At 59.7% G+C, this 224,066-nt stretch overlaps 3 protein-coding genes and 9 long non-coding RNA genes across 20 annotated transcripts; 7 read left to right on the forward strand and 5 right to left on the reverse strand.

Moving 5' to 3' along the window:
• Positions 1-2,484: 2,484 nt before the first annotated feature.
• LOC123382111 lies at positions 2,485-4,226 on the forward strand. The gene is made up of 2 exons (XR_006590011.1): positions 2,485-3,035; positions 3,924-4,226. It is a non-coding gene; the product is annotated as an uncharacterized LOC123382111 (long non-coding RNA).
• An 8,192-nt stretch (positions 4,227-12,418) lies between these two features.
• On the reverse strand, positions 12,419-20,199 carry LOC111557775. Its single transcript, XR_002738072.2, has 3 exons — positions 20,027-20,199; positions 19,345-19,393; positions 12,419-12,719 (listed from the first exon to the last, which is right to left on the reverse strand). It is a non-coding gene; the product is annotated as an uncharacterized LOC111557775 (long non-coding RNA).
• A 14,576-nt stretch (positions 20,200-34,775) lies between these two features.
• LOC111557829 lies at positions 34,776-38,660 on the forward strand. The gene is made up of 2 exons (XR_002738196.2): positions 34,776-35,370; positions 36,600-38,660. It is a non-coding gene; the product is annotated as an uncharacterized LOC111557829 (long non-coding RNA).
• A 7,363-nt stretch (positions 38,661-46,023) lies between these two features.
• SOCS3 (suppressor of cytokine signaling 3) lies at positions 46,024-49,448 on the reverse strand. The gene is made up of 3 exons (XM_045045300.1): positions 49,155-49,448; positions 47,173-48,495; positions 46,024-46,197 (listed from the first exon to the last, which is right to left on the reverse strand). The coding sequence occupies exon 2, from the start codon at positions 48,396-48,398 to the stop codon at positions 47,721-47,723; it is 678 nt and encodes a 225-aa protein (XP_044901235.1). The 5' UTR covers positions 48,399-48,495; positions 49,155-49,448; the 3' UTR covers positions 46,024-46,197; positions 47,173-47,720.
• An 11,065-nt stretch (positions 49,449-60,513) lies between these two features.
• LOC123382108 lies at positions 60,514-62,262 on the reverse strand. The gene is made up of 2 exons (XR_006590008.1): positions 62,060-62,262; positions 60,514-61,248 (listed from the first exon to the last, which is right to left on the reverse strand). It is a non-coding gene; the product is annotated as an uncharacterized LOC123382108 (long non-coding RNA).
• Positions 61,717-96,557, forward strand: PGS1 (phosphatidylglycerophosphate synthase 1). 2 transcript variants are annotated; one of them, XM_023244152.2, is made up of 10 exons: positions 61,717-61,881; positions 70,716-70,905; positions 73,548-73,625; positions 75,110-75,209; positions 75,960-76,149; positions 76,790-76,968; positions 78,857-79,378; positions 87,510-87,658; positions 92,277-92,406; positions 96,422-96,557. In XM_023244152.2, exons 1-9 carry the CDS (start codon positions 61,739-61,741, stop codon positions 92,394-92,396), a joined length of 1,671 nt encoding a protein of 556 aa, XP_023099920.1. In that variant the 5' UTR covers positions 61,717-61,738; the 3' UTR covers positions 92,397-92,406; positions 96,422-96,557. The 2 variants fall into 2 exon arrangements, with proteins under 2 accessions (XP_023099920.1, XP_023099921.1); XM_023244153.2 differs by lacking the exon at positions 96,422-96,557 and having other exon boundaries at positions 87,583-87,658.
• Positions 96,017-198,042, reverse strand: DNAH17 (dynein axonemal heavy chain 17). 4 transcript variants are annotated; one of them, XM_023244151.2, is made up of 81 exons: positions 197,887-198,042; positions 196,518-196,972; positions 195,253-195,446; positions 194,185-194,377; positions 193,891-193,990; positions 193,666-193,751; positions 193,360-193,485; positions 192,545-192,697; positions 192,347-192,433; positions 190,558-190,725; positions 190,219-190,335; positions 185,594-185,859; positions 184,650-184,845; positions 182,627-182,773; positions 177,375-177,483; positions 176,303-176,406; positions 172,686-172,826; positions 169,940-170,083; positions 167,107-167,289; positions 163,896-164,150; positions 162,716-162,885; positions 161,915-162,137; positions 160,220-160,336; positions 160,053-160,139; positions 158,878-159,030; positions 156,753-157,001; positions 154,817-154,939; positions 153,197-153,544; positions 152,999-153,090; positions 152,536-152,662; positions 151,741-151,893; positions 150,386-150,511; positions 150,131-150,238; positions 148,811-148,942; positions 148,366-148,526; positions 147,578-147,734; positions 146,387-146,491; positions 144,049-144,206; positions 143,481-143,619; positions 143,129-143,356; positions 142,638-142,775; positions 141,325-141,457; positions 140,440-140,567; positions 139,673-139,821; positions 137,066-137,348; positions 136,798-136,971; positions 136,383-136,590; positions 134,328-134,493; positions 133,449-133,551; positions 132,436-132,583; positions 131,958-132,049; positions 131,166-131,327; positions 130,509-130,673; positions 130,097-130,288; positions 125,385-125,651; positions 124,223-124,384; positions 122,543-122,776; positions 122,013-122,177; positions 120,455-120,550; positions 120,083-120,300; positions 118,590-118,797; positions 118,179-118,294; positions 116,526-116,718; positions 115,777-116,012; positions 114,974-115,096; positions 113,042-113,246; positions 112,422-112,586; positions 112,078-112,218; positions 111,648-111,818; positions 110,003-110,125; positions 109,285-109,478; positions 106,324-106,472; positions 105,453-105,580; positions 104,531-104,758; positions 103,281-103,472; positions 100,272-100,451; positions 99,760-99,942; positions 98,690-98,872; positions 98,217-98,360; positions 97,510-97,735; positions 96,017-96,514 (listed from the first exon to the last, which is right to left on the reverse strand). In XM_023244151.2, the coding sequence occupies exons 2-81, from the start codon at positions 196,860-196,862 to the stop codon at positions 96,267-96,269; spliced, it is 13,389 nt and encodes a 4,462-aa protein (XP_023099919.2). In that variant the 5' UTR covers positions 196,863-196,972; positions 197,887-198,042; the 3' UTR covers positions 96,017-96,266. The 4 variants fall into 4 exon arrangements, with proteins under 4 accessions (XP_023099919.2, XP_044901197.1, XP_044901198.1 ...); XM_045045262.1 differs by having other exon boundaries at positions 196,518-196,977; positions 197,887-198,038; XM_045045263.1 differs by lacking the exons at positions 162,716-162,885; positions 163,896-164,150; positions 167,107-167,289; ... (16 more) ...; positions 196,518-196,972; positions 197,887-198,042 and having other exon boundaries at positions 160,220-160,391; positions 161,915-162,076.
• Positions 109,478-114,717, forward strand: LOC123382112. The gene is made up of 2 exons (XR_006590012.1): positions 109,478-110,727; positions 111,033-114,717. It is a non-coding gene; the product is annotated as an uncharacterized LOC123382112 (long non-coding RNA).
• On the forward strand, positions 116,598-123,472 carry LOC109494482. 4 transcript variants are annotated; one of them, XR_006589991.1, is made up of 5 exons: positions 116,598-116,735; positions 117,748-117,844; positions 118,617-122,203; positions 122,449-122,629; positions 122,742-123,472. It is a non-coding gene; the product is annotated as an uncharacterized LOC109494482 (long non-coding RNA). The 4 variants fall into 4 exon arrangements; XR_006589989.1 differs by having other exon boundaries at positions 118,617-121,198; positions 121,711-122,203; positions 122,449-123,472; XR_002149413.3 differs by having other exon boundaries at positions 122,449-123,472.
• On the forward strand, positions 171,849-182,625 carry LOC109494485. The gene is made up of 2 exons (XR_002738131.2): positions 171,849-172,223; positions 179,186-182,625. It is a non-coding gene; the product is annotated as an uncharacterized LOC109494485 (long non-coding RNA).
• Positions 198,043-200,544: 2,502 nt separating the features above from the next.
• LOC123382105 lies at positions 200,545-203,353 on the reverse strand. Its single transcript, XR_006590004.1, has 2 exons — positions 202,704-203,353; positions 200,545-202,508 (listed from the first exon to the last, which is right to left on the reverse strand). It is a non-coding gene; the product is annotated as an uncharacterized LOC123382105 (long non-coding RNA).
• Positions 203,354-203,357: 4 nt separating this feature from the next.
• LOC123382104 lies at positions 203,358-211,281 on the forward strand. 2 transcript variants are annotated; one of them, XR_006590003.1, is made up of 5 exons: positions 203,358-203,627; positions 207,021-207,114; positions 207,874-209,463; positions 209,585-209,818; positions 210,727-211,281. It is a non-coding gene; the product is annotated as an uncharacterized LOC123382104 (long non-coding RNA). The 2 variants fall into 2 exon arrangements; XR_006590002.1 differs by having other exon boundaries at positions 207,874-209,818.
• Positions 211,282-224,066: the final 12,785 nt, after the last annotated feature.

Consider the following 224,066-nt stretch of genomic DNA (forward strand, 5'->3'; position numbering starts at 1 on the left):
AGACACAGCTGGGAATGTGGGACACTGGAGCCTCGGAAGCATAAAGGTCCCCTGGGGCACAGGGTCTCCAGGGAGTGAAGTGTGTGTTAATCTAGGCTGCAAGCCCACAGGAAGGGGTCTGCTCATTAAATGGGGAGAATGTCCCAGAAATAAGGCCACTTGTGGATCCTGGCCAGGCTCCCAGCCCAACACCGCCAACACATAATCTTAGGTGTTAGCTCTCCCGGGCGGTGATGCTCACCCTGGGCTGAGTAAATAGCTTGTAAGAAACCCAAGAAAGCCCGGCAGTGTGGACCCATGCCCACACGCCGTACTTTGCCACCATTTACAGAGAGAATGCTGCTTCCTGACTCTACCCCTGCTGTCATGGTGTTTGAAACGGAGAGGAGAGGGGCGCCTGGGGGACTCAGTCGGTTAAGCGTCCGATTCGGCTCAGGTCGCGATATCGCGGTTCGTGGGTTCGAGCCCCGCGTCGGGCTCTGTGCGACAGCTTGGAGTCTGGAGCCTGTTTCAGATTCTGTGTCTCCCTCTCTCTCTGCCCCTGCCCCGTTCATGCTCTGTTTCTGTCTCAAAAATAAATAAACATTAAAAATGTTTTTTTGGGGGCGCCTGGGTGGCTCAGTCGGTTAAGCGTCTGACTTCAGCTCAGGTCACGATCTCGCGGTCCATGAGTTCGAGCCCCGCGTCAGGCTCTGGGCTGACCGCTCAGAGCCTGGAGCCTGCTTCCGATTCTGTGTCTCCCTCTCTCTCTGCCCCTGCCCCGTTCATGCTCTGTCTCTCTCTGTCTCAAAAATAAATAAAACGTTAAAAAATTTTTTTTTAAATAAAAAAAAATAAAAATGTTTTTTTAATGAAATGGAGAGGAGAGGCCCATGTAAAGAAATAGAAAAATGTGTGTTGGTCTGTGCCCCCGGTTCCTGCCTCAGAGCCCCCAAAACCCTTGTAATTTCCTAAGCGATCAGAGTTCTAGGAACCTATTTTGTTCTAGGGTTTGGTCTCTGCTCCCTTGGAATCTCCCGGGTGATAGGAATGTCTTTTGTCCCAGGGTGGGTGACTCTGGGTGGGGGGTGGGCTCCAGGATGGGGACCAGTCGCCTGAAAGACCCGAGCCGTGGTAGGGGTTTGGAAACTTCGGTCCCAGCCCCCTTCCTCCCGGGAGAGAGGAGGGGCTGGAAACGGACTGACGACTGATGGTGCCTACGGGAGGAAGCCTCCGTGAAAATCCCCCGAAGTACAGGGTTTGGGTGAACACATCTACGTGCCAGGAGACTGAAACGGCCCAGCTCCACGGGGACCGAAGCTCTTGGGCTTGGGAGCCTCCCAGACCTCACCCTATGTGTCTCCTCCCCCGGGCCGGCCGTCTGTGTCCTTGAGCGGTTCCTCTAGGGTACAATAAACTGCTTCTCCAACAGGTACTTGAATCCGAGGAGGGCATCACGGGAGTCTCTGATGTGTAGCCAAGTCAGACAGAAGCGGTGGGTTCCCTGGGGACCCCCTCCTTGCCTCTGAAGGGAGGGGCAGTCTCGCGGGACCGAGCCCTTCCCCTGTGGGATCTGCCTCCAGGTGGCCGGTTGTCAGAGTTCAACTGCAGGGCGCCCCGCTCGTGTCACTGAGGACCGCGCCGTCTGGGGCAAGCCCTGGGAGAGCGGGGCCGGGCCCGAGAGGAGGGGTGAGCGCGCCGAGACCCCCATGGGACTCAGACAGACGGCGCAGACCACAGGTGGGGCGGTGGGCCTTTGGCTGCGTGAACCGAGGACGGGCCGAGGGGCGCGTCTGAGACGGGAGATGGCCCCGCAGGGGAGAGGGGAGAAGGGGCTGATGCAGGGCAGGCTGCGGAGGGGTCAGCTCAGGGGGAGACGGGTTCGGGTTTTTGTTCCGCTGTGAATGAAGAGAGCAGGGAGGTCTTGACGTTGAAGTGGTGGGTTGGGGGCACGGGCTGAGCTGACGGCAGGAAGAGAGCAGGATCATGGGGGGCGGGGGCTTGCCCTACAGACCCTCAGATCTCTGGCCGTACATCCAGTGGGGTATTTGAGGCAGCCAGGTCGAGCCGCTCAGGTGCAGGGGGAGCGGGAGAGGGGCTGGCCGCTCCCCTCGGTCCAGGAGCAGGTGGGCGCCCTACGGCGCCCCTGAGCCTTGCCATGGCTGCTGGGGCTGGTGGGGCGGACCGTGCCACTGGTTGTCTGTCTAGGAGTGGGGACCATAGGCCGTCCCCGGAGTCACCCCCACATCTCTTCACAAGAGCGAAGCGCACTGGGGACGGGCAGCCGGTCACCTCGGGGCCGTCAGCACCCGCCTGCTGGCCAGCGGCGCCCCGTGCCCGGTCCAGGCCCCAGCTCCTGGAGGCTGCCGGTCTTTGGCCCCGCTGTGCTTGGCTCCCGCTGCGTCCCGCTGCTTCCGGAAGCGGGGCTTCTTCCAGGTTCTGGCTAGGTTCTAGGTTCTGACGGTGATAGTTCCAGAATTTCTATAAAGTTTCTACAAAGGGACCTATACAGCGGCGCCCCAGGGAGGGCCGGGGCTCTGGGACCTGACTTTACCCTGCTGGCCTGGTAACGCCCTGGGTTACTCGGATGGAATATTCTTTGGGGAGGCCTGGTGGCCATTTGGGAGCGGTGCTAAGGTCCCCTGTGCCTGAGCTGGAGGACGGAGACCTGAGAGGCCTGCAAACGCAACCAAGAGTCTGGCAAATTAAATCCTCAGCGTAAAGGTCCGGGCAGTCTCGCGCATCGCTGGTGGGGGCACGCGGGGATGTGGCCACTTTGTACCCGCATCAGCGTGTCTGCCCGAGCTGAGCGGACTCCCGGCCCAGGACCCAGCAATGCCACGGGACCCCTTCGTGTGCTCATCGGAGGACGTGGGCTAGGACGTTCGCTGCTACGCCGTCCGTAACCTCCGAAAGCGGAAAAGGCCCCAACGTCCGGCAGAACTTCGGAAGGGTTGCTTGAGGCCTTGCGGAGGCTGGGAACGTTCTGCGTCCTGACCCCGGGCCCCCAGGATTTCTGCATCTGCCTGGATGGATGTTACATCTCAGCCTAAAAGGTTTGCAAACCCCTCCCCCCCCCACCCCTGCAATCTGCTTCTCTTGCTGGGTGTGAGCCCAGGGGGCTGACCCAGATGTGAGGGCGAAAGCAGCCGCACACAGCCCTTCGGTCGGTCCGTCCGTCCGTCCGCATCCAGCCTGATGCCCGGATCTATCCCACGCCCTCACCCTCCTCCCATAGTCTTCTGGGCTCAGGAACTGGCAAACCAGGCCACCAGCTACCCAGGCCCCCAACGGGGCCTTTGTCCTGCCCCCCCTCCTTCCTCCTGCACCCTGAGATCGGTCCAGACACAAAGCTCTGCCTTCAGAGCAGATCCAGAGGCGGCCCCTCCTCACGCCTCTGCCTCTCCCCTGCAGGAGGCACCTCCACCTGGGGCTCCTCCCTTCACTCCCTGGGGTCTTGGCCCCACAGAGGCAGGAGCTGGGAAATAACCCAAACTCCTTCCCACGGCTTCCCGGGCCCTGGAGGGACTGAGCCTCTGCCCCTCTTCCCAGCCCCCTCCCTGGGCTCCAGCCTCCCAGGCCTCCTGGGCACACGCTCAGCTCAGAATGCCCCCTGTTTCTTCTGCTGGCATCCTCCCCCCTTTCCAGGCCCCCCACGGCCCTCACTTTCTGCCATCGAGGCCTCACTGAAGCCCCACGCTGGCCCTCAGCTCTAAGGGAACACCTGTGCCCCTGCTTTGCCCGGGGACCCCAGGGTCCCCAGGGGATGAATGGTGGTGGGTCTAAACCAGTCATCCCAACCCCCTACGCTTTTGCCAGTGATTGGTCTGGGGTGGCCATGCGACCCAGGCCTATCAGTGAAACAGGAGGGGAGGGTCTCTGAGGGCTTCTGGGAGGCTCAGAGAGAAATCTGTTTTGTTTGCACCCCGTTTCCTCTTGCTTAGTGCCCTGTCTTGTAAGGGTGTGATGCTTGGAGCTGCGGCAGCCGTTTTGTGCCCACGAGGAGCACCATCTCCAGTGCCGGGGTGACCACAAGTCTGGATGTGACTCCCGGGATGCAGGATTTCCAGCACTAAAATTGGAAAAGTCCTGGGCAACAGGATAATTAGTCGCCCTAACCTGGTGACATGAAAGGGCAGAAGGAACTGGCCCTTTGCCAACATCCTTGAAGGGCCAACCAGCTCTGGAAACCCCTAACCGCTGGATTTTTCTGTTATATATAAACAACGAATATCGTCATGGTTTAAGTCTCCGTGTCGTTACTTGTTTGTCGTCTTGCCTGCCCTCTCCGCCTTCTCCCCTGACCCAAACCCTGAGCCCCTGGGGGCAGACAGACAGCAGACTTTTCCAGTCTTCCCCTCCCCCCCACCCAGTCTCGGTTGAACAGTCCATGCTGAGTGTCTTCGTGTCCAGGAAATGAGATCAGGCCCGACCTGACCGCTTTCATTCCTGGGTCAGGGGCTCACTGCCCTCTCACCCAGTTCCCAAGGCCCCGGGGCCACCCTGCAGCTTGAGATCCTGCCAGCCCTCTCCTGGCCCGTTGCTGACTCAGTGTCTTATCACCTGTCCTGTCCCCGGCCCTCCTCCTGGGAGAGGCCCCACAGGTGGGTGCTGTTTCTCATCTGGCCTTTTTCTCCCCTCTGGGCACTCAAGCCCCCTCTCCTCCGGCTGCTCCCAGCGGCCCTACTGCCTTTCAGTTTCCTGGACTCCAGCTCTTCCCAAAACCGTTGCCACGGCTTTGCCCGTCCCTGCACCCCGGAAGTCGTGCGATCGAGGAGTCCCCCACCCGGGTCATTTCGTGATTCGCAGCCTGGTGCCGGGAAAACACGCTGGTGTGTCGGCAACAGCCGCGGGTCTTGTCCTGCCCTGGTTGCCACCCTCTCTGGGACCCCATGCCACTGCCCTCTTCTCTCTGGACCTCGGTCTCCTCCTCTGGCAAGGGACTCGCCTGGACGTTATCGAAGGTCCTCTGACTCGAGCGTGGGTGAGGTGTGTTTGGGCCAACACCCCCGAGCGAGCAGGGTTCAGGAGGGGACCCAGGAGGCCTGGCTGGGCCGTTCAAGCTGGGCATGGGGTCCTAACCCCGGGGACGGACTGGCCAGGCAGGCCTTTCTCCAGTGGCTGCTCCTCTCCTTGGGAGCTAGTGCTGGAGGGGGAGGTGGCCTGGGCTTGGAGGCGAGGCTGCTGGGCCACGTGGGACTGGAGCCAGTGGGCTTCCAGGAAGGGAAACTAAAGATACCCCCTTCCCGGCACGGCTGGAGCCCTGAGAGGCCAGGGACGCCGTTCCAGTCGTGCTGTCGCCGGGGGCAAGGGGTGGTGACCAGGAGGGCCCTCCAGCAGCTGTGTTGGGCCTGGCGCTGCTGGGGGCTGGAGCCCAGGACCGGGCATCTATTGGCTGAGTCCCTGAGCCGGTGGGCGAGGTCAGGGCAGGGCCAGCGTGTTACTGGAAGCCCGGTGGCTCCGTCTGTCCCTCTGCCAAGCTGCCCACTGCATTCTTTGGCCTCCTATTTCCAGGCAGGCTCTGCAGAGGTCCCAGCCGTGGCCTGCCTTGAGCCTGGGTGCCGTCATGCCCATGTTTGGGGCACTTGAGCTGTTGTTGGGGACAGCAGTTGAGATGGGCGGCAGGGGGGTGGGGTGGGCAGGATGCCGTGAAGGTAGCTGGGCTCTCGGGGAGCAAGGATCACCTTTCCCTGTGCGGTTCTGAGAGGTCAGGTGACCTGGGTGCGGGAACTCGTGTGTGTGTGTGTGTGTGTGTGTGTGTGTGTGCGTGCGCACAGACTGCAGAGACCAGGGGTCGTAGACTTGAGCTTGCCCAAGTATCCCAGGATATGCAGGCCGGTGTGAAGGGCCTGGGGGCGCACAGAGGGGTGCACCGTGCCCCTGTCCCCCCGATGTCAACGTACAGATGGGATTTTGGATCTGCAACCCCTGGGTCCAGGGAGTGAAGTGGAAAAGTGGCCCCACCTGTCACTGCTGGTAAGCGAGGAGTGGGGATAAGGCCCCTCACCGGGCCATGGCGAGGACACATAGGTGGCACCCGGGGGGGGGCAGCGAGCTTGGCGTAATGGCAGGAGCAGCCCCCCCGGGCTTTGCAGGGGATCCCTCAGCTTTTTCTGACCTCTGCACCTCCCCCCATCTGCCCTTCCAGAATCCTCTCATGGGGCACATTCAGTCCACCTGATCTGCCTGACCCAGGGCTTATCTTGTGCTTCCTGTCGGAGTTCTAGGTCCACAGGGTTTCTTGCCTGCTCAAAGCTGGCCCTGCCATTCCCACCAGACCACAAGGACCTTCTCCAGGACTCAGAGCCCAGGGCCTTTCATCGGACAGAGGAGATCTGAGCACCTGGCTGGCTTTAGGGGTGCCTCCTTCTCCCATCGTGGGGGCCTCCCGACCGCAGCCAGGTTGGGCTAGCCCCAAAGGAGACAGCAGGATGGTTCCAGGAAGCCTGTGCAGCCAGTGATGTGAGCCTGAACTCCCCAGATCAATGGGGGGAGGGCTGGCAGCCAGCGAGCCGGCCGGTGGTGTCAGAGCTGGGGTCTCAGATGGCTTGAGCAGGGTTTCCAGCCCTCTTCCAGGCTCAGCCCTCCCCCCAGCCACAGCCCTACACTCCCTGCCAGGCACTGACCTCCCGGATCATTTCCTTCCCTCTTTCCTCCCCTGGCTCCCTGCTCAGCCAGGGTAGGAGGCCCTGGGTGCAGGAGCCTTGACGCGACCCCCTGAGGCATCAGAAGGCTTCTTCCCCACTTGCCATGGGACCTCCGAGCCTCAGTTTCCTCATCTGGTTGACGTGGGTGGATGTCACCCCGTGCGAGAGTCATTCAAGGTTTCGGTGGGAGAATGCTGTAAAGGGCCTGGTCGACAGCTGCATGCAGTCTCTATCTGGCCTCCCCGGGCCTCTAAAATTATTTTAATGTTTATTTTTGAGAGAGAGAGAGAGAGAGAGAGAGACGCCCAGAGGGTGAGTGGGGAGGGGTAGAGAGAGGGGGAGACACAGAATCCCAAGCAGGCTCCAGGCTCCGAGCTGTCAGCCACAGAGCCCGACGCGGGGCTCGAACTCACGAACCTCGAGATCGTGACCTGAGCTGAAGTAGGCGCTTAACCGACTGAGCCACCCTGGCGCCCCAAAGGCCCCCAAGGCAGAAGCTCAGAGAGGGGAGCACGCAGCTGGGGCCTGGCCCTTCCTGCAGGGCCCCGGCTCCCCTGGGGTCCGGGGCCCGGTTTGGAGAAGCGAGATTCATTTTCTTGTCCCAGCGCATTCCCTGAGCCACGTAAGGAGGGGGGCTGGGGGTAGCCCCACACCCGGGGGCCTTGGGAGTATGCTCAGGGAACTTCCTCGCTTTCCAACTGTCCCACTCTCCCTTCCGTAGTCCTCTCCAAGCCGCCACCAGCCTCTGTCCTCACTGCCATCCGTGTGTGGCGGCCGGTCTCCAAGATGGCCCCAGCGATCCTACACTGAACCACGTCAGGGGCGAGTCGTCACTCAGCTGGAGTTACCAACGGGCCCCGGAAAGTGCACCCCCAACTCAGTGAGAAGAGGGTCTTGGCCTTTTGTCCCTGCTGGTGCCTCTTCCTTCCGACGCCTCAGACCCCAGCAGGACGCAGCACCTGTTTTTCCACGCCGTGTGACCGATTCCCGCACGTACAGTGGCTTAAACCACGCGCGCGTCTGTCACCGTGCAGGTGCGTGAGGTCAGAGGTCTGGGGACCGCGCAGCCGGGTCCTCTGCTTACTCACAGGGCTGCAGTTGGGCGGCGGCTGGGCTGTGTCCTCCCCTGAAGCCTCAGCCGAGGAAGGCCTGCTTCCGCACTCTTTGCAGTTATTGGTAGGATTCATTGCTTTGCAGCCGTGTGACCGAGGGCCTGGGGGTTTTGCTGGCTGGAGGCTGGAGGCCACCTTCGAGTTTAGAGGCCCCAGTCCCTGACCCCCACCCTGGCGCTCCCTTCATCAAGCTAGTAGGGGGACCTTCTCCTTCCAGTCTGCCAAGAGGGAGCCTCACATGACGTACTGTAACCATGGAGTAGCATCCTGTCCCCTTCGCCACGGTCTGTGCCTGAGACCCCAGTCCCAGCTCCGGACTGCACCCACCAAGAGGGAATCACAGAGGGTGGGACACCCTGGGGTCACCTTAGGATGTGTCCACAGATGCTGCTGAGCTGTGCTGGCCCCGGAGAGGGAGAGGGTCTCTGCCCCCCATGACATGGGCGTTCTGGTCTCAGTCCAGCTAAGGCTGGTTGTTCAGCCCTTAGGGTTTTCCTGGTGAGTCGGAGCAGTCTCGTGCCTATTCCTGGGGTTAAGGCGACTCCGAGCCACCTGCTACCAAGCTGTTACTTTGTAGCTTCCTGCGCGCTTAACTAGGTACTTCGGTTCAGTATCTTTTATAGACAGCAGCAAGACAACCCTAAGCAGGTGGTGTTGCTGCCATTGACTCTAGTTTCTTTTTTTTTTAAGGTTATTTATTTTGAGAGAGAGAGAGGGAGCAAGCAGGCCCTGCACCATCAGCACTGAGCCTAATGTGGGGTTCGAACCCACGAACTGGGAGATCATGACCTGAGCCCAAACCGAGCCGGCCGCTTAACCACCTGAGTCCCGTGCGCCCCGTTAACTGAACCCCCAAGGAAAATGGCCCCGTGCCCTCAGCTAATAACTGCTAGTCAGGACCGTGGAAAGCCAAGGTAAGCGGCCCAAGGCCATGGGACAGAGGTTGGCTCGTGTGATGAGAACACGCAGGAGGAGAGCAAGGCCTCAGGCACAGTTGGATCCAGATTCACAGGCAGCGTCACCTGGAAACGTCTCTGCTTTCTGCTTCCCCTGCTGGCTTCACCCTCCAGCAGGCTCTCCCTAGCCTGCTTGGGTCTTGTCCCCGCGCCTGGAGCATGTCCTGATTGGAACGTCCTGGGTCATGTCCCCCCCCAGCAGGGTGGGGGAGATCAGTCCCATCGATGAGCCACAAAGACCAAGAACGGAGAAGGGATGAAAACCGGGGTGCTTTTACTGGAGGGAGGGACAGTGGGTGCTGGCTGGCAGGGCAAGGCATGGCCAGTGTGGGGACAGAACTGGATTCCGAGCCCGTTCCGCTGGACGCCAGGATCAGGCTGCCGGTCCTGGGGACCCTCTCGTGCCGCCCCCACGACAGGAAGCAGAGGTGAGATTCCAGGTGTGGCCGGGATGCGGCCCCGGGGCGCTGCCTCCCAGGCTGGCAGGAGGCTTCTGTTTTCTGGGTTACCGTTTGGGGAGCATTTGGGTGTGTTCAGTGCTTGAATCTCGAAACGGTGGCAGGAGGAAAGGCTGTATCTCACCGTCCCCGTCAGACAGGGCGCAGGCTGGGGCTCTGGGCGTTCACCTGGGTGGTTCGCAGTCCTGCAGGCCTGGATCCGTGCTGCCTGACTCCCTCAGTCAGAGGAGACACCGAGGCCCAGGGAGGGGTCAGCCCCAGCTTCCTCGGCCCTGTCCCCCTGTCCTGGGCACCCCTGGACTCCTCTCAGCTCGCCTCTGTTTGGGTAACACTGTATCTTTGAACAGGTAATACGTCCACAGGTTTCAAAATTCAGATGTGAGAAGTAGCCGCTGAGAAATGTTACCCTTCTTAAAAGAATTTTTTAACATTTTTATTTATTTTTGAGAGACAGAGAGCATGATCAGGGGAGGGGCAGAGAGAGGGAGACACAGAATCCGAAGCGGGCTCCAGGCTCCGAGCCGGTGGCACGGAGCCCGACGCGGGGCTCGAACTCACGGACCGTGAGATCACGACCTGAGCCGAGGTCAGACGCTCAATGGACTGAGCCACCCGGGCGCCCCGGTGATAGAATTATAGAAACCAAATATACAAGCAAGACTCGGAATAAGGTTGTACGAAGACCAGTGCGTGGGCTGCGACAGTGCCCTACAGTTCTGAAAAATGTCACCCTCCCGGGAAGCTGAGGCAAAGCCTACAGGAGATCTCTCTGTATTATTTCCTACAACTCGCGTGAATCTAAAATTAATTCAAATTTCAACCAAAAGAATTGATTTCTGGTGCCAAAGTCCAACTCGAGGGCTTCTCCCCTGTGCTCATGGGTGCCCGGGGCGGGGAGGGGCTCCCCTCCGCCACCCCACAGCCCCTTCAAGGTGTCTCCAGGTTTAGCAGGAGACCGTCCCTGCTGGGGACTCAGCAAAGCCAGTCAGGAGGCTGCCTGAGCGCAGGAATGGACACACGGCAGGTGGGGCGCGGAGGGCAGGGGAGGCTCCTGCCGGAGAATCACCCTCCTCGGACCTTGGAGCAGGACAGCCCTTCAGAAAGCTAGACCACGCGCCGGGCCTGAGACCCGGGCCTCCCTCAATCCAACGCTGTCCAGCCACCAACAAGGTCAAGGGGCTCCGACGCCCTCTCTGCTCTGTCCAGACACCCTGAGGTGAATTCGTGGTCCGCACCAACATTCACCATCCCATCCCAGACACCCCCAAACTCCCCAGCCCCAGCCTCCCCCCCATTCCTCCCTGCCATCCTGGGGTAAACTGGACACTGAGCCAGGAAGTCTGAGGCGGCTCCGGGGGAGGGAGCTGGTGGCCGAAGCTCAGACCCCCGTTTCCTCCAGAACTGTCTGTCTCTTCCGCATCCTGGGGAACAGCACACCCCCCCCCCACCCCCTGCCCCACCCCCGGGGAAGGAGAGGGGAGGAGCAGAGGGAAGGAAACCCTGCTTCTGCAAGCAGCCCCCTTAGGGCTCCTATTCTGACGCTGGTGCTCCGCCCCCCCCCCCATTGGAACCCCTCTTTGCAGCTTCCCTGGAAGAGGCAGAAACTGGGGGCCGACACAGGCCACCTAGTGAGACCCAGAGGTCTTTCTGGCGTTAGGTTCCCAGGAAGGGGCTGCTCCCTCCATCAGACCCCTCCCCACGTGGTGGGTGCTATGCCTGCACCGGCCCAAAGGCTCAGTCGCCCTGTCTCCCACCTGGCCTTTCTCCTCTCCCTCCGTCCCTCTCCCCCCCACCCCCAGCCTCCCAAATCAGGAGCAGGTGGCTGGTGAGCCGAGAGGTCCGGGGGCCTCCTCTCCCCCAGCCCCCTCACTCCCAGCCTGTGCAGGGGGGAGGCACATGGTGGGGGGCAGCCCTGGGTTTGGGAAAGCCCCTGCCGCGGCTTCTTTCGGGAGTTCCTTCCCAGGAATATCCACTGAACCCCCTTTTTAAAAAGCGGAGGCGGGGCGGGCCCCGCAGAGCGCTGGAGGAGCTGGCTGGTCCAACCTCGGGTCGGCGGGCCTGCCGGCTGGGCCTGGGACCCGCTGGCTGCCGAGGGGTCCGCGGGCGGGGTCCCGGGCGCCTGGCACCGGCCAGGGCGCCTCACAGCCCTGGTGGGGGTGGGGGCGGCGACTGTCGCTCCCAGTCGCAGATAGGCAGGCCGGCCAAGTGACCTGTCCACCAAGCGAGGGAGGAAGGGAGCCCAGGACCCTGTGCGGCCGAGGGGCGGGCACGGTGTCCTGCGCGCCCTGGCGCTGCGCTGGGCGGAGGGGAGCCCGCGCGCATTGATCGCTGGTGTAGACGCAGCCTTGGCGGCGGCCGGGCAGCAGCTCTCCGCGCCCGGCCGGCTGTCGGGAAGTCGGGCCGGCTCGACTCCCCGCTTCCTGGAAACGCGCTGGGGCAGGAGAGGCTGGGGACCCAGCCGGCGGCCTCGCCGCGGGCGGCAGCGCGGAGCTGGCCACCCGCCCTGGGCGCGGCGCGGGGCGCACGGGGCCTCCCGGGGGGACCCGCGGGGAAGTCGTGGGGCGGGATGTCGGCGGCTGCCACGCGAACCCGCCGCCCCTTCCCCGTCCCTCGCGGCCTCCCGCCCCGACACCCCCAGGCCCGGGGCGCCTTCGCTTCGGACACCTGAAGGTTTCCTCGGCACCTGCCCTGCGGGAGTCCCTGCATGCAGCCGACCGGGGTGGGGGGCGGTGTTCTCGCGTGTTCCAGAGCCTGGCGGTTTAGTTATTTATAAACCACAGTTGCTTTGTTAATAGGTGTGTATTTTATGTAACCACAAAAGTTGACATTTTAAAAGCATGAGACGGGGCGCCTGGGGGGGGGGGTGGGGCTCGGTCGGTTAAGCGTCCGACTTCGGCTCAGTCATAATCTCACGGTCGGTGAGTTCGAGGCCCGCGTCGGGCTCTGGGCTGACGGCTCCGAGCATGGAGCCTGCTTGGGATTCTGTGTCTTCCTCTCTCTCTGCCCCTCCCCCACTCGGTGTCCCTCCCTCCCTCCCTCTCTCTCTGTCTCAAAAATAAAGAAGGAGAAATGCAAAAATTTCTTCAATGTGCCGCTGGCTTGTCTTGCACTGGCCCCTCTTTGGAGACCTGGGTTGAGTGGGGGCAACCGGTCTGGGCCTGGAGCTGGGTGAAACACCTCCCCCTTCCCCCTCCCCCTTCCCTTCTGGTCCATCTTCCCTCCCCACCCCCACCAGGCCCACAGCTGCCCTCCCGCCCCCCCGGGTTCCCACTTCTCTGAGCCTCGGTTCTGGTCTGGAAAATCGAGGGGCTGACATCTCCCTCCTGCCTGGTCGACCGGGTCGAGTGCCTGGTTTGCAGCCCGCTTCCCGACCTGGCTGTGCTCCCGGATGGGCACACGACCCAAGCCACCCTAATGGCAGCGCGGTGAGTATCACCCCCTCCCCCCAGGCAGGGTCCCGTGATGGTCATGCAGATTCAGAGAGGTCCATTCATCAGTGGGTCTGGCTTCGGATGTGGTCCTGGTGAAGGTAACTGCTAGGAGAGCATGTGTCACAGAACTGCAGGGCTGTGGGATGGGAAGGGTTCCAGCAGGGGTGAGTGGGAGAGAAGAGGGAGGGACAGCCATCAGTCAGTCAGTCAACGAACGTTCGTTGAGCACTGGCGGGCTGCCAGGCACTGTTCGAGGCAGCAGAGGCTCAGGGAGCTCACTCGGCAGCCAGGGGTCCCTCAGCTCAGGGACCCCAGCCTCCCTGAGGAGCATCGGAGCCACCTTGGGGCCAGGGCAGAGGGTGGGGCCCCCAGGAGCTGGAGGGGAGGCCCGGGCCCACAGCTGAGGTGTGGTCCCCCTGGGCGGGGAGAGTGACTCAGGCCCCGCCTAGCCTCCCTACCGCCTGGGTTTGGTTTGTTTAAGAACAAATTAGTCACGGAGCAGGCCGCTTTCCCGAAAATAAAATGAGAATCCCCAGGAAACAGGGAAAATTGAAGGCAGGAGGGTGAGTCAGCACGTGCTGCCCCCAGGGCTCCACTTTCCAAAAGCCTAGGTCCTCCTCCTCCTCCCCCCCTTCCCCCTGCTGGGCCTCCCACGTCCTCCTCCTCCTCCTCCTCCTGGGCCTCCCTCCTCCTCCTCCTCTTTCTCCTTCTGAGCCTCCCTCCTCCTCCTCCTCCTCCTCCTGAGCCTCCCTCCTCCTCCTCCTCCTAGGCTTCCCTCCTCCTCCTCCTCCTCCTCTTGAGTCTCCCTCCTCCTCCTCCTCCTCCTCCTGGGCCTCCCTCCTCCTCCTCCTCCTGGGCCTCCCTCCTCCTCCTCCTCCTGGGCTTCCCTCCTCCTCCTCCTCTTTCTCCTCCTGGGCCTCCCTCCTCCTCCTCCTCCTCCTCCTCCTGGGCCTCCCTCCTCCTCCTCCTCCTCCTCCTGAGCCTCCCTCCTCCTCCTCCTCCTAGGCTTCCCTCCTCCTCCTCCACCTCCTCCTGGGCCTCCCTCCTCCTCCTCCTCCTCCTCCTGGGCCTCCCTCCTCCTCCTCCTCCTCCTCCTGGGCCTCCCTCCTCCTCCTCCTCCTCTTCCTCCTTCTGAGCCTCCCTCCTCCTCCTCCTCCTCCTCCTCCTCCTGAGCCTCCCTCCTCCTCCTCCTCCTCCTAGGCTTCCCTCCTCCTCCTCCTCCTCCTCTTGAGCCTCCCTCCTCCTCCTCCTCCTCCTGGGCCTCCCTCCTCCTCCTCCTCTTCCTCCTCCTGAGCCTCCCTCCTCCTCCTCCTCCTCCTCCTGGGCCTCCCTCCTCCTCCTCCTCCTCCTCCTGGGCCTCCATCCTCCTCTTCCTCCTCCTGAGCCTCCCTCCTCCTCCTCCTCCTCCTGGGCCTCCCTCCTCCTCCTCCTCCTCCTCCTCCTCCTGGGCCTCCCTCCTCCTCCTCCTCTTTCTCCTTCTGAGCCTCCCTCCTCCTCCTCCTCCTCCTCCTGAGCCTCCCTCCTCCTCCTCCTCCTAGGCTTCCCTCCTCCTCCTCCTCCTCCTCTTGAGCCTCCCTCCTCCTCCTCCTCCTCCTCCTGGGCCTCCCTCCTCCTCCTCCTCCTGGGCCTCCCTCCTCCTCCTCCTCCTGGGCCTCCCTCCTCCTCCTCCTCTTTCTCCTCCTGGGCCTCCCTCCTCCTCCTCCTCCTCCTCCTCCTGGGCCTCCCTCCTCCTCCTCCTCCTCCTCCTGGGCCTCCCTCCTCCTCCTCCTCCTCCTCCTGAGCCTCCCTCCTCCTCCTCCTCCTCCTAGGCTTCCCTCCTCCTCCTCCTCCTCCTCCTGGGCCTCCCTCCTCCTCCTCCTCCTGGGCCTCCCTCCTCCTCCTCCTCTTCCTCCTTCTGAGCCTCCCTCCTCCTCCTCCTCCTCCTCCTGGGCCTCCCTCCTCCTCCTCCTCCTCCTCTTGAGCCTCCCTCCTCCTCCTCCTCCTCCTCCTGGGCCTCCCTCCTCCTCCTCCTCTTCCTCCTTCTGAGCCTCCCTCCTCCTCCTCCTCCTCCTCCTGGGCCTCCCTCCTCCTCCTCCTCCTCCTCTTGAGCCTCCCTCCTCCTCCTCCTCCACCTCCTGGGCCTCCCTCCTCCTCCTCCTCTTTCTCCTTCTGAGCCTCCCTCCTCCTCCTCCTCCTCCTCCTGGGCCTCCCTCCTCCTCCTCCTCCTCCTCTTGAGCCTCCCTCCTCCTCCTCCTCCTGGGCCTCCCTCGTCCTCCTCCTCCTCCTGGGCCTCCCTCCTCCTCCTCCTCCTGGGCCTCCCTCCTCCTCCTCCTCCTCCTCCTGGGCCTCCCTCCTCCTCCTGGGCCTCCCTCCTCCTCCTCCTCTTTCTCCTTCTGAGCCTCCCTCCTCCTCCTCCTCCTCCTCCTGAGCCTCCCTCCTCCTCCTCCTCCTGGGCCTCCCTCCTCCTCCTCCTCCTCCTGGGCCTCCCTCCTCCTCCTCCTCCTCCTGGGCCTCCCTCCTCCTCCTCCTCCTGGGCCTCCCTCCTCCTCCTCCTCCTCCTGGGCCTCCCTCCTCCTCCTCCTCCTCCTGGGCCTCCCTCCTCCTCCTCCTCTTTCTCCTTCTGAGCCTCCCTCCTCCTCCTCCTCCTGGGCCTCCCTCCTCCTCCTCCTCCTCCTGGGCCTCCCTCCTCCTCCTCCTCCTGGGCCTCCCTCCTCCTCCTCCTCTTTCTCCTTCTGAGCCTCCCTCCTCCTCCTCCTCCTCCTGGGCCTCCCTCCTCCTCCTCCTCTTCCTCCTTCTGAGCCTCCCTCCTCCTCCTCCTCCTCCTCCTGAGCCTCCCTCCTCCTCCTCCTCCTAGGCTTCCCTCCTCCTCCTCCTCCTCCTCCTGGGCCTCCCTCCTCCTCCTCCTCCTCCTGGGCCTCCCTCCTCCTCCTCCTCCTCTTCCTCCTTCTGAGCCTCCCTCCTCCTCCTCCTCCTCCTCCTCCTGAGCCTCCCTCCTCCTCCTCCTCCTCCTAGGCTTCCCTCCTCCTCCTCCTCCTCCTCCTCCTCTTGAGCCTCCCTCCTCCTCCTCCTCCTCCTGGGCCTCCCTCCTCCTCCTCCTCTTCCTCCTTCTGAGCCTCCCTCCTCCTCCTCCTCCTCCTCCTGAGCCTCCCTCCTCCTCCTCCTCCTAGGCTTCCCTCCTCCTCCTCCTCCTCCTCCTGGGCCTCCCTCCTCCTCCTCCTCCTCCTGGGCCTCCCTCCTCCTCCTCCTCCTCTTCCTCCTTCTGAGCCTCCCTCCTCCTCCTCCTCCTCCTCCTCCTGAGCCTCCCTCCTCCTCCTCCTCCTCCTAGGCTTCCCTCCTCCTCCTCCTCCTCCTCCTCCTCTTGAGCCTCCCTCCTCCTCCTCCTCCTCCTGGGCCTCCCTCCTCCTCCTCCTCTTCCTCCTTCTGAGCCTCCCTCCTCCTCCTCCTCCTCCTCCTGAGCCTCCCTCCTCCTCCTCCTCCTAGGCTTCCCTCCTCCTCCTCCTCCTCCTCCTGAGCCTCCCTCCTCCTCCTCCTCCTGGGCCTCCCTCCTCCTCCTCCTCCTCCTGGGCCTCCCTCCTCCTCCTCCTCCTCCTGGGCCTCCCTCCTCCTCCTCCTCCTGGGCCTCCCTCCTCCTCCTCCTCCTCTTGAGCCTCCCTCCTCCTCCTCCTCCTCCTGGGCCTCCCTCCTCCTCCTCCTCTTCCTCCTCCTGAGCCTCCCTCCTCCTCCTCCTCCTAGGCTTCCCTCCTCCTCCTCCTCCTCCTCCTCTTGAGCCTCCCTCCTCCTCCTCCTCCTCCTGGGCCTCCCTCCTCCTCCTCCTCTTCCTCCTCCCGAGCCTCCTTCCTCCTTCTCCTCCTCCTCTTCCTGGGCCTCCCTCCTCCTCCTCTTCCTCCTCCTGAGCCTCCCTCCTCCTCCTCCTGGGCCTCCCTCCTCCTCCTCCTCCTCCTGGGCCTCCCTCCTCCTCCTCCTCTTTCTCCTTCTGAGCCTCCCTCCTCCTCCTCCTCCTCCTGGGCCTCCCTCCTCCTCCTCCTCCTCCTGGGCCTCCCTCCTCCTCCTCCTCCTAGGCTTCCCTCCTCCTCCTCCTCCTAGGCTTCCCTCCTCCTCCTCCTCCTCCTCCTCCTCCTGGGCCTCCCTCCTCCTCCTCCTCTTCCTCCTTCTGAGCCTCCCTCCTCCTCCTCCTCCTCCTAGGCTTCCCTCCTCCTCCTCCTCCTCCTCCTGGGCCTCCCTCCTCCTCCTCCTCCTCTTCCTCCTCCTGGGCCTCCCTCCTCCTCCTCCTCCTCCTCCTGGGCCTCCCTCCTCCTCCTCCTCCTCTTCCTCCTTCTGAGCCTCCCTCCTCCTCCTCCTCCTCCTCCTCCTGAGCCTCCCTCCTCCTCCTCCTCCTCCTAGGCTTCCCTCCTCCTCCTCCTCCTCCTCCTCCTCCTCTTGAGCCTCCCTCCTCCTCCTCCTCCTCCTGGGCCTCCCTCCTCCTCCTCCTCTTCCTCCTCCTGAGCCTCCCTCCTCCTCCTCCTCCTAGGCTTCCCTCCTCCTCCTCCTCCTCCTCCTCTTGAGCCTCCCTCCTCCTCCTCCTCCTCCTGGGCCTCCCTCCTCCTCCTCCTCTTCCTCCTCCCGAGCCTCCTTCCTCCTTCTCCTCCTCCTCTTCCTGGGCCTCCCTCCTCCTCCTCTTCCTCCTCCTGAGCCTCCCTCCTCCTCCTCCTGGGCCTCCCTCCTCCTCCTCCTCCTCCTGGGCCTCCCTCCTCCTCCTCCTCTTTCTCCTTCTGAGCCTCCCTCCTCCTCCTCCTCCTCCTGGGCCTCCCTCCTCCTCCTCCTCCTCCTGGGCCTCCCTCCTCCTCCTCCTCCTAGGCTTCCCTCCTCCTCCTCCTCCTAGGCTTCCCTCCTCCTCCTCCTCCTCCTCCTCCTCCTGGGCCTCCCTCCTCCTCCTCCTCTTCCTCCTTCTGAGCCTCCCTCCTCCTCCTCCTCCTCCTCCTCCTCCTGAGCCTCCCTCCTCCTCCTCCTCCTAGGCTTCCCTCCTCCTCCTCCTCCTCCTCCTGGGCCTCCCTCCTCCTCCTCCTCCTCTTCCTCCTCCTGAGCCTCCCTCCTCCTCCTCCTCCTCCTCCTCCTCCTCCTGGGCCTCCCTCCTCCTCCTCCTCCTCCTCCTCCTCCTGGGCCTCCCTCCTCCTCCTCCTCTTCCTCCTCCTGAGCCTCCCTCCTCCTCCTCCTCCTAGGCTTCCCTCCTCCTCCTCCTCCTCCTCTTGAGCCTCCCTCCTCCTCCTCCTCCTCCTGGGCCTCCCTCCTCCTCCTCCTCTTCCTCCTCCTGAGCCTCCCTCCTCCTTCTCCTCCTCCTCCTCCTGGGCCTCCCTCCTCCTCCTCTTCCTCCTCCTGAGCCTCCCTCCTCCTCCTCCTCCTCCTCCTCCTGGGCCTCCCTCCTCCTCCTCCTCCTCCCCCTCCCAAACCTACTTCTCACCCCCATCTCAGCAAGTTCTCTGCCACTAGACGCCCCCCTCGGTTTTACTTTTTCTCTTACTTTTCCTCTGGCCCCTCCTGACTTCTCCCTCCCTTTCTCCTCACTTGTCCTGTCTCAGTCCTCACCCACACTCCAGGTCCCTCCCTCGTTCCCTCCCCCGCTTCGTTCCCTCCCCCTCCCCCTCCCCCTCCCCCCCTCCCCCCCCCCCCCCCCCCGCCATGTCCACCATCCATCCATCATTTGCCTTCCTTCATATCCAAGGAGCACCTACCGGGTCCAGGTGCCGTGGGCGGGAGGAAGAGAAAACCTTCCCTCTCCCCCCAGAAGGCTTCCTTGTAGGGCAAGGAGACTCCTGCGTGGGAGATGTTGCCCAACAACCACAACCGGGCACTGGGCTCATCCCCACCTCCCCCTGCTCCTCTGGCCACTCTCTCCCCCGGGACCCACAGAGCTGGAAGGAAGAAAGGACAATGCCTGACGACTTCATTCTGAGCTCTCTGGGGCGCCCTCTGGGTCAGAGCACAGGGCCTGGGCTGAGGGGGCTGACCAGGCAGGGCAGGAGAGCCGGGGCGAGATTTCTCACCACACATCCCTTCCTGTGCCCAGAGTGGAGGTGAAGGGACACGGAGCTGGACTGTGATTTGCATTTGAGGAGTGAGCTCGCGTGTCACATGTGCACCTGTTCCCTGCCTCCCCACCCTGAGCCTCCTGGAGGAGCAGGGAGGCCAGGTCTGAACTGCGGGTGGGACTCTGGCCAGGCCCCTTCCCACCCCAACCGCCTGAGGTCAGCGGGGAAGGTTCTAGGCTGCATAGGGGAGCCAGGCACCTTGAACCCTGGTCTTTCAGGACAGTGCCAGCCTGCTGTGGCCTGGGGTCCACCTGGCTGGAGCAGGTGAGTCCCTGAGGACTCAAGACAAGTCCCTGAGGGCCAGAGACACCCCCCCCCCAACTTACTACAGTTCCCCACATGGCCAGAACGCCCTGATGCAGTGCCCCCCCCCCCAGCCGGGATGAGGCTCTTCCAGCTCTGCGGGGACCCCCAGGGCAACTCTCTCCCCAGGCCCCTCTGACCCAGCCTGGCCCCTCAGGAGCAGGGGGAGCCGGTCCCCCACGCCTGGGTCACCGACTGGGCTGGGGCCTCCTGTCTCTCGGTCACTGTCCAATCTCTGCCTGCTGTTCCTGATGAATAATTTAGCTGCTCGAATTACAGTAAAGAGCTCTTCAGTTTCCCTTCCCAAATCGTTAAGAGCTGATACAAGACGCCTCGGTTCCTTCTAAGGAAAGTCCCTTTCCCAGCGACGCCGAGCCCCCACGGGTGGGGATCTCCCCCTCCCCGCCGATCACTCACCAATTTCGGACAGTAGTGGGGGACTGCTTTTGTTTTGCTTTACTCTTGACTGTGAAACAAAAAACAAACAACAAACAAACAAAAAAAAAAAACAAAACAAAAAAAGGGACTGAAGCATCAGACGCCAGTTCTGGGCAGCAGGAAGGTATCACCACCGTCCTAAGAGGGGGGGTAGGTTGCTACTCTGGGAAGAAGCCTCGGGAGCTAACAAGTCCCAAGTCGCAGGGACGAGCCCCTGTGGGTACTGGAGAGGCAGGAAGGAGCCTGTGAGGAAGGAGCACGGGGCGTGACGCCAGCTCAAGGGTGCAAGACGGCATGTGCGTGTGGGTGTGCAGGCGCACGCGTGATTGCACACACGTGTGCACACGTATGCGTACACGCGAGTGCCTGCCGCACATGAGTGTGCCGTGCGCGTGTTTCTATGAGCTGGGTGCCTGAGGGGCGGCCCGCCTGTGTGGCTGGGACTGGGTGGGGATTTGCGGCGCAGGGGCAGCTCTGAGCTGTCAAAGACCTCGGTCTCCTCCAGCATTTTCAGGGCGGGGGGGGGGGGGGGGGGCCGGTGAGGAATCCGGGTGGGGCTGGGCTCCGGCGCCCAGTCAGGTGACTAGAGCAGGCAGGGGAGGGGCTCTAGGAAGTAGGGGGGGAGGGGAGGGGAGGAGTGGGAAGGGGCTGGGGTGGGGACCTTGGCTGGAAGAGCCGCTGAGGAGTAAAGGCAACATCCAGAGGCTTGAGCATCCGGGTTCCAGAGCCAAGGACGGCGGGGGGTGGGGCTCTGGGTGATGGAGCCTGAGGCTGTGGGCCCAGAGGAGCCGGGCCGAGACCAGAGACCCCAGGCCTGGAGCCTCGGGCCGCGGCTGGAGGGCTCCCGGGGCCTGGGGGGGGGGGGGGGGGGGGGGAGGCGGGGCCCCGGTGCCTGCGAGGGTGGGGGCAGGGGAGGAGGCCCGAGGGCGCAGGTCCTGCGTCCCTGCAGCTGTGCAGAGGAGGAGGAAGGGGGCGGGCGGGAGCCTGTGAAGTCACGCTTGGCGGCAGGCTGAGTCCGTGGCAGGAACCTCCGCCTCCAGCCCCCCCACCGCCCCCCACCCTCGGCCGCCCGCCCGGAGGCGTCGGTTCTCCGCAGCCCGGGTGCAGGGACAGACCTGAATTTCCCTCCACGCGCCCATACCCACGCTCACTTCGCCTGCAGCCTACACCCGATTCGCTTCGTACCTGGACAAGCCACCAGAAAGTTCCATTCTCTCCACGTCTGTCTGTCTGTCCTGGGACGCCCAACACAAAAAGCGGGCTGCTCGCATTGGGGGGGGGGGGTGGAGACCCCCCCACGCTCTCACCATACTCCTCAACTTTGGGGGGATCCAGACATGACCAGGATGGGAGGTTCTAGGGTCCCTCTAACTTGGTCCCACACATGCCAAGGCCGGGACCGTAGTGGGCTGGTCCTTAGGGAGGGAACCTCGCAAAGACGAAAGTGCAGAGGTGGCTTCTTGGGGAGAGACGGGACCGGGGTTTGCAGACCTGGGAGGGTCCCACAGGGGTCCACCACTCCTCAGTGTACCAGCGGAGGCCGGGTCCCAGCCCCCTCCTGGTGGGGCAGCCCTGAAACGCACTGGGACCTCAGCGGGCACCTCCTTCCTCCAACTAGATGGCATGGTTTGCCCGGTGAATTGCACAGGGGTCCCCCCGGAAGGCGGTCCCAGCCTCTTGGTAGTTGTGACCACGCTTTCCTGCCTCCTGCCTCGTCGGACTCAGCCTCCTCTCCCTCCCAGAAGGCCTTGGGGCCCAGCTGTGACCTCAGCAACCCCCCCCCCACCAGATGTGTGCCTGCCCCAGGCCCCCTGGGATGGCCTCAATCCGCTGTATTGCTCACGCTTTGGCTGAGCAGGAGCTGGAGAGAGGAGGGAGCACCCCACAGGCCTTACCGGGTGCCTCTAGAATCAGGACAACAGCCCCTGGTAACCTCCCGGGCTTGGTTCCTTGGGGGAAAGGGAGGCGTGGTTGAGCCCCGCAGAAGGGAGGGGAGAGTTCTGTCAGTTTCCTTGGAAAGGATCAAGAACGTTCTGATTTCCAGGCCTCTCCCCTCCCTGGGAGGCCTTGCAAGGTGGCATCTGGCCGGTGGCAGCTGATCAGAGCCCCCTCGCCCCCAGCTCCCGTCCTCTCCTGGATGGATGGGGACCACAGGGCTTGTGAATGGGTCACCTCTGCCGCTTCCCTCCCACCCCCCCGCTAGCCTGTTAGCTATCCGTGTCTCTGCCCCCAGCCACAGTGGGCTTCTTCCACGGCCCAGAAAGTTCCATTCTCTCTCTCTCATCCCCTTGGCCTTTGAACCTGCTTCCCCTCAGCTAGGAATGAGCAAACTTTTTTTTCTGAAAAGGGCCAGATAGGAAGTGTTTGCGTCTCTGCCTTTGTGGCATGGAAGCAGCCACGGACGGGCGTGCAGTTTGCAAACCAATGCGTGCGGCTATGTTCTCATAGAACTTTAAGTATTTTTTTTTTACATTTTATTTATTTTTCGAGAGACAGAGAGAGACAGAGCACAAGCGGGGGAGGGGCAGAGAGAGAGGGAGACACAGAATCCGAAGCAGGCTCCAGGCTCTGAGCTGTCAGCGCAGAGCCGGATGCGGGGCCCGAACTCACAGACCGCGAGCGGGGCAGCACAGCAAGCACCCAGTTCCAGGTCTCTGTCGGGGGGCGAGGCTTCCAGGAGACGTGGCTAGGCCGCGCTGGGGGGGTCAGGGAGCCCACCTGGCCTTCATCCCTGGTATCCTGGGAGCTGACGGAGGCTCTCATCACCCTCTGTCCTCCCAAAGGTTCCCACTCTAACAAGGGGTGGTGTTCTTTGTCCTTCAGTTGCGGGCTCCAATTCTGCCTCCTCAGGGCTGGACCACTGGGTCCCCTCAGGGGACCCAGTGACTCTGGACCCCTGGTTCTGTAGTCACCGCCTGCCCCTCCCCAGCCTTCCAGCTGATGAGTCTCTGCTTCACATAACACGGGCCAGTAACAGCTGTACTCCTGGCCCCCAGCTGTGGACACCCCCCTCCCTGGCCCCAGCCTCCAAAGCAGTCCTTCCTGCCAAGTGTTAATCTCCCCAAATGTCAGAGGAGGACAGTTACCCTGACACCTTTGCGCTCCCAGCGTCAGCCTGGGAATTGGGGTGCGCTCCTGGGCGGGCCAGGCTGGAAAAACATGTGGTGCAGCTGTGGCCTCCCTTCCCATCATGGGGCATCCCGGGGTGGGGGTGGGGGGTTCTGAGGGCGGAGGTGGGAAGGTGCCGGCCCCCTCCGCTGGACTTGCAGGCATGACCCCAGAGCCGCTGCAACTCTTTCCCACAGAACATCCTGGCTGCAGGAATTTTCATCGTCTGGGCCAGAGTTCATCGGAAGTTCTCCCATCCACCCCCTCTCCCATCCCCTGGAGGGAAGCAAGGAGAGAGAGGGCCCTGCAGCCCAGCTGGGAGAGAAGAAAGTTCGTTTCCACTGATGGGAGAGGTGGCGGGGCTTGGGGCAGGTCAGCGCAGGTGGCCGCAGGGTCGATCCCACACTGGACGTCACGGCTACAGGGGAAGGGCAAAGACAACATCACCACCAGAGCCCAGAAGCTCGAAGAAGCAGGGCCCAGCCCCGGGACACAGGCTGGCCCTTCCCGGGAGGGAGCGCACACCAAGGGGCTGGGAGCCAGGCAGAGAGATTCCAAGGAAGCAGATGTGGTCCCTGAAAAGAGGCCCCAAAGCTCTCTCCGTTTCTCCTCCCTTCTTCCCTGTAACCACTGCCAGAAACGCCCAGGGTCTCCAGCCCGAGAGAGAGTGACAATATGGCCATGCTGGGCCCCCTGGGGGCCTCGCTCCATGCAAAAGCAGCCCTCTGGTATCAGTCATGCCAAGAGCTCTCTGCCACCTGCCACCAAGAAGATGGGGACACGGTTCCGGGCCGGGGGCGTGGGCAAGATCGGACACCTAGGAAATAAGGAAGGGTGGGAGGGGAAGATGGAGAGAAGGAAGAAAATAGAGAGGAGTGGAAGAAGGAGAAGGGGAGGGGAGGGGAGGGGAGGGGAGGGGAGGGGCGGGAGGAGTCGGCCGCGAACAACCTCCCCCCCCCCCTTTGCGGGGATCCCCGGGAGGTCCCCGGGCTGAGAGGCCCTTAGGTATGTCTGCGCTCGCTGATTTGCGCCGCCAGCGCATTCGCCGCCCTGCCGCCCGCGCGCACGGATTTATCCGCTGGCTCCGGCCCCTGGTCGCGCCGGGATCCGCAGCCCTGTGCCCGCAGGCCCGGTTGCCTCGGCAACATCCCTTTGTTAGGCACCAGCATCTGAAAATGTCAAACCGTTTTCAGCGGGTCAGATCTGGTTCCCTCCCTTCTTCCCCCTTCTCCTTTTTCAATTCCAGTGGCCTCTGCCCAAGTTGCAAACTTCCTCAGTCTCCATGGGGGTGGAGGAGGGCTGTCTCTCTTTTTCCGTCCCAAACATCTGTCTCTATAAACAGTTGTGCGCGCACTACCTCCTCCTTCTGGGCCCGGGCTTCGGGGAGGAAGTGCTTTGTTTATCCGGAGGGGGGTCGGTTTCCTTGCTCCTCCGGGGCTGGTTGGTCCGCGGGGAATGGCCGCAGCCCTGGGCTCCGGGAGTCCCGGGCTGGGGGGCCGGTGGCTAGGCCGCGCTGGGGGTCACGGAGGCCACCTGACCTTCATCCCTGGTGGGGAGGGTGGCCGCTCTGCCCGGTCGCCCTGGCAGACTAGACGTCAGCTATGCTTGGCTCGCTGGGGTTGCCCTAGACAGGTGATTTGACCTCTCTGAGCCTGTTTCCTCCTCTGGAAAGTGGGGGATGCTAATAATACCGAACTGACTTGCTGAGGGGAGGAGGTGATCTTCCCTGCGCGTGCGTGGGGTGCATTGGTGGAGGTCCCTCCCAGAAGCCTCTTCTGCTGAGTTACTATCATCACCAGCCCCATTCAGGAGAAGGCTGAGCCTCAGAGAGGACACAAACCCACGCCTCCCGCCCCGTCAGGACCCCCACCCAAACCCCACGTCCTCCGTTGGCAGATCGAAGGGCTGGAGTCCAGTGGCCTCCTCCCCAGCTCGAACCTTTGATTTATTTCAGGGAAGAGGGTGGGGCGAGCTAAGAAGTCAGCGGGGCTTTGCCAAGAGCCAGGGACTGGAATGCCTGGTGTATGGGCGAAGAGTCAGGGACAGGGACTCCGGTGACTCAGGCCTGCTTTCCCTGGCTGGTGGAAACGACAATTGGACCACAGGCAAGAAGGCAGGCCTGGCCCAGGCCCAGGCCCAGCCCTGGCTCGGCCACCTTGGAGAGCCTGTCCTGGGCCCACATGGCCTGAGCATCAACATCGCTCCCATAAGGTCACCGACCTAAATCCCAGCTCCAGGCACGGCAGCTTTTTCTGTGTGCACAGTTCCGCTGGGGTGCACAGAATGAGATCAATTACCCGGGGGTCAATTACCCTGTGTCCGGATGATCAAAAGACAGACCCCATAAACAACCACATCAGCGGCCAAGAGTGACGGCTTGGGTTTCAGTGCGGGAAGAAGGGGCTCTGAGTCCAGCTCAGTTAAGTACCGGCTAATCTCCGGGTGAGCTAACCTCTCTGAGACTTGGCTTTCTCATCTGTAGAATGGGGAGCGCAGCCTATCCACCGGAGGGAATGCTGACTAAAGGCTCAGGGCTTGGCATGGGGAGTGGGTCCGGAAACAAAGAGGACATCACAACTGTGCTCATTCGGTTGGCTCATGAGGGCAGGGGGCTGTGCTCCCCAGGGCCGAGGTGGCCTGTGCCCTATAGACTGGTAAGGCCTGGAGGTGGGGTAGGGGTGTGGGGGGCAGAGTCGTGACCAGGGACCTACCCTTGGAAGGACGGACCGGACCACACGGGAGCTAGGCTCCACTGTCCCATTGGACTTGACTTAGAAAACACAAATGAAGAAACACAACCATTAAGAATGTCAAGGTGACTGCAGGGCTAGGACCCCAAGCACGGGGCGCAGGACCCTGGGTGACAGCCTGTCCCCGAGTCTGTGATGTGCCTGATTGCTGTCTCCCGGGCTATCTTCCAAGAGCCCAACTACACTGGATATGAGGACAGATGCAGGGAGGTAGGGAGAACTTATACAGGGGTAGCTCCCTGTGCCTCATAGCTTCACCCCTGCGGTGAATTTCAGTCTCAGATCTCACAGATGCAGAGTGCTCCTTTGGCGCCCCAGTCCCGGCACGAGGGAAGAACTTGGGGTGCTGACCCTTGGCTCTTGGCCAGGTTTGGCCAGGTGAATGTCCCCCGGTTGCCCCAGGCCGGCCCTACCCCCAGGAGATGGGGAGGCCTCCGTGCAGTGATTCTGTAAGAAAGCCCTTTTTTGGGGGGGACGCACACCCAGGAGTGTTTCAGGGGGGAAAGAGGCATGGTGTCTGCAACTTAGCCTCGGATGGCCTAGGAAAAAAGTGGGGAGTGAAGTAGGAACAGAAATGGCAACACAGACCGTTTCCTTTGGGGGGTGTCCGGGTGAAGGGTCTACGGGAATTGTCTGGAGCACTTTTGCAACTTTTCTACCACCCTGAAATTATTTCAAAACAAAAAGTTGGGGTTTCTTGTTTTGTTTTTGTTTGGAAGGGTACGGGGGAGGGGGGGGGGAATACCAGACAGTCAGTCCTGCTGGCGGTGGCTTGGTGCTGCTTGGAGGAGACTCCGGGCTGTGGCCACGGGAGACAGCGGCGGTGGCCCCGCGGGCCCGGCACCCTCTACTCCTGCCACCATCGGGCTCCAGCTTTCCGGCCTTGTGGCCAGTCTTTCCCTTTGGGGGGCCGGTGACTCAGCCAAGGGTTCTATGTGGCAGGAAGTGGGCACAGTGAGTCACGGGGTGGCTCTGTACCCTCCCTCCCGGAGGCTGGGATAGCAGCTGGGGCCCCAGGCCGGAGACGGCCCCCAAAGAGGGGGCTCTGCCCCCCACGGTAATAATTCCGGGGAGGGCTGCTGCGCAGGACTCGGGCCGGAACGCTGGGCTGGAGAGGGCCCTGCCTCGCCCTCTGGAGACTGGCTGGATGTACCCTGTGCCAGCTCTGCCCACAGCCTCCGGAGTCTTCCAGCCACTTGTGGACACATGCACAATGCCGGACGCTCCTTCAGAATTCCCCACCGTCTGCAAAGGCAGGAGCCGTGCCAAGGCCCCTGACCCTGCCGGCTGCCCCCAGCTGTGCGCACTCACAGGGGGCCTTGTCGGTGCTCAGCGCTCACGCAGACGGCCCCTGGTGCCCGGGTCCCTGGGGGCCTGGCCGCTTCCAGCCTACACACAGGGGTCAAGCTCCACGGCTCCCCCAAGGTCGACCAAGGCCCAGGCTGAGTCGTCCCTCCAGGGCTCGCTGACCTCTCCACCTTTTCTCCTCCACCCTTTCTTCTCACCCAGGGCAGAGTTGCTTCCTTCAACGTCAGGGTGTGCTCACGTTATGGCAGGGAGGGGACCCATATGCATCCATGGTCTCATTTATCCTCATAGCAGAGAAAGGAACCGACGCTCAGAGAGGTTAAGGACCTTGCCTGAGGCCACACAGCACCAAGTCTGGATTCAAACTCGAGTCTTCGTGACTCCCCAGTCCACCCTGCCTTATCCTGCCCTGTGACAGGCCGCGCTTTCTCCTTTACTGTTCATGCACTTGTGCTTTGTCGCCCCAGCTCCGGGGTGAACCTGGGAGGGTTGGCAGGGGTCACGGCTTCTTCGTTCTCTGAAGGCCACTAGCACCGACACTGAGGCACTCAGGCATGACACACAGGTGGACCGGTGTCTGTGGGACAGCGGGTGATACCGGGCACAGCACCAGCCCTCTGCAGCAAACCCCGTCCCCCTACCCCCACCCCCACTGGGTCTCTGCCCACCCTGCCCTCCCTTCCCACCTCCAGGGCTGACCAGCCTCTCCACATCTCTTCCCCACTTTCCCTCTCCCACACTTCTCTTTGTTCCTCTCTCTTTTGAGTTTGTTTTCTGTTCCCTCTTTGCCTCCTTCCCTTGACCCCTCCTCTCCTCTGTGTTGTCATCCGGCTGTTGTCAACCCTCCAACGGGCAGTCAGCCAGTGCTGGCTTCCCCAGGGCCACAGGGCCACCCCCACCCAAGGGCCCTGTGTGTCGGGGTCACTTTGCACTCCCTGGGTGCAAACACAGTGCTGGGGGAGACGCCGCCAGTGAGTTGGAAGGGGACCCTGAGGTCCTCTGGTCCAGCCTCCCCGGTGGTCAGCCCCCCCTGTGCTGGAGCAGACTCACAGCCTCCCTCCCTGCCCTGCGTGGCCAATGGCTTGGGCTCCTGGGAGGCTTGGATAGCTGGCGGGGTCTGAGGATCTGGCATTTTCCCCTTTCATTGTATTGAGTTGAAATCAGCCTCCTGGAAACTTGCCTTGTTCTTTGATCTGGGGGCGGCATCATCTCCCTGTGATCGTCCACACGCTTTCTTCTCTCTCGGGCCACAGAGGACTGAAGACCACTTCGTCCTGACAAGGACCAGGGGTGTGGCAGCTTTCTGGTGTCTCAGGGCACCCGAGCAGGAACTCGTGTGCGGTCAACCTGCGCCTCTGTGTCTCTCCTCCTAGGCTCTCCAGTTCTGGGGCCCCCGGGGCATCTCATTGAGGACTCTATGCCTAGTCCTGATCTTTCCACCTACGGTCCTAGCCTGTCATCATTTTGCATCCAGATGAGCTGGATGACCCCCCTGGGGTTTGTTTTATGTGCCTCAGGCTCCCTACTCGAGTCATTGATGGAAATGTTGAACAGGACTTGGCCGGGGCCAGAGACTTACCTCCCAGTGGGCGTTGCGTATTCATCATTGCGTTTTACCCTTGAAAAAGGGTAGTATTCATTTTATGAAATTTCCAAAATAGAGATCAATGAAAAAGAATTTTAGAGCATTCTGGATCCCACTCTGCAAGGACAAGTGAGCACTTCAAACACTTTGGTATGTATTTCTACAAGTTTCTTTTCTTTTTTTAATCTTTTTTTAAAATGTTTTATTTATTCTAGAGAGAGAGAGACAGAGAGACAGAGCATGAGTGGGAGAAGGCCAGAGCGAGAGAGGGACACAGAATCAGAAGTAGGCTCCAGGCTCTGAGCTGTCAGCACAGAGCCCGACGTGGGGCTCGAACTCACAATCCGTGAGATCATGACCTGAGCCGAAGTCGGACGCTCAACCAACTGAGCCACCCAGGCGCCCCTCTACAAGTTTCTAAAAACATCTAGAAGTACATAGGCCAAAAAAACTCAAAAATGCAGTCAGACCTACATAGTCTTTTGTGGTCTGTTTTCACTCGTATTTTGTGTACATCTGTACGGCTACATAAACAATTTTTGTTGGCTGTGTAGTGTTGTGCTGTGAGGACATATTCCGTTCAACAGACCCCATGTGAATAGATTCCAATTTTTCCTTGCCTTTTTGAACACTGGCATATATAGGCCTATTATGAACATGTCTGGCTCCTTCCCTGCATTGAATTCAGCTACCACGATCTGCCTTTTCGAAGTGCGATTTGGGTCCCCATCGTGTTTTATCCGTATGTCTCCGCTGAAAGTATTTCCCGTTACGATAATTGTATGTTGTCATCTCCTTGCTTCTAGCTGCGAAGTCCTTTCGGGAACAGTCCACACCAATTTAAGAGTTCACCCCCAGTGTCTAACACAGTAGCTTGCACTTAGAGACACTCCATAAATATTTGTCGACTAAGGGCATGAATAAATGAATTTGTTTAATGATTCATTCCAGAGTTTAGCTGGTGATTACCATCATCCTCGCTGGTTTCCAGTTTCTGGAATCTGCTTCCTGTTCCACAGGGGCCTGGTTTGCCCATCTTCCTGTCCCCCTCCCAATCTCGGGGATGACAGAAAAGGCACCACTCCGCAGCCAGGGGCGCAAGCTCCCTCCTGTCCCACAATGGCAGCCCCCCGGGGGCTGACGCTTGAGTTGATTCAGAGCCTCCCTCCCCCTCTTGCTGTCCCCTCCCCTATGGGATTTCAGTTCCCCTCAATCCCGCCCTGCCCTTTCTTTCTGAGTGTGACGGAGTAGCTGAGAGTAGTCTTTGTGGCCTGGGGAGCCTTTTGGAGGAGGCAAGTGCATGGCCATCTTGAGTCTTGAGTGGCTCTCTGGTAGAAAGAGTGTGACAGCACCTGCTCTGTGGGGCTCTGGCGGACTTGACGGACTTGGGGGGGGGTGGACCAGTATACAACAGATACTCAATAAAGGCAGTTCGTTGTCCTTCCTCTTGGACACCATTTAGTCTCCTTACCTAAGTAAGAGCTGTCCGTCCTGGTTGAGAGCACCCCCTCCCTCCCTCCCCTTTCTCTGCTCCTTCTGAAATCAGACCTCCGCTCCCTAGAAGGTTCCCCAGGGCTTTACCTCCTGCACCCACCCAACTGCTCTTGTCACTGAGACCTTCTGTGCCTGGATTGTCCCAGCCCTGACTTTCTCCCCTAGTCGATCATTTTTCCTCGACCCATTCTCTCTCTTAGAACCTATAGCTCTTTGGGGCCAGGATTCCCTGAACTTTTTGAAAAAATATCCCCTAAAATCTAGAGTACCTGACATTCCCCACTGTCTCTTTCCTCAGCCGTGCTAAGCCCACAGAGAGTTGCCCTGGGTGGACAGTGAGCCCACAGTGACATTCCTTTCCTGGAGATCAAACGTCCCCCTCTTCACCTCCTTGAGGGGCTGGGAAAGGCCGTGGAATCCCCAATCACAAAACCCATGGAGCTTCAACCCAGGGACTGGGGGAAAGAGAGGGGAGTGAGACTCGGCTTCCCCCACAAAGTGCTTCACTCTCAGGACTGAGTTTAGGGTTTGGAACGGAAAGGGAGGAGACGATAAAAATGAAGGGGGTAACACTCAGGATGGATTTTTTTTTTTAAAGAATTTTATTTTATTTTATTTTATTTATTTTATTTTATTTTTTATTTATTTTATTTATTTTATTTTTGGGACAGAGAGAGACAGAGCATGAACGGGGGAGGGGCAGAGAGAGAGGGAGACACAGAATCGAAAACAGGCTCCAGGCTCCGAGCCATCAGCCCAGAGCCCGACGCGGGGCTCGAACTCACAGACCGCGAGATCGTGACCTGGCTGAAGTCGGACGCTCAACCGACTGCGCCACCCAGGCGCCCCTTTAAAGAATTTTAAAACTGTCTTGCCTTCCGGTTTCTTCATCAGGGGTAAGTGATCTCCAGTCATCCCATCCATGAAACAAATATGCATTAAGGAAGAAAAACCCGCCCCAGAGCCTGCTGTGTGCCCAGCTGGACGTACCAAGCATCCATCCCCGGAGACTTGAGCTCGGGGGCCCCTTGAGAACTGGAGAAATGGGGGCATCAAGGTCAGAGGGCAGATGCCCAGCCCTTGTGGTGGGAGAGCGGGAGTCATCGTGGGTTCCACTCGAGGGGCTCAGGGCTGGGTCATCGGGAGAGTGGAAATCTCTGGAAAAACCCTCATACCCCTGTTGCAACATTCTAGGAAAATGGCCCATCTCTTGGAAGAAGAGTGAATCAGCCAGGGGAAGGTTCGGGGCAGTCGCTGCAGTCCCACGGCCACTTGTCCCCACCCTTTGGTTCCCCAGTGGTGCTCCAGCCACCCCCTGGAGGGCCGAGCTGGGGGAGGAGAGGGTGGCGCTCCTATCCAGAATTTCAAGGAGACCTATGCAAATGGCCAGTGGGCACTTCAGGGGAAGTTACGAGGTGAGAGAGGTTCTGCAAAGCAGAAGTGGGCACGGTGAGATTTCCCAGTCCCCTCCCCTGTCCCTCTGCCCCTCCCCCACGCCCCGCGTGGGCCCTGTTCCTTCCCTCTCGGAGACCTGTGGTTTTTCCCCAGTTTCCCCAGTCTGAGAAAATGTCCATCTTGAAAGGCAGCTAACTTGTTGGCCTCATTTCAGCCCCAGAACTCAGGAATAGAGGTGGGGCACCCGGTGGGGCCACGGGGAGCAGGAGGGAGAAGGAGGAAAGAAACACAGCCCCCCTCGGGCACCGCATGCCACTTAACGCCTCACTTAACGGCTCCGTCAGTGGGGCAGTGGGGCCAGGACCCCACCCAGTGGCCCGGGTTCCCAGGCGTTCTGGCCCCAGCGCCTCCCCCCACCCATCCCCGCCGCCCCCGCCTGCAAGCCCCCCAGGATTGGCCAGATGCCATTCGGGAAACCAGGACAGCGTTTCATTTCGCGCCCCGGGGCCTGCCCGTAGAGGCACCTCTGAAAAACACCGCCTTCCCCGCTGAGTTCTGATGGAGCGAATCCGCATTCCTTCCGCTTTTAATTAATTGCCAATTGATTACCCTTCCGTCAACACAGGATGGTGGAGGCTCAGGCCTCCCCGACAGGAAGTAAACTACCTATAGACGAGTGAATCAGAGCACCGGGTGGCTGTTAGTTATTCAGGAGCCAGGGTGTTGGCGGACCTGGGTTTCCCTCACCTGTTCCAGCTTGCCCCGATAGATGCAAGGAGAGGGCTCTGGGTAGAAAGTGGTTTCCTGCCTCTTCCTGGGCCCATATTTGAACCACACTTTCTTCTCTCTCTCTCTCTCTTTCACCAGATTGCCATCCCTGGTTTGGTGGCTTCTTGCCTGACCTTTTACCCATATCCTACAGCGTTAACCAGAGCTGACCCAACTATAGGGCCTCAATTAACCAGTAGCAAATTGGAGATTGTATTTCCCTTTTTTTTTTTTTAAGGTTTATTTATTTTTGAGAGACACAGAGAGGGTGGGGTAGGGGCAGAAAGAGAGAGGGAGATGCAGAGTCTGAAGCAGGCTCCAGGCTCTAGGTTGTCAGCGCAGAGCCCGACGCGGGCTCGAACCCGCCAACTGTGAGATCATGACCTGAAGTCAGACGCCCAACCGGCTGAGCCACCCAGGCACCCCCGGAGATCCTATTTCTTTCTCTGGGGGTGGGGGGCGGTGAGCTGAGGGGAGTTGGGTAGGGGGGCAAGTTTCATTTTTTGTCCACATAGAACTTACTGTTTTCATTGGGGATAAGAGTACATATAGCACATTTCACCACTCACAGGTATTAGTGTGACCCTTTAATTTTTTTTATTTTAAACATTTTTAAAAATACTTATTTTGGGGGCGCCTGGGTGGCGCAGTCGGTTAAGCGTCCGACTTCAGCTCAGGTCACGATCTCGCGGTCCGTGAGTTCGAGCCCCGCGTCGGGCTCTGGGCTGATGGCTCAGAGCCTGGAGCCTGCTTCCGATTCTGTGTCTCCCTCTCTCTCTGCCCCTCCCCCGTTCATGCTCTGTCTCTGTCTCCGAAATAAATAAACGTTAAAAAAAATTAAAAAAAAAAATACTTATTTTTGAGAGGGAGAGAGCCAGAGTGTGAGCGGGGGAGGGGCAGAGAGAGAGGGCGACACAGAATCCAGAGCAGGTTCCAGGCTGTCCGCACAGAGTCCGACGCGGGGCTCGAACTCAAGAACGGTGAGATCATGGCCTGAGCTGAAGGCAGTCTCTTAACTGCCTAACGGACGGAGCCACCCAGGCGCCCCTGGCGCGATCCTTTAAAAGAAAAAGAAAGCAAGCTGAGGGGTGAGAGTTGTAGTGGGGGAGGGAGTTGGGGGGGCCAAGGGCGGAGGATCTGGAGGACCCCAGCAGCGGAGGCCCAAGGGGAAGGGGAGATTCTGTGGCCCGCTGGGCCCAAGTGCTGGCCTGGCGTTTGCATTAAGCAAGCAATTTAATCTCCTTAAACCTCAGCTTTGTCATCGGAACACTAGGGGGGGCTAGTCCGGGAGGTCCCCCCTCCCTCCCGGTGCCGTGGGGGCTGGCGGGAGGGACACCACCTGGGGCTGGCTGGAAATGCAACATCTCACTCCCCGCCAGAGGCCTGAAGCATTGGAGTCTGCTTTTTAACAAGATCCGAGTGGCTCGTGCTGACATTAAAGTTTGGAGGCTCTGGGCCGCATGAGGTGGAGCGTGGAAACATCTAGTGAGCAGAGGGACAAATGTCAGCTTCTCCCTTCTCTCCTCCCCCAAGCCGGCTCGCGCGCGTGCTTCGGGAAACCTTATGGTCAGGAGAGAGGGATTTGGGGTGGATGACGCAGTGGCTTGCGTTCTGATGGTTACATATACTTTGTCTCCTTGTGACCATGACGTGGGATAGACCACAGAGATTTTTATCCTGGTTTTTATCCCAGAGGGAAGAGCGTGGCCCTGAGGAATCTAGCAATTGGTCCTAAGGTCAGAGGGAGCCCAAAGGGATCCGGGTCACATGTGCAGATGCCTGAGGCTTCGACCACCAAGCCAAGGCCACCGGTGGAAATGGCCACTCCCTCTGGTGGGGGAAGGGGCCCAGGGGGCAGCTAGGTGGTCATCAGAAGGTTTTGTTGGGCAAAATGTGAGAAGACCCTCAAGGGACTGGAGTCTGGTGTCCTGACCGTGACACCAAACGCGACCCTGTAAGAACTTTCATTTAATGACCATTTGGGGGGATCCATCCCTTATTGGGCACTGGGGTTTTGACGCTGAACCACATGGACGCGTGGGTGAGGGGCTATGGCCAAGAAGGGTAGGCAAATGGGACACATGGGGACAGAGGCCATGTCGTACAAGCACAAGGTGCTAGGAAGATCACCCCGACCGAGAGGTGGGTGCAGAGACCGGAGAGGCGTAGGTGGTGGCGGCAGCAGCATGGGGTGCTGGAAGAGGGTGCGCCGTGGCCACAGGCCCTGGACACTCTGTCGGTGACCTGGCACCAGAGAATGTTCCTGGCCTAGGAGAGGACCCGGGTCTGGCCAAAAAGGGGAGGGAGCTGGGCGCGGCCTGGGAGGAAGGTGGGGAGGGAGGAGAGCCCTGCCCTAGCGTGCCCTCTGTCCCGGGCGCGCACCCTGCCGGGAAGCCCTGGGGCCACAGCTGCTCGGCTGGCCCGGCCCAGAATAGCCTCCCTTCCGGGCAGGGCTGCCTGGGCCCGCAGCGCCAGCGCCCGAAATAGGGCTCGGCCCGGAGGCCCGCGGGCAGCGGGCAGCGGCCGGAGGGCGCGAGGGGCCGCCCAGCTCCGGGACGCGCCGGACCTGGGGGACGGCGGAGACCCGGGGAGGGGCGCAGGCCGGGATCCCGGGCGCGGACATCCGGGTGGGGCAGGGGCGCAGGCGCCGGGACCAGGGGAGGTGGGGCAGGGCCAGGATCCCAGACGCGGGGCCCGGGGAGGTGCGGCAGGGGCGTGGGCGGAGGGCGCAGACCCGGGAGGGGGCCGGGATCCCCGCGCGGGGACCTGCGTCCGGGGAGGGGGCCGGCCCCGCGGCGGCGGGGTGGGGCGCTGACCTCACAGCCTGCGGGGAAGCCCGTCGGGGGCCGGCCGCGCTGATGGAAGGGCGGAGGAATGCGCGGCGGGCGGCAGCGCGGGCTGAGCGCCCGTGAGGTCACTCCCCCTGCACACGGCGCCTGGAGGAGGGGTTGCCGTGGGCGCGGACCTGGGGGCCGGCGGGGGGCGGGGAGCAGGGCAGGGGGAGCGCGGGAGGGAGGGTTAGGGAAGGGGAGGGGCGGCAGGGCCGGTCTCCGGGGACACCCCCCACCCGGGTCTGCGCCGTCCTCCCGCCAGGCCTGCGAAATGCGCGCCTCGCCGTCAGATGCAGCCCTGGGGTCAGGTAGCCCTGGCGGAGCTCTGTGCGCGCGTCCCTTCCTGTTCCAGCAGGCGCCACCCCTCACCCAGCCTCCTCTCGCGGGCTCCCAGCCTCAGTTTCCTCATCTGTTAAGCAGCGATTACTCCTATCTACATTACAGGGTTGTTACGATTAAAATAGAATAATCATGTAATGTGCCCTTGCTCTATAAATGGGGTCCTCTGTCCTCCCCGCCCCCTGCCTCCTCAGTCAGGCCTGGGATCAGCGAGGCCTTCCCGTGTCCCTGTCCTGTCCCCCTCGGCCTGGAACTGGAGCTGCGGGTGCATCAGCACCCTTGCCAGGGCCCTTTCCTCTCCTCCCTCCCCCTCAGGGTTACCTTGGAACGTGCCTCCTCCAAGAGGATGGTCCAACTTGTTGTCCGAACCTGCGGGAATCCCAGGCTGAGGTCCAACAGTATTCACGGAGGGCGCAGCCTGGCTGGAGTGAGTCAGCCTCTTTCTGAACATCATTTGCTGTTTCAGCTGCCCTTTGCAGCTTGGGCCTGGTGGTTGCCAGGACAAGGCAGCCCCTGGAAATCACTGGGAAAGACCAGCAGCATGTTCTGGGGGTGGGGGTTAACAGCGCACCTGGCAAGGAAGGGCCTCTCCATCCCCCCCCTTCCCCTCCTCTATGGGAAGCCAGAGGCTCTGGCCCCAGGCTTGGTGGGTACCCCATGTGAGGAAGGGCGGGCCTGACTTACTGTAACTGCCTGGCCGAAAGCCTGATTGTCCTGTGGTTGGGCAGACCAGCCAGAGAGGGGCCCTGGCGGAGGGAGAGCTCACCCAGTGTAACAAGTGGAGGCAGGGTGTCACTGGTGTCCCAGGGAGACTCAGCAGACCAGGTGGGGCTGCCTGCAAGGTCACCCTCTCTCCCCTAAGCAGGTCAGGCCGCTACTGCAATGCCAGATTATTTGTAAGAAATCAAGTCTGTCCAGGGGCTGGCTCGGCCCCTGGTCCGGAGCATCAGAGCACCCGGTGTTGAGAGAGCACTCCCTGTGTACTAAGCAATGTGGGTGTTCACTTACTGAGCTATCACAACGACCGAAGGAAGCGGGGAACGTTAATATCCCCATCGTACAGACGGGAAGCAGGTTTATTGACGCGCCCAGGTCTCCTGGCTGGGAGGAGGCAAAGTCAATTGGGATGAAAATTTAGGCTTCTTTTTTTTGTTTTTATTTAAAATTTTTAAAAATGTTTATTTACTTATTTATTTGAGAAAGAGACAGAGCGAGAGTGGGGGAGGGGCAGAGAGAGAGGGAGACCCAGAATCCGAAGCAGGCTCCAGGCTCTGAGCCATCAGCACAGAGCCCGACGCGGGGCTCAAACTCACGAACCGTGAGCTCACGGCCTGAGCCGAAGTCAGACGCTCAACAGACTGAGCCACCCAGGCGCCCTGAAAATTTAGGCTCCTAATCCCTACTCTGTCTGGCCTCCGGGGTGTGGGAACCAGCGCAGCCCAGGAGGGCAGATGGCCCAGCTGACCGCCCAGGTGCCTGAGCCCCTCCCCCCTCCCCCCCCCCCCCCCTTGCTAGCAGCTTGCTCGGCACTCGGCTGACTTCCTGTCCCTGGGAGAGCAGCTGTGGGTGCGCTGAGGCAGGGCGGTCCCCTTCCTGTGGTTCAGGTAGGAGCACAGCCTCGTGCCTTCTTGGCATCCTCCCTCTTTCCTTCCCCAGGTTCTAGAAGTCAGCCCTGGGTACTCCAGAGAGCCTGGCAGAGCCAGAGGTCGGCCCGGAGTCCTTAGCTGCGGGTGAAGGGCGTGTGGGCAGAGAGAACAGGCTTCGGGCCCTGGTGGAGGAGGGCTTCGCGGGACCTGAGGACCTGGCCTTCAACTCTCAGGGAGCACCTGGAGGCTTCCCCCGTCCCGCCTCCTCTCTGACGGTGGCAAAAATGCAGAGGAAAGCCCACGTCCCGTCCCCAGCTGCCCCAGCCTGGTGGTTGGGATTCAACGTAGACATCCAAGGGACGGAGGTTGCTGTGTGCCCGTGTCCCCCTCGCTGTCAGGAACCCCGGGCTTTGCAAAGAGCTGGCTGCCGGGCATCCCCTGACTTTTCCCTGGGTAACATTGCCAAGGAACTGTGGTGCTGGCCAGACTTCCCACGCCCGGCCCTGTGGCTCTACCCCCCTCCGTCTCTTGCCCATGGAGGCTCGGAATAAGCTTTCTAGAGGATGCTCTTTCTTGTGTGAGGGGTCATCTGAGGTCGCCGAGACGGAGCTCTTCACCAGAGAAATGCAGGAACATCTCTGCAGCTAAATGAGGCAATGTCTGTGGGGGACTCGGCCTTGCCAGGCAGGCTCCAGACGCATGCTCCCTCCCTGAGAGACGTCGCCCTTGGCCCTGCAGCCCTTGGCCAGGCCAACCACTGGGCTCTATCCCTGGGTGCCTTTCCAGGCTGTCCTTTGCTCAAGGTGTCCTTAACAGAGCCTAAAGGGACATTCAGCTTCTCCCTATGCCCAAGAGCAGAGAAGGACACATTTCTCAGGCTCTTCCTGAAAGATTCAAGGAAAGAAAAAAACGTTCTTGATCTGAGATCCTGCAGAACCAACCCCCCAGAACTGGCTTGAGTGGCGTCTCCAAAATTCATGTCCACGTGGACCTTGTGCATGTGACCTAATTCGGAAATCGGGTCTTTGCAGATGTAATTAGTTACGATGAGGTCATACTGGATGAGTTTGGGCCCCAATCCAATGGCTGGTGTCCTTATAAGAAGAGAGTTGGACACAGACACAGAGAAGAAGGCCGCGTGAAGACAGAGGCAGGGACTGGAATGACGCATCCGCCGGCCAAGGATTGGCAAGGACCTGCTGGCGGCCACCGAGGCTGAGAAGCGCAAGGAAGAATCCCCCCCCCCCTGGAGACTTCAGAGGGAGTGCAGTCCCATGGACACCTTGATTTTGGACTTGTGACCTCCAGAACCGCAAGGAAGTCTGTAAGTGTTGTTTTAAACCTCCCAGTGCGTGGTCCTTTGATATGGCGACTCCAGGAAAGTTGGACAACCACCGAATGTCAAACAGAGGGCAGCTGAGGAAAACAAGAAGGAAACAGAGCAGGGGCACAAAGCAGAAGCTGGGAGAGACCAAGGAGGAGACGGGAAGAAGTGCTCCCTCCGTGTCTTCCTCTCTGCGGGGACAGGAAACCACCACGGAACCGGTGGCCCTGCGAGCAGGAGTGTGTGGGGCTGGATGTTGGGTGAACGGGAGGCGGTCGAGATCTTGCTGGTCCCAGGGAGCCCCTGCTAGTAATAATGAAGCTTTGACTTGGTCCTGTATCAACCTTAGGACTCCCAGAGCAGGCTTTGTTGAGATCCCCCACGGAGAGATGAGGAACCCAGGCAAGGCCATTAGGTGCTGGCCCAAGGTCGTTTTCCAGGAAGCAGTGAAGGGGCACACACCCAGCTTCCCTGCCCGACAGCCAGCGCTCTGCCCTCTACCAGTCCGGGAGTGGGGGGTGGGGCAGCTCCCATGCCAGTATCCAGTGCCTCAGTGGCGTCGGCAGGTGCTGGCCCTGGTCAGGGACCCCAGCTCTGTTCCTGGCGAGCTGCGTGATTTGGGACAAGTCACGGCACCCCCTATTTGGCCGTTCCCTCCACGGGAAAACGGGGGACAATAATAGGGCCTAAGCCATGAGAGTTCCTGGAGAATTAAATGTTCATATAGTTCAAGTGCTTAGACCAGAGCTCGGCGCACTGGAAACTTGAAGGTGTTTGTGAAATGAATAAAAGACGCTGATGGGAGTACTCTTTTTTTTTTCAACGTTTTTTTTTTATTTATTTTTGGGACAGAGAGAAACAGAGCATGAACGGGGGAAGGGCAGAGAGAGAGGGAGACACAGCATCGGAAAGAGGCTCCAGGCTCCGAGCCATCAGCCCAGAGCCCGACGCGGGGCTCGAACTCACGGACCGTGAGATCGTGACCTGGCTGAAGTCGGACGCTTAACCGACTGCGCCACCCAGGCGCCCCGGGAGTACTCTTTGTCCAAGGAGAGCGCCGTGGGACCGCGAACCTGTCTTATTCTCACTCCACAGGCCACGGGGAGGCCAAGGCCAACAACATTCTCATGCGGTCCTGGTCTGTTCCCCACAGAACCCTCCAGAGACTAGCCAGAAGGGCCCTTGAGACCCGGGAGCAGAGCTCCGCCCACGTCCTGGGCAGGCCGATTCAGTTGCTTGAATCCTGCCTTCTTGCAGGCTGAGGACACCTTTGGATCCTGGGCCAGGCCAGCGGCTTTCTCCTCCCAGAGGAGAGCTCAGACCCCCGCCAGCAATTCCGCCCGGAGTCCTGGTCAGTCGCCTCCCGGTTAGCTGTCTCGGGGGGACCAGGACTGGGGTGACGACTCGCTGTCAGGCATCAGCCCATGGAAAGAGAATTGCACAGTGCACAACAGAGGGGTGGTCCCATGTGCTGCATTTGCAGACGGAGGGAGCCGCGTGTGTGTGCCACCTTCCCCACCTGTCCCCTGGGGGGTCTGCAGCCTCTACTGGCCCTTTCCGTTGGCTCCTGTCCAGATGTCTCTCCTCCCGGCCACAGAGCCCAGCCGGGTGACCCCAGGGCTTGTGGACTCTGCCTGGGTCGAAGCCCCTCCCCTTCGGCGCTCGAGACTGACCCACTCAGTCCTCGGCCTGCTGTGGGCACAAGGTCTCTCGCTGCAGCTGGGCCCCTTGGCTGACCTTCTCAGCTCCTTCTCTTAGACGGGAGAGGTCTGGCAGCACGCCTGCGGGCGGGCCGGGCTTTTCTCCTGGGCTCCTCCCTCCACTCCAGGGCTCTGGCCATAGCCTGGTCAGGGTCCTTGCTGAGTTCCTGGCCAAACCCCGGAGTGATGGCCTGAGGAGTCCAGCGGGGAAGCCCCAGGGTGTAGGGAAACATGCCACAGCCACTGACTGCCCCGCCCCCCACTGGGCAAGGCCCGTGGGTCTCCAAGTGTCTTCTGGGTCGCCTTCCGGCCAGACCCCCTTGCCCACTTTCTCCGGGAGCCAAGGAGCAACAGATAGAGTGACGGCCTCAGGACCTTGTCCCAGGGCTGAGCTGGCCAGTGTGGACTCAGCTGCCATTTGAGTCCCCTGGGGGGCCTTCGCAGCCGCTGCTAGATGGAGGTCCTGGACAGTGGGGGTTCTCACACGCGATGCTAGCAGTCGTGGAAAGGGCACTGGACGTGAAGTCCAGTGATCGATGTCCTAAGGGAGGCTGCTTCTATCACCAGTTATGTGTGTGATCTGAGGCAGGTCTGAATCCCCTCTACACCCCAATTTGTTCATCTGGAAAATGCAACAGATGTCACTTTACCTGCCTCACTTGCATCCGAGGCGCGGAGGGAACGTGGAAGGATATCACGTATTAGGACGCATTGAGAAGAGCAGAAATGCCACTTATGCAAACATCAGGTGCTGAAAATAAAAGATGCCTGTTTGTGTCCCAAAGTAAAAGTTGTGGGTGACTTACTATCGTAACGACTTCTGAAACCTCGTTATTTAAAGACATTTCTTCTTTTGGGGCACCTGGGTGGCTCCGTGGGTTGAGCATCCGACTCTTGATTTCGGCTCAGGTCACGATCTCACGGTTTGTGAGTCTGAACCCCTCGCCCGGCTCTGTGCTGACAGCTCGGAGCAGACCGGGCATAGGGCCGGATAACCCCAACACGACATGACACGGGCTCACAGGTTGGGGGGGGGGGGAGTGTGGGGTAGGCAGATGAGGAGACCACCAAAAGGGAAGGAAGTGTGTGCCAGTGTGGGGTGCAGGGTGTGGGGGGCTTACCAGGCTAGGCCTTCCATTCCATTTAGAAGAAAATGACAAATGAACCAATGTGGATCCTACTGGGATGAACCATGGACCGTGAGTGCGTGCGTGCGTGCGTGCACGTGTGTGTGTGTGCGTGCGTAATAAAAGCAGTATTTTTAGAAGATGAATCTGGTGTGGATGTGCCCGATGGGGACATACCAAACCTCTCGAAGTTCCCCAAAAGTTTGTTTCCCTTTTCCGGGCCATTTCCCTGTTTCAGGTCATTAGAATGCCCCTCTGTCCCACGCCTGCCTGCCCGGGGAACACCTGCTGTTTTGCCTTAGCTCACGAGTGTCACCTCTTCTGGGAAACCACTGTAGGTCATTTCCTCCTAGGGCTGCCAGCTGTCTGCTGTATAACACTTTATTTTTACCCCCATTCCTTTTTAGGATACTTCTTGGTTTTCACCTCTGGTTCCCCTGTCAGACTGTAAGCCTCTTGATGTCTGAATGCTTCTTAGCACTGATCTCCAGCATCGGTCATGGTGCCCCGAAGAGGGTTCCTACCTGCACCGGGATCACCTGGAGTGTTGTTAAGGCAAGGGTACCCTAACCTTCAGAAACACCGCAGCCCCCCCCCATCACACAACTTCAGGGGACACCATCCACAAAGATCCTATTGTGAACAGCGCCCCTGCAGTTGTGAGGCACAGTGACCTCCTGGAGGACCAGCTTTACATTTCATGCCTTTACCTTGCAACATCCGCACATTGCAAATACCAGATAAGGTTTTTTATAGGAAAGGAAGATTGGAGATTTGGGGGGGAGGGAGGCGAAACAGAGGAAATACATTTTCTTGTGTAATGTGCCTAACAAGCTAGTCTCCTGGTTGTTATCTTTTTCTCTAAGCCTAGCTTTTCAAGCCTTCTCCTAAGGCTGGGCCTGATTATTGCAATGAATGGCAGCAGTGACGGTTTCACGAGGATTACGTGAAGTTTTAGCATCCAGAACCCTAGCTTCAGAAGACGGCCTGTAGCCGCTGCTGATTGACTGCCATGCAGCCTTCCAGGCCGCTGCTGTTGCTTAAGGCTGTGCTGTAATGCAGAACACTCAGGAGTGGGAAGTCCAGAGTTCTCCCCGCTTCTGGGAACAGCCCCCCATCCCCCTCCCTGCACCAGCTTCCACAGGCCGTCCTCATGACAGTGGGTCAGGCTCACCCAAGGATTTCACAAATGCCTGGCCTGTTCCCAGCACAGTACAGCTGGGAGGGCTCAGCCCTGGGTGGGGTGGGGGGGTGGGGGGAGGAACACCGTACTCTTTCCCTGTGGGGGCCGGCCCCCTGTTCTCAGGCCCAGGGCTGGGAGCTGGAGCCCAGGAGAGGGAAGGGCTGCACTTGCCTGCGCTTGCCGGGGCGCGGGCCGTGAACCCAGGCTTTCCCTCCCTGCTGATTTCCCAGATCGGCTTAGTCAAGGTTCAAGAAGGAAATTCCCTGTCCCCGGAAGAGAGGAGGATCCGGGCTTGTCTTCCCGGAAGGCAGCAACGAAAGTGGTCAGAGAGTCACCTGGGGAGATGTTGAGGATTCAGATTCCGGGACTCCCCTCAGGCCTTCTGATTCAGAAGAGCTGGGGTTGGAATCTGGGAGCTAGCAATTTCGTCTGCTCCCTGGGGGGCTGGCCGCAGGCGCTTCCGCACTTTTGGGGGAGGTGTGTGTGAAGAGTGTTTGGCTGCAAGAGCCCGGGATTCTCAGCCGGAGGGCCTCTGGCTCTTGCGCTCTCTACCTGACCCCGTGACCCTGGAAGAGCTGCCCTTGTGTTTCAGGCCTCAGTTTCCCCATCTCTGAAATGGGCGTGTTCCGACCCGAGGGTAGGGTGATCAATTGGCCTGGTTTGCTGGACTTTTTCAGAGCTGAACTGGAACCGTGCTGGGCAAATCAGGACTAGCTAGCTGGTCACCCTACCAGAGGGAGAAACAGGACGGGGGATGTGCCACCTACTGGAAATGTGACTGGAAGATGCATCTTTGCACTACTAGTAGCCGGCTACATTTATGTACATATTTACTAGTTCGTTGTCTGTCACTCCCACTAAGTCTCTGGAGAGCAGGACAATCAGGGCCTTGTCCTGTTCTACGCTCAGTCCCCGGACACACAGGATGTGTTCAACAGATACTTGGGGAGTGAAAGAATGAATGAGTGAGTGAGGGACCGGGGCAGAGGCTGGGGGGCTCCAAGGACGGGATCCCTGGACAGAAAAAGTGTGCGTTGGGGGGCACAGGGAGGGCACTCGCCAGCCGGAAGGGGAGATTCGGCTCCCCTGGGAGGAGAGAACTTGGCCGAGGTGGGGGGGGAGCCAGCGCTTTCTGAGCAGCTCCCCTCGGAGGGGTCAGTGATCCCCTCCCCCCCCCCCCCCCCCAGTGACGAAGGACTCCTTGCCTCCCGCAGGAGCCCCGGGCGCGCCGGTCCACCCTCTCTCCTCCCCCTCCCGCCCCCCACCCCAGGGAGGTGCGCCTGGCAGCCTCCCCGTCGAATTTCCTGGCACTCGGCTGAGAATAAACAGCGCTGCGCGCCCGTAATCCCGTTGTCACGGCGACCGCGCTCCGCGGGGCGGGGGCGTGGCGGGGGCGTGGCCTGCCCACCGCGCGCGAGCTCGGCTGGGCGCGGCGGCGGCGGCGGCGGCGCGGGCCCGGGAGGTGCCACCCGCCGGGCTGAGCGCGGACATTCTTCGCATAGCTCCGCCAGGGCTCCCGCGGCGTCCGGGAAGTGACTCTTCCTGGCAGAGGCCGGCCTGGGAGCGACGCGCGCGCCCGCCCGCACGGGAGGGGGCGGGACGCGGCGCTGGAAGGTGCGCCCCGGGGCCCGGCTCTTCCCAGCCTCGGCCTGGGTCTTCCCGATCCGCCCCTGGGCACGTCGACCCCCACCCCGCAGACTTCTGTCTCTGCTCAGACTCCCTCGGTGACTCCCACCCACCCCCCACCCCCTGCCCCGTCTCTCTGCCTGGTACCCCGGCGGTGCCCCCTCCCAAGCCTCCTTCCTCGTTCCTTAGACTAGGACCCAACGTGCAGGCTTATGCTCCAGCTCCCCTGTCTGTGGCCTCCCTCGCTCCCTCCCCCCAGAGCAGGCCTTAGATTTCCCATTCCTGGCTCTGGCTCATCCGGAGGACTGCCCAAAAAAAAAAAAAAAAAAAAAAAACAGCACCACCGGAGAGAGGATAGGGCCTCTTGGGGGGTGGATTCTTACAACGCCCGAAGCAGCGTAATAGGGCACAGGGCCTGGAGGCAGCAACCTCTCCCCTTTCTGTCGGCCAGGGACCCCCAGCTTTGCTCGTCTTAACCTCACTGAGGCATGGGTGTCTGCTCAAGCTTCTTAGCAAATCTGGGAACCGGGCGGATTCCTCCTCTGGCAGTCAGGACAGAGCCCCCCACCCCCACTCCTTAAGTCCTGGGTGTGTGTGTGTGGGGGGGGGTCTGTCCCCAAAAGGACTGTGAAGTACAGAAAGATTTATGCAACAGAGGGTAGGATGAGGAGGGAAAACAGCAAGGAGCGCTGGGGAGCTGAGTGATGGAAGGGAGAGATTCTCTCTGTTGCCACTCATTTGCTGTGTGAATTTAAGTAAATTGCTTTCCAGGGGCGCCTGGGTGGCTCAGTGGGTTAAGCGGCCTACTTGGGCTCAGGTTCATGGGTTCCAGCCCCGCGTCGGGCTCTGTGCTGACAGCTCAGAGCCTGGAGCCTGCTCTGGATTCTGTGTCTTCCTCTCTCTCTGTTCTTCCCCTGCTCACGCTCTGTCTCTGTCTCTGTCTCTCAAAAATAAATACAGATTAAAACAAATGTTTAAGTAAATTGCTTTCCTTCTCTGGGACTCAGTTCGCTTGTCTGCAAAAGCAGGAGGTTGGTCCAGTCTGTGGTCTGATAATGGGGAGACAGAAAAAAGTGTGGGAGGAACGATGTGGGGGGAGGGGGCATCAAAGGAAAAGGGTGGGGGGGGGGCTTCCTGCCTCTGAGTTCAACCTCCCAAGGAGGGCGGAGAGAGGAGCTTCCCCTTGGGCCAGAGGAGATCAAGCCCTTGGGTTAGTGCCCCCGTCAACACTGGACACCCTGGCAAAACAGTGCCTGAACAGGGAAGAGCCTGCCAGGAGTTTCCCAGGCTCCCCTCCTCCTGGGATGAGCCAGGCCTCACTGGGTCCCCTCGCCTGACCTCGTGCTCTGGGAAGGTGACCTTACCTGGGTCTGCATTCTCTGTTCTGGGAAACGGTGGTCTCTCTGGACTGGTTCCTACATGCTCTCTCCACTCAGGAGTCTCAAGCCTGGCCCTTTCTTGTCACTTTATTACATTATTTTCCCCCAAAAGTCTAGGAGATGGGAAAGAAAAATGACTTTGTTTATTTACTCTCAGTTGCCTTTTGAACGCTGATTCCCGGAGCAGCTTATAGAGGGCCCGGGGAGGGGGCCAACCCTAATGCTGACACCCCAGAGCCAGGGTCCTCACGGCTTGGCTTTGCAGGGAGATGCACTGAGGGGCAGCCCTGGGCACACTCTTAGTGCTTCGGGAGGCGGAGAGAGTTCACGCTTCCAACCCTGTGTCTTTCCCACATTCCCAAGTGGTGTGTCCTTGGGCACGTTGCTTAACCTCCGTGAACCCGAGTGACTGCCCCACTCAGTCAACAAATATTGACTGAGCCCTGTTCTGGGCCTCAGAAGTGACCAGCGCAAGCCCCCAGCTCCCATGGAACCCGCGGTTGTGTCTGAGAATACAGGGGTGATAACGCCTGCGCTGTGAGGCTGGGAAGGTTAACCCAGATAGCCTCTAAGTACCCAGAGGGTGGGAGTGACTAAAAATAGGCAAATAGACGGGTACTGTCATTGGGAGGCACGTGTGGGTGCGCCCTCGCAGGCCCCGGGTCTCCCAGGAGTGGAGGGCCCACCCTCCCCCCACCTCCCACGAACCTGGCTGTGCTGAGGTCGCGGGTCACCGCCAGGACCCCCGGTGACCCCGGGAGTCTGGGCTTTCTCGGAACACCTCCCAGCCAAGGAGCAGAGCGCTTCTAATAGCCTGGAGCCTCTAAAAGCTTTGACCACAGCTCAGTTTACTCCCTGCAAACCCTTTGAAGTTCTTCCTTCGAACTTGCTTTGCATATTCTGGTCAGATCTGAATCAGACTAGCAGGAATTACCCCTCTCGGTACAGTCTAGGTGGCTGCCTTAGCTTGTCAGTGACGTGAAATTGATTCCAGAGCGAGCGAGGAGCGCCCAGGGAAGCAAGGGGGCAGAGCGCGCACCCCAGCGGCTCTCTCTCCTCTGCCCTCCCCTCCCCTCCCCTCCCCTCGGACGCCGCGTGGGTGTGGGTGAAAGAGAGAGCAAGCCAGAGCAGGGGCGGGGAAAAGGCTCCAGTCGGTTTTCATTAAAAAATAGTGCTCTTTATTATAAATTACTGAAATGTTTCTTTTTTGAATATAAATATAAATATGTGCAAAGTTTGAGTTGGGTTGGTATTTTGTTGAGTTCTTCAAGCATCTCCTAACAGCCTCGAAGGCCTGGGTGGGGGAAGGGAGAGGACTGGAGGTGGAATCTTTATAAAAGACAGAGTGATTGAGGCAGATTGTAAACATTATTAAAAAACAAAAACAAAATAACAGGAAAAAAAAAAACACCCCAACACACAGCTGCCCCATCCAGCCCCATACCTGACACAGAAAACTTTTGTGTTTTAGTTTTCCCCAAAAAGAACAGTTCCAGATAATTCCATCGCTGCTACATTCCTGTTAAGTTTTCACTGATCAGTGCTATTGCAGAGAGGGAGCAGCTGGCAGCTGGGGTGGCAGGGGCCCCAGTCTCTCAATGACTTCCTGCCTGTGCCCTCCCCCCACCCCACCCCCAGGTGAGGGCTGTGCAGGGCCTGGTGGGGGGTGGGGGGTCTGTGGGACCTGGTGGCTCAGCTCTGCCGAAGCCCAGGCACCCTGAGGCACCTGGGACTGGCCAATACCAACTGGGCTCGCCTTCTTCCAGGACTCGGCTGGAAGGCGTGGATCTCCGCCCCCCTCCGTCTCCGCCTGCCGCTCCCCGCCCCCCCCCCCCCCCCCCAACGCTGAGTGGCCAGCAGTTTGCCCTCCGAGGATCCCTTGGCCTCTGCCTGGATAGGCTGAGTGTGTGGCTTCTTGTGTGCCAGTCCCTATCCATGGGACAGGGAGCATTTAAGGCAAATCTCCCAGCCAGACAGGAGGCCCAAAGTAGAACCCCTCGTCTCATTTGTCGGAGATCTGGGGTCAAAGATGGCTATCTTTTCCACCCTCCTCCCAACCCCCGGGTACAGAACAACTGACCAGCCCATGCCTCCCCCCCACCCCCTCCGAAGGCCACTCCCCCCTTAAAACGAGGGAAGGGCCCAGGGCTCTCGGGCACCCGATGGACTCTGGGACCTGTGTTCCTGGTGGCTGTCCCAGAGAGGGAGACAGAACAGCTCCCTTCAGGTCACCCCTTGACCTTAACCCCCAGAGCCGGGGCGGGGGGGGGGGGGGGGGGAGGAGCATGCAGCCGCCCTCCTCACCTGGGGCGGACGGTGGGAGGAGCCATTTCCGAGGCCAGCCTGCAGCCCTGAGGCCCCTGGGGGCGCCCTCTCCTCCACCCTCTTCCAGGCCGGAGACCTGTTCAGGTTTAAAGCTACGATTTAAACCAAATCAAAGAGCAAACAAGTTCCGTTGGAAAGTTTGAAGACTCCCCGGCAGTTCTCACGAGTTCAACGCTCCTGCAGTGTCCCCTGTTTGGAAATGCAGGGGGAGTTGAGGAAGCGGAGAGGAGGAGAAGAGACCACTGCTGTCGTCGTCGCTGTCCCTACCGGGCCAGCGGGCTCCTCCGGAGACGCTGGCGTGGGGGCGGGGCGCTCAGGTGGCCGCCCCCCCTTCCCTCAGACACATTCCAGGTCCCGCCGTCCCCATTCTGCAGGGGGGGGGGGGAGGCGGAAGGGAGGGGCCTGTCCACCCCCCCTGGCTCCCCCCAGAGCTGCAGGACTCTCACGGCTGGATTCTTGTGCTTGTGTCATGTGCCACGGGGGAGAGGGGACCCAGGCTCCTCGCCCCGACCCCTGCCCTTTGCGCTTTAAAGAGGGGCATCGTACTGGTCCAGGAATTCCCGAATGGGCCCAGGCAGCTGGGTGACTTTCTCATAGGAGTCCAGGTGGCCGTTGACGGTCTTCCGACAGAGATGTTGGAGAGTGGCCACGTTGGAGGAGAGGGGCCGGCTCAACACCAGAGGGATCTTCTCGCCCCCGGAGTAGATGTAATAGGCTCTCCTGGGGGGACTCCCCGCCAGCGGCTGGGCCGGCGGCTGCTCCGGCACCTCGGAGGAGGGTTCGGCGGGTGGAGGGGGCAAGGCGGGGGCGCCGGGGGGCGGCATGTAGTGGTGCACCAGCTTGAGCACGCAGTCGAAGCGGGGCACCGGCTGCGTGCTCCGGGGGTCGCTCTGCAGCGAAAAGCTGCCCCCCTCGCACTGGATGCGCAGGTTCTTGGTCCCCGACTGGGTCTTGACGCTGAGCGTGAAGAAGTGGCGCTGGTCCGAGCTGTCGCGGATGAGGAAGGTGCCGGCGGGCTCGGCGCTGAGCAGCAGGTTCGCCTCGCCGCCCGTCACGGCGCTCCAGTAGAAGCCGCTCTCCTGCAGCTTGCGCACTGCGTTCACCACCAGCTGGTACTCGCTCTTGGAACTGAAGGTCTTGAGGCGCAGGCTGGTGTCCAGGGGGCGGCTCATCCCGGCGGCGGGAAACTTGCTGTGGGTGACCATGGCGCACGGAGCCAGCGTGGATCTGCGCGGCGGCGGCGGCGGCGGCTGCAGCTGCTCGGCGGCCTCCGCACAGCGGCCGCTACCGCATCCCGGGGGGCTGCGGGGAGGAAGGGGCGCGCCGCGTGAGTGCCTGGAACCGTCCGGCGCGCCCGGCCCGCCCCGGCCCCCCAGCCTCCTCCCGGCGGCCCCGGGCACCCGCCCCCTGCCCGGAGGCCCCCGCCGGAGCCCTTCTCCCACCCACCGCACCCTCCCCCCCCGCCCCCCCCCCCGCGCCCAGGCACCCCGCGGAGCCCGCCCAGCCCCCGCCCCCGCCCGCGGGGTGGCCCCAGGCAGCCCCCTTCCCCGGCACGCGCCGGGAGAACGCCGAGTGGGGAAACTCGGGCGCGGAAGTTGGGTCTCCGGGAGCATGGCCGGGGTGGGGAGCGGGAGAAGGGCCCCCGGGACGCTCTGGGCGCCGCTCAGTCCGGTGGCCCCGAGCGGCGGGGACGGAGAGAGAAATCCGAGGCACGGGGGGGAGGGAGGGGGCTCGAGAAGCCCGAGGGCCCAGCCTGGGTCTTCCGGGAACCTGGGATCTCCGGCTTCCATCCGCTCTGCCCCCTACCTCGTCCCCTCCCTGCCGGGAATGACCCGGGAAGGGGAGGGGAAACCGGGAAAAAGCTCCCGGGACTAGCGAGTCGCCACCACCACCACCAACCCCCCCACCACCCCGCCCCGCCAACCTCCCGCCCGGCTCCACGCCGCGCCCCTCCTTCCTACCTGGTCCCGAAACGAAGTCTCCGGCCTCGGGGCTGCGCCTCCTACGGTCCCCAAGGCGAGGCGGCCGCGCGGCGACCAGCGGTGGCCCGCGCTGCGCCCAGATGTTGGCGGCCGTGGAGTCCACCGAGGGCCCCGCGCGCGCGTCTCTCGGGCTTCGCTGGGGCGCCCGCCCTGCCCCCTGCGCGTCCCCGGGCCGGCCGGCAGGGACGAGGCGAGGGGCCGCGGCGGGAGCTGGGCCGGAGTGGCGGCGCTGGCGGCGGCGGCGGCGCGGGAGTGCGAGTCGGAGCCGCCGCCGAGGCCGCGCTCGCGGGTATATACGCGGCCGCCGCGCCCCGCCCCCCGATTCCTGGAACTGCGCGGCCGGCCTTCTTGTAATGTTTAGTCACTACTCGCAGCAATGAAAGGCTGCGCGGAGGGCGAAGGAGGGGCCGCGGGCGGCCGAGGGCGGGCCGCGAGCGGGGACGGGACCGGCCGAGACGCGCGCACAGACAAAGCGCGGCGCGAGGCGGCCCGGGCGGCCGGCGGGCGCGGCGCCAGCCCCGGCGGCGCGTTCCTGGCAGCGGCCCCTCCCCCCACCCTCCGCGCGCGCTCCGCCCCCAACTTCTCATTCACACTTTCCCCCTCCCTTCTAAGAAGGCAGGTTTCTGGCAGAGGCGGGGGCCCCCGCTCCGGGAGCGCGGGCAGTTCCAGGAGGCCGAGCGGGAGAGGCTCCCGGCTCCCCTTCCCCTTTTCTCAGACCTCGCGGGGACACCCCCCTCGCCCCCACCCGGGCCCGCCCGAGGTCTCGATCGCGGCCCCAGGAGGCCCGGGCCGGCCGCGAGGGGACTGGGGACACCCCAAAGCCGGGCGGCGAAACTGGGGCCGCACCTGGGAGCTGAAGTGGGGGAGGTGTGGGGGCGGGGGGACGTGCGGGCACGTCCCGGAGGAGAAGCCCGGAGCCCCGGGGATGGAGGGGACGCAGCCTGCGTGGCAGCTGTCGGGCCTCAGTCCCTGGGCCCACTGCCAGGTTCCCTGCCGACGCCGACATGAGCGCCGCCTCCCGCCACCAGAAAACCAGACACAAACAAACAAGAACCGCTTTCACACATCTGGGTCTCCCAACTTTCGGGGTGCGGTGTGGGCCCTGCCAGGTGCTCTCCCTCGGCGGGACGGGCCCCGGGGCGAGCAATGGCCCCACCCCGCGCCGGTGTCCGCTAGAGGGCGCCCTGGGGTCTCGTAGAGGGAGTGGAGTTTGGAGCTGCAAGGAAACCCGGAGGGGGCGGGCTGTGTGTGTGTGTATGTGTGTGTATGGAGGGGGTGCTGGCTCAGGAGCCAGGGCGAGGCACCTTCCCGGGGTACCGAGGAGAAGTCTCATCGCAGTCTGGAATTAGAGCTGGGAATAAAAGTCCAGTAGGGGAGGGTTTCCAGAAAACAGTTTTCAGGAGTTCAGCCCACTTCCAGATGGCCCAGCACCGCCAAGAATGTGTCCCCCTCCCCCCACCCCCCCCACCCCCGCCTGTACCTCTGGGTGCGAGGGTCTGATGTCTCTTCAGGGGTGCAGAGGTGATTGGGGTGAACCGTGGATTTGCTCTTGGTCACGCTGGCATGAATGTGGGTGGTTTGGGCTAACCAGGGCCAGCTCTATGAAGGTTGGAAAAGTTTGCAATCTGTCCCCAAAAGGGCAGTGGGATGCTGGAGACACCTGAGAGTGCACGAGCAGAGGAGGGGCAGAGACAGAGGGAGACACAGAATCTGAACTAGGCTCCAGGCTCCAAGCTGTCAGCACAGAGCCCCATGCGGGGCTCGAACTCCCAAACGGTGAGATCGTGACTTGAGCCCAAGTCGTTTGCTTAACCGACTGAGCCACCCAGGCGCCCCTTGAGAACCTCACCTCGCAGGACATGCGGGCTTTGGGCCATGCCCTCTTCCCAGATGCCACCCTACCGAAGATGATGAGTCAGAAAGGGAAGGACAGATGCTAATGGCAGGCATCTTGGGAGTCTAGGACACAAAGGCCTGGTTCGTTTGCTTCTCCAGGAGCGGACAGGCACCTCACTGCCTTTGCCATTCTGTCTTCAGTCTGTGCCATCACCTCTTCCCCTCACAGATGTGGGGGGACCGAGTGAGATTTGGGCAGGACACCCGGCCTCCCTGAGATTCAGTTTCCACGCACAAAGTAAGAACAGTAACCTTTTCCCCATCAGAGAGCTGAGATTCACAAGAGATTCTGCACATCAAAGTGTGCTAGAAATGGGTGTATCTCAGTCTCGTTCTTCCTCAGCTTCTAGGAGCAGACAGTAGTAAGGAGGAAGTCTTTTATTTATTTTTTTCAAGTTCCATTTTTTTTTTCAACGTTTATTTATTTTTGGGACAGAGAGAGACAGAGCATGAACAGGGGAGGGGCAGAGAGAGAGGGAGACACAGAATCAGAAACAGGCTCCAGGCTCTGAGCCATCAGCCCAGAGCCCGACGCGGGGCTCGAACTCCTGGACCGCGAGATCGTGACCTGGCTGAAGTCGGACGCTTAACCGACTGCGCCACCCAGGCGCCCCTCAAGTTCCATTTTTACTTAAGTAATCTCTACACCCAAGGCGGGACTCGAACTCACAACCCTGAGATCAAGAGTCACGTGCGCCTTTGACTGAGCCAGCCAGGCGCCCCAAGGAGGAAGTCTTGTTGTTTCTGGTCGCTTCTGCAGAGGGGGGATATTGATTTATCCAACACATTTCACAAATATTGGGCTCTGTGTACCAGGCATTGTGCTAAGTATTGAAATATAGTGATGAATAAAACTGGGTCTTTGCCCTCGAGATGCTTGTGGGCTAATGAAATGGATTCTCGTCCTCTCTATAATCAGTTCATTCTTTTTCTCGTCCAGGAAAAGGACAAGAGGAGGCTGCACCATGACCATACACTTCTGTGCTGAGCCCGTGAAGGGCGAGGAAGACTCACAAGGAATAACCCTGGAGTTAATGGATGAGAAAGTGCTTTGTAAATTACAACGGTCTGACACAAGTCAGGTCCATTCATCCAGTCCACAAACCTTCATTGAGTGCCTGCTTTTGCCAGGCACGGAGCAGAGTGCTGGGAAGAGAGAGTGCTGGGTAAATCCTGCAGGGAGACAGGCGAGGCAGAGACATGCCCCCCTCCCCCCCCCCAAGTGAGGGGTGCCAGGAGAAAGGGGTGATTACGACCCTAGGATACTGTGATAGTTCATTTTTTAGGTGAGGGGAGATGTCGAAGGGGGAAGATAAGGAGGACGAAACAGCCCTGGAATAAACAACAGCATGGTCCCCAAATGAGCCTGGGCTCTGCAGAGACTGCCTATCTGCTGGGAATGTGCCCTGGAGCACAGGGCGGATTGGAAGAGAAGAGAGGGGGGGCGGCGTGCTCAGGGGGGTCCTGAAAGGGGCTCTCAGGGCTGGAGAAGGTCAGGGCTTGCAGTGGGAAGGTGGGCTGCGTTCCTTACGTACTGACTCTGGAGATTGAACTGCTGTCTAGGCTCCCCCATCGAGTACCTGTATGACTTCTGGCAACTTACTTCGCCAGCCGTGCCTCAGTGTCCTTATTGGGTTTTGTTTTGATGTTTATTTATTTTTGAGAGACAGACAGAGTGTGAGTGGGGGAGGGCAGAGAGAGAGAGAGGGTCACACAGATTTCAAAGCAGGCTCCAGGCTCTGAGCTGTCAGCACAGAGCCCAATGCGACGCAGGGCTCAAACTCACAAACTGTGAGATCATGACCTGAGCCGAAGTCGGACGCTTAACTGACTGAGCCACCCAGGCGCCCCTCAGTTTCCTTATTTGTAAAGTGGGCTCATAACAGTACCTACTCTGTCCGGTTGATGGGAGAACTTATATATGACCCAATGCTTACAATGGTGCCTTGCACATAGTTAATGCTCAGTGCATGTTGGCTATAATTCTTTTTTTTTTTTTTTAAATGTTGATTTATTTTTGAGACAGAATGCGAGAGGGTTAGGGGCAGAGAGAGAGGGAGACACAGAATCCAAAGCAGGCTCCGGGCTCCGAGCCGTCAGCACAGAGCCCGACGCGGGGCTCGAAGTCAGGAGCTGTGAGAACATGACCTGAGCCCAAGTCAGACGCTCAACCGACTGAGCCACCCAGGCGCCCCGGCTATAATTCTTCTGAAAGCACTGGGGTGTCTGGGGAAGGGAGGCACTGCCGAAGCTTGGGTGGCAGGGGGTGGACGTGACCACGAGGCTTTATGCTTTGGAGAGCTATGTATCTCCCATGCAAGATGCAGTCTGCAAAGTTGCCTGTCTTCAAAGAGTTGAGCCAACTACCAAGGTGCCCCTTAGCTTTCTGGCATCTCCAGGGTCTGCAATGCCTTGGGAGGCGCCAAAACTTCTCAGTGGGTGTGTGTCGAAGGCTCTGTGCTCCAGAACGTTCCTCAGGCCTGGGTCTTTGCATGTTCACTTCCTTCCGGGTGGAACTGCCTTCCACACCTTGGCTGGTTTCTACTTTTCCTTTAAGACTTGGCAGAAACTCGGGTGAAACTTCCAGGATAGCTCTTTCCACGTTGACCAACGTGCCCTGACTGCTCATCCAGTGAGAACCTGGAGGAAACAGACTGGTTTTTTCAAACCTGGTACGTAGAAAGTGCTCAATGAATCCTCTTTTTTTTTTTTTAAAGTTTATTTATTTTGAGAGAGAGAGCGCAGGGGAGGAACAGAGAGAAGAGAGAGCAAGAACCCCAAGCAGGCTCTGCACGTCAGCGCACAGCCCAATGCGGGGCTCAAACTCCCGAACCGTGAGATCATGACCTGAGCTGAGATCGAGAGTCAGACGCTTAATCGACTGAGCCGCCCAGGCGCCCCTGAATCTTTTTTTTTTTTTTAAGTTTATTTATTTTGAGAGGGGGAGGGGAGGGGCAGAGAGAGAGAGGATCTCAAGTAGACTGTGCACTGTCAGCACAGAGCCCAACGCAGGGCTCAACCTCGTGAACAGGGAGATCATGACCCGAGCGGAAAAAAGAGTCTGATGCTTGACCCACTGAGCCACCCCAGGCGCCCCTCGGTGAATTTTTAATGAGAGATTGTGTTGACTTCTGCTTTCCATTATTTTTAGGAACCACCTACTCTGCTTACTTCTAGAGTAGCTAGTGGTTTCTTCCTGCAGGGCTCAGGGGCACCTATGGGATAGACGGTGTGGAAACCCCATGTGCATGGAGATTACCAGGCTTGCTAATCTAAAGGTAGATGGAGTGATTACCCAAACTCTGCTGGGAAACGGGGAAGGAGGCACTGGGCCGATACAGGGCACACCCCCAGGGACCCTCTTCCAGGCAAGAGAGCCACCCAAGCCAGAGCCCATCCAGGGCGACCCAGGGGACCCAGGGCAGTGCTGATCTCACTTTCCCTGCCTGCGGAGGGTGGGGGGAGCGGTGGGGGGGGGGAGGGGAGGGGGGTTGGGCTCTGGGAGGAAAGCTCATCTAAGTCCCGCCCCTCGGCCCCACCCACTATCTTCCTGGCCGGAGGGATTTAGGAGACTCCTGCCTGCTAATCTCTCCCTTTGCAGAATTTCTACGAAGTCAGAATCCCATTTCCAGGCAAAGGTGCTTGGTCATAAAGATAATACAGATTTATTCATGATGGAGGGGAAGTACACAGCGGTTTCAGCTGCCTGCGGGGCTCCACTTACTCATGGGGGAGTGACAGAGGATGAGCTTTGGCCCAAACCTCGCCGATAGGAACCCTGGCGCCTGTGGGGTGGTCGTGGGAAGCTATGGCCTGGTCTGGGGAACACGAGGTCCCGTACTTGCATGGATGATCTTCCTGTCTTCGGGCCAGCCTGGGGGCAGGCTCTGAGGTTGCCATTGTTTGGAGGCAACATTGGCCACCAGATGGGTTAGGAGACTGGCCTCAGACCACAGAGTTGCTCAACACCAGGCCTCCCTCTGTCTCTAAGACTGGTGGGCTTTCTGTGGCACAAGAAGGCAGCTGGGGTTGACGGCCCAGTGGCTTTATATTACTTATTCTGCATTGATTGTGCCTTTATTGCATGCCCGTTAGTTGACCAGGCCTGGGGTTACAGTGGTGGGGAAAAGGATCTGGGTCCCTGCCTCTGGAGATTCTAGTCTGGTGCTGGCAGTTCAGAGAGCGGGGCAGGAAGCAATGAGGCCTCTCCTCTCTCACCCCCCTCCCCCATTTTCTCCAGCCAATTTGGAGATGATGCGGGGGGGGGGGGGGACCTGTGTCTCCCCGGACCTCTTGGAAGCTGTGCCCCCTGCTGCCCCAGTGTGGTTCTGCCAGGGCCCGGCTCCGCTGGGCAGTCCAGCCCTGATGCCTCTTGTGTCTTGTGCCCTCTTGGAGGCAGCCCCTGCCTGTGCGGGCGGACGGCCTTGCTTGGTGGCAGGGCTATGACGCCCGTGACCTTCCAGTGCGGTGAGAGGGGGGAGGCGGCGGAGTGGGGGGTGGGCGGGGGGAAGGTGCAGGGACCTCACCACAGGTGGACCCTGATCTCTGTCTTTGCTGCTTTCGACCATCCTGCAGAGGCCGGGCGGGGAGGCCGGCTGGGACAATGGGACAATGGTTTGTGGCTTTTGTTCCTGCAGGGAGGGGCAAGGGAGCTGATGAAAAGGTTTGTGGCTCTGATGTCTGGAGGAGTTCTTTCAAGCCTGACATTCCAGACCCAGCTGGCCTCTGGCATTTCCCAGAAAAAGTGCGGAGGGAGGGGAAGGAAAACACTTCACCAACCCACCCACCCTGCTTTCTCACATTCCTTGTTCCCTCTGGGGCTTGGGCCGGGCCAGAGTCCTGGGGCAGAGGCCCATCCTTCCACCCACCGAAGGGTGGTGGGAGGGTAGGGGGTGGGGTGGGAAGGTAGGGGGTGGGGTGGGGGGGACTTTAGGAGGGCACAGAGGGTATGAAGCGTGTGGGGCGCCTGTTGGGGAGAAGGGAAGTTTCTTCCCACCACTTCATGAGGAATCTACATCTGTTCCAAGTTCTGAGTTGGGGCTAGAGAATGGGACAGTTAGCTTCCAGCCAGCTGTCTCTCCTGACCCCAAATCAACAAACCCTGCTCTGTCCGGGGCTGGGATGGGAAGAGTCTCCATTCGCCCTGGAGCAGCCGCTGTGCCCGCGCCCGCGCTCAGGAACAGACACCAGGGCAGCGGGCAGTTCTGGGAAGAGGCCGTGGTGAACCATCTGGGCTGTAACACAAGTGAGGCCTGGCCCGGTGCCCAGAGCTAAAGTGGCAGTGCCCAGGAGAAGGAGAGCCTGGCGACAGGGAGTGGGGAGTGAGGCTGGCACCCAGGAGTTTTTGCCTGGGCTCAAGATGGCCTTGGAGAGCCAAGGGTTGGTGGAGAACCACCGGCTGGAATAGCTTGCCTGCAGATGGCTGGCTCCTGGAGCGAGGCAGCTGGGAGCCCCTAACCCATTGGGTTCCTGGGTTTGGGACTGCTCACCACCTCACCTGGGTGTGCGTGTAGCATCTGAACTGAGCCCCCCCCCCACACCCTGCATTAAGCTTCCCGCAGTGGTGAGATCTTCACGGCGACCCCTTGAGTCCCCTAACCAGGTGTGTGACACCACTAGCAAGGTCCTTGGGTCCCCGCATTGTGAAGCACACACTGGCATGCACTTTGTTAGGCACCAATTCGTGGGCAAGTTCAAAGGGGAAACGATACACCCTCTCTCTGGCTCCCAAGGTCTAGAACCAGCCATGGGGGCAGAGAAGTGTGTCCGAAGGAGTGGGAGGTGGGGGTCTCTATCAGGGACAGAGGTGAGGCTCTAAAGCATGACGTTGAGGTGGGTCTCCTAAGCCCCTCCTTCCCACTTCTCCCTTGGCTCTCATCTGGCCCCATGCTGTGTCACTCAGAGTTTCTTAACCGGGGTACAGGTACTGCCCCCTCCCCAGGATTTCATAAGCCCCCTGTATTTGTAAACAAAATGCCAGTGGCGGTCCAGATTTCTGGGGTAGATAAACCTACCTGGAGTCACTTCCCGCTTCTGCAAGATTTATTTCACAAAGTCATTCATTCATTCATTCATTCATTCATTCATTCATTCATTCATAAGAGATCATTGTTGAGTGCGTTCTGCGCATCAGAGATTGAGCGGCGTGCCCAGAAGTTATCAGTTTGGGACCTCAGGAAATTTAGATTCTTTCCAGGAGGTCAAGATTCTCCCACAGTTGATGTCATGACTAGTCAATTTTGAATGCACCATGAGTCCTGTAAAGGAAGAGTCCTGGGGGGCTGTGTGAGCATATTATGGGGAGACTGAATCTATTGGGGGGAACAGCCGAGGGGATTCCCTGAGGAAGTGACACACGCAGGCTGTTGGGAAGCTGAGGTCTGGAGGGGTCACCTGACCTCCCCACGTTTCCCAGCCTGTAGGTGCCCGGGGACCGGCGCACCTCCAGTGCCAGGGTGTCTGGGATCCACGGCCCCCCCGCTGAGTTTACAGCTCACTCTGCCTCTCTCTCCCTCCCACCTACTAACGTGACGGCCTTGGCCTTCGATCCCTGCTTTCAGGCTCAACCTGAGGCAGCTACAAACTGGTAAGATGAGAATGTTGTTCCCCCTTCAACCCCTGAGAGGTGGGTCAGACACATTCTCTGATTTTTGGAACTTTGAGACTCAAAATGTGTTTCACAAACAGGCAATACAGTCCCAGGGTTCGACATTCAAACATTACAAACAGATGAACTGTGGTCTTTTACCATCTTCAACTCTTACCTTGTTCTCCCGTGGTGCTTGGGACATTGTTTTGCAGACCGGAAGATGTGAGTGGAGTAGTGAACTAGGGCTGAGCATGACCCGTAGAGGCACTGGTTAGACTGCAGGGAATTAAAAACATATATACATATATGTTTGAGACGACATTTAAAAATCTGGAAATCTCACATTCACATCTGACTTTGGGGCTTTCTTTGGAAAAAATGGGTCGTCTGGCAGCAGAGGGTCTACACTTGGCAGGTCTCCACTGGCCCCTTAGATGGGACATGGGCTCTCCAGCTCAGCATAGGCCCACCCCCAGGATTGGCCTCTCCTCCTCCCTCCGCTCCCCGCCAGGAGCCCCAGGCACTGAGGCAGCAACCCCACCTGGCCTCCGTCTTCCCACCTCCCCTTTCTAGGCTAAAGGGCAAGAAGGACGACATTCTTTGAGTCTCTTCCCTAAATTCCAAGAGACTGGAAATAAATCCAGCCTGGTCCTGGGAGTCCCACCTGCTCGGTGGATGTGGCCCCATCTTAGGCAAGACTCATCCTGAGCTGGGGTTCTCGAGCGAGGCCCAGGGCACGCTTAGCCTCTTGCTTCAATTAACCGTGGGGGCCAGGTGGGGAGAAAAGCAGGGTACGGCCATGTCAGGACCGGCTTCTGCCAAGGAGCCCCCAGCAGCTCGCCTCGGCTCCCCAAGCAGGACCCAGAGAGCCAGGGATTCCCTGGGACAGAACTGGCCACGGGCCGCAGTGTTTCCCCACGTGCTGGACTGCTACATCGGGAGGAGGCCGGCAGGTCCTTGCTGGGGTGGCGCTGGCTGCCTGCCACGCCACAAGAGGCTGAGATTCCCCTGAAACCGAGAGCTGCATTTATCTCTCACCAGCGACACAGAGAAACAAACCGGCACGCTCTGCCCAGGAGGCATGTCCAGAAATTTGGGCCCCAGGCTTCTTGGTGATGAAATGCCAGATTATCCTGGGCCTCTCTGCGGCAGGGAGGCATGGATCACGTCGAGGGACAGGTGGGGTTTTGTTTTGCCGATGACAAGATTTTTCGACGCCGAAAAGTTTAAATGATAAGTGCAAGAACTTTGACCCGCTCCCCGCGCCCCCCCCCCCCGCCCCGGCCACCTGAGGCCCCTGGTGCTAGAAAGACCTCATCTCAAGCACTTTTAGGGCCACGCAGGCCTGGGAGGGCTCAATGCCTGGTACCTCGGCTACGGCCATGGGAAAAGACCTGGTCTGAAGTAGAAGTTGGCAGACCGTGGCACACAGGCCGGCAGACTGTTTTTGTAAATAAAGTTTTATCGGAAATACGGCTGCACGGGTTCGTATTGGTTGCGGCTGCTTTTGTACCCGGTTGGGCAGTTGCCCGTGAGGCCACCCGGCTCCAAGAGGGTACAGGGCCCTTGAGGGAAACGTTGGCCGACCCCTGCTCTGGGGGAACAGAAGCCCGGAGGGCTGGAGTCAGGTCTCAGTTTGGAAGGGGGTGGGAATGGGAGGAGCTGGGAGGACGTGCTCATGAGTGGACAGAACAGCTAAGCAAAGATCCTGAGGTGGCAGCGTGGGGGTGGGGTGGGGGGAGGGAGGGTGTTGAGGGATTGAGAAGAGACGGGCCGGTGAGGCCGGGGCACGACGGAATGAAAGAATGCAGTGGTCCCCAGCTGGCTTCATCCCCCCAGCACCTAAGCTCCATTCCCCGGGAACCAAGCGTGCACTCCTCAGAAGCAGCTGATAGCCCCCTGCCTACGGGACAAACCGGACAAACCGATGGGAGAGTTTCTCCTCGCCGGAGGGAGGTGGGCTGGACCACCTCTTCCTCCTTCTGGAATTTGCTAAGTGCCCCGTGGCTGAAAGAGACCCTTGCGCCCGAAGTAGTCTGGGGAGGAGGGGCCTTCCGCTTGCGTTGGCCTGATTTTCGGTTCGTGTGTGAATCACAGACAGTGAGGCATGGGCCCTTGGCTCAGGATTTCCTGATGTTTCCTGCCCGGGACAGCAGCCTGGCTATCAGGGGCCGCAGCCCACCCCTCCCTGACGTCAACTCTCCTTCCAGTGAATGCGTTTCCTTTTCCGTTTGGGAAGACCTGATATCTGTCAGCGGTCTCATCAGCTCTTGTCATTGTAACCCTGGCACCTCCTGTTCGGGAAGGAGCCGGTGCGACTGGCCAGAAAGCAGTGGGTGAGGGCAGGAGGGTGAGGGGGGCCTCAGCAGATGGGCTTCCGAGCCATCAGGGGTCTCAGAGGGCACATGCCTTCTGGCCCAGGGTCATCAAGGTGTGAGTGGAGAGCCCTGCCGCAGCCTAGCCTGCTGGCCCTCCAAGCAGCTTGGGGTACTCCCAGGCCTCTTCTCTGGGCCACCTGTGTCACCTGAGAGTGACTTATCTCCTTTACCTGTGCTCGCTAACCAGCCGACGTCTCTCCTGGTGGAAAGTGTTTGTCTTGTCATCGCGTAAATGCAACCACTAAAAAAAATCGCTCAATCCCTGAAAACCACTATTTAAAATTTTTGCAACTTCTAAATGTGCACGTCCTAGGGCAAAGTCGTGGTTGCCTCATTCTGGTAGCAGCTCTGACAGTTTCAAACTAGCCATGAAGGACAGAGGCTCTAGGTGGGTGGCTTCAGAAGGCACTGGGTCATTGCCTGCTGTTTATACGTAAATGCTGACTGGTGTAACTTACCGTGCTGTAATACGAGACCGTATTAACTGCAATTTATTTTAGATGGGAAATTGCCAACGGGACAGTACTATGGTTGTCTGTCCCCCTCAGTACCTCACCCGGCAAAGCACCACCGCCCCATGCAAAAAGAAGCTGCCAGCTCTCTTCTGGATGGGTAGAATGCTCCTGTGGTCACCATTGAACATCACGGTGCAGGCATTCAGCCACTTGACCCTACAACTACGCCTTGTCCTAGGCCCCGTGCAAAAGTGGAATCAGGCAATGGATGGTCTCATCCTAGTTACTGGAAATTAGGAAATTTGATGATTCACCCCTTCTAACTCGGAAGAGGTGAATCAGAGTCCACCTTGTATTTGTAAAGGTCTCTAAACGTAAAGGAAAGCTTGCAACAATCTGAAACGCTCGTTGGTCGTAAACAAGTTGGAAACTCTTGAATAGCCCCACGTAACCAAGGTTAGCGGTTTTGTGTATTTACTTTCAGTCTGGCTGCACACGATGCTGTCTCCCAATTTTTAATTTTCCCAACGAGATAAGCTCTAGACTACTAAAATCTGGATTTTTCCACTTGTGTCACTCAAGATTCTTCTAGGACGTAATTCTTCATGGCCGCGCGCGGTCTTCCCACGCAGCGATGCCCCATTATTTATTTCACCAACTCTCCCACTGTTGATTGCCTCCACATTTTTGGTATCATGCACAATGCCGAGACGAACATTCTTGCAGGGAACGCGTAACTGACTTCCGTGGGATACCTGGGTGGAAGCGGAGTTCGGAATGTTTTGCATCCCGTGTGTCCACAACACCCCCACCCCGGGACAAGGACGATGTGGCCACCTCCTACGGCTCTTCCGGTTCCCGAGTCCCAGTCCACGTGGGTCGGCCGAGGAACCCCATGTTTCGGGTCAGAGCCATCTCCCCTGCCCCTCAGGACATTGCCACATCTTCTTTTCGAAGATCGGCTAGCGAAGGTGCTCCCGGTTCCACGGACGCGGCCCTCGGCTCGCAGGACCGCACGTTCCCCGGGCCTGCCCGCTGCACCTGCTCGGGAGCCCCGGCGTCGGGCACGGCCGGGACTCCGCGAGGCCAGGCGACTCGGGCGCGCGGGACGCTCCCGCGGCGTCTGCGCCTGCGCCCCGCGCGCCGCCTGCACACCTGCGCCCGCCCCGCCCCCGCCGCCACTTGTCCGCGAGCGCCGCTGTCAATAAAGTTCTTGCGCGCCGGAAGCGGAAGCGCCGAGTCTCCATGGCGGCGGCGGCAGCGGCGGCGGCGGGGCCGGTGCTCTGGAGGCGACTGCTGGGCCTGCTGCCCGGCCGCCCCGGGCTGGCCGCGCTCCTGGGGCGCCTGTCCGACCGCCTGGGCAGGAACCGGGACCGCCGGCGCAGGAGGTGAGAGGCGGCCGGGCCGGCCGTGGCGGGGTCGCGGCCGCAGCCCTGCCTCCCTCCGCACCGGGAGTGCGCGCTCACGCGGGGGGCCGAGCTCGGGCGCCCCGGGCCCCGGCGGCTGGCGTGGCGGGGTCTGGTGGCGAGAGACGCCGCTTGGGTGCGGAGGGGGTCTTTTCCTTACGTGGTCCTGGCCGCGGGGTGGCTCGGCCGGAGTGAATCAGCTCAGCCGGGATTGTGTTCGTGCAGCGCTTCTCACATCCTGCCCGAGAAGGCTGTGAAGCAATCCTGAGTCAGTGACTCTAAGGCCAGGGAAGAGGAACCACTCGACCCCCCCACCCCCCTTCACACTTTTCAAAGGGCCCGTGTTCTGGAAAAGTACTGAAGTGACTTATGTAAATGGCGAGGGAGGCTTTGAAGCGGTTTGTTCAGGCAGTGGGCTTTCAGAGTCAACAATTGCCTAGAACATGCTGACCCAAGAGGCCTGCTGTTAGTGCTAATGTAAAAAGAAAAAAAAAAAAGATTTCTTGTGTGCAAATGGTTTTCTTATCAGAGACACTCAAGTCTTACCCTTGATCCTTAAAAAATTTTTTTTTAATGTTTATTTATTTTTGACAGAGAGACAGAGCATGAGCTGGGGAGGGGCAGAGAGAGAGGGAGACACAGGATCCGAAGCAGGCTCCAGGCTCCGAGCTGTCAACACAGAGCCCGACGTGGGGCTCAAACTCGCGAACCACAAGATCATGACCTGAGCCGAAGTCAGTAGGCTCAACCCACTGAGCCACCCAGGCGCCTCCTTTGATCTTTTAAAAGAAAAAAAAAAAAAGAAAGGAAAAGATCTTAGACGTAAATGCCTTAGTAGGGTTTGCGTTGTCTTAGATTTTATCTGTGCTACTTGGGTGAGGATGAGACCTCCTGACTTTCCGTGCACAGATCTGTGGTCCAGTCATGCGTGCTGTTTCTAGGTATGGGAAGCAGCCTGCTTCATCCTGGGTTACGGTAGATGATTTTCAGTAAAAAATCGAGTTTGATTCAGGGTAACTTTTAGGTGATAGCATCGGGGCTATATTGAGCCCTTAGAAGCCTGCTGATCAGAATGGCTTTAAGTTTCATTATCAGTGAAACCGGCGGGGGCAGGGCAGAGGTGGCCTCAGCATTTTCTGTACTTGGTGTTTGGCCAAGACCTGGCCATTCCAGTGGGTAGTGAAGTCAGATGACTTCCACATCTCGGCATCAAACCACTGGGAAATTTGGTTTAAAGTTTCAAGAAATGTGCTCTCCTCAAAGATGAGGTGTTCAGGCAGTTTTGTAATTTCCCTGTATATATTTAAACTCTAGGAAGAACACTTCATTGTTAATTCCTGTTTAGCATTGGAATTGACTATTAACAAATTCTTTTGAAAAAGACATTTCTCTTGAGTGATTTGTGTGTGTGTGTGTGTGTGTGTGTGTGTGTGTGTGTGTGTGACGGGGGGGGGGTGGAGAGTGTGGCAGTGGGGAGAGTCTAAACTGACTTCCCAAAGTCCTTTTTGTAAATGGAGGCAGGAGGTGTGTCACCGTATTTCTTTTTGATTAAGCGGAGAGAGGGAGTTATATCTCTGGGTCAACAGTTATACCAGAAACTCACTTAAGCCAAAGAAACACAAGTGTCTGAAATTTGTGTTTTATAATCCTTAGGGGAAAAATGCTACTAGGACTGACTGCCGATAAGTGCTGCGACCAGTGTTGTGACAACACTGTAGCTTTCTGACCCCCTTTTTTTTTTTTCTTCTTGCCTTACTGCCTTACGGGTTTGCAGATTTTCCCGGACTCTTTGTGGCCTTGGTGTTGGGGTTTCTCTGGTCTTGTGTGGCCACTCATCCTCTATTGGCTGCTGACTTTCGTTTCTCCTCCAATCGTACGGTTGTACCTCGCAACGCCTCATTCCCCGAATGATGTGGTTTCTTGTAACTCTGGTCGTTGATTCATTGATAATAGTTCTGTGTAGTCATGAGCTTAGACTTTTTCAGATTTTAGCTCTGCCAGTCTGACTCAACTGTTGGAGTGCCTGGTGAATCCTCGTGGCTAACACGCGGGGCCGGGGGGGGGTGGGGGGAAAAGGAGGGTTCTTTCCTTGCAGCGGTTTCCTTGTTAGTTACAGAGACGGCCATAGTGACAGAGAATGCTACTTAAAATTACTTCCAATTAGTGATCTAGAAATACTGTTTTTCTCTTGAGCAGGCGTCTGACTCATTATCGCTTTGGACTGTTGGGTTCATTCGTTTATTCAGCATGCGTGTGTAGAGCACTGCTCTGCTGTGCGTAGGTGCCTAGGAAGACAGGTAAAGACATGGCCCCACCTTCAAGATGCTCAGACCCATAACAGAAGAAATAGTAGAGTAAGGTAGAAGGTCACGGCTGCGCCTAAGAGGCACACCAGGAGGTCACAGAAGGCTTCCTGGTGGCTGTGATCTCAGAGCTGCGTTTTGGAGTATAGGAGCAGGCTAGGGAGAGAAGGGGGAGCTGGTGGTGTTCAGGGAAGGATCCTGAGTGGTGTGGGCTGCTGATTGTAGCAGCAGAGGCGGAAGGCAGTTCTCAAGTCATTTCCAGGAGCTGACTGGGGGCGCTGAGTAGGGAAGGGAGGTGGAGAGAGGAGCTAGGAACAAACATCCTCTGGGCTGAGACCCAGGGAGGCAAGCTCTGAGATTTCTTGTAGTTTCCTTTCAGAGTGGTCTGGGCCTGAGGTGGTGGGGAGTGGAAGGTAGAGTCCGCTCTGGTGGGGGAGGCGTAGGGGGAGTGCCTGGGGGGTAGGTCGTGTGTTTGACTTGGGTGACTGCGTGAATGGAGGCACGCTTCACCAAAACGGGGGGTAAGAAAGGGGACTGGGTTTGGGGGTGATGATAAGGTGACCTCGGGGCAGGTCCACTAGTATCCAGGCACGTGCAGGTGGAGGTGTTCTGACAGATCTGGAGCCCAGGAGGGGCAGCCGACCCCAGATAGTCTGGAGTCATCAGGCTACACAGAATTGACTTGTTATTTGGGGTAGATGAACCTCAGTGGGAAAGGTGTCGGGGGGGCGCTGGTTCCTAATCTCTAGCTTGCCTGCCATGTGAGGAAGTATTTTCTTTGTGGCCTCCTTCTCTAAAAAAACACCAAACAAATGATTTTCAGTTTGAGCTATACGTGCAGAAAGGGCTTTATTTTTGAGACTCAAGTCCTGTTTTCTCTCTTCTAGGTGTGTGGGTAGGTGTGAGTATGAGGAGTGGTGAGGGGGCTCCAAACGTGAGTTAGAGGGAAACAGAGACCCAGAAGGCTGTTCGTTTGTTCTTTTTCTTTTCTTTCTCTCTTTCTTTTTCTTCCTTCCTTAATTTTTTTTTAACATTTATTTTTGAGAGAGAGACAGAGACAGAGCACCAGGCGAGGGAGGGGCAGAGAGAGAGAGAGAGAGAGGGAGACACCGAGTCCGAAGCAGGCTCCAGGCTCAGAGCTGTCAGCACAGAGCCCGGCCTGGGGCTCGAACCCACGAACGGTGAGATCATGACCTGAGCTGAAGTTGCATGCCCAACCGACTGAGCCGCCCAGGCGCCCCCCAGAAGGCTGTCCTTTCAGTTAGATTGTCTTCAGTTGTAACGGCAGGTCAGCACCCTCCGGTTCAGCTTGTTAGTATCTTCTACTCTGAGGGACCACCAGATTTCCAGAAATCACTTTTTCTTTAAACTTTGTAATGCTCCTTACTTGTTAGGGTTTAGTAGAGCCTGCTCTTGGTTTATTTACAGTAATAGAATGGGTGGGAGGGGGATACTTAGAGCGTAATTTCCCCCAAATAATTCAAACTTGATCCTGCGGGGAGTCAGCGGACAGACTTTTAAATTGTAGCTTTGTTGAGTTCACGTTAACCGTGACTGTCCCCCAGCACCCTGCGGCTGGGGACATGCATTAGGCTGGGTCAGTCAGCTGTGTGCCCCTAGAGAGTTAGCAGGGAGCCTGGATTAAAGCGTTTGGATAGGTCGTCCACTTGTGAACATGTGATCTGATGCACGTAAACGAGTACTTTTCGAGGCTGCTGGGAAGTCAGGCCCATCCGAGCCTCTGGATTAGTTGAACGTGTGATTGGTTCTCGACGGGCACTTGTGCTGTGTCTGGTGCTCTCACCGACCGACCACACCGTGTTGTGGGTTCTGTGGGATTTCTGGCCCCTGGATGTGAGCGACTTCCTTTTGGGCAAGTCCAGAGGACAGTCCTCTAGCTGGTCAGCACGTAGCCAAGTGCTGGCAGCCGCAGCCTCTCACGCCGGACTTGTGGCGGGAGTGCAGAGGGCCGTTGGTCTTTTGTAACCTACGGGAATTCACACTCACTTCCCTTTCTCGGGCTCGGGTCTTGCGCTAGTCAGGAAGGGCCGCCTGCTGCCGGGGACGCAGGAAGTACGGTGCCTTCATGTAGTTTCTTGAGAGCTTTTCTCAGGAAGTGCTATGACTGTTGCTTTTTTCTCATTAGCTCACTTTTTGACGTTTCGGTGTGCATGACTGGGGGGAGGGTGGGTTTTTCTTAAAAAGTAGTTTCTGAAAATATTGCAGTCCACCGAGCTTGGTTTCTCTTAAAAACTTCATTTTTTCGTCATTTTGTACAGATTTGGATGGGATCCAAGCCACAGAGCTTGTACCACGAATCTTATCTTACAGTTCCAGAAGAGCCCACGGACCTTCGGAGCATGGCCGAGCCCATGGTGGGGGCCACTTAGTTAGTACCCCGAGTGCGGTACGGGACAGGGGGTAGGGCTCCTGTGCTGTCCGTGGAGGATTTGTGGTTAGTGTCTGAGGACAGTCCTGTAGCATCGCTGTTTTCTTTGTTCAGAGCCCAGGATGCCCCCTTTTGAGAAGACCCCTGAGAGGGCGGCCCGCTCGTTTGGTTCCCGCTGGGGCGGGTGACCTTCCGCAGCCCCTGGGAAGCAGACCCCTGTCCTCCGAGGCGGAGAGGCTGTGGAGGGGACATGGGAAGCGTAGACCAGGGTGTAATTCTCTGGCGTTTGCCTGCCTTTGTTGGCCTCTCGCCGCTGCCACGGGGGAGCGGGGTTGGACCTCCAGGCACCCTGTCGCGCGTCCAGACGCAGGGAAAATGCAAGGCGTGCCAGTGTTTTTCTATGGAGCACCTGCAGCTCCGGGATGTTTGGTGAAATCAAGAGCTCCTGTCTCCCCACGAGAAGGAGAAACACCTCCTCTTTCCCCTGAGGCCCCCGGGGTCAGGAGCGGTGTCCAGTCGCGTCTCCGGGGCTCTCTGCCGTTTCCGAGCGGCTGACTGTCACGAACTCCAGTCCCCCCGCCTCCCGGTGCCTCGGCGGACGCTGGGCCGCTCTGTCCCACCTGGGATCACCCCTTGGGCCAGGTGGGCTTCCACTGTTCTCACTTAGTGGCGGCCGCCGGTCTGGGGGCTCAGGGAAAAGAGCCTCCTCGGTCAAGGCGGTTCAGATGTGGGTTCCTCTTAGAGATGGTGGGAAGAGACTTCGCTCCCCACGCCGCCCCCCCCCCCCCCCACGGTTCCCCTCCCTTCATACTTACTGTGCCCTCCTGGAGTCACCCTGAAGCCTTCCCCTCGCCCCCCTCACCCAGGGGGAGGAAGGGCCCCAGGTCAGGGGTCCTGAGCCCTAACACCCAGCCGGCTCCCCAGTGCGGGACTCTGCAGATGCTCTGCCCGAAGCCTTAAGCCTCGGGGCCGAACCTTTGCGGGCCTGCCATCCCGCGGTGGCTGGAGCCTGCCCTTCGGAGGGCGTGCTGCTTTGTTCCACTTTTAGACTCATGGGCTGGGGGGGGGGGGGGTTGTGTCAGTGCGCTAGGTTTGTTGTTGCCTCTGGCACCTGCTTGCCCTAGCCCTGTTCTCCAAACTTCCGTGGTATTCCGAGTAAAGGGGCTTGCCTTGGGAGGCCGGGTCGTCAGCAGAAGCTGTGATCGGGTCCCCAACCCCCTCTCCCCACTTCCTCTCTTCGTAACTAGAAACCGGGGCTAGGTGGTACCAGAGAGATGATTCAGGGGCGTCCAGGTCTCGGTGTGGAAATTGTGTGTGTGTGTGTGACTGACATGGCTGTGCTTTTTTGGTAAAGTAACCACAGCTCCTCAGATCTCTCGGGGCTTCGGTTCCTGACCTGGGACGTGTGGTTTCTTAGTAAACCTCCCTGGGGTGCGGGGACTTGCCCGCACAGGTGGTCGCCCCTGGAGACTGGGGTTACTGTGCAGTGGGGTTGCTGCTGGCACTGGAAGGAACCTTTTCTGGGAAGATTCCCAGGAGTTAGGCTGTGGAAAGCGGGAACCAGCCCCCCCACGGGCTTCTGGCCGAGGTGAGGGAACAGCGTGGGCCCCCAAGTGGACTCTGGCTTGGCTGTGCCTGCCCTGGCCGGGGCCCTTCGTTTCGAGTTAGATCGTCACCTGGCCACACGTGGTCTCCCCACGCCCATGTCGGCGCTGTGGGGCCCTTTGTAGAAGGCTTTGCTCCTTTCCAAAGTACCTTCCACTTTGGGTGTGCGAAATTGCCACTTGAGGGCGGGGTCTCCTCCCCCTCCCCCCCCCCCGCCGGGCCCCTGCCACCTCTCAGCTCCTTCTCCTCTCTAGCAAAAATAAACCTGTCAGTACACAGATTAAACAGGAAGCCAACATAAAAAAGCCCTCAACAGATCTTGGACGGAGGCCCTGGTGGAACATTCCCGGGGAAAGCTGCCTGGCAGGGACGAGACCTGCCCAAGGCAGCCCCGGGCCCTGAGCCTGGCCCGCCCGAGCCTGCCCTGGGCCTCTCCCGGGCAGGACGGGGCCGACGCTGGACCCCTTGGCATGTGTGTCATGGGGACTGGCCGCGGAGACCAGTTTTCCCGCTCACGGTGGCTGGCTTTTGCCAGTTCCCACTCCTTAGGTTTGCTCGCCCCTCCCCTCTCCTGGGGCAGCCCTCAGGGAGCCCGTCTGAAGGCAGGTGTTGTAAGGCCTCCGGGGGCTCAGGCGCCAAGAGCTCCCCTTTTCGGTCACTCGAAGCCCATGTGCTGTATGTTTTGACCTTTAATTAATGGCAGCGCCTGTGTCTTGTGTCGTTCTTGGAGGATCTCAGGCGGGTCAGCTTGTGAGGCCGCTGGGCTCGTGGGAGCCCGGGGCTGGGCAGCTCTTCCCTTGCGCCCCTCACGGGCCAGGGGGTGCTCACGTGATGACCGGGATGGAGGCCCTGGGCCCGCGCTGGCCCCCCTCCTGGGTTGCCATGTGCTGAGGACGTGTTTCCGCATCTCCCTTTTGGGAAGCTGATTGCAGTCTCTGGGCCCAGATGGGGGGTGTGGCCCGGGGTGTTGGCTGGCACCCTGGTCCTTTCTTTGGTCTGAGAGATGACAGGTGCCATGAGACTGGGGGTATGTCGGTCTGGTGCTGCTGCTGTGGGGTTTTCTGCCTCGGATGGACCATGTTTACTGAATGACTGGTAGACTTTAGGCCCCCTTCGGGGCTTCGGATGGATTGTCCCGCAGGCTCTCCCATCATCTCGTGGTCTTCCATTGGACTGGAGCGTCTTTCCCTCTCCTGGAAGCTGTCTTTGAGCACTGCAGGAACAAGGCTTATGGTTTGGGAAATCGAGGCAGCAGCTGCTAGTCTACGTGTCTAGGCCTTTTGCTTGCCAGCTGCCGCTCATCACCTGAGAACCTTAGCGAGCCAGTGGCCCCGAGTGCCGTCACCGCCCCCCCCCCCCCCCCCCCCGCATCACAGACAGCCAGACAGCGGGAAAGGTTAGCTGCTCTCCTCCCTCTGCACCGTGGGGCCCCAGGCCAGTCCACGACTTCCCTGGATCCAGGGAACCGCTACCTTCCACCCGCTGACTAAAGCGTTCTTGGCAATGAGTCGGCCGGGACAGACCGACGGGCTTTCTGGGAAGCACAGCTGTGGGCCATCTGGCGCCTGTGTAGGGACGTTCGCAGGCCCTGGGAAGATTCAGCGCTCTATCATGAGGCAAGTGAATGAAATCATCTTCCTGGAATCTGTGGCTCTTCAGGCCTTGGGGTGTTGCAGCGTCCCTTCCCCAGAGCCCCTCGCAAAGCTGCGGTAGAAGGTCACGCACGGCACAGGGATTTCCTGCTGCTGCTTGCTGGGATTCAGAGTCGGCCCGGGCTCGCGTGGGGCTCCGGGCGTATTGCCCCTCCCTCCCTGTCCCCGTGGAGGTGCCAGCCGGGGCGGGCGGCAGACCTGCGGATCCGCGGGTGCGAGGGCAGGACCTCGGTTGCCACTGTCTCTGCCTCAGCGGAGTGGAGCTGGTCTGGGGCGCAGCTTTATGTGGCGTGAGCCCCGGGGACGGTGTGTCCCAGGGCCGAGGGGGGGTGATTGTCGCCACGGCCGAGATGGCCCCCCTCCTCCAGGCTCTTCCTGTTCCAGCTCTTCTCTCCACAGCTGAGTATTAAAGAGAAGACTTTGTTTTTCTAGGTCCTTCCCTAAATAAAAGCCTTGTTTGTCTCTGCAGTCACACAGCTGGCGGCCTGGGTTGCGGTGATCACCCTCATCCCGGGCCTGCCTTCGTTCCGGGTGGCCTTCAGGGGCTTTGTGCAGGCGGGTTTGTCGGGGCGCCTCCGTGTTGAGCGCGTGCGGTGGCTTCCGTGAGTTTACTCGTGGCCGCACTCGATTTGGAGTTGTTTGGACCCAGCTGCCAGTTTGGGGTTTCTCTCTAGGCCTTGGCGCTTCTCAAGTCGCTCAGCTCGGACGGGCTGAAGGAAAAGCCCTCGGGCTTACCTGAACTAGGCCAGAAAATCTGAAATCGGTTAAAACACAAAACCCTCCACTTCCGCCTGCCCCCCGGTAGCTGGGACAGACTTCGAAGGCAGTGTTTGAGAAGTATGACCCTTTGCACGTCTCTTTAACCAGGTCACCATGGCTGCTGTTGGCTCCTTTGCTGTCCCCAGCGGTGCCCCAGGTCACCTCCCCTCCTTGCTGCCTGTGTCCAGAGGGTGTGCACAGGTTCCAGTGGATCCGGAACCTGGTCCCAGAGTTTGGGGTCTGCAGCTCGCACGTCAGGGTGCTTTCGTCCCCGGCGGAATTTTTTGAGCTCATGAAGGTAAGCTGTGTCCGCAGGAGAGAAGGAGGGACGTCTGAGCTAGAGGCTTGGGGACTTGGGGGCGGGAGGGTGTCCTGAGCAGAAGTGTCTTCTGTTCTGGAAGTTTCTTTCTTTTCTTTTTTTTTTTTTTAAGTTTTTTTATTTTGAGAGAGAGAGCGGGGGGGGGGGGGGGAGCAGAGAGAGAGAGACTCCCAAGCAGGCTCCACACTGTTAACACAGAGCCTGACGTGGTGCCCTGACTCACAAACCACAGGATCATGACCTGAGCCGAAATCAAGGGCCAGACGCTTCACTCCCTGGGCCCCCCAGGCGCCCCGCGCTGTGGCAGTTTCTGATGGCTGCTCTGCTTGTTGCTGCGGGTTGTTCTCCCTGTTAGGTTTTCAGCCTCACAGATGGTTGAGTTGCACTGTCCTCAGACGCTCCTGTGTGGCTCGCATCTCAGGTAGAGCAGCCCAGAGCGTGTGGGCACGTGAGGGGCGGGTCCCGGATTTCGAGTCTTACGGACGGACTGACCGCTTTGGTTCCATCAGAAGGGAGGTTCGTGAGGGGGCGTGGGCGTCCTTGCCGACGGGGTCTGAGACGAAAGGAACCCTACTCTAGTTATGGCACGAAGGCCCCTGCAAACGTCTTCAGGACACAGAACGTCCTGGAAACGAAGACCCGGCCGAGCCACGGATGACACTCGATGTGTAGGAAGTGGCTGGAATTCTCTCGTTCGGTGAGGAGGTGTTTAGAGACCACTGGGAGATTTGGACATCCGGTTTTAGGCCTTATGAGTCCTGTTCTTTCCTGTGACTTTGTCTACAGTTTGTGCCTTTTCTGTACTGGGGGAGGGGCTAACCTTTTGGGGGGGGGGGGCGGGCAGGCTCGGCTTGAGCCTTCAGTGCCCAGGTCTTCCGGTCTCATCCAGGTCCTCCAGGTTCAGCTGCGCATCGGAATAATTCATTTGAAGCTGATCAGTTTTTATTAACATGAACTCTCTGGGTTCAAGTTGGCAATGATGTTAGAGTTAAGGTCTGAACCGGTCAGACAGGCAGAAAGGGGGGAGGTCGTAGGAGATGTATGTAGAGATTAACTTTTCTACGGAACGGTCTGTAGTTGACTTGAATACTCGCCCCTTCTCCTTTGGCCCTGCTGTGCTGCGGAGCGCCGCTTAGCTTAATTTCTGACTGGCTCGTTCCAGAATGCATTCTGCTTGCGTGCGTGTTTCCCAGTCTGTGTACAGGCTCTCCCCACCTCTCCCCTGCACTGCTCCTCTGTCCCGTGCGTCCTTTTTGGCTAGAACTGATGTCAGGCCGTTTGCCTTTTGCTCCTACTTGGTTCTGTGTTCGGCTTGAAGAAACCGGTTCTGCAGAGGCAGGTTTTCGTGTTCTAGTCTACTCTGGGTGAGTGACTGGCTGCATCTCCGTGTGGCCGTCCCCAGGCTGTGCACCTGCCCGGGCAGGGTCGCGGAGGACAGGAAGGGCCCCGGGGCTTGGCCCGGCAGGCCAGGAGGAGGCCCTCTGTCCTGCCTTCTGGGTGGAGTCGAGGGCAGTTCTCCCCGCACAGGTGGTGCAGAGTGGGATGTATCTCTTCCCAGGGCCCACAGAGTGGCCTTGTTCCCTGATTGGGGAGCGCAGCCTGCCATCTGCCTGGCCCCGAGCCCTCGTTACAGGTGAGGCTGCTCCTACGGGCCTGGCGGCGGCACCCACAGGCAGTCTGCTGCCTGAGCCCGGGTGCCTGTACCCGAGTTGTTGGTCTGCGTCCCCGCGGTCCCCGCGGGAGCACTTGATAAATAACAAAACAGAGACAGAGGGGGTGGCGAGCTGGGAAAATTCTCCGTGCTTTCCTTGTCTGCAGGTCTCTTGCCGGTGTGTTAGCCTGCTCCTGGAGTCAGGGCGGCCCTCCTGTGCGGGCTGGGGGGCTGGGGGGGGCCGCGTCCCTCTTTGGTGGGGAAGCAGACACGTGCCCTGCCTCCTGCTTCTCTCTTCCCGCCTGCCGCCTCCCCAGAGGCCTGGCCCTCCTGTCTCCTTCGAGAGCCTGAGAGCCTGACGGAGCCTGACTGTTGGAATGCCACCGACCTTTCTGCCCTCGCCACCCCCCTCTGGGGCAGGGTGCTTTGAACTCCAGAGGGCGTCATTGTTCCCCGGGCTGGAGCAGGTCTAGGGAGAGGACCGAGGTCACAGTCATCTTTGAATGCCCGTCTGGTCTGTCTTCGTCCCTAGGGAGCTGTCCGTATCGCAGAGGAAATTCGTACGTGCTCGTTATAAAAGTCAACCATGCAGGTGCAGAGGGGGCATGCAGGTTGGCACCCACGCTGCCCTCCTGCTCTGCCCGCAGGGACCGCTCTCGGTCGTGAAGCCCCTGCGTCAGCAGGGTGTGTGTGTGGGGGCAGTAGGTGGGGGAGCAACTTGATTTCATCTCAGCGGTATGTTGCAGGCGCCCTGTCAGGTCACGGCACAGACCTCCCTCGTTCTTTCGATGGCTGCGTCGTGGCTCGTACAGTTAGGCCGTGCCTTACTTTCGGGGGGAGTATTTTAAATTAGGGTCGTGGGGCCTTACTTGGTAGCTCACCGTAAGGCGTAAGCGAGTTCAGCCTGGAGGCTTGTACGTTTTCTCAGTGGGCTGTTGGGAACAATCGGCAACTGTTTTTCCTCTTTCAGGGCCAGATAAAAGTGGCGAAGAGACGGGTCGTGATGGCGTCTCTCTACCTGGGGACGGGTCCTCTGGAACAGGAACTGGTAAGGTTTGAGGTGGGGTGGTCCCCACGGCAGCAGATTCGCTCTGACTCCCCCCCCCCACCCTCACCGGCCACACGGCCCTGGGAAGTTGGGGTCAAGCCTCTCCGCCAGCTGCCGGTTGTCTGGTGTGTTAGGAGGGCCAGTGAGGGGTGCGGGGAGGGTTCCTCCTTGCTCACGTGTCCTCCTCACCCTGCACAGGGCTTCCTGGGCTGCTCGTGTCTGCCAGTCCAGGGCTCAGCAGGCCACATCTGGCCCGCCGCCTGTTTTTTTATGGCCTGTGGGTTAAGAATGGTTTTTGTGTTTTCGAACGATTGGGGGAAAAATGAAAAGGAGGAGGCTATCTGTGACACAGGAAAAATGTGTGAAATTCAGATTCCCGTGTCCATAAACAAAGCTTTGTTGGAACACGGCCATGCTCGCTCACAGACGTGTTGTCTGTGGCTGCTCTCTTGCCGGGACTGCAGAGCTGGGTGGTTGTGACAGGGACCATCCGGCCCACCAGACCCAGAGTATTTACTCCCTGGCCCTTTACAGAAAAGATTTTCTGACCCCGTCCTAGACAAATGAGTGGAGTGCAGGTCGGGCCGGGGTCAGGCGCCTGGGCTGTGGTCAGCCTTGTTCCACCCGGACCTGCCGTCGCCCACGGTGAGGTGGGCCAGATGGGAAGGAGCGGAACCCACTGGTTCACACGGCGCGGGGTGTGGTGCGCGGGCACGGCGTGTAGGCTGACTTCACGTGAGCGCCCGTGAGGGGGTTCTGTTATCCTCATTTCAGGACGCCTTGCACTCTGACGCGGTGAGACGGGCCTGGCGCCCACAGCGTTTTCTCGTTCATCGCTGTCCAGAGACGCACAGCTAGGGGCTGGGGAAGGATGCCGGGGATGGGGGGCAGAGGACGAGGGACGCCGGGTCAGAAGCACTCTGTCCTCTCCCGCTCTGAGAGGGAGGCCTCCCTCTGCCTGCAGGACATGCTTTTAGCAGCAGGCTTGGGAAGCCTGTTTGTTCTTCTGGGAGAAGACTGTCACGTCCAGCTCATGGAGAGTGGCCAGCGGGCAGGTTGTGTGTTGGATTCATCGGCTCAGCAAATATTTACCAAGTGCTCTCCGCGTGTAGGCACTGTTTGCCGTGTGTCGGTGGGGATTGTCCGTTGAAATGTGCGAGCACTGGTGTCTTTCTTAGCCTTTCCAAGAGTGGCAAGGTCCAGACTGCTCGGGCAACGCGTCTCTGACCCACAGACCCTCTCTTCCTTAAGGCCCGGCTGGAGAAGGGTGCCAGGTGGCGTCGCCTGGTTACTGTTACTGGTCTCTGTGGTACAGACTCTTGAGCGCTCGGGGCACGTGTGTGTGTGTGTGTGTGTGTGTTCCGAGAGGACTGGGCGCAGCGGGGAGGGGGCACGCGTTACCTGGAAAGTAGATCCTTTTTTGTGATACATAATCATCTTTTTGGATCTTATACTTTTGTTCTTTTGGGTTCTCTCCTTGGTAGGTAGATTGCCTGGAAAGCACTCTAGAAAAGTCACTCCAAGCAAAGTTTCCTTCAGACCTCAAGGTGTCCATTCTCTTGGACTTTACACGGGGCTCAAGAGGTAGGTCTGACACGTTCCCTGCCCCGACTTTGCCTCTTTTGGAGCCTGTTTCACGAGTTATGCTCTCGTCTCCCCCGTCCCGGGCAGAGGCAAGGCTGTTTGAAGACAGCCCGGAGTATCAGCATTCCTTCTGTAGCAAGTGACTGGAAGCCCAAGGAAAAACAACTTAGGCAAAAAAGACACTGTTTTTGACTCCCATGACTGACCTGCTCTGGGCAGGTTGATTTGGGGGGTTGGGTGTTCACCAGGACCCATCTGCTGGCCCTCCTTCCTTTGGGCTGGCTTTATTCTCAGGCTCCACGCGGTGGCCCTTGGCGGCCCCAGGCCCATCTGGCCGTGACATCTTGTCCTTGTCTCGCGCTGACCGGCCCCGCCTGGGCCCGGGCGCCCTCCCATGGAGCTGGGGTGAGGGTTCAGGGTGGGTGGAGCCCTCTTTACGCCGAGTAGATATGCTGAGAGTGGAGCGGGTGGTACCTCTGGGAGGGACTTGGGTACAGTTCCCGGGGCGGGGGTGGGGAGAATGGGTGCTGGGTGCCCAAATGGCAGGGGTCTGCTGCACCGACCGCTCCAGTCTTGCTCTGAGACGTGGTGGTGTCCAGAGCTGAATTCGGTCTGAGCCCCTCGGGCTCGCGATGGCACCAGGGGTTCTGGCCGATTGTGAGGGGCGGTAGGTGGCTCCCCCCCGCAGGCGGGGTGTTTTTCCTGGTGTGAATCGCCCATCCTCGTCCTTCCCCTTGCCCACGTGTTTAGGTAGGAAGAACTCACGTACGATGCTGCTCCCGCTGCTGCAGAGATTTCCAGAGCAGGTTCGCGTCTCCCTCTTCCACACGCCTAACCTCCGTGGGCTTCTCCGGCTCCTGATCCCCGAGCGCTTCAATGAGACTATCGGCCTGCAGCACATTAAGGTGTACCTCTTTGACAACAACGTCATCTTGAGTGGGTTAGTTTGCTGCCTTCCGTCCGGGACCTCCCCTTGATATCGTCCAGGGCAGAGGTTTGCAGAACACAGAGAAGGGAAGACCCATCTTCGTAAGCCTCCGAGAACGTGGTCGTACGTTTCTGGTCTAGTCGTCACACCGTGTCGGTGTCTTCCGCGGCAGCGCGTCTGCTGTGGCAGCGGGAGGCCCGCCAAGGGCCGTCAGGAGGGAGCCGCGGCTTGCAGAGCGCTTGGTGGCTGCCAGGCCCCGCCCTGCGCCCTGCGCGTGCTGTCGCTGTGACCCCCGCGGAGACCCGCGTCGTGCTCTCCTCGCTGTACACGGGAGACTAGACCAGTGACACAGGAAGAACAAGCCGGAATGGCGGGTCCACGTCTTCTGATTCTAAAGCCCGGGCGTTGGTGACGAGCCCCGTGGGGTAGTTGGCTTTATAAGTGGCGTTCTCCTCTCAGCTGATTGTCAACTCTGAGGGGCGGGGCTCTGCGGCTCCCTCCTCTGTGTCACCTCACGCTCAGGGGAGCCGCTGGTTACTCGGTCTCTGCCGTGGGGTCCTCGTCCGTGTTTGTCACTGCCCCGTCCCTGCGGGTTCCCCGGGACCCGCCGCGCTCCTGCCCGAGTCCTCAGCCGCTTCTTTCCTCCCTGCAGCGCGAACCTGAGCGACTCCTACTTCACCAACCGCCAGGACCGCTACGTGTTCTTGCAGGACTGCCCCGAGATCGCGGACTTCTTCACGGAGCTGGTGGATGCGGTGGGGGACGTGTCCCTGCAGTTGCAGGGGGATGACACGGTGCAGGTGGTGGAAGGGATGGTGCATCCTTACAAAGGTAGGGTCCTGGGCTCCGCTGCCCTCCTGAGCCGGCGGGCGGGGCCGCCGGCTGTGGCCAGCACGCCTCTGGCGGCCTGGCTGCGGCCTGGCGACCCTTGGGTGGCAGAGCCTCGTTCTGCTTGTGTCTCTGCCGCCAGAGGTGACTCACGGGCCATCGGTGCTGCTCTGTGGGTCCAGGGAAGGCGGGAGGGCGGGCTTCAGCCGGTGCCTGGGGGAGGGGACCAGGGGTCTGGCCTGCGCTTACAGGAAGCAGCCCTCCCCAGGGCCAGTTCCCCAGCGGGGAGCGAGAGGCTCTGTGGCTCTCAGCTCCGCGGAGGCCTGTGGCCTCCTGCCTGGAAAGTGAAATGGGAGAGCCCTCAGCTCTGCTCCCTGGAGACAGGCAAACCCTGGCAGCTAGCGTTCTGGGGGCATTTGCATTCCTGTGATTCCTGTGGCTTCCTGGTGGCCTTTGGGAAGGCCTGCTGCTGAATTTGCAACGGTGTCAGCAGCGTGGGGAGGGGTAAGCGCTGACCGTATAAGGACAAGAGCCCCTGTCCAGGGCGCTAGTCTGTGAGCCGGGTGCCTGCCCTGCCTGCTGCCGGCCGGGACGCTCAGTTATTACTATGGTATTTTCCATTTTCATCAATAAAAAAAAAATTGTGGAAATTTGTTTTCTCTCTTGTCATACGAATACCTACGTGTTATTCTCAGTTTTGCCCTTTGGCTCACAGAGCCTGAAATACTCAGCTATCTGGCCCATACAGGAAACATCGGCTGACCCCTGGTCTGACTTTACAGGCCAGGCATGAATATGCAGAGAAGAGGGCCCCGCGTTCTGGGAAGGATGAGTCAACACGCAAAGGGGGCAGGTGGGGGTGGCCGGGCCTGCACAGATGTGCTCTGGGGACCACAGTGGCTCGGAGGGATGCAGGGGACACTCACGACACTCAGAAGGACAGCCTGAGACCTCCTGTGGTGGGTGGCACCTCCTCCCGTGTGGGTGCTGCTGTCACCGTGACACGGTTTGCACAGAGCACCCCTTCTTGTCCCGGAGCCCACCCCCAAAGGCACTCAGGCGTGGGAGCAAATAAGGACCGGGACGGCCGTCCTGGTCCGTTCCTCTCGGACGCTTGGCTCAGTGTTGCCTGGGGTCTGCTGTCGCCTCATCTCCCCAGAGGGGAGCTGCACAGCTCTGACACTCAGTGTCCTGTTCTCTTCCCTCCTGCCCTTCATTCTCTCCCTGCTCCTGCTGGGCTTGTGGTCTCACCCCGACTGCTCAGGTCGGATGCTGACTCGTTAGTGTTCACCTTCCGATAGCGTTTATGGTCCTCTCTCGTCTGTCCGGTGTGTCCAGACAGCCGCTCGCCACCAGTGTCTCGTGTAGACACGCGGGGCCCCGGGCCTGTCTGTCCCCACGCTGTACCTCGAGGGCCCCGCTCCCACCGTGTGGAGCTCGCTCGGCCCGCAGTTGTGCCCATGCTCTATGGTTCGCGCACCCACACGCGCCTTTGTTAAACGCTCTCGCTCAGGTGCAGCCTGCATGCCGAGCGCCAGCCCCCGGCGTGCGGGTCGGGAGCGTGTGCGTCACAGGCCCTTCCCAGGCACCGCATCCCAAGGTCCCACTCCCCTCGTCTCTGTCCCCCTCAAGTCGTCTGGTCTGTTTTTGAACTTCGAGTACGTGGAACTGACAGAGGCCTTTTATGTCCCCTGGCGCAGGCTCTGTGTGGGCTCTCCTCGGACGTTTCTGTCCACGGGGGAGCCTTGCTTGCGGCCTGCTGCCTGCGCTCCGCGGGAGCGTGTCTCTAGATGGTCGGTTGGGGCGTCTGCGCTTGCCTGTCTCGTGCCGCGTCCCCGTGCCAGGCAGGAGTCCAGAGCCTCCGCTTTCCTCCCTCCCTGTGTCCCTGCAGGTGACCGGGCCGCATACTGCAGGGCGGCCAACAAGAGGGTTATGGATGTGATCAACTCAGCCAAGGCCCGCCAGCAAGTGCTGCACGCCCAGACCTTCCACGGCGACTCCCTCTTGACCCAGGAGGACGCGGCAGCTGCTGGTGACCGGAGGCCAGCCCCCGACACCTGGATTTACCCGCTGATCCAGATGAAGCCCTTTGAGATCCAGATTGACGAGATCGTCACCGAGACCCTGCTCACGGAGGCCGAGCGAGGCGCCAAGGTCTACCTCACCACTGGCTACTTCAACCTGACCCAGGCCTACATGGACCTGGTCTTGGGCACGCGGGCCGAGTACCAGATCCTGCTGGCCTCCCCGGAGGTGAACGGCTTCTTCGGGGCCAAGGGGGTGGCGGGTGCCATCCCGGCCGCCTACGTGCACATCGAGCGGCAGTTCTACGGCGAGGTGTGCAGCCTGGGGCAGCAGGAGCGGGTGCGGCTGCAGGAGTACTGGCGGAGGGGCTGGACGTTCCACGCCAAAGGTACGCGGTGGCGGCGGGGCTCGCCCGTTCGCCAGCGCTCGGCCCTCCTCCTGTCCTGTGCTCCCAGCCGCCGGGGCGCCGTGCCGCAGCCTCGCGTCTGAGCGCGTTTCGGTTGCGCCGGTTTCTCCCTTTTTGCGCCCGGAAGTTAAACCTCCCGTGGCTGGGGCGGCTCTTTTAGAAAGCGTACGCGTAACTTCTCAGATGGGTGAAGAGGTGTGTGATGTCGCCTTCTCTTGGTCATCGGAGTTTTCCCGCGTTGGCCGTGCCCTCCTCGGGGACGGAGGGTTCGTGAGGCGTTACTTATTTGGCGTTAAACAGCCCGGTTTTCGGTCTTTGTCTCGCCACTGCGGTTCGTTTTCCTCTGTGTGAATCTTCCTCTTTTTTTCGTAGCTGTGAAGATCGAGGCCCCGTCCCTTCCGTTTTTAGCCGCACAGCGCTGCCCCCACGTGGGCCGTGGTCTGAACCGTATGTGGGTTATGGTCCCCCGCAGGCATGGGTGTGCATTGCCGGGGCAGCCCACACGTGCCGTAATCCCAGGAATGTGGTCTGAGACGGGGATAAACGGGTTTAAAACCGTGTGCTCCGCAGAGGGATTGTCCCCGCTGCTGCTTGATGCCTCGAGGGCACCTGCCTCACGTGTAGTCACTCCTTCCCTTGCTCCACGGGTCATAGTCCTGTGTTTGAAGGAAGAGTGGCGCAGAGAGCCCCCGGCCACGAGCGACGGACGTGGCTTTTCTGGCTTCTCTTTGGTGGTCCGGAGGCCCCTTGTGCTCTCGTGCTGGCCCTGGAGTCTTGCTCAAGGGCTGGTCGAGGAGGGAGCAGATGGCGGTACCTTGACCTCTGGTCCCGGACTGGGAGTCCGGGCTGCAGACAGCCACGGCCGCTTGTCTGTGTTGTTTAGATTTGAGGTCCCTTGGGGATCATTGGGTGGGACTCTTTTTCTGTTACATCGGTGCTCTTCACCCGTGGGTACTTGATAAATACTGACGCCCAGGTTGCCCTAGACCTGCATCCAGTTCTCTCGGGGACGAATCCAATATGGCAATAAAAAAAAAAAAAAAACCTCTCCAGTTTCTGATGCCTCAAGAATCACTGTCACAGCTCGGAAGGGTGAAACTTCTGGCCTCGAGGGTGGTTCCCGCTTCCTGCTCGGAGGCCCTGGGTGTGGAAGTGAACTGTCCCCGAGTGCTGGCGCTGGTGGGCTGAGCCGCACAGGTGGGGCTAAGCCAGCGAGGGTGTGGGAAGTATCTCAGGGTTGGTTTCGTTACTTCTGAGAATAACAGCGGTGCCTCGGTGTGGGGTATCGAAGACGGACAGCTGGACGGCGGGAGAAGCTTTGTTTTTCCGAGAGGACGCGAGTACCTGGGGAGCGAGTACCTGGGGAGCTGTGGGGTCCGCCTAGACGGCGCCCGCTCCCGGTCTGTCCTGTGGTGAGATCAGCAAGGAGGTCCCTTGGCATTCAGGGCTCCCAGCTCAGCCTGGCCTGACAGTTGTGACCGGGCTGGGGGTTATTTCCCTGAAGCCGCGCTGATAAACGTGCAGCGACTCCCCGGTTACCGTTGAAACAGAAACACCCAACCGGCTTTTCCAGTGCGTCTCGCCTTTTCCCGGACTGGCATGTTCCTGCCCCCCCCCCCCCCCCCGCCTCGGGTGGGGCCCTGCACTCCTGGGAGCACTGGGTTAGTGGGGAAGGCGGGGATCCCAGGGCACGTGTGTGAGAAACAGAATGGGGGATGGGCCCGTGAGGAGGAGCCAGGGGTCAGAGATCCCTCCGTGTTGGAGAGCCCAAGATCCTCTCCTGTGACTGTGATCAGTACTGGCCGGGGGTCCTAAGTCAGCCCCCTTTTCTGGCTCATCCCTGGATGCTCACTCTCCCCGAAGCGGCCTCCGAGAGGAGCAGGCAGCCCAGGTGCGGGTGGGGGAGAGGGCTGGGTTTGCCTGTGCCCGGGGACAAGTGGAGCGTCTGTTCGTTCCTGTCGATGGCTGAGTAGCCGGTACCCTGATGGCCTTATCCAGGCCCCCGCAGGACGGGCCTGGGTGATCTCGACTCCTCATGCTCCCAGAAGCCCTTGGTGAGGAGAAGGAGCTGGACCCCACGTTCGCCGCGTGCATATCCTTGTGGGTCCAACAGCGCCATGCCCCCTAGGAGTCGGGCAGGGAGGGGCTCTGTGTTGAACCTACCTGTGACCTCGTGAGTGTGACGATGCAGGAACAGTCTGCGTGGTCCCTGCCCGCAGGAAGCTAACAGGCGGGAGGGGGGGGGGAGGTGGCATCCTCCTCGTGGAAGTGACCGCACCGGTCAGCAGGTGCCAGGGAATGGCAGGGAGTTCCAAGGGCTGGGGGGGCGTCCTTCAGTCTTCTCCTGCCTATCAAGTGTGAGGATGTCAAGCGGTGGTTCAGAGGCGTCTTTGGAGAGACGGAGCAAGGTAGCTGTGGAAACAGCACTTGTTCTGGTCGGTGGGCTCCTGAGTAGAGGCGTGTTTCACTGGCATGCTTGGCTGATCCCGTAGCAGACTGGAGCATAGATCGCTTAAAAAATTTTTTTGTTGTGTTTTATCTATTTATTTTATTTTTTTATTTTGGAGAGAGGGAGAGAGTGTGCAGGGGAGGGGCAGAGGGAGAGAGAGCCAGAATCCCCAGCAGGTTCCATGCTCACTGAGGAGCCTGACCCAGGGCTGGGTCTCACGACCCCGGGATCACGACCTGAGCTGAAATCAAGAGTCGGCCACTCAACCGACTGAGCCCCCGGGTGCCCTTCTACCCCATTTTCACATTGCCTCAAAGTACCAGAGAAACCTTCCACTGTTTAAAGGCACGTACCCCAGAGAGTTTTGCCACGTGGTTTGTCTAGCGTTCTTCGGGGTTTTGCAAAGGCCACCCATTCGGAATGCTGAGGAGGCACCAGACTTGGAGTCTGGAAACCTGGGTGAGGTTCCGCGAGCAGGATACACCACGAGTGCTGCCGGCGGCTCACCTGAAGAGGCGCTGGGCGTCCAGCCACGTTTCTTTTTTCCATACCTGCTCTGGTTTACTGCGTGGGCATTAGTGCCCAGTGTGGCCCTTCACGGCTTAAGTAATTATTTTTTCCCTTTTAAATGACAATTTATACTCTTATTTCATGCATTTACTTCCAGGAGACTTAATTTTTTTTTTTTAGAGCGGTTTGGGTTCAGAGCAAAATTGGGAGGAAGGCACAGAGATTGCCCTTACCCTGCCCCCCTCCCCCTACGCACAGCCTCCCCCCTCCCGTCAGCATCCGGCACCAGAAAGGCACAATCATTCTCACCGATCAGCTGACGTCGACACGTGGAATCACCCAGAGTCCACGCTGTATATTGAGGCTCATCTTGTGCATTCATGAGTTCCCACGGAGGAGGACATGTGCCCATTGTCACTGTATTATACTGAGGGTTTCACTGCCCTAAACACCCTCCGTGCTTCCTGTCCGTCCCTCCCATTTCCCACCAAATCCTGGCAGCCGCTGGTCCTTTCACTGTTTCCATGTTTTCACCTTTTCCAGAATGTCATACAGTTGGAATCACACAGCCCGTGGCTTTTTCAGACTGGCTTCTTTCACTTAGTGAGGTGCGTTTAAGGTTCGTAAACCCGACGTCTTTTCATGGCTTCACAGCTCTTGGCATTTAGTGCTAAGTAACATTCCGTTGTCTGGACGGACCACAGTTTACTTCTCCACCCACCTACCGAAGGACACCTCGGCTGCTACAGGGATTCCCCTTTGAAACCTGATCCTGGTGGAGAGTGGGGCACAGGGGCCAGGTGCAGAGTGGCCTTCTCGGCGGTCGTCAGCACCGTATCGGCCACGTGCCGTGCCAACAAGCTAACTTCTTGAGGTCTTGGAGAGGCAGCAGCCCCAGGGGTGCCTGAGTGAGGGTGCCGTGTGTGTGTGTGTGTGTGTGTGTGTGTGTGTGTGTGTGTGTGTGGCCTGCTTCTCACCTCTCCCGCTTCCAGCAGGGGAGTGGCCTGATCTGCTGTCCCGTTGTGGGGCTTCTGGCTGGAGCAAGAGGCACGCGGCTTCGCCGCAGCCCCGTCGGGCAGGGGCCACGTCCACGCTGGAGGACATTTCAGGGGCAGGATCAGAAAATGAGTTTTGAGGTGTTGGCTTCGATTTCATCTGGGTGTGGTATCCTAGCACTGAGAGCATGGTGTGTGGCTAGGGCGGGGCAGGGCCGTGGGATTAAGAGATTTCTGGCTCCTGCTGACAGAGGAATCTGTTAATGATTGTGAGAATTGTCACTATTTTTACTGCTTTCCCGACAGGCTGCCGGTTGGCCTAGTGCCCAAAGGTGAGCTTGCAGTGCAGGCCGGGCAGCCGCACCCTGTGTGCCCAGGGCACGTGTGTCTCACCTGGGCGCCGGCAGGTGCACACCAGGGCAGACAGCCTCTTTGTGGCCCGGGGTGTAACAGGCGGGTGCTTACTCCTCTGAGCGCAAGGCTGTGATGTCTCCTGTTCCCTGTTATTTTTATACGGGTCTGAGAGCCTCTGAAATTTATTGCCAAATACTATGGCAGAGATGAAGGAGGGGCGCATAAGTGAAAATTTTTGGGGGCGCCTGGGTGGCTCAGTTCGTTGAGCGTCCGAGTTCGGCTCAGGTCATGATCTCACAGTTCGTGGGTTCGAGCCCCACGTCGGGCTCTGTGCTGACCGCTTGCTCAGAGCCTGGAGCCTGCTTCAGGTTCTGTGTCTCCTCTCTCTGCCCCTGCCCCGCTCAAGCTTTGTCTCACTCTGTTTCTCAAAAATAAATAAATGTAAAAAAAAGATGAAAAAAAAAAAAGTTTCCTTGGAGTGATACTCAGAAGCGTTCCTGAGCTCTCGCTTTAGAACTCAGAGCTTTTTGTACTTCATCATCATGTGGCAGAAGATGCACTTTTAGCCTCATTTGTTTAAACAAATATTTATTGAGTGTCTGCTGTGTGCCAGGCAGCATTTGAGGTTGGGAATAAGTCACTGGGGACAAGACAAAGCCCCTGTCCTCTCAGGATGTCTGGTTTAATAGGAAACAAATAATGGGCCAATGACTCTATTCAGATACAATGTCCAGTGGTGGAGAGGGTTATGGAGAAGACCAGAGCAAGGGGAGGGAACAGATCTGTTAAATGGGGGTGTCGGGAAGGCCTCTCTGTGGACGGGACACTGAACGCAGTCCCCGGCCCAAGGGTCCGGGCGGAGGGAGCAGGAATGTGAAGCCCCGAGACCTCGAGAGGCATGACGAGTGAGGGGGGCGGCCTTGGGGGGCAGTGAGGCTGGCAGGTGGCCGGGGCCCATCAGGAAGGCCCAGAGGCCTGGTGAGTGAGCACCGTGGGAGCCATCAAGTCACCAGGTTTACTCTGTGGCACGATGCTGGGACCGCGTGCTGAAGGGACTGGAGGTGCAGGTAGAGCAGCAGACGTGGCCCCAGGGGTGGTGGGGGGAGTAGGGGTTCTCCTTCTAGAGCCTAGAGCCAGCAGTAGCCTTGGGTCTCAGTCCAGTCATCTGCACCCCCCCCCCCCCCCCCCCCCCGGATGCTCTCTCAGGGCCTGCGGACCGTCCCCGGCCAGTCCCCTCTGTGCTGTCAGTGTGGTCCCTTCGGCTGCAGAGTGTGGTAGGTCATAGAGTGATTGGTGTTTAGCACAAAGGTCAGGCCCCGGCCTTGATAACAGGCTCACGGCCCTGCTGGGAAGTGCCCTGAGCCCCCGCCCCTCCCCTCCCCCCGCTCAGGCCCGGAGCAGGGATGCACCCGCTGTAGCTCCTGCCCGAATGAAAGTTTCCCACTGTCCTGGGGGCCTGGCCCAGGGGTGAGACACCCGCCTTGTGGAGCTTTGCACCCAGAGGGGCTGGCTGTTCCTGGGGCTGCGTCCTGAGCCCCTGGGGCACGGGTACAGCGGGGCCTCACCATCTGTGGTCTTTACGTCCTCCGGGTGGAGAAAGATCGTGGTCCACGTGGGCCTACAGAGGAAGGTGGTGGGGCGGTCACAGGCGGCGTGCTCCCCTTCATCAGAGAACAAGAGAGCTTTCGGGGTTGGCGATTAGGAAAAACGGGTCTACGGAAGCTCTTCAGGGGCCGGTAGGGAAAGCAGGCTGGGAAGTGGTGGCGGGCACAAGGAGCCGTCGGAGGGGGCCGGGGATGGGCCGCCCACCTCCCGTGGCTGGCCCCTAGGTTGCCTCAGGAGGAAGCCGTCTACGTTTAGGCAGATTTCAGGAATAAAAAGTACACACAGGACCGGGTCCTGTCGGCCTTCCCCGCCGGGCCCCGCGGTCCAGGAGCCTTGGACGGACACACTCAGGATGGTGTGATTCACATCAGCCTTAGCTGGGGTCGGGCCTCCCTGCCGCTCACTGGCTCTGTCCCATCAGAGTGGGCTTGGGAGAGCCAGCTGGATGGGCGGCACTCAGCAGCCCCGGTGCCTTTCAGTCTTTCTGAGCCCATCGCAAGAGTTGGAACGGCGATGGCAGGCGGCCTTTCCTCTGTCCCTGGCCCTGTCCCCCCAGCTCCAGGCTGCGTGGAGAGGAGGGGCAGGAGAGGCGGAGCCTGGCGTAGGCAGAGAGCCAGAACTGCAGTGGCCGAGGCGCAGCCGTTCCAGTGGACCTCGCTGGGCATCTGGCCCACCCCGTGGTCTCTTGACACGAGATAAGGGGAGCCGAGTGGTTGCCTGTGCGGCAGTGGCCCCATGGGACGGTGCAGTTGCCTGAGCGATACAGGCAGGCGAGCAGCTTTGATGTGGCCCCTGTGGGGGGGGGGGGCGGGGGGGAGGGTCGAGCACATTACAGGAACAGGCAGCAGAGCACCGTCATCTCTTACCCAAGATATTCTTGGAAATGCTCTTGCTCTGAGTGAGAATTAGGAAATGGCCTTCTATTTTAGGCTCCTTGGCGTGTAGTACGTCGTTGATTCGCTCACGATGGTCATGCGCGCCCGAGGGCCCTTTGACAGGGCCGTGTTGGCAGAGGAGGGACCAGCGGCGGTGGGAGGGTGTGAGGAGGCTGGCCCTGAGCAGGGGAACCCTGCGGGGGAGCCGCGGCCAACTTGGGCACCGGATGTTGGGCTGGGTTTTCTGGGCTGAGCGTCCTGGGTGTAACATGCAGGAAAAGACGGGGGCCAGACCCAGGTCTGGGGTCGCGTAGGAGGAAGGAAGTCTAGGGCAGTAGATGTCCCGGGGAGGTCAGGTTTGGGACAGTCTTTGCAGAACTAGTTGTGATGGGCACTGGGCCGTCCGGGCAGGCCTTGGGACTCGGGATGGGAGGACACAGTGGAAGACCTGCCTCTTGTCTGACGAGGCAGGACCCTGTACCCCCGTCGCCTCATCCTGTGCCCGGCCTTTTCTCTGGCTGTGCCGTCGGCTGGCTCATCTCCTGGCAAGATGGGGGGAACAGTGTTCTCTGGGGTGGGACGGAAGCTTACGGCGCCTCTTGGGTTCTCTCCTCCGCTGGCCTCTCGTGGGCTTTGCCTGTCTGGTTGGATGTCCCCGGGTCCCCAGCAGGCACTCACTTCTGGTGTCCCTTTGGGCGTGGTGTGTCGGCAGCCTGAGTCGGAGAATCGCGTGTCCCTAGGTGGGAAGGGGTGCAGAACGGAGTAACCTGTGCTTACCAAGAGCCTCTGTCACACCCGTGGGACAGCCCCGCGCCTGCGGGCTTGGGTGGACGAACCCGCCGTTCCCTCCTCCACCTTCTTAGCACAGGGGGGGTGTCTTTCCCGAGAAGCAGGTACGGACTGGACTCTGGTGCACTGACTTCGTCCCCTCAGTGCTCGTGGCGGGGCCGTGGAGCCTCTGGCCAGGGTGGGTTCCGCGTCTCAGTGGCCAAGATGTGGCTGAGGCAGTTCGGAGGGGGGCCTAGGGGCCCTGAGGTCTCCGGGAGGGGCTGCCGCACGGGGCCGTGAGAGCGGAACCTGAGCAGCGGCCTCCGGGGTTCCCTGGAGAGCCCACTTCTCGCCGTGCTTGGGCAAGAGAGGAGGAGGCGGGCTCCTGGGAACGCCGGGGGTCCGTGCCCTCCCGACAGCGCCCGGGCGGAGAGCGCGTCCTGCCCGACCGCTCCTTCCCGGCAGGGCTGCCTTTCCCTTAGGTTGGACGAAGCGAAGCACGGAGAGGCTCTCAGCAGATGCTCATTTCCTGTCTGCACGTTTCCTTTTCCCTGCAGGCCTCTGGCTGTACCTGGCAGGGAGCAGCCTGCCCTGCCTCACGTTGATTGGCTCTCCTAATTTTGGGTACAGGTCAGTTCACCGGGACCTGGAGGCCCAGATCGCCATAGTGACGGAGAGCCGGGCCCTGCAGCAGCAGCTTCACCAGGTTGGTCGGGACGAGTGGGATTTCCTGGGGTGAGGGGTGGGTAGCTGGGTGCTCGGCCCTGCTCACCTCACCGGGTCCCCCGAGAGCTGTCTCCGCCATCGCCTCCCGCGTGAGAAAGAAGCGAGTCCTCCCAGTCTGCTGGTGGCGGTCCCGAGAGAAACCTGCCGCGGGGCCGCCCTGAGATGTGGCCGCTCCCCAGAGGGGCCCCTACCCCGCAGCCCCGGGGGGATCCTTTCAGTGCGGGAGGAGAGCATTGTTTTCTCACTGGGACGTGGACGCAGATTAGGAATCCGTTGTGGTCCCCAGCCTCTTGTAAGAACGCACGTCCGTGTGAAGGGCCACCAGGGGGAGGAGCCAGGCTCACTCGGGGCCTCTGGTGAACAGCCTCAGCAGGAAGGCTTGCCACGCAGGCAGGAAGGGTACTCCGGGAGCCAGTGTCTCCGCCAGGGGACGCAGAGAAGAGGCAGACCTCGTAAGGAGCCCTGAGTGCCAGTGCAGAGGGGCTTCGTGGCGAACTGAGTCACTGCCAGGGCTTGGACAGTCCTGCTCCTAGGTTCATATGCCCTAGCGTCCCTGTGCACTGATCACCTGGGTTCCATCTCACTCCCCGGTGGTTTCCTTTGGTAGTGCTCTGGCTTGGGATTGAAGGCGCAGGAGGTGATGGGGAGGGTCTGGAAGTGTGCCAGCCAGCAGCCGGGTTCCCTCGTGGTGTGTTTGCAGAGTCTGGAGGTGGGCGATGTGTGGGACCCAGCAGAAACCCTTGGCTGCCTCAGCTCCCTCCCCCTGGCAGGGGGATGGCGATTGGCCGAACAGGCCCCCTTTTCCTCGGGGACTTTCGGCGTCTTGGAACCATTGTGCTATTTTCCTCGTGCTCGCAGCTGGGACAGGGCTTCTGTTCCTCTGTCCGCGACGAGAGGCCAGCGTTGTCCTGAGCAGGGGGGGTGGAGCGTGCTCTGGTGGTTCGGCACGGGGTATGCTGGCCATCGGGAACGGGTGGCCCATCGAGGATCCTCCTGCTTCCCTTGGAAGACCCACTTGGAAGTGGGGAGAGCAGCCCTTTGTCCTGAGCTGGGGTTGGAGACCCTGGGCCCCGTGCTGCCGGCCGGCTCGGGCCCGAAGCAGCAGTGGGGAGAACCTGGTTTCCTCACCGGGGCAGGTCGCAGGGTGGTTCCCAAAGAGTCAGCAGCTGTCTTGGCCCTCCTTCTGTGGTGTAATATTTCATTTTACATTCGGAGGAAAACAGAAAGTTCCTGAGCATTCCGTGGTGCTCTCGTGGGACTCTGTGCCTGCCTGTGGCAGTGCTGCTGGACTTCGGAGAGCGCCAGCGCTGTGCCTGTGCGGGAGACCAGGGCGGTGCTGTGGGCTCGTGAATTTGTGACCTTTACAGCAAAGCCTTTCCATGGAAGGTGCCAGCTTCCCTCCTGAGTCATAGGAATACAGATAACGCTGCTGTAGGCCAGGCCTCAGAAGCTTCGGCTATTGACTTTGTTAAGCTTTTATTCTCCAGTGTTTGGGAATTAGTGTTGCGAAACGGTTGGAGCCTTTGTTGGTGGACAAGGAAACGGTAACTGCCTCGTTCCCTGGGACCTGCCTTCTGCCATCTGGGAATCCTGTCAGCGGCCAGCGGGGCCTTGGTGCCGGGAAGGCCTTCGCGACCAGGGGCGAGAGGAAGTGGCGGTGGCTGTGTTCTGGGTGGCCGGTGTGGAATCCGATCTGCTCAGCAGGTTTCTTGCTACCGTGAGGCTTCCAGAAAATGAGGAAGCCTCAGAGCTGAAGCTCCAGTCGGGGCCACTGGTGTGAGAGGGGCAGGGCTGCGCCCCGGCGGGGTCTGCTGGACTTGCGTGAACTTCCGCCCTAGGTCAGCACAGAGTTGTGGGTGTGAACTTGGCCTCGGGCCGGGACAAGTTTTCCACAATCTGGGTTGATTTGTGGGGGCGCGTCCCCCAGGCCTGTGCCCAGGGTCCTCGTACTGGCCGCTCCCCCCCCCCCCCCCCCCCACTGCCCAAGGAAGGGGATTGAACCCACATCCTGGATCTTGAGAAAAGCCGGGCGGGTTGCGGTCAGCAGCTCTTTCCCTAAATGACATATTTGGGATATTTTCCTTTTCTTCCCAAACCTGAATCCCAGGGGCTTTGGGTTGTGGGAGGGTTGTTGCAGCTCTTAGCTCTTCCCTTCCTCAGGGGTACATTGATTTCTGTGGCTTTGGAGTGCGGAGACTCATTTCTAGGCAGTTCCACCTGTATGCCTGCATGCTGGGACTTCGCCCTCCCCCCACCCTGCCAGGTGGCCCGTATAGGGCCTGATCCTGGGGCTGCCCAGCCATACAGTGGCCCCACAGCCCAGAAAGTCCCTAAAACCCCGGCTGCCCATGTCCCTGCTCTCCTTGGGATACTGGGAAGGGTCCTATTTGTAGCACGCTGGGCCCTGGGAATAGAGAGGTATTTTTATCAGAATCCGAAGTCCCTCCCTTGACTTAGTACGCACGATAAAAACTGAAAGCTTCCTGGTTTTGTTCAGAGAACACGGTTTACCACTTGTGACCCAAGAAAGACTCCCTCGAACAGCATTGTGACCTTGATCAGCTGACTTCCTTCTCCAGCCCCGTTGTGGGGTCTATGAGGAAACTTAAGTGTTTCTGGTAATCTGTTTGAACTCTTGGCTGAGTATCCATCTGAACACATAAAGCTGGGTCTGTGGAGACATCTGCACACCGGCCCTCCGAGCAGCAGGCGGCTCTGACAGGCGCGTCCAGCTGGAGACTGGGGCCCTCGCTGCTGCCGTTAGGAGGGTGAGAGCTGTCCTAGAAGAGCCCACCCGGCGGAGTCGTGCCGCCCGTGCCCTGCTCCGTGTGGCGAAGGCCGTGAGCCTGAAAACCATGCAGGAGAAATGCAGTCGGGGCCCCGGGTCTGCCCAGCCCTCCACGTGGACACTTCCCAAAGCTTCCTCGTGTTCTGGAGGGTGAGGTGTCCTCTGCCCTGCTCTCGCTGGGGCGTCGCTGCCCCCAGGAAGGGAGCGTGGGCTCCCTGGCACCATGGGCTGTGCCCTCCCCAGCTCCCTTTGGTGCCCCCTGCTGCTACAGTGGGCGGGGCCTTCGAGGCCGGTTGGTCCAGTCCTTATGATGTGGCGGGATAGTCGGTCCTTATGATGAAGTTGGTGTCTTCTAGACGGAGTGATGCAAGGTCCAGAGAGGGATTGCTGTCTCAGCCCTGAGTGGTGGAAGCAGTCAGGGTCACTTTCCCGCTACTTCTTCAAATACCTTATTAATGGGAACACAGGACTTGGAGGGTGTATTGTTTTTTTTTTTTAAAAAAAAAAGTTTCCTCTCAAAGATTCTAAGCACAGCTTAAGAGAAGGCTTCTTTGTTTTTTAATTTGTTTTTGAATATAAAGTAAACATTGATTGTGGACACGAAGAAAACTTAGAAGACACCTCCTCCTCCATTCATGGAAGTCATTCTGAGGATTCCCTCTCATTTTTTGTGCCCGTGAGAGGCATAGCTTGTTTCTTGTTAATGACATTAGGATTATATTCTGTGTCGTTCTTCTAGAACACGATTATATCGTGGCGAATGCTGATTTGTCTTGGGGGTTTATTATATTTGACTAGTTGGTGTTGGACATTTAGGTGGTTTCCAGTTTTTCCCCTATTCATAAATGTTGCTGTGACAGATAATCAGCATACAAAAATCTTGAGTGCATAGTTATTTTCTTGGGATAGATTCTTTTTAAAAAAAAAAAAAACGTTTATTTTGAGAGAGAGAACGAGTGTGCGAGGCACAGAGAGAGAGGGAGGGAGAGAATCCCAAGCAGGCTCCACACTGTCCTCGCAGAGCCCGATGTAGGGCGCAGTCTCACGAACTGTGAGATCGTGACCTGCGCTGAAATCAAGAGTGGGACACTTCATTGATCAAGCCACTCAGGGGCCCCTTTCTTGGGATAAATTCTTGCAAGCAGAGCTTCCTAAGGCTTTCATACCTGTTGCTCTCTAGAAAGCAGGCGTGACCCGTTTCCATCAGCAGTGCACGAGATCGCCTGTTTCCTTGACCTCTTGTCGGCACAGGGTCACGATATCACAAAGCCACTTTTTGCTGACTTGAGAAAAGAAAAACCGTCCCGTTTAAAACTCGTGTCTTTGAGGGGCGCCTCGGTGGCTCAGCGTCCGACTTCGGCTCAGGTCACGATCTCGCGGTTGATGAGTTCGAGGCCCGCGTCAGGCTCTGTGCTGACCGCTCGGAGCCTGGAGCCCACTTCGGATTCTGTGTCTCCCCCACCCCTCCCTCGCTCAATGCTCTGTTTCTGTCTCAAACATAAATATAAACGTTAAAAAAAATTAAAAACTCCTAAAAAGTTAAAATTAAAAATCGTGCCTGTGAGTTGCTCTACCTCGTTTAGTGGGGTCACTTGTAAGTATTTTTCCTACCGGCTGTACTTCCCCCCGTGTCGCCTGTTCCATACACCCGTGCGTTCCGAAAGCATCGAAGCCGGGGCTCCCGAGCTTGTTTGCCACGGAAGGGGTGGCCCACGGGCCAGCGTCCCCCTCCCGCCCCCGGGGGGCTCCACATGTCGCGTCGTCCGGCCCGCGCCGCGGGAGGCCCTGATGGTTTGTTCCTCTTCCTCAGGAGCAGGAGCAGCTCTACCTGTGCTCAGGCGTGGTATCGTCCGCCACCTTCGAGCAGCCGAGTCGGCAGGTGAAGCTGTGGGTAAAGATGGTGACCCCGCTGATCAAGAACTTCTTCTGAGGACGGACAGGTGCTGCCCGGCGAGGCCACGGGGTTGGGGGGGTGGGGCTGGTGGCTTCCGCCTCCGGCTGGGTGGGGGGTTCCCAGGTCCCCTCGCGGGGGGCCCGAGGGCTCCGTCTCTCGGGTCACCACGGTCGCCATCCAGGTTTTCGAGGCCTGGATGTAGGTGAGGCGGCCTGGGCGGCACGGAGCGGGGCCGGGGCGACGGCAGCGGGAGGGGCGCTCGGAGACCGGACACGCTCTGCCCACTCAGGAGGAGCCTGCCACTAGGGATCTAGGGAAGGAGGCTGCCGCTTGGCGCCGGGAGCCGTGGGCTGTGTCCTCAGGCGGCCGCGAGCGGGGCTTTGGGGAGGCCAGGCGGGGGGCCTGGCGGGTGCAGCTGCCGGTAGAGGGGGGGCCTCTCCCGAGTGAGCCTGCCCTCGCCCCCAGACGCCCCGGATGGGACCGGCCCCGGGTGTGGGGGTGCAGGGAAGGGGGAGTGGGGCTCGGGCGGCAGCGGCTCCCTTGGGTGCTGGAGCCACATTTCTGCCATTAAGACCACATCGCATTTAACTTCATCATCCAGTTTTTCCTCTGTCTTAATTACTTTTGATTTTATTCACATAATACACAAATTTAGAAAGTACGGCTAGAAAACTGACAGACTGCAGCTGTTTCCTGCCCTCTTGCGCTCCCCTCCCCCTCCCCCGCAGCCACTTTTAACTCTTTTATCGGGTTTTGGTTTTTGATACTTACGTACTGGCCCATGTTCCTAAAGAATGTGTGTACGTTGCCATTCCCTTCCCCCTAGATATTGTGTGTCTTATTAAAAAAACAAAACCCCCACCCAAACAGGACACCAGGGTGGCACCTGAGACATTAGCTGGAATCCCTTAGTGTCATCAGATACCCTGAAGGTGTTCACAATTGCAGTTGTCTTAGAAGTATTTTTATTTCATTAAATTTTTTCCATGTGTTTGAAGTTCCGGTTAAGGTCCACGCTTGTGCGGTGACCGTCAGCCAAGCCTCCTTTCATCTGTGGGTTCCCCTCAGGTTTTTCTCTTTGCAAATGAATGAACCCCCTTTTTATTGGATCTGCTCTAAACACATCACAGCGGGGCATCTTTGAAACTGACGTCCTGTTGCGTAGATTTGTCAAAGGCCAAGGTCCCGCCCCCGCCCCCACTTGTCTTCAGGAGCAGATTGCAAAACCTTGCTGCCCAATCTCTTCATCTCCAGGTGCTTGAACCTTTTGCACAGAGAGGCCTTCCTGAGAGAAGGCCTTTCAGCCCCAGGGTCTGGCGGCCCATCCTTTGTGGGGGGACAGATTGCTTTCCACCGCTGCGTGTTGCCCCAGAAGCACCTTTATGTGTCTCCTTTGCTGGGGCTGGCGGTCACCTTCATGGGTTCTGGAAGGCCGGCCTCATCTACACTCTGGCTGTGTGCACGGGGCGCTCTGGCTCCTCGTCTTAGACCGAGAGCATCTGCAGCCCTTCTCCCCTCCCCTCTCCCCCTCCCCAGGGCCGGCAGATGTGCAGGCTTCAGTGGGTGGGAGTCGTGTTTGGGAATCGGGTCGGGGCCGTGGCTCTGCTGCTTTGGGGCAGTGGCACATCAGTTAACACTGTTTGCCTTCATACTAGTTATTAAATTGTCCTGTGGGACAATTAGACTAGAGAAGCCAAAAGAATGTGCCAGGGCGCTGGGTTTCTGTTTGGAGAGAGGCTTTCGGTAAACAGCGTTCACATTCCTGCAGATTCTGTGGGACCAGAGTAAACATTGTGCCACAGCCTGGCTTGAGCAATCGAGCCTGTGCCCTCCACACTCAGCTGCTCCCTTTGTCTCTGTTAATTCCCTCAAGACTGCTCTGGGCCCCCCCCAGCCCTGCACTCTCCGCCAGCCCCTCCGATCCCCTAGGAGGTGGGGGCTTGGTGCAGAGGGGGGCGCTGCAGGCTGGCACCTTCAGACGCAGGGCGGGCTTCTAGCCCACTCCCTGTCCACCCCCCCCCCCCCCCCCCCCCGCCGGCACCAGATTGCAACCCAAAGGTGAATCATCTCTTGGAAAGTTGGGAGATAATTTTGTTGGCTACCCACAATACGTGTGGAATAAATTGCTGTTTTATTTCAGGCTCTAAAGGCAAATTGGAAAGCCTTCCCATTTGGGGATTATTACCAGGGATTAAAAGTGAGTTGCCTGGTGGCCACTAGTTTTCTGTCTAGTCTGAGAAGTGGCCGGCTTTCTGGCCCTCCGGCGCCCCCTCTGGTTCCCTGGCCCTCTGTCTCCGACACGAAGGGCAGCAGCGACCCCTCCTGGCCAGCAGAGTGGCTGCCCGGCAGCCTGGTCCGGTGGCCCAGAGTCCTGCCTGCCTTGAGGGGCGGCCCCAAAGGGGTTGGACCCTCAGTCCCCGCGGGAGGATTTGGTGGGCAATTTTCCCTCTTCTGTGAGCTCCCGGGCCCCAGGGCCGTTGTGAATTGTCGCCCTCTGAGTTAGGTCTTCTGGGGGTCTCCGCTCCTGTGGCTCTGGTGAGAATGCTTGGAAAAAAGTTTTCACGAAACTTCAGGATCAGATGGAACCTGGCCTGAAGCCAGATACTCCCAGAGGGCTCCCTTTGCTCCGCATTTGAGCCTGAGCGCTGGCCTGTGGGCTTCCCCGGAGACCATCTTCTCTGGGGTCTGGGGCCCGGCTGGCTGCCTTCCCCGTGGCCCCGGTTTTCTGGCTCGTCACTCCGTCCTGTCTGTGCCGCTACCCCAGCCAGCCCCAAAGGGCAGCCCGCTCACATAGCTGGAACAGCCACGGAAAGTCCGGGCCTGTGGTGTCAGCTGGGTCGTTCCAGCCCGGCCACCCCCGCCGTGTGCAGCAGGCTGTGTGCCTGGGGGGACGGTTCTTAGTCCTGTCTCCCCGGACAAGTTCAAAGGCCTGAAACACAAACAGGCTGAGGGCTTGTCCGAAGGGACGGGGATATCGGCCTTCCCTCGTCCGCTGCCGTGAGCGTCCCCTGGATCGCGGTTCACCGTGGGGAGGCCTCACTTGTCTGGAAGCCAGGATTCCCCGGCCCCGGCTCGCAGTTAGGCGGTGGAGGCCGAATCCCCCCCCGGGGAGGAGGGGACCCCAGGGCAGGAGGAAAGGAAGGTGCCGAGTCCGCTAAGAAGGGACCCATGGACTCCGCTATTGTGAAAATGACACGTGAGTGACCTCCGAGGACACACATGTTTAAGGGGGGGCCCGGCGTCCATGTTTGGTATATACTGTTCCCACGGTTTAGAAAGCGGGCAGGTGCAGCTCCGCCTGAGGGAGAAGTGGCCTCTGGAGTGGCAGGTCTCCAAACTCCGGCGACGGGAGGGGCTTTGTCATAACCCAGAGAGGTCCCGTGTCTCCGGGAGAAGGGGACTGTGTGGAGGTGGCAGCTCCTGGGAGGGAACACCCTGTCCCCTCACTGGCGGGTGGTGTGCGTATAGCCTCAGGCCAGAGGGTGTGACCCCGCACCCAAAGCCTGTGTGCCACTTGTGGGAGAAGACAAACCCGACGGCCCTCCGGCAGGTCGGGATCTGGGGGTCGGGGCCTCACCCCCAAGCCCGTGCCAGGCCCCTGGTGGCTGCCCGGTGCTGAGCTGCAGGCCGGCCCCCGTGAATCAGACAAGCACAGCTAAGTGACTTCGCTGTTTTAATCCAGACCGTGCCCCACTCTTCCACACTGCCCCCTCCCTCTGGCTAGGCCACGTTTCCGTGGTTCTAAAGTGCCTGGGTTAGTTAGAACAAAAAGCAACCTGCAGTCTCTATAAAAATCAGTGGCCGTTGCAAGATTGAGCTTCTGTTGTCCGTTTGAAGTCAGGGTTTGGATCTGGCCCCGGGGAAGCGGGGGGCCTGCTGCAGGCCCTGGGCAGCCAGCCAGCCAGGCTAGACCTGTAAGAGCAGGGCCACGGCCGCCAGGATCCACTTGGCCGCCTTCTCTTTGGTTTTGAGGTTAAAGGTCCACACGTAGGTGGGGCCGCGGATGCGTGTTTTGTACACAGGACACTCATACATGTTCTTGGTCTCCATGCGGTCCACAGGAATGGCCTTGATGAAGACGACGGGCATGGCTGGCGTCAGCTCCTTCAGCCGTGCTTCGGCGATGACTCCGGTCTGGGTGTCCCAGCGAGCTCCTGCAGGACAGCGCAGCGAGGTCAGGGGGGCCCGTGGGGTCGTGCCCGGGCGCCGTGTGGCGTGCTGGCCGTGAGCCACACCGGGGGCCGGCGGGGTGCCGGGGCTGGACTGGCACAGGGGCGGCTGGAAGCGGAGCCGTGAGCGGAGGCCCGGGATGGGATGCGGTACACGCGGTGCCCCCCGGGACCCCGCCACGTGCCTCTGAGGGACAGCTCAGCCTAAAGCTCTCGGGGCCACCCGTTTACATTTGTGGTGTTTCCAGAACCTCCCCGTCAGCCTTCTTAATTTCGGTGGCAGGAAATCGTACCTCCAGCTGAATGTTACGGGAGATTAACGTTCCCCGATGCCCTTCGTATGTAGCGTCTAGCCTACGTGTGCACGCACAGTGCACGTGATTACATGTATGTGCACACGGAACTTGCATTTGCCTTTACCCAGACTGCTCTGTTTCTACTCATCCCGTTAATGGTGTCTGTGTTTCCCGTCTGTAATTCCAAATAAACACGTAGAGCGACTCTTGCTGTGCTCGTCTCTGATATGGGGACCGGGGAGCCCCGAGCCCTTGCTGGCCAAGCCCTGCACCCCCTAGGTGAGGGGGCGACGCGAGTCGCTGCGTGGGCCGGAGGTCTGTGGTGCGGTGGCTGCCACTCAGCTCCACGGGTCTGAGGGACGGGGCTGCCCGGTGGCCTCAGCGGGGGCGGGACGGGGTGGCTGGCGCCCCCGGACATCCGGCTGCCCCGGGGCCGCCTGCTTCTCGCGGTCCTGCGAGGGCCACGCCCCACACTGCCTCGAAACAGGTGCTCACGCCACTTTTGGCAAAGCCAAACCAGGCCGGCCGGGCTCCAGACCGTTGTCTGAGCGTGCCGTCTCAGCCGTGCCACCGACCCCGGCCGGCGCCGGGCCTCAGGCCCACCCGCCCCTCCGCGCACCTCTCCCACCTGCCCCTCCAGCCACTGCCTCTCCTCCAGCCCAGCAGGAGCGGCACCCCCGTTACCTTCCATGAAGAGCCCGTACACATAAGCGCCCTCTCGGGGCGGGGCCGTCATGTCCTCCCGGTTCTTCTTGGTCACTTCCACGGACAGACACATCTTGTCCAGGGGCCACTCGTTCTTCCTGGCCATGGACTGCATGATGGCCGTGAGGAAGGACTGTGGGTTGAAGAAGCCGGCCAGCCACACGGTGGTGGGCAGGGCGAAGTCCGTCGTCCAGGCCTCGAGCTCCTGGTGGAAGTATGCCATCGGGGTGACGCCCCGACCTTCCCGAGCCACGCAGATGGGTCAGCGAGGCCCAGCCTACCTGTGCCACAGCGGTACCCGCCGACTCCAGTTAAAATGTAACGGGAAGAGGGGCATGGCGGGGGGGGGGGGGCTCAACCTTTGAGGACAACTTGGGGGCCCGAAGGAGGCTTTGATGAGCCGGCTCCCCGACGGGTTCCCCCCTGGGTCTTTGGGCTGTGTCGGTCTATGGAAGCTGCTCCCGCCTCGGACCCGCCGTTTCCTCCCCGCTGCAGGAAGCGCCTGCACTGTCAGGCGTCTGTGTGGTGTGGGCCGCGCCCTTCCAGCCCTGCTGTGACACGGGCCAGGCCGGCGGGGGCCTCTGGCGGGGCCCACGGCCGCCCCTTCCCACCCCTCTCTCAGCCACAGTCCCGGAGGCCTTGGGGGGCGGGGCGGGCCTCCTGTGACCCGTGCAGACGGTCCTTACCCTGATTCGGAGTAGCAGGTCGGCAAACCAGGCCGCCAGGCCCATCATGGAGGGGTAGGCCCGGGCCACCCACGTGTCGGGCACAGTGTCATAGAACAGAGCCACGGACAGGTCCTCCATATCGGTCGTGATGGTCAGCTCCCCCTAAGGGACAAACGGACAGGGCGCTGGTAGGCACGCAGACCGGGCCGGTCACACACCTTGTCTCCCCCTTCCCCCACCCCCCACCGCCGTGCCAGGGGCCCTCGAGAGAAAGCAGTTTGGCACGGAGCCCCGGTGTGCGCCACCCTGGCCTGGCAGGCCTGCAGCTCAGGACCAGGGAACCAAGAGGAGACCGTACTTCGCTAGCGCCCAGGGCCGGTCCCCGCCCCCGCCCCCGCGTTCCGCAGCCGCCTTGCGAGGTGAGTCAGCTTGCGGCACCAGCCTGCCTCCGAAGTCGCGTCCCTGGGTCCCGGCTGACCCGTGTGTTTTACCTTTAGCCCCAGGTTCAATTCCTTCAGTGAGCGGCGCATCTCGTTGGTAAGGATGTTCATCCTCTCGCACTCCTGGAAGGCGACCACCACGTACGGGGTCTTCTCGGCTGACTTCGCCATGATCTCAGCCATGTTGAATGTCTCCGGGACCTTCTCCAGGATCTCCTCCAGCACGGCCTTCACCTAGAGGTCAGTCCCCGACAAGCCCCGTCACTGCACGCACCTGCCGGCCCACCCCCGGCGTCCAGGTCGGGGAGCCTGCGTTGCACGCACACGGCTAGGACCCCTGGAGCAAAGGGCGCTGGGGGTGGGGTGTGTCTGAACAGCAGGGTGCAGAGGTGCAGCCACACATCTGACGAGAAGAGGGGATGTTGGCCGACAGGCTTTGACTATTTGGGTCCCATCGTCAAGACCATGGGACTCTGGCCACGGGGCCAGCAGACCACCCTAGCCTGGTGCCTTCAGACGTTCCCGAATGTCAGGTCATCTGACCGTGTCTGCCGTGCAGGCTGTCCCTGGGGACCGCGTGGTCACACCCTGTCCAGGAGTGGCCCGCACGGGGTCACGTACCCCACTGCGGTCGGGAGATGTGTGGTGTCAGTCATCACACCAAGAGAAGGGTCCTGAGGCCTCATAGCATCGAGGGTCTTGCGATCCAGAATTCAGTCTATTTACTGGGAAGCCCCCTACTTAGCTGCCTGTTACTAGAACCTGTCCAGGATTTCCTAAGCAGCGTAAACGTGCCGATTGCACACGAGAAGGCAAGGGGGAGTGCAGGGAGAGGTCTTACGTCGTCTGGGTTGTGTTACTGGGGTGAGCCCACCGTGGTCGTCTGAGCTCATGGGGAGGGACTGTTATGCGTCCAGACTGGTGAGCTCCCCCCTCGCCGCTCATGGGCCAGTTCAGCCACGTTAGAGGCTGAGGGGGGGGGAGGCCGCCCAGGGACGGGCCCCACTGGGGCCCGTCAGCCGGCTCGCAGCCCCAGCCCGCTTTCTGGGGACGCACTTTCCGACCCCAGGTTTTGGGCCCCGCCCCTTCTCTGCCGCTGGGCGCCGTGTTGAGACTCCTGCCTTCTCCTCCCGAGATACTCCGGTGCCTGCTCCTGAGTCGGTCTCTTTGGGCTGCATTTCCAGGACCGTGCGGAACAGTTTCTCTGAGGTGACTGTCAGAAAGCCGATCTCTGCGTTGGGGTGCAGGCCGTACAGGTAGGGACTCTCGGGGGGCAGGTTCTCATTGATGTACTCGTGGTAACCCTGCAGAGGGGCGGTCGGTGAACAGGGCTGCCAAGGAACCTGTGTCCGCCGTTGACGAGGCGTTTCTGACCAGAATGTTCCGCCCACGCCTTGCCCTCTGTACCAACCCCACTGGTTCTCTAACACCGCCCACCCCAGCCACATGAACGAAGCCTCCACGCCCCCTCCCCAGAGGCTGTGTTTCAAGCCGTCCCGGCCTTCTTGCTCAATCACTGATACTCTGTCTGTGACGCCAGGCTGGCCCCCCGGAGCCGGCCAGGACAGCATTGCCCTTTGCTGCTGTTGCGTCACAGGGTGAGCTTGTGTCCCCGAGAGAGGGCCCCCCTCACCTTGTAGTCCAGGTTGGGGGGGATCTGAAAGCCCGGGGCCAGCAGGGTCTCGCCCTCCAGCATCTCTGCCCGGACGTACTCCGCCAGGTACGTCCTGCAGAGCCGGCGGTCCCAGTCGTCCGTGATGTGGCCGCCGTACATGATTTCTCCAAACAAGTAGCGTAGGTCGTCCCAGGGCACCTTAGGAAGGACGGAGGCGGTGAGGAGAAGTACCCCCTGCCCCGTTGAGGTTGGTAAGAAGCGACAGTCAGCCATCAGTGTGAGGTGAGGGCCGGCTCCTCCTGTCACCCCGTCGCCGCCTTGTCCGCTGCTCCGTAGGGTTACCAGGCCTCCCCTCCGCCCCCTGCCCCGCCCCGGCGGTGTCTCACCCGGAGGCCCGCCCCTCCTTGGCTGGGTCCCGCCTTCTCTGTCAAGGGCTGCCCAGCGGCTCCCCTCTGCCCACGGCCCGGCCTCTGTGTCCCAGGACGTCCCGCTCCGAGGCCTGCCCTGCAGCCCCAACTTGTGCCCTCGCTCGGACCACCCTTGTGACCCCCTGCTCGGAAACGTGCAGCCACCCGTGACTCCTGACCAGAGCGGTTTAATTCTGTGCCGACTGGGGGTGTGGACACTCGGATGCCGTTTCTGTCGGCCAGTCGGTCTGTGCAGGGTGTCCGTCCAGTGGGTCTTTCTTGCCATCCCGCTGGGCTTGCCTGGCGCCGAGTTTCCTGGCTCGTCGCCCCTTGTGTGCCCCGCGGGGCTTTGCAGCACCGGGAGCTTCAGCAGGGGAGCTCACCTGCCCAACCTGGGGCGTCTGACCTTACGCTCAGCCCGGAACGCTCCTTTCCACCGCCACTCACCAAGGCGACGCCCGGCTTCCGAAGCCAGCTCAAAGGCCGCCTCCTCCGGGAAGCCAGCAGGTGAGCTCCGGCTTCCAGGCGCCAGCACATCGCTGTTCCTTGTGCACACAGCGCCGCCCGGGGGGGGGATCCTTGTAGTCCAGGTTAGGGGGGATCTGGAAGCCCGGGGCCAGGCAGGGGAGCCACAGATGGCAGCCACACGCGAAGTTTCAGATTTGCCAGCACCCACGTAAGAGCCCTGTTCCAGCAGCAGTAACCAGCATGGAGACGATGAATGAATGAGGTATTTTCCGTTCTCTCACCTGCCCCAAGAGTACTCAGTACAGCTCACATCCCACCCGCAGTTTGGACTGGCGGTCGGTCCGCGGCTGCCTCCTGACACGGTTCAGAACTTGCTGATTGAACGGTTGATGGATTTGGTCTCCTTTTACTCAAAATATTCACATGCTCTAAATTGTCATTTTGTGCCTGAGAATTTGTGCTCTGCCTGGTTATCTTGGGAATGTGCTGAGCTGCGTATTTCTGCGTTCTGCCTGTTTGCTTTGGGGACAGTCTGTTTGTTCTGGGAGGCCCCCTGGCCCCACGAGCTGCCTCCTGTCCGTCCCCGCGGGGTGGGGGCCGCGGGACCAACAAGCAGGGACGGTGCCGGTGGGAGTCCTGGAGTGCACGTCGGAGACGGTGCCCGGCCTCTCCCGAGCGACTGCTCGGAGTCGGGGGCGGGGGGATACGAGCGTGGGACGTGGACATCATCACAGGTGTTACCTAACGACAGAGGAGGGGTCCCGCCACCCCCAGCCTGGTGCACTTGGCTCGGCGGGACGCGCATTCCTGTGTCCTTCACTGCTGTCCGCTGGGCACGCGTCCTCGAGCAGTTTCCTACCCACCTCGGCTTCTGTACGTGTGTACGATGGGGCGAGAGTCTGAATAAACGTCTTTAAAAAACTCGAGCGAGACCGGTCCTCCCACGCGCTTCTCCCCAGGAGACTTCTCTAACCGAAGTGCAGAGATGGCGGTGACCCTTCGTCGTGGCTGTTCCCAGCGTGTGCTTGTTCGCGAGTGCTGGGAGGCGGCTGCCAGTGTTCAGCTCTGACTCTAGCCCTCCCAACCTACGGGTGGAGAAGGCCTCGCCCTCCCCCTGGAGAGCTGACTGCTGGCCCCTCCTGCCTCCCGGGGCTGGGTTTCGCCAGGAACGAAGCCAGCACTCTGCACTCGGACTCGGTGGCTGTCCCATGCGGTCAGGGCCAGGGCAGCGGCGCTGTTTGCCCTCAGAGGCCACCAGAGGTGATCACAGATGGCCCCTGTCTTGGGCTGCTTGCGGGGAGCAGGCGTGCGGGGCGGTGCTCGCGTCTTGAGCTCTTTATGGCAGGGTGGGAAACGGGTGGGTGGCCCAAGACGTGCCCTTAAGCCAGCCGGGGGCTCTTCCCTTGCTTAACCCCTAAAGCTTGAGGCCGGGTGCCTGGTCAGGGGCAGAGCCGGGCTTCGCTTGCGACCTTGTCCCCTTCGCTTGCGACCTTGCGTTGGGAGGGGTGCTGCCTGGTCCCGCCATCTGGCCCCCCGCCCCCCGCTGCTACCCCCCCCCCCCCCCCCGCGCCATGCCTCAGTCCCGTCTCTGCTGATTCGGGGGAGCCAAGGCGTATGGGGTACGCAGGCGTCTGCCTCTCCTGGGGGTCACAGCACTCCCGTGTCAGCGCCAGGCTCTCTGAGCCAGACTCCGAGAGGGACCGGGAAGGGGGGGCGGCCGGCCACTCCCGGTCCTCCGAGGCCCCTTGCAGATCACTGCACACATTTACTTCCGTTTTCAGGAGAACAAAAGCAGTGCTCTTGTTATCCGGGGGGATTTTTCTGGCTCTCCCTTTAAACCCGGGTTCTGTCTCCAGACACTGCACGCACCCCGGGGAGGCCCCTCATCCACTCCTCCCGCCCAGGGATTTCTGGGCAGGTCCCCAAAAATACCTGCCCCCGTGCAGTGTGCTAACAAGTGGGAAAATTGCCAGACAGCTGACAGGTGCTGCAGGGGTGGTGGCCAGGGCCTGGGTAACAACCGTCCTATCAGCCCGGTGGGGTCACGGGGCAGGTTTTCTTTGACTAATGAGCTCTACGTGGTGCGTCCTGAGCATGAGGCCAGAAGGGTGGGAGGGCAGAGAAACCCGCTGGGCACCAGGCTCAGCCTTACCTTGGTGTTGGCCTCGAGGTAGTTGTATAGCACGTTGATGGAGATGGTGAGGTCCCCATTGTTGAAGGGGTACGACCTGTTCCAGCCCTGGGCCCCGAACTTGCGCCTCTCGGCCACCACGGCGTGGAAATAGCACAGGGCGAATAGAATGCACTTGAACTCGATCTCCTTGGTGCACATCTCCAGGGTGTCCTGTCGGGGGGCACAGGTGCCCCGCTGGGACCCGAGTCCTGCCTCTGCCAGCAGCTTGCTGGGGGCGGGAGGGGCAGGGGGGGCGGGGACCGGCCACCTGAGGCCCCGGTCCATGAGGGCTGGAGGGGAGCATGATTTCTTGTGCTTCTGTCGTTCAGAAATGCTGTTCTATCACCTAAGTATTGATTTTAAGTCGGATTAAACTGCTTCCTAAATAAAACATTCCCAAACTCAGGACATTTCTGGATTCCTTTAATGAGAGGGACCGTCCTCAGCCGCGGCCAGCGCTCCCCCTCACGTGCATGTGAACACTAGCCCAGACTCTCCAGGAACAGGGGCTCGCTGTGCGTTCTCGGCACAGTGTGCTCCACAACGAGATCTCTGTAGGTGTTACCAGACGGTACGGGGTGTCTCGTCTTCCTTAAAAAAGGTTTCAGACCCCACTGGGGAGATCAAGTGAGCGCACCCAGAAAGTTCTGGTGCGGAACAGAAGATCGGGGGATATGCTAGGGGCTTGTGGAAGGGGTCCGGTCGCGCAGGGACTCTCGAGGAGGGAGGAGCCCCACCGAAGCAGGTGGAGGCCCCGTGGGGATGGGCCGTGGCGGGGGGGCGGGGGGGGGCAGGGAGTGAGCAGCCCGACAGCCAGAGCCAGTGAGAGCCCGGCCGGCCGTTCTCCTCTGCTGCCTCTTGAGCCAGAGGAAGGCCTGGGGGGGGTGGGCACGGCAGCCCCGAGCAAACCGCCAGGAGCAGGGCCCCTTCCTGAGGTGACGCACACTGCGTTTACCTGCACTGACTCGCAGGTCGCGAAAGTGGTTAAAAGGACGCATTTCTGGTTTTTACAGCCGTAATTTGAACACATCGCACGTTCGACTCAGTTTTGCACGAACATGTTGATTTTGTGGTGCAAGGTGCGGGTGTGCGCTGTGGCGTGGCGTGCTGCACCGAGGACCTGTGCGGAGGCGTCCCCACAGTTCCCCCCACGGTGGGGGTCAGGGGCTGGGGCTGCATGGGGGCCGGGGGGCCGGGGGCCGGGGACGCACCAGAGGGAAGCGCCTCACCTGAGTGAAGAGGTCCAGAGCCTTGTGCAGGTTGGCGTGCATGCCCGTGGGCGGCTCGTTGGTGATCTTGATGGCGTTCTCCAAGATGCCCTGGGGGATGATGTGGGACTCGGGGCTGGGGGCGGGCTCGGCGCTGATGAACACGCGGTAGTCCTCGTGGCTGCCCGTGCTGTATCGCTCCACCTTCTTGTCCAGTGTGCTCAGCCACCGCGCCACGAGGTGGATGTTCTGCGGCCGAGACTGGGGCTCAGCGCCCACGCGCCCCTCTCCGCCGCGACCGCGTTCCCTGGCGGGGGGTGGTGCCCGCCGTCCACCCTTCCCCTGGGCGCGCTGGGGAATGTCAGCTACACGGCTGAGGCCCGGGAGTCCGTTCTTGTGCTCATTAATTCAAGACCCCCAGCCCCACGGTGAGTCCTTCCCGGCCGCCCCCGCCCCCCACCCCCGCCGGCACAAGGCTGGACGCTACGGTCCCCACCCCTCCCCTGAGAGGTTTGGGTAAAAAGGAATGGCCCGAAGCTGGGGTCTCCACGTGGGACCAGGCTGGCCCTGCAGACTGAGGTCAGCACACGCTGGGGTCAGTGGGAGCTGGGCAGGCCTAGAGGTGCTGGTTGAGGTGCAGGAGAGGGGGTGGAGAGGCTGCTGGGCCCAGCCGGGTTTACCCAAAGTGTGGACAGAGTGCCCCCAGGCCACTTTTGCTTCCCCCAAATGAGGAGGAGGAGGGGTGCTGTTGGCCACTCGGGTGTTTTGTGAACAGCGTCTCTTTCGGGGTCCTCGGGCCTAACCCCAGCGTCCTGGGAGCCGCCTGCCCCCTCCCACGGTTGTGGGCGCGAACCCCATGACCGGCTTTCTTTCGAGGCTTCGGGCCTGTCCCCGCGGCCGCCTCAGGGTGGGGAGCCCCTGCACCAGAGGGGCGCCTCCGTACCTGCAGAATGACCCAGTGTCCCATCTCTGCCGCCACATCCAGGGCATTCTCGGCCACCACCTCTTGTCCCTGCCCCAGGGACACGTTGTGCAGTTTCCCGTTGTCTATGGTGAATCCCAGTTTCTTCCCTAAAGGAGAGGAAATGCATGGGGGGCCTCTGACGAAGGTTGAGGCTCCGCAACCCAGCTGAGAATTCCACACGCTTCCTGCTCTGTTTTGTATTGTGGTAAAACACACTTCAGAACGTCAAATTTACCCATTTAAGAACCATCTTAAAGCGTACAGTCTGGTGACATTTAATAGTCACGATGTTGTGCAACCATCCGTCCGGTTCCAGGACGTTTTCATCACCCCGACTGATGCCCCGCCCCTCCCTCCCCTCCCTGCCCCTTCCTCTCCCTCCACCGCTCCCCGCTCCCCCCGCCGCTGCCACATCAGCGGTCTGTCGCTACGGATTTACCTATCCCGGATGTTTCAGATAACCAGAACCACATAAATGGGGCCTCTGTGTCTGGCCTGGATTCCAACCGGCGCAGTGTTTTCTAGCTCCTTGTGGGTTGCGCGTGTTGGCACTTTATTGCTTTTTGTGGCTGAGCGCCAGCCCGTTGAATGGATTTACCACGTTGGGATTAGCCATTCAGTAGTTGAGGGACCCTGGGTTGTATCTGCCTTTTGGCTGAGCCAGCAGCCCTACGAAGTACCTGCTCGGACACCTGTTTTCACACTCCCTCCGATGCCCATCACTTTCTGGGTCTTCGACAGAAGCTATGAGACCTCACCACGGTTTTGATGGGCATTTGCTGACGACCAATGATGTGGCCGCCCCCTTCTGTGACACCCCCCCCCCCCGCCCCCAGCCGGCCACACTCACCCAGGGCTTCCACATCTTTCAGGGGGTCGACGCCTGGGGAAAGGATGAAGAATATCGGCGTGGAGGGGCTGCTCTCCTCGTAGGACTTGGAAAACTCAACACTCCGGCCCTCCACAAATTTGCTGCCCATCTTCTCTTCCACGAAGTTCCTGAGGGAGATGCACTGGTCAGCCCCGAAGGCAGAGGGGGACCCCTCTGTGACCCCAGGGGGAAGGGCCATTTCTTAGTAGGCTTTCTAAGGCAGAGGATATCCCCGGCCGGAAGGCAGTCCTTGCGGGGGCTTTCCTCGTTGCAGGGAGAGGGTGTGGAGGGGGAGCAGGTGCTGGCAGCCCCCTGTCTCTGCCCAGCCCTGCAGGGCACACTTCCCTAGAGAGGCCTGCATGCGAGCAGGTGAGGCCGTGTCACGCTGCCCCGTTTTCAGAGGCTCCCAGGTCACCTGGGGGTGGGGTGGGGACACAAGCCCCAGTGGGGCCACAACCCAGGACATCGCAGGTGAGCACGCCCCGGTGCCAGGAGGCCCCTGGGTCCTTCGAGCCCTCTGTGCCCCCAAGGAAGGGGTCGGGTCAAGTTCTCTGCTCCAGCAAGGGCAGCAAGAAGGAGAACACAGATGGGGCTCTGCGTCCTGGCGGTCCTCCGACCAGGGGTTGAGGAGGAAGGATGTTCACGTTGTAGCCATTTTGGTGAACTTCAAGGACCACAAAACATGAGATTTTTCATCAGAAAAATCACAGGGAAAAAAAAAAAAGGAATGTACATCAATACCTCTCTTCGCAAAAGCACTTCTTTGTTCCAAGTCCCAAACTGTCTTTCTTGACCCTCAGAAGTCTGGGGCCCATCGAGGCCCCTCTCATGGGAGATCTAGTGTTCTTGGGGGTGACCTTTGGATCTCGCTCTGCCCCTGTCCCTCCATCACCGACGGCTGAGCTTACTGCATTCTCAATGAGTCACAGGAGCTGAAATGCTAGGATTCAGTGTCTTTGGAAGAAGCAAGTCAGTCCGAAAGAACAGTGGGAGAGGAGGTGCTCGCTCTCAAGCAGCCGGCCATCTGGACGCTCTGTCCTCATCTTGGAGGACCGTCAGGTGGCCTCTTGGTGGCCTGCTCACTTGGAGGCCACCCCACGCCCTCCCAACTCCTTCCCTCTGACTCCGTGGGGAACCTCGGAGGCTCAGGACTTTCCAGGGACACTTTTACAGTGTTCACCCGCTGCTCTGGCCTTCGCTGGCTTCTGTGCAGTTTCCCAAACTGACGCTGGCTCCTGGCCAGGAGGGGTGGGGTGGGGGGGCACGCCTTCCAAAGGCCTCCAGTTGTCCTCGATTCCGGCCTTTGGAACTGGCTGGGAATGTGGATGCTAGGATCCTTGTCCAGGAAGGACTTCTGGAACGTAGGCAGGAATGTCACTAAATCATGGTTACTAATGACGTGGCCAGGCCACCTGGTCATTCTCTGCTGGTGAATTAACGATGAATGGCGCACACTGGTTCCCAATGGGCTCCGCCACTCTGGGCACCGAGTCCTCGGCAGAGGATTGCGGGAGCCTGCTCCCAGCCGTGACAGCCACAGTGGAGAAGCCACATCACAGAAACTGCTGTAAACCAGGGCCTTTGTTGGGAGAGATGTTTGCCGGCACCCCCCCCCCAGGTGCCGCCCTCTCTGGGCCAGTGAGCCTCGGGCCATGGGGGGGCCCCCGAGTGAGCTCATGCTTTGAATGGTGCCTGGCACACAGTATGCCCTCGATGAGTGCTGCTGTTTCTCGCTGTGGATTTGAATTCCCTTGCTTTTAAGCTACACTGCTTCTCTATACCCAGGGACACTGCAGAAACGTCACAGCGGGATTTGGGTTCACCTGGTGTTTGGGGTCGCCCAGGCCCCTGCAAGGTGCAGACGCTCATGGGGTCCGAGTTACTTCCTTCGTGACACCATATCGTGCCATGTTGGAGAGTGGGCGCAGGTGGTGACTCACCACAGTGCTCTGGAGGCAGCCGGCGGGGACACCCGAATATGCCCAGCTCCCCCAGGGGGCCGTGTGCCTGCTGTGCTGGCCAGGTGTGCGTCCTTCGCCCTGACCTTTCCCAGACTTTGTTCCAACTTCTTCCAGCACGTGACAGGGATTTGTTTCTGTCTGGCCCCTTCCTGCCCTGCCCGTGAGCCCCCAGCAAACAGCAAAACAGAAATGTCTGTGAACAGCCAGTGGCAGAGTCCGGCTGCTGCTTTGGTTGGAGGGGAGTTCTGTTAGGGACACAGGCACCGTTTGGGGAATCTGGCTGCTTTTGGGCTCTGCTAGGACAAACAAAAGGCAAAGACACCATAATGTGTCATGTCGGAGAACAGACACTGAGCTTGGTTCCTTGTCTGCTCTGTCCTCCCTCCTTCTGGTGGCCTCTCCGTCCTCCCTGGTCGCCCTGGTGGGCAGGAGGGAAGTCCTCTCCGCTCCAGGGGTGGGTGGATGGGACATCTCAGGTGTCACCCGTGGGGGATCGGTGCAGGTGTTCTGTGATGTTGTGGCTCCTGGAGCCTTTCTATGAGAGGACAGTCCCAGCAGGGGCGTGAACGGGATGGCTTGCCGAAAGGCCATGGTGATTAATTTTCCAATCGTGCAGAGGTTTCGGGGGCAGAGAAATTATTCACAAAATTGGAACAGTTCTCTCTGCAAAGGAGCCAAAACTGAGGAAAAGATTGAGCTTCAATTTAGCCAGTGAGGGCATCAAAGTCCTGGGGTGCTGATGGCTTTGCCACTGTTCCCACTGCATCTTAAAAGGACTCTGTGTGGCCCCAGAGCCATTAACGCCCACACTTTGAAGAATCTTGACTGCTCAGGTGGGGTGTCCTGTTTCCCCATCACTTGTGCCTCAGGCTAGCAGGAGGAGGGGGCGGAGCGCCGGTGGGCGGGGTCCCCGTCCCTCCCACCCCCCACAAGGTGGGGCCACAGGCAGCTCCTCCCCCACCCCGGGTGCCACGCCCACCTGACGGCATAGGTCATGCGGTCCGGCCGCATGCATCTGAGCAGGCACAGCTTTTGCAGCGCAGTTTTGTTCTTCCACTCCTTGGGGAAGATCTCCTTCTCCGGGGCTTCTGACTCCACCAGCTTCTTCCACCGCTTGGCGGACCCTTCGATGTCGCTGTCCAGGTTCTTGAACTCATCCATCTCCGACAGGGCCTGGGGGCAGATGGCCTTTCAGCTCCCCGGCGCTGGCGGAGGGTGGGCCGCCTGGCTCCACTGTGGGCCCCGGATAGAACCACGGAGCGCATGACCCGGGGCCGGCCTCCTACCCCCCCTCCCCCCAGAGGGCTGTGGGACTGGGGCCACTCCCACCGCAGGGGACCCCATTCTTCAGGTCTTGTGAACGGAGACCCCCAGGGCCCCTGAGTGCGTGTGCCCGGAATCGGAGGAGCTTCCTTGACCCTTTGCACTCGGCCAGAACGGGAGGTAGGGGTTGGTGGTGGAGGGGCCGCCCCGCCCGTGGCTCAGCCTGCGGGGTGCAGGCAGGGCTGTGTGCGGGTCGTAAGGACCGCCGGGTTCAGACAGGAAAGTAGAGTTTCCTGCGAGCCGGCAGGTAGCCCTCTGCACCCCGGCCCCTCCTCCGGGGTCCGCCCCCCGCCCCGTTTCGCTGAATGTCCGCCTTGTAAACGTCCCCAGCGTGAGCCCCAGGGGCTGGGCGGCAGAGAGGGGACGCAGCCCACCTTGATGCCACCCCATCCCTGGTGCTGCAGGAAGTCCACCGGCGACAGGGCCCCGGCCTTGGAAGGGAACCGCAGGAGGAATTCCAGCTCTACCGGGTTCAGCTCCTTCTTCATGGACAAGACCTGGGGGGACACAGGGGCCGCTCAGACGTCAGCCCACAACAGCAGTCCCTGGCAGGAGCACCTGGGACCTCGGTCACAGACGTACAGACAGACGCAGGGCAGGCCGAGGAGCTCACACCCCTGGCCTGTGGGGGGAGCACCGTCCTGCCCTCTGGGTCCGGGCAAGACTTTCTTTTCACCTTGACTTGGTGATTTTTTAAATTGTGGTAAAATACACAGGACACAAAATGTACCGCCTTACCCCTATGAAAGCGTAAAATTTTCGTAAAATCGTATCACCTCTATCTAGAAGCAGAGCTTTCTCTTCTTCTCAAAGGGAACCCCTGACCCTGTGCACAGCAACCCCCTCCCCCCCAGCAGGGGCCACTGGTGACCCCAGGGTCTATGCTCTGTCTGGATCTGCCCGTGCAGTGGAATCCTGCAGATGTGGCCCGCTCCCGTCAGCTTCTCTCTCTGTCCTCCAGGTTCACCCACATTGTAGCCAAATGATGTTCCGTCGTGTGGAGAGACCACGTGTGGTTTATCCACTCATCCTCTGATGGACGTTTGGGCCACATCCACCTCGTGGCGATTATCAGCAGAGCTGCTGTGTTCGTATACAAGTCAGTTCTTTGGGACACGTACGTCTCCAGTACATATACACATACGTTTCGGGACGGGGAATTTTCTGGGTCCTAGTCCGTGTCGCCTTGTCACGCGTGCCCACCAGCTCTGTGGGCGCCCAGCAGGCCGGGTCTCGGCCCTTGAGAGGTGGCTCGGCCCACTCTATCCATCTGGCCGGGGAGCTGGGGCCGCGGTCACCGCAGCGCCACAGACGGACGGCCGCGCAGCTCCTCTCCGACGCCACGGAGCAGAGTTTCACCCGAGTCAGACCCTCTCTCTCTTTTTCTTTCTGTCTCTTGGTCAGAAGAGAAACTCCTTTGGAAATTTAGGACGAGCATCAAGTATCCTGCTGCCCCCCTCCGCGGGGAGAAAGCGCACACCGGGCCTGCCGCTCAGGAACTCATGCAGGTGAAGGAAAACCTCTTCGACCTGGACCCTGACTCATAGTTTGAGTTTGGAAGGGAAGCAAACTTCCAGAAGCTATCTAGAAATTCGTGTTTTCTGCCACACCCACGAGACCGTGAACCAGAGGGTGGAGGGGCTGTTTGATCGATTTAATGGAACAATCCATTTAATGGCTGTTTGGTCAATTTCAGCGGGTCTGTCTGTATGAACAGGAGAACTATTTATCCGTCAGTATCTTTACTTCCTTAAGAGAGAGCGTTCGGCGTCCACGGTGGTTAACCGCCCGCTGGTGCAGGACTGCTTGCTCGGCATTAACGTAAATGCGGGGAGAATGATGGGTCTTTGTAGAATTCTCTTTAACGGACCTCCCCTCCAGTGGTTGCCACCTACAACCGTGCCCGGTGTCAACAGAACCCCAAGCAGGTCCCCCAGCGTCGTTCGATGACTCCAACGAACGCCATCACCCGGGAATCTGCATTGCGGGCCACACTCCGAGAAGGGAGGCCAGACTTGCCTGGAAGGCCACCTGGGCCAGGAAGATGAGTTTGTCCCGTTCGAAGAGCCCTCGGGCCGTGTACATGTAGACAGAGTAGGTGATCTCGTCCGTCAGGTTGATCACTCGCTGCTTGACCTCCTCGGCCGGGGCGGTCTTCTGGATGGCTTTCTCGAACACCATGTTGAAGGCCTGGGGAAGGGGTGCATACAGGCTCATGGGGCTGGAGGCCACCCCATGCTTCCTGTGGGGGCTCCAGTTTATTTCCGCGGCGGGTGGGGGTCTGGGGCACCTGGAGAGGAGCCCCTCCCTGGGGTGCTGGCCTGGAACAGATCCCGTGCCCCAGCTCCCTCTTCCCACCCCTGTCTGCAGCTTGGACCCCGACTGTCCTGATGGCTGGGGGTTCTGTGGACTCCAGGCCCCCCGCCCCGGAGCCTGGCCGCACCCACACCTTGAGCGAGAACTGATAGATGGGGTTGATCTTGTTGAGGTCGTTGAGGATGAAGTACAGCAGGGACGCCCTCTCTGCGGCTGGCCGGTAGTTCTCTCTGGCCTCGTTGATTTTAGCCTCTGTGATTTTTGCCTCTTGTACCTCAAAAAAAAATGGGGCTCGAGTGGGACGAGCAGGTGGATAGCGCCAGAGGGCAGTGGGTCCGCCCCCTGCCTGGGGGGACCCTCGGCCGGCAGCTGGCATGCTGCTCCCTGCCTTGGGCCCCGGGGCACGCATGGGACTGTGGCTTCTCTTTTCAGTGACCGGGGGAGGCGGCCCCCCACGGAGGCGGCCGTGGCGCTCACCTTCTCCTCGATCTCACTGGCTGTGTGCTTGGTGGTCTCCAGATTCTCCACTAAGGCTGTGTCCCCCAGGAAGTTCCCCGACGCCGCCGACAGACGGGCCAGCAGGGAATCTTCCAGCTCTTTCAGAACAATCTTGAATTCATTTTGAGACTTGGTGAGGTTGGCCTGCAGGAGGGACAGACCGCGGGGCTGGGGGGCGGGCTCAGGCAGCGGCCGGTGCTGCCCCCACCACTCAGTTGAGGCCCCAGCACGAACGGGAGAAGCCTGAGCCTGTCCTGGGCAGCCGTGTGTGGCCAGGGAGCAGGGCCTGGGACCGCTCTGAGCCCGCTCTGACCACGCACAGGGGCCGGCCGCAAAGGCCATGCTGCTGGGGCAGCGGTTTGGCACATGCAGCCATCTGGGCACCGCTGAGGCTCCTCTGCTGTCAGTGAATTAGTCATCTGGTCTGGAATTCGGTTCGGGAGGCCGCCGGGGAGGAAGAGCGGCTCGTTCTGGTGCACCTAATGCCATCGGTGCGACAGGCTGGGCTGCTTTGGGGTGGCCGCTGCTGGGTCAGAGAACCTCGCTGTGACTGAACAGCCCGCCCCGAGCCACGTGGGGCTGACGTCAGGCCCCGGTACCTTCAGCTGCTCGAGATCCGGGCGCTCCTTGGCCACCACGGCAGCCAGGAGTTGGTCCTCGAGCCCGTCCCTGGTGACCAGGAAGTTGATGAGGGTGCACTGGGCTTGCACCTCGGGCTTGTAGTGCGGGTTGAAGTACTTGGTGTGCAGGATGAGGCGGAACTTGGGGTGATACTCCACCTCCTTGTCGCCGATCTTAATGAACCTGGCCGTGAGGGGAGGCCCGTTAGAGCTGCGGAGCACCCACAGAGACCACCTCCCATAGCAGCCTGGCGGCCCCCTTGCCCCGGGCCCCACTGCCACCACCAACCCTCCTCGGGTCACCAGGAAAGGGCTGTGTCTCTGCTCGTTCCAGTCTTTCTCTCTGGCCTGTGGTCAGGACCTTCTAGAAGGTGCGCCTGCTCTCTCTCCGGCTGGTTTGTGCCGATCTTTATAGCGGGGATCGCGGGGCTTGGTCAACTCTAGCGACACTTTGTACTCCCCCGGGAACTGGCACAGAACTACTCCGTCTGGGCCCCACCCCAGAGCCACGAACACCAGAAGGACACTGACGTCCCAATTCAGAACACCGTTACGTTCTGGAAGCTCCCCCGGGGGTGGGGGGAGTCTGAGAACAGCCAGGGCCAGAACCTGGTCTGCTGATCCACTGTGGGGGGACCTCTTCTCTCTGCTCCCCTTCTTTCTGGTTGAGCTCACTGCTTTGGAGGCTTCTAACTTCAACTCTCGGGTACCACCACTCATACCAAGCTCTTTTCAGAGGCTAGGACGTCAGCATATTTGTTTGTTACCTCTGTTCTGGGCTTCTGCACTCACCCCTGCATTGAAGGGTGGCCCCTAACACCTTTGACGTTTACATTTTCAAAGTTGACTTAATTAAAATTTTTTTAATGTTTATTTTTGAGAGAGAGAGAGAAACACCGACTGAGCCACCCAGACACCCCTAATATTTTTTATATTAGAAAAGTGATACCAGCTCAGTGCATCAACCAGTGAATGGAGGAACCGAGTGAGGCACAGCCACACTGCGGACGGTTACTCAGCAGTAAGAACGATGAGGTCCTGACGCACTACTGAGCACAGCTCAGGGAAAGCGACCAGACCCAAAAGAGCCACGCCACAGGACTCCCTTTATGTGAAATCCACGGAGCTGGAGGGCACAGTGGTGGGCACCAGGGCCTGGCTGGTGGGGGGGAATAGGGAGAGACTGCTTCGTGAGTACGGGGTCTCTATCTGGAGGGACGCAAGTGTCCTGGAACCAGACAGGGGTGATGCTTGCAAAACACTGTGAACGCACTCAGTGCCACTGAATCGTTCACTTTAAAATGGCTAATTTGGGGGGGCGCCTGGGTGGCTCAGTAGGTTAAGCGTCCCACTTCGGCTCAGGTCATGATCTCGCGTGATCTCACGTGATCTCGCGTGAGTTCGGGCCCCGCGTCGGGCTCTGTGCTGACAGCTCAGAGCCCGGAGCCTGCTTCGGATTCTGTGTCTCCCTTTCCCTGTTCCTGCCCCACTGGCACTCCATCTCTCTTGCTTTCAAAAATAAAGATTAAAAAATAAATAAATAAATAAACAAACAAACAAACAAATAAATAAATAAATAATAAAAATAAAACGGCTAATTTTATGTCGAGTAGATTTCACCTGAATTAAAAAAAAAAAAAAAAAAGCTACTGCAGGCTCATGGTTTGTATGATGAGTAAAAATGGAAGAAGCGTGGCCACTGAGGACCGCTGCTGGCAGGGGGCCTCCGGCAGGTGTTGGTGTCCGTGTTCCTGGCCGGGATGCTGTCCCGCACCTGCCAGTCTCTCCCTGGGGACCGGCACTTTGTTGACCCGGCTGCCCACCAGGAAGGCAGGATTCCCCAGGCTTTCTCCACGCAGAGGCCGCACCTGGCCACTGAGGGCGTCGGCACGGATGGAACCGGGAACTCACTTTCCCTTTTTAATGGTATTCCTGCCCAGCAGCGGGTCCAGCACGGGGTCCACGGTTTCGCCAATGTTCTCGATGAGCAAGGTGTGCCCTTCGGAAATGGCCTGCTCGATGATGTCCAGGTAGCTGCGGGACGACACGGGGGGCATTTAATGCAGGGGGCTCAGTGACGGCACCGCTGGGTGCCCCAGGGACAGCTGTCAGAGCAAGAAGGCACCTAAAGACGAGCGGCCGAGGGGCCGGCAGCGCGTGCCCTCTGCGACCCGCCTTCCCCGAGGGGCGCTCCCCTCCGGGCCTGTGGGAGCACAGCTCTGTTCTCACTTCTGTGTGTGGCTCCACGTCCCCAGTGCTCCAGGAAGGCGCACGGGGTGGCCTTAGTGACCGTCTGCAGCAAGGAAGCCAGCCCCGCTGGAGATAAGAAATGAGAAAATGACCAGCCGGAAGCCCCTTGGCCAGCACACGGCGGGGCGGGACACAGCCCGGGCTGGAGCCCAGGTGAGCGCTTCCTGCCCGCAGCTGCGGCGGGTACTGGGGGGAAGAGAGGAGAGCCCCGGGTTTGCTTCTTCGCTCTGGCCGCTGTTCCCCAAGGCCAAATGTGGGAAAACAAACCCACGTGCAGGCCAGCATCTGGGTTTCAAGATCACCCGTCCGTTTAACAAGGACGAAACACCCCAGGTGACTTTCCACACACAGGGGCCCAGCGGCCAGTGGCTACGCTTAGAGCCCGCCCCCCCCCCCCCCCCCCCCCCCCCCCCCCCCCCCCCCGCCCCAGGCCCCTCCGGCTCCTGCCTGCCACCATCGCGCACCTCTTCTGTCCCAGGCGGATGGCTTTCAGTTCGCGGCCGTATTTGTTTTTGATCCACTTGATTCCTTGCAGCTGGGCGTCCACGATGAGGGGCCAGCGCTCTGTGTTGCACAGGATGGTGGCATTCTCAGTGGACATGCGGTCACTGGGGAGACCCTGGTTGTTCCAAGTGGCCACGTCCGCATCATCGGTGAGTAGGCTCAAGGGGTCCAGACCTTCCGTGATCGGGATGGGGACCTGCCAGGGGGGAGCACTAGTCCTCAGAAGAGGTGATGTGGCCTTACTGCCCCGCGGGAAGCAGCTCTCCAAGTGACACGGTAGGTCTGTGGTTAGACCACGGACGAGCCGTGTCGTCTGGAAGATAGCCAATCGGCTCACAGAGCCCCTGGGAACCCGCCAAGAAGGGCAGCAGCACGCTGGGCCACAATTTATTTATTTTAGAGCGAGGGCACCAGCAGGTGCACGTGTGAGTAAGCCGGCAGGGGCAGAGAGCGAGAGAGAGAGAGTCCCGGGCAGGCTCCACACTCGTGGCAGAGCCTGACACGGGGCTCAGTCCTACGACCCTGGGATCATGACCTGCGGCTGAAACCAAGAGTCAGATGCTCAACCAGCTGAGTCACCCAGGAGTCTCCGGGCCACAGTTGAAACCCGCAATGGCCAGAGCGTCCGTGAGTGTGGCATTTGGCTGGGTCTGCCCTGCCAGGGGCCTCCCCGAGTTTCCTGAGCCACGAACACAACCCAACCTCTTACCTTTAACTTATTTATATAAGGGATCCAAAATCTCTCCATCAGCTCGTTCCGGTATTTCTTGGTGAAGTAGCCCATGTAGGAGACGAAGGCGGAAATCAGCAGGACGTCCCCGCACAGGGTGACCCCCTGGCTTTTGAAGTTCTTCACCGACTCAGCCCAGCGGATGTTTTCCGATGCCAATCCCCCTACCAGCCTGAATGGAAACACGAGGTCAGTGGGGGCCAAGGAAAGACCGGAAGGCGGCCTCCGCCTCTAATGCCGTGAGGCTTGGGCGTTTCCTATCCTTCCTTGGCTCCGAGCTTCGGCAGTGGAAATGCATTGGGGGATGTTTGGGGGAAGGACTGCTTCAGGGAAGCAAAACTAATGCTTTCTGGAGGCAGCTGGGGACCGAGTTCTGCCTGATGTCATTGCTCCGCTGACGTTATTTGAATGTTTCACCCACGTGCTATATAAAGCTGCAGCCCGGTCACCGCCGAGCGCGGGCTTGGCAAGTGACAGGTCCTGGTAGAGGTGGAGTGGCCACGGCGGCCACGGGCCAGTGTGGCATCCAGAGGGCAGCTGGCCCACGTGGAGCGGGGACTGCAGGGGACGCATCGTGTGTCACGGGCCACCGGCCTGAGAACTGGTCCCTGACCCTAGATGTGACCCCACAAGCCTGAGAACATTGAAATATTTGTTGAAAGCGCAGGCCCACCGAGGCCCGTCCTTAGCATCACCCGAGGGGCCCTTGCCTCCCAGGGAGGCGCTTTGATTTTTTTTGGCAGGCGTGGTCCAGTCTGCACCCTGCTGGAGGCTAGGGCCGTGCAGCCTGGGGGTCTCCCGGGGTCCCTGTGTCTGACTGACCACAGCTACAGTGGGCTGCCGGCTCCCTCCGGGGCAGAGAAAATACCACCAGAAGCCATGCACTAGGACCGACCCCTCCGGCAGCTCTGCACCAGGCTCTGGGCGTCGCTTTCGGAAATCCAAAGACAAAGCCCTGAAGCCTTGCTGTCTACGGGGGCAGCCACCGGCACATGTGGCCAGCCCACACCCGCGTGGCCGGTCTGAATTGACGTGTATGTGTGGGTTTCAAGGGCCCCGGGGGGCGAGTGTGCATCAGTGGTCTCACCGGTCATTCTTAATGATCACATGTGATCACAACTGATCACACGTTGGAATGATCAAATTTGGGGTTCCGTAAAATGCATTATCGAAGTCCGTTTCCTCTCTGTCCTCTGCTAAGGTGGCAACCAGAACACATAAAATGATGGGTGTGGCCCCAGTCCCTTTGGACAGCCCTGCTCTGGAAGCCCCGGAAGCCGGCGCCCACACCACGGGCGGTAAGAGTGGGAGCAAGGGGGATCTGCCCTGGGGGTGGAGGGGGTGGGGTCTGTGGATGCCGCATCCCAAGCAGGTCGGGGTAGGTCTGGGTTACGCGGGGTTCCCCCCCCTGCCCGAGGTCACGGGATGCGTAGGGGTGCGTCGTGGAGGGCTACCGGCTCCGGGAGGTGGGGACACTGGCCAGTAGTCCGTCAGGGGGGTCTGTCCTCATGACTTAGCATAAGCGGGGACATTGCTGCCTGCACCTGGGGCTGTTCCTCCCCCTCCAAAAGCCGCCCGACCCTTCAGGGCACCTGAAAACAGGAGGGGCACCCGCGGGGCCGAGAGAGCTACCTGTTGGCCAGCGAGATCACCCTGTTGGTGGCATCTGCCTCTTGCTGGCACTTGATCTTCTCCGCTGTCGCCTTTTCAAAGGCCGACGTTAGGTTGCTCAGGTTGGCATTGAGTTCCTGGGAAAACAGACGGGGAGAGGCCCTCAAGTGGGGCCGTGCCGGGCGTCCCAGCATCCTCGGGAGCGAGCGCAGCGGGGCCGTGAGCAGTGAGCGCCGAGCGGGGCCTCCCGTGCCGGCTGGGCCCGAGGAGCGAGGGCTGCTGGGGGGTTATTCGCGGTGCTGAGTACCTGGCGGCCGCCGCGCCCACCCCTCCTCTGTGGGGTAGTGATGGGCAGCGTGAGCGCCTGGCTCCGGTGCTCCCCCCGCCGCCCCACCCCCGGGGCTGCAGGTGCTGGTGTGGACCCCCGCTCACGGCAATCTTGTTTTTGATACGTGACAGCTTCTCCTGCGCCTCCGCCAGCTCGGCATTCGCCTCCTCCAGGGCCTGCCTCTTGGGGGCCACGTCACAATACACCTCGTAGAAGCGCACGATGTTAATGCACCAGGAGCACAGGCCCGCGGCAGCTGTGGACTTGGAGCGGATGAACTCGGGGTCGAAGGTCGGGTTGCCTTGGTAGGGCCTGGAGGGGGAGCAGGTGTGGGCTCTGTAGGCCTCAGGCCTCCCCTGCGTCTGTCCCTCCGGCCCTCAGCTGGCCGCTGACCACGGAGCACAGGCAGTTACCGGGGAGCACGGTGAATCGGTTTTTTTTTTTGGGGGGGGCGTGGTGGGGAAGGGTCTTCAAGAAGAAGAAAAAAAGTGAAACACTGAAGTCTGGCCCCAGAAGTGGTTTGGGGTATGAGGGGGCACAGAGGCACTTTAGACCCTTCTGGAAACCAGTATTTTAAGAAGCGACAGCGACGTCGTTAAGCGTAACAGACTGAACTCCCTGCAGAAAGACTCTCGAATGGGTTAATTCAAAATAGAACCGACGAGCAATTTGGACGTCGGCCGGGAGTACAGCCGGCCATCCCCGCTCTCAGTTTACTTCGTGTTTCCTCTAGGTTGACGTTGCGACAGGTTTACGTGTTTAGACACCCGTCGGGGGCCGTGGCCGTCGGGGAGCTGGCAGAACGGAGATGGCTTGAATCTTCCGCGGTTTGGGACCAGTTAGGGAAATTACACTCTGCCTGCCGCCAAGGCCGTCCGGCGGTTAGAGGAGAGCCCGATGAACCGGCAAGAAAACGTGTTCTCCGGTCAGCACCAGGAGCCCCGCGATCTCTGCGCACACACAGGCGTCTCGACCGTGAGGGAACCGGCGCCAGCGAGGAGGCTGAGCGCGTGTCCACCTCCCGGTGGTGGAGGCCCCTTGGCGGCATTTGGTTTGCTCCCCCCGCCCGCCCCTCAGCAACACGGCCAGCCCGCCGGGTCTGCCTCTCCAGGTGTGGCGCATTTACGGTGACAACAGCGGGAAGCAGAAAGCACGCACGACGGGGCCCGAGTCAGCGGATGCACACGGCACGCGTGTGTGTGTGCGTGCGTATGTGTGTGTGTGCAACTGCTCTCGCCTCTAGGGGCCCTGGTGGCGTTTCTCGTGGTCCTGTGGGCTGTGTGACGGGTTGTTAGACCCTCCCATGCGCTGTTGTGGATTTTGAGCCACGGGCCTTTCCGCCTGCACTGACCCCTCCCAGTGGGGAAGGAAGAGGGTGCTGAGGTGCCCCAGGACCCGCGTGCGGCCACGTTTCCCCAGCCCGCCCCCCGCCAGCTCCGGGGGCCCACCTTGCTGCACACGGCCTGAGGCCCTGCCCCACCCCGGCCGGCACAGCCTTCCCCTGGGAACAGGTCTCTGGCCGGGGCGGGTGGGAGGGGACCCGGGGGACCCTGGCACCACTGTGCTGAGCTGGGCGGTGCGGCCGAGCCTGACTCACTTAAACGCCTTCAGGCAGGCCTCGGGGATGTGCTCCTTGTCAAACTTCTTCAAGGAGTCCAGGAACGTGTCCACTTTGCCCATCATGATTTTGGCCGCTTTCCAGCTCTTGTCCTTGGGGATCTTGCCCCCCGGCGCGGTCAGGATCATGACGGCGGCCGTGACGTTGACCACGGCGTCCGGGGGTGACCCGAAGGACTTCAGCTCGGTCAGGTTGTTCTGAAAATGACAGATGGGGAGCACCTGAAAGGGGCCCGCAGGCCCCGGGACCACCCTGGGAAGCTTCCACAAGCCTGTGGCTGCTTGCACACACACACCACGGCTTTCTCCTCCACTCTGGCCGGTCTGTTTCTTGCTCCTTCCCTTCCCGCACCTTATTCAGCGTGTCGAGAGCTTCCTGCGCGGCCAGCAGGGCCGGCTCCGCCTTGGCCAGGTCCGTTTCACATGCCTTTTGTTTCTCTGTGACATTCTGGAAGGAAGCCACGCGGGAAAGATCAGCGCAGGGATTGGTGGGGGCTGCGTGTGAGAGTGTGTGTGTGGGTGTGTGTGTGTAGCCCTGGGCAGCAGCGAGAGCACGGACGGAAGTGAGGAGGGGGCTGTGCCCTGTGCTCCCCTTCATGCCCGGGAGGTCACTGGTCACCGCCTGGAGCCCGCCTTTCTCCTCTCCGCCCCTCTGCCCCTGCCCCTCAACAGGTTGGAATGAGCCATGGGGGTGGCGGACTTGGGGTTCTGGAATGGCCCCCGCTTCCGGGACTGACAGCGGTTAATGTCTGGCACCCGCCCCTCTCCAGCCCCTGCATCCAGAAACGGCCCCCGCGAGGGTGCTCCGGGGAGGAAGGCCCGGGTGCTATCCCCGGGGCAGCCTGCCCAGCCAGCAACTTCCACGCCCGTTCCTGTGGTCGTGCCCCACATTGTTCTTAAAGTCGGGGGCAGGATGCACTCTCCACGGGGTGCCTTGCAGAGAGACCCTCTCCTTTCTGTCCTCGTCCTCTGCACCCAGAAAAGCCCCCAGCCCCTACTGGCTCCTTCCTGATGGACACCACGCGGCTACTGGTCTCTGTGCTCGGCACCCAGAGACTCGGAGGGGTTCTTCCCGATCCGAGGAGCGAACGCACAGGTGCGTGAACACGTTCTCACTTCCTTACGGGGAGGGCGAGCCAGACCTCCGAACTGTTCTATTTTGGAGAAATCACACACTGGCACTAAGAGACAGTAAGGCCTCAGAGCCAGTGGCGGGGCTCCTCGTGGCCCAGGTCTCTTGGGGTGAAGGCGCTGCCTGGGCGGGCTAACCCGGGGGCGCCACCCGGGGCTTCCTCCCCGGGGAGCACCCCTGACCCCGGGTTTGGAGAGCGGCGGGTGCCTGGACATTAAGAGCCACACGTGGATCAGACGGGCAGGTCACAGAGTTTGGGGTGTGGATGTGGGTCCTGACTGCCACTCCCTAGTTTCAAGACCCCCGGGCACGTTGCTGACCACCCTGAGCCTCAGAGGGTCGTGGTTCTGCAGCTCCTGCCGCCCCGCCCGGCCCAGTGACCTCGGCACCTCTGGAGGGAGCTCCTGGCACAGGGTCTGAGGACCAGGGCCCCCATCCAAGGGCGGGGCGCCTCTCAAACCTTAATGTGCTCACAGGTCCCTGGCATCTTGTTAAAATGCAGACCTGATTCAGCGGGGCTGGGCCGGGGCCCGAGAACCTGCATCTCTTACCAGCTCCTGGAAATGCCACCAAGGTGGCCTGGGGACGGACGGCATGGCTCCAAGAGGAGGCGGCCCTCCTCTGAGCTGGGAGAGATGCCCCCTCAGGGGGCTTCCTGCAGGTCTGGGAGCCCTCCCGGCCTTTGCCTGGGCCCACGGGAGATACTGACCACTCAGGGGAGGCCTGGCCTGGCACAGCCATGAGCCACAGCCCACGGAGGCCCCGCGTGTCTGCACACCTTGTTGATGACCTCCACCTTGGCCTCCTCCTCGTCCGCAATGGCTTTCTCTTTGCTGACCTTCTCGGTTTCCACACCCACCACCTGGATCAGCTTGTCGGCATTCTCGTTTTTCTGCTTGAGCTCAGCCTCCTGAATCGCCAGCTTGGCTTTTAAGTCATCCACCTCGGGGAGGAGACGCCAAGAGACGGGTGAGCTTGGGCCCCGGGGCCACGACACAGAGCGGGAGGGGGTGCGGGGAGGCAGTAAGTGATAGGGTGGCCTCAGTGCGGGGCGTCCTGGAACGGGCACGTCACGGACGCGCCAGACTGGACGCACGAATGACGCACGAATCCCGCCCGGCTCGGCCGACGCGAAGCACCCAGCGTAACGTCAGCACTGCGAAAGCATTTTGAACCCGTTTTTGTTTTTTTTTTTGTTTTTTTTTGTTTTTAAGTATTAAAACCCCCGCGTCCTTTCTGGCGTGAGAACGGACGTTTCTCTAAGGCCGGAATCCCGTTCCTCCGACTCGGGGGAAGGTTCTTCCTTACCTGGGACGCTGTGCTCTGCAGTTTCATCAGGCCGTTCTCCAGCCTCTCGATCTTGGCCACCAGCTCCATTCTCTTCCTGGCTAGCAGGTTCTGGTACAGTTTGATCTGCTCCAGGAAGGTTTTGGGGGTGGTGTAGTTGTAACGCCTCTCGGTGGCCAGGTACAGCCTGGACATCTCGTTGACCGTTGTGTGCACGTAGGCTATGAAGAGACTGATGGAAGCCTTGACATCTCCCTGCAAAGGCAAGATGGGCCGTTGGTTCCCTGTCCCCTGGCGGGAGCGACCCCACTCCGGTGGGGGCCCTGGAGGAGCCCCGGGAGGAGCGGGGGCCGTCAAGACAGCAATGCCTGTGCAGGCCGTCGTGGGCGCTTGGTGACATTGTACCACCGAGGGTCTGGCTCAGTGCCAGGGACGCAGCATGGCTTGACTCCCGTGATCACCTCCACGCCCGCCCATACCTGGGAGAGCGCAGGGCCCGACGGTATGTTTGAGTGACCTGGGCCATCCAGTAGGCATTTATTGTGCGAAGGGTCCTACGCTGGGTCCTGCTTCCCACGGCAGGGTCACAGCCACCACCGTCTGGGTCCACCCCATCTGCCTGGGCGCCTGGTCCCAGGAATGGTCCAAGCCATACCAGCCGTGATTCAAGGTAATTTGGAAACGTGTTCCCCCTCGCACCTGCTGCTTCAGCCATCTGCCCTGTGGCCCTCGCTGGTGCCAGCCGTGGGGGCCTTTCCCCCATCTTGGGGGAGGGCTGGAAACCCCACATCTGTGCCCCGAGCAACGTGTGGGAAGGGCCCATCCCAGAGTAGGTGCTCCAGCAATGACCAGCAGGAGATTTTACCCACCTTTCCCACCAGGCCCACGGTTAATTTCAGGTTCAGTACTTAGTAACTGAATACGTGTCCAAAATAAAGCAAAACATGATAACCAAGTGTGACTTATTCTAGGCCTCCTCGTTTCCCCCACTGGCTGGGTCAGGGTTTAATGGCCATTTCTAGGCCAGCAGTTAGCTCAAACAGTGAACGTGGGCACCGTCTTTCGATTAAAGAAACGGCCTGCAAAAGACAAGCAGACTGACTTCCCCATCACAGCCGTCCTGGCCTGTGGAGGAGAAGGGCCAGGGCACAGGGGACGGGGCAGCCCCGGGCAGGGCTGTGCCGGAGCCCGAGACCAGAGTAAGTGTGGGCCTCTGTGCACGCTTACCAAGTAAACACGGGCTCCCCAGGCAGCCCTGATCAGGCACTACGTTTAAAGCCTGATCTGCTCAGTCTGTTTGTACCCCAGTGTCAACCCTCCTGCCCCAGCCCCGTGGGGCCGTGGCCTCAGGGGAGGGTACTCCAAGCTGGCAGAAGCGAGAGTCTGGGGGCACAGCAATGCAGGACGTGAAAAACAACAACCAGAAACTTATCATCGTTTGCGATTTTGATCAATTTTGCTATTCGTTCGTTGTGAATTATTCGGCATTAATTTGGATGGTTAACAGTACTGCATTAAGACATCACCGATCTTGACTGCTTGAAGTTACTCCCTCCCTTCTCTTAAATTTTGCACCAAGGTGAGTCCTTACTTGCCTGGAGGCAGAGTGCGTGGGGTCCCCCTGTCCCACGTGGCAGACCCTCCCGGCTCTGTGAGCCCCAGTACAGGGGGCGGCAGAGGGGGCCGTGCCCAGTGACTCACCTGAATGCCCTCCGTCTCCTCGAGGAAGCGTGCACTCACGGACACCAGGGCATCTTCTGGCCACTCGTGGAACCAGTTGATGGCCGTGCAGTTGACAATGGCGGGGAATTTCCTTGCCCGCACACGCAGGACGGAGCCCACGGGAGAGAAACACAGGATCACCTAGATGCGGGACACAGAGGGACGGCTCATTGGTCACGGTGCTGCTGAGGCCAGAGCCTGCCAGTCCGGCAGAAAGCTCCTTCGGAAGGAAAGCTCTCTGTGTCGTCCGTTTCGGGGGTCCGCAGAGAGCACCCGGGGTTCCGGGTTTGCGTCCACTGACTTCACGCCTCTCGTGAGGGATGGAGAAGTGTGCAGGCAAGGCCCTCTGTCACGGCCGCCGCAAAGTGGGGGAGAGAAAGGCCGGATGAAGGACAGAGTGGGGAATGAGCATCCAGGCCGGGCAGATAAGGCCCAAGGACAGGGCCGGCCTCCTCCAGGCCTCCGAGAAGGTGGCTAATCCCCAGACAGTCGGGACTCCCTGGGACCCCAGCTGTTCACAGGTGCTCTGCAAACAGGCCCTGGGGTCCCTTTGGCTGGACTGGGAAAAGCCTCAGCCCTGCGGGCCCCTCCTCGTTCTCCTTCCACGGGGATCCTGAGCTGGCTCATTGGAAGTGGCCGTTCGACCGGAGAAAAGCCGGGTGGGGCACGGGGAGCATCCATCAGGGGTTCCTTCAGCTCCCAATGTCTACTGGTCAGACTGTGTGACCCAGCAGGTTCTAGAAGAGCTACTGGGCTGAACCCTCCCAGAGGGCAGCACCATCTGGGTCAGGGGGGCAGCTGCCCCTTCTGGATGCTGACAGAAGGGAGAAAAGGACCCAAAGTGCCCTCAGTCCAGTGGGGTAGTTCGGCCCAGTTTCCCTAAGAAAGAACGTTGAAGGTCAAGGCCTACTTCCTCATCTATTTACACCTGTGTGTGTGTCGGGGGTAGAAAACGCTTCTCTTGGCCACGAGACACCTCCGTCGGCTCACGTCCACCACGCAGCCCAACCGTCCTCTCCGATGGGCCTTCCTCGTGCGAAGGGGGAGCAGCCCCTCCACCCCCCACCCGACTCCGCACGGAGGAAAGGACCTGAGCCCCGCGCCGGGCCCCCCGGGATGCTGCGAAGACGCGAGCTCCCACCTTAAGCTGCCTGCGCACTTTGTCAATGAAGAATTTCCAGCATGTTTCCCGAGTGTCGTTCATGCCGAGGGACTTCACTTGGGGTCGCATAGAGGAGATGATGTTCTCCAACTCGTCGTCCGTAAACAGCCCCGGTATCTCCCCCGAGGCCAGCAGGTCGTTGATCAGCACCAGAAACTGCTCTTCGGCCACCTGGGAGTCTGTCATCAGGAACACCGAGGGGACATTCTTCACGGCTGACTTTATGTACTGTGCACCCAGGTCAACCTGGACGCAAGGAGAACATGCCGAGGGTCGGTCACGGGGACGTTGGCTTGGAGGCGTCCCCCACAACCACCCGGGAGGGGACAACCGGGGATCAGCTTTGTAAGCAACGTGCGGGGTCTGTAGAAGGGGACCCAAAACCTTGGGCGGGGAGTAGCCACGCTCACAGCGCCCACGCGGGCAGAAGCAACCCAAGTGTCCGTCGGCCAACAAACGGACAAAGGTGGCCTCTCCATATGATGGATTATTGAGGCTTCAGCAGGAAAGACATCCTGACACCTGCTGCAACCCGGATGTGCCCGGGGGACGTGACTCCCGTCCGCAAACGACAAATACCGACAAATACCGTAGGATTGCACTGGCAGGAGGCCCCTGGTGTGGTCAGGTTCATACAGACAGAATGTAGCGGGGTGGGCGCCAGGGGTGGGGACTTCGTGTTTCAGTTTGGGAAGACGGAGACGGGGGGGGGGGTTATAAACCAATGTGGGTGTGCTCAATGCCACTGACCTGTGTGGTGACAATGGTAAATTTTGTGTTGTGCACAGTTTACTACCGAGAAAAGATAAAGGGGGGGGGAACCCTCAAATAGAGATCCCAAAGGAGGTCCTCAGTAAATGCACCGCGGGCTCAGGTCTGGAGCTCAGTGCCAGGAGGACACTGCTCCGAGCAATCCCTACACGGAGCGAAACGCCTGTCCCGTCCCTACTAGGATTTAAAGAAACAGCCCCACGAAACGACTATGCTCATTCTGGAAGCATCCGTGAAGGAGACTAGTAAAAAGGAGAAAGAACAAACACACGTGTCAGAAGGGTACGAATACCTTGCGCTGCTCGAAGAATGTGCCCCCTTGCACGCGAGAGATGTAAGTATTCGTTCGAAACGTCTGTCGTCCAGGTACTAATGCGAGTTTGCAGGGTTTGATGACCTACTACGTGTAATGTCTAATTTTTCTTTGAGACCCATGGGCCCGTGTAATCGTTTCAAAGGCTTTAAAACGGGCCAGTTGGAGGCATCCCGTGTGGCTCAGTGCTGCCCTCTGGCAGCGGCCAGCCTCCCTGGCGTCTCTGTCCGGACAGAAATGTTACCAAGGTCCTTAGCTGGAGGGGACGGCGGTGGAAAGCAAGCCCCAAGTTCCACGTGTTTGACAACTTAGCACGAAAGAAAGCGAGGGGAGGTCCTGAGCCAGAAGAGGAGGGCCACACCGGTGGGGTTCGGGCAGGGGCAGGGGCAGGGGTGCAGGCTGGAGGAGCCTCAGAGCTAGGAGGAAGGCTCTCATCTTGCCGCCCCACTGAGCCCGTGGTTGCAGATGTGTCTAAATCCAGAGGCCTGAGCGTGCGCGGCCCGGCTGTCACCCCCAGGGAGGTGGCGGAGGGCAGCGGGTCTGTGAGTGGGAAGGCAGCTTCTGGGGCGGGGGTGGGGTCGGCAGGATGCCGCGGAGGGCCCTTTCTTCCTGCAGGTGGGAGCCACTGGGTGCAAAGCTGCAAAGGTTCCCCAAATTCAGATTCCAAGTCTGGCCCGACTGGCTGAGGCGCGCAAAGCTAACTGTACGGCCGTCCAGGTCAGGGTGGAAGTTTCTGGAAAGACTGAAGGCCTAGGAATGGGGATAAGGGGCTCCTCCTGACCCAGCTGCTCCCCCTCCCGCCACGTCTGGGTCTGTGGCTCCTTCCCATCAGCCCACAGGTGCTCCGCTGCTCGGCCGGCTGGCTCTCTCCTCGGTGCCCCCAGGAGAGCCCGCGGGGCTGTCCCTCCTCTGGTGCGTCCCTGTCCTGCCCTGCCTTGGCTCTGCCCCGCCGTCTCAAAGCTTCACCCCTCTGACCCTGGCAGCCACACCTGCCCTCATGTGGCCTCGGCCCTGCGTGTTCTCTCTTGCCCGTCCCTCACTCCCACCCTCTTAGGCTGCTGGTCCCATCCTGGGGTCCCCACCTCCCACCTCCCAGCACTTCCCAGCCCCCCAGCACATCCTTCCTCTCCCCCAAATTCCTCAGATGCCCGTGTATGCGGAGCGGCATCACGTAGGTTCCTCCCGGCTGCCCCCCGGGCCCCCAGCCCAGATCTGCCCCGGCCTCATTTGCGGCCTGGCAGAGGGCACCACCCTGCTGGGCGCCGCTCCGGGTGTGGACGTCACGGACAGCTCCCAAAGCTTGGGTGCCTGCGGGTCCCTTCCCCACTCGCCCCTAGTTGACAAGGAGGTCAGTGATCACCCGCCTCCAGGGGGAGTCTAGGGGTCTGCGTTGGTGGAGGGGAGCACACGCTCCCATCTCTGGCTGGGAGGCCCCCTAAGCTGCTTATTATCGTCAGACCATGGGCTGGGCCCTGACTCAACTTCCGGGGTTCCCCATCAGGTGCGTCCCTACTCTCCGGGCTATGACTCAGGCTTTGGGGGAGCATCCCACAGGAATACAAACAGGGCAGCGCTGGGGCCCGGAGAGTGGGGAGCCCAGCGAGGCCCCGCCCCCCTACTCCCTCCCGTGCAGGCAGAGCCCTGGCGGGTGGGGGCACCCCTAGACTGCCCCTCAGGTCTCTCCCTTCCCACTCCCTACACGGCCCGGTCCCAGCCCCTGTGGGGCACGAGGCTTTTCTGCACCTCCCCACCACTCACCCCACGGCACTCTCTGTGGTCCTCAAACCGCCCTCCGGTTTGTTCTGGGACCTTCCCAGGTCTTGGTTCTCTCTGCTCAAAAACACTTGATGGCATCTCGTTTCCTGGGGACCACGTCCAGGATTCTCCACAGTGTCCCTCGGGGGCGGTTCCTGACCCCTTTCCTGCCTCTAACCTCCAGCGGGCATCCACAGCTTATGGTATGGACCGCATAACGACATCACGTCACTAACGGCACAACACAAGCCCCGTCAGCCCACTTTGTCTCCTTCTTTACTTCTGAACACACAGCAGCTGCTCAATAAGTGATAGCGGACGGTTAGCACCAGCCGGCTCGCAGTGGGTGTTGAGGGCACAGTCCTCAGATCGCCTGTAAGAACACTGTTCAGACTCAACACTCACAACTGGCCCTAAAGTGACGTGCTAGGGACAAAATCCACACGGCGACAGACACTGGGATGCAATCGTAAAAATAAACCAGTATGTGGGGCGCCTGGGAGGCTCATTCGGTTAAGTGTCCGACTTCGGCTCAGGTCATGATCTCACGGTTCATGAGTTCAAGCCCTGCATTGGGCTCTGTGCTGATGGCTCAGAACCTGGAGCCTGCTTCCGATTCTGTGTCTCCCACTCTCTCCCCCTCCTCTGCTCACACTCTGTCTCTCTCTCTCTCTCTTTCTCTCTCAAAAATAAGTAAACATTACAAAAAAGAAACCAGTATAACTTGGTTGATAGATTAGAAACTTTTCAGCGGAGAAAACCCAGTGAGATGATACAGCTCAGAGGCGAGGGTCCTAAATGCCGTCGAGTGCACCCGGGAAATCAGAGTGAACTAACGACCGGCTAAGCTGCGAGCCGGTCCAGTCCAGGAGGTGGTGTAGCCCCCGTAGGAAGACCTTTCCCTTAACGCAAGGACCTAAAAATACATCGGCTAGTCCTTTGCTGGAAAGAGTAGAATCCACTGGGGACAATGCCAAGGACAGAAGCCACATGCTTGTCCAGAGGTTGTGGTCCCTGGCAGAGCCCCCCTGGCAGAGCCGGCAGGGCTGAGAATTAGCACCCCGTCCCCACTGTTGTTCCAAGGGTCTCTACCAGCAGCCCACCTCCTCCCGCAGAGCATCCCAGGGCACTGTGCCCCGGCAGGGCTCCAGGTCACCCCGCTAAAGCTGCCCACCAACGACCCTCAGGGTCCTCGGGGCCCCGTGCAGTGGGGAGGGTCCCCGCTGGGTCCGGCCTGCAGAAGCGGCCCCCCGGCACCAACGCAGAGAGAGATGCGCCCCCTGTAATGCGGTCGAATCAGTTTCAGTTCTAATCTGAAGCAGGACGCCGATTTGCCCTGGGCCACTCATGTCTGATGAGCACAGTTCCCCGGCCAGAGCAAACTTTCGGGAAAAAGAAATCAATGAAAAGCCTCCGCGGCACATCTTGGCGATGGGAGACCCGTTGACACTAATGTTTGTTTGATTAATTCAAAAAGCGGCCTGGCAGGATCCAAGTTCGTAGTCAGATACTGAGTAACCGCCCGGAATTATTTACTCTGGGGACCTGGGAACGACACAGAACAACTCGGCGACCAGGGGCAAGAACCGGGTCCTGCTGCTGCTGGGCTGACCCTACAGACTCCAGCCCGGCGGGGACGGGGACCCGCACGGCCTCTCCCCTGGGCCACAGGGGCGCGGGCACTGGTGGAAGCACGTGTCCCGGCCCTTACTCCCTCCGACGAGGACCCTGCAGGGACATTCACTTTCTGTGTCCTGGGGGCCTCTTTTCGGACCGGCGCGTCGTCAGAGTTTCCCTGCCCCCCGCCTCCTCCCCTTCCGCAGGGGCGGCTCGTCAGAAAGCCACGTCTCACCTTGAGGTCTGGGATCCCATAGCCCTTCCTGAGGCTGATCTGGAACACGTCCAGCGCGCTGATGTAGGCGGCCAGGCGCGAGAGGCTCTGTTTACCGCTGCCTCCCACACCCACCAGCAGGGCGTTCCCACGGGGCGACTCCAAGATGCGGTTGATTTTGCAGACGTGAGCCACCGCGTCTTCGAACAGCACCTGCCGAGAGCCGAGAGGCTTCTTGGCATCCCGGGGCGCGCGGGCGCGGCTCCGTCCACGGCCCAGACCCTCCTCGGGCGGGGGGGGGGGGGAGGTCCAGGCGGTCTTTGCCGGGAGTCACGCCGCCCCAGGGCACCGCCGTGGTTCCCAGCGAGGCGGGACGGGGAAAGCGGGGTCCCGGCCCTTCGCCTGTGCTGTCAGCACGGCGCACGCCCCTCACCAAGTTCATGACCGCGTTGACTTCGTTGTAACTGTCGAGGACGTCCACCAGGAGCTTGTGTAGATGGGCCATGTTGGTTACCGCGAGGTACTTGGGCTCGCCGATCCCGTGAGAGAAGTGGCAGAAGATATTTGGCTTGGCAAAGAGAAGCTCTTCGCCGAGATCCTAGGAATAAGAGGTAAGGCACTTCCGCGGTCCATCGTGGGCACGCAGCTCAACGCATCGCACTGCTTGCCACAGCGGCCCCGGGACGCCGGGCCGAGTCTTCATGGGCCCAAACCGCTGCTGCTGGGGCCCTGCAGACCAGCGGGCAAAAACCTCCCCGGTAGGACGGTCCCATCTCCCATCACGTCAGGAGAAAGAAAAGAATCTTCCAAGAAAGCCTAGGACGTACGAGCAGAGCGCCATGAGCCAGGCAGGCCTTTCTCTACGCCAAGCGGACGGAGGGAGCTCACCACATCCCGACCTACTGAGGCGTCAGTCCTTCCCCCAGACACACACTCGCGTGACCGAGTCGTCTCTAGGGACCCGGCGCGGTCCTTCGCACGCTCACGTCGGGGCCCTTCCGAGAGGGCTCGCCTTATCGGCGGGCCCCAGGCACCCTGCCCTCCTAGAGCCTGTCGGGGCTCATCAGAGGGACTTGGTGGCTTGACTTACGTCAAAGAATTTCTTGGTGGAAGCCATCGTGACTCTGCGCAGCACGTCCTGGTCTTTCCCGTCCACCATTTTGTCGCCATACACCCTCTCGGCTTCATGTAGCCAGAGGCGGACTAGGTCGAGCGGTACCCTCAGGATCTCCGCTGTGGAGAATAAGAGCCCCTGCCCCAGGCACGGGACGGTCAGCGTCGTCAGCTGCACCACGGACGCCAGCCAGGTGCCGTACGCAGCTGACACGAGAGAGTGGTCACTTGCCCAGGCGGTGATCTGCCAAGCCACGGATGGCCGAGGCCATGTGCATCCCGGAGGCTGTGTTGCGGGCAGAGAGGTGGGGGAATCCTCCTCCCACGACAGGGCTGACGCCTTCATTCTCTAACGGGGTGGCTGACGGAGAAGGGACAGACGAGTCTGGCCACGAGGGGGAACCCGACTCTCGAAGGCCACAGGGCGGGCGGTTACCGGCCGGGGATCCGCCGCAAGCCTGCCTGTGTCCGGTCCTGGCTCAGCCGTTTGCCGACCGAGTGCCCTGGGCACGTCCAACAGGTTCTTAAGGAGAGTCTACCACGATCCAGACCCTCTCTGGGGCCTGATAGGCCCTGCTTGCATGGGGTCCACACTTCGAGTGGGAGATGCAACCAGGCAAGCAAAACAACAGGGTAATGACACACGCAGCCCCATCATCATTGCTGTCATCAGTCCTTAGGTCGCTTTGCTTTCTCTCCTGAGAGCAGCACAGGAGGAGAGCACCCACGGATCGGGGACTTGGCCAGAAGAGGGCTAAAAGAGCAGTACCTGGAAAATACTGGAGAGGTCCCTCAGGTTGAAGACATAATGAAATTTAATGGCCGTGGGAAGAAACATTGCAGTGACTTTCTGATGCAGGGCTGTTACCGGAAAAAGATACATCGATTCTTAGGTGCTCTTAACGGCCTCAGGAAGGGCAGAGCTTAAGGTACAGTTTTGAAAGCAAACGGACTACGAGGTGGTGACAGTTTGAGTCAGAAGTTCTGCACGGCCGAAGAGGGAGGCTTGCTGCCCTACTGACGTGTAAATCACTCCTTGCACACTGAATTTCCTACCCCCGCCCCCTGCCCTCCCCTCAAGCCACTGGATCTCATCACATCTCCTGCTGCAACATAGCATCGTTTAAAAATATTGATTTTAAAAGTATAAATAACCTATCTGCCAGGGGAGACTACGAAGAAGCCATCAGCCCCATGAAGCAGGAGGTTTTCCTGACAGGAGGGGAGGGGATGAGCCGTCAGCTTACCCAGGGCCGAGGTCACCAGCTGGGCGCTCATCTTCTGAACCACCATGGGGACCGAGCGGAAGGCCAGGTGTTGGGCCAGGATCGTGTTGTAGATGGTGGTGAGGGCCTCCTGGCCCGGAAAGCTCACGGCAAACACAGAAAAGTGACGCTGCCGGGAACAACCACAGATCCCCGTCAGGCGGCCCCGGGGGGACCAGCTGGTGGCCCGGGCTGCCTGCCTGCCTGGGGGCGCAGGCTCTGCCCCCGTCACCTAGTGTCTCGCGGGCATGGTCGGAACGGACGGTCTCCCTCCTTGGGCCTCGTATGTGGTGAGATCCCACGAAATCATAAGGATCCGCTTAGATCCTTCAGAAGCGAGGTCCTGCCTGGATGGGGTTGCAGACGTTAGTACGGGAGATCCTGCTAAATCTGAGTTTCAGAGGGGAGCCTGGGAGGCTCAGTCGGTTCAGCGTCTGACTTCGGCTCAGGTCATGATCTCACGGTCCGTGAGTTCGAGCCCCGCATCGGGCTCTGTGCTGACGGCTCAGAGCCTGGAGCCCGCTTGGGATTCTGTGTCTCCCTCTCTCTCTCTGCCCCTCCCCCGTTCACGCTCTCTCTCTGTCTCAAAAATAAACAAACATTGGGGTGCCTGGGTGGCGCAGTCGGTTAAGCGTCTGACTTCAGCCAGGTCATGATCTTGCGGTCCGTGAGTTCGAGCCCCGCATCAGGCTCTGGGCTGATGGCTCGGAGCCTGGAGACTGTTTCCGATTCTGTGTCTCCCTGTCTCTTTGCCCCTCCCCCGTTCATGCTCTGTCTCTCTCTGTCCCAAAAATAAATAAAAAACGTTGAAAAAAAAATAAACAAACATTAAAAAAAAAAAACTTAAAAAAAAATAATAGATAAATCTGAGTTTTAGGTAAATAACAAACAATTGTCCTGATGAGTAAGCGTGTCCCGAATACCGTAGGGGATGTGCTTGTTCTGAGACCTCAACCCCACGGCGGCGGGACGAGCTGAGTTTGGCTTCCACCCACCTGGAGCCTGGGGTCGATGGTGAACGATCCGGAGGTGGGGTTCATGCAAGCCACGTACTGACAGTTGTGGATGTCCTTCAGCGTCAGCTTCTGTCTGTCGTACCTGCGCGAGGGAGACCCCCCCCCAAAGTCGTGCCACCGGCCCCCACCCCGCCCGCCATCATCTCTCGCGCGTGGTGACCAAAACCCGCCATGAGTATCGCTTATATGTAAACGGGCCGATTTCACTTCCTGTCCTCAAGGAAAATCTGGAAGCGAGAGGCGGCAGGGTGGCTCAGCGTGCAGGCGCGAGCTTCCGCCCCAGCTCTGCCGTCCAGCAGCATCGGCCCCCCCCCCCCCCGGGCAAGGCGGCCCAGCGCCCCGTGCCCTGCGCCAGCATGGGGACTAAATGCGCTAACGCACGGAGACCCGACACAGGGCAGGGGTGCCTGGCCCGGGTCGTTCTAATCATGAATGATAGTGACGACGGCGATTCTCAGATAGGCTGGCCGTTTCCCTGACAAAACTTGCAGGGACTTGGATGAGCCGAAAGGTTACATTTTTCACGTGCCTCTTACCTGTTGGGGTTCCCCACACCGCCCCCCCCCCCCATGCGTTTTTCTCCGCTGGGAGTCATTGCTTGTTCTTGGCTTCCAGGAATTCCTGGCACGCTCCGGATACCGACCCGCCGTCAGCCTCTGCGAGTCCTTGTCCCCGTCCTGCTAATGCCGGATGGTGCTTGTGCCGTTACCGTGGGTGTCTTGTGAACGGGGGCCCGCGTGAGCGAGGGGCGGAGGGAGGCCGGGCTGTCCCGAGCCTCGCAGGAGGCGCACTCCTCTGGCCCGGTCTGCATCCCGGTCCTGGACCCTCCCCGCAGCCCCCGCCCCACCGCCCGCTTACCAGTGCCCGTGGTCCATGTGCTGTCGGATGAGCGTGTGGGGCGCCACGGTCCCGTACTTGTCCACCTCGGGCATGTTCATGTCGTCGATGAAGTAGATCAGCTTCTTGGTGCCTGGCGGACCGTAGTTCCTCCCGGATTTCTTCTCCAGCGGCTTCTCCAGAACCCCTGGAGAAGGGAGCCAGCCGGCTGCCACCATGCCTGGTACATCCTGGAGGGAGGTCCTACGGGGCCCGTGGTCCCCAGCACCAGGTGGCGTGGCCTGGGCAGTGGCCCTGGAGGGGGCTCTGAGGATGGGTGGGCTTCGACTCTGTCACCCCCAGGAGCAAAGCCGGGAGCCTTGGGCATCAAGGGTCCAAGGCGCAGGCGGCAGGAGCCTTGTGCCTGGGCAACCTTGGGGCCACCCCAGACTGGCTGTGGCGGGAGCTCCCGGTGGGATCTGCCCAGGAGCTCTGGGACGAGGGGTCCTGGCGACTACTCCCATCCCCCCTCCTCTGAGGACGGAGGCCAGTGGAGGGGGCGTGGCCGGTGAAGGGGACCCTGGCCAGTCCCTGGTCTTCAGTGAAAAGGGATAATGGGAATGTGGCGGTAAGGGGCCAGCCACTGGGATGAGCGTGATGGGGGGCGTCCAGGCGGGGCTGTGAGGACCCATCGTGTTCATTGAGCCCCCCCGTGCCCTGCTCCTGCCCCCAGTCCCACTCTGCACCTCAACCTGGCCCTCTACTGCACCCCTTTCCCTGGCCTCACCCCTTCTCCTGGCCCCAGCCCCACCCCACACCCCTGCACCCCTGCATCTGGACCCGTCCCACTCTGCACCTCAATCTGGCCCTCTACTGCACCCCTTTCCCTGGCCTCACCCCTTCTCCTGGTCCCAGCCCCACCCTGCACCCCTGCACCTCTGCTCCTGTCCCACTTTGCACCTCAACCTGGCCCTCTACTGCACCCTTTTCCCTGGCCTCACCCCTTATCCTGGTCCCAGCCCCACCCCACACCCCTGCACCCCTGCATCTGGACCCGTCCCACTCTGCACCTCAACCTGACCCTCTACTGCACCCTTTCCCTGGCCTCACCTCTTCTCCTGGTCCCAGCCCCGCCCCGCACCCTAGCTCCTGCCCCTGGCCCCACCCCTCACCCCTCACCCGTGCACCTGGCCCCGTCCCACTTTGCACCTCAACCTGGCCCCCTATTATGCCCCTTTTCCTGGCCTCACCCTGCACCCCTTCTCCTGGCCCCAGCCCCACCCTGTACCCTGGCATACCCCTGGCCTCACCCTACACCTCAGCCTGGCCCTGGCCTCATCTTGCACCCATGTTCCTGCCCCTGGTCCCACCTGTAGTCCTGTTCCTGGCCCCAGCCCCATCCTGTACCCCTGGCTCCTGGCCTTAGCCTCACTCTGCACCCCAGACTGGCCTCAGCCTCACCTTGCACCCCTGTTCCTGCCCCCAGCCTCACCCTATACCCCTGCACCCCTGCTCCTGGCCCCGGCCCCACCCCACACCCACACACCCCTGCTCCTGGCTCCGGCCTCACCCCGCACCCCCGCTCTGGCCCCAGCCCCATCCTGCACCCCTGGCTCCTAGCCTTAGCTTCACTCTGCACCCCAGACTGGCCTCAGCCTCACCTTGCACCCCTGTTCCTGCCCCCAGCCTCACCCTATACCCCTGCACCCCTGCTCCTGGCTCCGGCCTCACCCCGCACCCCCGCACCCCTGCTCTGGCCCCAGCCCCATCCTGCACCCCTGGCTCCTAGCTTAGCTTCACTCTGCACCCCAGACTGGCCTCAGCCTCACCTTGCACCCCTGTTCCTGCCCCCAGCCTCACCCTATACCCCTGCACCCCTGCTCCTGGCTCCGGCCTCACCCCGCACCCCCACACCCCTGCTCTGGCCCCAGCCCCATCCTGCACCCCTGGCTCCTAGCTTAGCTTCACTCTGCACCCCAGACTGGCCTCAGCCTCACCTTGCACCCCTGTTCCTGCCCCCAGCCTCACCCTATACCCCTGCACCCCTCCTCCTGGCCCCGGCCCCACCCCGCACCCCCGCTCTGGCCCCGGCCCCACCCTGCAACATGGCCGAGGTCGTGTAGAAGTTGAAGGGCACGGCCTGCACGAGGTAGTCGTCGGTGTTGAGGCTCGCCAGCTTGTCCCCCATCAGCACCGACTTGCCCGTGCCTGCGTTCCCCACCAGCATCACCGGCCACGACTTCTCCATGAGCAGATCCATGAAGTAGCGGATACGCGTGGTTTCTGTGGTGTGCACCAGAGAGGCCTGGGCCGGGGGGGTGGGGGGGAGGAGTCGTGACCCTCAGACGTCCCGCACCTCTGATTTCCACCCCCCGGCGAACCTGCAGACCCACCGGTTCGCCAAGTCCCCGGGTTTACTGTTGAAAATCGTGTGTGTTCGGTGACCCGTCAACAAGTGTGAGACGGGGCGCTGAGTCCCGCTCCCCAACTGTCACCACCCCGGGGCGGGCACCTGCAGCGGGACGTCGGGGTCCAGCTCGAAGGAGGGCACTTTCTCTGTCCACGGCAGGAACTTTTTCGTGTCGGGATCTACGTAGTAGTCAAAGATGGTTCCCTGTGAGGGGAACTTGATCGTCTTGAACTCGTTGACCCACCATTTGCTGAACTCGACTCGGTAGTCCACAAGCTGTTGAAAAGCAAACCGGAGCCCGGCTAGGGACGCCCAGAGGCCCCGCCTGGACGTCTGGCTCCCCGGGGCGGGGGGGGGGGCGGCCGCTCACCTGGTCCTGGAACATGGCCCCCCCGAAGGCCCAGAAACAGGCAAACACAAAGTAGAGCTCGTATAGCTCCTTGGGGGAGTCGGGCGGCACGCTCTTCTCCGTGAGGAGGCACTCCAGCAGGTACAGGATGGTCTGGATGACCGTGACCTCCGGTATGGGCGTGATCTTCTTAAACCCAAAACGCAACTTGTCCAAGCACGTGGGCAGGTACTTGTCAAAGAGGATCATGAGGTTGGCCTTTTCCGACTGCACCTTGCGCCTCTCAATCCAGCTGCTCACTACCCTGGGGGAGACGGGGGGCACCGGGTGGTGGGGCCACCGTGGCGGGCCCGCGTGGCCTCCCTCCCCTTGGTGAACATCCCTGGCGCCTCTGAGTGACTCTGGCGCTCCTGCCTAGTGATGCGGCCAGACGCAGACCTTGAGAGGGTCTGACAGGGGTGGCGGGGCCTTGGGGGTGCGCTCTGCCCCTGGCGTTCTAGCCATAGGGGGTCCTGTAGCCTAGAACGACTGGGAGACATCTTCGCTACCCCAGATGAAGCCACTACTGATGGGGGCAGGGCTGGACATAGGGGAGGAGAAAGATTTCACATCGTCTGTGTGGAAAGGGGGAGGGGGATAGGAAGGGAAGGGAAGACAGAGGAACAGGCGCCTCTCATTAGATCGTCTGAGTTCCTGGATCCAGCCGTGCCTGAAGCACCGCTTGGTGAAGTGAGCCAACCTTTTTTTTTTTTTTTTTTTTGCTTTAGCTAGTTTGAGATGAATTTGTCACGTTCTACGGAGGCGTCCAAACTAATGCAATAGGGAACCATTGAGGGCCCGTGTTGGCCTGGCTGGTGTCCACCCGCTGCTGGCGTGGGTTGTTGAGAAGTGGGCCACCCCAAGGGCGAGGGTACAGACTCTGGAGCCTGCTGCCTGGGCTTGAATCCCCTTCGGCCAGCAGCAGCTTGGGCGAGTTACTCAACGTGTCTGGCTCCCAGGTTTTTGACTTCTGAGTGGGAGTGAGGACTGCCTGGGCTGATATTTTCAGAGCCCGCAGAAGGGAGCCTGGCCTGCCGTGAGCGCCAAGTGGCCTGCCTAAAGCATACACAGCGTCCGGCCCCCTCGTGGGTCAGCGAGCGCATCATTTCCAGGATGGGGCAGAAGCGGGGGGCTCACGTCACCAGACACGGCTAGCCTGGCATCCGCAGCCCCGAGGACAGGCTCCGATTCCTACCGTGCCTCCATCAGGACGGAGGACCGGCAGCTAAAACGTCTGCCCCACCGCACCCTGGATTGTCCAGAATGACAGACCGGTCCTTTCCACGATCTGTGTCCGCGGGCAAAGCGGGGTAAGCCCCCGCCCGGCTCCCAGGGGGAAACCTTGCCCCCCTTCCTGCTCTGGGATGTGCCCTGCGGTCTCCCGGCCTCAAGTCACTGCTGTCCCCGTGGGAGGGATGCCTTCCTCCCGGGGGTCGGGTGTTGGCCCCCTGCCCTCTTCACTTCCCCCCTCCCCGTCCCCAAACAGCCGCTCACCGGCTGGGTCCTTCCTCCGGGGGCCTCGAGAACTACTCCTGGCACAAGGCTTCCTTTCGGCTCTCTCCTTCCTACCCCCCCCCCGGTGCCCCCGAACCCTCCGCCCCCCTCCTGTTGCCTCGCCTTCCCACCCTGGAAACTCTCACATGTGGTGTAGCGGCTCCCAAAACACATGTCCACCGGGACCCATAAATGTGACCTTCTTTGGAAAAGGGTCTTTGCAGACGTAGTCAAGGTTAGGATCCCGAAATGAGGGCGGGCCCCAATCCCATGACTGTCCCTCCAAGAAAAGGGGACTGAGGGGAGACCACGAGAGACACAGAAAGGTGGCCATGTGGATGTGGACGCAGAGATCGGGTGATGCATCCACGAGCCAAGGGTCGCCACGGGTGGCCCGGAGCCACCAGCAGCCAGGAGAAAGGCCTGGGGCGCCGGCTCCCTGGGGGCCTCTGGGTGGAACCAGACCCTCCAACTCTCTGATTTTGGGTTCGGGCCCCCGAATCAATGCCAGATCTTCCATTTCTTAAGATTTTGAGCATTTCTTACATTGTCCCTTCCTCCCTGCCCCCAGTGGTCACCCATCGTCCCCTGGCGTGGCCGGCCCTCTTCACCCCAGACAGGGCCCCCGTGTGGGCCCCGCAGGCCGGTCCGGTATCAGCTCCTTCCTGCCAAGAGCATCTTCAGGCTTGACGCTCCGTCCACGGACACCCGACCGCCACCGGGACCCCGGAACCTCCCACTCTAGCCACCCCGCCCCGCCACGTTCCCGTCAAGGCTGGTTCTCGCCTGGCGAGCTCCCTGCAGTTTCTGTCCGCCTGGAAAACTCCCTCTCCCGCCAGGTGTCAGCCCAAACTGCGCCTTCCTCTCGGGAACACTTCCCCGCAGGGTTCCCGGCGCACGGGGCCGTGTGCTCGTCACCTCGTGTTTACACGGCTGTCGCCGGTCCTTCCGCTGCCGTGACCCGGGGCCCGGGGGAGGCCCTGCGTGCGGTATTTGTTGAGCGAATGCCCGCACGCCCGCACAGGCGACTCGGAAACGCCACCAGCCTCGCCTTTCTCTGCCAGTTTGGAACGGAAAAGCGAAAACCCAACTCACGGGTTCCACCCCAGGTCTGCGGGGTTGATGTACAGGATCCCGGCTCTGGAGACGGTGGCCGGGGTGGCCGTCCTCAGGTGGCTGATCTCAAACACCAGCCTCATGGTGCGGTTCAGGGGGATTCGCTCGTTGCTGGCCAGAGTGAGGACCTGGGAAGGGAGTCAGGCCTGTGGGGTTTCAGCGGCCGACGTGCCATTGTCCTGATGGTTTGTCACACGGGGGTGTCTCAGAACAAAGAGGGCCCGTGCACCTGTGCTCGTCACCAGCCTGCTTCCCTAGATGTCCCTGACACCTGTCCCACCCCCAGACAACACAGGAGGCTTCCCGAAGTGAGCACCGGGTAGGGCATCACTGTGATACCACACTTGCTTCTGGAAAGCGTGGCCCCGCCTCTCCCCCCCCCCCCGGAGTTCTTGTGTTCCCTGTTCCACCCAAGAATCGTGTCTTCTGCTGTTTCTAGATCATTCTGAATGCTGTTTCTGTCTTCCAAGATGTTAGACGTCCTGCCACGTTATGTCACGCGCCATTTAGGCAAGAAAGTTTTCCATATCTGTGCCCTTCACCCATGCTGCTGCCGTTCCAGACAGACCCTCACTCCCCAGGGCCAGCCTACGTAAGGTTCCGTCTCACTCCCCAGGGCCAGTCTACGGAAGGTTCTGTCCGTTGTGTGCAGCAGGTGGTGATGTGCTTCCCGTGAGCCCCCTGCCCCCCTCCGGGCCATCGCCAGGCTTTGAGGGTTAGCTCTAGAATCCAGGAGCCCCTTGAACCTTGTTGTCATCCATGACGGTGTTGAGAGATTCGATCCACATAGGGTCTATGTCCCCATCCAGGACGATCCACTTGGGGCCATCATGAGTGATGTTGGCCAGGTCCCGCATTATGGTGGAGAAAAGGCCTGTGAGTGAGCAGGGCCAGGGTGGGTGAGCAGGGCTGGTGTGGGTGAGCAGGGCTGGGGTGAGCAGGGCTGGGATGGGTAAGCAGGGCAAGTGTGAGCAGGGCTGGGGTGGGTGAGCAGGGCTGGGGTAGTTGAGCAGGGCTGGTGGGGGTGACTAGGGCTAGGGTGGGTGAGTAGGGCTGGGGTGAGCAGGGCTGGGGTGGGTGAGCAGGGCTGGGGTGGGTGAGCAGGGCCGGGGTGAGCTGGGCCAGGGTGGGTGAGCAGGGCCAGGGTGAGCTGAGCAGGGCCGGGGTGAGCTGAGCCAGGGTGGGTGAGCACGGCCAGGGTGAGCTGGGCTGGGGTGGGTGAGCAGGGCTGGTGGAGGTGACTAGGGCCGGGGTGGGTGAGCAGGGACAGGGTGAGCTGGGCCCGGGTGGATGAGCAGGGCAAGTGTGAGCAGGGCTGGGGTAGTTGAGCAGGGCTGGTGGGGGTGACTAGGGCTGGTGTGGGTGAGCAGGGCTGGGGTGAGCAGGGCCGGGGTGAGCTGGGCTGGGGTGGGTGAGCAGGGCCGGTTTGGGTGAGCAGGGCCGGGGTGAGCTGGGTCGGTGTGGGTGAGCAGGGCCAGGGTGAGCAGGGCCGGGGTGGGTGAGCAGGGCCGGGGTGGGTGATCTGGGCCGGGGTGAGCAGGGCCGGGGTGGGTGAGCAGGGCCGGGGTGCCCCTGGGATGCCTGCTGGTGACCCGCCTCCACTCCGCCTGCCCGGACCCGGCTCCTCCTACCGTCTTTCCACTCCCTGGTGGCCGGGTTGATGATCCCAAAGAGCTCGTCACAGGTGACTGCCTTGGGGTCCAGGTCCACAGCGATCGGCTTCCTCTTCATGTTCTGGTAGGTCTTGTGGAGAGACTTGAGGACCTGGGCGTGGGGGCGGGGGGGCGGGCGTTCACACCGGGCTCGGGGGCCCGGCCACTCCGGCACCCGAACCCAGGAAGGTGCCCTCCACGAGGGCTGCGGGGGCCTCCTGCGAACCCCAGGCAGAATTCCTGCTCCGCAACTATTGTGCTTTGCCGACACACGGGTGAGCGTGCGTCCCCCGAACGGTGGCCGAGGCAAGTAACCCGGGACGGGGACCGCAGGCGCTCCCATCCGCGGACAGCGGAGCACCGTGTGCCCGGAGACCGGGCTAAGCTCGGGAAAACTCGCAGCGATTTCCTGACCGTGGAGGCCGTCCCCACCCGTGGAAGAAAACTCCCTGCCATCCCTCCACCCAGAGAAAAGGGTGTTTAAGGACACTTGTCGGTGGTACACGTGAACGCGCGTGTGTGCGCGTGTGTGCGTGCAGACATAAACATGCATACGTGTGGGGCGCCTGGGGGGCTCAGCCGGTTGCGCATCGGGCTTCGGCTCAGGTCATGATCTGGTGGTTTCTGAGTTCGAGCCCCGCGTCGGCTGTCAGCACAGAGCCTTCTTCTTCTGATCCTCTGTCCCCTCTTTCTGCCCCTCCCCTCTCCCTCTCTCTCTCAAAAATGAATAAACATTAAAAATGCATGCATATGTATATGTTCCTTTTAGAAGACCGGGTTCATACAGTTTCTGCCTTTTTAAAAATAACTTGTGAGCGTCCCCCGTGTTATTACTTTGGAAATGATCTTGAATTAATAGCACGGGAACCCATCCTGTGGGCGTTCAGCTGAACACTTGGCTGGCTTAGAATCTTCCGATGTTATCGATGTGAGTAATATTGGCCGCCACCCTCTGCTTCTCACTATGCCCAGGTAGTGGCAGGGGACAGGGGACAGGAGGGGGGGTGGGGAGCTGGTGCAGGGGGGCAGGTGGGGACAGGAACGTGGGGGGGCCCACATGGGGGGAGGAGGGGACAGGAACGTGGCGGGCTTGCACAGGGGGCAGGAGGGAACAGGAGGGTGGGGGTGGGGCACTGGCCACAGAGGGCCAGGTGGCTGGTGTCCAGGGGGAAGGAGCAGGAAGAGAGGAGGACCTAGGACAAGGGCTGCGGCTGCCCCAGGGGTGTGGGGAGGTGACGAGGCCCTGCGAGGGTTGCGCGGGGGGCGGGGGCGGGGGGTGGGGGGCGGCGTGCCTGGGATTTGCCGCTGCCCGCGTTCCCGATGACGAACACCGAGTGCCGCACTTGGAGGAGCTCCTCGAGCTGTACGACCTTGAGCACGAAGCTGTCTTCCGCCTGCAGCTTGAGCTCGACGACGCTCTGCTTGATGATCTGGGGAGGCGCGCACAGGGCGGGGTGCTGGGCGCGGGGACCAGGCGGTCCTGGCGGGAGGGGGACTTCCTGCCTGGCAGGGGTACTGTGAGGGAGGCCCCCGGCGTGGCTGTGTTCGCTCGCTCGCTCGCCCTGCCGGTGATTCTCCCGAGCACCCCTGCGGGGGACAGACCTGCCCGAAGCCCTCTCTGGTCCCCCGGGAGACCCGGCCCCCGGCATTGAAAGAGGGGCCCCCCGGGGCTGGAAGACCGTTCATGGCAGAGGGAGCCGCGTGCCCCACCGTCGCACCTGCCATGGAGGTGCCGACGCGACACCCCCCTCCTGGCTGGACCCGAGGGCCCGCCAGGACCTACCTTTTCAAAATTCAGGTCCCGTTTGCGAGGCACGTCCAGGGCAGGGAAGAGGTCCCCGATCAGCCCCATGAACACAGGCAGGTCGTCGGTCACGATCTTGGGGATGTTGAAGTCTCTCAGCGCCCTCATCAGCACCTGGTCCTCTGCCCGGCTGGGGTCGCCCCTCTTCAGGGAGCCGGCCACCACCAGCACGGACTTGATGGCTCGCAGGCCCCAGTCGTAATGATCCTGGGGAGGGCAGGCACAGGCGGCGGACGTGAGCGTGCCTTCCGGCTCGGGCAGCTTCCCCAGATCGGCCCGGAAGTCACCCTCCCCAGCCGCCCTGTGGGCCCCAGATGCCGTCAGCTCGCACCTGCTTCGACAGGAGCTCCCTGCACAAGGTGTAGAGCGTGATGAACTTCCTGGCCAGCAGGCGGGCGTCCAGAAAGCCCTCGGCCACCAGCATGATCTCACATATCAGTTCAAAGTCGGGGACGACCATGGCGCAGGGCCTGGGGGGAGATCGGCGGGGTGGGCCTCCGGCTTCTCCCGTCTTCCTCCCGCCACCCCATGGTCAGTCAGCTAGCCGCGCACCTCACCTGCCAGGCAGCCCGCAGCGTCAGGGTTTCGGGGCCGAGGGGGTGGGCTCCCAGCAGCCCCCCTCCACTCTCCACCTCCCTGGTTCCTCCTATGCCCTCTGCCCTCCGCCCGGACTGTCGCCAGGCCCTACACCTGTTCTACGGACTCTTCTCTGAACCCTGCCTTCCACCGAAGGGCACGTGCCCCGTGCCCCCAGGAAGGCAGAGAGGGAAGACCACCGCCTACTTTCAGAGGGGGCCCTGCCTGCTAGACCCCCCGCCTCCCCGACTGGGGAGCCCCGTGTCCCCGGCCTCCCCTGGCTCCCAGCTTGCTCTGGGCTCGCTTCCCCTCTGCCCACGCACCTGAACAAGGCTTTTAAGTTCTCGGGCAACTCGGTGCGTCCCGCGTAGCCAGGGTTCATGGTGATGAACAGGCCCACGGTGGGGATGAGGCTTATCATCTCTCCCAGGAAATTGAAAGTTTTCTTCTTGGCCCGAATTGCATCTTGGACACATTTTACCTAAACAAGCACACAGACACGTCCGCGTGGGAACGATCAGCTTCCTCGGGCTGGATCTCCGTCTGTGTTAAAGTGCATGGCTCTGAGTTTGCAGAGGACGCTCCTGGTCTCTCTCTCTCTCTCTCTTTTTTTGAGGGGGGAGGGGCAGAGGGGGAGAGAGAGAGTCTTAAGTAGGCTCCATGCCCAGAGCAGAGCCCAGCTCAGACCTCAATCTCGTGACCCTGGGATCACGACCTGAGCTGAAATCAAGAGTCAGATGCCTAACCGACTGAGCCACCCAGGCCCTGTTTTCTCTCCTTGTAATGAAACTTCATTTTGAGGCACTAGACTCCCGTGCAGTTTTCGGAAACAATGCGGAGCACATGCCCGGGTGCCCCCGCGTGTCCTACCCGGCGCCTCCTAGTGGTAACATCTGGCACAGCAGCAGTGCAGCATCACAAGCAGGACCCCAACACCGACAGACAGTCGAGACAAGGGACATTGCCGTCACCACGAGGACCCCTCACGTGCCCTTCTATAGCCATAGCCCCACTTCCCCCGCCCCCCACCTTCTCCTTGGCCCCCGGCTCCCCATTGCTGTAACCCTGCCATTTCACGAATGCTGTGTGGGATCGTGCAGCTTGTAATATGACGTCGCCCAGCAGAACGCCAGGGTGTCGTGCGGCGTGTAACGTGATGTCACCCAGCAGAACGCCGGGGACGTCCCCTCCCCCCCCCCCCGTCCCCCAAGGGCGAAGCTGCCTCAGAGTTGGTTCCGCACTATCGCTGAGTGGTGTTCACCTCCTAGCGGCTCCGTGTGTCCCGTTCCTGCCCTGGAAGTGCCGCGTGGGAGCACTGATCAGAGCCACCTCTGTGTCAGACAGTCTTTAAGAAAGCCGGCCCTGGGGGAACTCTAAACTTCAGGGGTCCTTGGCCGGGTTTGACGTTCCGCCCCGGCAGAGCAGCTGCGAGGCCGCGCGCCACCACTGGAGGGCGCCCCACGATCGCGGTTAAAACCTTCCAACCACCCGGACTTGAATTCAGAGTCTCCGCCTTCCCAGCAAAGTTCCCGCCCTCGGTCCTGGCCTTTCCTTCCTGGCTGGCCCGCAGCGCAGGGCTCCCTTCCAGAAGGGCTCCCCCCCCCCCCCATGCGAAGCCTCTAGCTAGCACCCCGGGCCGGTCCCTGCTGGTCCATTGGAGACAGAAAACATTCTGGGGTGCAGTGACCGACTTACAGGGTGGGGCAGTAACTGCTGCTGCACTGGTGGACTGGGGCCGGGGGCACCCCAAGGCATCGGCCTTCGTCCCCTCTTTGCCTTCCCGGCCCCTGGCTCAGGGCTCAGGGACAGCTCTGTGTCAGGAGGGTAACAGTGGAGGATGTCAGCTACCCACGTTCACCTCCCATCCTGCGGGCCAGCCTGTGCCCTCAAAACCATCTTGTGGGTTAGGAGGTGGTTCCGATCACTGAACACAGAGGGTTCCGATCCCCGCCAAGCGCAGAGCTGGGGAGTCCGATCAGTGAGTTTCAACCAGGCCCCACGCCCAGGCTGTGAGTCTCGAGCAGAGGGGGGGCCGGGGTCCCCTCTGCGCCCCCCGCTCTGCCTCGCAGCCTCGTGTGCTGGCCGGAAGGCCTGGCTCCGGGGACCTGTGTCTGCTTCTCTGTCTGTTGTGCGGGGGTGGGGGTGGGGGTGGGGGTCCTCTGCACCAGCAACAGCCTGACCTCCGGGGCCTTTTGGAATATGCAAAGTTGCTTCTGGACCCCCAGCTTGGCCTCAGTTCCCCGGAGGGAGCCCCGTGGTTCTCACCTCCTGCGTGCGTGGGATCACTGGAGGAGTGTGGAGTGGGCACACAGGGCTGTGGCCACCCGAGCATCCTGTCCCCACTTCGTCCCCAGCGCCCCCCCGTGGTGCATTCCCGAAGTTCACGGGCAGATTCCCCCCTCCCCTCCAAGCACCGCTCTCGAACACATCCTGCACTGACACCTGTTACAAAGAACTCTGTCCCCGGCCTCCAAGCAAACTCCAGCAGCCCCTCACCTGCGGTCGGTTACGTACACGCCGCTCTCTCCGATGCTCACTGGTTTCGCTTCCGTGTGCCTGCCCGGACCCCGGGCCCTCGAGGGACAGCCCCGGGGGAGACCGCCCGTCTCTGTGCCACAGCACCCCTCGCTGCACGGCGCACTAAGCCCCGCGGGGCCCTACCTGCACGGCGATCACCGACAAGACTTCCACCGAGATTCGGTTGAACTCGTCGAAACAGCCCCAGGCTCCCGTCTGGGCCAGGCCCTTGTAGATGTTGCCGCAGGACTAGAGAGGGTGAGAGGGGAGAAGGGAGCCCTGGGGAGAGGAAGGCAGGCGGAGGGAGGGCCGGCGCCCCCGCCTCAGGCGGGGCTAATACCGCGTGGAGCTGGCCGCCGGGGAGAGCCCATCCTGCCCCGGTGATGTCCCTGGGGTGGGGGCTGCCCTGCCACCCCCTGCCCCAGCTGGACAGTTCAGACAAGCGCATTCGCGCAATGTTCTTCTTGCACACAAGGGAGGGGGCTTCTCTCTGAGGGGCTGGTGGGGCGTGAGTGTCAGTTTCTTCTAGATGCTTCTGGCACCCCAGTCCTCGGCTGGGTGATCGGCAGTCTTCAGGGATTCTGCGAGGGCTCCGGGGAGTGTTCCGCTCCTTCTGGGGCGTCCGGGTTCAGGTTTGACTTCTCCCGACTACAGAGGCTGGCGTGGACCGTGGCCTTGCTGGTGAGGTTGCTGGTGCCACCTCAGGAGGGTCGGGCCCCGGGGCTCGCATGCGGGTGGGGAAGGGTCTGGAGGCCCCCGCAGGCCCAGGCTCCCGGCCTCAGGCCCACCCCCACCCCTCCTGTCGGCAGCTGCTCTACGGGGCCTCCAAGAGGGTATGCACTCTCCCGGGACCCTCAGAAAACTGACACCATTCTGCACAGTCTCCAGGGCCTGGCGGGGCCCCGGCCTGGCCTCTGCCTCCCCTCCTAAGCCTGCCTGGACTTGCTTTTACCCGGAAGCCCCAGGCTGGATGAACGACGACACACGGGCCCCCAGCCATCAGGGGGAAAGCTCAGAGCCGAGGCTGGGAGGAGGTCCCCTCCTAGGGCGGGTCAGGACATTCGGGGCTGGGCGTGCTGACCCTAGGAGCCTCTTCCAGACGTGTTAGTCACATCCACGAGGCCCCAGCTTCCCGGGAGGGCCAAGACGGCCAGCAGGGACACAGCTGCTGAGCCTGCTGGGTACAGAGACTCTGCAGACCGGGAACCTGGGGCCTCTCCTCCCCTGGTTCGGCCTGCAGTGTCCAGATGCCTAGAACACGCTTGGAGCGTGGAGGGTGCTGTATGTGGTCCCCACGGGGGCCTCTGGCTGCCCCCTCTGTGCCTGGGAGCTCACCTTATAATCCATTTGCTCGGAGCAGTTGAAGACATACACCATGGTGCCCAGGGCCCTGCCCAGATCCTTGGTGGTCTCGGTCTTTCCCGTCCCGGCGGGGCCGGCAGGGGCTCCGCCCATGATCAGGTGAAGGGACTGGGTCAAGGTTATGTAGCATCTGTAAGGGACCTCTGATCATCCCGAGTGTGGCGACCCCATGGCTGCCCCCTCTCCTCCCACCATAGGGTCAGCTCGTCATGCTCATGGTGCACCTGCTGGGCGCCAGGGAGGGACAGGGACCGGCCCAGCCAGCACGCGAGATGTGGCCCAGGAACCAGCACCGTCCTGGGGCAGACACAGCACAGACGCTGTGCCCACCGCAGGGCGGAGTAAACCAGTGACAGTCACCTCACCATCTTGGAGGGCTCGCTCTGAGCACCTCCTGGCCGGTCGGAGTGCTTCGTCTCATTAAATCACTCCTTCTTCCACAAGCTCATTTGTAAGATGGCACCCCCCCCCCCCACCGCTGCAGGCCCCCAGAGAGGATAAGCCAGTCCCCCAAGACCGCACGGCTAGTGAAGTGATGGGTCCAGAACACGGTGCCCGAGGCTGGGTGTCCCCACCGGGCGGCAGGACTGAGTCCGAACGCAGGCCTCCCCGACCCAAGCGCCTGGTTCCGTCAGCCACGGGGGGCCGGGGGCGGGGACATTTGGGTCTGACAGCGCGAGGGAGCACGGGGAAGGGTCCGCAGAAAACAGGCGGTTTCCTTTCCCGGTTGCTCGGGAGGCGACGGGCGCCGGTGCCCTCACCTGTCCGTGAGCGGGGTGATGACCAGCCTCGGCGTGTTGCCCAGGTACTCGTACGAGTACTGGATTTGGGCGTCGCAGATGTTGGCAAAGCAGTGTCTCCTGTCCTCGTCCCAGCGATGCCGGAGCTGTGACTGCCAGGTGAAGGCCTGGGAGCTCTCCACCTGCAGGGAGGCGGCAGGAGGGGGGAGTGTGGGAGCCACAGCTGACCCGGGAAGGCCCCCCGTCCCTCCTGCAGAGTCCCACCACCCCCCAGCCCAATCCTGCTGATGAGTGAGTCCCTCCCCCTGGATTGACTGCTCACCAGGGGTGAGTCTCAGGGAGGGATGGGGTTGGGGGGGCGCGGGGGGAGGTGGCTGCCACCAGGAATAGAGCGGCCTCCCCAGGAAGAGGCACGAACGGGGGGCTGGGGTCTCCGAACACCTGACCCTTGCCCGAGTGCCCATGCCTTGGCCGTGATCATCTTGGCGACCACGTCCCGCGCGTGCACGTCGACGGTACAGACGGTCATGATTTTCATCCTGTCGCCGGCAGTGAGGGTTCCAATGAGCAAGGTGATGAGTGCGTTCAGCTGGCTGATCTGCAGGGGCAGAGGCACCTCGGCTGGGACCCCACGTGCTGCCCATGCCCACCCCCCCACCCTGCCTGGCTGCCTGGGTCCCCTGGGAGCTCACGGCAGGGGGGACAGTAGGGTAGGCACGACCGGCACGCCTTTGCTTACAAACAGGGAGCGCAGAGAGAGTTCTTCATATCCCCCCAAGTGGGGGGGGGGTAAGCAGAGCAGCCCCTGATGGAATTCCGCGGAGGCTCTAAAAATGACGTAGCCCGAGAAACATCTAGCGCCACGGGGAGATGGTGGGTATTCAGTAAAAACGGGGGGTTTTGAAGCCCTGCAGATAGTGTGTGTGTTATTTATGTGCAAGTCAATCACACGCACGTGAAAAGATCAGAGGTGTACATACGAGTCGTTGACGGTTGGCACAACGGGGGGGGGTTATGGGTAGCTTTCTTATTGTGGACGAGGGGGAGAGAGAGAGAGAGAGAGAGAAGAAATGAATGAACGAATGAATGAATCCCAAGCAGGCTCTGTGCTGTCAGCACAGATCCCCATGTGTGGCTTGATCCCGCGAACCGTGAGATCACGACCTGAGTCGAAAGCAAGAGTCAGACGGTTAACCGAAGAGGCCACCCGGGCACCCCTAGCCAAGAATCTTTCTATTTGCTTATTTTTTAAAATGATTTTAAATCAATTAATTTTTTTTTTTTTGATATTTCCAACATCAAACTTTATTAGAAGATCCAAGAATCTTTCAAAAAAGGCTCACGGTAGCCTTTGATGATTTCCAGACCAAAAAATTAAAGTTATCCGTCTCTAATAAGTTTTTTTTTTTAATGTATATTTATTCTTGAGAGAGAGCGAGTGAGGCAGTGAGCCGGGGGGCGGTCAGAGGGAGACACAGAATCGGAAGCAGGCTCCAGGCTCCGAGCTGTCAGCACAGAGCCTGATGCAGGGCTCGAACCCACAAACTGTGAGATCATGACCTGAGCCGAAGTCGGATGCTTAACCCCCTGAGCCACCCAGGCGCCCCTAAAGTTACGTATTTCTAAAACGGTTGGTTTCCTTTGAGCAGAACCACTGGGGGTTGCCAAGACTGGAGCGCTTTGGGCCGACCGACGGGTAGGGCAATCCCGCAAGGGCACAGCCGCAGAGCGGATGCCTCTGGAAATCTCTCGGCAGTGTTTCGGATGGGCCCGCGGGACCACGCACCTGCTTTTTGTTGTAATCTTTGATGGCGTTTTCATAGCCTTCCTCCAGCCTCGCGAACGCCAGGCCCACCTCGGTGGCCCACCAGATCTGCGTGCACGTGAGCGCAATCTGAAAACAGACGGGGCCCCCCCGTCGCCTGCGCTGTGAGCGTCACTTCTGATAAAACAGTCCCTGCCGGCCAGATAGGCCGTTACCGGTTGGACTGACCGAGGGGCAGGTGAACACAGCCACCCCCACGCCACCCGAGCCTCAGACCTGGGCTGGGTAATCAAAGATCCACTGCTCCCTCGGCTTTTCCTCGTACGTCACCACGGCTTCTGGAATTTCGTGTCGGAGCGTGGCGCGCATTCGGTCAAGCACTCGGTTCAGCCAGACTTCCACCTGGGGACGGGAGCCACACTAACCCCACGGGCCCTGAGCTCAGCTAGCTCCAAAGACTCGCTTTGTCATTAAAAATAAAAAAAAAAAAAAGTACCAGTGGTCGTCACCCCAGGGGTAGGAAAGTCAAGGTTTTTGCAGAGCAGGAAGAATGACCTGCTTAAAAAAATACACTTGGAAAGCCCAGTGGTGCCCCCCCCCCCCCCCCCGCCGCCTCCCGGAGACTTGTCACACTGGACTGGGTGTTCAAGCGTGCATGTGATCTCCAGGCAGACAGGGGAGGGGATCCAGAGAAAATTCTAGAAGACTGGCTACGTCTGGGCCCCTGGGGTGCTACTGATGTTGGGAGACATGGCGTCTGTCCTCTCGGGTCCCCGGCATGTTCTGGCTGCTCCTCAGGTGCCTCGTGTCAGGACCCAAGGTGGTCCCGTGGGACAAACTTGCAGACGGGCCTTCTTTGTATTTGGAAATGCAAGCCCTCAAGTAGCCACTGCTGGTGGGGGTGGGGTAGGTGGGTGGCGGCGGGGGAGGGGGCAGGGTGGAAACAGGACAATCAGGTTGGTTTTTCTCTTAGGCTAAAGACGATGGTGCAGGCCAACTATGTCTGTAAGGAGCTAACGGGGGGAAGCGGGTCTGAACATGCCTCTGTGACTGGCTCTTGCCCCAGCCCTGCCAACCTTGTCCTGATTTTCCTCGAGCCAAAGTCGGATGCTTGACCGACTGAGCCCCCCAGGCGCCCCTGAGATCTTCCTCTTTCCTCCCCCAGCGAATTTCTCTGAGCTGCATTTCGTTTAGGAGGATGTCGAAATCCCATTTGGTTGCTGAGTTGGGCAATGAGACGGGGGTGGGGGGTGGTGGACAAGGGGCTGCCGGAAGTTTCTGTCGGCAGGAGGTGGCCTCTCAGGGAGGCTAGAGAAGGGAACGGGCCGCCCGAGGTGAGGAGAGCTCTCTGGTCAGTCAAAGCCCTACAGCTGGCTGTTCGGGGCCCCTCCAGGCGGCCCCCCCACAAGCCCCCGAACAGCTGGACTGTGTCGGAAACCTCCCCTCCCCACCCCTCCTCTTCCGGCTGTTGGCTCGCAAGATACGCTTCAGGCTGGGCAGGCGAGGCGTTGCTGAAAATGCTGTAAGGAAGCTGGCGGAGCTTTTATTCGAGAGAAGGACCGTCACGGGCCGGCGGCCGTGCCGACACCCCCCGCCAGAGGTCCCCGCTGTCCCTCCAGCGCGGCGCTCACCTGCCCCGAGAGGTCACACTCTTGGTCAAAGTGAACGTACTCGTCTTCCTTGCTGTGCATGCCCAGGCCAACTTTGAGAGGCTTCCTGTCGTCACCGAGGCGGAACTCCAGCCTGCACAGGCTGTCGAAGAGCTTGGCCAGGTGACGGCCCACCTGGGGCGGGACAGGGCAGACACTGGGTCAGGTGAACCAGGGGCTGGGGGGGGGAGCGGGCGGGGGGCACGCGGCCTGCTTCTCTCCCCTTCCTCTGATCGGTGATGACCAAACACGTGGGACCAACCAAGGGCACAGCGGAGGGCTCTGAGGCGGGAGCCGGCACTGAGAGACAAAGGTCTGTTCCGGAAGATTCCGTTTCCTTGACAAGGCCGTGTCCCTGGGCCACCCCGCGCCGTCCCGTGACTTCACGATTCAAGGAAAGGATAGTGAAATATAGTCGTTTCCCCCACCTGCTTAGTTAGTTACCCCTTTTCTCTTTCAGCAGAGCCTCAAGGAGACCTCTCCTCCTGGCTCTCGGGGCCTGGGGTCTGTTAGGACCAGCCAGCGGGCGGGTCTCTGAGAAGCAGCGGCTCACCAAGCCCCGGGCCTCCAACCCATCTTCCAGATGAGGAAAGCGAGGCACGGGAGGTATGGGACAGGATCTGAGACGCGTCCGGTGAGCGGTCACGGCCGGGCCCCCGGCAGTTTCTGGCGCGGACGGCCTTGTGGAGGTGACGTGCACCCACACGCCTCCACCCCAGCCAGGGCTGCCGAGGGGACGAGCACGGGGCCGCCCGGGGCCGCCCGGGGCCCGCCTACCTCCACGGGGTTGTTTCCGTTGGAGAGAATGTCCAGGAGGTCAGCCGAGGAGACAAAGTAGAACCTCGGGAAAGCCAGTCTTTTGGTCTCTAAATATTCCGCCAAGGCCTTTTCGCACACGGCCAGGCTAGGAGGGGGCGGGAAAGGGGGCTGTTGAGGCCCAGTCCTGGGAAGGCCTCCTCCAGCCCAGCCCAGCCCAGCCCGTCCGCGCTGGGCTGACAGCCCCGGAGACGCCCGGCTCACAGCCCGTTTCATTCAGACCTTCCGACCGGACACGCCGCCGGCGTTCCTCTGAGGCCGGACACACGCCGCGTGGCCGGCGTGGCACCCTGTGGCCGGGAGCACGAGCCCCCAGGAAGGGGGGTTTGCTCTGTCCTGGCCCGGGGAGGGGGCGGGGCGCGGGCTGATGGCTCAGGTCCCTGCAGCCAGGACGCCTCTCACCCGGACAGGCGTGGGGACCCACCTCTTCTTCAGATTCTCGACTTTGTCGTAGAGGCCGGGTTTGTTGGTGGCCTCCACCACGTTGGGAGTTTTCACCGCCTCCTCCATCAGGGCCTGGGAAGAGATGGGACCCCCCCGCCCCGCAGGGCGTCAGTAGCCGCGTTTTCTCCGCAGAGCCCTTCCCGCAAAAGCCCGGGAGGAGGGAGAAGGCTGTGCTCGCCTTGAACTGCAGGTCAACGCCGTCGAAGCGCCTGGAGGCCTCCGGCAGCTGGGCGCGGATGTCTTCTGAGCCGATGAAGATGCTCTCCAGGTGGCTCCAGGTTCTCTGGACCTCAAACCAGACGGAGATGACGGAGTCCGCCGTGGACAGTTTCTGCTGCCAGCTCGTCACCTCCTTCAGGAAGTGGGACAGGTACTTGGACATCATCAGGTTCTGCAGCTGGACCTGGTTGTCCTCCAGTGTCTCCACCAGCACCTCGTCCGACTTCAGCATCATGGTGCCCGTGCGCGGGTGCGGCTCGTGCTCAAACTCCATGGTGGACCAGGTGCTGTCCAGGGCTCTCAGAACCTTCCAGGGGACACAGAAACGGGCTCCCTCAGCGGCTGGCAGGAGGGGCCGAGAAGGACCCGGAGTTCTCTGGAACACGGGACGAAGCCCTGCTTTGAGAAGACCGACACGTTCACGCCAGCGACGCTGACAGCCGCCAAGAGGGGGAAACAACCCAACTGTCCGTCAACAGACGAACAGACAGGCAAAACGGACGGGTCATCGGCAGGCCACTGGGCCATAAAAAGGAACAAAGTTCGGACATACGCTCCCACACGGATGGACCTTGAAGACATCACGCCACGTGAAAGCAGCCAGACGGAAAAGGCCGTACGTTGCGTGAGCCCGTTCACACGAGACGGCGGAACGGGCGAATCCATGGGGACGGTGGGTTTTTGGTGGCTTAGACGAGGGACAGGGATGTACGGGAAGGTGGGGGGATTTCTAGAGGGCGCGGCTTTCTTTTTGAGTTGACGGAAATGTCCCAACGTGGAATAATTCTACCACGTGATGCTTGCCCACGTCTATGGAGAGACAAAAGCCACTGAGTTGTACGCGTTACATGGGTGAGTGTGACGGCATGTGAATTATGGCTCAGAGAAAGCCAAAACGCGACAACTGACACTCGCCAAGCAGGTGAGGAGACAGGTTTGAACTGCAGAGGGAATCCTCCCCAGCGTCCCCGTGTCCCGGGACCGCCCCAGCCAGCCAGTGGCCAGCCCTCCTGCCTTCCCTCCTTCCACCTCTCCTCCAAAGCCACAAACAAGGGTGCTCCACGAGAGGGGAGAGAGCTCGGGGCAGTTTTAAATGTGCTACCATTGTTGGGGAGCCTGGGTGGCTCCGTCGGTTAAGCGTCCGACTTCGGCTCAGGTCACGATCTCGCGGTTCGTGGGTTCGAGCCCCGCGTCGGGCTCTGTGCTGATGGCTCAGAGCCTGGAGCCTGTTTCAGATTCTGTGTCTCCCTCTCTCTCTGACCCTCCCCCACTCGCACTCTGTCTCTGTCTCTCTCAAAAATCAATAAAACATTAAAAAAAAAAGTGTCACCATTGCGCACAGGAGACAGAAGTACAGCCGGGGTGGAGGAATGGGATGGAGGGGTGGGATCCTTTCCTCAGTAATAAATTCTGGAAGTATCTGGGGGGCGTCGGTTAAGAGAAAGCCCACCAAGCTTTTGTTTTTGTGTTAAGTGGCCGCTGGACCCCATGCTTGTAGGCAGTGGGCTGGTGGGTCAGGTTGAGCATCATCCCATACGAACAACATTGCTTTTGACAAAAAAAAAAAAAAAAAAAATACCTTTTCCATCCCCGACTCTTTCACAGCCTTGTCCACGATGTTCCGGACCTCGTCCTCGTATTTGTGGAGGTTTAACTGTAGTAAATCTGCCAGGGTGGTCTCATCTGACATTTCGAATTTCACCTGGGAGGTGGGGTAGGGGGAGAGGCACGTCCCGCATCAGGTCATCTCTGTGCCTTGTGGAGAGAGGCAGGTGAGCAAGTAATCTGGGCTGCAGGGGGGGAGCGAGCAGGAGCTCTGTGCCACCGTTGACAGGCTCCATGACTTGGGCGAGTGGCCTTTGCTCCCAGTAAAACTGTGTAAGAGCGGATCCCACCTGTAGTGGTCTGAAGGGTCTCCCAAGTTCGTGTCCACCCAGACCTCAGAATAGGACCTCATTTGGAAATAGGGTCTTTGTAGATGTTAAGGATCTTGAGATGAGATCATCCTGGATTATCTGTGTGGCACCTAAACCCAGGCATCCTTATAAGAGAGAGGAGAGGAGAGGAGAGGAGAGGAGAGGAGAGGAGAGGAGAGGAGAGGAGAGGAGAGGAGAGGGCTTTGAAATGCAGAAGAAAGCCATGTGGTCACAGACACAGAGATTGGTGGGACGCGGGAGGCAGCCACAAGCTGGAAGAGGCAGCGAAGGACTGTCCCCAGGAGCCTTCAGAGGGAGGGACCCCTGCCCACACCCTGATTTCAGACTTCCGGCCACAGGGCCACGAAAGAACACGTTTCTGTGGTTGGAAGCCCCCGGTGTGTGGTTCTTTGCTGTAGGAGCCCCAGGACGCTAACGCACCTGCTCAGGGATCAACGCTATTGACGTTACTCGCCATTGTTTTCGTAGCAGGCGGAGCTGAGTCTCAGGCACTGTCGCTCTAATGACAGAACCAGGTGCTGGCCTTGTGCCACGCAGTCCTCAAACCCCTTCCACACGCCCTCTCCTTCGTTCTCGCCGTCACACGGACATTTCCCGACACCGCTTCTGAGCCCCCTCTGGAAACTGGCTTAACCAACTGATAGAACGGAGCGTCGCCCGATCACGTTTGGGAAAGTAGCTGCTGGGGTTTCACTAAGTCCCCGGCTGGGGCGTCTTAGGTGCCTGTTGATCGCCGGCCAGGGATCTCCCCCGGGGCGCCTGGGTGGGCATATGAAGCTGCTGGCCAGTGGCCTAGAAAAGCTGTGGTCTCAGCACCCAAGTACTCCAGACAGCCTTTCTGGTCGTCTTGTGTGTCTTTCTCCCAAGGCTCAAGCCACACCCCACCTGCTCCCGAAGCCTTTTCTGTCCTTCCCTGCCCTCAGAGAGGATGCCTCCTCTGAACTCAGAATCGCTGCTGAAAATCCCACTCGGGGATCCCGACTCTGATGGCTCGTGCTATCCTCCTCTCACTTCCCTGAGAACAGAGGCTGTGTACTCCCCACCCCCCTCTCTCTCTCTCTACCCTGGGCACCGCTGTGGGGCCTCTGCAGAGTAGCTGTCCAGTATAGTTTTGTTCAATGCTTGCAGACGGTGGGAACTGTTCCTATCTGCCTCCTACGGATGTCGATGCCAATAACAGCCCCCCGACTAGGGGACACCCCTGGGAAAATTAGGACGCTAGGGCTCTGTGGTCCCGGGGTGCACGGGGAAGCCAGGAGAGCTGTTCATCCGAGCCGAACTTCCGGAACCCTGTGGACAGTCAACTCACAACCGAAACCGACTGCCGGATTCGCGGGGCCCGGTGCAAAATGAAAACGATGGGGCCCTTTGTTAAAAAATTATTAGGAATTCCCAGACGGCCACAGCAGAGCGCTGCACGCAGCACGGGGGCCCTCTGTGCGCAGAGCCCCCCCCCCCCGCCCCCGCGTGACCGGTCCAGGTCACAAGTGCCCAAAGCCGGCCTTGCCCACACCCGGCTTCGCCCGCGTCGGGCCGGCCCGTCCCGCGGCGAGGCCGGCTGGCCGCCGAGTGCACTACCTGGGTGGCCTGCATGAGCTGGTGCCAGTGGCGGTCCCGGATGGCGGGGTTCTGCAGCTCGCTGACGGCACGCAGGGACGTGATGGTGTTCTTCACCATGTTGTCCAGCCCCACGAAGGCATCCCAAGCTTTTATCTCCTTGTCCAGGGACCTCACGTCCTTGGCAAACTTCTTACAGTCTGTGTCCATCTGTTCGACGTTAATATTTTTCCACTTGGTGGTCTTCCAGTTGTCGATGCTGGTGTTCACCTGAGGTGGGGACAGCTCACTGAAGGTTCGGGAAGACGGCCGGGTTACCTTCCTGCCGTGGCCCCCCGGGGAACAGCGAGGGTGGTCAGGTGGACAGATACAAGGGTGGCGGGGGCCGGGGCGGGGAGACGAGTTGTACGGATACAACTTAGAAGTCGGCAGTTAAGACAGATTTGGGCAGTGTCCTATGGTGGGCGTTATTGCTCTATTTTTTTTATAGTTTTTTTTTTTTTAATGTTTGTTTATTTTTGAGAGAACAAGAGACAGAGGGCAAACGGGGGGAAAGGGAGAGAGAGAGAGAGGGAGACACAGAATCCACAGCAGGCTCCAGGCTCCGAGCCGTCAGCACAGAGCCCGACGCGGGGCTCGAACACACGGACCTTGAGATCAAGACCTGAGCCGAAGTCGGACTCTTAACCCAAAGGCCCCTCTACTTAACAGGACCACCCGACGTGCTTCGACCAGGAAAACGTGAGTGATGCCTGGCACTTGGGGACAGAGGCACTTCACTGCCAGTGCTCAACTCCGAGTTCTGTCGCCTTGGCAATCACGGACGCGCGTGTGGCTACCTAGCCCGGATCTCTGAGCCGCCCCAGGGCTGCTTAGAACCAGCGCGTGGATTCGGCACGGAAGAGAAATACGCTTTTGCTGTTAACTACACAGAGCTGTCTTTCAGGGCTGTTTGTTAGTGCAGAGTAACCTGGCTTATACTGACTGATGACAACGTGTTAGAAGAAACTGGAAGACACAGAATGTTCCCCTGGGAAAAACCCTACCAACAGTGACGACAGAAGACCACAGATCTTCTGGGTCTGGGATGGGCTGAAAACGGATGCGTAGCTGGGATCGAAGGGACGAGATTATCGCACAGGCGCTTGAGGCAGGGAGGCCCGGGCGGGACAAGAGTACTTGTTACCGAACAGAGACAGGTGGGGGTGTTTATAAGAAACCTGCCTGGAAGCTATGCTCAGAGGCAAACCTCAATCACATCAGTGGCTCTTTCTGGAAGGTTTAAGCTTATTCTCTATCCTGTTTTCCTAGAAGCGTCCTGGCCAGTTCGGTCTGGAGAGCTGTCCCTGAAATACTCGGGCTGTAAACGCTTACTGTTCCCTCCCGGGCAACGTAGGCTCTAGTCTGTGCTGAGTGGTGTTTGTCGAGGGGAAGTGCGGCCACCCGTCCTCTCTGGCTTTACCGCTGCCTGCTGGGATGGACTTCCGACTCAAGAGACTCAAGTTCGGCTAAGTGTGGAAAGTAAGTATGTGTCCGCTCTTGTTAGGAGCGGTCGTAAGAGAGCCTGTGACTCCAGAGACGCCTCCCCCTGTGTAAGCACTGCGTGGGCTCAGTGCGGTCATCTTCAACATTGAACTCTGCCATCCTGACAGAGGAACTAAACGAGGAGACAGAGGGTGCTTCCGTACGGGGGCCCTATGTCACGCCGGGAGAGCAGTTCTCCCCAGATTAGCTCGTGGAGAAGATTCAGCTCCGTATAAAGGCGTGATGGTTTTCCCTCTCGCAGGGGAGGAGGATTTGACAAAGATCCTCAAGTTCGATCCCGAGAATGAGAGAGAAGGCTCACGCGTCTCTGCAAACGGGGGAGCTGGGAGGAGAGGTTGCAGGAGCCCCCAGGCGCTTGTGCGCTACCCTTCGAGAGGGGGTGCCTGCATCGGCCACGCCGTCGCATCCGAGCGGCAGGAGGATAGCGGGAGCACCTCGTCTGGGCGCTGGGGTGCAGTGGGGGTGCAGAGCCCCCTCCCCCCGACATCCGGGTGCTGGGCTGCGGCCGGTGCAGAGCCACCCGTCCCCCCGCCGCCCCGTCCTCGGGTCCCCGTGGCGCTGGCCTGCCCCGTCCACACCTGGTGCCTGCCATCCGCCTCACCATGACGATCATGTCCCAGAGCTCCTTCAGCAGGCAGACCTCCTTGTGACAAGCTTTGAGCTGCTTATAGTCTGGGACCGTGACTTCGAACAGGCTCCCGGACTTGCACAGGGAGTCCATGACGCTCTCCATGGACGCGATGCTCTTTTGTTGCTGGGGGGGGGGGGCGGTGAGGGAGGGGGTCAACAGCACCGTTGGTACTCAGTGCCGGCCTCCCTCTCGCCCTCCGCCACGTCCCGGGGCACCTTCTCGGGGTCGCCGCCAGCACCCTGCTGTGTCCCAGCCCCACGCGCCGACCATGGGGCAACGGTCGCTACCCTCCCCTCCTGCCTTCAGACGCCTGCTGCTTCTGATCGTGCGGGAAGGCGGTTTAGGCTCAAGGAATGAACGGACTCTATGCGAACTTCCTGAGACTTCCAGGCTTTCCTAATTTTCACGCTCTATTTTATTTATTTTTTACCTTATTAAGCATTACGTAGGTAATGCCTGATTGCTTTAAATATGACGGAAGCCTAGGCAAGAGGAGGAAGTCAAGAGTCACCCCAAACCAGGAGAGCGAGAGTGGGCGCTTCCGTGTCGAGTACGCGCGTTGTCTGCGCGGGCGTGAAGGTGGGCTCCCCGTGCGTGCGGGCGGCTCCAAGAGGCCTTTCGCACGCACACACCCGGTTACTAGACAAGCTCACGCGGGATCCCCCTGCAGAATCAGCCCAGGTCCCTCAGGCTCCAGGAGACGCTGGGCGCCTCCCCACTGGGCTCGGGGACGTGACCCTGCAGAACGGGGACCATCTTGGGGACCATCTTGGGGAACGGCAGCCCCGAAGCTGCGTGGGGAGAGCAGAGGCTGGGGGAGGGCACGCACGGGTGACCCTGAAGGTCACATGCACTTGGGGTCTCTTGCGCTAAGTCCTGAGTGCCCCACACGCTCCCCCGCGGGAGGCCGCGGGACCCGAGCCCGAGTGGGTGGTCAGGCCCAGCCCCGTGGAATTTGCACGTTGGACGCTGGCCACGGATGAAACAGCGGAGACGGAGGGGGACGCAGTGAGAGGCTCGGGCACGGGACTCGGGGTCCGTGGGGACACCTGCGCACACGCACAGCCCCGAGGCCAGGCCCCTCGACGCCCACGAGTGACAGCCTGAGGAACGGCCGAGAGGCACCGGGGCCTCGACCGACGTACCTTATTCAGGGACTTGTAGGGGTCGGGGTCCGTGAAGGTGAACGGCGCTTCCTGCCGGAACTTCTCCCTGAACTCGTGCTGCTTGAGCTAAGGGAGGAGCAGCCGCGTCACCCTCCCCAGCCCGGCCACGTGGAGGGTGCGGGCCCGGCCCCCCGGGATGGCACCACCTCGAACTGCTGGCACCTCCGTCTCAGGATGTTGACCTCGTTGGCCTGGAGGGGCGCCACGTTCTGCTTCACCTGGATGGCCAGCTTCTTGGTGTTTGTCCACTGCTCGGGCAGCTCCTGCGGCAGATCGAGCCCAGGGGCCGTTTCTTTTTCCGTTGTTTCAAGAAACTTCCTATCGCGAAGTGTGACGGACTCACGGGGAATCGCCAAAGTAGTAGAGAGTCCTGTGTGCCTCCCCCAGCCTCCCCCCCGGGGCTGGCACCTCAAAGGCCGCGGTGCGACCCCCCACCCCAGGAAACCAGCATCGGCGCGTTTCCGGGAACCGGGTGGCAGACCTCGTCCGCTTTCACCCCGCGTTAACCCGATTCCACCGGCGCACGAGTGTGCACGCGATTTGTGCGGGAGCGTGTGTCGTCCTAAGCGATCTGAACCCACGTCTAGGTCCCTGTGACCACATCCTCAGCGCACACACACGGAACTGTCCTTTGCCGGGAAGAACTCGTCCTACGTGGTCTCTGTATCTGCCCCCAGCCCGTCCGTGGGCAACCACTAACCTTCTCCCCATTTCTAGAATCTTGCTAGTTTAAGCACGGCTTTAACGATCAGATGGATTTTTGTATTTTCAAAGTTCTCCAACCCTGAGCAACTATCGGACTTCTAATCGTAAGATGCTGAGGCCCTCCCCCTTCCACCCTGCCCTGCCACGGGGAGAGCCGGGCTGACCCGGGGCCTTCCGGGCTCTCGGGTTCCCAGAGCAGCCGCCCCCGTGCCCCTCTAGGAGGGAGCCGGCCCTGCCTCAGCCTCACGGCCCTGCCCCTCACCTCTGCGGGGCCTCCACTGACCCCGCTCTCCGTCCACTGTCCCCCGCACCCAGGGCGGACCGTCCTCGGGGGCAGGGGTGGGGTACAGGGGCATTTTTAATCCAACAGTTAAAGGGAGGCCCCACTGGCCCCACCCTGGAGGCCTCCTCAGTGTCCCTTCCTCTGTGGGGACATTCCACGGGGTTCCTGAATCCAGAGGGGAGGTTTATCGTGCAGGCCCCGCGTGAGGCCTTGTCCCTGTTCAGACAGCCTGCACCCCCACTGCAAGGCCCCCAGCAGTGGGTGGCCTCCCTCCCCTCTTCCCTGGAGGCACTCCTCCCCTCTTCCCTGCACACCCTCCTCCCCCCACCCTGCCCAGCACTGGGCGGCCTCCCTCCCCTCTTCCCTGCACACCCTCCTCCCCCCACCCTGCCCAGCAGTGGGCGGCCTCCCTCCCCTCTTCCCTGGACGCCCTCCTCCCCTCTTCCCTGCACACCCTCCTCCCCCTACCCTGCCCAGCACTGGGCGGCCTCCCTCCCCTCTTCCCTGGACGCCCTCCTCCCCTCTTCCCTGCACACCCTCCTCCCCTCTTCCCTGCACACCCTCCTCCCCCCACCCTGCCCAGCACTGGGCGGCCTCCCTCCCCTCTTCCCTGGACGCCCTCCTCCCCTCTTCCCTGCACACCCTCCTCCCCCCACCCTGCCCAGCACTGGGCGGCCTCCCTCCCCTCTTCCCTGGACGCCCTCCTCCCCTCTTCCCTGCACACCCTCCTCCCCTCTTCCCTGCACACCCTCCTACCCCCACCCTGCCCAGCACTGGGCGGCCTCCCTCCCCTCTTCCCTGGACGCCCTCCTCCCCTCTTCCCTGCACGGCGCGGCACCTGGCCACTGTCTACCTGCAGCTTGACATGCGTCTCCTCCGGCATCTCCTCCCCGTAGGTCTTGAGCAGCTCAATGGTTTGCTTCAGGGGCTCAAACATGTTGTCAGTGGCCACCTGCCTCTCCTTGACCTTCATCAGATGCCCCATCACCTCCACGAGACCGTCATAATCCCCCTCCTTGAGGGGCTTCGTCAGGCCCATCCTGGCAACTTTCATGAAGGCCTCTAGGTCAGCCAGGCTGTTGAACGAGAGGGCCCGGTGACAGGCGCCCCCCTCCACGGGGAGGGTGAGGCCCACCGGAGGCGGCGGCCAGCCGCGAGGGCTCCCCCGTTGTGCTGCGGGGCCATGCTGAGCAAGGGAGAGATCCTGTCCGCCCCCCGACACCACCTTGACCCTCACCCTACGCCTTACCAGCCCCACTCAGACTGGCCTCCTGGGCAGAGCTCAGCCCTCCCGTACTCCGTCCCGGCCCCGTGCCCTCAAGGTCCTGACTGCCGCCTCTGGTCTCATGGGGCCGGTCCCCTGGTGACACTTCGGCCTGCTCTGCCCCACCCTCCAGGCTGCAGACCGTGCGTGCTCAATAAACAGGTGTCGAACGAAGCACAGGGTGTCCCTTCACAGCCGGTGACACCTTTCCGCTGGGACCCCCACCCCCACCCCTTGCTGGGGGCCCACTGGCCTCTAAGCCTGACCTCCAGCCGCCCCATGGCCCGGAGGAGCGCCCACCCGCACCACGGAAGCCTGTCTGTCCGGCTCTCCAGGGACGCGGCCCTCTGCAGGGTGGCGGGGGATGGGCTGCGGGGTCCCGGCGCCCACCTGTTGACGACGTGTTCGCTCAGGTGACGCTTGAACATGAAACCCCAGCGCTTGATGATGTTGAGCAGAGCCTGCTTGAAGGGGCGGCAGTCGCACTGCAGCCAGCCGTTGAACACCTTGGCGTTCTCACACTTGGACACCTCCTCGTACAGCTTCTCGTAGGAATCGATCTGGAAAGCGGGGCCCCGGCTCAGTCGGGCGGCCCCCACCCCCCTGCGGGGCACGGCTTCCCGTCCCGGCAGCCCCGGGTTCCCCGCAGCCCAGTGGCCCGTCCCCAGCTCAGGCAACCTGTCGGAAAGGGACGCCGTCAGGCAAGGCCAGCACGGCCTCTGCAGGACAGGCCAGAAGCCAACAGGTGAACGCGGTCAGGGCAGGCTCGGGGCACCCTACACTTGGCCCTCTTCGCGCGGCGTTCCATTCTCGGGGCTCTCACGCTCCGCCAGCTGCCCCCACCCCGTGCGGCGGCGTCGGCCCTGGTGCGCGTCTCCCCTGGGGGCGGGTCACTGCTGCTCACGGGCGACTCCCCGTCACCGCGCGCGCGGGCAACAGGTGGAGGTTTGCGTATTAACGGTTTTTCTCATGTTCCGTCTTCCTGCTCTGACACCTGCAGCCTTGCTGAGCCTGGTGGGACGGTCCCTCCCAAGGCTGGCAAATTCCCAGGGAAGGCCTCTCCCCAGGGAGCGTCTTTCTTATACCAACCAACCCAGCACCCACTCCCCAACCACCCTCTTCGCCCTCGGGGCCAACATTCCCCCGTCCTCAGCACCCCAGGGCCTGGTCCCCACAACGAGGCACCAGCCCTACACCGCGGAATCCACTGACGTGATTCCCACTAGCCGATCCTAGGTCCCCTTGCCCTGCCTCTCCCGAATATTCCTCCCAGGCTGTGAATCACACCTTCCCCTCTGTCCTTCTGCCTCCGGACCGACCCCAGTGCTGCCCCCCAGTGCTGCCCCCGTGGCCCTGTGGGGCGGGGCCTGCCTCCTCCTCCTGGAATCGGTGAGTCACAGACTCTTTTCCATGGCGATCATCTCCTGCTCGGCTGGAGTCACCAGACCCGAATAATAATAAAACCCGCATTTTGAAACCTTTCACCGGAGGTTTGAACGGAGCCCAGTGACCTCCTTCCCTGGGGTGGGTGGGGGAGGGGGTGATCCCAGGGGGCGAGGCTCACGCGCACCTGCTGTTGGAACTGGGCGAGGGTGGGCGGCGTCTTGGGGAGGGCCTCCTCGGCCCGGGTGTCCAAATCGTCCAGGGTGGCCGCCTGCCCGTAGATGAGGAAGTTCTTCATGAACTCCTGGGGGTCGTCCATCCACAGGTAGGAGTACCTCTCGAAGGAGTCCTGGTACTCCTCGGCCTCCTTCATGGCGCTGAGAACCAGGTTGGACAACTCCTCCCTCGTCTCTATGAGGTCCGACATGTCCTCGAGGTCTGCCTGGGAGCGGGCAGGAGACAAGCAGACCTGTGAGCGGTTTTGCCGGGGGTCACGGCGTGGAGGTCGTCTCTCCGCCCTGCAAGGAAGCTCCCTGCCGGCGGGAGCGTTGCTAACCTCTCACGGTGGGAAACAGAAATCTGACCACTTGCAATGTCCGCCCGTGAGGAGATCACGTCGAACGTGACTTTTGTCTGGAGGACCCCAGGGTGACTCACACACTGATTCATCCGCGCCGTGCACCTGCTGTGCGCCACACGAGGGGGTGGGCACGGGGGATCTAGACAGGGCTCGCACGGAGGGTGCAGGGGCGGGGTCAGACGTTCACCAAAGAATCCCAGACCCTGAGACTTGCCCTAACGTTCACCGGGTAGGAGGTGGGGGGAACGCTCCCTGCGGAAGTGACCGTTGTTCTGGCCCTTGCTGGATGGAGGGGGGGGCAAAAAGAGAAGCAGTGAGGCACAAGCAAAGGCCCTGTGCTGGAAGGACGCGGCCGTCTGAGGAACTAAAAGGAGTCCACCACGATGGCTAGAGTGGGCACCATGGGAGGCCTGTGCTGGACAGAACCTTCTGCGTTTCAAGCGACAGAAAACCCATTTTGTATTTTCGTAAATGTAATACGTAATAGGGGCGCCTGGGTGGCGCAGTCGGTTAAGCATCCGACTTCAGCCAGGTCACGATCTCGCGGTCCGTGAGTTCGAGCCCCGCGTCAGGCTCTGGGCTGATGGCTCGGAGCCTGGAGCCTGTTTCCGATTCTGTGTCTCCCTCTCTCTGCCCCTCCCCCGTTCATGCTCTGTCTCTCTCTGTCCCAAAAATAAATAAAAACATGGAAAAAAATTTAAAAAAAAAAGAATACGTAATAAATTTCGTATACATAATTTATTTACGAAATAAAATTACGAAATTTTATTTTCGTATCTTAAGATTCGCTGACATCTTCTAAAAAACTTTTTTCATATTTATTTTTGAGACAGAGACAGAAAATGAGCCGGGGAGGGGCAGAGAGAGAGGGAGACACAGAACCCAAAGCGGGTTCCAGGCTCCAAACTGTCAGCACAGAGTCTGACGCGGGGCGCGAACCCACAAATGGTGAGATCGTGACCTGAGCTGAGGTCGGACGCTTAACTGACTGAGCCGCCCAGGCGCCCCAAGATTCACTGACGTCTTGAAAAACCTTGCTGGCTGGGGAGACACCACCCTCCTGGGGACGAGCCAATTCTGAGCGAGACTAAGGGCTCAGGAGCAGGGAGCACACCCTTCATATGCAAACCATCCAGCCCTGGGTCTAGACACCCCCCTCCCCCCGCCCCCACCACCTCCTTTATCCCAAGCCAACACTCCTCCTATCCTAAGTGCCCCAGGGTCAGGTACCAGGTAACCGAGGTGACCCCTGGGCCTCAGAGAGTCACTGACGTCAGTGCAAACTGGCCAGTTCTGAGCTGTTTCCCTCACCAGCCTTGCCTCTCCTGCAGAAACCCCACGAAAGTCTCTGGCCTGGGCTATCCTCCTCATTCCTGCTTCTGCCTCCCGACTGCACCTGCTTGGATCCCTGCCACCCCTCGGGGCCCGCCAGGCCTCCCGTTTCTATGGGAACTGTGAGCAGCACTAACTTTCCTCTCAATGGCACCGGCCTCTCCACATCGCCACTCAGTCACCTCCGTAAGCTAAGATCCCACAGGTAGGAATGAGACCGGTGTGTGTGTGTGGGGGGGTGCAAGGCCTGGGGCGTGGCATGATCAGCAGGATCCTTGTCTGTCTTTGCTCTGTCCTCCTCCACGTGTGGCTTCCTCAGCAAATGAATCCCCTCAGAGCCCCACGGAGGCTGCAGGAGCTCCAGACTCGCATCCTGCCAGACTCCGGAGCTCACGGGGTCCCACGTCCATACCTGAGCGAATGTCTGGTGACACACTCTATTCTGGGCTCTGGAATAGCTTGCCGTGTGCACTTGGGCCGGGCTCATCCCCTTTCTGTGGCTCAGAAATCCTCAGGCCGTTTTCTTTGCCCGATACCGTCGGCCTGGAAATCCCCTCCTCACCCTTCAAGATTCCGTGCACACTCAGCTCCTCTGGGAAGCCGCCCTTGACCTTGCCACTTATCTCCTCTGTGTACCCACCTCACCGCACGCGTGCACAGCACACACGCTCACACACAGGTACACACACACGCACGTGTGCACACACACCTTCCTCCCTAACAGTACAGAGCTTCTTGTTGTAAATATCTGTTATTGCAAAGAATTCATGCCCGTTACCAAACTTCAAGCGGTGCTCACGTATATGAAATAAAAAACAACCTTGCACCCCCTGTCCCGCCCCGACCCCTCACCGTCCCCCATCCTTAACCCCATCCTGTTTCCAGAGGTAAGCACTCTTAACAGTCTGGAGTGTATCCACAGAAATACAGACTTCTGTTTGTGTCGACGAATGAAATCGTATTCTACGCGTTGTGCCACAACCTGATGAGCACTTAACAACCTGTCACCAGCCTCTTTCCACCCCTGGCTCATGTTTGGGACTCAGCTGGCTGTCCTTGTGCGGATGGGCCCGAATCTACTGGAATCTACTGGAGAGCTCCCTTCTTGGAGGGCATTTAGGTCTTTTCCAGTTGGGGTTTCCCTGTTATACAGACAACGCTCTGACAAACACGTCCTCAGACCTCCCTCCAGGGGGAGCCTAACTTCCTATGCATTTTTGCTCTGACTGGGTCTTGTTTCCAGGTGTTTAATGCATCGAGGGTCCGAGGATGTGCGAGCCAGGGAAGCGTGTTGGTCGAGATGCCCTAGCACTGAGGGACTCACAGGGTTAACCTCCAGAAGGGAGCGAACTACCAGCCCGCGGGGTAAGAGCACACTCTTGCCATCTTGGTGGGGCGGGGGCGCGTCGGGGAGGCGACCGGAACAGGGGAGCCGTAGGAGCCTCTGCAGGGGTGGAAGGGGGGGCCGGGTGAGGCCCGGACTGACCTTGTAGCTCATTCGGTTCTTGGCCAGCCGGGGGATGAGCTTGGCTGCAGTGTAGATGTCGTTGATCAGGCCCTCAATCAGCATCAGGAAGCCATAGTCGGGGCCCAACTCCAGGGACGGATTGAAGACCAGCCCGTCCTCGTCCAGCCGCATGAGGACCTCAAACAGCGGTGCCACGCTCCCCTGGAAGAGACCGTCCCGGGCTCAGTACCTCGAGCTCGGATGAACCGCTCCCAAGGTCCCAGTGTTCCCTCCGGGCACCACAGGGCTGCCCCGGGCCGGCCGGGAGCACTTGGGGGAGCACGCCTTCCCGGGCCCTTTGAGCTGCAGGGCCCAGAGCAGGCTGGAGCAGGGGACCCCCCACCGCCTCACTGCCAAGCCTGTGTCCGTCGCTCACCAGCTGCATGGCCTCCCAGGCTCCCCAAAAACAGAAAATGAGGATAATCTTGTGTAGAACAGAGACGCCAACTGTCCCCATCTCTTGAGGTTATTGTGAGGACTAAGTAAGTCAGTAACTCATGAAGCATGGGAGTGGTGGCCGGTGAGTGTGAGTGGCCCACAGTGCACGGTGGGCTGGGGGTGGGGGGGTGTCCCAGCTGGGCAGGACGGGCTTCGCTGCGCTCCAGAAAGCACAGCCCTCCCGCCTCTGGAGGCCCCTGGCTCTAGGTAGTTGTGCGGTGAAGCACCTTCGCCACAGAACTCATTGATGAACAGCTTTGCCATAAAAGATAAAAAAAAAAAAGAGAAGAAAAAATAGCCTGTTGGTGGTTTGTTCTCAGAGGTGTCTGCGTTTTTTATCACACGATATAAACCTCGGCTAGCCCTCGCCGTGGGTGCCAGGGGAGGTCAACCGCGGGTGTCAGCTTGATGGGAAACACGGTGGTGAACTTCCTGGGAGTGTGAAACAAGGCCGGGTAAAGCCAGACTCTCCTAGAAACGGAGAGCGCGCCAGTTACGACGCGTGACGGCATCAGCATTTTCCCTTATTTCCTGCAGAATGCTGGGTGCCTGTCAACCTACACGTGACGGTGTGCCAAGGGGACACGTCAGCGGAGACGCTTTCACGGGGCAAATACCATCAGTTACCAATTGGCACCCTAGTATTTGGAAAACGGATACCTCTCTTAAATGAAGGAAGCAATTTATTTATTTATTTATTTATTTAATGATTTTATTTTTGAGAGAGAGAGAGAGAGACAAAGCATGAGTGGGGTAGGGGCAGAGAGAGAGAGAGAGACAGACAGACAGACACACACACACACACACACACACACACACGCAGAATCCAAAGCAGGCTCCAGGCTCCGAGCCATCAGCACAGAGCCCGATGCGGGGCTCAAACTCACAGACCGTGAGATCATGACCTGAGCCAAAGCCGGACGCTCAACCGACTGAGCCACCCAGGCGCCCCAGAAGAAATTATTAATATGATTAGTTTTGTCCTGTTTCATGGGGGCCTTTTTAATGTCCCTCTTTTATCTTTCATGGCAAAATTGCCTTGTGGCCAATTAGCGAAGCAACTAAAACACCTGCTGTGGAATACCAGCCACCAGGTGGGGCGGCCTCAGCTGTGCCCCAGCAAGGATGGCCAGCCACTGGGCTTCCCGTTCATAAAGCACGTGTGCACCGCAACCCTGTCTGTTCCTGGATCCCCCTCGCGAGGCTGCATGGCTATGGGTGATGGCCTCATTTGTAAGGTGACCCGATGGAGGTTAGCCCCACACCAGCGATGCTCCCAGGATGGGCCAAGGCCCACGGGTGGCCATGAAATCCACTCCACGGCTGCTAGTGTTCTTCTAAACACAGTCCCACGATGGCCCTGTGGACGATTGACTTGAGAACCCAATACAACCAATGGATGGCGTCTACTGGCGTTTAAGTGAATTGCTAACTGGCACAAAAGGTCAGTTGCCACCCACTCAGATGACCAGGCTTTTCTAAAGCCTCTGACTCAGGGCTCTGCTCTTGCTGCTGGGCCACGTGCAAATATGGGGACTCCCTGGGACTTTTGGAGAAGGACATTTTGTCATCAGGGGATCGTCATGGTTTTGATGGTGACTAACTATAAATTACAGAACTTGCTGACATTTTGCATCACTGTGGGTTGCTTGGTGAACCTGAGTCGGTAGTAATGATGACGATCCATCAACAGAATTTGGGGTCTGTGATTGTCTGGTGACACCCGGCCTTTGAGACGTATGTGCTGGGCTCAAGCATGAACCATCCATCTCTGCAGCTGGTCCGAGGGCGCCTCGCTGTCCTTCCCACTGTCTTTCCGGTGGGTGCACTGGGTGGGCCGGGGGATCTTTGATCTTGCCCTACTAGCATATTCAATACCATTTGGGAACTACTGTAATGAAAAAGACACGGCTCGGGGAGGGCTGACCCACGGGGAAAACGATGGAGAACATTCCGGGATGAAATCAACCGGCACGTCCTCTTTGCCGACCTGCTTTACTCTCCCGCCCGCCCCGGGGAGGGTTGAGTCGGTTGGTAGCTGATGTTGCCGACAGGAGGGTACACCCTGCCCAATCCGTAAGACTAGGGGGCCGGCGGTGCCTGCTTTCCCTCACCTAGCAGCAAGGCAGGGCCTGGCCGATGTACGGTGACCAGATGCCCTGAGTGCTGGGGCCTGAAGAGGGTCCTGGCATGCAGGAATCTCAGTTTCAAGTCCAGGGTGAGGAGTTCCCCCTACGCAGGTTTTAAGGTCTGTTTACTTGTAACGTGATAGCCTGGTCGATGCAAACTACAGATTGCAAAGTAGACCTTGTTTCACAGTTAAAATACCGTAAGTACAGCACAAATGTATGTGTATCTTATGTTTATAACTCACATCCGTGACCATGTTGTCCACTAGGTAATTCAGAGATTTGCGGATGAAATGGTCAAATCCGTCCAGGACCATGTCGTCAATGTAGTCGATGTAGTCTTTCCAGGACTGGCTCGTCGTATCTGCTCTGAACAGCTCAGCATTTTCCTGCGAACAGAACCACACAGTCGGCTGACGCTTCATGGATTCACCTGCTCCTTCTTCAACCAACTCACTAGGGGACTCTCTGGGCTACTCTTGTCCCTGTTCACATACTCCAGGCACCCGGGGTTGCTTTTAGCTTCTTGAAAGTGCCGGGCTCTTTTCTACGTCAGAGCCTTCCCACAGGCTGCTTCCCATTCTTGCCAAGCCTTCCTTCTTCTAACCTTTTAGGTTTCAGCCCAAATGTTACCTTCTCACAAAGGAAAGCCCCCCCTACCCCCCCCCCCGTTGGCCACACCCTATTCATCTCAGATTTGGCTTCTGTTCCTGCCTCTTACCTGTAATCCCTCTAGCAATCCATTATTTGTGCCTACTGTAGCACAGATGCAATCCTGAATTATTGTATTTATTTGTGTTTAGTCTGTACCTCCCCTTAATACCAAGCTACATGAGTTCATGGATTGACTGTCCTTTCCGCCACTGTACCTTCAGCTTGTGGCAGGATGCTTGGGACAAAGCAGGAGCTGGTGAATGGGTGGGTGGAATGATGAGTGGATGGGTGTTTGGATGGATGGATGGATGAGTGGGTGGACGGATAGGTGGATGGGAGGATAGGTGGATGGATGATTAGATGGCTAGATGGATGAGTGTTGGATGCGTGGATGGGAGGATGGATGGATGGATAAGTGGGTGGACGGATAGGTGGATGGGAGGATGGGTGGATGGGAGATGGGTGGATGGATGATTAGATGGCTAGATGGATGAGTGGTTGGATGCGTGGATGGGAGGATGGATGGATGGATAAGTGGGTGGATGGATGGATGGATGGATGGACGGATGGATAGATGAGTGGGTGGACGGATAGGTGGATGGGAGGATAGGTGGATGGATGATTAGATGGCTAGATGGATGAGTGGTTGGATGCGTGGATGGGAGGATGGATGGATGGATAAGTGGGTGGACGGATAGGTGGATGGGAGGATGGGTGGATGGGAGATGGGTGGATGGATGATTAGATGGCTAGATGGATGAGTGGTTGGATGTGTGGATATGTGGATGGGTGGATGGATGGATGGATGGATGGATGGATGGATGGATGGATGGTTGAGTGGGTGGATGGATGGATGGGTAGACGGATGGGTGGATAGAAGGATGGGTGGATGAACAGATGGATGAATCTGTAAGACACTGAGAGCTATAGGGTAAACAAAGATGAATATGGCCCAGTCCACACCCTCAGGGCAGTTATCTTCTACTAGGGGAAAGAAGACACAGGCCTAAGTAACTTCAGCCTCAGGCAGAAAGAAGTGGTTCAGATGATTATTATGTGCATCGAGGACTCTGGCAAATGGGACAACAAAGCCTTGCCCCCTCAGCTTGCTGGCTTCCACTTTTCCCAGGTTCCTATTCCCCGGCGCGCTGCCTCCTCTCTGTCCTCTTTCTGTGCCATTGTGTTGTGGACCCTTCCCTCACTCCAGACAAATTTCTCTCTGCTTTGCCCATTTCCAACACATCTGAGAGCGTTAACAGGTTAACTGGTCAACGCTTCCAAGTAATATGTTTGCAGCTACACATTTTAATTTAGTGGGAGCTTCCGGCACCAAGGCAAAGGGGAAGGAAGAGGGTCTGGAAACAAGACAAAATATCTTCTGATCCAGTCAAGTAACTCCACTGGGGCAATGGCCTTGTAAACAATGGCTTGACTATGAGAACAGCCAATGAGAGACCCTCCTCCCGGGCGGGGCGGTGGGTGGGGGAGCGGGTGGTGGTGCTGCGGTCTGTCTGGGTGTGGTGATCCATCACTGAAGTCCACATCCATGATTTGTACCAAGCATCAGAAAACCCAAAAACAACTGCCCTGAAAATATCTTGAGCTCAAGGTAGAATCTTCTTTTTGGGGGGCCAAGGCAGAGCTCCACCTCTCACACGTGCCTCAGAAACAAGCTAAAACACAAGCCGGATCAAACGGCGGCCAGTGAGGAAGGTGTGAGAACCCCTGCGTCGTCGGGAACCTGGGTAGACCTTCCAGGGGCGCCAGGCTACCGCTTCTCCTTCTCCCTCAGAGTGCCCCGGCCAGGACAGAGGCCCACGGCCCCTTGAGGCTGTTGGCAACAAGGCACAACCTATGCTCGGGGCAGCCCAGCAGGTGAGTGCTCTCACATCCCCCCGGTCGGAACGTGTCGGCACCGGGACACCAGGCACATACGTTCCACATTCCTCACCCGCGTTTACGTGTTTCGTTTCCTCCTCGCGCTCATGTCGGGAAAGCGCCAAGGACAACAGAGACACACGGCGCCTGTCCTCAAGCAGCGTAACCCAGGGAAACAAGATTTGCTGACCTCGTACGATGATGTCACTGGTCTATACCACTTTTGTGCAGGGTAGGGCGCGCCGACCCCTTAGCACGGAGGAGGGCAGGCCCATAGCAAGAGAAACTCGTTAACCGAGGGTACGTTTACCATAGTCTGTCTGCTTTCTGCAAGCGAGACTCTCGGAGTAAAGAGAGTAACTTCTGTGACCACTAAAGTAATTTTTGTGACATCTCTGGGTCTCCCTCTTCTACTGAAAGTGAGTGGCCTCTCGAAGCGCCTTCTGGGCGAGTCCTTACCATGACCATGGCTTGAATCTTTACGCCAGCGTCCTTGACCGCAGTGTAGCGCTTGTTGAGATTGACCATCCTTCCGTCCAAGTCCAACAGGGCCTCCTTCTTATTGTCCTTTCTCTCAAACATCGGGTTGGCCGACCAGTCCTGCAGGGCACAGGTGGGAGTGAGGAAAACATATGGGGAAAACACCTGTGGTCTTGTGCCTTCGCTGCCTGCTCGTTGATGCGAATGTCCTTGTCCCTTGGAGAGGCCTGGGGGCCCCTGAGGACACTTGAGCAGAGAGCTTAGATGGTTTGCCTAAAAGCCAGGCAGAGCCTTGGGGGGTGGGGGTGGGGGTGGGGGGTGCAGGGAGACCACTGGATGGCTCTACCTGCCTGACCAGGCCCAAGAGGAATCACCCTGGGGCAGGCATCTGTGGTGAGGGGTGTGTGGTCTGAGCTGAGCAGAGCATCCATGGCTCCGAATAGCAGGCCCAGGGGGAGGAGTCCCTCTTGTGGGGACAGCTGACCTACTGCTGGGTCGGGGGAGCGGGGATAGGGGGCTCTGACCCTCCTATAATTGGGACTTCTACTACAAGGATTCTTGTCATCGGCAATTACGATATTGATTTTGCTCTATTATCCAATAGTTAGATCTTTTTAAAAATTTTTTTTTAAACATTTTATTTTTGAGAGCAAGAGAGACAGAGTGTGAGCAGGGGAGGGGCAGACACACACACACACACACACACACACACACACACACACACACACAGAATACGAAGCAGACTCCAGGCTCTGAGCCGTCAGCACAGAGCCCAACACGGGGCTCGAACCCATGAACCATGAGATCATGACCTGAGTGGAAGTTGGATGCCCACCCGACTGAGCCACCCAGGTGCCCCCTTTTTTTTCATTTTAAATTCTCATCAATACACACAGCAACAAAACACTGAGTGGGAAAAGTTTCTGGACAAAACCCACACCCCCTTGGCCCCATGTCTTCCTGTCTCTCCATCCTGGTCCCCACTGGAAACTTCGGTTGCCCCAGCACTCGAGATGGTTTGTGGGACTCTCTGTGTCAGATTGAGTCATGTCTAGACTGTCTTGTGACTCGAGTGTGAGCAACCAAGGTTTAGCTCACCTGCCTCTCCCTTCTCCCCAGTATTTGAGAATTACATGTGCCTTATTTATTTTTTTTTGCATTATTTATTTCAGGTCTAATAGACTGACTTGAATTGTTTTCTTTTCCAATTACTTGGTTTCCTCATGCAGCCGGGGAGTCAGATACTATTTACTGTCTTGTTTGGGTTGCTGTTTTTGGATGGAGTAATCCGTGTGAGGGCCTGGGCGAGCCAGACCCCGCTTCTGCACCCAAACCCTGAGTGAGGTGGCCCTCCATCCACCCCCTCCCTTCCGGCCGGGCTGCAGCTTCTGAATGGATGTGTAGAGGACACGGCTGGGGGCAGGGCCCTGAGGCCAGCACGAGGGGCCCGGTGACTGCTCCCCCTGTAACTGAGATTAATGTGGGAGGTGAGAAGGGCCAGCCAGATGAGATGGGGCCCCTCGATGGGATTAGTGTCCTTATAGGAAAAGGCAGAGAGACTAACTGCGTCCTCACCATGTGAGGCAGGAAAGGGGCCCTCGCCATCAACTACGGCTGACGGCACCCTGATCTTAGACCTGCAGCTTCTAGAGTGTTCTAGAGTGAACACGTGCTATTGGAGGCTGATTTGTCGTGTTACGGCAGCCAGGCCGATGTGCCCACCCCCCCTCCTGCTCTGACATGGAGGGCGCAGTCAAAACGCACTCCTGACCCCAGCAAGCTCAGAGCCAGGGGAACTAGCATTCCTGCTGTGCCCCGGTAGAGAACGTGGAGACTGGCAGAGCTCACGAAGGGGGTACCCGTGAGACACTGAGCAGGTACAGAAGATTCGGCCTCTTTGGGACAGGAAGCACTTAACCAAGTCTGGGGAGAGTTAACAAGAGGAGACACCTGTCCAGACGCACTGCGGGGGCATTTCTGAGCCCTGACGGTGACGAAGAACTTTACGTGCCTACAGAGAGAGCAGGGGCACCCACAGGACAGTCACACCATTGCCAGCCTTGTCAACGTGGGCCTGGGAGACAGGGACTGTGACAGCTGAACCGTGTCCCCCAAATTCACAGGCTGAAACCCGGACCCCCTGGTATCGTGGGACGTGTCTAGAAAGGGGTCTTTAAAGAGCTGGTGAAAGCAAAATGGGGCCATTAGGTGGGCCCGAGCCCAGTATGACTCATGTCCTTATAATAAGGGGAGATCAGGACACAGACATGCACAGAGGGACGACCACATGAAGACACGGGGAGGAGATGGCCATCTGGGAACCCAGGACAGAGGCCTCTGGAGAACAACCCTGATGGCACCCTATCCAGATGTCCTGCCTCCAAGACTGTGAGGAAATGAACTTCTGCTGTTTAAGCTGCCCAGCCAGCGGGCTTTGTCAGGGCAGCGCGAACTCGCTGATACACAGATGTCTCTAGACTGTTGAAAGGAAAGGACCGTATCAAAAAAATCGCTCACCTGGACAGGACAGCTGCAGGTGAGGTCAAGAGAGACAGATTTTTGGACAAGCAAGGACCCACTAGGTCATCAATGCACCTTTCCTGCCCGCAGAAACCGCCTGAAGAAATATTCCACTCAAGCGACAACCGAGCAATGATCCCGGTCTACAGTTTATGGAGTAAACCCAAGCGGGTGTTGGTGAGCCCCTCCCTCCCTACCTCTCAAAAATAAACATAGAAAAGAAAAAAGAGAAAAGAAGAGAAAGTTCACACCATGACAAAGGAGACTCAAAACCAAACGATGGCCGGAGTCAGAAACGTGAAACTCTTCCAGCTCAGACATTTGCAGGGAAGGGGCCGGAGGTGGCAGAAGATGTGAGGTCCCATGGGTGGGGGCACAATGGGCAGTAAAACAGAATGTGATTATTTAATCTTGATATATTGATGGAGAAATAGAGCTTAAACATGATTGTTTTAAAAATGAAATGGAGTGGGGCGCCTCCTGGTTGGCTCAGTCAGTGGAGCACGTGATTCTTAATCTCAGGGTCATGAGTTTGAGCCCCACGTTGAGCATAGAGATCACTTAAAGAAATAAACTTTTAAAAAATGGAGTCATGTAGTAGACTGTAAATTAACAAGGCAGGGCAGTTCAAGCTCCCCTTTGGATGTGTCACTGCAGAAGTCTCTCTGCACGTTAGGGCCTTGATGACGGACCGTGGGGAAGCTAGTGAAGGAATTCGCCCCCCCGTTTCCTGGATTGGGCTTGAGTGAAAGTCAGCTCGGTGCCTTCCTGAGTGGAGCTGAGTCTCAGGGTACCTTCCTGCCCCCTGTTCCCGGTGCCTTCCCGGCAGAGAGAGGACCCTACAAGCACTCTTGCTGAGCTCAACAGAACGGAACAGAATTGAATTCTGCACCCTGGCCTGGGACTTCTCTGCCTCGGGACCACCTTGACATCGTTGTGCAGTCCAGAGCCTCACACAACAAGTTCCTGCTGCCTTTGGGACTCTCTGTGAGCATCTCCATGGGTGCCTTTTCCCCAGGACCCACTCCTGGGCTTCTGGTTAAGCCCTGCTCTATAATACCTTGCTGCTTACTCACCTTCATGGCCTGAGAAATTCCATCTATATTTTGCTTGGCTTTTTGCATCCTGTTCTGCAAGTTATGTAGAATTTCTCGCAAGTCTTGGATATACTCTAACACACCTAAAATATAAACATCAAGGAATATAACGAAATGAACAATTCAGAACAGTGAAAAGTCTTGGGCAGGCTTTCGCGCTCATCACTGCCAGACAGCGCTTGGAAAACATGCCCGCTGCTCATCCAGAGTTCTCTAAACGCAATGCTGACAGACGACGCACGCGGCGTCTGTTCGGAAGCAGGACTTCCCTATCCCCCAATAGGTGGGTCATCAGTTCTCGGGCCCCCACCCCCCGAGGGGACCCCTCGCGCCCCTGCCCCTCCAACCACCAGCAGGGCACTGGAGACACATGAGCATGGTGACAGGTCTCAGCGTCCTGGGCCACAGCGGCTGGAAAGAGGTGCGTCCTTGGGCCACAGTGAGAAGCAGTGTATCTTCTCTGCACGGAAAGTCCAGGCCAACCCCGGCTGCAGGGAGGTGGACGGTCCCACCTTCTAATTGAGACGGTGGAGACAGGATATGGCCGAAAAATGGCCCAGGGCAAGTTGCAGGCCTTGATAAAGGAGACAGCCTTGGCGGTGGTGGCCACCCAGAGGTGGGTCCAGAGGGGAAGGACATCAGGGGGGAAGGCTTCTGCCTGCTCCCGTGGTGGGAAGAAGGGACTTCGTGAGCACACTTCTTTCTGCTTCTCCGACACCTGCCCAGGAAACCACCAAAGAGCCCCAGGCCCCACAAGTCCACTGTGAAAACTTTGGGACCCTTGGTGTTCCCCGGAGGGGTCTTTGCCTGATTCCATTTGTAAGTGACACAAATGGGCTCTTTGGGACAGGGCAAGCAGGTGGAACTCTCCGATGGCCTTTAACATAACCCCACTGGAGTCAAAGTGGACCCACCCAACCGGGAGGCAGAAGCAGCCATTTGCAAGTGTCATAGGACAGACGCTGGACAGGGAGGACATCCCCCTCCACCCCGTCCCACCGCCATTGATCTGCTGGTCACCCTCCCAGTGAGACAAACATGGCCTCAGTACCTTCCCCGTTCCAGAACAGCGTTGTTTCAGCAGTCAATAACTTGACATCGATTGCTTCCAGTTCTGACTTTATTAGTGGAAATTCTACATCCATCACGGTGGTCTTTATCTGCAACAAAAAGGCTACAGTCTCAGGGCCTTTGCTCCAAATCCAGCCAGATTTTAAGTGGTCTCATGGTTAGGGTTTTCTTACCCACTACCAACCAAACCAATTACAACTTGTGTCATTTAATTGGGAATTATGTATAATTCAAATTCCAGGAGATTTCAGCTTCTACAAACTACTTTTATCACCAAGGATTTATGTATGCACTTAACTCTTGGCTACCTACGGAATGGGGTAGAAACAGAAGGAAAGGGGATAATGGGACAATGAGTGTGTAATCCAAAACTGTTTTTATTGGGCTTAAAATCATACAAAGAAACTCAGAGAAATGGACACGAGTAACTGAAGCAGGTCGGGGCTCAGAATCTCTCCTTGGTCATAAACCCCAAGCCTGCAATTTACGTACATAAAGGAGATCCAGGGGGTGCCTGGGCGGTGTGTGTGTGTGTGGCAGGGCGTGGTGGGGGGGGGCCGCGCTCAGTTGGCTAAACATCCCACTCGATTTCAGCTCAGGACATGATCTCGCAGTTCATGAGTCCAAGCCCCACATTGGGCTCTGCGCTGACAGTGTGGAGCCTGCTTGGGATTCTCCCTCTCTCTGCCCCTCCTGTTCGCATGTTCTTTCTCGCTCTCAAAATAAATAAACTTTAAAAAATAAAAAAGGAGGGGTGCCTGGGTGGCTCAGTTGGTTAAGCGTCCGACTTCCGCTGAGATCATGATCTCACGGCTCGTGAGTTCGAGCCCTGCATCGGGCTCTGTGCTGACGGCTCGGAGCCTGGATCCTGTTTCAGATTCTGTGTCTCCCTCTCTCTGCCCCTCCTGCCCCCCCATCATCCTCTGTTCTCTCTCTCAAAAATAAACATTTAAAAAATTTTAAAAACTAAAAAAAAAATAGAAAAGGAGATCTAGGATCTACAGGGAAGCTATTCAAGCTGTTTGTGAATCAGAGCACTCATCCAGGTCCTATATAGTGTTGATATAGTTCTACTGTGCTCTAATAGAGAAATTTATTTAAGACCTGGAAAAAACATCAATTCACAAAACGGGAGGAAAAAAGGAGAAGGAGGGTGTATATAGTTTTTTATAAATTATTCCTTTATTTTTTAACTTTAAAAAAAATTTAATGTTTATTGATCTTGAGAGAGAGAGAGAGAGCGTGAGCAGGGGAGGGACAGAGAGGGAGGGAGACAGAATCGGAAGCAGGCTCCAGGCTCTGAGCCATCAGCACAGACCCCAACGCAGGGCTCGAACTCACGAGCCATGAGATCATGACCTGAACCGAAGTCGGACGCTCAACCAACTGAGCCACCCCGTCGCCCCTGTAAATTATTCCTTTAAATGATAAGCACCATTGGAGTCTTGGAATGTCCTTTTACCTAGCAACATTTTTAACAAACGTGGGGCTTGAACCCACGAACCGCGAGGTCATGACCTGAACTGAAGTCGGACGCTCAACTGACTGAGCCATCCAGGCGCCCCTTCAACATTTTTATTTTATATAACTTTTCAAGGACACTTGTACTTCATAAAGTGAGGGATGCAAAACAGAGTTAAAATCGTACATTAAACGCTGACCACTCTTGCCTTTCAGAATAATCCCTCACATACATTTATTCGGTCCTTTTACGTGCCCCCCCCGCCCCCGCCACCCCTTTCTGCTGACCTCCGCCCTCAGGAGTTTTCATGTGGTTCACTCTCTAAGCAGGTGGGTGAGGCCAGAGAAGTAAAGCTTACAAACCTATCACCGATAGAAACAGGACGGAAAGAAGAGAATTCCATCTATGGAATTACAAAGCGAGTGAACGAGAAGGTACCGATTCCACTCATCAGAGTTTAGATACGAAATAACTATAACGGGCCGTGGTCCCCTCCCAATTACCCGTGCCGTGGCTTCGAGAACATAGCCCAGGTGAGATCGTTTCACAGCACGCCTCTGTGGTGTGTTTAGTCACTAAGTCCTGTGACTAGAGTTCAGCGGGGAACCCTTCACGCAGAACTTCTCCAGCTGGGAGAGGTGCTGCGTTCCTGATGACTGCGTCACGGGCAGAGACGGGAGGTATGTCCCGGGCTCCGAATCCAAGGCCAGCCTGGCCGGGGCCGCCTCAGGCTGCGCGTCCCGTCCACGACGCACGTGGACACTCAGGGCCTCAGGAAGGCCGTTCGTTTATTGCCTATTTTCCGGAGTAACCGCCCAGAAAAGCAGCCACTATGTCTGTTGTAATTGTCAGAGTAAACAGAGCCCACGGCGATGAGATCCACGTAAGGATACGTCCGTCCTGTGTATTTTTTAAGAGCCCATGTTATAAACCCACGCCTTTAGGGTGCTGTCCTCAGAAGTGTGACCTGGGAAAAAAAAACACACTCGGGCGGTCCCTCGGATACCCCAGCAGACTCCTTAAAGCACCGCGTGCCCCTCTCTGGCTCGGACACTAACAGACCTGAGCCGTCTGCAGGCCAGTGGTCTCTTGCCAACAGAAAGCACGAGAAGGGCCCGGCACGTCTCTAAAGAGGGGAATCCGCGTCAGCAGCGAGCGTCTCTAGCTCCAGGCCTCCTCACCCTAACCCAACGTTTGTATCAGCAGAGGGACAGAAGAGGGACAGACAGCATCCGTAGCCGGAGCGAACGTGCTGCTGGCTTCTTGAGTTGGAGGGCAGTGGGCGTGGCTGGGTTTCGTGTGGAAATACAGAAGTCAAAGACGGGCTCTTTTTTTTACATGTATTTATTTATTTATTTTGAGAGAGAGAGCGAGCGAGCGAGCAGGGGAAGGGCAGAGAGAAGGGGAGAGAGAATCCCCAGAAGGTTCCACGCTGTCAGCACAGAGCCCGATGCGGGACGGCGCACATAAGCGAGACACTTACAATTTTGAGAAACGCGATTAGCGAAAACGAGCTTCCTTCAGTTTCCGCTGACCGCGTCTTCGGTGACGTTTCCACCGTCACGCGCGTCACCGTGTGGCGGCGGTATTTCTGACAAATCGACGTGACGGCCCGAGCCAGCCCGCTTCACTTCGCGCTCGGCTTTGCCAGCATGGTCACGAAGGGGGTCACCTCCGCCAGGAGCGGGGGCCTTCCCGGGTCTCCCCAAGGCCTCTCTCTTAATCTTCGGATATTCCGACTCTTCTCTTGGCTGGCACCAGATTGCTGGGCTCGGTCCAGCACACGGTGTGATCTGGCCACCTTCCCCTACAGGAGAGGTTGGCTAAGCACGATCTGCTATTCCAGAAACACCCTTCGGACTCAGCATTACCGCTGCCGTTTTCTTAGGTCCCAGGAGGGAGGTGCAGGGCGTGCCGTGCTCCAGTGAATACCAGCTCACATGGAACCTAGGGAGGTTGCTGGGGAGGGGACGGACAGCAGGTGCCAACGCTCCCCTGCCCGTGCGGGATGGACCCGGGCATTCGGTACAGGACTCCTGCAAGACAGGCGAGGGAAGGCAACAGAGGCACGGCCCCGCGGCTCTAACAAAGGGGCCCTCGGCTCAGGAACCCGTGAACAGAGGCATCTCTTGGGCGGATCTGAGGCACAAAGCACAAGAACAAAAGTGAAAACGTTCCAGGCCCCAGACGGTGCTTTCCGTGGGGGGCAAGCTCACTGTGAGAACCGTGAACCTGCCGTCGGTGGCTTGAATCTCACGAGAGTGCAGAACCAGTAAGGTTACCAACAGGAAATCCACAGACGTGGACGCATCTGGGGGACCCAAGGGGGTGGGACCAGCAAAGTCCACGTTCAGGCACCTCCTTGGACTCTCGGAGCCTCTCTGGCCACGGGCTGAGCTGCCTGTTTCCTTCCTTCCACAGCCTGTGCTTCTGTCCTTCTCTGTCTCTCTGTGACTCCCACGTGAAGGAGGCTGGCAGCTAATTCCAAATTCCCAGGGCTCCAAGGCGAGGGAATCTTGGTGGCCCCGTGGATCAGGCGGGTGTGGTGGGCCAAATGGTTCTCCAAGGACGTCGGCGTCCTAGTCCCTGGGATCAGTGACTGTCCCACCTTACCCGGCAAAAGAGAATTTGCGGATGAGATTCACTTAGAGACCGGTAGGTGGTCCAGAATTATCCGGCGGGCAGGCCCAACGCAATCACAAGGTCCTCGTGAGAGGGAGGCGGGAAGGTCGGAGGGGAAGAAGGGACAGAACAAAGGAGGCAGAGGCCGGAGGGGTGTCGTCGGACGGCAGAGGGACGCGGAAGGCGGTGGCCTCGAGGAGGCAGGCGAGGAGGCGGCTTAGCCCGCCAGGAAGCGGCCCGTCTCTGATTTCAGCAGAAGGAAGCAGATCTTGGACTTCTGACCTCAGAGCCGGAAGAGAGTAGATGTGTGCTGTCGGAAGCCACTGCGTCTGTGGCGGCCTGTGGCGGCCACCCCAGGAGGCTCACGCAGAGCCCACGTGCAGCCTCGTCTGCCGCAGCCTGGGCAGGAGCGAAGGTCGTGTGGCCCCAGCGGCAGCGTCTTCTGGGGTCTGTGTGGAAAGGGGTGCCCGCCATGGCCCACGGCGGCCCGAGTCCACGCCTCCCCGCGTCCCCTTCCGATCTCGGATTCAGCTTCCAGGGGCTCTCATGCCAGGAAGGAGGTGCGCGGAACAAACAGCCCCGGAGCCGGAGGCCCCGGCCCCCCCGGGGCCAGTCAGTCACTGGGAGCCCTGATTCGGAACCAGCCTCTGCACGACCACCTGTGTGAGGTCCCCAGATCTGGCGGAAGAGGACCTCTTTTCCACAGAGCACAGGTGGACCTGTCCCCTCCCAGGTCCCGGTCCAGCCTACCTCGAGGCCAGCTCCCGCCCTCCACCTCTTGGGTCACAGGGTCGCTGGGAAATTTGTAAACCCGGCTGGATTCCGGGAGACGCCCACCTCGCCACACCCCACTGGGAGTAACGGAACGACTTTGAGATTCCCCAAGGGCAAACTACGTTTAGGAGAGTTCGGCGCCTCTAAGCAATCGTGGGACGGAGGCCAACGTCCAGTGGAAGTAAGGTTTCCATCACTGGCTGTTCCGTCGCCATCTCTGCCGCTGCTGTTTGGGTTGATGGCGGAGTGGCTCGAGCCACGTTGTAACAAGAGGGGGTCCTCACCTCCTCTACTGCGCTTGGAGACCCTACCCCTTTGTTTGTCCTAAACAAAACCCGAAACTCGGCAAGTAAAACCAAACTACACCAGCTCACCTCGTTGTACCAGCCAACGATGAGTTCCAAGTTGCCCACAAACTTCCGGAAGGTCTCATGCTGTGAGAACAGATCCTCGGCACTGCTTGGGATCTCTTTTTGCTGCTGGAAACCCAGGTACTTGACCTCTCTCAGAACTGCCACCAACTAGGGCCAATGGAGATCACAGAAAAGGTCAGGGCGCGACCCCAACGGTACGGCCCTCAGCAGCACAGGTGAAGGGCGCTCCCAGGTCACTCCCCGTCCTGGGCGCACGGTCTCCCGTTGGCATCCAGGACACCAGGCTCTCCCAGTCACCGCCATCAGGCGGTGCTTTGACGCTTTAGAGGTTTGCGTGCTGGAGACTCCCAGGGTGTGAGCCCTCTCCATCGCTCTTGCCTCGGCGACCTCACCCAACAGCATGGCTTTAAGGACCAGCCACGTGTGGGTGGCACCACACACAAGTTTGTGTCCCCAAGCCAGACCGCTCTCCCGACCTCGGACTCCCGTATCCACCCGCCCACACAGCGTCTCCATTCGCGCGTCCAGACGACATCTCAAGCCCAACGTGGCCAGAACAGGCTGTCTTCCCCTCAGCCTGCCCTGCTCGCCGCCTCCAGCTGATGGCAGTCCCGCCCCTCCAGTGGGCCAGCCCAGAGCGGCTGGGGCTCAGGCTGTCATCGTCAAAGACTCTCTTTCCAACCCGTCCGAGCCCCACGGGCTCTGCGGCCAAAAGCCATTCGCCCCTCACGCCTTCGTCGCCGACACGCTGATCTGGGCCACCACCGTCTCGTGGTCTCTCTCCCGGATTATGGCAAAAGGCTCCTCCCAGCTGGGCTTCCTGTCCCTGCGCCTGTCCCCGCCCCCCGTCTGTTCACACGTGGCACCTAGAGGGATCCCTGAAATATACAAACCACATCGGGGCACGTCTGTCCTCGAAAACCCGCCACGGCAGCCACGTCACTCGGAATGGAAACCCAAGTCCCTCTGCTGGTCCTGGAGGCTCTCAGTGCCCTGTCCCCCGCCCTCCTCCACCCCTCCCTTCACCTCCTCTTCCACTCCCCTCCCCAGCCCTCTGCTCACACTCCACCCTGACCCCAGACCCCACTGGCCTCCCCGCTGCCCCTCGACCACACCCGTGTGGTCCTCGCCTTAGCCGTTTGCCCTCCTCAAAGGCTTCTCCTCGAATCCGCTAACTCCCCGACCTCCCGCAAGTCTCTGCCGACATCCAAACTTCAACCTGCCCCCCAGTCCTCCAGGTCCTCGGAGGCACCCGCCCCTACCTCCTCAGTATCACGCACCTCGCTGCTTTTGTTACGCCAACTTATATTTTCTCCTGTCCCTCCTCCGCCTCCTTCCCCCAGCTCTCTCTTTCCTTCCCGTCCCCGTCCTCCAGTGAATGGTATGCTCCAGGAGGACAGAGATTTTTGTCTGCTTTGTTCATTCATTTACTCCAAGCACCGACACAAAGTAGGTGCTCAGTAAACATTTGTGGAGTTAAAAAAAAAAAAAAAGACCACATTTTAGTGGAAGAGAAGGGGAAACCTCACATCTGCCTCCCTGGCATCGCTGCCGGGATCTAAAGCATGGCAGGTGCGTTGTGGCCGGAACCCGGGCCACCCCGCTCCTCTGTCTTTGGCACTTGGCTCACAGCTACCCAGGTTTGAGCCCTGGGATGCACGCCCCACAGCCCACTCATGAATCCTGTCCACCCTGCCTGACTTAACCAGAGGGCCCGTCTGCTCAGACCCCGCAAGGACCTTTCTCTCCGTGTTCCTGTCGATTCTCAGATTGACGTTGCCTCTTGAGACCACAGGAGAGGCAGCCAAGCCGCGAAGGACTGTCGTCACCGAAGCTGCTGTTTGGTCTCGTGCCTCAGACACGTCGCGGACACGCTTTACCGCTCACGCGGTAAAGTTCCAGCTAAATACGCCACGGGTCTGTTCTTTGGGCTTCTCCCACCCGCCATCCGTAGGGGGGCCCTGGTCCCAGTGGAACCTTTGACGCGGACGCCCTCTGGACACGGCGGCAGGACGGCACGCACCGCTTTGCTGAAGTTGACTCGGATGAGGTTGGTGACGGGGTCCCGCCGTATCAGGGGCTGCCCCAGGTTGAAGTGGCAATCCTGGTCCACGCCGGCCACCCACTGCCGGTAGGTCCTCTCGCGGTAGTTTCTTAGCAGCCCCATCATCTCGTCGTACTTCTGGTAGATCAGCTTGGCCTCCGTGCTGGACATGACCCTGGAATCGGTCAGATGGGGTGATGGGGTGATGGGGTGATGGGGTGACGGGGTGGTGAGGTGCCTGCCTCCTTCAGGGTCTCTTTAGCGCCCCCAGTGTGGCTCCCAGATCTGGGGGTGCTGAAGCAGCCGGCTTTCCCTTTCCTCTGGGCCGGGAGACTGAACGGACAGACAGACAACCGCCTGTGACGGCAGCAACGGGTCCAGGATGTCAACCCCCGCCCCGGTAACAATTGGCCCCAAACGGCCAGGACTTGGTTGAGGACTGCCAGCTTCCCGTCCAACTCAAGATGGATTGGAGAAAGCCGGAGACGCCCCCCAAACCAACCGCAGAGGCGACCCCTCCAGCCCCCAGGCCCGGGGCGGCCTCCATTCAGGGCACAGCTGAAGCCTTCTCTCTGTTCTCCCCTCCCCCGCCTGCGTCCGCGTCTCTGCCAGATGCAGCGACAGTGGCCGCGTCCTGCCGTGACAAGCTCCGACCAGCCAGTGCGCGTCCTCACTTGGACGGTTTCGTCACTCTCCCTCAGGCTGACCGTCGGGGTGGGGGCAAGCCAGATCCTTAGGGCCGAGCTCGCCGAGCAGGCTCCCGCTGGAGGAGGGGGGACGGGAGTGGGGTCTCTTCCGGGATCGTGCTCTGGGGAGGAGAGGCCTGGCCAACGTGAAGGGTGGGACGGCCTCGGGAGTTAGGATGGACCCTCCCCTCCCCTGCCGCCACGGAGGCGCCCTGCCCACCCGGGGCCGCGACTCACGGGTGGTCTATGTGCTTCAGGTCCCTCATGGGTGCCTCCAACCTCTCCTGCAGCTCCAGGCTCCACTTCAGCTGCCCGGCCACGGGGGGCATGTTCTTGTGGAGCGGGGGGATGTTCCCGTCTGCGGAGGCTGCGAGCTGGGCGTCGTACAAGGTCTTGGTGTTGTCCAGCTCGGCGTCAAACAGCTCCAGCATGACCGAGTACCTGGGCACCACCTCAGCAAGAATGAGAGGCCGCTCCAGGAGGCCCCCACACATGTACAGGAGCTGGGGAGCGAGGAGAGACGCGCCTTCGCCGGGGTCCCCGCCGGCGGCCCCCTCCCCGGCACCGCCCCCGCCACGAGGCTGTTGGCCCAACGGGGCGAGGACACGGAATCTTCCTCCGCGGAGCAGCTGGTTAAACGCGACGCCTCCGTGATTCGCAGGTTGACGCACGCGGGGTCCCAAAACGCTTGGCTGGAAGCCAACGCTACAAACCAGGTCTGAGGTCTGGTGACATTCGAGGCCCGAGAGAAGTCAGGCTGGCCAGGGTGGGGACGGAGGTGGGGACGGGGGCCCAGGCAGTGAGCAGAGATGCCGGGGAGGGGGGGGGTGGGGAGCACTGATTGAGAACATCGCCCCCAAGGATTTGAGGAAGTCACAGAGGGAGGTTTGGAACGTGGAGTAGGCTGTGACGCTGGGGGGTTCAAGCCCAGGTTACCGCATCCCCTGTAATGTGTCCTTTACCCTGAGAGCAAAGCTAGGCCTGCAGACCTGTCTGCTGGATGCCATTGGCCCAAATTAACCTGGGAGGCAACACAGCACATTTCTGAAAACAGTAACCATGCCCCAGGAGAACCTCTGCAAGTAGCTGGCTCATCGCCCTCACGGCCTATGTACGCTCAACATTAGGAATTGTTTTAGAACATAAAACGCTTAGTAGAAGAGAGCAAGATATTTTATCTGGATGTTTGGGGGTAGGGTGCTGGCTGGAATCAGATGGAGAATTTTCCTAAAAGGTCACAGCTCACGGTCAAGGCACAGCAAAGCCTAGGGCCCTGGGCTGGGCCTGAAGGGGGAGCCCTTCCTAGAACCCAGACAGAGAAAGTTCTGGAAGCTCCTCAGCTGGCCTGAGGTCATCCCAGACCCGGACTGGGGCCAATGAGAGTGGCCCTTGAGGCAAACGGAGATCAAAGGTGCTCAGGTCACAAGGTCCAAGGCTCTTGGGGTCTGGGGGCACTGGACCCAAGTCTCAGATTCGCCCCAGTTTTTGGTGTGAAAAATATGACAATGTCCCCAAAATGGCCTTTCTGGGCAACAGTGAGACCCGGCTGCAGAAAAAGGAGAGACAGAGTAGCTGTATCGCTGGGAGAAAGTAAGGCTCCAAGCACAGCTCCCTGCGGGGTGGGGGGGGCTGCCACCGGGGGTCACCATTGCCGCAAGTTCTCACAAAATTGACAAGTGCCCCCTGGAAGACACAGGTTCCTCTTGTTGGTTCACGACCCTCCTGACGGTTTGTCTGTCCGGTTCCCCTCCCACCAACCCGCTTCGCGTTCACATGGTTTTGGCTTCTGGGCAGGAAGCTAATCTTATTTTCTGCCAGGAGATCATGCGGAAAATTGCTCTAGAACTTTCCTGGCTGTGTGTGAGAGACGGCATCGGGGCAGCTTGGGGACTTGCAGGGAATCCACGGGCTGGGACGGAGGGAGCCCCGGGGGCCCGTCCTAATTAGGGCTCAGGGTTGGCAAGCTGGAGAGGAAATGCTCCCAGGTGCGGAGGGAAAGGCAGGTAGATGTGGAAACGGTTTACAGGCACCATTTTTTCCCTCCTTTTCCTTTTTTTAATGTTTATTTTTGAGATAGAGAGAGAGAGAGAGAGAGAGAGAGAGAGAGAGAGAGAACGAGCAGGGGAGGGGCAGAGGGAGAGGGAGACACAACCCGAAGGAGGCTGCAGGCTCTGAGCCGTCAGCACAGAGCCCGTGGGGAGGTCTGAACCCACGAAGCGAGAGATCAGGACCTGAGCCTAGATGTTAAAGCCAGACCTTTAACCAACCGAGCAACCCAGGCACCCCTCTCTTTTTCTTTCTTTCTTTTGAATCTAGCACGAGCACAAAGTTAAAATTTAGGAGAGAACCTTTCCTTTTTGCGTGCAGAACCCAGATTAAGGCCGTGAAAGGAGAGGGGACGAGAAAGGCCCGGGCAGAAGAGTGCCCTGTTCACGACCTCTGTGCTCTGGCTCGTGGCCCCCTCCCTCCGCCACCCCCTCGAGTGCCTGGGGGGAGGGGGCTTCCTCCCGGACACCCTGCCCCTCGCAGCGCGGCGCTGACCGCAGGCTCCCGATCACGAAGGGGACGACCTTGTTGGTTTGGCCGCAACAGCCCAGCTCCCTGAGGCCCCTGGACCGAACAGCACAAAGCCCCAGCCCCTGAGCCCCAAGAGCACAGGTACGCGTCTCTCAGCTCTGCCCTTGCAGGAGGGGAGACACAGGGCCCGCCCGGCTCCCGTGCTGCCCTCCAGCTTGGGAGACCCCATCACGGGGTGCGGCGGGAGACTCCTGTTTTCAGGTTACAGGACTGGCTGGAAACCCGTGTTCGGGACCCTTGGAGCTTTGGGACCCCAGTACCCCTCCGCTCCCTCGGCCGGAGCCAGTTCCCTGGACGACGAGAGCCCAAAAGCACCTGCTGTCGTGCCCGGCTGGCTGGGTTCCGAGTGCACCCAAATCAAGCGCCTGCCTTCGGGGAGGTGATATTCGAGCCCGGAGGACAATGAACGCACAGAGACCCACACACAATAGAAGACACCAGGGAGGGTCGGCGGGTCTGCAGGGAAGTCCTGGAGGCCTCGCGCTGGCCTGAGGCAGCTACCTAGGGGGAAGAATGTTCCAGAGACGGGAACAGCACTTCCACTGCTGTGTTAATTTGCATTCACGGATATTCTGCTCGGAGCACCGACTGAATCTAAGACTAACTTGCTCATCCCATTTGCAGATCCGATTCCCTTGCGTTTGCAAAAACAAGGTCTAGAAGGTGAAGGCAAAGGCACATCCTGGCCATTTCCGCCGGGGAGATCCAGGATCCAGGAAGATGGTCAGCACCCTGAGCTACCTGGGCCACCACGACTGTCCTCCTGTCTGGCCACGCTCGGGCTGGTTTGGGGTCCCGGCTCTGCCGCTGGCTAACAGCGTGACCCTGCGCAGGCTTCTGGACTTTTCCGAGCTGGCACAAGGAGATGGCTAACGTGGGTGACAAGTTCAGCCGAGCGCGTGGGACCGAAGATCCTAGAATGACTACTGGGCGTCCCCTGTGGGCACTGAACTTCCTGCAGCAGCCTAGAGCCTGCACAGCAGGGGAAGCAGCAGGTCTGACCCGCAGAGTGTCCGCGTCGAGAAACACGCGGAAAACCAGGCAGAAATTAAAAACCTCCCCGAGTACATACATACATTTACGCATCTGAATGCTCGATGCCCGTTCTCCAGAGGGGCCGTGGCATCAGCAGAGTCCCCCCCTCCATCGTTTTGTTGGGACCAGGCAGGCCCCGGAAATGCACGAAGAGGGGTGAGCGAGGGCGGGAAGGAGTGGTGGGGGCTGGGGCCAACTGGACGCCACGTTCTGTCCACAGGGAGGAACAGTTGTTCCCCTCAGCCACTTGTTACTACGAGGGGCTGTGTAGAGGCCAGCGTGGCCAGATCGCCTTTTCCAAGAGAAGGTGAAAGTCTGGACTTTCACGTGAACCTTCTCAACTTTTACATGTTGGCGGCTTCGTTCAAAAGATTTTTAACCTGCCGGACGAGAGTAGGCAAGTCTAGAGAGACAGAGAGCGTGAGTGGGGGGGAGAGGGGCAGAGGGAGTGAGAGAGAGGCAGAGAAAGAGGCAGAGAGAGAGAGAGAGAGAGAGAGAGAGAGAGAGAGAGAGAGAGGAAGGAGGGGGGCAGAGAGAATCCCAAGCAGGCTCCAGGCTCAGCACAGACCCCGATCCCACGACCCTGCTATCAAGACCTGAGCCGAAATCAAGCGTTGGACGCTCAACCGTCTGAGCCGCTCAGGCGCCCCCGTGCTTCCCTTTTGAACGGATATTGTCCAGGGGGGTTAGCGCCTTTCTGCCGTCTATTTTTTGACATTCTTTTTCCATAGCATCATGCCTTTCTTCTAAGCGCAAAAGTGCTAAAAACACGTAACGCTCGCCACCTGGACATCGTAGAAAAGTACACGGAAGGCAGACACGTACCCACAGGGCGGCGGCGGGTCCCTGTTAATGATGCCGGGGCCACTCGTGGAGCCTCGGATGTCGAAGAGGGCGTGAATTCAGCCCAGCGGGTCAAAAAGTGCACGTTTTATTTTTACAGCAACTCTAACGTTTGGTCCTTTGGAGCAGGGGGAGGGTCGAATCGAGTGAGAACAAAGGGACACCTTCACTTAGTGACTATCGGTAAACGGATGAACTGTCACCTGCTCCTTACTCCCTTTCCTTCCTTACTCTGTGGCGACAAAACCCGACAGGAGTTACCCAAGGAGCTCTGAGACGCTGAGCGAGGCCCCCGGTGGGCCAGCCCCTCCTCTCCAGATGGTCACCCCAAGGTGGCTCCCGGCGTCCCCCCCCCGCCGGGTGTTGCTGGGACACACCGCGGCCGGCAGGCCCCTGCCCACGCCTACCTTTGCGCATGACTCAATGGAGCTGCAGTCATCAAAGCCCTGGCAGAAGATGGTGGCCAGCCGCCTATCCAGATCTTGAATTTTGGTCTCAAAACCGGCATAATCGTCGTCAAAACTCTGCAATTGAATCAGAACACCAACCTGGTAAGTCGGCATGCAAAGCGGGGGAATACTCCCTCTGACCCCGACCCTGAGCCCACTGGCAGGATTCGGGGCTCCATCTGAGTGCGCAAATTGTCGTGAGCACGTCTTCAGAACGTGACCGTCTAACACACCCCCTCCCTGTGCCTCCCACACCCGGGGCGTCTGTCGTGGATCCGGCCGAGGCCCCCGACTTACCGAATCTCCGGGGTCCAAGGGGTCATATTTGCACTCGGCAAAGACCTTCACCAGCTCAAAGACCTCATCGTAAATCTGGGCGACCATGCTTCCAAGGATGTTCCCTCTCACTCCCCCGAGCTCGATTTTCTCCAACTTCAGAAACTCGATGGCTGTTTTATAAAGATCCTGGGGGAGGGGGAAAAAAAAACCCACCCAGTAATCTCTGTAACTAAACGCAACGGATGAGCCACTTTATCCAGCAGGAAGGAGCCAGGGAGCAAGAACCCTGGGGGCCTCAGGGCAGTGGGGGGCCCTCTGTTCATTTCTGTTCTGTAAAGTGCTTTCTGGAACACTCTGAGAGTCACCTCCAAGCCGTGAGGAGGTTGGGCTCTTCTGGTCCGGACCCCATACCACCCGAAAGGCACCTCTACATAGATCACGCTTTACTGGGGCCCGCATTTCCTCAGCTGTGGGAGGAGGCGGTTGGAAAGGCATCGTGTAGTTTCTGATGTCCTGACTCAGCTTCAAATCCTCTGCTTCCTGGAAGCCCGTCCCCAACTTCGAGCCCGTCCCCGACGGGGGTCTGAAAGGATGCCCTCACGCCCAGGATGCCGGGACAGAGGCCTGCATGTAAACCCTACCGCCTCTGAGGTGGGGCCCTGTCTCCTCCTGGAGGCTTTTGCAACTATTCTGGCCTCTGGCGGGGGTCTCCCTTTCCGGAACCCCCACTCGCTCTTGACCTTGGCCTGTAATCACACCCGGTCCGTTCACGGGACCTCGCTGCTTCCGTGTGAGGCTGCTGTTTCCCAGTCCAGATCCCCAAGGCTCCTTGAGGATCTCACGCAGCCTCGGGAGCCCAACCTAGGGCCTGGCAGTGATCACTCCCCCGGGCCGGTGCCGAGGCCGGGGCCGTCTCCCATCAACTGGACAGAGTAGGTACTGTTATGAGCCCATTTTACAAATAAGGAAACTGAGGGGCGCCTGGGTGGCTCAGTCGGTTAAGCGTCTGACTTCGGCTCAGGTCATGATCTCACGGTCCGTGGGTTCGAGCCCCGCGTTGGGCTCTGTGCTGACAGCTCGGAGCCTGGAGCCTGTTTCGGATTCTGTGTCTCCCTCCCTCTCTGCCCCTCCCCTGCTCTCTCTCTCTCTCAAAACTAAAAAAACATTAAAAAAAAAAAAACTTTTGGGGTGCCTGGGTGGCACAGTCGGTTAAGCGTCCGACTTCAGCCAGGTCACGATCTCACGGTCCGTGAGTTCGAGCCCCGCGTCGGGCTCTGGGCTGATGGCTCAGAGCCTGGAGCCTGTTTCCGATTCTGTGTCTCCCTCTCTCTCTGCCCCTCCCCCATTCATGCTCTGTCTCTCTCTGTCCCAAAAATAAATAAACGTTGAAAAAAAAAATTAAAAAAAAAAAAACAACTTTAAAAATGTTCATTTGCTCAGTCACTCCACGTATCCGACAGTGCTCGTGTGGGGTCCTGCGTCCGTCCACACCTGCCCCAGCCTAGCCCCGCTAGCCCTCTCCCACGGCCTCCCGGCTCCCTGGCTGTGCCTGCTTAATTTGTCATCAGCCTGCTCCTGGACAGAAGGTGTGGGGTGTGGAGAAGCAACCACAATGGGCCACTTTGGTTCTTGGCCGACAGCTCCGGGCGCGGAGGAGCCCGGCCCGTGACTCGGTTTCCCCACGACGCGGATGCTCGGGCGGGACTCTCATCCTCCCTGCTGGGGGCTGTGTGATGGTGGCGGGGTAAGGACGGGAGGCGCAGCTCTGCCAAGGTTAAAGGCAGCCTGAATCAAGCGTCACCTGTACCTCAATGGTCTGGATGCGACGGAAGAAGGCATTCATTCTGGAAAACGCCAGGGACGAAGGGAACTCCCAAGGCACCGGCTCCTTGTCCTTCAAGGGGGGAGAGAGAAGGGAGGCCGTGCTTGGCCCAGACACTCCCACGGGTGCAGGTGGAGCTCGCGCGGAGTCGCCCCCCGACCCGGCTCTGATGTCAGGCCATACCTTAAAGAAAAGCCTCATGTTCGCACAGCAGAAGTCGTAGGTGTGGTAGAGCTCCTTCAGGACGCCCACGGACAGAGAGATGCCGCTCAGAACCTCCTCTGTTTCGCCCTGCAAGCCCTTCAGCACCAGGTCCGGGCTCAGGAAATTGCGCGTCTGGGCCGAAGAGAAGGCGTTCCCAGGTCGTGACCAAGCTCTCCGGGGGGGACATCCGGGCGCACTGCCCACAGGCCGCTCAGCGGGCTACGAACAGCCCGGCACGGGGTCCTCGGCCTACCCCTTGGGACACGTCAACCGTCCCTTATGTCCCTGCCCCAACCGGTCGGCCGGCTGCCTGCCTCGCCCGGCCCTGCAGCCCCGCAGTGTATGGGCTGCTGCACAGATTCCGGTCCCCCGGGACCAGGGGCCTCCAGGGACCCAGAAATACAGCCCTGCCCCCCGCTGCAGGGTCCAGGCCCGCGAGCGCCACCCGCAGGTGGCCCAGACTCAAAGGCTGGTGGCTGGCTGAGGCAGGCTGGTGACAAGCAGGGAAGGAAGGGAATCCGGAAGGATCTCGGGGCAGGTGCATAAAACCCCTCAGTCCCGGCCGAGTCTTGGGGTGCTGGGACTCGGTCCCCTTGCTGTCCTCCTCCCTCCAGGTGTGGGGGGCAGCTTGGGCTGGCACTGGCCAGGTCTTGGGAGGACTCTTGGGTGGCCACCAAGAGGGCCCAAGCTCAGCCCGGGGCCCGTAGACCCCGGTGCCAGCCACTTTGCGTGCGTGTAACCGCCCGGGAACGCCAGCGTCGGGGACACGGAGAGACAGGGAGGGGCAAGGTTACCATCTCGATGATCAGGTTACAGAACTCCTGCAGGATGATGATGATCCGGGAGGGCGTGTCGTCGTGCTCGGAGGTGGCCCAGATGAAGCCGGTCGTGAACAGCACCTTGGCGATGACGGTGGGGAGCTGGCGGGCGGGGGGAGACGGGTGGGTGTGCCTCCAGGACGGGACCCCAGAGCGGAAGGAAGAGGCGCTCCCCAGGACCGCGCAGCCCTTCCCGGCCAAGAAGCCCCGTGGCGTGGGGGGCCCCCTCCCCCTAAGACACGAGACCAGCCCCTCAGAGTGGCCTCTGTCCGGCTGACACACCACCGTGAAGTCGGTCTGCTCCATCTCTTCCAGAAGGATCCGCAGAGGCTTCAGATACAGAACGATGTCATTGGCCTCCTTCAGCCCTGCACGGGACGAGAGCAAAAGGGCTCTCTGTTCATCGACACCTGCTCCTCGAGACCCACCACCCTTCCCCAAAGGAAGCTGCTGGAGGGGAGGCGCCCCAGCCCCTCGCCGAAGGCACCGACCGCTCCCTGGGCTCACCTTCGGTGACGTTCATGTACACGCTTTGCAGGGCCGGCCAGTAGCAGCTTCTGGCTTTCTCCAGGATCTCGACTATTTTGTTCACTTTGGGCCTGTTCAGCTGAGAGAGAACACAAGGAGCCTTTCGAGAGAGGCTCAAAAGACCCTGACTCAAAGACCCTAGACCCTGCGGCCGCTGGAGCGGAGGGCTGCACGTGGGGCCTCGGGGATCCTGGGGGTCCGCACGGAAGGGCCGCGTTGGTGACGAGTCCGCCTGGCTAGACGGTGGCTGCCGAGCAGCTCAGGCCCGGTCACCTGCTCATGGATGCACTTGAGGTTCATCAGCCGGGCATCCCAGAACTCAAACTCGACGCGGGGCAGGGGGTGCTGTCCGTCCAGCAGGGCCTGGGCCGAGTCTTGGCTCAGCACGTCCCGGATCTGGTGGGACCAGTCGATGATGACGGTTTCGATGGCGTGCAGCAGCGAGTTGTCCAGGGAGGGGGGGATCCTGCAGAGCAGAAGGTGGGGGAAGACGCTCTCACAGCCACAGGTGCCGGGTTTTACCAGCTCTGCCCCTTCTGGGCAGGAATCGTCCCCCCCTCCCACCCGCCTCCGCCAGCGGCCCTCAGACAACAGGCCCCAGGCATCTTGCCTCATGTCCCAGAGGGTGGTGGAGAAGGAGGAGGGTGGGAGAGGAGGGTGGGGGAGGGGGGAGGGGGACGGGGGACGGGGGACGGGGGGGAGGGGGACGGGGGGGGCGAGGGTGCAGGAGGATGGGGGGGAGGAGGACCTCCCAGCTCAGAGAGACCCAGATTGAACAAGGATGAGACCACGTCCAAGGTGGGCTCCTCGTGCCATCCTGATCGGGGCCGCACAAGGCATGTGTCGGGGGTTGTGTGGAGGACCTGCCTGCACAGTGAGCCCCCCAAGAGCGGTCACCCTCCGACACGAGTAGATGGAGCACGCCGTCACCCCACAGCGGCTCCGAGAGCCTCACACACCAGCCAGCTGAACGTGGTGGTCGGGCAGGTGCGGGGGGACATCTCGTGCCTCCCGGGGCCTCTGGGACGACACAGCCTCTACCTCCACGCGCGGTCTCCGCCTGCCCCAAACCCCTCCCACGCCCCTCGGTGCCCACGTCCCAGATCTGGATACCCTGTGTGACACCCTATACGGGCCGCGGGCCGCCTGGGCGCATACACGTGCGTGGTGGGGGAGGGGCTCCAGTCCCCCCCTCCCCCCACCCCCGCCGCGCTGCCCTCCTGCCTTTGACCTCGGACTCAGCGCCGTCTCCCGGCACCCCGTCCTCCCGTGCCGCAACCCTGCCGGGCCACCGGTCGGCTACTCCCGCACCCGGCCGGTGGCCTGGGCCGAGCCGCCTACCTCTCCGCGGACTTCAGAGGGCCGTCCAGACTCCCCAGGTGCTCCGGGACGGGCAGCAGCGTCGTCCCTCTGATCTTGCCCCCCATCACGAACATCTCGTTCTTCAGCTTGTGGACCTGCCTCACAATGTCCTCCGAGACCACCCGGGGCCATCCGCTCAAGTTTTCGCTTTGGCTTAACAGAGAGCAGAGCACCTGGAAGGCAAGGGCCCCGGACGTGTGCTCACGTGTGTCCTCCGACCCGGTGGCGCCCAGGAGGAGTGGGGACCCCGAATCGATGCCAGGGGGAGGCACGGCCGGCAGAGGGGCGCGGGCCCAGGACGGCCGCCCGCCGTCAAAGCCAGCTCCGCGAGGGGAGAGCCGGGCCCCCCCCCCACCCCGGCTCACGTGAAGCCCCAACCCCGGCACCCTGGGGTGTGGCTGTCTTTGGAGACGGGCCTTTCAAGAGGTGATCGAGTTAGAATGAGGTCACACGGGTGGGAGGCCCAAATCCAACGCGACTGGCGTCCTTGTGAGAGGTCTGGACGCTGACAGACACGGAGGGACGGCCAGGTGAGGACACGGGGAGGAGACGGCATCTATAGGACCAGGAAGGAGGCTCCAGAAGGAACCTCTCCCACACCTGGATCTCGGACTTCCAGCCCCCCAGGCCCGTGGTACCCTGTCGTGGCAGCCGGAGCAGACTGACGCGGACGCCTGTCAGCTCCGGGCCCGCCAGGCTCCTCCTCCAGATGGAAGGACGCTGGCCTGAGCCCTGAGTTGGCACTTGGGTCCCACGAGTCCTCATCTCACACGTGAGGAGAGCAATGGCCAGAAAGCTACGTCACTCGGACTCTGGCTGGTGTGGCTGTCCAGAGGTCCTAACGTGGTGCCGGGCCGGGGGCTCTCGGTCTGGTCAGAATGCAGGTCTGTCGGGGCGCCCGGGGGGCCCGGTCGGTTGAGCGTCCGACTCCGGCTCAGGTCACGATCTCACAGTTCATGAGTTCGCGCCCCGCATCGGGCTCTGTGCTGATGGCTGGAGCCTGCTTCGGATTGTGCGTTTCCCTCCCTCACTGCCCCTCCCCTGCTCTTCTCTCTCTCAAAAATAAACATTAAAAAAAAAAAAAGGACACAGGTCTGCCTCGGCATCAGGGCTCCTGCATTTCTAATGGGGTCCCAGGGAGTCTGATGCCGGTGACCCGTGGGCCACCCCATGAGTGGCAGGGCTCTAGACCACCCACTACCAGAGATCCTTCCTCTGGCCCCTGACCCGCCCGGGGCACCCACCTCCTCCACAACAGCGATCAGGTGCTCCACAGGGGTGGGGCTTATGTCCCCGTAGATGAGCTGGTCTTTGTAGGTATCCTTCTTGACGTTCCCCGGTTTCTTCTTGATGAAGTAAACGCCTTTGGACTTGAGGGAGGCGGGGAAGCCCAGGCAGGGTATGATCACGCCGGCCGGACTGAGCGTCAGAACCAGAACCAGCACGTCCGGCTTCTCAAAGAACTCGGTGAACAAGGCCAGGTTCTCCTCGGCTCCCACCATCTTGCTCCACTTGTCGGGCTTGAACTTCAGAATGAGGGTGGCGACTCCCTCTAAATACTCTAACCTGACGTCCGGGGTGATGGTCATCGTGACGCTTCCTTAGACCGCGGTCGTCCCTCTGGCGTGCAGAGACGCCGACGCAGCTCTGTTTGCCGGGACACCTGGCGTCCCCCTGTCTCTGGAGCCACTGGAAACCTCTGTTCTGACCAGGCAGCGAGAGAAGGTTCCTTGTGAACGTACACTCTTCAGCGGTGCATGGGCTGGGGGGAGGGAGGGACCGGGGGGCCTTGTCTGTTCTGGCTGGTTGGGGGGGGCGGGGGGGCCCGCACTGCGGGGGGGGGGGCTGTCTCCAGGGGCTAGGACCACACACCAGTGGGGTGCACTTGTGTGAATTGAGACCAGGGAGCTAAGAGCTGGGAAAGGTAGAGATGGGTGCCGGTGAGAAGGGAGGGCAGAAGATGATCGGAGCCAGGTGGTCTGATGGGGGTGGCGGTGGGGGGCAGACGAGACCAGAGAAGGGTCAGGCTGAAGGGTCCTGGGGAAGACCTCACACCCTAAGTGCATGGGCGGAGCTCAGAAGGAGGCAGGGGTGGAGCCCATGTGCGGAGAAGCATCAAGTCCATTGTGGTCTCCACTCCCCCCCCCGACTGTGGCCATAGTGTACCCCAACTTTTGCCCAGCTCTTTGGCCTTCCCGTGCCGCCCCCCACCCCCCACCACAGGCTCATGAAGGGGTCAAACTACAGATTCCTCATAGACCCCTCAGAAGCTGCCCACACCCCCATCCAGGAGACGACCCCGTGGATCTTCCTGCAGGGGCAGCGTTCACTGGAGTGCTGGGGGAGCGGGGGAGGAGGTGAGCAGGGGGAGCACTGTGGTTTTATTACCACCTAGGACCCGTGCGGCTCCAGCTTTCCGGGGGCCCTGGGACTTGACTGGAAGAAGCCAGGACTAGGGGCTGAGGCAGGGCAGAGAACAGTCTGGAGCAGCTGGAGTGAGGGCCCCGGGAAGGCAGGGAGGAAGGCGGCGGTGGGCGACCTGCACGTCCTGCCCAGACCCAGTGAGGACAGAGCTTGGGGGTCCAAGCACCCCTCACACAATTAAAGGCTCACCAGCTGAGCAAATGCTCGTGCCAGGCGGAGGCAGGGTGAACCGGCCAGCGGCGCTTTCCTGGACCAGAAAGGAAATGGCTCCCTTCCCTTGAGGGGCTCCAACTGCCATGGAACTTCTGCAGGTCTCCTCAGCAGCTGGGACTTCTAGAACTTTCTCCCTGGGGACCTGAGGGACCAGCAGTGGTGGAGCAAATGGCCAAACCTCCATCGCCCACCACCGTGGGGAGGCTCGAGGACTGTAATATTTTTTAAACTCAGTTGAGCCATCTCTGCCTTTGAATTGGAGCATGTGGTCTATTTCCAGTTCCTGTAACCCCTACTATATTGGGATTTAGGTTTATTGTCTTACTTAGTGCTTGGTATTTATCCCGCCTCTTCCAGAATGCCTTTCTTCTCCTGTCTTGCCACCTTCTGGATTCTTTTTTAATTTTTTTTCTAACATCTATTCATTTTTTGAGAGACAAAGAGAGACAGTATGAGTGGGGGAGGGGCAGGGAGCGAGGGAGACACAGAATCTGAAACAGGCTCCAGGCTCCCAGCACAGAGCCTGTCGTGGGGCTCAAACTCATGAACTGCGAGATCATGACCTGAGTTGAAGTCGGACGCTCAGCCAACTGAGCCACCCAGGAGCCCCTGGATTAAACAATTTTTATTATTTTGTCCCCCCTCTCATTACTTTGATTAGACATCTTTTTGTTTCCCCTTTGGAGGCGCATAGACATCACAACATGCATCCTGACATCCCACTATACTATTCACTACAACCTGATAATCGAGTTCAAAAAACGATTTCCATTTACAATAACATCAATTCTGCTTACAATTTCATTTCCAAGAGCATCAGAAAGAATGAAATACTTAGGATTAGATTTTATAAGGAAGTGCAAGACGTATATGCTGAAAACAGACAAGAAAACATCACTGAGAGAAAGTAAAAAGACTTAGGTGGATGAAAGGCATCCTGTGTTGATGGTTCAGAAGATAGTCTTGTTAAGATGACAATTCTCAAACTGTTCTATAATTGATCTAGATTCAACCCAATTCCTATCCAAATCCCAGCTACCTTTCTTGCATAAATGGGAAAACTGGTTCACCCTATGCCAGGGAAATGTGAGGGGCCAAGAAGAACCAAGACAATCTTGAAAAAGAACAAAGTTGGGGAGCCTGGGTGGCTCAGTCAGTAAGCGACTGACTCCGGCTCAGGTCATGATCTCACGGTTTGGGGGTTTGAGCCCCACATCAGGCTCTGCGCTGACAGCTCAGAGCCTGGAGCCTACTTTGGATTCTGTGTCTCCCTCTCTCTCTGCCCCTCCCCTGTTCACACTCTGTCTCTCTCTCAAAAATAAACAAAAAAGAAAAAGAAAAAAGAACAAAGTTGGAGGACATGCACTTCCCAAGCTCAACACTGCCTACAAGAGCTACAGTAATCAAGACTGAGAGCGTCCGACGGACATCCAGATGCATGCAACAGAACGGAGACCCTAGAAGTCCTTTATGGGCAGTTGGTGTTAGGGATGCCAGGAGAGTCAAGCAGGGGAAGTAGTAACCTTTCCAACAAACGGCACTGGAACGAGTCCAGCCCACACACACAGGAAAAGAGTCAGACCCCTACCTCACACCACCTACAAAAATTGACTAACAATGGATCAAAGACTTAAATGTAAGAGTCACAACCTTAGAATAAAGCAGAGGAGTTGATCTCCACAACCCTGCAGGAAGCGATGGTTTCTTACGTGGGACACCGAAAGCATGAGATCAAAGAAAATAATGGACAAATGGGGCATCATCAAAATGGAAACTTTCTGTGCTTCAAAGGACACTACAAAGAGAGAAAAACCCACAGAATGGGAGAAAGTATTTTCACATCTTCCATCTGATAAGGGACTTGTATTCAGAATACATATAGAACTCGTAACGCAATAATAAAAATGCAAACAACGTAATTAGAAATGGATAAAGGGGGCACTTGGGTGGCTCAGTCAGTTGAGCGTGTGGCTCTTGATTTCGGCTCAGGTCATGATCTCACGGTTTAAGGGTTCGAGCCTCACGTCGAGCTCTGAGCTGATAGAGAATGAATCCCAAGCAGGCTCCGCACTCTCTCTTCCTCTCTCTCTCTCTCCCCGCCCCCCGCCCTTGAACTACACACACTCTCTCTCTCTTGCTCTCGCTCTCAAAATAAATAAACTTCAAAATAAAAAGCTTAAGGGGTACCTGGGTGGCTCAGTCAGTTAAGCGTGTGGCTCTTGATTTCAGCTCAGGTCATGATCTCACAGTTCGTGGGTTCGAGCCCCACGTCAGGCTCTGTGCGGACAGCTCGGAGCCTGGAGCCTGCTTCGGATTCTGTGTCTCCCTCTGTCTCTGCTCCTCCCCCACTTGAACTCTATCTCTCAAAAATGAATAAATGAATAAAAAAATTTAAACAAAACACTTAAAAAAAATGGACAAAGGTAGACTTTTCTCCAAGAAAGACCTACAAGTGACCAACAAGCACATGAACAGGTGTTTACATCGCTGACTGCCGGGGAATGAACTCATGTGAGGTGCCCAGAGCCATCAAATCCATCCATCCAGAAAGTTCCCAGTGCCCAGCCCTCTGGAGGAGCACTGCACCGGGCACTGTGCCTGGGCCACCGCAGGCCTTCTGTAAATATTACCAAAGAAACAAAGGCCCTGAGAAGTCCTGCTGCTAGGAGGTCTGTTTAACCTCATCCAACCTGGTGTTCCCTCAGATGTGTTGGAAACACGGTGGAGCCCTTCTTTCCTTGAAGCCCCATCCCTTGTTTGAAACCCTAGATGCAGGTTTAGGTGGTCCCACTTCTACTACAATTGTGCTTCCCCAGGGTCTGTGTGTCCGTGAGACGCAAAGGATCGAATGTCTCCTGCTGAAATCGTGGACGTGCAGGGACTCAGGGAGACCTCCTGTCGCCCTCGAACCACAGCCCTAGGGCTCCAGGGTGGGTGCTGTGCCTGATGCGAGGGAGAGACCCGTGAGGGCCACGGAGTTTCCCGGTGGGTCCCACCTGAGCAAAGAAGACAGAGGAGGACCCACTTTCCAGGCGGCACTTTTGACACGGACCCACTGTCCACGTTGCAGCGGGAGCGGCAGCTCCTCTGGAAACGACCAGGGCAGCGGGCGAAGCTTCCGGACCGGGAGATGCCCTCGGGGCCGAGCCATGGGCGGCTGGCGGTGACCCTCCGCCCTGGGGCCCCCAGCGGGGCACATCAGTCACTCACTTCCTTTGCTGACAGTCACAGACCACTCCAAGAAAACTCATCCCCCACTCACCAGCCCCAGGAAGCACTTCCTCCCGGTTTCACAGCAGACGTGACCCATCATTAAACACAATCGCAGGACAATTTTCTCCTGCTGGGGACGCTTGCGGACAGCAGGGGGCCGGCCATCTGGCTCTCGTCAGCCCTCCCCGCCCCGACATCCTCTCTCTGCTCCAGCCCTGACACACGTCCTCATGCTGAGTTCCCGGCAGAAGGGGGACGGGAGGACAGTCGGGCTTTGTCCTCCCGCCCAGGCACGTCCTTGCCCTGGCACTGGGCAGAAAGGGAGGGCCGAACCCTGCCCGCCAGGCTGGCCCTGCAGGGGACTCTTCCTTTGTGAGCAGGGCAGTGTGGCCAGAGAGAGGGTTCTCTGGCCTTCGAGGTTGCCACAGGTCGCCGCGAGGGTAGGTACTCTGGAGGCCTGGGGGCCTTTTCTAGCTTGGGCTCTTGGGACAGCAAGCCCCGGGGGTGAGGCCCCGACAGGCACGGAGGGGAGTGTGTTAATTCCAAGCGGTGCAGGCTGCGAACGGGGCAGGCCCGTGGGAGCACTTTGCAGCAAAATCTGCCCCTGCCCTCCCCCGGGGAAAGGGGTCGGTGCGCGGCGCTCCCCACGGGAGCCGGCGGTTGACGGACATGCCTCGCGCTGGCTGGCCCAAGAGGAACAGAGCCGACTCTGGTCTGAGCTGAGAGAGACAGACCCTCCGGTGCTACTGGGATGGAGGAAAGCACCAGACGCAACTCCGAACACAGCAGAGGCAGCTGGGCATTTGCAGCCCTGCGCGGCGAGGGGTCCGTGGGTGGGAATGACCAACGCGAGACGCCAGGGGACAGGGATTCTGGCTAGAGGCAGCCGAGGACTTAAGACACCGAAGGCGGGGGCCGAGGAGCCTGACAGACATCAGTGGCAGCGGGGGTGGCGGTGACGGAACGGGATTCTTCCCGAAGACTGGCTTAGGCAGACCTGGAACCTGGGCCCCAGCACCGAGAAGCAGCCTGTCTGAGACAGAGAGCGCTCAGAGGAGCCCGTCCCCAGCTTGGGCAAGAAGCCTTCAGGCTTCAACCTCGTGAGGGGTTCGGAGTTTGGGGGAACAGAAGTTGGCCCTCGGGGCAGCAGTCAGAGGGGTCCCTCCCCGCCGGCCTGTGGCTCGGGGCAGAATTCAGCAAAACCACAGGGAACTCGGAGGGACCAGATTTATCAGCCACAAGTCCTAGGGTACACGGCATGCCCAGGGCCACACAGCAAGGTCACAGGGGATGAGAGAGACAGAATGTGGACCTCGGGCTCTCCCCTTGTCAGGGTCCAAAGGCAGGGTGTCTGGGTTTTGCGGGGTGGCTGGCTGTTGGCTAACCTGAAACAGAAGAGGGGGATTAGGGTTCAGGAGCGCGGAGGCCGCGTCTTCTGAAAGGGGAACTCCAGGTGGGGGGCCTAGTTGCCCATCTGACCGTTTTGCTCCTGGCCTGTGACCCGGCAGGCAACGTGCTCCTGCGAGATGGACGGCTTCCAGTGGGTGCCTCGGAGTCAAAGCTCAATGTCAAGCACTTACCCCCCGCCTTCCAGGAGCCACACCCCATCCCCCTGCCAGGCCAGGCCCTTGTGTTGCTGGAAGCCGGCTGGGGGCCACGCAAGCCTCCTGTGTCCCGGGCGGCCCCGCGGGTGCAGCCCAGCTCAGGGCCTGGGAGCTTTATCTCTGTTTAGAGCAGCGTGAGATGCGAGGTCCTTGAACCAGCAGGAGCACCTGGGGGCCGGTTAGGGCTGCAGGTTGTTAGTGAGAAGTCTGGGGTGGGGCCCAGCCGTCCTCATCTAAACAAGCCCCGGGTTTCGAATACAATTTTGGTCTCTGTTTGGAGTAACTTTATTGGAAGCAGCCAGTAGCTACCAGGGCCCTCCTGTGTTTCCTTTCTTTCTGGTCATTCAAGCTCCAGGAAAAGCCACCCTCAAAGCCGGCCTTCCCTTCACCAAGCCCAGCAGGTGTCGCTTCACGCAATGGTTCTCCGGTGGCCGCACAGTGGAATCACCTGGGAAGCTTCTGGACCTAATGGTGCCCGGCCCCACCGCCCCAGGGGTCGAGGCCATATGTCCAGGCTTTAAATCTTCCCTGTGGGTCTGAGTGGGGATCCCTGCCTGGGGAGGCTTCAGTGCCCCTCAGAGGGGAGTCTCGCTGTCCTTTACCCCATCGTGGCCAAACAGTCACAGAGAGAACGAATTAGAAATCCGGGCAGATTCGACCCGGAGACAAACGCGTCCCGGCACAAGCAGCAAGGTGCACGCCAGGACCCCTCCCGAGGGACACAGAATCTGCCAAAGCCCTCGTAGTCGATTGATCTATCGTTGACTGTCTGTCTCCCCATCAGGGGAGACCTTGGACGTGCCCTGAAGGCGTTCCAGCAGGTGCCAGGCCAGGCCCTACGGATCCCCCCTCTTCTGACCATTTCTTCGGTGCCGGCTGCTCGTCCATCACATCGGCCAGGTGGGCAACACTCTGTGCTTGGGAGCCCGGGGGACAGGCCAGGCTTCGAGAGACCCACGGTCCCTCTAGCTCAGCATCTACTGGAGACCAGGAAATATCAAATATTGCTTCCTTGAAAGCAACACGACCCCTAGTCTTTGGACTATTTCTTCAAAAGGTTGAACTGCGTTACAGAATACTCTCCTTCTCAGTGACTTAGTTTATAAGATCTACTGGAAAACAAATGCCTCCAAGGTGAACTTAAGTGCCCTGAGTAACCTCTGAGAGTCAGGACAAGGCTGTAAGACTCCAGGCTTTTCCCATTAAAGCACCACGAGCCTCCCTCCCGTGCATGCATGCGTGCTCCCCTCCGTCCTGCCTTGCCCCATTGCTCAAGTTCAACTCTGAACTTCAGCGGAGGGAGAGAGACACACAGGGCCCCAGGGGCCGGCTGGGCCACTGCTGGAAGGACTTCTCGGCTTTGTTTGCAAAATTAAATGTGCTTTGAAAGTAATGAGTCAGGAAAGCGGCATTTGAAGGAGGTCTGGAAATGAGATTTCCTGCCTGTGGGTTGACTCACGCCTGTCTGTCTCTAAATCTACCCCAAGGACATTTGTTCCAATGTGACAGGGCTTGTGTGCATCCCCAGGACTCCTCCGGTGTGTGTGTGTGGGGGGGGGGGGGGGAGATTGTCCAGGCTTTGGGGAGGATCCTGCGTTCTTTCCTGACTCCCCCTACCAGTCACCCTGAGCAGCTGAGAGATTCATCCCCCAAGGCCTGTTCCCTCAGTCTGGCCTCCGTCCCTGAAGCTAGAATCTCAGTGGTCCTTTGTCTTCTTGGCTAGCACAAAAGCAACTAGTAATTCGGGGTGGCCAGCTGTCCTGGTGTGCCTGGGGCCAAGGGACTGCCCAGGATCTGGGACTTTCAGAACAAAGCCCAGGAGAGTTGGGGACACCGTGGGGCTAACTGGTGGCCCTCTCATTGTTGCTGGGGCCAAAATGACCACAGTAGAAGTGAACACAAGCTGTCTGTTTTCCCCAGGAACCTTCCTGGAATCCGGAAGAATTCCCTGTGGTTCTCGGAGAGGTGGGGAACTTTCTCAGGACCACCCAGCTTGTAATTAGCAAACCAGGTTTGGAATCGGATTTTCCAATTCACCAAATGCTGCTGGTTTACCCCTCGAGGCATCGTTTGAATTGCAAAGCTTTATTTTATAGTCGTGGGTGGTCCTCAGACCAGACCACCTCAGGGGATCTGGTGGGAAGGAAGCCTCTCCACCCGTCCCTGGGACTCAGAACGGGGGTTTGATCCCATCCCCAGGTGACTCTAGGCACAGGCGCGATTAGACCAGGGACAGGCCAGCTCCAGACACAGGTCAGATCGGAGGAAGGCGCTGGAGTCATTGCCACTCTTATGCAAAGCCACAGAAAAACAGCACCTTGACCTGGGGGCAGCCTCCCCAAGCTAAGTGGGATATTTAGCGAGACCCTACGCTCTGAATTAGAGTTTTATCAAATTCGAAGGGCAGTTACAGGTGATTTTGAATAAAACTGGGAAATCCATTTTTAACACACGGCAGAAAGAGATTCTTTTGTGTTTTAAACGAATAGACTATTTTTTAAGGTAGTTTTAGGTTTACAGAAAAACAGTATAAATTACATAGTTCTGATATGCCTCTTACCTCCTCAGTCCCCACCCCTCTCCACCCCCCAGTTCCCCTATTAGTAACGGTGTGGTTTGGGGTGATGGGGGTTTGGAACCCACGGCCAAGAAAGAATTCTTGAGATGTCTTAGATGCAAAAAGCTGGTTTTATTAAAGCACGGGGATAGGGCCCGTGGGCAGAAAGAGCCACACTAGGGTTGTGAGGGGCAACTGATTATATACGTTGGAGTTGGGGGAGGTAAAGATGGGGGAAAGTTTCCAAAAGGATTTTCAGATGTTAAAGAACACGGGGCACCTGGGTGGCTCAGTCGGTTAAGCACCGACTTCGGCTCAGGTCATGATCTCGCGGTTCTTGGGTTCAAGCCCTGCGTCGGGCTCCGTGCTGACAGCTTGGAGCCTGGAACCCGCTTTGGATTTTGCGTCTCCCTCTCTCTCTCTGCCCCTCTCCTGTTCGAGCAAACATTTCTAATAAATTTTAACTTGATAAACGAGCGAGGTCTTGCGACGCGAGTAGTACGTGATGCCTAATGTCACGTGATCACAACTGATCCAGTGGTTCTCTGTGTGTGTCTCTCTCTCTCTCTCTCTCTCTCTCTCTCTCGCTGGGGGATTGTGGATGATCGTCTCCTATGCTCAGATGCTTGGTCTCAGGCCGCGGTGTTTGGCAGAAATCGGTGATTTTTCAAAACCTTGGAAGTGCCCACAATTGGCACTAGGGTAACTTTTGTCACATTTTGGACAGTACTTTGCTTTTCCGGACAAGAGTGAGCCTAGGAATGCTTTGCTTCATTCTAGGTCAGGCTGCCTGCGGATATAGACCCTTTCCTCCGCTGCCTTATTGCCGGTTACGTTAAATACAGTCTATGACAAGAGTTTATTAATACTGCATTGTAGCCGACACCCGTGCGAGCGTATACCGTGGCCCCCATGCAGAACTTTGGGTTACAAGCGTGTTTCTGGAACAAACTGTGCTCGCAAGCCAAGGCTGCAGGTTACAAGGAAATACAATTTTATCTACTTTTCTTTCTGTCTTTGTTCTCCCCGTCAGTGACACCTTGCATTCATGTGGAATGTATGCTAAAATTGAAGAGCCCACACTGATACGTTGTTTTTTTTGTTGTTGTTGTTTGTTTGTTTGTTTGTTTTAATAACGGAAGTCCACAGTTTCCCGTAGGGTTCCTCTTGGTTGTGATACATTCTATGGGTTTGGACAAATGGACGGTGATGATGTATACCCACCATTATAGCCTCACGCAGAGGGCTTCGCTGCCCTAAACACCCTCCGTGTTTCCCGTTCATCCCTCCCTCCTCCCCAACCCCTGGCGGCCGCTGGTCCTCCTACTGTCTCCAGAGTCCTGCCTTTTCCAGAACGTCCCACAGTTGAAATCGCACGGTCTGTGGCCTTTTCAGACTGGCTTCTTTCACTCAGTGACGTGCATTTAAGACTTTTGCATGTCTTTGGGGAACTTGCTAGAGGGGTCTCTCTCTCTCCCGCTCTCTGTCTCTCTTCACCACTAAATAATATTCCATTGTCTGGATGGACCACAGTAACTTTATCCATCACCGACTGAAGGGTTTCTTGGTGGCTTCCGAGTTTTAGTGACTCTGAATAAAGGTGCTATAAACATCCGTGGGCAGGTCTTTGTGTGGCAGCAACTCTTCAGCTCCTTTGGGTACGAGTACCAAGGAGTGTGGCTGCGGGATCGTACGGGGACGGTGTGACTGATTCTGTAAGATATCGTCTTCTGCAGGGGCTGCACGGTGAGCAGTGAGTGGGCTCGGGGGGCTGCACATCCTCGCCAGCGTCGGTGCGGTCAGTGCTCCGGATCCTGGCCATCCCGACAGGTGAGCGGGGGCACCTCGTTGCTGTGGCTTTAATGTGCCCTTCTCTCGTCGGGGAATTACACGACACGGAGTCCCTTCTCGTGTGCGTATTTCTCATCTGTGTATCCTCTTTGAGGCGGTGTCTGTTTAGATCCTTTGCCTAGCTGTTAGTTGGGAAGCAAATTCTTTTAAAACAAGGTACTTTTAAAAAGCCACAGCCACATACTGTAGGAGTCCATTTATATGAGATGTACAGGGTAGGCAAAACCATAAGACAGAGGGCTGACTGGAGGACGCTGGGGTGGGGGTGGGGGGTCAGGGCGAGGGGAGAGGGGGCAGGGTGGGGGAGAGGAGGGGATTTTTAATAGGGGCAGCTGGCATGGGGGTTGGGGGGGCTGCTGTCCCTGTGGGCTGATGAAAAGGTTCTGGAACTCTATGGGCATCGGTTGCCCAGCACTGGGAACGCCCTAAATGCTACTGAAGTGTTCACTTTAAAACGGTTAAGATGGGGGGCTCCTGGGGGGCTCAGTCGGTTGAGCCCCCGACTCCGGCTCAGGTCATGATCTCCCGGTTCGTGGGTTCGAGCCCCGCGTCGGGCTCTGGGCTGACAGCTCGGAGCCTGGAGCCTGCTTCGGATTCTGCGTCTCCCTCTCTCGCTGCCCCTCCCCCATTTGTGCCCCCATTTGTGCGTGTGCTCTCTCTCTCTCTCTCAGAAATAATAAATAAACGTTAAAAAATAATTAAAACGGTTAGGATGGTAAATTTTGTTCTGTGTATTAGATCACAATAAAAAAAGAAGAGGAAACAAGGGGCCTCGGTCGGTGAGGCACTGAACGGAAGCAGGGAACTTGCCCAGCAGTGGGGACAACGCGGGCCTGAACGAGGCATCTCCCCCAGGACCCCCGCTCTCAGCACAGAGCACGGAGACCTCCCTGCACGCCCCCCACCTGCTCCGTCTGTCCGTGAGGGTCCCGGGCTGCACCCCCAGCCCCCTCAGGTCACGGTCACTGGGGTGCATCCCTCCCTTTGTGTCACTAACTCCAGGCGTGATTCTGACGCCACGAAGTCACCAGCGACACCACCGGCCGAAGCGGCCTGACCTCACAGAGCAGAGCCTCATCCCTTCCTAATCCCGGCCGCTCCCCGCCCGCCCCGCTCACCGGCTCCCCTCCGGTCCTCTCTGACGCTCAGCTTCGGAGGTGCCGGAGGTGAGCCCTCTCCCTCCGCCCGGCTGCATTCAGGGTCCCCGTCACTCGGGGAAAAACCAAAGGTCTGTGTTGAAAATGACACGTCCGCTGAGCAAAGTTCAAGTCGTGAGCCCTGGCTCCCACCTGCCTCCTCAGCGCAGCTCGGTGCCCCCGCCGGGGCCCGTGGTTCCTGCCCCGTTCCGTGCTCCTCCCCGAGCAGAGGGTCCCTGTCGCCTGGGAAGGTGGTGGCTCTGAGGGCAGGACGTGGGTCCCGCGCCGCAGCCGGCTCCGGGAAAGAGCATCTGCAGGGGAACAGCAGGGACCCCCACCGCCCGGCACGGACTGACGATGCTCAGCCCCTGCCTCACCGCTTCCCACCGCCCCGCGGGGCAGGTGCCTGCGACCCGAGGTACAGATGGCGACCGGGCAGACAGTGGTGGCGAGGGCAGGTGCGGTGGCCCCTCGGCACCACTGTCTGCCGAGGACCTCGGTACGTCCAGTGCCGACACACCCTCCCTCTCCTGCCCCGACTGGACCACTCGCCCCCGGGTCCCTCCTGTAGCCCCGCGAACCCCCGCCCGGCGGCTGAGTCCCTCGGATGATCTCCGTCCCGGTCCTTCTGCCCAGACACCGAATGAGACGACTTTCCCACCTTCCGGGGGCCTGGCCCGTGACTCGCAGGCCTCCTGGCTAAACGGTTTCCTGAGGGGAAAACAGGACCACGGGGCCTTGCTGAGAACTCCCTGCCATCGGTCAGGACGCCACCAAGGCTGAGTTCTCTGAGATGCAAACCCTTCAGCACCGGCCTCTCCTGTCTTTCCAGGATTCCGGGGCCTTAGGGGCCCTCGGAGTTACAACCTTCGCGCAGGACCAGGTGGTAACCAGTCTAGGCTCCGAGAGCCGGGAGGGGTGTGTCGTGAGCGGTCACCTCTGCCACAGACAGCTGGGGGATGAGCGGGTGTGGCTGTGTTCCCATCAAACATTCCTTGAGAAAACAGGCCGAGGACTGGGTGTGGCCGGGAGGCCGTGTTGCTGACCCCTGGCTTCGAGAAAGGCAGAAGGGAAGACGTTCACCGGCTACGTTTCTTTTCTTCCTGCGTTCAGGACACCGTCACGGCCCCTGGGGGCTCGGGAACTGCTCATTCAGAAGCGTCTGTGACCTCCCACGCCAGCTGGTTCCCCTGTAAGTCGGGGGTCTCCCCCACCGCCCCCCAACAGGAGGTGCAAACCCATCTCCTGCTGGATCCACACAGGGTGGGGTGTCCCCAAATCGTAGCAACTCGCCTATCTTTCTGCTCCTTGAGTTTCCAACTAGGACGATTAAAAAAAACCCAAGAACTACTTTCGAGGCCCTTGCAGACGGCCATTGGCAGGGTGCCAGCCGCGGCTGGTGCTGTGACGGCAGGGTCCTCTCTGAACCAGCCGGATGGTGCCTTCTACCCGGGAGAGCAAATTCCAAGGGACTTCTGGGGTTAAAGCTCCAAGCCCCCGATGCAAGAATGCTGCCTCCCCAGGCCGACTGGAGTGCCTCCAAGCAGGTGAGAGACAGCGCCGTTGCCCTGTGGGTGTTTGCACAGTTACCTGCAACAGTTATTAAAGCCAAGTAGCTAAGACACTTAGAGTGAATTTTAACACTTATTTATTTTTGAGCGCATGCGCGAGAGAGAACGAGCAGGGGAGGGGCAGAGAGAGAGGGAGACACAGAATCCGAAGCAGCTCCAGGCCCTGAGCTGTCAGCACAGAGCCCGACGCGGGGCTCGAACCCACGAACCGCGAGATCATGACCTGAGCCGGAGTCAGACGCTTAATCCACGGAGCCCCCCGGGCGGGCGCCCCTAGAGTGGATTTTAGAGCGACCACTGGAAAACCAAACAGAGGACGAGCCGCTGTCTCACAGTTGAGACCTTTGCGCCTCTTAATCCCCGAAAATGAGGCATTTCTAACCCTGAAAAGTAGCCGGCACAGCCCAGGCACCTGCCACGGTCACGCGCGGCCTCCGTGGGTCAGGGGCTCAGTGAGGAAGGCACAGCTCGCAGGTCGGGCGGGATCTCCACGGGCCTCGTGTGGAAAGACGCCTGGGAGGGAACAGGAGGGGCGGCTGTGAGCTCAGGTCCGCAAGCCACTAACTGTTCCCGGAGGGCGGGGACACTTGCACTAGCAAAGCCGATGTCCCCTCCGGTTTGCAGAGTGGGGTTTGTAGCTGCTGCACCCACTCGCGGTTGTTTGTCCAAGAGGCGCACGGGGGGGGGCTGCCTCCTGTGAGGTCCCTTGCTGGCGGCTGCCGGGACTTGTCTCCGGGGCTCAGGGAGTTTACAACAGAGCAAGGATGTGCCTGCCACTGGCGGAGAAACAGGGGAGGCTCCTGTCGGGGCCCATCTGTCCTTCTGTCTGCACTCCCTCAGGCAGGCGTCCCGCGGGCCGGTTGTGACCATTGTCTCCATCACAGGGCCACCAGGATGGAGAAACTGTCCCCAGCCTGGGGATGCCTACACCTGTCGCAGCCCAGAGAGGCCAGGAGGCAGCGGCCAGGCTCATCCCCGCCCAACACAGGGGGGCGCCACCCCGCCAGGGATGCTCTCCCCGGAGCCCTTCTCCACCCGGACACGGGAAAGAGCCCACTGGGGTCTGGAAGGCTGCAGGGCTGAGGCCCAGTGAGGAGACAGGCTCACGAGGACAGAGCCCTGGCGTGTTTTGCTCGCTCTTGAATCCCCAGCGCCTGGCACATCCTTGGAACAGAGTTGGCTCAAGAAACACCTGCGAAATGAATGAACGAATTACCAAACAGAGAAGCAGAAACCATGACTGAAACATAAAAGTCCATTAAAACGTGTAGGGCTTCCTCACCGGGCCCGGAGCACCAGGCTTGAAAGCAGGGAGGGGAGGCACACTCCTCGGGGGAAGAACTCAAGGAAGGCCCCAAACTCTGTGACCAAGATAGACAACTTTTCGATGCAGTATTTGAAGAAAATCAAAGGGCACGCAAATAATTCATGATAACCTTTTTAACTTTTTTTAAAATGTTTATTTTTGAGAGAGAGAGAGAGAGAGAGAGAGGCAGACAGCATGAGCAGGGCAGGGGCAGAGAGAGAGGGAGACACAGAACCCGGAGAGGGTTCCAGGCTCTGAGCTGTCGGCACACGGCCTGACACGGGGCTCGAACTCACGAACTGTGAGATCGTGACCTGAGCCAAAGTCGGACGCTCGACCGACTGGGCCACCCAGGCGCCCCTAATTCATGATAACCTTCAACTCAGCAGACAGTAGAGGGAACTGTTAACCTCAAAAGGCAGTACTGGCTGAAAACGGGGTCCACGAAAGGTTTTGATAAAGTCAAGAATAGATTTAGAAGTTAGGGATGAACATTAGTCCAGAGAAACAGAACCAGTAGGATATGCACAGAAATAACCAGGAAGACATGTTTAATGAGGGGTTGGCCCATGTGATGATGGAGGCTGAGAGGCCCCGTGGCCTGCCGTCTGCAAGCTGGACACGCAGGAGAGCTGGGGGTGTGGGTCAGTCCAAACCAAAGGCCTGAGCACCCACGGGCGAGGGAAGGAGAAGATGGGAAGAGAGAGAGAGGTCTCAGCTCAAGCAGAGGGAGTGAATGAGCCTTTCCTCCGCCATTTTGTTTCATGCAGGCCGTCAACGGATTGGCTGATGCCCACCTGGGTCTGCCTGACTGGATTCAAATGCTAATCTCTTCAGGAAACAGCCTCACAGACACGCCCAGAAATAGCTCACCGGCCACCTGGGCATCCCCTACCCCAGTCAGGCAGACACATAAAATTACCCATCACAGGATGCTTGGGGTGAGGTCATGGAGGCTATGGAGGCTTGGACATCAAGTGAGCCCCATTTGCTGCATTGGATGTGCAAGAGACCTAACGCCAGTGGGGTATTTCTTACTTTTTAAAAAATAGTTTCTTTATTTATTTGGGGGGGGGGTTGGCGTGAGCAAGGGAAGAGCAGAGAAAGGGAGAGAGAGAGAGAGAGAGAGAGAATCCCAAGCAGGCTCTGCACTGTTAGCACAGAGCCCGACGCAGGGCTAGAACCTAAGACCATGAAATCATGACCTGGGCCGAAGTCAGACCCTTAACTGACTGAGTGACCCAGGCGCCCCCCATTTCTTACTTTTAATACAACGCAGCGCAGGAGAGACTGATCTGATTAGCAGAACGAGGCAAGCTAAGTGGGTCTCCTTCCCCCGAACCCCCAACCCCAAGCCTCCAGCCTTTTCTGAGGGAAATGGCCGGACAAGCGCGGGTGGCTGGGGGAGGGGACTCCCGGCGCCACAGTTTGGTCCCCACAGCGAGGCCACTTGGGAAATGACCACCGCACGACTGTCCCCACACCGGGGCGTAAAGCCACCCGGCACCCGGGCCTGCCATTCATCTCCAGTGGCACGGCGGACCCTCACGGCCCTGGGCACGCCGCCCGCCAGGACGCTGCGGAATTCGTGGGAGCCAGCTTTCCCGATTAGCGCGAGAGGCTGGACGGACGAAACGGCCAGCAGCCGGACCGTCTGCGACAACAGAACCTTCACGCAACCGTGGCTTCCCTCATCTTCCCTCGCTTTCGACCCAGGACCGATCAGGAAAACATAGACGTGCCCCAGACCCAGCCACAAAGGATGTGCCGCTCCTCGTTAGCCCACAGCTCCCCCCCACTTCCCGCTCCGCCATAGGCTCTCCTGTCCCTGTGCAAACGCAGGGACGGTGGCCAGCGCCCCGCCGACGAGCCCTGAGTAAGCGGCCTGTGTCTTTCTTGGGCGTCTGTTCATTCCCACAAGCGGACGGGGCGGCCAGGGAGCGAGGCCAACCTCCGACAGGACAGGGACTTAGCTCCTGTGGTTCTGGGAATCCACTGGCCCCTTCTTCAGTCAAGAGAACTCGGCGGTGGGGGGTGTCTGTCCTCACGGTGTGGTCTCAGGCTGCCTTGGGAAAACTGGCAGGAGACTTTCTAAATAGTTCAGCTGCGGCCCCCGGCTTCAGGAACCCAGCCTGGGCAATGGGGCTGTCTCGGGCCCTCTGTCTCTGAGAGACGGAGCTGGACCTGCCCGGGTAGGGGTGTCACGGTACCGTGAGGGGCTCTGGGCGCTCCCTCCACCTGGGAAAGCATCCCCCAACTTGCAGAGAGGGGGGCGTAGGGTGCTTCTGAGGCAGGATGGCCGAGTGGGTAGGAGCCCAGACGCGGAGGCAAATCGCCAGGGTTTCAACAACCTTGGCATCCAGCCTCTCGACACGTCAGTTCGAGACGGGGGATAATAAAAGCGCCCCCAACCTAGGGGAGTCGTGAGGGTGAAGAGAGACATCTGTAAGGCTTCGGGAACAGGCCTGGTGCAGGGAACGGGTCTTACCTGGTATCGCCCGTCTCCACTCTTTCTTTTGCCGAACAGAACAATAAACGCGCAAGTTCTCATGGGATCTCTTCTCGCCCCGAGAGCGAAAACGAACTACAAAATCTCTAATTTCGAAGCAGCTCTTGGGCATCCTTGGTACTATTTCGAGGCTTCTGGGCACATTCCTTAATTCTGTTCTTTTCTTTCCCGGTGGAACACCGAGTCCCGGGGGAGGGCGGTGGTGGTGGGAATGCCAACGGGAACGTTCCGGTTGCTGAAGAACCCGCTGACCGCACCAAGACGCGAGACTTCCGGGTCGTCTGCTCCGTCGTTAGGTCACCGGACTGGCCCGCCTCCCGCTGGGTTGGCGGGCCCTCCCTCCCTCCTCTTGAGCTCGGCGGGCGGTGAGGACTGGCGTCCTCGAGGCTGCCTTTTCGGTCGTCTTCTGCTCTTGCCCTGGTCCGTCTGGTCCTCCAGACCCGCCCTGCTCTTCCCCTGCACCTGCCCCAAAGATAGCGCGTGTTAACGGGGGCCTCGATTCTCAGCCTGTGCACCTGCTCCTTTGATCGTGAGAATGTCCCTACTGAAACGCAAATGTGTTCACTGATGGGGCCGGCCCTGCACAGCCTTCTCTGGTTGGTTTACATCATCACTTGTCATCCAGACTCCCCTGTTTAACACTGCAATCCCCCTTCCCAAGGGGAAAACCCAACCAGCTCAACCCCCCTTCCCTCCCGCGCCCCACTGTTCCCGCAAGAACACATCACCTTCCAACGAACTGCCGTTATGTACTCATTTGTCACGTTTATTTACTGCCTGTCTTCCCACATTAAATGTAGAGTTCCGTGAGCTGAAACAGTGCCGGGTAAGCGCTTGGCTTGGGGAAGATTTCGCTGGACTCCTCGGTTAATCACCTGGCATTTAGGGCCCATGCTCAGGAACAGGCGGAGACCTGACTGCTCTGGGCCCACACCGGGCACGGGGCTGAGAGCCAGCGTTCACAAACTCTGCTAACACCTTGCCCTTCCCAAGGCATCTAGGTGCGCGGTCGTTTTTCCGACAGTTCAGCGTTATTGCATTTTACGAAATTGTTAGTCCTGTAACAGATTGGACTTTAAAAGCGAAATAAAACCGAAAAATAGGTCCTTTGCCACAGGTAGTTTGAGAAGCACGAGGCTGGCAAATGAAAGAGGCCTGAAGACCTGGGACAGAGGAAAAACACATTTTTTTTAAGTTTATTTATTTATTTTGAAAGAGAGAGACAGAGACAGAGCATGAGCAGGGGAGAGGCAGAGAGAGAGGGAGAGAGAGAGAATCCCAAGCAGTCTCTGCACTGCCGTCACGGAGCCCAATTCCAGATTCAAACTCACGAACTGTGAGATCATGACCTGAGCCGAATCAAGAGTCGGGACGCTTAACCGGCTGAGCCACCCAGGCGCCCCAGGAAAAGTCCATTTCTAAGATACAAGTTTAAATCAAGGAAGATACAGAGCGTGGGATGCCGTGTGCAGAGCTATGGGGGAGCGGGCAGCCAGGCAGGCAGGGGTGCTGAGGCCTGCAACCATCTGGCCCATCCTCCCACCCCCACCCCCACTCGCCTGGGGGACTGGGGGACGGTCACCATACTGTCCGGTGGGAAGGGCTCAGGGTGGCCACCCAGTCTGCCGGCCACACCACCCTGTGTCCTTTCCAGGCAGGACGTCTCTCCACCACCCCCACGGTCATGGTTGGCCAAGCTAGAAATGGCACTCGCTGCTGCTTGCCCAGGGTCTTGAACTTGGGGGTTCAGAAAGAGCTGACACACCCTCTCCCGGGGGGGGGGTTTAAATCATAACCCGGGGGATTCAGGAGGCTCCAGAGGAAGAGAGCGGTGGACCAGGTGAACAGAGCCGGAGTGAAAATGGAGACAGTCCTGACAGCATTCTGGAATGTCCCAGGTATCCTGAGCCCCATCTGCCCCGGGGGCTCTGGGTCCTGTGCAAAAGAAATCCCAGTCCTTTAGGCTTAAAGCAGCATGGGTTGGGTTTTCTGTAGCCCTGAAGACAGGGCCAATCCAAAGGCAACAACCCCGTACCCCAGAGTCAAGGCCACACCCTTCCACGGGGTTTGACGGTTTGGGCTCCTTTCCGGGTCCTGGCTCACTGCTGGCCAAGCCCTGAGGGACAGGGCCTCCTGAGCTGGCAAACTGAAAGGAGACGCGGCGGGTTCAAATGGAGCGTGTTGGGACTGGGTCCCGATTCCTGCTTGTCAACAAGTCAGCAGCAGCACGGTGAGGTCGCTGTTTTTGCGGCTCAGCTCTGAGGGAGGGTTGGCAAACTCGAGTTTCAAGGACTGGTCAGTATAAAGGGGCTCGTTCTGCAGGGGCAGAGCGCGCAGGGGTCAGCCTTCTGTGTCCTCGTGGTGCCCCTACAGTCTCCGAGTTACCCTTTCCGACGCTAACCTAGGTGCTGCTGGGAAGGTATTTTACGGATGGGATAAAAGTTCATCATCGGCTGGCTTTCCGGAAGGAGACGATGCTGGGCTATCTGGGGGGGGGGGGGGGGGCTCGTCCAATCAGTTGAAAGTCTGAAGAGCAGAGCTGAGGTTTCTCTGCAGAAGGAAGACTCGCACCCGTAGCTTTGGCAGCTTTGGCCAGCACCCTTCCTAACAGCCGTTCCTACAACCTCAGGCTTGCCTCGCCAGCCCCCTCGGTCACGTGAGCCTACTCCTTGCGACAAATCTAGACACACACACACACACACACGCACGCACACAGACACGCACACACCACAGGCTCCTGGTTCTGTGTCTCCGGTTGAGCTCTGACTGGTACACACTGCGTTAGGAACTTGGGCCAAGTTCAATACCAGAGCCCGGGAGCTCCCGCATTGTGGACAGTCCATAGCACCTGGCATCAAAGTCTCTCCCGGGCCCAGCAGAGCTGATGCCGGTGGCACAGTGGGACCGCCACGCGGGCCGCGGATCCCGCAGCATGGCATGAGGCCATCTCTCGACAAGCCGGTGAGAAGAGATTCTCAGACGCGAGCAAGTCAGACGGGAAACCCGGGACCTTTTCCTCTCAAGGTGAACCCCCGCTCCGACGTGGCGGAGAAGGTGCCGTAGACCCCAGCGCCCGCCTGGCACGGCAGGAGGGGTCACCCGAGCCCTCGGACCAGCCCCGCACAGGTCAGCTCAGTGCCCTTGGGAGAGGCGCCCCGCCACTCCGTGCCTCGGTTTCCCTATTTACAAAGTAAATTAACCGGGCGACCTCTAAGATCCCGCGACCTCTGGCATCGGTGGTTCGATCCACAAGGCAGCAAGCGTGGCATCGGGCACAGGGCACCGCGCTCACACGTGGGGAGCCCGATGCCTGCTCTGGAATCGCTGAACCGCCTTTGAGAAAGCTGAATTTTAAGCGAGCTTGACGAGGCTTCAAGCCTCACCCAAGAGCACAGCTCTCGGCCGGGGCGTGAGGCCCCACAGCGTTTCTCTGCTTTTAAGGGTGCTGGTAGCGACCCAGTCTTGCTAGGGCCGGTATTGGGGTACTTTTCCAGGGCTCTGTCTTAGCGCATCTAACACGCTTGCCCTGGGTTTGTCTCTCCAATGTACAGGTGATAAGCGTTCACTCTGACCTGGGTATCCGGTACCTTCCCTCCATCTTTGCCAAGGAGAGCCTGGGAACCGTCTGCCCCATCAGAAGGCTCTCAAAGCTGCCGATGGCCAGGAGGACACCTTTCAGATGGAAATCGGTGGCGTGCCTGGCTCGGGCAGCAGCTTTGGAAAAGCCAATGTGGGGTGCTTCCAGGACCCAGGACACCCCCTCCTTGTACTTGGTCCGTGTCCGAGGCTCTTGTCTTCACCCCCTTTTTCATCAGGTTGAGAACCTGCTTCTTCTGTCTCTCTCCAGCGACTTACGGAGACGGCCACCACCCTCGAGAGCTTGATAATTCAAGTTACGCCTTGGAACCTCCCAGCGGATGAAGCTGTCTGTTTGCTTCGAATGCGCTCAGACATTTGACATAAACCACACAATGCAGAAGGGCCTCCAACTTTCCAGACCTAAGGAATGAGGCTCCGGGAAGGGACACCAGCCCGGCCGCGTGCGCTCTCTGCAGGGAGCTGGCCGGGCCTTCGGGGGGTCAGTGATGAAAACCAAATGCCCCGGAGCCTCTTAGGAATGAAAACAAGATAAAAGTGGGCCTGGAGAGCGGGGTTTACAGACAGTGCTGGAATCCGTCTTGGGATCTGGAGACTTTTCCTGATGTGTGTTCACGTGTGTGAGTTGTTTGCAGGGGCGGGAGAGCACGGGCGTTGGTGGAACAGCGTGGGAGAAAATAGTGCAAACGCAAGACAGTCTGGGCCTTCAGAATAAAAATAGGTTCTTTTTTACCCAGAACGTGGTCGCGCTTTGAGCTAAGGGATCGGGGGGACCTTGCGGGGACAGAAGTGTCATTTCTGCCATCGGGCTTTGTCTGGTCTTTCGTAAGGAGCCTGCGCCTTGAGGGTGGCTCCCGGGTGTCTCCCAAGCTCACCACTTTGTTGCGAAGGGACCTGATTATGGGAAAACTGAAGTAGGAGACACCTCCGTCTGTCCTTTCGCAACCGGGGCGGCAGGGGGCCTGGGGACTCCAGAGCGGTAAGGACCACACGGCCACAACAGCTTGCACGAGGGATCGGACCCCCGCGTGGAGCCGTGACGGGAACCACAGCATCCAAACCACAATGAGACACGACTTCACAGAAGGACCAGAGTCAAGACAGATAATAACAGGCGTTCGTGAGGATGTGGAGAGACGAGCCCTCGCGCGCTCTGGCGGGCACGTAGAATGGCGCGGTCACCGTGGGAAACAGCTTGGTGCTTCCTCAAAAAGCTAAACGTAAAATTGCCCCGTGACCTGGAGATCCCACCCCTGAACACGTGCCCGGGAGAACTGAAGACAGATACGGAAACACATAAACGCACGAGCACGTTCGCACGAGCATTCGTCACGACGGCCGAGAGGTGAAAACCACCCAACGCCCGTCCGTGACGTGCAGTGAGTGGGTCAACAATCTGTGGTCTATCCGCACCACGGAACGGCGTTCGGCCAGAGAAAGGCACGGAACTCTGACACCTGCCATGACGCCAGCAGATCCTGCGCACGTCGCTGAGACACAAAAGGCCTCAGATTTCTGGAATAGGTGAATCCATGGCGACAGAAAGCGGGTGGTTGCCAAAGGCTGGGGGAGGGCGCAACAGGAAGCCGCTGCTTAGCGAGCCCGGGGTTGCCTTCCGGGTAACGAAAGCGTTCCGCAACCGGGGAGAGGCGCTGGCTGCACGCCAGTGTGAATCACTGAGTGCCGCCGAATTCTCTAGAAACGAAACGGTTCGCTTCCGTACCGCGGTCTCGTGGTCTCCTTGAAAAGGGATCTGGGAAGCGGGTGAGGGGCCCCTTACTGATTTTCCACCGCGGACTGGGACCACAAAGCAGCAATCGAGGGAGAAAGTTCTGGAAGCCTCCCCTGAGGCAGGATGAGCGGGATTAGCAAGGCCCGTGAGACCGCATTCTGGCCTCTGAAACACATGTTGCTGTGGCAGAGCTTCTGGCTCGGGTAGAGAGTACAGGTTAAGAAACGTGAGCGAGCCACAGACATTACACCTGCCCCCCAGGCCCAGCCTGCTCGGCAGTAGAGGGCATACCGATCCTGAGACCGTGACGACGTCAGCATACGGGCCGTTCCCACCTGGTACCGGATTGGAGAGCGTCCCCCAAAGACGTCCACCCCGGAGCCTGTGAGTGAGACCTTATCGGAAATAGGGTCTCTGCAGACGTGGTCAGTAAAGATGAGATCCTCCTGGGTCAGGGTGGGCCCCAACCCAGAGACGGTCCTTCTAAGAGGACAGAGCAGAGGCACAGGGAGGAAGGCCGTGTGACACGGGGGCAGAGACGGAGAGGCAGCTGTCGGCCTGGGGACACCAAGATTCACCGCCAGGAGCTGGGAGAGATGGGGAGGACCCCGCCCCAGGGTCGGCCCCGAGACACCCTGATTTCAGACGTGCAAGAATTTTGTTGTTTCAAGCCGTCCATCCAGCGTGTGGTCCTCTGCTGATGGAAGTGTGGAGCCAACAGTCTCAACAGCCGGGCTTTTTTGAGGGAACAGGAGTCTTGCCCCGACCGCCGTAACCCTGGACGGCCGCTCCTTCTGTCTCACACATCCAGCCCCGGTCCCGGGCAACCGGGTCGTAGGGCGATTGCTCGGCGAGGACCAGAACAGGGGCAGGGGAAAGAAAAAGGCTCTGAGGTGGGAAGCCGCCCAAGGACGTCCGGACCTTTCCCCCGAAGCTTTTAGAGCTCTGCCCCGGAGGAGACGCAGAGGCCGGTGGGAGGACAGAAATCGTGGGAAAGAAAACACACTCACGTTCCACGAGGAAGGTGGTCCCGGCAGGGACTCCAGACAGTGTGCTGCCTGCTTTTCCTCCCAGGGACGGTCAAGCGTGACAAGGGACAGCAAGGGAGACGGGGTGTGTGTGTGTGTGTGTGTGTGTGTGTGTGAAGAAGCCCGCCCACCCTTAGCTATGACGTCATCTTGCCCCAAGTCTGGAGAGGCCCTGGGCTTCCGCAGAGGCGTCTCCTCCTCGCGGTCAGTTGAGAAGCAGAAGCTGTGGGCGCATCCATGCGGGGAGTCCTGGGGACCCAGAGAGGCCACAGGCGTTACTGGAGGACCCGCTACGTCACCCTGCCCCCCCACCCCCGCCCAGTGGGCTGCCAGTGTCTCTCTTACAGGAACGGGAGGGTGCCGGGCAGCGCGCGTCCGTGGGGTCCCCAAACTCAAAGGCCATCAGATGTGCCACGGCCAGTGTCACCGTGCGAAGCCAAAACCAGATGAGAAGCCCCCCTCCCCCCCTCCCCCCCAAACCTGCAGCCAGCCACGGACACGGACGTCTCGGAGCGATACCCCAGCGGCTGGTTCCCAGGGCAGGTGCGGGGGCGCGTGCCGGGGCAGAGGGCTGCCACGGCCTGTCCCCTGCGGCTGGCTGCCGGCGTTTGGAGGGGAGCCGGGGCCAGCTCCAGGCTGTGGCGCTCACACCGGCCGGGGCCGGGTGTTTACCGGAGGAAGACGAAGCTTTAAACCAGGCGATGCTAGCGAAAAATGCCCAGCAGAGCTGTTTACCGGGTGAAGCTGAGTTAAATTTAGTTTTCTCGTTGCCAAGCGGGGACGGGCCTGTCAGAGGCGCGTCTGAGCAGGGACGGAAATAGAACCCCACGTCCGCACACAGCGGGTTGATAACAGTCGGTTCGCACCCACCCCGAGACAGAGAGAGACACTTTGGTGTACAGTTGGGTACAACCAAGCTGAGCGCCGGACCCACACTACGGGAAGAAGAAAGGACAAGCGGTTAACAAAACGCACGAAGGTATCAGATCTTCCCGCCCCCGGGGGGGAAACCCGCTGCGGATCAGACGGGAGGAGAGCCAGCCTTTTTTTTTTTTTAATTTTTTTTTCAACGTTTTTATTTATTTTTGGGACAGAGAGAGAGACAGAGCATGAACGGGGTAGGGGCAGAGAGAGAGGGAGACACAGAATCGGAAAGAGGCTCCAGGCTCCGAGCCATCAGCCCAGAGCCCGATGCGGGGCTCGAACTCATGGACCGCGAGATCGTGACCTGGCTGAGGTCAGACGCTCAACCGACTGCGCCACCCAGGCGCCCCAGAGCCGGTCTTTTGAAGAGACGCACGAGACCGGCCAACAGTCTGGCAAGACGAACCCACGCGAGGAATGAGAACGTAGCTGCGCTCGCAAATAGGAAGGTTAAAAGTTACAGACCTCCACGCACCATGTCAGGCCAGTAATTTGAAATTCTAGAACAAAGGCCCTCAAGACACGGCCCCCTGACCGCACGGTGTTCACGTGGCGGAGGAGAGCGCGCGGCGGGCAGGAAGCCCACGGTGGCCCACAAACACGCGGGTCCCACGCCCGGAGCTTCCACGCCCTCCAGAGGCACGGCGCTCCCTCGTTCCCGGTGACTTCCCAGCCTGGTCCTTCTCTGTAATTCCTCCCTCCGTCACCCGTCCGACACCCTATTCGTTGCCCTTGCGCGAAGCTGTTCTCGTCACAACACCTGACCCCGGGAGGGCTCTGGCGGAGAGGAACGCGGGCGTGCCAGCCGTGCAGTGTGGCCCCCGCCCCGGGCCCCCCCGCACACGCCTGTCCCCACCCCAGGCATCAGACGTGCCTCTCAGCTCACTAACCTGACGTCGTACCGTTTCAGCTCACACGTCCTCGCACAAGAGACTCTCTTTTCTGACCAACACTGGCCAACGGACGATGGTTTTATGATCTGTAATTCAGAAAAAAATTCATTCTCCCGTGGATTCTTAAAATTAGGTTCCTAATTAGAAAAAGGTCCATTCAGGGGCGCCTGGGTGGCGCAGTCGGTTCAGCGTCCGACTTCAGCCAGGTCACGATCTCGCGGTCCGTGAGTTCGAGCCCCGCGTCGGGCTCTGGGCTGATGGCTCGGAGCCTGGAGCCTGTTTCCGATTCTGTGTCTCCCTCTCTCTCTGCCCCTCCCCCGTTCATGCTCTGTCTCTCTCTGTCCCAAAAATAAATAAATGTTGAAAAAAAAGAAAAAAAAATTAAAAAAAAAAAAGAAAAAGGTCCATTCAAAACAGGTGCTGAGGGGCGCCTGGGTGGTTCAGTCGCTCGATCGTCCGGCTCTTGATCCGGGTCATGATCTCGCGGTTCATGGGTTTGAGCCCCGAGCTGGGCTCTGTGCTGGCAGCACAGAACCTGTTTGGGATTCTCTCTCTCTATCGTCTCTCTCTCTGCCCTTCCTCCACCCTCTCTCTCAAAAATAAAATAAACAGGGGCGCCTGGGTGGCTTGGTCGGTTAAGCGTCCGACTTCGGCTCAGGTCATGATCTCACGGTCCGTGAGTTCGAGCCCCGTGTCGGGCTCTGTGCTTGCTGACAGCTCAGAGCCTGGAGCCTGTTTCAGATTCTGTGTCTCCCTCTCTCTCTACCCCTCCCCTGTTCATGCTCTGTCTCTCTCTGTCTCAAAAATAAATACACACTAAAAAAAAATTTTTTTTTAAATAAAATAAACAAAAAACCCAGGAGCTGAATGTTGAGCGGGGAGGTGAGCGTGTGTGTGTTGGTGGATGGGGGGGGGGGCAGCTCATAGAGTAAAAAGGAGAGAGAACAATCCATCCACAACTGATCTGACTCCGCTACGTGCCAGCTGGAGTCCTTGCTTTCCAAACGTACCCGGATCCTCCCTTCTTCTGAGCCGACCGTCCTGTGTGCGAGAACTTTGGAGCCCCTACGACCATACGGTGAACGCTGGTCTAAAGTGCAGGGGCCACTCGCGCAGGGCGCTCAGGCCGGAGAGGCCAGGAGCCCTGTGCGGGCAGCGGGCACCGGAACGCGCCCCGTGGACACGCAGACAGAGCTCTGCAGGCCCAGTGGGAACAGCACGCTCACTGCGTCCTCCAGCAAGGCCGTCTCCTGCCAGAACCCGCACAGACGAGACCAAAATCTGAATATCAAAACGTGGGGCTGAGCCCGGGCCCCCTCCCACACCTGTCACCGGTTCCAGGGGAGCCACCCTCAAGGGACGCTGGTCGCACGTCCGAGCCAGGAGAGCCTCGAACCGTCCAGCCCCTTGAGTGTGGCCGTGTTCGGGCAGTTACAGGTGAGGGCGCTGTCCCCCAGGGCGGGAGGGCCGAGCTCTGTGTGTGGTAGTAAGGGTCAAGGGTCGAAGCTGGTGATGTCATGGTCTAGGGATGTGCGGGCCGAGGTCGGCCCCGACAAAAGGCAGGAAGGAGGCCAGGAGAAGCCCCCAGCGGGAGGGCACACGGCCCAACCGCCAGCACGGCCCAAGGATAAAGAGGTGAATTCACTCAGGTGAAGCCACTGGCAGGCACGGATGATTCTTTCTGGAAAGTTTAGGAACACATGAGCTTCCTGCTTCGTGGGCACATTCCAGGCCTAGCCGCCTAGCAGTCATCCCAGCCTCCAAGCACCAGTACCCTGCAGCTCCCAGGCCACCACCCTCGTGCCAGGAGGGGCAGCCTGGAGGGGAGTCCAGGCCCTGGTCGAGGCCCTGTGCACCTGAGAGGGCATAGAAGCTCCCCACCTCCTCCCCACACCACACCTTCCTTCCTGTCTCTCCATCTGGCTGTTGACCTGCATCCCTTATCATACCCTTTAATAAACCGGTAAAGCTCAGCGTTCCCCTGAGTTCTGTGAGCTGCTCTAGCAAATTAATCGGACCTAAGGAGGGGGTCGTTGGAACCCCCAATCTGCAGCCCATCTGCAGGCTGTCAGCTGCCCTGGGGACTGGCATCTGAAGTGGGGGCTGGGGAATAGTCTTGTAGGACCAGACCCTTAGCCTTTGGAATCTGATGCTATCTTCGGGTAGACAGTGTCAGAATCGGGTTGAATTAAGTCGAATTCTTGCACACCGGCAAGTACTAGATCCAGGAACATT

This window comes from Felis catus, chromosome E1, assembly GCF_018350175.1.
Source record: "Felis catus isolate Fca126 chromosome E1, F.catus_Fca126_mat1.0, whole genome shotgun sequence".
In the NCBI taxonomy this organism is placed as follows: domain Eukaryota; kingdom Metazoa; phylum Chordata; class Mammalia; order Carnivora; family Felidae; genus Felis; species Felis catus.

Excerpts from the sequence above, each read along its gene's own strand:
- SOCS3 (XM_045045300.1), bottom strand. The coding sequence starts at position 48,398 with ATGGTCACCCACAGCAAGTTTCCCGCCGCCGGGATGAGCCGCCCCCTG.
- PGS1 (XM_023244152.2), top strand. The coding sequence starts at position 61,739 with ATGGCGGCGGCGGCAGCGGCGGCGGCGGGGCCGGTGCTCTGGAGGCGA. Across the intron at positions 73,626-75,109 it reads GTCCTCTGGAACAGGAACTG|GTAGATTGCCTGGAAAGCAC; the intron begins GTAAGGTTTGAG and ends TCTCCTTGGTAG. Across the intron at positions 75,210-75,959 it reads CTTTACACGGGGCTCAAGAG|GTAGGAAGAACTCACGTACG; the intron begins GTAGGTCTGACA and ends CCACGTGTTTAG.
- DNAH17 (XM_023244151.2), bottom strand. The coding sequence starts at position 196,862 with ATGACCATCACCCCGGACGTCAGGTTAGAGTATTTAGAGGGAGTCGCC. Across the intron at positions 136,591-136,797 it reads ACCCCGACGTCCCGCTGCAG|GCCTCTCTGGTGCACACCAC; the intron begins GTGCCCGCCCCG and ends CCCCCGGCCCAG. Across the intron at positions 113,247-114,973 it reads AATACCATTAAAAAGGGAAA|GTTCATTAAGATCGGCGACA; the intron begins GTGAGTTCCCGG and ends CCTCACGGCCAG.